The sequence below is a fragment of the Neovison vison genome, chromosome 11, assembly GCF_020171115.1.
Source record: "Neovison vison isolate M4711 chromosome 11, ASM_NN_V1, whole genome shotgun sequence".
Taxonomy (NCBI): Eukaryota; Metazoa; Chordata; class Mammalia; order Carnivora; family Mustelidae; genus Neogale; species Neogale vison.
Window position 1 is genome coordinate 184013227 of NC_058101.1, and position 288358 is coordinate 184301584.

Sequence of the window (288358 nt, forward strand, 5' to 3'; positions counted from 1 at the left end):
GGGAGGGTACGTGGTATGGTGAGTGCTGTGAAGTGTGTAAACCTGGCGATTCACAGACCTGTACCCCTGGGGATAAAAATATATTATGTGTTTATAAAAAATTAAAAAAATATATTTTATTTACTTATTTGACAGAGAGAGATCACAAGCAGGCAGAAAGGCAGGCAGAGAGAGGGAAGCAGGCTCCCCGCTGAGCAGGAAGCCCGGCGGGTGCTTGATCCCAGGACCCCGAGACCATGACCCGAGCTGAAGGCAGAGGCTCAACCCACTGAGCCACCCATGTGCCCCAGGACTATAACTTTTTGGCAAGAAAATGCCTCAACCCTTTCTGGAAATAGACATATAATAACTAAAACATATTCAAATACCACAGAGAATAAAGTTGGATAAAATCCATCTGAAGGTGTTCTAAGGGACCCTGAGGTTTTGATTCCTAACTATGCTCCACATTTGCAATTTTCCCAGGATTATGTTGTTGACATATGACATATGATATATGACACATGACCCAGAAATACTCTATGTCATATTTTTTAAAGTTTCTGTATCAATGTTGATTGAAGACATTAATCAATTTCCCTCAACTAGGATGAAAAGTTTCATGGAAATCTTAGCTAATACCCATTTAAAATCATTTGGCGCTACCAAGCAGCCATTTGAGAACACAAGAGATTATCTGAATGAAGGGTACAACCAGACTTTTTTTCTAATCCTCCTTTTCAAAATCAGGGACTACAGGCTGATATTTTATAATGGCCTCTTTGACTCCCTCAAGATAGTTATCCTTTAAAGGTTTTAGTTAGGATCATAATTTTGGTTAAAGCAGCTTACTTGGTATAGTGATCTTCTTCTAGAATATTTCCATTAGCTTCCATATTATCTGTTTATATGGGTTCCAACCTGTATAATTGCCACTTGTTCCATATCCACCTGGAATATGGGAGTGCATCTTGAAGTTCTTTAACTTGCTATTTGTAATAGGTATTCCAGCAGAGATGAGAAACCCTCTTTGTTTCCAAAACATCTCAAAGTCAAGTAATACTACAACAGCACGCCTGCTATTAGTACATATGTTTGCTCTCTGATCTTTGGGTAGTTGACAAGCTCTAGTGAGTGCAGTAAATTCTTTCAGTCTGGGCCAATTTTACCTCAGGTCAAAGACTGTATTCTTAGGTGAGTAATTGTATATCCCACTTGATAACTTCAAATTTCAGTTTGAAGTATAATTCATCAGCAAATGATATTAGGTTAGCACTGGGGCACCTGGGTGGCTAAGTTGGTTAAAAACATCAGCCCTCAGCCCAGGGTATGATCCCAGGGTCCGAGGATCAAGCCCAGCACTGGGCTCCCTGCTCAACAGGAAGTCTGCCTCTCCCCCTCTTTCTCTCCCTCTGCCTGCTCATGCGTGCTCACTCCCTCTCTCTCAAATAAATAAATAAAATCTTAAAAAAATATATTAGGTTAATTTTTTTCAGTAAGGGTCTCTAATAAACCTTAATGAGGTACAGCAAGTTCCCCGCAAAACAAGATGATCATGAGGCTCCCCTTCTTCTGGTAGGTGCAGGACAGGATTCAGGGTGTTTATGGTGGTGTAGAATTGGGAGGAGTCATAGAGTCCAAATGTTCCCCTGAGTTGCCAGTGGAGACTCACATCGTTCTTGGTGAAGTTATGCCATTGAGAAAGATAGGCATGAGAATTAGGAGGTAATGAGAGTCTGGGTAAGATGCAGGCATTTTTCCTGGCAGAGGAGAGAATTTAGACTTAGACAACCCAGGAGATGTGGCAATGGTTGGAAGGAAGGTAATGCTTGTGCACCTTGTGTCATGGGTTCCCAGCCTAAGACTGGCTGCCTCTGAAAGCAGACCTGATCATCTGCTCTTCCACCCCATTCCAAGCAGAAAATCAAATAATGCTCTCTCAGCATGAAAGCCAAACCAAACTAACATGTAAGGAAAACCTCCTCCAGTTTTATTGGTGATTCACAACAAAGCTTGTCCAAATGGATGCTAGCCCACTCAGAACCATGAAGTCTGTGAGGCAGATTCAAACAGGCTTACAGGGCCTATGTCCTACCCTATGATTCTCCTTGTCTAAGGCTCTGAGACAGCATAACACAAAACAACAATGCAAAGGATTGCAAAAAGGGATGATGAAAAGGAATGGCTTGTCTCTACCAATGATGCCCCCAAAATGGGAACCAGAAACAAAACCTAGGACCAAACTGAGAATAGTCAAGGAACTCAACACAGTAGAGCAGACTCTGCATTGACTGACCATGTCATGTCATGGACTCAACAAGCCTCCAGCAGCAAGGCAGAAGGGACCACTGGGCACTGCACTTGGTTGAAGGCTGGGGTCTATGACAGAAGGTCATACAAATCAGGCATCTGTTGCCTCTCCACAATAACTGTGGAGTAAAGACCACCCAAATGGGAAGTGGAGGCTGTTTTGTCAGATCTTGCTATATATATCAAGGGAGTCAGCCCCTATCACTTGCATTTGGCAGAAACTTGAAGGCAGAGGAGTAGGAAAGCTTCATAGTGGGAAAAGGGGACAGCCTCAAGTATACCATGGCTGGAGGTTGTTGGCATGAGGAAGCTGTAGGAAAACTAACTGGAAGCAGGGATGTATTTGGCTTTTTCTTGTTGGTCCTAAGCTAGGAACACACAAAAACTAGGGAAGCTGTCAGTTATTAATCAAGTCCTGGCTGTTTTCACCAACTGTTATGAGGGCTATTGTCTGGATTCCTGCATTATTTGCTAGAAAGAGTGGTCTGATTTCCCACAAGTCTGACCTGTAGATAGTAGGTGGCTTCCTGGGCTGTTTCCTATAGAAAATGGGTCAGTTTCCTGGGCCTTTGGCTCAGGGGTCAGAGTTCTATTTTTATGTATGATTTGGCCACTGTTCATTTGTATATTCAGTCTCTCACAACAGAGGGTAAGTACTATTATACTCATTTTACAAATGAGGGGAATGTGACATAGACACACAGTAAATGGTAGAGCAAGAATTCAAACTAAGGCAATCTTTCTAGGGTATGCTCTCAGCCCTGAAGGTAGCTGTCTCAAATGTTGCTATCTTGGTGTTGGGTCCATTCCAGAAAATTCTTTTTGGTGAAAAAGTTCAAATCTCTGTTCTTCTACCCAGTTGTTTGGGGTCCTACCTACTTGTTTTTGTGGCCCAACTAAAGAAGATGTATAAAGTATTGTTACATTAATAACTTATGAGATAATTTTTGGTTTTTAGTTTTTGTTTGCAATTTTCTTCCCTTTAAAGACTGGAGAAGAAGACGTTTTATAGTTGGTTCCCTGAAGCAGAGATGAATGTACAGTAGGCTTATCAGAGAAAGCTCTTGAACTCAACCCCTGAGGAAGTGGGAGAGAGGCAAGCAGAACTGAGCAGAGAGAAGCTGAGCTATGATACAGTCTCAACCAAGGTCTCAGCCACACCCTTGGGACTCAGTGGCATTGGGATGACCCTTCAGAGTCTTCACTGTCTCCTAGCAACACTCCCAGCATCTAGGAGATGAGTGCATCCCCCATAAAGGGGAATCACTGTGCAGCATGTTTAGGTACTGGAAATATCATTCTAAGAGAGAACAGCTCTAAGAAATTACTCCTCAGAAACCATTAACAATTTAAAAAAAGGTGGAGGGTGGTTTTGAGGGCTAATTCCTGGAAGTGCTATAATTGGCTGCACTAAGATGGAAACTGTTGAGCCAATAAAGGACAAATCCTGAAGGCTGATTGACAACCTTCTGGATAAATGCACTAATAGAAATACATACCCAGAAATGTCAGGGATGGTGGGGGTGGCAGAGGAGCTTCTTCCAAAGAAGGGGACCTTGGGTCCCCGCCTGATCCTCATTCACACCACACACTGGGATTTCCTAATGACACTCATATGAAGTACATGAGATTTGATTCCTGAACTGCAATAAGACCAAAGCATGGGTCAATCCATAAATTCCTTTGGACTTATTCCTACTTGCTCCAGGTAGAAATCTTATAACCTCTGAGCCAGGGGTCTCTCCCTTGAACTCAAGGGTGATCTGAAAGAGATTGAAAAGTTCCATGAGGAGGTGGGGATGGAGCAACAACATGGAAGAAGAGAGCAGACAGATGTCAATAAGGAGGAGAAAGGGGAAAAGGAAAAAAGAAGAAGCAAACTAAGACTAAGAAGGGGAAGGCTACTTACACAGTGTCCTACCTAACCACTGGAGACAGATTAGGAGACACTTCAAGATTCTTTCATCCTCATGATTCTAAGATTAACTTGGCATTGCAAGTAATTTCCTGGTAGAGATCATATGTCCATCTCCCCACTTACCAAGCCTGGTCTTATGTTTGGAGAATAAAACATTATTCTACCCTCCGCATGTCCTAGAGGAGAACACAGTAAAGCTTCAGAACATTTCCTTCCTGTTGGTTTTAACAAATACTCTACAGAAAGACACAAATCATGCAATGTAGCAAGCCCTCCCCAAGAATAAGGACAATGGGTGAGAGACGAAGCCAGGATATTACCCAAGTAATGAACGCTGAAAGCTATCTTTTCAATTCGCACTAAATGCAGGACTACAAAAAGGAATCATCTGTTTTCCAAGTGATTGGCTCTTTTATAACAAAGTGCTCAACGCAAAACAAAAATGCTTAGCAGTTCAGAAAATAGCTTTGAAAATTCATATGTAGGAACATTTTCTCAAAATGTTTCACCTATGCAAGACTATACCATTTGTGGGAGAAAACATGGCTTTCCAAAATGCTGAAGGGCCCAATAAATGCATCTCTTAGATTTTTCTAAATACCCTAATAGAAAATCCTTCTCTGTGTTGCACTGAATGATCCCGTCAGAATGTTAAGCACGACTTTATTCTGAAAGTGTACTGCTTTGAGATCTGGATCTTTCTTCTTTTTCACAGGTCTCTGACCAAACCATTCAGGACTCCAGATCTCCTGCTGTCTCACACAGCTCAGCTCTTCACAGGTTAAGGCAGGTTTGGGAAACTTGTTTTTTTGACTTACAATATAGCTAATTCCCAAATTAATTTTTTAAAAAGTCATTCTTACACAGATTTAGCTGAAACTCAAGTAGCCTAAACCATATTCACAGTAGAAGATGTTAGAAAGTATAACCCTTGTGTTATGCAATAAGATTATTTTTTTCCCCTTAGTTTTATTTGGCATTCAGCCTATAAAAGCCTAGAAAATGATTCAAAGTTACTAAGAGGGGATGCCTGGGTGGCTCAGTCAGTTAAGCCTCTGCCTTCAGCTCAGGTCATGATCCCAGGGTCCTGCTCTGCTTCTTCCTCTCCTTCTGCCTCTCCCCTCTCCCTCTTCCCCCCTTCCCTTGCCCCTTCCCCCCACCTTCTCTCCCATCCCACACTCTGCTTGTGCTCTCTCTCTCTCTCTCAAATAAACAAGTAAAAAATCTTTTTTAAAAAAAAGTACTAAGACAGGGGCGCCTGGGTGGCTCAGTGGGGTAAGCCGCTGCCTTCAGCTCAGGTCATGATCTCAGGGTCCTGGTATGGAGTCCCGCATTGGGCTCTCTGCTCGGCAGGGAGCCTGCTTCCTCCTCTCTCCCTCTGCCTGCCTCTCTGCCTGCTTGTGATCTCTCTCTGTCAAAATAAATAAAATATTAAAAAAAAAAGTACTAAGACATGTCATAGGTATTTGGCAATCACTTAACTATTACTTATTTAGCCAAACTGTCCACTGAGGTCACTTCTGGAGAGGTTTTTTTCATTTTGTCTTTGGTTTTGTTTTTATTTTGGTATTAGAAGATCCTCCTTCCTTTTTGGAAGCTATTAGAATTTTTTGCATGTATTTAGACCGGAAATGTCTTTGAAGAAATTCGTAAGGTTGAACCATGGAGCCAAGAATATGCTCTAAGTTTTTACTGGGGATGGGACAATCAGTCTGACCGCGTCTGTTGAGACTCAGTCAGTCTCAACCAGGGATGACATCATCATCTCTAAACGTGGCATATCCTACTTCTTTTTATTTAGTGTTAGATGATAGTATTGTTGTTAGTACCTGAGACATAAAAAATAGGCTCACTTAGGCTGTCATTCCCCAGCCACCATAACACACTATACTAAGCCCAACCCCAGTTTCATCAACACTCTGGGACCCTTGGATTTCAGAGTCATGGTGTCTCCATTGCAGTGACTTCTCCACTTCAACAAGGTTCTGAAATTTTATATGATCTGTTTCTATAACTTGTTCCATTTTGTGCGGTATTATGTATCCCCTGGTATTATGTATCTGCCAGGGGAGACACCACTTGGCAGGAAGGGGCTCTCAGAATAGAGCAAAGTACCATATCACAGGAAGGCAAAGCTCCACAGAAAATGCAGAAAAAAAACTGATGCATTGCAGTCTGTCACAGGAAGGAAGGGTAAATAAAAAATCGTCACTTCAGCTCTGCTCCTGGTTCCTAAATGCCAGTCTTACAGAGTGTGGATCTTGCTGCGATGGGGATGATGGTGCACGATTTCAGAGCCCCCAGGGCCAAGAATTTAATTTTCTTTTCCATCAAGTTTTGAAGTGGTATTTTTCTATTTTTCCCAGGAGCACAGAGAGACTAACATAGATGAGAAAGAGAGAATTGGTTGGTGCTAGTGTTAGCAAATTATCCCAGTTTTGCTCAAAATAGACTTTGGTGAAATTCTACATAGGGTTTATGCTGTGCCAAACCAATTACATAACTAAGGTGCTAAGAGAGTATAGAGGAGTGAGCAAAAGTTTCTGTTTGAGTAGATCCAGGAAGGCTTCATGGTGGAAGCGACATTGGAACTAGGCCTTGAAGAGATGGCAGAGTTTCAGTCGTTGGAGGGCATTCTGAAGCAAAGCAGCATGAAAGCCCCGGAACCCCCGTGGCAAGGCTGGCTGAGTGCAGGTGCAATGACTCTTCTGAACTCCTGGAAGAAAACAAAATATCCTGCAGTCACTTTCAGCCGTAAAATAGTGCAAATCAAAAATTAAGATAACAAGTCCCACATAACAGTGAAAGTTCCAGAACTTAATTTAGTGTTACATTAACTTTGCTGGCTTCCATTCGGAAGTGGGGAAAGCAGTGTGTGGTTCTTCACCCTCTGCTCTCTTCAAGCTTGCCTCCTTCCCCAGGGGGAAGCTATAGTTTCAGAACCTTCCTGGGTCAAAGCAGGTGGCAGCAAGGGAGGAAATAAGGGCTTCTTGCTTGACTGGTTAGTATTCCCAGATGGATCTGGCTGGTAGCATCACATGGGTTGCAGTAGTGCTTTCCATGAGCTCTTAAACATTCCCTGAAGTTTCCATGACCCAACAGACTGTTAACAACTCACGGGCATCCAGATGGGTACAGCCCTCTCAGGGCTGTTTCCCTCACTCTGCCAGTCAGCCCTCTCGGGCAGGCTCTCAAAAGACCCCAGACGAGGTCTCCCCTCCACTTGGTCCACATGTGTCCTAATCACACATGTGCTACCCTGACAAACTCTAGGATACCAGGCTGCTTCCAGCACACCAAGTGCCTCTCCTGGCTCTGCCACCAGACCAGCTGTTAGTCTCTCGTGCACGCTCTGGATTCCTGTACAGCTGTCAGACCCCAGTCCTCCATGTCTCCCAGCTGTGGAGAACACATTTCAAAGCTGTCCAACTGGCCCCATAGATGCCCTTGCAAGTTAAGTTTAGAAAAGAACTCTCTCGGGACACCTGGGTGGCTCAGTCAGTTGACCATTGGACTCTTGATTTTGGCTCAGGTCATGATCTCTGGCTCTTGGGATCAAGCCCCAAAACAGGTTCCATGCCAAGCCCGGAGCCTGCCTGTCTCAGTTCCTCTGCTCCTTCCTCCCCACCGCATCCGACACCCTCAGTTCCTGTGCTCTCTCCCTCTCTCTCTCTCAAATAAATAAATAAAATCTTTTAAAAAGGAGATGAGAAGAGGGAAGGGAAGGGGACGAAGGAAGGTAAGGGAAGGGAAGAAGATGGGTATCCTCACTCAACCCTCTTCCAAAAGGTGCATTTGTTTGTGCACAGGTATCAATGGGTGGACGAAAGAACGGAGAGAAGACAGATAAACAGGTAGATAGAATAAATGACATCTACTTAAATGGGATCATACCACTTTTAATAAAATGTATTGAATTTAATTTCACTTGAGTTTAACTGAAGGAAAATTATGAACATTGACTCAGTGTTCTTTCTTCAAAGGAGGTACCGTTTCTTAAAATACCCTTCTAAGGATAAGAAAAAAACATTCAAGAAAGTTTTCAGTCATTAGTTTTTTTTTTTCTTACATGCTTCAATTTTAGACATAATTACCTAATGAAAGAACACATTCTCCCATATTCCTTCTCCCAACTCCTTGATTTTTCTTAGTGACATTATTATTTTATGCTGTTCAGATTTATATCATTTACTTTATATTCTGTAACCATGATTCTTAAAAGCTTTAGTATGAGATCTATGTTTAAATGGATTTAATGTATTTCACATTTTATCAGTGTCTCTATTCTTACATTTTTATTTTAATTCAGCTCTTATTTTTCTAGATCCATTTGGCTAAGAAATTTAAATGAGTATTATAACTTTTATGTGCTTTATATTAGGCAACAGGGACCAGCAGTCTTTAGCTGAAGGACATCTTCACTGGCTATAATATTCTTGGGTCAGAATTACTTTCCCCCAGAATTTTGTAGACATTTTCCACTGTCCTCTGACTTTGAACACTGGGGAGTTGGGGGAAGGGTGGAGCCAGTTCCCCCATGTAGCTGATTTGCTTCTTCTGTTAGGATGCCCAAAGGTACAAATGGAGTTGAAGAAACAGAATATCACAAGAGCCGGAAAGGACCATGGTACCCATACAACAGCATAACCAAGGCAAGGCTGTTGGTTCTAGGCACAACCAAGTGCTCTCCGCTTGTGTTTTAATCACTCTCCCTAACGAGGAGCAAAGGTCTACAGGAATATTCTCTCCCCCAGAGAAAAGCAATGCTTTTCAAATCCTTGTGACTGGTGGGAACAGCCCAGATAAAAGTCTGTATCTTCCCCAAAAGATACAGTTCTAACTCAAACAATATTATGAATAGAATTTTTTTTAATAAATAAATCAAGGCCTATCAAGTATTTCTCCATCATAATATACAATTAGAATACAGTCTAAATATTTGGAATAAATAAGTCTAAATATTTGGAAAAGCAAAATTTCTTTGGTCCAGGCTTGATTTGAAGAAAATTACACATATATAGCAACTGGAACCTAAAGTTTACCAAATACATTTAAGGGGGAAAAAATGAGACCTAGGCACTAATAATCTTTAACAAGATTTATAAATTTAAATATTGTAATGAATTTCTTACAGTACAAAAGTCAGTTAAAATTCAATAAAAGTTTATTCAATGCATATAGTGACAACTTATCTTAGAATAATTCCAAATTACAGTAGTTCCCTCTTACCTGTGGTTTTGCTTTTAACTTAAAAGCTCTGGATACAACCAAAAAGCATTGGGAAACCCTAAAAAATGGGAAGAAAAAAGTGGAATGCCCAGGGATCTCAAGACTTAAGAAAAGACAGTGGTAAGCCCCCTGGATGCATTATCAAGGCTCTACAGAGCAATAGAATGGAGGGTATATATACAGATTTACACAGAACGAGATTTATTATGAAGGGCTATCTCACGTGATTATGGAAGTTGAGAAGTCACACAATATACCATCTGCAAGACACTGACCCAGAAAGTCCAGTGGTGTAGTTCCAGTCCAAACCAAAAGGCCTGAGAACCAGGGACCCAACGGTGTAAATCCTGCTCTGCAGAGTCTGAACCTGAGAGTCTGAGCCTGAGAACTAGGAGCACCAATGTGCAAGGGAAGAGAAGATGGATGTTCCGGGTCAAGCAGAGAGAAAATTCACTCTTCCTCCTTTTTGTTCTATTCAGGCCCTTGGTGGATTGGATGATGGTCCACCCACACTGGGGAGCGCAATCTACTTTACTCAATCTACCTGTTCAAATGCTAATCTCTCCCAGAAAAATCTAATAGACACACTCAGAAAAGTTGTTTTACCAGCTACCTGGGCATCCCTTGATCCAGCCAAGTTAACACATAAAACTGACCACCACCTTGGGTTTCTTTGTTGGCACACTTAAATCCCTGACACAGTGCAGAAAAGCCTCCAACCTGAGATCACCAGCAGGAACATTAAAGCTCAAGAAAGGTCCTCCTAGCCAAAGGACTGAGGAAAAGGTGAGCTAACAATAGAAAATCTTTTTGGTAATACCTGCTGTATTCCAGCCAAACACCAAAAGGAAAAACTACAGCCATCCCTATCTCCCTGTGGTCTGAAGGGGACAGGCAGGGATTCCATCGTCCCTCCCACCACTGCTCCAGCTCTCTGAAACAGGCATGAAGTGGTGTTGGTGTCAGTTGGGCCAAATAAGGAGGTGATCTTTCATCAACCCCTGGATGAAGGAAATGATGCCTCGACCCGCCCCCACCCCCCGCCTGCACCCTCCAGGAGAGTGCCAGCTGGGTCCAGAGCAGTTTTGCCTTCAACCCCACCTGACAGTAATAAGACTTGAATGATGCCATGCAAAGTTCCCACTCTCCCACCCCCAGTATCTTCAGGACCCAGTGAGAACCATGGCCTCCATCCTTGCCCAACAAACTAGAGAAACTGAAATCATGTCAGGTGGGTTAGTCAAGACTCCACTTACCTTATTCCTCTCCCTGGTGGCAGGAGGGCCTAGTAGGGAGCTGAAGTAAAAATCCCACTAGGAAACAATAGGGCGGTAAAAGTCAGTGTCCCCCTTTGACGAGGAAGGTATCAGTGAGGACCAAGGAGAAATCTGAACTTCCACCCTACCTTTCTGGAAGGAAGCAATGTAAATCAGTGCTTCACTCTTTCTGGAGTGGTATCAGGGGGACCCCAGGAAGAAAGCTTAACGCACCTACCTGGTCTTTCAGCTACACTTCAATAGGGGGACAGCCTGGCAAAAAGAAAATTAAATAGCATTCTGAGTCTCGTAATATAATATCCATGTTCAGAAGACAATTTTCTAATTCCAGTATAATTAACATAGGTGCTATATCAGTTTTAGGTGTACAATACAGAGATTCAACAATTCTATACATTACTCAATGTTTATCACCGTAAATATACTCTTAATCCCCCTCACCTATTTCACTGATGCCCCACCTACCTCTTCTCTGATAACCACCAGTTTGTCCTCTATATTTAAGAATCTGGGGTTTTTTTGTCCCTGATTTTCTTTGTTCATTTGTTTTGTTTCTTAAATTCCACACATGTGTGAACTCATATGATGTTTGTCTTTTTCTGACTAACTTATTTTGCTTAGCATCACACCCTCTAGACCCATCCATGTTGTTGCAGATGACAAGATTTCATTCTTTTTGATGGCTGAGTAATACTCCATTGTATATAGCTATACCACATCTTTTTATCCATTCATCTATAGATGGATACCTGGGTTGTTTCCATATTTCAGTTATTGTAAATAATGCTGCAATAAACATAGGGATACATATATCTTTTTGAATTAGTGTTTTTATATTTTGGGGGTAAATATCCAGTAGTGGAATTACTACTAATTACTACTAGTTAATCATATGGTAATTCTAATTTTGATTTTTTGAAGAACCTCCATGCCATTTTTCACAGTGGCTGCACCAGTTTGCATTCCCACCAGTGATGCATAAGTGTTTCTTTTTTTAAGGAGACAATTTAAAAAGTCACTTGTCATACCAGGAACCCGGTAAACTATAACATGAATTTTCAAAGACATTTAAGACCCAGATGGGTTTATCCATGAATTCTATCAAACATTCAAAGGAAGAAATTATTCCAGTTCTCTGAAATTTTATCAGTTCTCTACAAACTCTTCCAGAAAATAGAAATGCAGGGGATACTTCCTAACTTATTCTATGGGATTAGCATTACCCTAATATACCAAAACCACACAAAGACATTACAAGACTACAGACCAATATCTCATGAACATTGTTGCAAAAATCCTCAATAACATATTAGCAAATCAAATTCAACAATGCATGAAAAGAATTATACATGATTACCAAGTGAAATTTATTCCAGGTATGCAAGACTGGCTCAATATTTGAGAATCAGTTACTGTAATCCATCACATAAAAAAGCTAAAGTAGAGGGGTACCTGGGTGGTTCAGTGGGTTAAGCCTCTGTCTTCGACTTGGGTCATGATCTCAGGGTCCTGGGATCAAGCCCTGCATCAGGCTCCCTGTTCAGTGGAGGGTCTGCCTCCCCCTCCCTTTCTACCTCCCTCTCTGCCTACTTGTGATCTCTTTCTCTCTCTCTCTCTCTCTCTCTCTCTCTGTCAAATAAATAAAATCTTTAAAAAAAAAAGAAGAAAGGCTAAAGAAGAAAAATCACATGATCATATCAATAGATACAGGAAAAACATTTGACAAAACCCAACACCCATACATGATATAACTTTCAGCAACTAGGAATAGAGAGGAACTTCTCAACTTGATAAATAACATCCATATAAAAAACCTACAATTAACATTTTGCTTAATTGTAAGAAACTAGAAGCTCTTCTACTAAGATCAGGAATAAATCAAGAATGTCTCTGCACAACTCCTTTCCAATATCATACTGTAAATTCTACCTAATGCAATAAAATAAGAAAAGAAAATAAAAGGTATACAGGTTGGGGAGAAAGAAATAAAACTGTCTTTGTTTGTGAATGAAATAATTGCCTATACAAAAAATCCAAAAGAATGGACAAAACAAAACCCAAAAAAACCATTCTTGGAACCCATCAGAGGTCATAGCAAGATTGCAAGGTACAAGATTAACGTACAGAAACCTACCACTTTCCTATAGACCAGCAATGAACAAATAGTGGAATTTGAAATAATTTACATTAGCATGCAAAAAAATGAAATACATAGATATAAATCTAACAAGTATGCACAAGATCTATATAAGGAAAATTATAAACTATGATGAAAGAAATCAAAGAAGAACTAAATATGTGCAAAATATCCAGAGCAATCTACAGATTCAATGTAATCTGTATCAAAATACCAACAGTATTTTCACAGAACTAAAAACAAGTAATCCTAAAACCTATATAGAACTAAAAAAGACAACAAATAGCCAAAGCAATCTTGAGAAAGAAGAACAAAGCTGGTAGTATCATGCTCTTTGATTTCAAATTATACTACAAAGCTACAGTAATCAAGTCTATATGACACTGGTACAAAAAACAGACACATATACTAATAGCACAGAATAGTGTCCATAAATAAACCCACACTTATATGGTTAATTAATCTATGACAAAGGAGACAGAATATACAATGAAGAAAAGACAGTCTCTAATAAATAATGCTGGGAAAACTGCCCAGCTACATGCAAAAGAATGAAACTGGTATACTACCTTACACCATACATAAAAATAAATTCAAAATGGATTAAGGACCAATGTAAGACCTGAAACCATAAAACTCTTTAAAATAAAACACAGCATCTTGGGCATGGCCTTCACATATTTTTCTGGATGTGTCTTCTCTGGCAAGAGAAACAAAAGCAAAAACAGCTGGGACTGCATCAAACTAAAAAGCTTTTGCAAAGCAAAGAAAACATCAACAAAACAAACAGGCATCTTACTATATGGGAGAAGATATTTGCAAATTATTTGACTGACAAGTGGCTAGTCACCAAAATATTTAAAGAACTCATATAGCTCAGCACCAAAGAAACAATCAGATTAAAAAATGAACAAAAGAGAAATCAAAATACATTTTTCCAAAGAAGACATTTTTCATGGTCAAAAGACACATGAAAAAATGTTTAATATCACTAATCATCAAAGAAATGAAATTCAGTGAGATACCACTTCATACCAATCAGAATTGTTCTTACCAAAAAGATAAGAAATAACAAGTGTTGGCAAGAATGTGGAGGAAAGAGAACACTTGTGCACTGTTGGTGGGAATGTAAATTGATGCAGCCACTATGGAAAACAGTATAGAGGTTTCTCAAAAAATTAAAAATAGGAATACAATCCAATAGTCCCACTTCTGAGTATTTATCTCCAAAAAAATGAAAACAGTAATTCAGAAAAATATATGCACACTATGTTTATTCCAGTTTTATTCACAATAGCTAAGATATGGAAGCAACAAAATGTCCTCTGATAGATGAATGGATAAAGAAGATGTGGTATAGATGTATAATGGAATATTACTCACCCAAAAAAAAAATGAAATCTTGCCATTTCCAACAACATGAATGGACCCTAAGGTATTATGCTAAGCAAAATAAGTCAGACAGAGAATGACGCATACCATATGATTTCACTTATAAGTGGAATCTTAACACAAACCAACAAACCAACTAACAAGAAAAATAGAAACAGACTCATAAATATAAAAAACAAACCAATAGTTGACAAGGGTCAGGGGAGGATGGGCAAAATAGGTGAAGTGTATTAAGAAGTACAAATTTCCAGTTTTAAGATAAGTAAATCATGAGGATGAAAAGTATAGCATAGTCAATGTTGCATACTATATAGTCAGTAATACTGCAATAATTTTCTATGGTGACACATAGTAACTACATTTATGGTGAGCATTTCATAATGTGCATAATTGTTGAAGCACTACATTGTATACCTGAAATCAATATAATTGTATATCAACTATACTTCAATCTAAAAAACTAAATAAATGGAGAGATGTTCCATATTCATGAATAGAAAGACTCAATATTGTCAAGATATTGATTGTTTCCAATTTGCTTTATGGATTCAGTGCAATCCCAATCAATATCCCAGAAATTTACTTTGTTAATACTGACAAATTGATTCTAAATTGTGTATGGAAGGGCAAAAGACACAGATTAGCCAATACAATATTGAAAGATAAAAAGTTGGAGTACCCATGCTACCTGACTTGAAAACTCACTATAAAGCTTCAGTATAACTTAACACCATATAAAGACAAATCAATCAAGACAGTGTTGTACTGGTGAAATAACAGGCAAATACATCAATGCAACAGAATAGAGAGCCCAGAAGTAGACCAAAATAAATACAGTCAACTTATCTTTGACAAAGCAGCAAAGGCAATACAATGAAGAAAAGGTCATCTTTTCAACCGATAGCACTGAAATAACTGAACATATACATGCAAATAAATGAATCTAGCCACAGACTTTACACCCCTCACAAAATTAATCCCAAATGGATTATAAACCTAAACGTAAAACACAGAACTGTAAAACTCCTAGAAGATAACATAGAAAAAAAATCAAGATAACTTTGGGCTTGATGATGATTTTTATTTATTTTCTTAAGATTTTATTTATTTATATATCTATTTATTTGAGAGACAGACAAAGATAGTGAGAGGGAGCACAAGCAGGAAAGAGAGGGGGAAGCAGGCTTACCACTGAGCAGGAAGTCTGATGTGGGGTTTGGTCCCAGGACCCTAGGATCATGATCTGAGCCTAAGACAGCCACTTAACCAGCTGAGCCACTCAGGTGCCCCAGATGATGACTTTTTAGTGTAACACCAAAATTGCCATCCATGAAAAAAAATAACTGCTAAGTTGTACTTCATTAAAATTTAAAAATTCTGCTCTGCACAAGAATAGTAAAGAGAATGAGAAGATAAGCCCCAAACTTAGAGAAGTATTTGCAAAAGACATCTGGCAAAGGACTGTTTTCCAGAATATACACAAAACTCATAAAATTCAACAATGTGAAAATGAACAATCCAATTTTAAAAAGAAGCCAATGATCTGCATGGAAAACTCACCAAAGAAGATATGCAACATATTTCTCTACTTCATTGCACCAATCAAAATTATGTATATATTTGTTTGTTAGGAACTGGATTTTGCATATCCCTAAACTCCCAGTACCTGGTCCAGTCCAACAGCATATCCAAGAAATACCTATTGAATGAATAAATAATTAAATGAGTAGATGAACATAGCAGAAATAAAAATGGATAGTTCCACTTTAAACAGAGGAAAAGTTGAAGAAAGCCAAGGAGAGGGAGAAGGGAAAGGTAAATGGAAAAGAAAAGGATATGTAAACAAAAAAGGAAGAAATGCACATAAAATCAAACTCAGAACTTTTTGTTTCAAGTTAGTTTAGCTCGGGGTTTAAGAAGTTCTTATGGAGGTACAATTCAATTAATTATTCAAGAAAGTAACCTGACTGGTTGAAGTTTGGCATTCATGGTTGATTCATTTTGTCTCAGGAGTTTGATTTAAAGGAATTTGTAGAGTCATGTAAATGAACACACATCCATATTCACACCCACCTAGTAAGCACTGATCACAGGAAAAAAAAATATATAAAGATGACTCAACTTCGGGGATCCTAGGTGGCTCAGTGGGTTAAGCCTCTGCCTTTGGCTCAGGTCATGATCCCAGGGTCTTGGGATTGAGCCCCACACCGGGCTCTCTGCTCGGCAGGGGGCCTGCTTCTTCCTCTCTCTCTGCCTGCCTCTCTGCCTACTTGTGATCTTTGTCTGTCAAATAAATAAATAAAATCTTTAAAAAAAAAAAGGTGACTTTAACTTCTATTTCTCATCCTAGATATTTACCCAGCTTAAGAAAATGCCCATTAAACTAGTGGCTTCTTAATATATCTAGGGCATTTTATCACAAAAAAGTCAAGGTTACAGCCATCTGAATTAAATAAGTTCTCTCCCATTAGAGGAATTGAACTTTTGGAAGGAAGCTAAATGGTAGGTTCTACAATCACTCATCTCTAAAACTGCAAGGCACTTTTCTTTATTATGTTATATTGAAATGACATACTCTTGAGAAATTAGTTAACTTTTTAATATCATCAAAGCCAGGCAGCACATTATTTTATTTTTAAATCAATATCCTGGTTCACTTGTCAGAACTCTGAGCAGACTTATTGATGGATTAGCAGTCTGGGATCCTGGCACAGGAATTCTAGAGGAGACCTGCCACAGTACAGAGCAGGATTAATTAGGCAGGCTATGATAATCTGATCATGTCATTTTTAAGGGCAGAGTTCATCTCATTAATTAGAAAATTACAGTGGGAACCCAGGGCATTTCTGGGAACTGATGGTCATGAGGGAAAACTAAGAACTTCAGATTTTGTTTACTCTTATTATGCCTAGCCCTTAATCATGAACCAGCCATTAGCTGCTCATTGATCCCCTGGATCTCCATTTTGTTGATCTCGCTCTAGTGTGGACCTCACTTCCCCCATCCTTCTCCAATCCTGCCACCATCACTACCGTAGCCATAATCTTGCCATTTGAAATTAATCTGGAGGAAAGTAGGTGCGAGGAGGGTAGCCTTTCCATCCTCAGAAGGAAGACTATACACTAACATAGTTAAATCATATTTAATACTGTTGGTTGATAAAACAGATCCTAAAATCTGGTGAAGTCCATGTGAATGTCTCAGCACTCGTGAAAAACAAAATTGGACCAATACACTTCAGCTCAATAGTGGGAATAATGCTAATAAGAGATAACTGCTAATAAGAGAAATATTTCTTCCTTTTTTTTTCTTTCTCTCTTTCTTTTTTTTTTTTTATGTCCCCCCCCCTCTCTCTCTCTCTCTCTCTCTCTCTTTTTTTTTTTTTTTCCTTTTGGTCATCTTATCCTCATGCTGTACACTGTAACATTCCATCCCCAGGAATTATTTATTCTATAATTGGAAGTTTATACTTTTGACCACCTTTACCCATTTCACCCATATTCCTTTATTTATAAAGGATTAGACCAGGTTGTATATTTTAACAATCGCCTTCTAAACAGTTATTAGTTGATTGTCTAGCAGTTCCTTTGGTAGGAAAATTATACTAGAACTGAACCATTGTTCACCTTCTCACCTTCCCTGGACTCCAGCCCATTCTCCTGCCTGAAAACAGGTGCAGAGCCAAACAGCAATATCTTTTCTTATAAATTCATTAGGTAGTCCTCATTCCCCTTTTCCTGGGACTGAAAGATTAAAACAGAGAGACGCATAGCATTTCTGGATCCCCAATTCTAACACTGGAAATTACAGCAAATTTTGCCTATGAGATTAAGCTACAGAGAGAAATCACCAGACTCATCGAAAAGAACTAAACATGGGACACCTGGGTGGCTCAGTCAGTTGAGCTTCTGACTCTTGGTTTTGGCTCAGGTCATAATCTCTAGGTTGTGGGATCAAGCCCAGGGAATCTATTTGGGGGTTCGATCCGTCTGCCTCTCCCCCAGTCACACGCATACTTTCTCTTTCTGTCTGTCTCTCTCTCTAACATAAATAAGTAAATCTTTAGAAAAGTAAAAATAAAAGAAATGAACTAGCATGAGGAATGGGAAGTACATGTCCCTTCATGATAAGATTTTCTTGCAAGAAACATATAGTAACCTTGGAAATATATTGTATTATCACTATAATTCAGAAGGATGTTGTATCTAAGAAATAGGGGAAATCCAAGGTCAGGGAAGAATGGAGAAGATTGTTAGTCTAATTTGATAAACTCAGAGGAATGTGGAGATGAAAGAAGGAAAAGAATGTGCGGGACAGTATCACAATGGTTTAGCCTCGTCTAGAAGTCCCTCAAGTCTGGATCCAAATCCCGGCTCTGCCTAAATCAGCAACCTACAGAATTATGTAGCCTTTTTAAGACTTTTTCCCACATCTATAAAGTAGAAGCAATAATAATAGTATCTGAGTCATAGGGTTGTTGTATGATTTAAATGAAAAAAATGTATGTAATGGGGACACCTAGGAGGCTCAGTTGGTCAAGTGTCCAACTCTTAATCTCAGCTCAGGGCTTAGTTCTGGGGTTATGAGTTTAAGTCCCATGAGAAAGAAAGAAAGAAAGAGAAAAAGAAAGAGAAATAAATAAATAATTTATATGTAATGAATGTGACTCAGGGCTTGGCACTTAGAAAACACCTAATAATATTACTGTGGATGTTGTTGCTGGTGCTGATGAAAGTGATGTTGCTAATGGCAATAAAAGATTCAGAAACATGAACACACTTGTGGTGAGAATTGCGGAACGAGAGAATGAAGTAGATAGTCAGCAGCTATATGTCAGAAAGGATGTCTTGGCCACAAGCCATAGAAAACCCCACAAAAGTAGTATAAGCAATAAGGAAGTTGACTGATTCACAAAAAAAGATATCCCAAGGTAGGGCAGCAAGATCCAAACTCTCTCCCTCTCTGTATTCCACTGTCTCAGAGGCTGTCAGCTAATCCCCTCCCGTCAACCAGATGGCTTCAACAGCTCTAGGCCTCACATCCCCACATACCAACGTCTGCACCAAAAAAAGGTGCGATGGGGGCTCTCTCCTTGCAATCCACTTTTTGAAGCAAAGAAACCTTGTCCAAAAACACTCCTAACCCAACAGACTTCTCCCATTGTCTCACTGGTCAGAACTAAGTTCTATGCTCATCCCTAAACAAGGACGACAGGACACTATGATCTCCATTAGGCCATCTATCTGTCCCAGCAGTTAACGTAGCAGAGTTACAGGAAAGTAGACTTCTGGCAAGCCATGTTCTCTGACTTAAGTTGGTGTGTCCATCAGCAACGTGTCCAGGTGCCCACTACAGGAAACACAACCATCGCTGCCATAGGTTGTTACGGGAACTTACCTACCCAGAAGTCCCAAGCTTGTGCAACTTGTCAGCAATGCCATCAGGGACCCAGATTCTTTCTTTCTTCTCTGTCATTCTTAGCATGTGGGAGTTCCTTGTTAGGCTTGTCTTTTGCTGTACCTCCAAACATCAGATCTGCATTTCAGATCTGCATTTCCTCACTGCATTTCAGTGAGGAACTTTCCTTCAGTGAGAAGGAAGGGAAAGGGGCAAAGAAGCAAAAGGGATTCTCCTGGTGAAGTCTGCCTTTTTGTTCCCGAAGCAACTCTGTCTCCAGGAACTTGGGCCTACATCTTGCTATGCCGGAACTAGCTGTCAGGTAGACCAGAAATTGAGTCATTTTAGCTGGATACATTGCTGCTCTCAGCAAAACCCAAGTTCAGTTTCTAGAGAAAAATGGAAGAAAACAGATATCAGGATACTAGCAGCGCTGGTTATACTCATAAAATTAGAAATAAAGAAGATAGACATTTAAAAACATCAAACACCCTGCAAATTTAAAATCAGTCTCCTTAGTAATCCTTGGATATAAGAGGAAATAAGAATTATAATGCCACCCATACCAATTTTAATTATTATCATATAATAATCTATGAAACTTTATATAACTTAAAAAAGTATATAAAATAACCCCAAAGTGCTAGAGTTAAGATTTGGGTTTTGTTTTTTTTTTTAAAGATTTTATTTATTTATTTGACAGAGAGAGAGAGATCATAAGGCAGAGAGGCAGGCAGAGAGAGGGGGGGAAGCAGGCTGTCTGCGAAACAGAGAGCCTAATGTGCGGCGTGATCCCAAGACCCTGAGATCATGACCTGAGCTAAAGGCAGGTGCTCAACTGACTGAGCCACCCAGGTGCCCTTGGGATTTTATTTTTATTATTACTTTTTTAATAAAAATAAATAAATTAATTGAGGAAACTATTAAAAAAAGACCACAAAATTAACCAAGTAAAAGAAGGAAATAGAAATGAGTTATGGTAAAACAGAAATCAATTAATTACAAAATTAAAAAGAATTACAATTGATAAATAAATACCAAGTCTATTTTTTGAAAAGACCAATAAAAAAAAATAAGAGACATAAACCTCTAACCAAGAAAAAAAGGGAGAAAGTGAAAATATAATGCATTAGAAATTAAATACAGTCACGAATAAAGAGGAAAATTTCTTACTTGTAAGGTATAATTTTTCAGTGACAAATGTGATGACTTTGATCACACTAATAATTTCTATACAAATATAAATTACTACAATTGACTCAGAAATTAAGTTAAACTTTTTTAAAAACAATAAAAATGGTAAAAAATATATAACTAAAGAAAAACTCAATTTTTTAATGAAGCTGGGACAACCATATACTGAAACCTATTAAAGGAAAGATGAAAGGAAGGAAGGAAGGAAGGAAGGAAGGAAGGAAAGGAGAGATAAGAAAAGGAAGGGAAAAAGGAAAAAAAATAATGAATCACACTACGAACATAACACAAAGTAAGATATGAGTATATTAATTATGGCTCTACTTTAAATAATTCATCATCACCAGAAAAATAAGAATTCTGAAATACTAGAAAAATCTGTATATAATTAATCATATTTACAAACCCAATGTAAAAAAGAAAGTATATAAATCATTTGGACAGATGTCAATAAAAGTGTCCAATAAATAAAATATCCATCCTGGAAAAAAATTAAAAGCTTATAAATAGAAGGAAATTTCCTGGAAATAGTAAAAATTATCAGAAATCACTATTAAATATAATCAATGATAAAACAAAATTATTATCAGAAGCAAGACAAGAATACTTGATTTTACCACAGTTATTCAACATTGTTGTCGATGTTCTTTCAATGCATTTAGAAAAACAGAAGAGGGGCGCCTGGGTGGCTCAGTGGGTTAAGCCTCTGCCTTCGGCTCAGGTCATGATCTCAGGGTCCTGGGATTGAGCCCTATGTCGGGATCTCTGTTAGGCAGGGAGCCTGCTTCCCCCTCTCTCTCTGCCTGCCTCTCTGCCTACTTGTGATCACTCTCTCTTTCTAAAAAAAAAAAAAAAAAAAAAAAAAAGAAAGAAAGAAAAACAGAAGAATGAAGAGATATTCGTAACACACAAGAAGATAAATCATTTTTTTGGCACATGAAATGCTAATCTGAGCTATGATATGTTAATTTCTGGAAAGTCATAAAGACCCAATGAAAAATTTATAAAACTAACAGTGCTCGCTCAAAAAATATTATTAGTCCTACCATAACAACTGGGAAAAGTTTACATTCAGGACACCTGGGTGGCTCAGTCAGTTGAGCATCTGCCTTTGGCTCAGGTTATGATCCTAGGATTGAGCCCCGTCATGGGATCCCTGCTCAGGAGGAGTCTGCTTCTCCCTTTCTCTCTGCCCCTCTCACCGTTTGTGCGCTCTCTCTCTCTCTGTTTCTCAAATAAATAAAATCTTTTTTAAAAAAAAGTTTCTATTCATCATACACAAACAAGAACAACAAAAATTACCTAGGTATAAACTCAAGAGACATGATATATATAGAACCTATATAAAGAAAACTGCTGAGAGGCATAAAAGAAATTTAAGAAAACCAAGAAATAAGCTGTATTCCTTATATGGAAATTTTTATAATGTTGTAGTTCTCTTCCAAATTATGAAATTAATCCAATAACAATCAAAAACAAAAAAAAATTTTTTTTCAACTTAAAGTGATTCTAAACTCATTTAGATGAACAAACTTAGAGTAGCCAAGAAATTTTTGAAAATGTAAGGAAGGATTCCATAGTAGATATTAATTTATTAGAGTCGCAATATTTAATATAGCATAGCACTGGCACAGGAATTGATAGAACAATGGAACATAATAGACCAAAAGAGATCTAATTTCTAAGAATTCAGTAGGTAATACCATGAAAGCATTAGTTGTTCAGTAATTGGTCATGGGGCAACTAACTAAACATTGGAAAACTCTCTAATCTCACTCTCCTTACTCCAAAATAAATTCTAAATAGAATTTTATTTCTAAATAATTCTAAATGGAGCTTAATAAAATTTTATAATATATATGTCTTTATTTTGTTTATAAAAAATATATCATGGATACAATTAAAAGGTAAATGACTCCCCCTCAAAAAGGTAAAGGACAACCTGGGAAAAATTATTAAATAGGTACAACAGAGAAAAAGTTAAATACTTCACTGATTAAGATGTTTTTATAGGGGCGCCTGGGTGGCTCAGTGGGTTAAGCCACTGCCTTCAGCTCAGGTCATGATCTCAGGGTCCTGGGATCGAGTCCCACATCGGGCTCTCTGCTCAGCAGGGAGGCTGCTTCTCTCTCTCTCTCTGCCAACCTCTCTGCTTACCTGTGATCTCTCTCTGTCAAATAAATAAATAAAATATTAAAAAAAAAGATGTTTTTATAATTTTATAAGTAGCTTTTTTTTTTTTTTTAAAGAAAGAGAGCATATGAATGGGATGGGGAGGAACAGAGGGAGACAGAGAGATTCTTAGCAGGCTCCACACTCAGGGGACCCCAACTCAGGGCTCGATCTCACAACCCTGAGATCAGGACGTGAGCCAAAACCAAGAGATCAGATGCTTAACTGACTGAGCCACCCAGGCACCACTATAAAATTTTTTTTTTTTAAGGCAAAAAAAAATTTTTTTTTAGATTTTATTTATTTATTTGACAGAGAACACAGGTAGGCAGAGAAGCAGGCAGAGAGAGAGGACGAAGCAGGATCCCCGCTGAGCAGAGCCCGATGCAGGGCTGGATCCTAGCTAGGACTCGAGGATCATGACCTGAGCGGAAGGCAGAGGCTTTAACCCACTGAGCCACCCAGGTGCCCCGCAAAATTTTTATTGGATAAATAAAAAATACAAATTGCCAAAGAAAACCCAAGAAGTAATGTTTGATCTTCATTAATAATAAAAGAAATTCAAAATATATACAGTGGTGAAACAACTTTTGTCCTATCAGTTTGGCAGAAATAAAAAAAAAAAAAAAAAAAAAAGAATAGTCCTGGAAAGGGTGAGAGAATGAGCAATTTCTGAAAGACAATTTAGTAATATGTATCAAAACCCTAAAATGGGGGAGTTTTGACCCTACAAGTCTACATCCAGGAATTTATACCAAAGGATTTTCATTTTTTAAAAGTATTTAAAAAGATGTCTATTGAAGCATTGTTTATAACAGCAAAACTAGAAATACTCTAAGTATGGAAAAATAGGGGGTTAGTTACATAAAGCAGGTAAATCATACACTAGAACTCCATTAGCCATTAAAAATGATGGGTGCATGACAAAATGTCAAAACCTATAAGTGAATGAGAAAGCAAACCCCTGACCGAAACTGTGGTTAACTCTGAGTGGCTGGACTGTAAGAATTCATTTTCCTCATCTTATTTCTATTGTTTTTGATGAACATATTCTATATTTGCAACTTCACTGCTAAGTTGAAAATAAGGGAAGTTAGTGCCAAGTGCAAAAGGCCTTGCATTTCCAGTTAAGGTTCTTAGAGCAAGAAAAATCCAGACAGGACATCTTCAAACGTCAAGGAGCTTACTTCTAGCTGATTCTCTTCCATTCCCCTCTCCATTGTTCAGGATGAGCTCACCAGCTCCCAAATGAGGTCTAAAAAGGGAAGAAATCGGCCAAGGCTTGCATCCCCACCCTGGAAAACCTCTGGCCCCAACAAGCTGAGTGTGTGAGTGGAAAACATCGCTCAGAGAAAGCCTAACAGTCCATTTTCTCAGGATGAGGTTGAGCGATCCAGGAACTCGGGGTGTTTTCATTTGCTAGGACTCCATGACCAAATACCACAGCGTGGCTGGCGTCAACAGCAGAAGCGTATTTTCTCACCCTTCTGGAGGCTGGAAGTCTCAGACGGAGGTGTTGGTCAGCAGGGTTGGCTTGCTGACCTACTTCTCCCCGTGTCCCCATGTGGTCTTCCCTCTCTGGGTGTCTCTTTGCCCAAATATCTGCTTCCCATAAGGACACCAGTCATATTGGATCGGGCCCCCATAATGTCATCCTTTAACTGAATTACCTCTTGAAAGACCCTACTTTCAAGTACAGTCACAGTCTGAGTTGCTGGGGGAGGGGAGGGGTTCGGACTCCAACCTCCAAGTGTGGGGGGACACAACTCAGCCCACAACACAGGATCATCCTGAGATTTGGGTGTCCTCTAGGATGATAAGCAGTACAGTACTTACCCTAGGCTTCTGAGATGCTCTTTACAGAAGTGCTATCCTATCTTCAAGACACTTGGGATCTAGGTTTGGAGATGAGACATCATCATCACATTTGATAAATGAGGACCAAGCATTGCTCTCGTTCTGTGAGGCCAGGGGTTGAATTCTCTACATTGCGGTGGTACGATAGATGAGAAGAAAGTTTAAAAAGCTCCTTCCTGGACTGTCGGGAACCAAAGAATCTTCTATATCCAGGTCCACGGAAGATTTCCAGTTGGGAGCAGAGAAGTAAATCCTAGTACGTCCTGCACGTAGGAACTGATGAACAGGCTTAATTCAAATTCCTGCTGCTCTATAAGCGAATGAACAGAATCCGGCTTCTTTGTAGCTCATAAAAACTGGCCCGGAGTAAATGCCTCTCTCTTTCCTTCCAAATCTTGACACATTAGCCCGCAGCTGAAGCCCAAACCAAGCAAATGATGGGACTTCACCGACGCACCATATAACCTGAAATTACCGAAATTGACCAGTAGATGGTGCTCTTGCACCAGCCAGGCAAAGAGTCCTTCTCTCCCTCCCAGTGTGAAAATGATGAGCCACAGGAGCAAAACAAAGAAAGAAACTGATGATTCTTGGTGGTTTAATTTCTTAGACGGTAAGAAATTAAAGTTAGTCAATGAAAGTACTAAACTGCCCCTATTAGAACTTAATACAAAGAGGCTCTTGGGCCTTATCAAGTCCCATAACTTCTCTAAGGCTTACTTGCATGTTCAGCAATCCCCAGCTTAACTACCTCTATCCTTAATCAGCTACAAGGAGCCGTTGAGGAAATTAGAAGAAATTTATTTTCAGAAATGTTGAGACTGGGTCTTAACAGAAAGCCAGTTCATGAACCAGAATATCTCATCAACTTCCAAAGGATTTATTATTCCAGTTACTTTCTTAAAGGCTTCTGGAATACCCATTCCATTGTATCCTTTGTTAAATGAAAATGTTAAATGAAAAATAACAATTACTTTAGTACATCAGGAAATCTATCTGGTGCCTTAAAATATCAAAATTACCTAACCTCTCTCTCTGACCAAACTACAAGGTAACCTTCTGATTATGCTTCCCCATAGCCTTCCTCTAGGTAAAGGATGAGATAGCATTATTCCCACTGTGTACTAAGAACTGTGCTAAATCCTGTACTTGTAATTCTCCAACTAAGCCTGTTTCCTCTTCTATAAAATGGTGTTAATAAATGAGACTTATAGAGGATCGATTTGCTCAAGGTCATGGTGAAAGCTGTCAAATCCATGCTAATTCCAGAGTTCATTTCTCAGCAAGTCCTTCTGTGACCCACTTTGCAACACTCCCCACCACCTTCTCTGCCTTGTCCTTCTAATGCTTATCACCATGGAACATTTTACTTCTTCTGTTTTGTCATTGTTGTGTCCCTAGCACCTGGACAGTGCCAGGCACACAGTAGGTACTCCATAGAATTTGTTGAATATTTACTTCCATCTCTGTCAACTTGGAAAAAGAGAGTCCTAATCTACCTTTGAAAGAAGGATCCACTTTAGGGTGGGGACACCCCAAATTTCTGAGCGAGAACAATGTGGGGCACACACTGGACCATGGTGATTTCACCAGTAGTGACCAAGTAATGTCTAAGGAGATAGGTCGCCTCCTTTGGACACCCAACCACAGAGTCTGTCTTTTCCCTTAGAAATTTCTACAGCTACAACTAGGTGAACGGCAGTCACGTGTGCCAGGCATTGTTCAATGATCTATGTGCACTGAGTTTAATCCCAGCTACTTCTCTTAGTGTTACAAAATGTCTAAATGAGTTGGAAGTATCAAAGCAACTAGTGAACTACTAATGTCCAGAGGAAGTTATAAAGGGAAATTGGGCTATTGGTGCTCATGGACACACCCCACTCTATCGGCCTGTGGCTCTTTTCTGCACCACAAAGAGCTCCTGTGCAGACATGTGAACACTCAGCCTGGACATCCAAGCCTTGTCCATAGTCCCTACAAATAGCCATTTTTTGCCCATTCTTCAGGCCAGGAAGGAGCATACCACAGAGTGAACCAAGGCTAGAGGCCCCTGCGGGCTCAGGAATGTTCAGGCCAAACACTCTGGGGTCCAATGTACTGGGAATGTAGTTTAGAAAAGGGGAGAAGGTATGGGCTCCTCCAGATAAGCATGACCCCTGATCCCAAGGATTCCTCACCTGCACAGAAAGGCAAGGGATGTCTTCTCATGAAGACTCAGCTGCCAAGGAGTCTAGCAGGAGGCAGGTCATCAGAAAGCTGTCGAAGCAACAGGATAAGCCCCCGACCCCTCAATCTCACAGAGTTCTCCCACTTGGGGAATGAAAAGAATTTGGTCTACTTGTTTAGTTTCTCCTGAGTTCTTTGGGAGTCCAAAAGATCTGACACATCCCAGAAAACCCAAACCAAGCTTCCCTCTGAGGTCCAGGCATCTCCCTGGGATCCTCCTATCTTTGTCCTAGCTTTCCCTGACCCAGGTATCAGTCACCAGCTAGGGCTCTAAGACCTTGCTCGCCTGCTGGTCCTAGCCAGCAAGAGTGGCAGATGGAAGTTAAACTGGGACAGGATGGAAGCAAACATACTGGTCTGCCGTCATCCTGGGATGCCCTCCTACTCTCGTTTCATATATATATATATATATATATATATATAATTTTTCCCCCTGCATACTGGTCATTAACAATGATTATTACACCAAAAAGGCATTTTTATTACACTTATATGCATGTTAATGTTTTGATAAAAGTGCTATTTTTCTCATTTCCTGTGGAGGCTTGGCATAATCTTACAAAATCTGTAAAATAAAGAAAAATGTAGAACTTAATTGTGAAGGAAGCCTCAGCTGAGAAGGTCACTTCCCCTACTGAGGTGCAGAACTGCATTCCTGGCATATATTCTCACCTTCCCCCTTACTGTCTTTGGAACGAAGGAAGCACGGCAGCTTCCATCTTTTATGTCAGCCCCAGACTGTCCAAGCGCCTTCTAAGATAGCCTTCCCTACTTTCTGCAGCAATGGTGCACGTAGGGGCCTCTTTCCCAGTTTCATTCCCCGCCCTGCAACTCTACTGCTGAAACAGGAGAGCACCGTGTGTGATGAGGCTCCCAAGGAAGGCAGAAGCAGGAGAGCCGGTGGAGAGCGCTTTCTGGAACTTAGCAAAGATTATTACATCCCAAAGCTGACTGATAAGAAATCTAACTAGAGACCATCTTTCTACATAATCCTAAGCTCCCCAGAGACTTGAAGAAAACCTACAGTTGACCTCATTTCTAAATTTCAGACCCTCAAGCCCCCACCAGACTGGTGTCTCATATTGAGTGGCAACATTGGAAACGGAGTCAAGTGTGACCTTGACATTCAGAGCACAGGGCCTCAACTGTGGGTCTGCCAACAAGAAACAAGGAAAACAAAAAGGTTTTTTTTCCTTGGGGTCTCCCTCTCCCGTGCTCACCAGGAGCAATTTCCTGCCTCTAAACAGTGTTAAGAGCTCACAGTGGCCGCAGCAGCATCCCTTTGTCTGCTCAGTGTCCTCCAGGCACTGCTCTCCGCAAGAGGCCTGTTACTGCTCACGAGGTTTCCCAAGGGTGACCCCACTTGAGTCGATGCTGGACTGTTTCAGTAGAGTATCACCGTTCTCGCATCCTCATCAAGAGTCTGTGAACAACCAGTTTCGCTGACAGGTCCACAACCAATTTTGCTTTAAAGAGAAACTGGGTGTGAATGTGTATTTACAAGATTCCCCAGTCTTTTAACATCAGTGCATTCCATTCAACATTTTGCTCCCATGGTATCTGTAACGGCGGTCTCTAAAGACCTATATATTGTAGAGTAGTTTGGTGAAGCTCTAACAGTTTTCTGTATGTATTTTTCTTTGCAGATGAGGAATTTTTTTTTTTTTTTAACCCAAAATGCACCTGAAACCGTAAGGATGGTACTCTGGAGTCTGTAATCTCCGATGTGATCTTAGGGATGGGAGTTCAGTTTTAATTTTAAAAGCAATATAGATTTAAAACAGAGATTATAAAAATGGAAACATCTGGCCCTTCCACCCTTCCCCTTCCACTCCCCCGAAATAATGTTAATCATTAGGAGCGTCTCAGCCCACAACTTCTTTACGCTCCTACAACCACATAATGGGCGGACAGGCTGGGGTATAAGCATAAACTACTTTTTCTAATTGCCACGGAGTGTCAAATCTCCTTCCTTGACATAGCGGCTCGCTTTCTATTTCACCAAATTCCGCGGTTTTGCATCCCTTTTCCATCCCCCTGGGGATGTTGGAATGCTCTCAGTTCAGTTTTCCATCTTCAGTCACACATACGATTCACTGTTCTCCTTCCTTTCACCCCGACCCCAGCCCATGCTAGACGGATGGCCGCAGCTGTCTCCCCTAAATCACCTCCCTCTTCTGCATACCTACCCTTTGGAGTAGGGGGAGGGAGGAAGTGGAGGAAAAACACAATCCCTTAACTGACTAGCAGAATTGCTCATTCCTTTTCGATTCCGATTGCTTCTCTAATTGACTGGCAGTTGCTCAGCGTGTTGGCAGATACCCAAACGCCAGCTCTCTCCCGAGGTGCATTAGTTGGTGGTTTGTTGCCCTCCACAAGCTGTGTTCCCTTGCAAACTAAGTTCTCCCTCTCACCCAATACTTGTCTTTCATGGAGGAGAGAATGGAGAAGTAGTACCAGGGCCAGTTTTCCTTGGTTACGTGTTCGTATCTTGTGATCTTCTTTTCCCCACTTTTATATTCTGTCTACACAAAGGTAAGCAAATACACATAGGCAAATACAGGATTCTAACTCTTCATGTTCTGCTGAAGGGTAACTGCCCAGGGTGTGGTACACAGCAAATGCGTAATAAATGATTAGCTTAATGATTCCTTTATGGTCTCTTTTTTTCTTCCACATTGGTCATTTTTTCAATATCTTAAAAGAGTATGTGATGTATCTTCTTCAAAATGTTATGTTTGCTGCAAGAAAATACTTTTGTGATATGCTTTTTTGTTAATTCTTCACAGCATAACTCTTCCCCTCTCTTAAGCATGGGATCCATGTTGTGTTTCCTTCTTCTATTTGTTCCTTCTTTATAAGGCCAGTCTATTGTCTTGCAGCCTATGAATGCAAACGTTTACTGAATGAAGAAGTATTGAATAAATGAGTACACACTTCTCATTAATCCTTTTAAATCGAGTTAGAAAATGAAGCTGGATGTAAAGCAGAAGTTTCATAAATTTTCTGAAAAATAATGAAAGCTCTGGGTTTAAGGGATACTAATATTAATATGAATCTTAGTAGTAATAGTAAGCATAATGTTAGATCTTTTTTCTTTCTCTCACAAATGAAATTTGTTGGTGATAGAATTCTATGCAATAACATGTTTTTTAATCCTTATTAGATATTCCAATAATGTTTCAAACTTGGTAGGATTTCAGCTTTAAAAGAACAAGCATTTGCTAATTTTTCAATGATACATATTTAAATGGAACCACAAGAATAATGTTATTCTAAAAGCTAAATTTTCCTGAGCATTTCAGATGCTTACACTATCAAATATAGACCTCTTATTCCTTAGCCCTAAAATACTACCAAAGGTTTAATTTACTTCATATTCTACTTGTTTATAATTTCTTCCAACGTTTAAAAACATTTACCTAAGGATGTCAGTATGTTATCCCAAATGATTTTTGGGTTGCCTTACCCCAAAAAACTATGTGGCACCTTTTCAGGTCGCTGAGATCCTGAAGTTTGCAGTTCCTCTCATGACTGTAGTGAACCCTCTTCAGTGTTTTTGTTGGTTTTGCATTTTTTTTTTTTTTTTTGCTTCCCATAAGACAGATTAATGTCTAGTTAGCTCTAAAATGACTTAACCATCATGCCATTGGATCTTTCATGTTCTTTGTTACTTCTATAGCAACCTCTCTGAACATGAAGAATCCTACATTCTTTGCTTACTCTATCTGGTAGCACCAGAGACTTGTGGTTTTTTGTTTTGCTTTTGTTCTTAAATTCTAAATAACCATCAAGGCATTGTCTGACTCCATAGTCAGAATTCTAAATGACAACACAAGAGATCATCATCACTACTTTGTGGAGGAGATAGCATAATACAAAAACCTTAAAAGAAACTCCTTATTTTTGAGAACGAATCTGAGGCAAACTGACACGGCTGAGGAATGATAATACACCCGGGAAAGTAAAGCCCAGTTCATCAGTTCTTAGTATGTTGTGCTGTACTGAGTCATTTGGTACTAGACACTTGCACCTGGTGACAAGGCCAAATACAGCAGAGCCTCCCCAACGCCCTCTGGTGGTAGACAGTGATAGGGAGCACGCCCTGGCGGAAGGGAGTGCTAAGGAGCTCACCCTCTTAGTAGGGAGTGGTTGGGAGCTGGACAGGGGAGAGGGGAAGGATATGGAAGTTCTACAGGGAATGCAGGCGAAATGGGGCACCTGGAGATTTAGGAAGTCTGCCCCTCCACCAAGGAGCAAGCTGCTTTGTCGCATACTTTGGGGGAACTAGCTCTATGAGCTTCCCACATACTTCGCCATTTAAAAAACATCATTATCTTTTGTGTCTGTTGTTGGGGGTGTCTATCAATGACATGACCGTACTGTGGTGACAAGTGCACAACACTGTAAGTTAAAAACGAACAAAAAGGGGCGCCTGGGTGGCTCAGTGGGTTAAGCCGCTGCCTTCGGCTCAGGTCATGATCTCAGGGTCCTGGGATCAAGTCCCGCATCGGGTTCTCTGCTCAGCGGGGAGCCTGCTTCCCTCTCTCTCTCTCTGCCTGTCTCTCTGTCTACTGTGGTCTCTCTCTGTCAAATAAATAAATAAAATCTTTAAAAAAAAAAAACGAACAAAAAACCCTTATTCAAACAGGTTTAACCTAAGTAAGGGGAATTTAATGCCCATGTATATGAAATATTCAAAGATATGTCTGACTTCAGGAAAGGCACGAACTAGTAGCAGGACAATATCACCAATAACCTGATTTCCTGCGGTTTCTACTCTGCCTACCTCAGCACCGGGCTTCACTAAACGATGACTGCTCAGGGTCCTAAAATTGCTCCAACGTTCCCAAGGTTCATGCTTCCCCATTAGTATCAGCAAGGGAAAAGAGAACATATTTGTGCCAGCATTACCATAAAAAGTCCCAGGATTCACTGTCATTGGAGTAATTTAGCCAGATCCAAATACTGCGGCCAAAGAGTAGCTTACATGAAGTCATTGGTGCCAATCCCATATCCAGATTGTAATTTTTCTCCTTGGAGCTAACTCAAACATAAATCAAGAGCCATGTAGCTAAAAGGCCAAAAGTCCATACAAAATTATAACCAAGACGAAAAATAATAACTCTCTCCCTCTGGCTATTTGGCATGAGATTATAACATATTTCATTTTAAGACTGTTGAAAGCAGAGCTTTAAAAGAGCAGAAAACTGGATGTGATTTAATGTGCAACAATAGGAAATCAGCTAAATAATTCACAGTATATCTATATAATAAAATACTATGTCAGCAGTTCTCAATCTACTATATCTCAAGTTTCATTTATATTCTTAAAAATTATTAAGGACCCAAAAGAGATTTTGCATTAATGTGCATTAAATCTATCATTATTTAACATTTTAGAAATAAAACTGAGAAATGTTTAAGAAATGTTTATTAATTAAAAAAAGCAGTAAATCCAGTATATGATAACATAAATAAATTTTACAAAAATATCCCCCACAAAATAGAAGAATAGCATTGTCTGGCTTCACAGAAGTGGCTAGAGTCTCAGATCTGCTTCTACATTCAATCTGCTCCTATATTCAATATATGGTCTTTTGGTTGACGTATATGGAGAAAGTGTGACCTTAATTAAGAGTATTTTAAAAGCTTTCCCAGATAATTATAGACACTATTCTTTGAAACTATACCACAACTGGACACCTGTAGTTTCTTAAAGATTGGCTGCAGTGTACAATCTGAAACCATATAAATAAACGTTTTCATACTCTGCTACATTAAAATCCATTGGGTCACTTTGTGGTTTGGATGACTCTTTTACTCATGCATGATTTTTAAGATCACGTATTAGTCACCTAGAAAATATTGGAGTTCACTGAGTTGTGTAGATCTTCTAAAAATTTTGTTAATCGTATGAATAATATCTCATTAGAAAAGCCTTTATAATATTGGAAGCTTTCAAACTCCTGGCAGCAGACACAAGTTTTCCAAAACTATAAATTCTGCCAGAAATCTCAAATTTTATCATTGCCAACAAATAACCATCAGTTTTCCCTGAAGTGACAGGATGACTTGATTCAATTTTCAGAAAATATCCACCAAATGCACAAGTCGCAATAACCAATCATAGTTTTCTATCAGTCATTCTTTTCAGTCAGAAATGGTATTCCATGGAAAAAGAATTAATTCAGTTCACAATTCAAACAAGAGTTTTTCCTGGAGACAACCATCACACTTTGGTACAGAGCAGAAGTGTTTTATACACACTTGCCATTTCATCACATAAAAGTTTGAGAAGATGTGTTTGAGGACTGAGAATTAATAAAATCAGCAATCTGGTGTCACTGTCTTGATTTGCACTTAAGTACCAGTGGTTTTACTCACAACTGCTTTGCACCCTCAGTGGAAAAAACATAGGACAAAAGGCAAATCACATCTTGGTATTAAGAAAATAGTTTTCCTTTGCAAATTCCCTGAAGGAGTCTCAAACACCCCTAAAAGTCTGCAGACCACATTTTGAGAATCACTGTACTATAAAAAGCCACCAAAAAAGATTCTGTGGAAAACAATTTAATGACATGGAAAAAAATATTCATAATATATTCAGTGAAATATAAATTTCAGTCTCTAATTCTACTTCTAGAAATAATCTAAAGTAGAAAAAAAGGACAAAAATCACCAATATGAAAGTGATTATATAAAATATAATATATTCAACATATAGAATGGTAGGTAGCTGTAAAAAAGAACGAGACAGACCAATATATATACTGACATGGGAAGTTCTTCATGACATATTAAGTGAAAGAGTTTGTTGCAGAAAGTTGGATACAGCATGATCTAACTCACTTTAAAAAACAGGAATGTATGTGTAGATATATATGCAAGGCATATAAATGCATAAGGAATGACTAGAGAATTATAAGTCACGTACTTAATAGGAGTTACTTTCTGGAAAGGGAATGGTAATGAGATGCAGGAAAATGGGAATACAGGGATCTTTTGTGTTTTAACTTAAATGTTTTACAAAGAAAACACATTCATTTATTATTCATGTATCAAACTAAGAAAAGCAGTGAATACAGAGGCTTAGCAGGATACACAGAAGGGGTTAACTGATGATCTGCTGGGTACAACCACCACTGATTTTTATTTTCTTTTCATCTCTCCAGATTTTCTAGTTCTCCTACAATATCTCTTCTTTATTAATAGTGATTTTTGTTATAAAAACATCAGTTAAAGGCCGTAAGGTGAACTGGTTAAAGTGATATTAACCATGGTTTACCAAACTCAGCATCAGAGTATGGGTTTCGATAGGGAAGTCACATGTGCTACATAAAGAGGTATTACACTCAAACTCCAACATCCTCAAAAACTGAAAGTGCTCAAGGTAATTAAGTAAGTAAAAGTTAAAAAAAAATATATGTACACACACACACACACATATATATATAATGTATATATAACATATATATTTTGTAATATTCAATATGAAGGAATTTAGTACTTGAAAGATAATAGAAATAGCATACAAAATACAAAGTGCATGGTTGCCTAGTGAAGTTGGTCTCCTTTGCTACATTATTTTTCTCTACATGCATGGAACCCAGAATGTTTCATTTTCACTGGTCTGTTCCACTAATACCATTTATCAATGTGTGTAAGAGCTTCTTATAAAGATGGTAAGGACAATTTGTAAAAATAACTATGCTTCCTTCGTTCACAAGAAAGCAAGCTGGTAATATATGAAGATTTTCTATCACACACGTCATCATCCTACAACCACAAGTCTGTTATTTATATCAAATTGGCACCCCTTAAACATACTGCTGAAATAAAGAGATTAAGAAACAGAGCAGTAACGGTTTCTTAGAGCAAGCGTAAAGGAGATTAATGTATTTATTCTATTCTATGATTACTCACTCAGGCTCTCAGAAGACTCAACTTTAGTAAACTGCACAAGGCTGTTTTAAGATGTTAGCTGTTCAACAAATGAGTCAGTCTTACTTTTGAGATTAGAATAATTTGTAAACTGAAGTACTCGTTGCCACTATTTTCAGAAATGAAACACAGTTCCCCTCTTCTAATACAGTAAGACACACACAATTCCTCTGGCAATTGCCAGTTTAACTAAAAAGACCTTTCTTTTTTGTTCTGGCCATTGATTTCTTGCTGGCGTCAGCTAAAGTCTCTCTGCCTTTGGCAAACCACTCAGGTAATTTTCTCTTTGAGGTTACAGAGGCAGGCTATAGGAAAAAAAAACAGAAAAAGAAATATGTTAATGTTGAAAATATGTGTCGGTTGTAAAAAGTAACATAGGTTACTGTATATATACCCACTACCTTCCCTTGTAGAGTAAAACAAAATAGTGAGAGCCACAGAATTTATTTCTAGATCAAAAAGTAAATAAAAGACAAAAATCGCTATATCATTTCTTCAGGCAATTTCCTGCCATCTTGTTATCTGTTCTTGGGCACTCAAGTGTACACACACATTTGAGAAGGAAAGAACTAGATATTATTTTAGATTTCTGTCTCATGTGTACTTGGTTTGGGCTGATCAAAATGGTTAATTTAATGCTCGGAGGAAGGCATCTGCTCAGGTGCACAGACACGCACATATAGACACACACACATACACACAGATACAGACACACACAGAATCACATTAGGTGTTTGAAAAAGCATGTACTTCTATGTCTCCAAAGGTTGACTGACTAGCAGAGTGATTCAAACACTATCAGTGCCTTGCAGAGTTGCTGGGACATAACAGATACTCAAAAAACAGTCACTGAAATAAATGAAAAAAATTTTTGTTTCAAAGAGTCTTTTGAAATCTGCTAAAAACAACAATTTGTATTGTTATATATAGTCAACCAACTTCTAAATGTACACATATGTAATACTTTGCACAATTTTAGGAGACTTAGGCACCAAATGAAGCCTCAAGACCCTAAGTTAAAAGTCCCTGGAAAAAAAAAAATTTAGGAACCCAAAGGCAGCGGTTGTGCATTATGTGATCTGCACTTGAAAAGGATAAAACAATTTTGAGTTATGTTCCATAAGCATAAACTGGTAGTAATTATTGTTATCTCAGTTTGACAAGAGCCTCAAACCCACAAGACAGACAAATCATTCCAAAGTAAGCACACCTTGGAATCCAGCAGTTAATTGAGTTATTGGAACTATCTGAAGGACTTTATGATAAGGTGACCTCAATCTAAGTTATAATGTGTCTGTTAGTTGAAGGTAAAAAAGCATAATTTATTCAATTTCCAGAATGAAAACTGTATATATGGTTCATCAATTACCTGCTATGTTTTGTTACATTTTCTATGTTTAAAAATGGTTTCAAAAGATTTAAGAGTGGGGAAAAAAGTAAAAGATCCTTCACAGAAAACTATGAAAACATATATTTAGAAAAAGTTAAAAACCCCTATTAGCTGTTTTGGCTTAATTAAAGAAATCCAATGAAGAAGAAAGAGCTACTCACACTTTAGTAAAAGCTACAGAAAAAAAACAGGCTAAGGATAGCAAATTTCCTCACAGGGAAGAGAAGTCCAGGAGGACAGATTAGATTTACATAGACTGTATGAGACGGTATTTGACTCAGAAGTAATAAATACTGGCGATATATAATGCCACAGACAAAAGGTATTTGGGCAGAGATAAAATTGGTCCAGAAATATTTATTCTTCCATTAAGATTTTTTTAAAAAGATTTTATTTATTTGACAAACGGAGATCACAAGTAGGCAGAGAAGCAGGTAGAGAGAGAGGAGGAAGCAGGCTCCCCGCTGAGCAGAGAGCCCGATGCGGGGCTCGATCCCAGGACCCTGGGATCATAACCTGAGCTGAAGGCAGAGGCTTTAACCCACTGAGTCACCCAGGCACCCCTTCCCTTAAGATCTTACTAACATAATCCCTCGCAGCCTACAGTTGCTTGCAATTATAGTTAGAACACCTGCATGCATCTGGAGGAAGGAAAGAAGTTAACATGATAACAAAACCAAAAAGCAAAACAGAGCATGACATCTGCACAGGAACAGAACAGAGGAAAAAACACTAAGTCTAGTATCTGAATACCATGGAATAAATAGGGACTGCCAACCAAGACAGAATTAGGTTTGAGCTCCAATTGAGTCACTTGCTAAATGTATGGCCTTATGAATGTTATTTCAGCCTCGGTTTCTTCACACAGAAAATGAGAATAACAGTACATAACATCATTGGATTACCTGGAGGGTCAAATGAGAATATATGCAAGCTATCAAAACACATCCTGATTTTGTCTTGGTATTCATTAATTAGTAGCTAATGTCACTGAAAATGTTCTATCTTCTATAATCTTTCTACAGAATATGACCTTCAGTATTTACCACACTATTATAATAATGATCTTGTTTCACTGAGAAAGAAGGAAAGTGCTGTATCTTTTGAGTCTCAAGAATAAGTTTTTGGAGAGACTTTAATTATGAGAACTGAGTCACCTAACAGAAACAATGCCTTTCAGTGACTACTTCCTTCTTTAGTAGTCAACCAAAATTCCCAGAAATCAGTTAGATTTTCAGGGGGGTTTTCTGATACCCCAAATTCTATTAACAAATATCATTAAATTGAAAATACAAAACATTAACTCATTTATTGAGTATATGTGAGCATACAATGTAAGCAAACAGCGAAATATATATGTTATATTCACATTTAATTTCATCTACACTAAGACAAATCTAAAAATAGTAACTATCAAGTTGGATGTAGTTATCACGAAAACTACTTTATTAACTTAATCTTAATTGAGAATTAAATGAGAATCCGTAAATAAATCTGTTTTTAAATCGCTGGCAGGCTGATTCCAAGAAGTTAGTCTTAGGGAATTTTTGTGACTTTCATCTTTTGGTGAAAAATCACAAGGATGTTTTTGATCAACCTTTAACATTATTATAGAACACAAAATAGTTACAGCATGCACTATTTTCTTAGAGAACAACACAAAACAAAACTATGCCTAAAAAAAACAAAGTTTTAGAAAATTCTAATTGTTTTGAAGTACTGAATTTTAACAATAATAATTATAGTATTATTCGTAAGACATTTTTTTCTGAGTATCTCAAAACAGTTTATAAATAATATTGTACATTTTAATTTATAATGAAACTTAGTAGCAGGGTAGAAAATATCGCATACATTCTCTCTTAGGCAGTAAAGAAAAATAAGGAGGAAAAAGGTGATTTGGGGAAAAGGGTTCTGGGAAGATGGCGGAAGCAGCAGCATAGTGTTTTAATCTCTCTGAAGCCCACCATTAAAACAGAATTGACAGGAAAACTCTGAACTCATAATCTACATTTACAATAAAACTAAGTTTAAAGGTATCCCAAGGAAATCCAAACACTGAGCATGTGAGGAGAAACCACCAGCAGCCATAAGACCTGCAGAGTACCACTTAACTACAACAGAAAGCAGAGGCAAGCAGTGAGGTGCCCAAGAAGAGAAGAACCACAAAGTAGCCTACAGATAGACATAGAAACCATGATAGATTAATGGGAAAACAGCAACTGAAAGTGAGAGGGTTTCTGCCTAACCCAACAGCAAATGACTTACAAATTGTGTCTTCAATGGCTAACGCAACTGGTTCCTGTGAACGCTCCTGACCAGCTACCACAATGCCTTCTGGGAGAACTACTGGAGTGAAATTGAATTAGCAGTTCAAGTAAAACAGAGACAAAGGGAAGAGTGACAAAAGAGTATATCTCATAAACTAAGTTTTCATATTTTGAAAAATTACACAAAATACCAGAAGGGAGAGGTCTGTGAACTTGGGGAAAACTACATTGAAACATGCTTTCTTTTGAAAGTGCAGGAAAACTAATTTCACGTGAAAATGAACAACAGGAAAGTATTAAGATCAAATGGGATACCAGAAGAGTTGCTAAGATATAGAATAAAACTGTAACCTCTTAAATGAGTTGAAAAACATTAAGAAAATTATTCAAAACATGAAAGAACACCATAAATCAAAATCAGAAAAATTCAAAATGGAGGAGAAAAGTTATTAGTTAAGAATTAGAAGCAAAAGGAAAAATGTAAAGAAGTGAATACTAAACTAGGAGGAACATAGCAATAAACATAACAGAGTCTGTCCAGAGAAATAGGAGTGAAAAAGAAGAAGATGAAGAAGAAAATTTTAAATTAAGGAGAAATGGAAAGCTAGAAAGAATTCATGGAAAGTGACAAATATTGCAGCTAGGCAAAGAAGATCTAACGTATAGTCGAAGTCCCTGAAGAAGAAATATAAAGCAATGGGAAAAATTCTAAGAAGTAAAATTTAAGAAGACTTTCCAGAAATTAAAAAAAAAAAAGATGCACTCAAATAATCCACTGTGTACCTGCATATTTTGGATCAGAACTACCAATATCAAGACGGAATCTTTCTTCATAAAAAGGCATGATGGAGCTTCTATCTTTTTTTTTTTAATTTTTTTAAAGATTTTATTCATTTATTTGACAGACAGACATCACAAGTAGGCAGAGAGGCAGGCAGAGAGAGAGAGAGAGAGGAGGAAGCAGGCTCCCCGCCAAGCAGGGAGCCCAAGGCGGGACTCGATCCCAGGACCCCGAGATCATGACTTGAGCTGAAGGCAGCGGCTTAACCCACTGAGCCACTCAGGCGCCCCTGGAGCTTCTATCTTAAGAGTAATCGCAATAGGTGTAAAACTAACAATGCACCAACAAATACAAAGAATTTGTTTTGACATTATTCTTTATCAGAAGCCTCATATTCATCCAATGAAACAAATTAAGAGATATAATCCAGGTCAGCAGAGAAGATGAATGTTAACAGGAAAGATCTGAAACCAGTCCTCCAACAGACTCTACAGTATTCGAAGCAGCCTTCTGTACTTGGGAGTCAGATGAAAGAAAAATACTTAGGCTGGCTCATTCATCTCTTAATCTACTTCTTGTCCCCAATATCCTTGTTCCCCTAAATGGGGGGGGGTGGTAAATCCAGGAGGCTCAGCATGACTTCTACCCATCCACCCATCACCGCCAAAATCTCCCCACTCTGTTGTCAGCATCTGATATTATTTCAATAAGGGAAAAGCCAAACGCTAATATGTGACTAAAATAATAATTCATATAAAATGTGCATCAATAATCAGGGAAAAATAACAAGTTTCACCTTTTCCTTCACTGATAGTTCCTTCACTGGGAAAAACAAGGTTTTAGGCATCTGGTATAGATTTCAGAAATAAAAGGCTGGGAATAGAGGCCAAATTTCACTACTACCACCCAACATTATTTTCTTTAATATCCTTCCCACAGCTACTTCAATTGATTAAATAATGTAAAGAGTTCCAATTAGGTTATCTATGACATGTCTGTATACAAGCCTAACTGAAGTACAAGAATATAAAGGCTCCTCTTATTTTTAAGCTATTGAGAAAATGGATTTAACTCTAGAAAATCTAAAAAGACTATCTTGAAACTGGAATGGAATCCCCAATGCACTATATGAGAAAACACCTGCTACCATGCTCAATTTATGATCTAGAAACCACAATAGTTTTTTAGTAAATCACTAGTTTTCACAACTTTTATCACAGAATCATAAAATTTTAGACCTGGAAGATAACAAAGGTTAAATTTTCAAATTTATACAATCATTTAATAGAATCATCATCAAAAACTAGTTCTCATACAACATATAGAGCAATAATTTCCAAAGCATTTTAATAAAACTAAAATAATACTAAATAAGACTAAATTCATGGTCTTTCTCAGAAATATGTATGGTATACGCGCAGGACCATAGGCAACAATTTTCCTTGTACCTAAGAGATTCAGTATGACAAGAACAAAGCAGGAAGAGATAGAACGATAGACAAACTAGTTTGGGGGGTATTTATAATGGAATTTGTTTTCATTTTCATAAACTACATAAACTGCCATAAGTTCAAAGGCAATACTATGTCTATGAAAGAAAAAGGATTTCATATATATATATATATATATATATATATATATATAAAATCGGTATGAGGTAGAAGTAAAATTTCAGTTGACATTCCACACAAAAAGCTAAATAGATGGGCTACATTTCCCTTTTTCTGTTGTTTAAAAAAAACACTTTTCTCAGATAAGATTTATGAAAAACAAAGGAAATAGAGCACAGATTTTTAAAAGTAACCTTATATCAGAATTTATAACAGTTTAAGAAATACAGCATTTTAGTGTTAGAATATGTAAATCGAACCAACCGACAATGTATGAAAATTCTACATATAATTAACACCTTGGTATTAGCGCCTACTTCTTCCCTGCTTCTCTTAGAACTTGAACAGCTCTCTTCAGAGTTGGGGAAATATCTCTTTCTGTTGGAAGTACATGAAAGCTGGTCTAACAGTCTGTTGTCACAGTCTTTTCCCAGGATCTCAAGTGCCATGTGGATAAGGTACGTGTCAATGTTTTCAGGAACCAGCTTTCTAATTAGTTTAACTTCATTTATATCTGTAAAGGATGAAAAAAAACAAGAGTTGAAAATAAATTACACAGAACATTTTAGAAACCTATTAGCTGGAAAGAGTGAAATACTTTGTAGAAAGGAAGGAGGAAGGTGTCTGAAGAAAATGTTTCTCTAGGTGCCTGGGTGGCTTAGTGGGTTAAAGCCTCTGCCTTCGGCTCAGGTCATAGTCTCAGGGCTCTGGGATTGAGCCCCACATCAGGCTCTCTGCTTAGCAGGGAGCCTGCTTCCTGCCCCCCCCCACCTCTCTGCCTATCTCTCTGCCTACTTGTGATCTCTATCAAATAAATAAATAAAATCTTAAAAAAAAAAAGTTTATTTTTAGAATGCCTGTAGCCCTACAAACCAAAATGAAGTAAAGCGTGTTCTCTCCTCCCCTCTTACCACCTGCAACCTTGCTTGTAAGACTTAAAGTCAGGTCAATGCCATTGACTCTGTATAAATGATGTTTCAAACTGCTTCTTGTGAGGTGCCCTGAGAACCAAAACCAACCTTCACAGAATTGTTTCTAAAGGAATTACACTTCAAATTCCAAATATCTATTACAATTTTTTTTTAAAGATTTTATTTATTTACTTGACAGAGACAGAGAGATCACAAGCAGGCAGAGAGGCAGGCAGAGAGAGAGGGGTAAGCAGGCTCCCTGCCAAGCAGAAAGCCCAATTCGCAGCTCAATCCCAGAGCCCTGAGATCATGACCTGAGCCGAAGGCAGAGGCTTTAACCCCCTGAGCCACCCAGGTGTCCCTACAATTATTTTTCTAATAGAACTTATTCTTTTTTTTTTTTTTTTAGAACTTATTCTTAAAATAGAAGTTAATCGTACTTGTAAATCAGATGCTAATAAAAAAAGACCCTTTCAATGGCTATTGTAGCATAACATATCAATTATTTAAAATGCATATAAAGAAATGAGTTTTCTGGGAAAAAATCACTTATTTTCACAATCAAGGAATTTTTACTTTTTTTAACTCAACAGAACCAATTCAGACTGTGTGTCTTCACACATTTTACAAATTATTTAGCAATCTCCTACAGACCACTACTTATGTTTCAAACACTTTCAACAACACATTCATCTGGAATGCCCTAGAGTATCATAAAACTAAGCAGCTCAGTTTCACCCATCTTCATGTAATTATAAAACTGGTATCAAACATTTCTGACACCCAATTCAATTTTTCAAGATTTATATTCTCCTTTCTTCCAAAGATCTTATCTTGCTACTCTTGAACTTAAAACAAAAACAAAAACAAAAACAAACAAAAAAAAACCTGCAGTTAAGTTTAAAAAACAAAAACAAAAAAATCAACAGGTGGTGTCTGGGTGACTCAGGGTCCTGGGGATCAAGCCCCAATTGGGCCTCCCTCATTAGGGAGCCTGCTTCTCTCCCTCTGCCTCTCCCTGCCTGTGCTCTCTCCAACACACTATCAAATAAATTAAATTTTTTTAAAAAGATTTTGTTTGTCAGAGAGAGAACAAGCAGGGGGAGAGGCAGGCAGAGGGAGAAGCAGGCTCCCCATTGAGCAAGGAGCCTGATATGGGGACTTGATCCCAGGACCCTGGGGTCATGACCTGAGAAAAAAGACACTTATCAGATTGAGCCAGCCACTCAGACATTCCTACAAATAAAATCTTAAAAAAAAAAAAAAAAAGAAAACACGCCAGCAAGAAGTGGTTACCCAGCTAACAGAAACTCGGACCATGGGGTATATATTTAGCCTGTACTCTGTTACTTTAAAGTGTTAAGATATAAAACTGATCCTAATCAAAATCTTAAAAAATAAGATTTTACCTCTAAATGTAATAAAATTAGCAATATGACTACTATGTCTATTGACCAACTAAAATTCTATTTGTCCTTCAGTCATTATGCCATCCAAATACCACAGAAATTAGGCCAATTTTACTACTTCATTAATTTCTTAATGACTGCGGCATCTTCTTTTGTATTGTCTATCCAAACTTACTTTGAGTTCCCTTTCATTTGTCTTCAATTTTTCTTTGAAAACAAAATGTCCCAAAGAATATTATATTACACATTTTTTTCCCTATCTCTAGATTCTTAGAAGTGGGATTGCTAGTTCAAAGGTTAAACATATTTTGTGTTTTTTTTTTTTTAAATCTTTTTTTTTTTTTTTTTAAAGATTTTATTTGTTTATTTGACAGAGAGAGATCACAAGTAGGCAGAGAGGCAGGCAGAGAGAGAGAGGAGGAAGCAGGCTCTCCGCTCAGCAGAGAGCCCGATGCGGGACTCGATCCCAGGACCCTGAGATCATGACCTGAGCCGAAGGCAGCGGCTTAACACACTGAGCCACCCAGGCGCCCCACCATATTTTGTGTTTTCATGGGTATTTCCAAACTACCTCTTGTGCTTCTGCTACAATGAGCACTAACAACATGTAGCTGACAAGCTCCTCAAACGTGGCTAGGATGGTTAAGAAACTCAATTCATCAATCTGAAATTAAATTGAAAAGGTGATACTTGAAAAAAAAAACTGATATTTGATTCAATTATTGGAAAGAATTTTTAAGATGTTTGGAACACAGAGTATCTGCTTTATTCAAATGTAAAGTTTATGAAAGCTAAATACAAATCAAGCATTTTCAATTAAAATTTAGCATCAGAATTGAGATATGCTATAAATGCAAAACACATTCCTGATTTCAAAGGCTTAGTACAAAAAACATACAAATATCTCATAATAATTCTATATTAATTATATGTTAAATGATAACATTTTAATATACATGGTTAATTAAATTATGTCATTAGAATTAATTACATGTTTATTTTTGTTTTTTTAATTCAAAATTTTTAGCCCTTTTTTTTTTTTTTTTTAGATTTTCAAACTTATTTTTATTAAGGGAGAGAGAGCAGTCAGACACTTGAGATTAATGGAGGCAGGGGGAGGGGCGCCTGGGTGGCTCAGTGGGTTAAGCCGCTGCCTTCGGCTCAGGTCATGATCTCAGGGTCCTAGGATCGAGTCCCGCATCGGGCTCTCTGCTCTGCAGGGAGCCTGCTTCCTCCTCTCTCTCTCTGCCTACTTGTGATCTCTCTCTGTCAAATAAATATATAAAAACTTAAAAAAAAAAAAATGGAGGCAGGGGGAGATGGAGAGAGAGAATCTTAAGCAGACTCCATTCTTAGCGTGGGGCTGACACAGGCTCAATCCCAGGGCCCTAAGATCATGACTTGAGCCAAAACCAAGAGAGGGAGGCTTAAACGACAGCTACCCAGGTGCCCTATTTTTTTTTTCGACTTTTTTAAAGTGGCTAGTAGAAAATTTAAAATTACAAACTGTGGATAACATAGACTTGCTGAATCTCTGCTGTACATCTGAAACTAATGTAATGTTGTATGTCAACTATATTTCAGTAAAAGAATTTGTTTTAATTTAAAAGTAAAATAAAATCACATATATGGTTTGTATCACATTTCTTCTTGGATAATGCTGCTTTAGAAAAATTATACCAAAAAAAAAAATAGAAAAACCATACAAATTTTCCTGTACTCTAGCCAATTAACACAATTACATTATATTAAATTCATTTTCTTTTATGGGTATTTAAACATTGGATAAATAAACTATGCACCCTTTATTTCATCACACTGTAAATGTACATTTTATAAGACAATTTTTGGAAACATAGTTCAATAATCTTGAACTATCATAGCATCATGGGTTCAATGAATTATTTTGAAAGGAAAAATGAGATATTTTATTCCATCAAAACAATCTGTTTCTAAAATTAGAAAGTCCTTTTTTCATAAAACTATGACGTATCATTTATTTATGGTTTTAAACCACTGTTAGTGATTTAACAAATATACAAAGTTATTGTACTATAATCTGAATATAATTTCTAGATATAACTAGAAAATCCATATATTCATTTACACATTTCTATAAATCCTCTACATTTGTACCTTAAAGTCATCCTACAATATGCTTATGCAAAAAAGGGGCATCTAGCATTAAAGATACATCTGATTGTGTCCTAACTTTCCAGGCAAGTAAGTGCTGAAAATTTCTATTGGGAGAATAATGAACACCAGCTGCACTCCTTCAGTGCTTTAAAAGAGATCATATTACTCCTATTTTTGTGTCAGGTCCCTTAGAAGCCACCCTTAATTTTCCAGTTACATGCACATAAAGAATGGAAGAATGAAATTATTCAAAATATTACCTAGACACCTCATTAAATGCCTTGCTTAATTTATTATTAAGCATAGTTAGAATTTCAACTCCATAAAAGAAGCTTAAAATTACATAAGGGTGGATAAACTAAAAGATTAAAATGTTATAGAATTCCTTTAAATACTAAATTACAAGGACAAAAGATACTTAGCAAATAAGACAGCATGAAATAATACATATGATTTCTCAACTCAGAATTACTCTATTTTCAGGTATATTATGCCAAAACAAAACATAGAGAATTCTCAATTCAGAATTTTGAAAAATTTAAGTGCCAATCAAACTTGTTCATTTAAACACCAAATTATGGGATAGAGCTACAATTAAATTTAAAAAAAAATAACACACCTGAATCATTAATGTAGTTAAGTCCATCTGCATTTTTTTTCTTTTCTTTTTTTTTTTTAAGATTTTATTTATTTGATATATAGAGAGAGATCACAAGTAGGCAGAGAGGCAGGCGGAGAGAGAGGGGGAAGCAGAGAGAGCCCGACACAGGGTTCCATCCCAGGACCCCAAGATCATGACCTGAGCCAAAGGCAGAGGCTTGACCCGCTGAGCCACCCAGGAGCCCCAAAGTTTTCTCAAATAGGAGAACAAACAGTATTTTATCAAGGAAAAACAAGAATTCAAAAGTAAAATTTCACATCAAAAACTGTTGTCTTACATACCATAAGTGTATAATCAAAAGAAGATTGAGTTCCCATAATCTTAACTTTCTCAATTTTTGCTTTGGAAGTAAATTACAATAATATATTTTTTCATATTGTATTGTATAACCTACATACAGTATACTGACAGAAAGATGAATTAAGTATTTAATAAGTATATTTAAAAGTGTTCTCCCTTTTTTAGAATTCAATTTAGTACTTATCCCTAAATGAAAATTTATTTGCTATATTCAGTATATAATGGTAAACATAAATGTTTTAAATACTGTTTTAGTCACTAATGATTACAGATGCTTCTCTTCTCTCAGATATTTGTTGAATCAGGCTGTGCAATTCTATGTGCAATTTTATATTCACATTTATATATTGTTTGACTTTAATTTTTTTTAAAGATTTTATTTATCTGAGAGAGCAGAAGTAGAGGGAGAAGCAGACTCCCTGCTGAGCAGACAGCCTGACGTGGGACTTGATCCCAGGACTCTGGGATCATGACCTGAGCTGAAGGCAGATGCTTAATGACTGAGCCACCCAGGTACCCTGGCTTTAATAATTTTTAATTTAAAAAAGTTGTCTAATGTCAGAAATTAAAATTGCTAAAATCAAAATTTAGAGGAGACTAGATAGAGAATATTTAAAGGCACGATACATAAAATACGTTAAACTGAATATAATTAAGTATATCTATTTTACCTGTCAATTAGAAGTTTATAAACCCAAATCTTACATCAGGATTAGAAACTGCATACTTCGGGGTGTCCGAGGAATTCTTGGTTTCAGCTCAGGTCATGATCTCAGGGTTCTGGGATTGAGCCCCAGCTTGGGTTCCCCATGAGCTCGGAGTCAAACTGGAATTGTCTCTCTCCCTCTGCTCCCCAACCCCTGTCCTGCTCACTCGTGCTCACTCTTGCTCTCTTTCACTCTCTAAATAAATAAAACCTTAAACCAAAAAAGAACTTGCATATTTTTTTTCTTTAAATAGTTGGCAGTACACTTTAACATGGTATAGTAAAAAGAAAAACTTGCTCAGTCAATAATCTTTTAACAATTTGCAACTCTCTAGGCCTCAAATTCCTCTCTCTAAAACAGGGCGGGATTCGTAAAGTGAAAATTTAATGATTTCCAATTTCCTTCCCAAATCTAAAATCCGAACTTTACAACTATATGATTTGGAAAGCAACTTAGCAATACCTGGATCCTTCACCATAGCCAAATAAAATAAATGTTGTCAGTAATTGGGTAAATAACAGAATCTTAAATCCTCCTCTACCATTTTCTCCTGCCAATAATGAACTGAAATTAGAACATCTATTTTATGTCACTCAATAATATTTGCCCAAGAGTTCTTCAGTACTTGAAAAAAAAGGTAAATATAACCAGCCTGAATTAAACCTTAAAGTCTTTAAGGTTCTATAAAGTTCAGTTTTAGGGCGCCCGGGTGGCTCAGTTGGTTAAGCATCTGCCTTCAGCTCAGGTCATGATCCCAGAGTCCTAGGATAAAGTCCCACATCGGGCTCCTAGCTCCCAGCACTGAGTCTGCTTCTCCCTCAGACCTTCTCCTCTCTCATGCTCTCTCTCACTGTCTCTCTCAAATAAGTAAACAAAATCTTTAAAAAAAAAAATAAAATTCAGTTTTAAAATCTCCCTTTTTTTGTTTTTTTAAAGATTTTATTTATTTATTTGACAGACAGAGAGAGATCACAGTAGGCAGAAAGGCAGGCAGAGAGAGAGGAGGAAGCAGGCTCCTCGCTGAGCAGAGAGCCTGATGCCGGGCTTGATCCCAGGACCCTGGGATCATGACCTGAGCTGAAGGCAGAGGCTTAACCCACTGAGCCACCCAGGCGCCCCTAAAATCTCCCTTCTTGTACATTTTTATTAACTTATTTTCTTAATTAGCTACTAAAAACGATAGAGTATAAAAGCAATCATATTTAGAGGGGTTTTTTTTAAACGATTTTATTTATTTGACAGACATCACAGGTAGGCAGAGAGGCAGGCAGAGAGAGGAGGAAGCAGGTTCCCCACTGAGCAGAGTCTGATGTGGGGCTCGATCGCAGGACTCTGGGATCATCACCTGAGCTGAAGGCTCAGATTAACCCACTGAACCACCCAGGCCCCCTGGAGGGTATTTTCAAGAAGCTATAAGATCTTACCATCTACTTCTTCATTCATATCGTTATAATCACCATCACTACCACCATTACCATCTACGAAATATTTATAGGTGCCAGAGCGTTCTGTCAGTCAGTATCTAATTATTTCTCACAGTTCTGTAAGGAGAGGCAACATTATCTTGCCCTGTTTTAGAGATAAGGAAACTGAAGCTTAGGGACACTGGGCCATTCACCCAAAGTCACATGGCTTTGAAGTGGTGCAGCCTATGTCAAGGTAAATCAGCTGTTACCAGAGCCTTCGCTCTTACTGACCAGGCTAACACACCCGTCAGTACTCAGGATTTACGACAGACCGTCAATAGTCACAAGGGGAAAACGAAAAAAGAAAAAAAGCTGCACAAACTCAGAGAATACTGCCTACTATCCAACAGCTCATCAAAAGACACATACATTTCTTTAAGTCCGGAGAGATTATACATACATACATACATAAAGAAAAAAAACACCAAATGTATTAAAATCAAGATGATATCTGAGTTTTTGACCTTCTCTAAAATACTATTTTACTTTGCACTGGAGAAAGAGAGGTTTTCTATGATTACCATTCTAACTCTATAGAATAATTACTTCTTTCCTTTCTCTGCCTTAATTTCTAGTTAGGTGGCTGCTGGACTTAGAAAGACTGGAATGGGACCAGGATAGCTGCTTAGCTTTCTTGTAAGAGGACTCAAAGCTAAGTTACCTTGGATGTTTTATCGCAGTCCAGGATATGGCCCTAAGGTTTTCAGATTTAGAAACCCAACTTTACCTTAATCGATCCACATTAACCATGTTCACAGATTGTCAATTCACAGATTTACAATAATGGGTTTATAATTTCACATAGATAAGTACCCAGATTAGCATGACTAGTGCATACTTTCACTACAGATAGACCTACATGAAAAATCAAATTGTAACCAGAAAGTGAGAAAGTGATATAGAAGCAGAATTAGTTGTTATTTTCCTCAAATAAGATCTTGGCATAACTTATCAACAGGCCCTCAGTATACTTGAAGTCTTGTTGGCCAGGATTAGAAATTGCATATTTCCTTCTTGTAAATAATCAGCAGTACAACTTTAATATGGTATAATACAAAGAAAAAATTTTAGGGGACCTGGCTGGCTGAGTTAGGAGAGCACAGGATTCTTGAGTTGCGAGTTTGAACCTCATAGAGAGATTGGGCAGAGAGATTACTTTAAAATAGTAACAACAACAACAATAATAATAATAACAGGGCATCTGGGTGGCTCAATCGTTAGGCATCTGCCTTCAGCCCAGGTTCTGATCTCAGGATCCTGGGATTGAGCCCCGCATTGGGCTCTCTGCTCAGCAGGAAGCCTGCTTCTCCCTCTCCCACTCCCCCTGCTTGTGTTCCCTCTCTCACTGTGTCTCTCTCTGTCAAGTAAATAAATAAAAATCTTAAAAAGAAAGAAAGGAAGAAAAAGATAGAAAGAAAGAAAGAGAATTTGAATAAAGAAGTAAATAATGTTTTAAGAAAAGGAAGAAAAATTTTAGTTCCCTGAGAATAATTTAGATGACCACTGCCCAGATTTGTCCGTCTTTTTCCTGTGCTTCCACAGTTGACCAATGCAACACATGAAGGTGTTCTTTCTTTTCTTTTTTTTTTTAATTTATTTTTTATAAACATATATTTTTATCCCCAGGGGTACAGGTCTGTGAATCACCAGGTTTACACACTTCACAGCACTCACCAAAGCACATACCCTCCCCAATGTCCATAACCCCAACTCCCTGTCTCCCAAACCCCCTCCCCCCAGCAACCTTCAGTTTGTTTTGTGAGATTAAGAGTCACTTATGGTTTGTCTCCCTCCCAGTCCCATCTTGTTTCACTTATTCTTCTCCTACCCACTTAAGTCCCCATGTTGCATCACCACTTCCTCATATCAGGGAGATCAAATGATAGTTGTCTTTCTCCACTTGACTTATTTCGCTGAGCATGATACGCTCTAGTTCCATCCATGTTGTCGCAAATGGCAAGATTTCATTTCTTTTGATGGCTGCATAGTATTCCATTGTGTATATATACCACATCTTCTTGATCCATTCATCTGTCGATGGATATCTAGGTTCTTTCCATAGTTTGGCTATTGTGGACATTGCTGCTATAAACATTCGGGTGCACGTGCCCCTTTGGATCACTACGTTTGTACCTTTAGGGTAAATACCCAGTAGTGCAATTGCTGGGTCATAGGGCAGTTCTATTTTCAACATTTTGAGAAACCTCCATGCTGTTTTCCAGAGTGGTTGCACCAGCTTGCATTCCCACCAACAGTGTAGGAGGGTTTCCCTTTCTCCACATCCTCGCCAGCATCTGTCATTTCCTGACTTGTTGATTTTAGCCATTCTGACTGGTGTGAGGTGATATCTCATTGTGGTTTTGATTTGTATTTCCCTGATGCCGAGTGATATGGAGCACTTTTTCATGTGTCTGTTGGCCATCTGGATGTCTTCTTTGCAGAAACGTCTGTTCATGTCCTCTGCCCATTTCTTGATTGGATTATTTGTTCTTTGGGTGTTGAGTTTGTTAAGTTCTTTATAGATTTTGGACACTAGTCCTTTATCTGATATGTCCTTTGCAAGTATCTTCTCCCATTCTGTCAGTTGTCTTTTGATTTTGTTAACTGTTTCCTTTGCTGTGCAAAAGCTTTTGATCTTGATGAAATCCAAATAGTTCATTTTTCTCCTTGTTTCCCTTGCCTTTGGCGATGTTCCTAGGAAGATGTTGCTGTGGCTGAGGTCGAAGAGGTTGCTGCCTGTGTTCTCAAGGATTTGGATGGATTCCTTTCTTACATTGAGGTCCTTCATCCATTTTGAGTCTATTTTTGTGTGTGGTGTAAGGAAATGGTCCAATTTCATTTTACTGCATGTGGCTGTCCAATTTTCCCAACACCATTTATTGAAGAGGCTGTCTTTTTTCCATTGGACATTCTTTCCTGCTTTATCAAAGATTAGTTGACCATAGAGTTGAGGGTCTATTTCTGGGCTCTCTATTCTGTTCCATTGATCTATGTGTCTGTTTTTTTTTGTTTGTTTTTTTTTTGTTTGGTTTTTTTTTTTTTGCCAATACAATGCTGTCTTGATGATGACAGCTTTGTAATAGAGCTTGAAGTCCGGAATTGTGATGCCACCAACTTTGGCTTTCTTTTTCAATATCCCTTTGGCTATTCGAGGTCTTTTCTGGTTCCATATAAATTTTAAAATTATTTGTTCCATTTCTTTGAAAAAGATGGATGGTACTTTGATAGGAATTGCATTAAATGTGTAGATTGCTTTAGGTAGCATAGACATTTTCACAATATTTATTCTTCCAATCCAGGAGCATGGAATATTTTTCCATTTCTTTGTGTCTTCCTCAATTTCTTTCATGAGTACTTTATAGTTTTCCGAGTATAGATTCTTAGCCTCTTTGGTTAGGTTTATTCCTAGGTATCTTATGGTTTGGGGTGCAATTGTAAATGGGATGGACTCCTTAATTTCTCTTTCTTCTGTCTTGTTGTTGGTGTAGAGAAATGCAACTGATTTCTGTGCATTGATCTTATATCCTGACACTTTACTGAATTCCTGTACAAGTTCTAGCAGTTTTGGAGTGGAGTCTTTTGGGTTTTCCACATATAGTATCATATCACCTGCGAAGAGTGATAGTTTGACTTCTTCTTTGCCGATTTGGATGCCTTTAATTTCCTTTTGTTGTCTGATTGTTGAGGCTAGGACTTCTAGTACTGTGTTGAATAGCAGTGGTGATAATGGACATCCCTGCCGTGTTCCTGACCTTAGCGGAAAAGCTTTCAGTTTTTCTCCATTGAGAATGATATTTGCAGTGGCGTTTTCATAGACGGCTTTGATGATATTGAGGTATGTGCCCTCTATCCCTACACTTTGAAGAGTTTTGATCAGGAAGGGATGCTGTTTTTTGTCAAATGCTTTTTCAGCATCTATTGAGAGTATCATATGGTTCTTGTTCTTTCTTTTATTAATGTTTTGTATCACATTGATTTGCAGATGTTGAACCAACCTTGCAGCCCTGGAAAAAATCCCATTGGTTGTGGCGAATAATCCTTTTAATGTACTGTTGGATCCTACTGACTAGTATTTTAGTGAGAATTTTCACATCTGTGTTTATCAAGGATATTGGTCTGTAATTCTCTTTTTTGATGGGATCCTTGTCTGGTTTGGGGATCAAGGTAATGCTGGCCTCATAAAATGAGTTTGGAAGTTTTCCTTCCATTTCTATTTTTTGGAACAGTTTCAGGAGAACAGGAATTAGTTCTTCTTTAAACGTTTGGTAGAATTCCCCCCGGAGGTCGTCTGGCCCTGGACTTTTGTTTGTCTGGAGATTTTTAATGACTGTTTCAATCTCCTTACTGGTTATGGGTCTGTTCAGGCTTTCTATTTCTTCCTGGTTCAGTTGTAGTAGTTTATATGTTTCTAGGAATGCATCCATTTCTTCCAAATTGTCAAATTTGTTGGCGTAGAGTTGCTCATAGTATGTTCTTATAATACTTTGTATTTCTTTGGTGTTAGTTGTGATCTCTCCTCTTTCATTCATTTTATTTATTTGGGTCCTTTCTCTTTTCTTTTTGATAAGTCTGGCCAGGGGTTTATCAATTTTATTAATTCTTTCAAAGAACCAGCTCCTAGTTTGGTTGATTTGTTCTATTGTTTTTTTGGTTTCTATTTCATTGATTTCTGCTCTGATCTTTATGATTTCTCTTCTCTGCTGGGCTTAGGGTTTCTTTCTTGTTCTTTCTCCAGCTCCTTTAGGTGTAGGGTTAGGTTGTGTACCTGAGACCTTTCTTGTTTCTTGAGAAAGGCTTGTACCGCTATATATTTTCCTCTCAGGACTGCCTTTGTTGTGTCCCACAGATTTTGAACCATTGTGTTTTCATTATCATTTGTTTCCATGATTTTTTAAAATTCTTCTTTAATTTCCCGGTTGGCCCATTCATTCTTTAGAAGGATGCTGTTTAGTCTCCATGTATTTGGGTTCTTTCCAAACTTCCTCTTGTGGTTGAGTTCTAGCTTCAGAGTATTGTGGTCTGAAAATATGCAAGGAATGATCCCAATCTTTTGATACCGGTTGAGTCCTGATTTAGGACCGAGGATATGATCTATTCTGGAGAATGTTCCATGTGCACTAGAGAAGAATGTATATTCTGTTGCTTTGGGATGAAATGTTCTGAATATATCTGTGATGTCCATCTGGTCCAGTATGTCGTTTAAGGCCTTTATTTCTTTGTTGATCTTTTGCTTGGGTGATCTGTCCATTTCAGTGAGGGGAGTGTTAAAGTCCCCTACTATTATTGTATTATTGTTGATGTGTTTCTTTGATTTTCTTAATAATTGGTTTATATAGTTGGCTGCTCCCACGTTGGGGGCATAGATATTTAAAATTGTTAGATCTTCTTGTTGGACAGACCCTTTGAGTATGATATAGTGTCCTTCCTCATCTCTTATTATAGTCTTTGGCTTAAAATCTAATTGATCTGATATAAGGATTGCCACTCCTGCTTTCTTCTGCTGTCCATTAGCATGGAAATTCTTTTCCACCCCCCCTCACTTTAAATCTGGAGGTGTCTTCGGGCTTAAAATGAGTTTCTTGGAGGCAACATATAGATGGGTTTTGTTTTTTTATCCATTCTGATACCCTGTGTCTTTTGATTGGGGCATTTAGCCCATTAACATTCAGGGTAACTATTGAGAGATATGAATTTAGTGCCATTGTATTGCCTGTAAGGTGACTGTTACTGTATATTGTTTCTGTTCCTTTCTGATCTACCACTTGTAGGCTCTCTCTTTGCTTAGAGGACCCCTTTCAGTATTTCCTGTAGAGCTGGTTTGGTGTTTGCAAATTCTTTCAGTTTTTGTTTGTCCTGGAAGCTTTTAATCTCTCCTTCTGTTTTCAATGATAGTCTAGCTGGATATAGTATTCTTGGCTGCATGTTTTTCTCATTCAGTGCTCTGAAAATATCATGCCAGCTCTTTCTGGCCTGTCAGGTCTCTGTGGATACGTCAGCTGCCAATCTAATATTTTTACCATTGTATGTTACAGACTTCTTTTCCCGGGCTGCTTTCAGGATTTTCTCTTTGTCACTAAGGCTTGTAAATTTTACTATTAGGTGACGTGGTGTGGGCCTAATCTTATTGATTTTGAGGGGCATTCTCTGAACCTCCTGAATTTTGATGCTCGTTCCCTTTGCCATATTGGGAAAATTCTCCCCAATAATTCTCTCCAGTATACCTTCTGCTCCCCTCTCTCTTTCTTCTTCTTCTGGAATCCCAATTATTCTAATGTTGTTTCGTCTTATGGTGTCACTGAACTCTCGAATTCTCCCCTCGTGGTCCAGTAGCTGTTCGTCCCTCTTTTGCTCAGCTTCTTTATTCTGTCATTTGGTCTTCTACATCGCTAATTCTTTCTTCTGCCTCATTTATCCTAGCAGTGAGAGCCTCCATTTTTGATTGCACCTCATTAATAGATTTTTTTATTTCAACTTGGTTAGATTTTAGTTCTCTTATTTCTCCAGAAAGGGCTTTTACATCTCCCGAGAGGGTTTCTCTAATATCTTCCATGCCTTTTTCGAGCCCGGCTAGAACCTTGAGAATTGTCATTCTGAATTCTAGATCTGACATATTAGCAATGTCTGTATTGATTAGGTCCCTAGCCTTCGGTACTGCCTCTTGTTCTTTTTTTTTGTGGTGAATTTTTCCACCTTGTCATTTTGTCCAGATAAGAGTATTTGAAGGAGCAAGTAAAATACTAAAAGGGTGGCAACAACCCCAGGAAAATATGCTTTAACCAAATCAGAAGAGATCCCAAATCGTGAGGGGGGAAAAAGGGGATAAAAAGAGGTTCAGAAAGAAAGAAAGGGAAAAAAAAAAAAAGGAATTAAAAAAAGAATACGAATAAAGAAAAGTATGAAAAAGAAAAAATATATATGTTAGATAAACTAGTTAAAAAATGTTAAAAATGAAAAGGGTAAAAGTTAAAAATAAAATTTTTAAAAATTTTTTAAAAATTAAAAAATTTAGCAAAAGAAGAGAAAAAAAATGAAAAAGAAAAAAATTATTTTAACTGCAAGACTAAAAAATCACAGGGAGAAAGCCATGAGTTCCGTGCTTTGCTTTCTCCTCATCTGGAATTGTTCTGCTCTCCTTGGTATTGAAACTGTACTCCTTGGTAGGTGAACTTGGTCGTGGCTGGATTTCTTGTTGATCTTCTGGGGGAGGGGCCTGGTGTAGTGATTCTCAAGTGTCTTTGTCCCAGGCGGAATTGCACCGCCCTTACCAGGGGCCGGGCTGAGTAATCCACTCGGGTTTGCTTTCAGGAGCTTTTGTTCCCTGAGCGCTTTCCGTAGAGTTCCGGAGGACGGGAATACAAATGGCGGCCTCCTGGTCTCTGGCCCCGAGGATCCGAGAGCCCGGGGCCCCACTCCTCAGTGCGCCCTCAGAGAACAGCACCCAGTAACTCCCGTCTGCCTGACCTCCGGCTGCGCTCAGAGCTCACCGAGCCTGCGACCGGTTCAAGGTATCCCCGAGCTGCGAGCTCACTGTCGGCTCTGTCTCTGCAGCCGGCTTTCTCGCTCCAATACCCGCAAGCTCTGCGACACTCAGACACCCCCGATCCTTCTGTGACCCTTCGGGACCTGAGGCCACGCCGACCCCGCGTGGGCTGCGCCCCGGTTTAGCCTCTGGAGCGATGTCCCTCAGCGGAACAGACTTTTAGAAGTCCCGATTTTGTGCTCCATTGCTGTGCTGCTTGCCGGGAGCCGGCTGCTCTCCCCGGGGTCTATGTTCCCGTGGCTTTGGATTCACTTCTCCGCCAGTCCTACCTTTCAGAAAGTGGTTGTTATTCTGTTTCTAGAATTGCTGTTCTTCTTCTCTTCGATCTGCCGATGGATTTGCAGGTGTTTGCAATCTTTAGATAAGCTCTCTAGCTGATCTCCTGCTAGCTCAAGTAGTCTCAGCCTGCTACTTCTCCGCCATCTTGACTCCTCCCTAAGGTGTTCTTTCTTTACACTTCAGTCAAGTCTTTCTGGAGTTAAGAATTAATGCTGTCTTTTTAAATGTTTTTTTTTTTTAAAAGAGTTTATTTATTTAGAGAGACAGTACAAGCAGGAGTAGGGGCAAAAGCAAAGGGAGAAAAAATCTGAAGCAGACTGCGCTGAGCGCAGCGCCCAACTTGGGGCTCAGGTTCATGACCCCGAGATCAAGACCTGAGCTAAAATCAAGTCAGTCCCCTAAGGGATGACCCAACTCTCTGGGGAGCAGCCAGATGCCCAGTGCTGTCTTTAAGGTGACTTTAATATTTTTGTTCTGACCAATTTAGTAAAGTATTGACTGTACTTTCAGAGCATGATCGTATTTCCCTTATTTCTAGATTTCTGGGGGGACCACCTAGTTGTTCCCAAGTGGGAAAGAATTCGAGTTAATAAAAATTTAAGTATTTGCATTGCAGTTCCTGAGATAAGGCTTTCTGTAGGTCTACTGTTCAGTCCTATGAGTCTGAAAATTTACGGAGTTAAGACACATCTAGTTTGTACATTTATGGGGAAAAAATCCTCTGAGGTACCTCATCCTTAATTCTGTAAAAAAGAGATAATCTAAAACTTTCTGCAGGGCAGGCAACTGTGCTCAGTCTCCACGAGCACAGCTGACACTCTGCAGCAAAAGGACAACAGGAAGCCCTTCTACAAAGGGCCAAGAGACCAAGGACCATCCCTTCAACACCACAGCAACTGAGACCACTGATTGCACTGCTTAGAAAGATTATTTACGTGGGCCATTGACAAAGAATCTATAAGATTTAGGGGAAAATGAGAAATCAGTAAGCTATGAGAAATGAATATGGAAAAAAAAATGTGTTTTTACCAAGAGGTGAGGTAGAAGTTAGAAAAGGATGAAAGCCCAATTTGGGGATGGGAGTAGAAGTCATAATTTAAAGCTGCAAAGGAATACAGGAATTTCTCAGACTCAGACTTTCCTCTGAGAATGGGAAGAAAGACTGTTTTTCAAAAACAACAGAAAAAGCATTACAAAAGTAATGTTTCCCTTCTGGCATAAGGGGTTAATGCTGGTAAAGTGAAAAATGCGAGTGGGTTGCTTGTTTACTTCCTCTGGGTTCAATGACTCGAGTCACTGAGGCTGCAGAGGAGGGTCAGAGCGAACGATCACCTGAGTTGACAGGAGGGTTTCGGGTAACATCAGCAATAATCTTCTGAACCTCTGGAGTCAGGCCTGCTCGTTCCATATCAAGTGGGCAGCCAGCTTTCACTGCTTGGGTTAAGTGCATCCCAACCGTTGTGACAGGCATAGCCCTCTCCTTGGCTATACTTATCTAGAGAAACAGGAGCAAAACCACCAGCAAGGTCTTAAAAGTTTGCAATGAAACATATGTAAATAAAATGTCCAAAATCTTCATGTTCACCGAGAAATAAAAATTTACCTTCACTTAAAATTTTCATTTTTACTATTTCTTTAAAACTACCCATGTTTCAGATCTCTACATATTCTACCTTTTATACTTACTACAGTGAATAAAACAAAATCCTCCAGCTTTAGCTAAGAACTCAATCCTCATCCCTCTGTAATTGTTCACTTCAAAAACCCATTAGTGGCAGAGACTAATCATTCTGTGTAAATCTAATAACTGCCACAGCCTTCTGAAAATATCATAAATTGTAATCCAATATTCTGTATAATTGAACTAACACATGGTACTTTAGTTATGTGAATGTCCAAGAAGACAAATCCTAAAATGCTTAGTGATAGTGCAAGGCTCCAGATGCATTCTATAAACGGTTCTTGAGAAAACTTTAATAGGGTGTTTTATATTGGCTCTATTCATAAAATAATAACCACAATTTATCAAGAGCTGTCGTTTTTTGCCTAGCATTAAACTTAACATGAATTGTTTTAAATTTAGGATAGTGTTACATATTTTATGTAGCTACAAAAGTAGCTCCAAATCCATTTAAGATGTACATTTGATAAAACATTCTTTTAAATACTCAGAAAGTTTATGCAGCTCTAGATTATTTCATGATACCTTCTTTTAATGCATCTTGGAAGTCTGAATTTGGACTGTATGTGAAGGCTGTACTTTCACAGAACGGAGCGTTTAAAGCAGTATTTTCAGCCTTCAAAGGTAGGTTTTAAGTTACCTCATTAAATGTCTACCTTTTTCTACTACACGGTCTGCACCATGTGTGCATAATATCAGGGTTATTTGATACCAGGCATCAAATTACCTAGAACTAATTGTATTATTGCTCCTGATTAATTAGTCCTTAGGCATGTTTAATTTTGTGGTTAACTGGCACAGCCCCTCTCAGACCCCTGGGAGAAACGGATAATTATACCATGATATTACACAATAATATACAAAAAAAAAATAGCAAAAGATATCAATGAAAATATACCACTCTGTATTTTTAATCATGAATATATAATACAACACATGAAACCATGTATCAGGCTGAGTATTAGAATGTACTTTATTCAGAAAATTTGGAGGCTACAACAGATTTTCTTAGTATTCAGTTATACTATATATATGATCAAATTATGTATTTATAAGCATATTTAACACATGTAAGTTACTATTTAAATAAGAAACTGAACTTAAAATTTCTATTTATCATGCAATTCACTTCAAAAATAGTACAATGGAATTGTTCAGTTTCTTCTATAATGGCTTTTGTACTTTTAATTTCAGGAATCTGACTGTTTAATTAGAACATCTGTTAAGTGATGAAGACAAGCTATAAACTGTTTTTCTTATTTATACTGGATTTTAACCAGAATAAGAAGTATAATATAGCCTAGTGAATACAGACACAGAGAACATGAAAAGCAGGCACTGGACCATATAGCCTTTTCCAAATCAATTTAATGACAGAGAGGATAGGAATTCAAATTAGTTAAACCTAGCTGGAAGCCTAATTCTGTCCCTATTCCACTAAGTTATACTCTTCATTTTGTATATTTAAAGAAACCTCAACAGCCTTAAGGACTGAGGCCAGAACAGTGAAGAAACATTAAGTGTGGCCATTTTTCATAGTAATTAAGATTTTTTTCAAAGACCAATCAGGCATGGTTTAAAATAGAAAATAATAGTAGAGGATCTAGAATGAAAAGCAAGCTGTTTTTTAAAATCTTATTTCCAGCTTCTTGGACATCCTTCCAAAGACAGTTTACGCATTTTTGTATACATACACAAAAATATGTTAATATATAAGCATGCATATATACACTCACTTCACTTATGCTTTTCACACTGCTCTCCATCTTCCTTTTCCTTAATGTATCTTGGAGATTATTTCTTATCAGTACATATGCTAACAGTTTTTAAACTATTAATCCCAGTTAAAAAAAAACAGTCTTAAAATACAACTGCTCTAATATCCCTAAGCTGTAAATATGTTCAGCAGAACCTCGATACAACCTCTACAAAGTAACCATGGTCAAAGTACACTTACTCTTTTTAATTAATTGACAAAGGTAGGTTTGGCAGAAAAAGAAAATGACATTCTAGTCTAAGATTAAATGTAAAATGAAACGATATAAAATACTGCAAGATTAGAAGAAATTTATCCCAAGTCACAATTTTACTATTTGAAAAGCTGATAAGAACACGTTTAGATAAATTTGAAAATCTGTTAACTTGAAAGTAAAATACTAACCAAAGACATCTTCTTTTCTTGGAATAAGTAATACGTGACAGCCACAGGCTGTGAGAGGGAGCATGCTTCATTTTTTGCCACCACACTGTTCCTTTGTTCTTCCTGAGGTTTTGTCCTTGAAAAGAGGTCTGTCTACAAAATTTTAAATGTAACACAAATGATCAATAATAATATCAATATAATGATAAAGTATCAGTATGATCATTAGGCATGAGGGCAAAAAAAAAACCACACAAGACTTCAAAGGAATGAATTTTTATTCCCTTTATATGAAGAGCTGAAAAAGGGTTTTGTTTTCTTTTTGTTTATGTTTTTTTACATATTGATCTAAAAAGGTAAAATAAGGATGGAGGGAGTAAGTTTTTAAATCAGATATATGTAATAGTAAACATGGTTATAAAGCTAGAAATTTCTAGTCTCTCCTTTAGCCAACAAAGAGGGAATAAAAAATGAACTATAATGTTGACCACTCTGACTCTAAATTAGTCCCTTAATCTCTGGAAGTGAATACTGAATGAATGAATAAACCAAATTAATATTCAAATTTGATACTATAGTCACAAATTCTGCTAACATTTTGTAAGTAAATACATTACTACTATATACATATAGTTTAAAAAGATACATACAAACTGTGGCTCTAAACTTGAAGCATTATGTAAATTCTTGAATACGGTTCCTTAGGAAACGTTTAAAAGAGAAAAAAGCAGACAAAGGATTGAAAAATGAGATTAACAGAGCAATAGTGGAATTTTTTAAGAGCCTGAAAATATGTAAAGACCAAGTGAGAGTTATGATAGAATTATATGATGTATGATTCGCATGGATTAAGAATAGTTTTCCCCATGCCAACTTTACTTTTCAAAACATAAGCACCAATTTAAAAGAATTAAATCCAACAGAACTTGGCGTATTGTAACCCACAGCAGTCCATTTCTACCCTAAATAAATTGAGTCTGCAGATTAGTTCAGATACCTGGGACAACGCAATTTGGGGAACAGAGAAGCTAGACGATACCACAAGTTGTTTCTAGGCACCTCTAGATTTTCAAGGAAGAGTATTTTTTATTAAATGAAGTGTTTCTATCTGAGACTGTAACAATGTCAAATCTGGCCTTAAATTGCTAGGCATGCTTAATATCAGACCCCATTAGCCCGATTCCTCAGTCTATCGGTATAGGCTATAGCTGGAGGCAACAATGGGATACCCCAATACCAAGGTCTTAGAAATGTGACCACTGTGAATTATACTGGCAAATCCATGAAGATTTTAGTACTTATAGGACAAAATCATGATGTCATCTGTAAATGTGAGACTAAAGGGTTTAGGAACATTCAAAACACTAAGCAAAGTACTAGGAGGGCAGTAATCTCAAGAAGGAAGGGCTATTCTAATTAAGCAAAAGTCTAATCAAATCATGCTCTGTGTAGGGATGCCTGGGTAGCTCAGTGGGTTGAGCAGCTGCCTTCGGCTCAGGTCATGATCCCAGCGTCCTAGGATCGAGTCCCACATCGGGCTCCTTGCTCGACAGGGAGCCTGCTTCTCCCTCTGCCTCTGCCTGCCATTCTGTCTGCCTGTGCTTGCTCTCCCCCCCCACCTCTGATAAACAAATCATGCTCTGTGTAGATAAAAGACTAGATGAACAGAGAGTGATCAATGGAAACATAAGTAGGAAAACAGTGGAAACATAAATAGGAAAGGCAGAAGGACCCAAACAGGCAATACCTAGCCAAGCACTGTTCAGATGACAAGACATCTTGGCTAACTAGATTTGAATTTAACAGTTTCCCTGGCAAGTAATGTAGGACAATGCCTAATCTGCCTTGATGTGACAGACTACTCTGACACTATCAGAATTCCCCTTGTGATATTCCAGGCTTTCTAAGGGACTGTCAGATAAACTGGCTTCCCATATACCTTCTTATTCAATAGGAGAGGAGAAGATGCTGGTTGGGTCAGGTGAAACTTCTCAGTTACAATTCCCATGATAAATTAATGAATTTGCATTCCAATGTAACCACTTACATTCACATATGCACACATGTATACATAAAAACAAGCTCACAGAGAAGGATAATGCAAATCTACTCCCGAAAACACAACTATTCTGTGACAAGACATATCAGATTTTTAAAGGGGGATCCAAATGTGCGTGTCCAAAGCTTACAGGAGATTCTTAGAAGCGAAAACAACCTAATACTGCCTTCCATACTTTTAATGCTTCCAACTTTTTATACCCACCCCTTATCTTTTGTCTTTCTTTTTTTGTTAAGCTTTATTTATTTATTTGAGAGACTGTGTGTGTGTGAGCAGAGGAAGGGGCAAAAGGAGCGAGAAAGAGACAAGCAGACACCCTGCGAGTACAGAACCCAGGACTCCAAGATCATGATCAGAGCCAAAATCTTAAGAATCAGAAGCTTAAATGATTGAGCCACCCAGGCATCCCTATCTTTTGTCTTTCTAATTAATCTATTGTTTCCTTAATATGGGGAAGGAAAGTATCCTTTCCATTGTGTAGTCAGGAAATGTTAAAAAACACATACAGAGTCAGGCTCCCTGCTCAATGGGGAGTCTGCTTGTCCTTCTCCCTCTGTCCCTCCCCTCCTCATTCTCTCTAATAAATAAACTCTTTAAAAAAAGTGGGGGGGTGGCGCCTAGGTGGCTCAGTCGGTTAAGCATCTACCTTCAGCTCAGTTCATGATCTCAGCATCCTGGGATGGAGCCCCATACCACTCCCCCAGCCTCCTGTGGAGCAGGAAGTCTGCTTCTCCTTCTTCCTTTGTTCCTCCCCCAGCTTGTCAAATAAATCTTTTAAAAAAGAACACATTCGGCTTCAACAGGTAGACCATGGGAGAATTAAATTCCTAATTCCCTGATTCTGAGTTTAGTAGACTTTCTACTACCTCACAATGCCTTACTTCTATGCCAGAGTACACAAAGTTAATAGAGTCTGAATGTGGGCTTTAAAGAAAGAAACCCAAAGGATCCTTGTGGATATGGCCATTTATGGTGGAGCAAAGAGTAATAAAAGAATAGGAAGAAAATGCTATTAAGACTGAAGAGAAGAAAATGTATTCTACTTAATATCAAAGGACAGCATGACTGGAAGGAGAGGGTAATTAGGGAATAAAATAAATAAAACAGAAAAGAAAGCGGCTGGGCTCCATGCCAAGTGATAGCAAAGATAACTTTGCAGCTTTAATTTCTATCTCCATCTGAAAGTAAAATAATTTATCAACCTAAAACACAGTACTTTTTCAAATTGAAAAGCACAATCACTCAACAGAACAGAAAGACATGAGCAGCCTGGACAACTACTTAAGCATCATCTTGAAAATTAGGTAACATGTTTTTGTAGGTGATTTACTACAGGAGTAATCTGAATCGATTTTCTAAGTGTCCAGTGTGGAAATGAAAACACAGCTGACCCTTGAACAAGGTAGTGTGAAGCGGCCAAGTCCACTTAGATGCAGATTTTTTCAATAAATACAGTACAGTGCTAAAACATATTTTCTCTTCCCTATAATTTTGTTTTGTTTCAAGTTTTTATTTAAATTCTAGTTACTTGACATATAGTGTAATATTGGTTTCAGGAGTAGAATTTAGTGATTAATCACTTACCTACAACACCCAGTGCTCCACAAAAGTGCCCTCCTTAATACCCGTCACCCATTTAACCATCCCCTGCCCACCTTCCCTTCATCAACCCCTTGTGATTTTTTTTAAGATTTATTTATTTATTTGAAAGGGAGAGAGAAAGAGAGAGTATGCACGAGCATGGGAGAAAGGCAGAGAGGGAGAGAGAGATTCTCAAGCTGATTCCTGGCAGAGCATAAAGCCCAACGCAGGGCTTGATCTCATGACCCTGAGATGACGACTGGAGCAGACACTTAACCAACTGACCCACCCAGGCATTCCTCCTTATGATTTTCTTAATAACTTTTTTTTCCTCTACCTTACTTTATTACAAGAAAAAATAGTATTTGGGGCACCTGTGTGGCTCAGTCTTTTAAGCATCTGTCTTCAGCTCAGGTAATTATCTCAGGGTCCTGGGATTAAGCCTAGAGTCGGGCTGTCAGCTCAGTAGGAAGTTGGCTTCTCCTCTCTCTGCCCTTCCCCCCATCCCTGCTTGTGCTCTCTGGCTCTCTCTCTCTCTCTCTCAAATAAATAAATAAAATCTTAAAAAACAACTGCAAAATAATACAGTAAATAAGACATACAACATACAAAATATGTGTTAATCAACTATATGTGTTCTCAGGAAGGCTTCTAGTCAATAGTAAACTATTAATGGTTAAGTTTGGGGGAGTCAAAAATTATAAATGGATTTTTGATGGGGTGGGGGTCGGCGTCCCTAATCTCCCACATTGTTCAAGGTTCAACTGTAAAGGGAGAAAATGTTGCTTTGTAAAGGTGTTTTTTAAATCATCAAAAAATGTTTATTCTCTCACAATTCCTGCAAACCACAATATTTTACCTGAATGCTATTTATTTGACAGAAATCTTTGATGACTTCCAACAGAGGGGTCAACATATTAGCTTTGCCTTCAGACACACCATCGATCCTTTTCACATTTTCAAATGTAGTAGGTCTGTCATTTAAAAAAATTAAGAAGTCAAGAAACCACTAAAACATTATCACTCCAGCAACACAGCTGATGTTTAGCTTCATATTAATACTTAATAAATGTATATTTTTCCATTAACCAAAAACAATGTGTAAAACAAGTAATGATGTTTCTCTTCGCTTTCCACCATTTCAAGATTTATTATTTTAGCAGTTTTTGAATAAAAACACCACTACCATTATCACCACAAAAGCACAGTACTAACTAGTAAACAGGCCATTAGCATGAAGAAACAGGCTAATGTTCTACTCTATTACTGATCTTGTCACTATTAATATTTTTACAGATGTTAAAAAAATCTTTGAGGCTCTGAGGATAACCAAGAGGCTAAGAAATAGAAAAGAAAATCTCATTCATTATATACAAACTATTTACCTGTAATAATAAACTTGCTAACTACTTTAGGCTTTTAACTCAGTTATTTCTTATTGTGTCCAAAATCCAAGAGATTGTATAATGTCTACTTTCTAAAAATCTGCCAATCTAATTATTACTCATTTTCCTTTAAATTATCTTCCCTAAATATTAAAATGTGGTTTTTGAATATTTACTTTTAATAAAATAATTATTTTAAAATATAAGCACTATATTATTAAAATTCCTACACTAAAGTAACATCTTTTGGATGAAACTTAATGACAAAAACAATTTTTTAAAAGAAAGTATAAAAGATGAATACAATTGGGACGCCTGGGTGACTCCGTTGGTTAAGCATCTGCCTTTGGCCCAGGTCACGATCCCAGGATCCAGGGGTAGAGTCTCTTATCAGGCTCCTTGCTCAGCAGGGAGCCTGCTTCTCCCTCTGTCTGCTGCTCCCCCTGCTTGTGCTTGTGCGAGCTCTCTCTCTCACAAATAAATAAATAAAATTCAAAAAAGAAAAAGGGTGAATACAATTATCAGACAACTGCTTTTTTTCTTTTAAAGATAGAAAATTTTTTGAAAGATTTTATTTATTTGTTTATTTGTCAGAGAGAGAGAGAGAGCACAAGCGGGGGGAGCAGCAGGCAGAAGCTTAACCCAGTGAGCCACTCAGGTGTCCTTCAAAAACTGTTCTTTGGAAATAATTTCTTCTAAATACTTATTGACCACCTCATCTTTATTAGGCATTGTGCCAGGTGCTTTGGAAGACACAAAATAATGATGAAAACAGTGTCTTTATTCAGAGTTTACAATCTGGAAGATACAAGCACGTATACCAATAATAAGAAAAAATAAAGCATTATGTGAGATGTGTCACAGAAGCATCTTCTAAATTTACATTTTAAAGTCCTTTATGAATTCAGGGGAAAGGAATTAGTTTGCTGCTAAGAGCAGGAAAGACTTCATGGAGAAAATCTTGAAGGATTTCCTAGCAGGAGTTTTGGGAAGTCAAGGAAATGACAAGACAGAAGCAACACTGTAAACAAATACATGGAATCTGAAAGGGGATCTTCAACATGCAGTCGGATAAACCACTCGAAATTCTGTGACATGGATGAAAAAGCATGTTTAAGTCCATAAATGGCCTTAAATTCAGGGCTCTGAATTATAAGCTAAAGAAGTTAAGACAGGAACTAGTTAGGCAGAAGTAGGACATGGGAAAGAAAGACTGATTTGGTCTCATGTACCAGATGAAACAGAGACCGAGAGATGAAGGAAAGATTTACTAGTTAAGAGGTTTCTGCAACAGCCCAGGGGCAATGGTCTGAACTAACAGGGTGTCACAAAGAAGAGAGAGGACAGCATACACAGATGCACAAGGAATGCTTTAATGAAAAAGTCTCACAACTATTTAAGTAGGACTAAGACGGGGATCCACGTTAGGGAAGTGAAAATAACACCAGGCATTTTAAACATGTGTCATTGAGAACATAAAGGTATGAACTAACAAAAAAAAGAGAGAGAGAGAGGAGTTTTGGTAGCTGCACAAAATGCATGCACGGAGGGTTTTGGATAATGAGTTAGATTTCATATACACTGAATGTGATGGCTGAAAACGGTTTTCATTCATGTTGAAACGTAAGACTACAGCTCAGTGGAGAGATGGTGGGCAGCATGGGAGACTGGGGAGTCACCTCACAGACAAGACAGCTGGACCCCAAGTCATACTGTCACTGAACAATCTACATTACAAATCTATTACATTAGGAGAAAATAAGGTAGAACACACGCCGACAGACAGCTTACCTCATTTTGGCCATATCCAGTAGTATCTTATTTGTTGCCAGAATAGCTGGAGGGACATCCATTTTACTGGCTTGTTTCTGCCTGGCTTCAACCAGTTTGCCATACAACACAGTCTGAACGAAGAACAAAGAAACAACTGAACATTTGTTGTTGTTTTTTTAATGTACTTAGAAAAATCCAGTCCTTTATTTTTAGAGTTTCAGCTATTACATTTTCCCTCAGGATGAAGAATTAACGATGTCTCAGACTCAAGCTCAAGAACAACTTTTAAAATGCTGGCAACAAAATTTTAAGCATGCATATAATCCTTTCAAGCACTGCCTTTTCACAAAAGCCGTACCTCAGTCTCCTGCTCTTGAGCTGAAATAACAGGTTCTGAGGACTTGTGAGGTTTTCCTGGTGAATGCACCATGATGCTAAAATATGTAAAAGAAAATAAATAGTAAAGTCTTTTCTTTCTCCATGTTCACTTTTTATTTCACCCCCAAAATGAGAATATTGTTGCAAGTCAACAGTAACATTTATTTTTCATAACACCAGTAAGATAATTGTGATTTATATGGAAGCCTAGATTTTAAGCAATTTCAATCAAATGCATTCACTATAATGGTAAAGTTAAAACTGTAATTTGAATTCATCAAAATGTAGTATACTCAAAAACAGCCTTTGCCCCATCCTCATCCTCAACCAAATTCTTTAAAATACTCCTTCCTTATCTATACTGAAGATAACTTTTTTTGTCCAAGAGAGATACAATCTATGATTCTTTACTGTGACATCACTAATTTTTGGTTGGTAAGGAACATTAGCATGGGACTAATCAAACTATTCATGGTTTTCTTCAAAATCAAACAAAACTAAACCAAAGGGGATTTGTCTTTTGATTCCACAAAAGAAAGATAAAAAGCATGCAATTAGCAAACAACATGGAAGGAGTGAGGCAGCAAACTAGACAGAAAACCAATTTCTACAAAGAACATTTCCCATTGATAAATTATTTCTAAAGACAAAAAGATATAAAAATGAAATTGTATGGAATAGCCTATATAAAAGATGCCCAATTTAAATAAAGCCCTTTTTTGATAAGGAAAGGGCGAACATGTTTGATATTTAACAAATGTTTATAGTAAGATTTTCACAATTATCAAATCCTATTGCTAAGATAAGCAGATTTAAACTAGAGGAAAAAAAACACCAGTTCAAAGAATTAGTAATATCAGGTTATTCAAGATAATTATACATTTGTTTTAAATAATAAAATTATATTACCCTTTATAATAGTATTTATAAAAGTCTTTATACTAACATACTGCTTGCAAAACGGTATTTTAAATTATTTCACAAATAAATTTTATTATCATATATACTGGCAAAATACGGGCAATATAGCCCTGAAGAGAAATATACATGGAAAACAATCATAAATGTTTTGCCTATGAATACTATTACAAGTGCACAGAAGAAAAGCCCAAAATAACTATAATGAATATCGTGAAAAAGTGGAGATGTTGGGGGCACCTGGGTGACGCAGTCGGTTAAGTGTCCAACTCTTGGTTTTGGCTCAGGTTGTGATCTCAAGGTCATGGAATCGGCTCTGCACTGAGCACAGAAATCTAGCATTTCTCTCCCTCTCCTCTGCCCCTCCCTGCCTCTCTGTAATCAATGAATCAATCAATCAATCAATCTTTGGTGGGGGGGATAAAAAGTGGAGATGTTCTACGCATGAAACAAGAAAAGACTAACATGTTAAAGAAGAAACAGAACAAGAAATAGTTCTTAGAAATTAAGATTTTAATAACTAAAATTAGAATCTTACTAGATGGAAGGGAATATAAAGTCAAGGAATCCAAGAGAGTACATACCAACAAAAAGAAATTGAAAACAAGGGGGAAAAATGAGTAATAAAAACACTAAAAACCAAGCCAAGAAAACAAAAAAGACAATTACTAACAACAAGGAAAATTAAAGTAGTCATACCATAGCCACACAGACCGGCTTAGTAGTATAAATATCTGTGTAAGTATAATAATATAAAAACAAATTGTTAATATGGCCACAACTTGAAATATAATTCTGTTTTGGTCAAGGGAGGAACTTAAGGAAGGGAAATGAGGGAAGGGCATATGGAGATAAGCCACAATCTACCATTATAGGTCAATAAAAAAACTTCTAAAACTGATAGGTCCAAAATAGTAATCTAAGCATGCCACTTAGAAATATGGAGGCAGGGGAACCTGGGTGGCTCAGTTTGTAGGCATCTGACTCTTGATTTTGACTCAGGTCATGATCTGAGGGTCATGAGGTTGAGTGCCAGGACAGGCTCCATGCTCAGCAGGAAGTCTGCTTGAGATTCTCTCTCCCTCTCCCCTGCCCCTCCCCCACCTTTAAAAAATGGAGGCAAATATCTGCAAGCCCAGATGAAAGATTAGAGGATAACCACTTCTACAGAACAGAGCAAAGTAGATTTGGGAAGGATGTGAACTGGCTTGCTTTGTTATATGCCATTAAGTACCAACTGACTTTTAAAACCATGTACATGAATTATTTTAATGAAAATTCAAATGAACTTTAAAATAATAGTTATTGATATGTAAGCATCTTTCTTGCTCCTATACACTAAGCCCATATATTAAAATTAATTTCTGGGCCACTCCACAGGTATGTCAAACCCAGTATGTCTTTTACTGAACTCCTCATCCCCTAAATACCCAACCTTTCAAACCTGTGCTCCTCTTATGTTACCAGTGAAGGGAATGACAACACTCTCACTTGCAATCAGACACAAACCTAAGTGTCATGTTCAAGTTCTCCACTTTCCTAAGCCCACCTCTGTTTTCAATCACTTAGTCCTAACAATTCTAACTCCTAAATATCTTACAGTCCTTTCTCTTTCCATGCCCACTGCCATTTCCCTTGTCTAAATTCCCACCCTCTCTTGCAATAGCCTCCTTATTGTGTCTCTACACTCTGATCCTCCTGCCTTCCATTCCCTCCATGGCCAGAGTCATGGATCAAGGGTCGGCACACTAGGGTGCATGGGACAAACCCATCTGTTCTCATAAGGCTTGTAAGCTAAGAATGGTTTCTTACATTTTTAAACAGTCAAAAAAAAAAAATCAAAAGAACATTTTGTGACATGTGGAAATTATATGAAATTCAAATTTCAGGGTCCATAAATAAAGTTTTATTGGAATACAAGCCACACTTTCTTTACATATCAACTATGGCTGCTTTAAGGCTACAAGAGTAAAGTTAGACAGAGACCACATAGCCCTCAGAGCCTAAATTGTTTACTATATGATCCTTGATAGAAATGGCAACCTCTGTTCTCAATCGTAAATTTGATGTCACTGTCCTACTAAAAAATCCTTCCTTAGCTCCCAACAACTCCTCTGCCTTTATGATCAAGTTGAGGGCTGGACAGGAACTGGATATTCTGGGCCCTATTTAATTCTTCAGTCTTAAATTTTCACCACCCCTCTGCTTCCCTCTACTAGGTAACTGCTAGGACTGTTGAGTTCCTTGATCATATCACACCCTCTCTCGCTTTCAGGTTTTAAAAAGTGGGCCATTCCTCTGCTCAGAGAACTTGGCCTCATGTCACTTAACTTCTACCTAAAGTCTCAAGTGTCATTTCCAAGTGTGTTTCCAAAGTATTACAACTCTGTATTGTAACTTCATGTTCCCCTACCTGTATATCCCACTAGAGTATAAACCCTGGGAAGGCCAGTGACTATGTCTCTACTTTCCCTACCAAATCCCAATGCGAAGAGTAATACCCAGTACAAAGATGTTTACCAAAAATGAAACAAATGTTTAAATGAAGAAATATAATATAAGCATACTGAATAGATATCTTGTTCTATATACTCCTTAACCCTTTTGTTTACACACTATAATTAATTAGCCCATATCTAAACAAAAATAAATTGTTTTGAGTGAGAGACTGGTATTATGGTAAATATTTCTGTCAGATCCAAAGTAGTATTATCTAAGTGAGAAATCCACCAGAAAGTAATAGCATCAGAGCACATTAACTTCCGTTCACCTGATATGTATATAAACAAAGTCCATTCAATAATCTGTATATAAGTCCCGACAAGTTTTTCAAACTCTCCATCTTTAGACCTTCTCTAATTCTGTACATTCTCCACACTTTCATTAAGTTAGCAAGTCAAATATTAAACTCCAAAGTATAATAGGTCCATTCACTATTTCTACCAATTCTAATATCTGCCATTTTATGTTCCCATAACATATATTTTATATGGCCTTGGAATATATATTTTATACATAAGTAGTGAGTTTTAGAAGCTAAAGGTTGACAAATATAGATTTGAAAGTCAGATCTGCCATACATGACTAAACAAAGTTAACTTCTTAACCCTTGGTATCTTCAACTTTAAAATGGGAATAAATAATAGTAGCCAACTTACAGATTGTTGTAACAATTAAATGAGATGTTACAAATAAATACTTAGCATGTAGCATATGGCTTGGCAAATAATAATACCCAAGAAGTATTAGCTATTAAATTAATATTATACTATCATTTTATAGGCCTTATTTAATAATTATAATTTATATATTATATATAATAATTTTATCTACATAATAATTATGATAGGCTTATGCTTTAACTTCCTTCTACCAATGAAGCAGTCCAACATCTGACAGACCTTTCTCTTTAGGAAAGAAAGAAAAAAGTGTCAATACAGTTAACATAGAAAATAAATATTTTGAACTCTGTACCTTTTTTTAGGAATGTTTCTCCCAGAAGAAATTTTATCAGCTGCTTTATAAGAATACATCTTCTCCAAGTTAGGCTGCTTTTAAACATATAAAGATTCATTACAAAAAATCATAAGTTTCAAAACTTTCAAATACAAAAAAAAAAAATAATAAGATACAAAAATCTCACGATGACAACTTTTCCTCTGATTAACCAAGTCATCAAATAAAAGTCATCACCTGAAAATAGCTCTTGGATTATCAATTTCTAGGATTCTAAAGGCAGTTGGAAATGTAATATACTATTTCTCCCAAATCTATAGAGAATACATAATCAGAATAATTATTTGAGGCACAGCAGAGGCCCAACTTATAAAATAATTCAGTGAAATTCTGCATACTTTAATAAAACAGAAAAACTCTAACAAAAAATTAATTCAGCACATTTTCCTGTTACTCCAGTGTTCCAATTAGTTTAAGTCTGCCTGTGGTTCTTTAACCTGTAACTGTTATCTAAGATCCAAAAACAAAGCAAGAAAGTATGTGTGCATGTGTGTGAGTATGCATATAGCTTTCATGAGAACACTTAGGAATCAGACTTATTATTTCTCTTAGTTTTAAGTATCGTACTTTGTAAAACACAAAAAAACTCCAGGCCAAATGAGTTATAAAACAGGTTTTAAAAAAATTAAAATAAGTCACTTTCTCAAGTATTTTTAACTGTCCTATTAGTCCCAGAAATCACATCCTGCATCTTTTATTCTGTTCACATCACTACTCTTTCCAAAGTTTATGTTTTATTACATATGGTATTTCGAAGGAAATCAGTAGGAACCACCTCTTTAAACAAACCAACCTTCTTGTCTGTGGTTGACTCAGCTGGTACTTGATTATAGGAACCCTGTTCAACGCTGGGTGGTACCGTTTTAGAACTGAAAAAATAATAAAATCAAATTATCTCAAATGCTGAAATATGATTATTCAATTATCTAATATAATGCATCCAGTCTCAGAAAGACAGATGAGAGTCTATTGTTTCAGAACTGAAACTTTTAAATTTTTATTTATTTTTTAATTTTTTAAAAAGATTTTATTTATTTACTTGTCAGCAAGAAAGAGAGTCAGAGAGAACACAAGCAAGGGGAGTGGCAGGCAGAGGGAGAAGCTGAGCAGAAGCTGAGCCCAATGTGGGACTCGATTCCAGGACCCTGGGATCATGACCTGAGCCAAAGGCAGAGGCTTAAATGACTGAGCCACCCAGGAGTCCCCAGACTGAGATTTCTTTAAATTAATTTTTTTTTTAGGACAAGCTCCAAAAGTGCATTTTAAGCTCTTTAAAATTTAAGTTTAAAGCTCTTTAGAGCTTTTTGACTTTAAAAGAAAAATTGATAATATAATGCACACTATAGGGATTACCATCAACATTATATTATAAACTTCAAAGTTGTGAAGAGAGTTGTATTCAACACAGAAATGATAATTATGTCACATGATAGAGGTTTTAGCTAAACTACTGTAGTAATCATATGACAATATATAAATCTATCACACTAACATGTTGTACACTTTAAACTTACAAAACGTTATATGTCAATTATATCTCAATTTTTTAAAAAAGGAAAAAACCTATAAATGATCAACAACATGTAAAGATACAAAAAAGAAGGCAACAAGTATATTCCCTTCCCTTCTAACATAAGAAGAAAATTTGAGGGGTGCCTGGGTGGCTCAGTGGGTTAAGCCTCTACCTTCGACTCAGATCATGATCTTAGGGTCCTGGGATAGAGCCCCACATCAGGCTCCCTCAGGGAGCCTGCTTCACCCTCTAGCTCTGCCTGCCTTTCTGCCTACTTGTGATCTCTCTCTCTCTGCCAAATAAATAAATAAAATCTTAAAAAAAAAAAAAAGACAATTTGATATATATGGATGCTTCAATGTTGATCTCAGTACTGTTTCTTTAATCAATGAAAAAATAGCTTTCTAAATACTATAATACTCAACTACTTCTTATCAATCAAGAAAATGATCTATGATTTATCTTTCACCCACTAACTCCCAATTTCAAACTAGCTAAAAGACGTATGCAAAGCAATCTTTACTCACTTTATCTTTGTGGTGCCTGTGAATTGGTATGATTTGACATTTCAACAACAAAAATACAGAAGTTAAAAAAAAAATGAAAAATGAACCTTGGTAGAAGAAACACCCTCGGACACAATTCTTCACTAGCTTGGAGGAAAAGTTTCTTAGGAGACTCTGTACCGGCTTCATGAAGCCAACATCTGCCCTATTGAACACAAGAAGAATCTTTTAATACATAGTGAGAAAAATTAAATCAAATAGGTAGTCTTCTACATTGCTTACCTTTTCTGTAAGAGTGCAAATCCTTACAAATCTGCGCTTCCCAGAAACTTCTACCAAGAATCCCTCAGCCATGAGCTGGTGGGATAAGGCCTTCCACCAACTCTCTGTCTGATTCTTGCCACTGCCAAATAAATTGTGTCTGCGATACTGATCTGGAAGACGCTGGGAACTCTGAAATTAGGAATAAAATCAGTGTCTAAAAATGCTTTTTTTACTTAAACAGGATAAGTAAAATGGAACTGCCTATTCACTTTTTGGATTTAACACTAAATTTCAGCTTTAAATACCTACAAAATTTGATGCCCATCTTGCTTGTTCTGAGCATTTAAGTAATAAATAAATATATAATCAAAATAGTGTTCCTTTCCTGTGTGAAATAATGGCAGGTAATTTGATACACGTTTTCCAATGCACAGGGTTGGATACGTTTGGCATATTTAACCTAGGCTATTTAGGCCTTTTATCAACACACATTACTGTCTGAAAACAGTACTCATAAGCTGTATGTAGCTCAAGACCAGAAGCAGGGGTGTTAAAAGGCAGGGGGACCTACAGCTAGTCATCAGTGAGCGCACTGCAACGACTCAGTCCCCACAACATGGCTGCATTCACCGTACTTTTGTTCACGAGGTACTACAAAGTTTACTTAATCATTTCTGATTTAGCTACTTTACAGAGAAACCCCAGGGAAAACAAGTGCATGCTACACAGGAACTGTTTTTGAGATTCTTTTTTTTTTTTCCTAAGTGACGAGAGGATTCCAGTAGGAGAATCTGCACAGGCCATCACATTCTGGCAATGTTGGGGAAGATGGTCTGCCACGTGCAGAGTCTCCTATCTAACTCTCTTGCCCTCTGATGGAGGGGACTCCCCCCACCTTCACTCTCTGTAAAGTACTTTTCCATTCACTGTGCTCTCTTACTACCTCCTCTACTTGCCCTACACATGCAAGAACTGCCTTTAGATGTCTATAGTATTTTATGAAAATAATGCTTTATGGAAAGTTGCTCCTGTCTAATGTACTTGTGGTGAATACGTCAGATGGTCATTCAAGGATCATTCTAACCTTCAGCCACTGTACCCTCTTTCACTGAAGAATCTGCAAAGTTATGAATATTGTTTCTCAAAATCCCTTTCCGCCAGAGTTCTGGGTATGATTTAAGAGGCATTTTTGCATGACATCTCTAAGCAGGAGATGAGGTCGGGCTACTCTGCAGCTGTTCTTGCAGGGACACATGATTGTGGACGTGTTCGCTTTTTATGAGAAAATGTTAGCCAAGAACCCAGCATACGACTACTAGCATCCTAAGTCTCAAGAGACATATACTTTTTGGATACAGATTATAGCAAGTACAGGTGGTCACCAGAACAAGAAGGAGAACCTCCCTGGCTGTTACAGGTCCCTGTTCGGTGCACTGTGGGGTCTGGTGCTATAGTGGCAGCTTCCCAGACTGACAGCTTCTTGTCACAGAAGAGGCAGCAGGTCTCATAATCAATTATTTTACAGTACAATCTGTAAGTTTTAATGCCCAGTAATACATAGCTTTCTGTTTAAATTATTTAGAGTGATTATGAGCAAATATAAATTCTGTATTTTAGGTTATATTTAGATTTCAAAAAGAGTCATCCCTTGACTATGTCAAGAGGTTATTCTAAAAATTTCAATATTAAATGCAATCTAAAAATTCTGAAACAGGCACAGTCCATCATTCAACATTTTTACATTTTACCTATATTCCATGAAGGCTTAACAATCAATGCATATAAAAATCCAGGGGTCAAAGTCAAAATAATTCATAGACAGCAAACATAACTCAAGTACTAGAAGGTTCTCTATTATGAATGTACTGGTTTTATTCAACTGATGAAAATTGTTACAGCTACCAGTTTATCATTCTGGAACACTGAAACATGTGAATAAAAGTGAAAGAACCCTGGAAGGCCTGGGCGGCTCAGTCAGGTTAGTGTCTGTCTTTGGCTCAGATCATGATCCCAGAGTCCTGGGACTGAGCCCTGCATTGGGTTCCCTGCTTAGCTGGGACCCTGCTTTTCCCTCTCCCACTCCCCCCGACTTGTGCTTGCCCTCGCTGTCTCTCTCTCTGTCAACACATGAAGGAAACCTAGGCTGACGTTAAAGTGGAACAAATTCCCATCAGAGACACTTCAGTGCCTAGAAACTGAGCTTAACACCCATAGGCTTCTGACAGGTTAGTTAAAGAGTCTATAACATGCATTCTACTTACCTTAAAAATAGAAATAGAATTCTTTTTATTACAATAGATAAGTAATGAGCTTTAGTAACATGGTGATTATATTTACCAAAATTTTATCAGAACAAGATTTAGAGAAATAGAAACACCCAGGTACAACATGGTACCCTTTACCCTACCTAAGCCAACTGACTTGAAAAGAATGCTTAAACTCAAACATCAGAGAATTTCAGAGCTAGAACACTGGAGTTCTTTGATCCATATGGTTATTTTTTACCCATATTGCTAATAAATAGTTAGAGGCTCAAACAGTTAAGCGGTACCCTAAGGTCCTAGAACTAGGAGTAGAACACGGGCCTCCAGAGTACTATTTTGAAACTTTCATTATTATATCATGTGAATACACACACAGAAATATACATATGCAATACACACATATACAACAGAGATACCACATATCCATCCCCCACATATCCATATCCACACACACACACACACACACACACAAACACACACATATTGTTTGTAGTTATTACAGCAAGACTACCTGGATTTCAAATACCTTGAATGGTATTTTCTACCTTTTTGACCAGGCAAGTTACTTAACTTACCTGGGCTTCTAGTTCCTTAGCTGCTACCCAAGTATTAACAACACCTTCTATCTCTTGGACATGTTGTAAAGACTGAGTAACCAAGACAGAGCCTGACTCAGTAACATTAACTCTCTTCAGATTAGTTAACAGTTGATCCTTTAACTCAACCTAAATTCCCTAATCTAAAAGAAAAACCATTATAGGGGCACCTAGGTGGCTCAGTCAGCTAAGTATCGACTCCTGATTTCTGCTCAGGTCATGATCTTAGGGTCATGAGACTAAGCCTTGGACTGCGTGTGGAGCCTGCTTAAGATTCTCTCCTTCTCCCTCTGCCCTTCCCTCCCACATAAGCACATGCATGTGTGCACTTTCTCTAATAAATAAGTAAATCCCTAAAAAAAAAAAAGAAAAGAAAAGAAAGAAAGAAAGAAAAATCACTACCTAGTATCTAGTCAGATTTCCTTGTAACACTGGTAATGGTACTCTACATCTACTAGGGGCTTATCCTTGTAGCAGGAGATTCTACTGCTTGCAAACTAGTAACACCATAGGTATTAAATTGCCTAACTAGCACTTACTAGCCATCTCAACACTAAAATTATTCTTCTTGCCTTTCCTTTCATAAGAAAAAAAAAAAAAAAAAAACCGACAAAACCTGAAGGGAATGAACACATTCACCAGTATGAAGCAATAAGATTTTTTCCTAATCAGCAGGGAGTAATTGTCCTTCCCCTCATGATCAGTCATTGCAAATACTATATACTGTGTGAATAAATGCACATTGTCTTGTTTCCATGGCAATCACCATGCCCAGAAAGCTGCTATAGAGAACACAGGGATTTGGGCATTGATTTTTAAGGAAGGCACATTTTACAGACACATCCTGTACCAACTGCATTCATTCTAGTATCTCCAGATCATTCAATCTAAAAATAAAAATGTAAAACTGCATGTGAACAGCATAATGAATAGAAAAGGCACTAGAACAGTAGTCAGGAAAGCTGCTTGCTCATCCTGATTCTGGCACAAAATAATGTGACTCAGGGAGGTCCTCTAAATTTCAGGGATTCAGTATCAACCACTGTCGAATAAGGCAAGAGGAATAAATAGTTTTTTTGCTCTAGGAGTCTACACTTCTATGGGACACACTCAAAAAGGGAAATTATCTCGTTCTTTTCTTTTAAAAATCAGGTTGGGAAAATAAGGAGCACCAAACTGGTATCAAGGAATATGGAAACCCACTAACTATGGATAAGTGTTTGAACAAAAAGAGCAGACTGGCTAGAATCCATGACCCAAAGTATCACTTCCTGATAAAAGCAAAGTCTTTGAACCTTTATCTGACAGAGGAAAAAACAACAACAACAACAACACACAAATCTGCCACTTGTCTGAAGTAACTTCTTTAAAGATCACAATCGTTTTGAAGGTAATCTTTCTGCTGGGAATGCCACACTCCCCTCCATCTCTTCCCTCATCTCATGTCTGAATGCCAAAATCTACTATTATCTCCCACAAAAAAAGAAAGCTCCAGCAATACTGACAGCATCACAAAGACTTCTCTAACTTGCCGGCTATGAACAAGCGCTCTCTCCAGAACCCATGTCTATTCCTATGTCTTTTCTCTCTTTCAATGCTACACTATACTACTATTTTTTCCCAAGTAACACCTTTCATACTAGAGGATAAGTTTTGGTTTTTGGATTCCCTACAAAACACAGTGCCTTACACACACATACACAAAAAAGAGGTTTAATATCGAGTGGAAAAAAATAGGTATGAGCTCTCTCAAGTTTTAAATCTCTAAGTTCTTAAAGCGTGAAACAAACCCACAGTTTCTGTCTACATTTTAACTTCTTTTGCCTCTTTCCCAACTCCTACAAGCCAAAGAAGCTTGGAGCTGCCACTTCAGGGCTTAACAACGTCACTTCCAGGGCTTTTATTCTAAATGCAAAATAAAATTAAAAGATTTTAAAAAATTATCTCTAGGAATATATGTCAATCAGACAAAACAGCTTATCGAGAAAATTAAATTGATAACCCTCTCCTATTCAATACTTTGAAAATTATAAAGGGTGTTAAAACCACCAGTAGTTTTCTTGTGGCTGCCTGTAGTCAAAGCAACTTTTATCAGAAGTATTACCTAATTCTGGAGCCATGACAAGTCTCAGCACTTTGATAATATGATCAGGGATGAGGTTTCACTTAATGACCTGGTTATGCAAATTAAGTACTATGTTTCTGTTTTCGAATCTATACAATAATAACTGTACAGATTCGAAAACAGAAACATATTCATACAGGGTGTTTAAAAATATTTATTTAGTAAGCTATGTAGACAGCTAAAACAAAGTTTCTTAGGCAACATTTCTAGTATTTAATTTCTAATTAAATTTGTACTATTTAAAAACAAAGTTTTAAACTCCATTTACAAATACCTGGATGGGCTGTACAACTGTTTATACTATTTAGAAAAATCTTGTGTAAGAAATGAGAATCACATGCTGCTTAAATTATATTTCTTATATATATATATATAAATATTATCTCTTTAAAACTCTAAAGGTTTTCAGTTTAATATATTTATCATCTTACAGATCAAAATTATCTACAAAGCTATAAATTTTACCTAAATTAGTTAAGGTGGACGATTTACTAAATTCCTAAAGGAATCATAATTATAATTTTTAAAACAATATCCCAATAGATACCAAGATCACTGAAAGGAAGGGGAAAGAAAATTACCTTATTTTTCCTTGTAGATAATGTCTACAAATTTTTGTTAAGTGGTACTTTTTTGAAAAGTTTTATACCTTTATCTAGCAAGGGTAGTATAAAATTTCACAAAGAATAAACTTCTTAATTTAAAGACTCCCAGAAGAGACTGTCAGTATAAGCAGTCTGACTTGGTTTTCAAATAATAGGTGAAATCTGATCCCTCTTGTGGCCAGTTCAAGTTTGTGTAGGAGCCCACTTACACTTATTTGTTGATACTGGATACTGCTGGCTTAATCCAAGTTAGAACAAGGATAATTTTTATAAATTACACATTCAACTGGGATACACAGATTTTGAAGATGACAGAGACAGAATACACTTTCATAGATCCCAATTAAGCTTAATCTATCTCTTGTAACTTAAATTCTTTAATAAAAAAAGATACTAGCAAAAAACCAAAAAAAATAGTAGCACTCATAGCAGCTAAAACCAAGTTCCTTAACTTGGAACACTACTTGAATAATAAACAGGGACAACACTTATTAAATTTTTAATCAAACTGGTGATTTAAAAACAAAACTATAGCGGGGCTAGGGAAAAAATAACAAAAAAATAAAAACAATATTTTAAACTCCATGCAGAATCTAAAACCATCACTATCTGAAAAGTTAACATGTTTTCAGTATTTCATTAAAAATATTTCACAAATAATTTAACATGTCCCTTTCTAAACAAGATAAAAACTCAGAAAATAAATATTTACATGAAGCATTCAAGTATTTAACAAATAAATGCTTAAATTATTTTTTAAAATTCCATGCAAACTGAGAATATTAATCTCTACTTTTAAGTATATTTTTAACAAATATACATATTTGTGAAGGATTCTACCTCCGACTTTTACTCAACTAATAGCAATGCATGACACTTGGCTTTGCTTTACAGACCTCTGAACCAGGAATAAAATCATATGAACAAAAGGACTACTGACTGTTAAGGGTCATGACTTACTCATAGTGTACTTGCAAATGTTAGCATAATTCTGGCATGCTAATCACTAAAACAAAAAAAAAAGTAGCTGAATTGACTATCGCTATTTATTCAACGGTAAAGCCAAAAACGAAACAAACAAACAAAAAATACTTGGAATTTTAAATACCTGAGATGAGAAACAGAAAAGATGTAAAAAGAAAAAGTATACCTCCAAATATTGTTACTGAACTTAGACATTTACAAATAATCACTGATATTAAAGTTTTGCTCAAAGAATTTACTACTTTTCAGGGCACCCAAAGAGATACTTTTGTTCTACCTGTCTCCTGATACAATGAAAGCTAACCTTTCTTGATTATCCTAAGAAAGACCAGTTTAAGGATTTATCCAACTGTAATCTAATAAGCTAATACAATGCTTCTAGAATGAGCTGCAAAGCTGAACAACAACTTGAAATATGAAAACAGCAGTACATGTGATAACATGCAGGTTTTGTCAAAAGTAACGAATGTAGTGTTTGACTGGAGCTTCATAGGGCTGACTTCCAATAACTCATCTAAAGCCAAAGCTGCTATCCCAAGACAAACCTCTGAAGAAAAGTCTAACAGGAGTGCAAGAAGAACTATGAAGGTGATTCACAGGTATACTTACAGATCCTTGGAGAAATAAAATCGGAAGTCCAATTCCAAACTTTTCTCCTAAGATTTCTACAGCAGATAATAGCTGGAATGCTTGTGGACCAAAGTCCTTTGATGTCTCATCTGAGTCATCAATGGCACAGCAATGATCCAATCTAAGTAACAGTATAATAGAAAGTTTAGCTAAGGCATGTACCTTTAGAAAGAAAAAGATTCCGTGTAACAATTAGCTAAGTAAAAAAAAAATCTCAAATACGCCAACCGAATCATAAGCTAACAAAGTTCATTACAGCCAAGACTATGTGAAGTATGTAAACCATGAAATATAAACCATAATTATAGCTTTGTATGTTATGTTGATGGTTCTCAACCCTAGTACCTTGGAACCCAAATTTCACGGGAGGTATCTTAGACCATAAACGGAAGATTAGTAAGGTTCAAGCAAGCAGAATTCAGAAGTACAGCTTGAAAATCTCCACTCGAATGATTATATAAATACTGGGCTTTTGGGTTAGGTTGTAATGGGAGAAAAAAATTTTTGCAAAAAAAAAAGTTTTTAACTTAAAAACCAAATCTCCTATGCAATAAATTATTAGCTTAAACTCCGATGTCTATAAAATATGACACAAAGATAAAGAGCATCTCATTTAAGTCCACTTGGAAGTTACATTCCTAAGCCATCCTTCAGGTACATTTAGAATTATCATTAATACAAATGAGAATTTTTTTTTAAGATTTTATTTATTCATTTGACAGAGATTACAAGTAGGCAAAGAGGCAGGTGGAGGGGGGGGAAGCAGGCTCCCTGGTGACCAGGGAGCCTGATGGGGGACTCAATCCCAGGACCCTGAGATCATGACCTGAGCCAAAGGCAGAGGCTTGATCCACTGAGCCACTCAGGAGCCCCAAGAATTCTTTAAAGCTGGTTGAGAACAAAAGGACTCCTTAGAGAAAATCAAATAATACAGTTCAACTACCTAATTCAATAGCTTTCTTTAGAACAAATAGCTTTGAAACAGCAGTAGGAATACAGTCAATATTCCAGCTATAATATGTTTTGGGGGAAAGACTACATTTAGGTTTATTCTCCTATTCTAACTTCTTTAGTAGGAAACTTAGCTCATTATTTTTCTTTTGTAGTATGAATATTTAAAGCTATCAGATTCTCACAAAGTGCCACCTCTGCTGTATCTCCCAAGTTTTAATGTATAATATTGTAATCATTACTAAAGTTCTAAAAATATTTTAATTTCCAGTCTGATTCTTTCTTTGATTTGTGAGTAAGTTAAAAGTGTTATTTATTTTTAATGTCCAAGTGAATGAGAATTTTGTTTATCCTCTTGTTTCCTTCTTCTTTTTTTTAAAAATATTTTACTTATTTATTTGACAGACAGAGATCACAATAGGCTGAGAGGCAGGCAGAGAGAAAGGAAAGGAAGCAGACTCCCTGCTGAGCAGAGAGCCCGATGTGGGGCTTGACCCTGGGATCATGACCTGAGCTGAAGGCAGAGGCCTTCACCCACGGAGCCACCCAGGTGCCTCACCCTCTTATTTTCTTCTAATTCAATTGCATTCTGATCAGATAAAGTGGTGTGTTTAATACCACTGAAAACTTCTGAGACACTACAATCTAGTATAAGGGACAGAAAGCTTTTTATAAAGGGTTAGATAGTAAACAGTTTAGGTTTTGTGGGCCATACTATCTATGTGTCCCAGCTACTGGGCATTCAACTCTGCAAAAACAGCCACAGACAACATATAAACAAAAGGGTATGTTGTTTTCCAAGAAAACTTCATCCATAAAAATAGGCAGCAAAGTGGGTTTGGTATACAAGCCATAGTCTGCCAGCCCCCTGCTCTAACACGGAGGCAAATTTTTATCAATGTTCCATGTATGTTTGAGAAGTGCAGACTCTAATTCAGGGCTTCCCAGCTAGTGTGCTGTAAATGGATTATAGGGATGCTACAGAGTTAACCACAGTTCTGGACAGAATCTGGACCTGAGTAGTAAATAGCCTAGTGTGCTATAGTGGTATTATCATTAGTTTTGTGGATCATGAAGTGAAAATGTTTGTAATACATTGTTCTAAACGCTTAGTATAAGAGTTCTAAATAGCAAGTGTGTGATAAATCAAACTTGTTACTATGTTGACCAAATTTTCTACAGCTTACTCATTTCTGGGTTGTTTAACCTACCAATAACCAAAAATTATATCAAACTCTTTACTTTAATGGTGGATTTGTTGATTTCTTCCGGCTGTGGGTTTGTGCTTTATGTATTTGTAGGGTTTTGGGGTTTGGTGCATAGAACAATTCTGTCCTTTTGCAGAAAAAACTTTTTGTCACCACAGAGATCATCTTCATCCCTAATAATTACTTCTTTGTCTAATAGTTACACAGCTACTATGCCTAGGTACCTATGGTTAACTCAACTAGTTATACAATTTGTTTTTATTTTTTCAATTAATATACAGTTAAATTGACTGTGCATCTGTGCATATGTAAAGTTCTACTAACTTAAATACATCTATTGATTCATATGCATAGATTTATCCAACAACCATAATCAGCTACTATCACAATGAGGACACACAACAAATTCATCAGAGTAAACACTCCCTTATGCTAGCCCTTTGTAATAATACCCTCCAACTCCCTCTAACCTCTGGCAACCACTGATCTTTTCTCCATTCCGACAATATAGTCTTACTTTTGCGAGATTACCATATAAATGGGACTGTACTGTAAAACTGGTATTATTTCTTCCTTTAAAAGTTTGGTAAAATTTGCCATTCAAACCATTTGGGCTAGGGAATTTTATTCCAGAGGTTTTTAACAGCTCTAATTTCTTTAACAGTCGTACAACTATCCGGGTTATCTATTTCGTTGCAGGTGAATTTTGTCAGTTTGAAGTTATCAAGGAATTGGGTCTGTTTCCTCTAAATTACTGAATGTACATGCACTGAGTTATTCACAGTGTTTCTTTATGACTCTTTCAATGTCGGTTGGGCCTGTAGTGAAATTACTTTCATTCCTCGTATTGGTAATCTCTGTATTCCCTTTTTTTTCTTGTGAGAAGTTTCTATCCATTTTATTGACCTTTTCAAAGAATGAGCTTTTGAATTCTTTGGTTTTTCTCTTTTGTTTTTGTTTTCTATTTCATTTCACTTATGCTCTTCTCTTTATTTCCTTCCTTCTGCTTCCTTTTGGTTTATTTTGCTCTTATTTGCTATTAAGGTGGAAGCTTAATTACAGCTTTGAAACTTTTCTTTTCTTCTAAGTATTTAATGCTCTAAATTTCCCTCAGTATTGCTTTAGCCACATCCCATACATTTTATATGTTCATTTCATTCAGTTCAAAATATCTTCCAGTTGACCTTGAGGCCTCCTCTTTGGCACATGGGTTACTTAGTACTGTGCTATTTAATCTTTGAGTGTTTGGAGGCTTTCCTGCTATCTTTGTTATTGGTTTCTAGTTTAATTCCTTTAAGGTCAGAAAACACATTCCATATGAGCCGAATTCTTTTAAATGTATCAAGGTTTGTTTTATGACCCAAAATATAATCCACATTTGTGAACATTCCATCAGTACCTGGGAAGAATGTTTATTCCACCGTTGTTGGGTGGAGTTTCTATAAAAGTTAATTAGATCCAGTTTGTTGGCAGTCCTGTTCATTTCTATCTTCTTACTGATTTTCTGTCTATTAGTTCCATTAATTACTAAGAGATGTTGAAATCACTAACTATAATTATGGATTTCTGTATTTCTCCTTTCAATTCTGTCAGTTCTTTTGTTAAGTATATACACATTTAGGATTATGTGCTCTTGAATATGATGGTTAACTTGATATGTCAACTTGGCGAGGCTATGGTGCCCAGTTGTTTGGTCAAACACTTGATGATGTTATAAATATTTTGTAGATAGGATTACCACCTCCAATCAGCTGACTTTAAGGAGATTACCTGATAATGTTAAGTCTCATCCAATCAAATGAAGGCCTTAAAGAGCAAAGACTGAGGTTTGCTGCACAACAAGGAACTGTGACTCAAAAATATTAACACAGAAATTCTGCCTGACTTTCCAGCCTGCCAGCTTATCCTACAAATTTCAGCCTTGGCAACCCCCACAACTGCCATCAGCCAATTCCTTAAAATCAATCTCTGTGTGTATGTATGTGTGTGTGTGTATCTCTGGTGAACTATGATTCATTGGTAAACTGACCCTTTCACCAACATGTAATGTCTTTCCTTATCCCCGGTAATATTCTTTCTCCAAAGTCTCCACTGTCTGATATTAAAATAACAACCCAGCTTTCTTTTGACTAGTGTTTTCATGGTATATAGTTGTTATCCTTTTATTTTTAATCTACCTGTATAATTACACTTGTGGATTTCTTATGGTCAGCATATATTTGGGTCATTTTTTTTCCCCCCAAGTTTACTTATTTATTTTTAAATAATCTCTATACCCAATCTGGGCTCAAACTCATGATGCCAAGATCAAGAATCACATGCTTCTCTGACTGAGCCAGGCAGGCTCAGTCGTATTTTTAAGCCAATTCTAACAACGTCTGCCTTTAAATGGTGATTTTGGACCATTTACACTTAATATAATTATTGATACATTTAGATTTAGGTCCACCATTTATCTATTTATTTATCTATTTTGATTGTCTATTATCTATTTGTTTATCTATTTGTAAAGCAAAATAAAATTGCTTGCTTTGTCCTACATTTAAATAAATTATTTTGTTTTTTAAAACTGTATATCATTCAACAAAAACTCAATTGAAAATTATTTGAGGGGCCACTGGGTGGCTCAGTCAATGGAGCATCTGACCCTTGATCTCAGAGTCTTAATCTCAGGGTCATGAGTTTAAGCCACCTGTTGGCCATGAAGCCTACTTAAAAATATATATATTTGAAAAGGAAGAGAAACAAAGACTTTTAGAATCTCCATCTAGAAAAAAAAAATCTTTACCTGGACCTGCAATTATCACAGCATTTTTCAGTTCCCATAATACCCACGGAGGCCTTTCGTAGTTGTTTGTCTTCAAAATGAGACAAGATGAGTCTACCCAAGAGAAAATTTAAAATTAAATAAAAGAACAAAACCATATATGTTAAAATCATTGCTTAAAATAATGAGATGAAATCATCATTAATTGATTCACCTGGGATCTCATTATCTGGCTTCAGTTTACTGAGGCACAAAGAAAGTTACCTTAAAAATTCAGCACATATGTAATACCAACAAGATACGGTTTTTAAATATTTCTAATTATTTTGCAAAACTTTTCCTTAAAAGAGCATCATTTTTTTTTAAAGAGCACCATTCCTAAATCTGTTATTAATTAATGTAAAACAAATAATACCTACTTTCGCCTACACCTTCTGGAATGAAGATATTTTTCCATCTTTGCCATCATCTTTAATTTGTATAATCGAAACTTTTCATTGGGAATCTCACTAAGGCGATGCCTGTCAATTACAAATATCACAGGAATATATAAAATTGCATTAGTGATTTTGTTATTTTTACATTTATTACTGTTTACTCTTCACAACCTATACCATCTACACCTCTATCAAGATAAAAAAAAATTTATATCATCCCAGAAAGTTATATGTCCCTTTCTAGTCAAGTCAATGCCCCTAAGAGGCAAGCCTTTTTCTAACTTCTATGAAAATTACTTTTGAAAAAATTCTATATCTATATTCAAGCATCAATTTTTTAGCTGCCTTTGAAAAAATTATTATAAACCCTAAAGTTTTTCATTTTTGATTTATATTCTACATGCTTTTTGGCAATATCCCCACAATATATGAATTTTTACATTTTCCCAGCAAAAGGTTATTGTTTATTTTATTTTACCTGACAAACTAAAACATACTGAAAGAGGTTCAAATCCAAATATCAGCCTTAATCCCTATTTGCTCTTCAGAGGATTTCTCATCCCCCTCTAAAACTATCCCTTTATACTATAGTCTATTTTGAGATACCAATAAAACACCAGAATTAAATTCTTCCTCGAACAATTATAACTCATTTTTCTATAATACTGAATTTATTTTAAAATTGTTAGCACTAGACATGCTTGTCTTTAAAAAGTTAATTCTAGTTTACTGTGAAGAAATTCCACGAATATCAGATATCAGAAGATGATGCACATCTTTCCAAGAATTCTTTCAAGAATAAATAGAAGTCTGAGTTGAGTAGATTTCAGATATTTCAAAAGAAAACAATGTTTGCATGTAAGCTCTAATTGCTAATGCTGATCCTCATCAAAATGGACCTCACTAATATTATGACTATTCAAACTTCTGACTGATAAAAATACCTCCATACAATTCTCAAAGATGACACCAACAGGGAATCCAGTTAAATGACTTCTGGAAAGTCTGAACATACAAATGATCGCTTATTCAAAAACATTCTTATGATTTGACACCACCAACCACCATGCCTTTCTATATAGTTTACCCCCCAAATCTATTCCAACTATTGACTCTAGTTCCCCATAATCTCATTCTTCCTAGCCCATCCCCTAAAAATTACAGTTGACCATTAAACAACACAAGTTTAAACTGCATTGGTCCACTTACACATGAATTTTTTAATAAATACAGTAGTGTACTATAAATGCATTTTCTCTTATGATTTTTTGAAATGGAATTTTCTTTTCTCTAATTTATTTATGGTAAGAATACAGTATATAATAGATACAGCATATGAAATAAGTGCTAATCTACTATTTATGTTATCCATAAGGCTTCAAATCAACAGTAGGCTATTGGTAGTTAAGTTTTGGAAGAGTCAAAAGTTATATGTAGATTTTTGATTACCTGGAGGAATCAGCACTCCTAACCCATATGTTGTTCAAGGACCAACTATAGTTATTTTTTTGCTTTATTTATTTGTTTAGCTCACCTCTTTCTCCTCAGGAAGGACAAAGAAAACAAACACCTACACTCTAAGTACTATAGCTTCCCTTGTATTTGGTTCAGATGACCTACATTTAACTTCTCATTATCAGTGTCAGTAACGAATCTGAAAAAATAAAATTACAAGTCTCTAAAAGCAAATCTAGTAAATATTTATTTTACTTTTGGGACTATTAAAGTAAAATATTCCACAGAATAAAAATAAGTTGAAAAGGAAAAAAAATTCTAAAAGCAACCCATAAATACAAATCAGATGGAACCAGATGGAAGAATTACTAAATTGAAATTAACCTGCAAATTACTCCCTTTTTAAAAAGTTTATAATAACATTGGGTTTGACTGTTTAATAGCCAATGCAGACATTGAGATGTTGCCAATGGTACTGCTTCTGCAATAAGAAATAAAAAATTACATATTTACACTGATGACTGGACAAGTTTCTTTTCTCAACCATAGCATTCTAGTATAAGATACACTTTAAAAGTTTTATGAATTACAGTAATCTTTCGACTGAGAACAAGAAACTCCATTTATTCTCAAACTCTCCTTCTTTCAATAGAAGAGATCTGTCCCAAGAATGACACAGATCTGTCCTAAATCCTCACTGAATTCTCTTTTATCATGATTAACCCTGTAGGTTTAGTATTTCCCTTAGAATGGATGCAAAAACAACCTGTCTTTACTAAAATTCAAGTATGGGTTTTCTGGCACCATTATTTGATTACTAATCACTATTACTTCTGTGAAATCTTAAAGAGATAACCATTTAAAATATCTTTTGAAACTAAGATGCCTTCAACAGACAAATGGATAAAGAAAATATGGTCCATATATACTATGAAGTATTATGGCTCCATCAGAAAGGATGAATACCCAACTTTTGTATCAACATGGATAAGACTGCAAGAGATTATGCTGAGTGAAATAAGTCAAGCAGAGAAAGTCAATTATCATATGGTTTCACTTATTTCTGGAGCATAAGGAATAACACAGAGGACATGGGGAGATGGAGAGGAGAAGGAAGTTGGGGGAAAATTGGAGGGGGAGACAAACCATGAGTGACTGTGCACTCTGAGGAACTAACTGAGAGTTTTGGAAGGGAGGGGAGTGGGAAGTTGCGTGAGCCTGGTGGTGGGTTTTGTGGAGGGCACATATTGCATGGAGCACTGGGTGTGGTGCATAAACAATGAATTCTGGAACACTGAAAATCAATTTTAAAAAATAATTTAAAAAAAAGTATCTTTTGAGACCCAAATAAATAGCAACTATATCTACTGATGAACCTGCATAGTCATAGTATAAAACTCCAGCTGTTAAGTGTTCAGCACCTCTAGTACAATACACAAATAAATGAGAATTGGTAAGAATCAACATATGTTTGATACAACCCCAAATTTAATAGTATCAGATAGACCTGTTCTCTATCCCAGTTATTTTAGTTTATAAAAAGCTTTTACACAGGCAACCGTCAAAAGAAAAACAATAATTGTTCTGTTTAAGGGGATGGTTTTATTAACTCTTTGTTAAGAAACAAAAGCTATCACTATTCTTTAAAGAGCTTAAAATTTACACCAAACGTTTTTATCTAATTAATCCCTGTTTTTCTTTCATAACTCACTCTATCACTTCTTGAAGGAAGACTTAACCTGAACTTTTTAACTTGGTAAATATGCAATCTAGTATAATCTTATTTACAATTCAATTGTCCTTCAAAGTACTTAACACAGCTGTAATTTTTACAAAGATTTGCATAATCCCTTTTAAAAACTCTTTAGGTTATTGAAATTGTCAAACACAATGAATCCTATGTATCTAGAGTTGTGGGTACATACTCTATATGTACATACAGAATCACAGAATCTGTGATGAAAATCTGTCATTTCCATTGTATTCTCTGAGAGCTCTCTGGGAGCAGGCACCATATCTGTTTTTATTTATCACTGTATCCCCAGCATAGATCATAATGCTTAAAACATAGCAGGCACTCAGAACAAAACAATGCTGAATGATGAATAAAAATAAAAAATGTATTGGATAGGTACTCTCATCATTTTAATAATACGAGCTAATATGTCCACGCAAGAGCTCAATTTATTCAGCAACATGGATGTGCATTTTGAAAATACCTCATCTTAACAGCCACATCAATTACCATATATAGGGTTTTTTTCTCTGAGATTTTATCCTCCTATGGATGAAGGCATCAGTTGCTAAATCCTGCCCCTGAAATTTTTGCAAGATGAAGTTTTCCATTCCAATATACATCTCATAGAACTCAAGTACCAATAAAAGACTTGCTTCATGTTTAAGTAGAATGATCTTCCTACATTTAACTGAACACTTAATGTTTTTCATGGCAGTCAATCAGTACAATGAATGGCTAGCTATAGTGCAACATGAGTATTCACACACAATCAAGGAGAGCTGCATGCTTTCATAGAACTAACAAAAGAAACAAATGGTAAAGAGAGTCAAATAGTAAAATTCACTTGGAATAAGCACCATTGCAGCACAGGAAAAAAGAACCAATAACAAAATAAATGGTATCTGAAGAAAACTATGGCTGCAGACATATCAAAACTCGAGAGGACCTGGGGAGAAACAGAGTTTGTCCATGCACAGTATTAGGAAAGCTCCCATAGGATCCATGTTCCATTCCCAGTATAGTCCTGATTAATTCTTCACACTAGATCTAATTTTCACCATATGATACAATTTCACCATATGATACAGCTGAAGTCAGGTCATCTCTGGGTGGCAACACTTAACCACAAAGGTTCTTACATGTCCTCTGTTTTGTTGGTTTTAAATGCACTTATACACATCACTTGGAATTTTGGATGCAGCTTCAAAATACTTTCAAAGCTTATACATAAAGAAAGAAATCTGCAAAAGTAAAAGCAATCAATGGTTTTACCTGTTTAAGTTAATGTCTGCTGGAGCCCACAGTACATGACAAGAACTCTGAAGCCCATCACGGCCAGCTCTCCCAATCTCCTGGTAGTATGATTCCATTTCTTTAGGAGCACCATAATGAATGACTTTGCGAATGTCGGCTTTATTAATGCCCATTCCAAAAGCTATGGTAGCTATGACACACTGAGAATAAATAACAACATAGTTTGACAAGTATGTAACAGAACCAAAAGCTGACATCATTACCTTTTGGCAAGAGTAATAATTAGCTCATTAGCTAAAGTCCCTGGCATGAAACTGAATTTAACATAATTTCAACCAACACTTACAGATCAAAAGATTATCTGCCCAATTTATGAATTAGAGATTGGTAACCCTAAAATAGGATTTCTATTTCCTCCCTATAAAAAGTAGCAACTAAAGTGGTCTCCCTGAACACCTATGAGTGAGTACAAGACACAAAATAGATTCTTAAAATACTTACTATATTAAAAGGGACTTCATGTTATTATGAAGTTTCAACAGTCCTTACCTGATTACCAAGTATCTAAATATTCTCTAGCATTATTCCAAGATGGAAGGAAACTTCTCATTAAAGATGGTAAAGTGGAACATGAATTTATCTCTGCAACTTTAAAAGATACCTAACATATATGAGCATACTGAAATGATATTTACATCATTGGGAGAAGTTTTAGGGAAGAATGAGTGATAAGAACATAAAAAAAAACTAAAAAAATTTTTAAAGTATTAACAGTAAAAGAAGATGTGCAGTAAAACTAACTATAATTTACTGCATAGCTTAGAGATAAAAAAACATTTACAGAAAAATATATATATCGATCTAACCAAATTATGTTAATGTTGGAAGGAATGGGGGTTAGAAATACATGAACAGTGTAAGCAGAAGGGCAGGAAGGGGTATGAAAGGGAGATAAACTCTCACTCCTCATAGTGGGAAGTCAATAGACAATGCCTACATCTAATAAATGAAAACTAATAATAAATTTTAAAAATCTAATAAATAAAAACTAAGTAGTAACAGTAAAAGCAAATAACTGCACAATCTAGTGGTGAACAGCAAAACAATAAACTAAGAGAGATGAAAATAGGAGACAGAAGTGGGGAAGGAAAGAGGGGCTTATGTTCCTATTGTAAACACTGCAGAAGTAGCTAGTATTTTAAACTGTGCCTGTATAACCAATAAAAGTTAAAGTGCTATTACAAAAATCTATTAAGATGGACCAAGAATAGAAGAAAGACAGAAAGAAGGGGGCAGAGAGGAAGAAAGAAAAAGAAAATGCTAAATAGATAAAAGGAAGCATAAGAAAAGTGAAAGAAAAAAAAACATAGAAATAGAAATTTATTAAGAAAAAGCTTTAAGGGGTGCCTGGCTGGCTCAGTCGGTAAAGCACTGACTCTTTTTTTTTTTTTAAAGATTTTATTTATTTATTTATTTGACAGAGAGAAATTACAAGTAGACGGAGAGGCAGGCAGAGAGAGAGAGAGAGGGAAGCAGGCTCCCTGCTGAGCAGAGAGCCCAGTGCAGGACTCGATCCCAGGACCCTGAGATCATGACCTGAGCCGAAGGCAGCAGCTTAACCCACTGAGCCACCCAGGCGCCCCAAAGCACTGACTCTTAATCTTGGGGCTGTGAGTTTAAGCTTGAAATTGGATGTAGAGATTACTTAAAAATAAAATCTTAAAAGAAAAGGCTTTGAGTGAATAAATCTAGGCCATTTTGCTGTATTTGAAAGTGAATAAACAACACAATAGTTTTAAGGTCTTTAAAAATGTATTTGATTCAATTTTCTTCCAGCTTAGTTGACATATAACACTGTGTAAATTTAAGATGCATAATCTGATAAATTGATACACGTATACACTGTGAAATGATTACTTATAAAGTAATAAAGTTACTTATCACATCCATCACATAAAGTTACTTACCACATCCATTACCTCCCATAGTTAGCATTTGTAAGTGTGTATGCAGTATGTGTGTGTGTGGTGAGAACTTTGAAGATCTAATTTTCACCATATGATCCTGGTTTATTTGTTTTTTAAGATTTTATTTTTAAGTAATCTCTACACCTGACGTGGAGCTTGGTATCTACAACTCCGAGATCAAGAGTTGCATGCTCTAGTGACTGAGCCAGTCAGGCACATTTATGACACTGTTTTTCACCCTCTTCTACAGACATGATGTTCAAAATACCATTATAAACTCTCCAGTGAAAATAAAGTATTTTATCAAGTAATTTATTCACAGACTCATCTCAGAAAGAAAAGAATCTGAGACCTATACAAAAGAACATTTAACAAAATCAGGACTAAAAGTAAGAATGGATGGTCACAGTCTAAAAATGCAAATCTTTATCTGAATATGGTTAGATTTGGTTAAGAACAGTAAGAAAAAAATTTTTTTTCTAAAATTACAAAATAGAAAATAGTAAGATTCTACTTATCAGTCGACTCAAGATATGAAGAGCTTGGGAAGTGAGCTCTACTTTCACGCCCACACCAAAGTATAAATCAACTTCAGAAAGACAGTAGAGTGAACATCTAGAATTCTATGCATATATGCATTTAGTAGGCACTCAACAAATACTCAATGGCAAGTAATCAATTCCACGAGCACCAGACTACTCTATATAGATGAGGAAATGTATTTTTATCATCTTGAGGAGGTGTCTGAGGACTCTTGATGCAAATGTGAAGCTTACAATTTATTATAATAGCAAAGAAGGAGTACATTGAGGCCAGTTGTCAGATACAACAGGACTCCTAATGTCGCTAGGGTGACAGCATCAATACTAATTTATTAATTTTCCTAATGTGCATAAAACTTTTTGGCATCCTGCCACAGAAAGGGAAAATACTGTGGCACATACATATAACACCTTTATAGGTATTAGGTAAAACTGGTGATCACTGTGAGGTTTTTAAAGCCATATTTCAAAGCATCAATGTTTCACTGAAGCTGAACGTGGGTAGCAAAACCAGATGCATCCAACGAAGTCAGAGAAAGTTTACAATCTCTCATATCTGTAAGAGATGCTTCTACCCAAATGAGTAATTAATAATAAATCAAGATGAAAGAAATGATTGATCAGTTAATGGCTCGAACATCAATTGTTAAGATTCAGTAAGCAACAGCCAGTAAATTTTATCTGATAATTTTCAAACTCCTGAGATAATAAAACTGTAAACATTTTAGAATTTAGGTAACTCTATTCTTTTAGTTCTATTATTTAGTTCTATTCTATTAGTTATCAAAACTCTATTCAGTTGTGATAACTGTTCCTATCTTTAGAAAGAAGAGAAAGAAAAAGAATGCTTTTAGTTAAGTATGCATTATAGCATGATAGTGCATGTGAACTTTATAGTGCATATGAACCATACTTGGGGTAAGTTGTATGAACAATGTTGGTTTGAGGATCATTACCAACTACAGAACTGGACAGAAAGGAAATGGAAGACCTTCTGAGCAGAAAATGCAAAGCAGAAGTTAAGTTCATGTCTCAACTTCAGAGGAGGCCTAGTCCACAGGCTTGCATTAACAGACTTTGGATAGGATACTGACAGCATAAAGCTGTAAACCTTCCAACATGGTCTGAATTTAAGTCCTCAAATATTCTGCATGACACCCACTAAACCAGGATTCCAATCACTTCAGATTGGAATTATTACATTATTTCAATCATTACAGCAGTCTCAGCTAGAACACTTCACAGTGATTTCATTGATTCCCTTTCTTCCTTCAGTCTTTCCTCTTCAAATCAATCCTGCTTAGGGCTGCTAATCTAATGTTTCTATGATACTATGATCTTGCTCAAAAACACACATTAGTCTGTCATAATGGTTTTCAAACACTATTCTGTGGAGCTCTGAGAATTATAGAATACCCCCAGGGACTGTCTTGGGAGAATGGAAGTCTATTGGATCTCTTTCTCCCTCACATCAACTTCGACAAGAATTAATCCACTTCGATTTGTCTTACCTATCAGATAAAAATGAATTAAAAAATTAAGTGAAAATTTAAATTAAAAATTCTAAGGCTACAGTGGTCTAGAAAAACTACAGGTACATTACATCAATCCCAGCCTGCCTCTTTGCAAATTTTAAGGCCCTTCCCCATAACCTGGCGAACCAACCCATTCAACTTTTTTCCTGTGAGTCTCTAACAGTTCTTCCCTGCCTGTTCAACCTGTACTTTGTACCAATCCTACTCCATACTCTCTTTCTCTCCAACCATTCCAAACTATTCCCAGTTTCCTAAACCCAGTATGCACTTTCCTACCAGTGTCTTTGCAAATGCTAGTCCCTTTCCTGGGAATTCCATAACCAAGCCCTTTGCCCTTATCACGCACTAGCCTCACATACCGACACACTTCCACTTACTTGTTCAGATTCTGTGCTCAAACTGCTTCTTCCTGGTTGGATCATCACAATAGAAGCTACCTTAACAGCGAGCATTTCTTCCTCTATGTACCTAAGCACTATGTGCAGCCTGCTCTTTGTACTCACCTGCAATGGTCTGTTCACCTGTCATCATATTATACATTAATTCCCTTTAAAGAAATTTCTTTACACTCAACACAAACAAGATAGAAGATAAAGATATGGGAAATAAATATAAGAGAAACATCGGTTTCCATGGGGAATAGAGAGTAATGATGATGGATTTTCATACCTGAATTTCATCTCTCATGAAACTATGATGAACCTCTCTCCTTGATTTAACACTCAAGCCTGCATGGTATGTTCCACAGGCTAAGTTCAGTTTCTTAAGTTCAGCTGTAACTTGTTCTGTCATTCTTCTGGAAGGACAATAGATGATAGTTGGACCCTCAAATTCCCAGGTGGTACTAAAATCAAATAAACAAACACACACAAACAAAAGAACAAAAACATATAAATATAAAAATATATATATAAATAATCTCAGTTTGAGATTATCTTATTTAATTTCCCCTTTCTTTTTAAAACTTTAAATTTCATTTGTTAAATTTTAATTAATTTTCTTTTCAGTAAAACACTATAAAAAGAAAGCATATAGAAAAAAATGGTACATTTAATTACATAAAAATGTGGAAAGTCAAATGTGGAAATTAATTATATTAAATCCCAAAAACCTTGGACTCATCTTTTGTTCAAATTAAAGTTAAAACCAGAGACAAGTTTATTTAAGCAAAAACCTTGATAAAAACTTAACAAGCTACTGGAAATTCAATTTCCATACTTTTAGAATGCAAAGCACTAGATGAAGGATTAGCCTTCATTTACATAAGAAAGGTAAGTGAGTATTTACATAGGAGAATATTCTTACTCTTTCTCATGATCAAAAAATTGAGTTTCTATGTATGTTTACTAGAAAAACAGTAACTTTTTTGTAATATTAAAGATCATTTTTATAGTTCAAAGAAGCATTTACTAGTAATCTTGGGACTACTACAGACAACATCTGTTCAAAAGTCTGTTTTAGAATCCTGTGCTTATTTATTAAAAATGCAAAGGATGGTTTCCAAAGAACATTTATTTAATGCCTCAATATATTCATTTACATGAATATATTCATTTATGCCAACTTAATCAATATTAAAAATGTATTATTTTAGATTTGGGAAAAATTTTAATTTTTAATGCATATATTCTGATATAATTTCAACTTTAGGAATTTATTTTATAAATATCTGCCAAAAGACACATATACACAAATATTCACAGCAGAACTATATTAGTGAAAAATGTTCATCATTATGTACATTCATACTATGAAATATTAAGCAAACAATAAAAAATTACTGTATCTAAAAACCTTTAAGAAGGACTATGGCAAAAGTCCTTGAAAACTTAAATAGAGGGGAAAAAATAGGCAATAATTTGACTCCATAAGTTTTACTGAATCATCTACTCAAAGCAATTTTTTACAGTGACCAAATGGGCTTCCATAACAAAATATCCCAGCAGATAAAGAAAAGAGAAAAATTACAAAGTTTTTTAATTCACAAAACTATCATTTTTTTTAAGATTTATGTATTTTTTTTAAAGATTTTATTTATTTATTTGACAGAGAGAGATCACAAGTAGGCAGAGAGGTAGGCAGAGAGAGAGAGAGAGAGGAGGAAGCAGGCTCCCTGCCGAGCAGAGAGCCCGATGCGGGACTCGATCCCGGGACGCGAGATCATGACCTGTGCCGAAGGCAGCGGCCCAACCCACTGAGCCACCCAGGTGCCCCTAAGATTTATGTATTTGAGCGAGAGAAAAAGAGAGCACAAGTGGTGGGAGGGACAGAGGGAGAGAATCCCAAGCAGACTCCCTGCTGAGCCCAGAGGCTGACAGAGGGCTGGACACCACAACCCATGAGATCATGACCACAGCCAAAACCAAGAGTCAGAGCTTAAACTGACGGAGACCCCCAGGCGCCCCTCACAAAACTATCATCATTTTAAAAACATTTCTCAAAGAAGAAAAATTTCTCACCAAAATGTGAACATTGTAATATCCTACATATTAGGGCCCTAATTTTAAAAAATCACACTATGCAGAAAGATAGCAAATATGCTTTTTCTTAATAATGATAAAAGTTTCCATGTATTGAAGATATAAAAATCTTAAATGTGTCTGTACCAATTAACAGAGCTTTTTTTTTTTTTTAAAGGTTTTATTAATTTGACAGACAGAGATCACAAGTAGACAGAGAGTCAGGCAGAAGAGAGGAGGAAGCAAGCTCCCCAATGAGCAGAGAGCCTGACGCGGGGCTCAATCCCAGGACCCTGGGATCATGACGTGAGCCAAAGGCAGAGGCCTTAACCCAATGAGCCACCCAGGCACCCCCAATTAACAGAGCTTTAAAACATGAAACAAAAATTGATAGAACTAAAGGGAGAAAGAGAAACACATCTATCTCTCATAACCAGAGATTTTAACCTGTATCTTAGCAAAGACACTTCAAATCAAAGGAAAATACTACCTAAAATGTGGAATTACTCTGTAACTACTCCTGCATGAGGTTAACAATAAAAACTGGAAGTGCATTATCTGCAAAGCACAGTTAGAGAAAAGAAGGGTATAAAGCTCAATGCCCAAATAGTGATCATTTATGAGCAGTGATAAATGAAGAACAGAACCGGAAGATCTAAGTATTCTTACCTAACATGTTTCTGTAGTGTTCAAATTGATACTAAGACCATGTATCAAGTTTTACATTTAAAAAAAGTAGAAAATACACAAACATTTGAACTTAGTAGAGAAATCAGAGGAATAAAATTTTATCTCTATTACAAAAGGATTCATTACTTTGCCAAGTGGTTTACTAAACATTGTTATTTCCTCACAACAATTTCCTGCAAGGAAAGAAATCTATCTTCATCTAACCACCAAATTAGATGGATGAGAGAGGCTTTTGCCTATTCAATTTCAATGTATCATGAGTATAGAAAACAAATAAGGTCAGAATTTAACAAACAAGTTGTCCCAATGAATAGGGAAAAAATGGCAAAATTAAATAAAGAGAAGAAATAGAAATAAAAGGCAACACTCTGAAGCCTTAATTACCCTTCATCTAATTATTGCTTGTTAAGGGGAAATTTTCTATTTGCCTAAAGTCTACAGGAAGCATTCTGACTCGCAGTGGTTGGTGCTACCATAACTCCTGGAGGACTGAAAATGGGTGCAAAATCTTTCTTGCTTTGATCTCGGAAAAACCACTGTCACAAATATAAAAATCTCAGATGGTCTTGGATGTCAGGCTAAGGAGTCTTGCTGTTAGTCCACAGGAAAGAGGGAGGCACCAGATAGGAATGCCAAGACTCAGGGCTGTGCTTTCAGATGATGAATCTGACAACTGTGTCTTGAATGCAAGGAACACTGAGGAGGGGGGAGGTCTATTCAGGGACATGGTAACAGTCTAGGCTAAGAGACCCCCACTAGTATAATTAACATGAAAAATGGTGAGAAGAAAACATAAAAGGACAATATAGTCAGAAAAGATAAAATGTCACAATGTCACACACACAAAAAGGTAAACAGTTTCAAAAAGGAGAAGGTTATTAGGGGATAGTCACAGAAACTGAAAATAATATGGACAGAAAAGGATCAAAGATTAGGATAAAGGGAAGTGAAGTACAATGAGTACTCACTTCAGAGAGATCACCAGAGCTGTGTAAGTACTCAATACAGCCATTACTTTCTTGTTTTATTTTTTATTTAAGATCTTGTTTTTGAGTAGTCTTTACACCCAATGAGAGGCTCAAACTCAAAATCCCAAGATCAAGAGTCACATGCTCTACTGTCAGAGTCAGCCAGGCACCCCCATTACTTTCTTGTTTTAATCTGAATATAGTACAATTATGCCAATAGAAAATCCTACATTTAAAGTCATCCTAAAGAACCCCAGGAGTCCTTCAGGAAAATACTACTGATGTTATTTAAACTATTTGCCCAGACTTGTTTTGTGTTTGTGCTGGTAGGTCAAACATTATTCACGTGTATTCATTTTTTTTTTAAGATTTTATTTATTTACTTATTTGAGAAAGAGGAATGAGAGAGAGAGAACACAAGATCAGGGAGGGTGAGAGGGAGAAGCACTCTCCCCACTGAGAAGGGAGCCTGATGTGGGACTCGATCCTGGGACTCCAGGACCATGCCCTGAGTTGAAGGCAGTCACTTAAACCAACTGAGCCACCCAAGCACCCTATTTTCATGTACTCTGATTTAAAAACACATTTCATAACATGACAGTTATAAGCTTTTCACCAAGAAGACAGATCAGGGAGATAAAACAAAGGAAAGCTTCTTAGTATACATATAAAATGCGTCCAAACAAAAGAAACAGGAAAAAGTACTAGAGACAGCTTCTTCTTCAGTAAAATGAAAATAGTATGTAGCTTACTAAGCAGTTATAAGAATTACCAGATCATTTATATAAAGCACCTAGGATAGTCCCTGGCACATAACAAGGGCTCAAAAATGTTTATTATTAAGATGACTTTTAAAATTCCCTAATACTCAATTAGTCATATAATTAGTGAGCTAAAGAAAATTCAGTTAAAAGACTCAGTTGTTTTTACTGTTTACTTGCCAACTGTTTTTTCTTTTTTAAGATTTTATTTATTTAGGGCGCCTGGGTGGCTCAGTGGGTTAAGCCGCTGCCTTCAGCTCGGGTCGTGATCTCAGGGTCCTTGGATCGAGGCCCGCATCAGGCTCTCCGCTCGGCAGGGAACCTGCTTCCTCCTCTCTCTCTCTGCCTGCCTCTCTGCCTGCTTGTGATCTCTCTCAGTCAAATAAATAAATAAAATCTTTAAAAAAAAAAAAAAAAGATTTTATTTATTTATTTGACACACAAGTAGGCAGAGAGGCAGGCAGAGAGAGAGAGGACACAGGCTCCCCGCTGAGCAGAGAGCCTGCCTAGGGGCTCGATCCCAGAACCCTGGGACCATGAGCTGAGCCGAAGGCAGAGGCTTTAACCCACTGAGCCACCCAGGCATCCCATACTTGTCAATTATTAAGAATGTAGGGATGCCTGGCTGGCTCAGTACGTAGGATATGCGACTCTTGATCTCAGAATTGTGAGTTCAAGCCCCATGTTGGGCGTAAAGTTTACTTTAAAAAACAACAACAAAAAAAGGTGTACATCCTGTTCAAGCAACAACATGAAGTACCAAAATACCAGAATTATTTTCTGCCTTCAAAATTAAGCTATTTTCTCAGTTGTTATCTTGATTATATAACATCACACTAGACTTGAACCAAAGCTAAGCAGAATGTGAAATATGTTAAATATGCATTAGAAGGAAGTAAAATAAATAAACAAATACGTTCATAAAACAAACAAAGAAAAAATAAGGAAATAGTTAACCAAAATTTATCGACATGACATCCTCACTTTGTCTTTCGGATAAGAAATTGGACAAGGTCCTGAAAGATGTTTCCTGTTTTTCGCCCAACTTCTAAATACAAGTTTGGTCGATCAAAACCAGTACAGGTAATCTGAGGATTCTTCAGGTTTAAGCAGCGCACAATGTCTTCCCGGATTGAAGAACTTGCAGTGGCAGTAAGTGCAACAATCGGAACCTGAATGAAATGAAACTGATTTTTTAAAAAGCAGAGCGCTCATTAATTCCCAACATTTCTACTGCCTTCTTACAAACAGACTGGATGACAATTATAAGAGGAATAATGTTAAAAATGCAACTTTAAAATTACTCTTTTTCAAAGAAGAAAAAGAAAACTTCCTATTTACTTGTTTCTCACCTTTGGAATACTTTTTTTTTTTTTTTTTGAGAAAGAGAGAAAGCGAACACGCCAGAAGGGGTTGGGCAGAGGGACACTGGAAGAGAGAACCTCAAGCGGGCTCCTTGCCCAGCGTAGATCCAAGGCAGGGTTTGATCTAGGGACCCTAAGATCATGATCTGGGCCAAAAGCAGGAGTCAGATGCTTAACCAGCTGAGCTACCCATGCACCCTGGAATACACTTACTTTTTAAAAATCAGAAAGAGTTTAAATAAAACACTAAATCCATAAGATTTCTAAATACAATCTACCTACTTATTAGCAATCTAACTCTCCACTATTTTTTATTTTTAACATTTATTACATTAATAATAGTGCTGATATAAATGAGGGATATGGTATGCCTTATATTTTATTAATCTATAATTCACAAATTATAAACCTTTTCATTCACTGAAAATCTAACAATACAAAGCAGTTAAGTCTTTTTTTGTCTTCTGTATTAAAGATACTGGTTTATGGCTTCTCAGATGTAGAAGCAAAGCTCTTAATAACCTGATAACCTCTGTCAACTTTACTAAGTTAATCATGGCATACTATACATAAGAATGTATAACACAAAACATCCATTATTAACTGATTCCTTAAGCAATCAAGTCATGTTCTATTTTCAGTCTAGCAAAGACTTCTTAACTGGATTAGCAGCCAAACAGGAGACCCGGCAGTTACTAGGAAAAACAGGAATATGTAATCATTCAGAAATTCTAAACTAGATAATGACATATCTCCCATGAAATTCGATTCATTATTTGTGCTCCTATTATCCTGGGGTATTATGATAAATTAAGTTATTATCTTTTTTTTTTAAAGATTTTATTTATTTGACAGACAGAAATCACAAGTAGTAGGCAGAGAGGCAGGCAGAGAGAGGAGGAAGTAGGCTCCCCGTGGAGCAGAGAACCCGATGTGGGGCCCGATCCCAGGACCCTGGGATCATGACCTGAGCTAAAGGCAGAGGTCTTAACTCACTGAGCCACCCAGGTGCCCCAAGTTATTATCTTATATTCAGAAAAAAAGGGACTAAGTCTTCAAGTTGTTCCTAAATCATTAGCTATTCTATGTCTAAGAATACACTTTCTTAAAATACTTTTTGTTGTCTATTACAAGTAAAGTAAATGACATCCTCATAAAATAGCTCTCCAGATGCCCTGTACCTACCTCATAAATCAGTCTAAGCAATTATCTTCCATGGAAGTGAAAATTTAGGTACAACTATACAAAAAGCAATTATAGAATTTGGAAAGCAAGATACAATTTGCTAACACTATAAACTAGTTTTACAATCAATATGGCTTTACTGAATTAAAAATTATCTCAAAGCTCATATAAAAAAGTCAGGTTTGCAGTAGGTTGTTTTTTTTTTTTTTTTAAGATTTTATTTATTTATTTGACAGACAGGGATCACAAGCAGGCACAGAGGCAGACAGAGAGAGAGGGGAAAGCAGGCTCCCCAACAAGTGGCGAGCCCAATGTGGGGCTTGATTCCAGGACCATGGGATCATGACCCAAGCCGAAGGCAGAGGCTTTAACCCACTGAGCCACCCAGGCGCCTCTACAGTAGGTTTTTTAAAATGGAAAAAAAAGGTATCAGAACCAATGTGACCAGGTAATTGGCATTTTTGCATTCTATCCTTTCATATTCTGGGCACTTACTTAAATTGCTAAATATTATTTAAATATTTTATTTTTTAAAAAAGATTTTTTATTAATTTACTTGACAGAGAGAGAGACAATGAGAGAGTGAACACAAGCAGGGGGAGTGGGAGAGGGAGAAGCAGGCTTCCCACTAAGCAGGGAGCCCTATGTGGGGCTAGAACGCAGGACCTTGGGATCATGACCTGAGCTGAAGGCAGATGCTTAACAACTGAGCCACTGAGGCACCCCTATTTTTTTTTAAAGATTTTATTTATTTATATGACAGAGAGAGTGACATAGTGAGAGAGGGAACACAAGCAGGGGGAGTGGGAAAGGGAAAGAAGTGGGCTCCCTGCCAAGCAGAGCTCAATCTCAGAAGGCAGGGCTCAAGCGGTATAATGTATGAGTGGATAGGCAATGTATTTACAAAAATAAAATAAACATGAAACAGGATACCTCTCAAAGAAATTAATTTTAAAAATCAGGCAATGCTGTAAAGTGTGTAAACCTGGTGATTCACAGACCTGTAGCCCTGGGGCTAATAATACATTTTATGTTAATAAAAAATAAAAAAAAATTTTTAAATCAGGCAAAATAGCAGCATGGTAGTGAAAAATAACTTGCTTAAAGTCAGATGCCTGAGTTCAAAACCCACCTTTGTCGCTAAGTAGATGTGAGATTTTGAGCCGGTGATTTCACTCTAGCTTTGGTTTCCTCATATGTAAAGTGAAACGATTACAGCAATCTCATAAAGTCATGGTGAAGACCGAATGATGACACAATGTGTAACATGCTGAGCATGATGCATGGTACACCGTAAGCACTTGAAAAGTTTCAACTATTGGGGCGCCTGGGGGGCTCGGTCAGTTAAGCGTGGGACTCTTGGTTTTGGCTCAGGTCATGATCTCAGCGTTGTGAGATGAAGCCCCCCACCGGTTGCACTACTTCAGATTCTCTCTCCCTCTCCCTGTCCCTCCCCACTTGTACACTCTCTCTTTCTCAAATAAATATATAAAATCTTTAAATTAAAAAAGGGTTAACTATTATTGATGTTATCACAACCACTGAAAAGAATTTTATACAAGAATTCCAGAGGCATGGGCATCACTCCTAGATTTGCCACTGACTTTGGCAAGGGCTTCTTTTAGCCTCAGTTTTCTTCACTAAAATATGAGATGTAGAGGGTTACGTGATGTTAGACTCTCTTCTAACTTAAAAACTCCCACTTTACCATTAGAAACTCCCTAAGTCCACGACCTGTAAGCAGTGAAAAATCAACATAAATGTAGTCTTTCACTCCCAACATCCTAGAAGTTTGCAGTTAAGAATGCTGCTTCCACAACTAGAAGAAAGAATAAAGTAAGGGCATATATTAAACTTAAAGGAACAACGGTTATTTATATTCACTTCAGAAATGAAGATAATCTTTTATAAGTTTGTGGTGCCTTATGACGTTTAAAACTTATAAACTAGAGTGAAGCCTGGATATAACGCACAGGCTGGCTAGGAGAAAGATGATCACACATCCTGGTTTCCAGGGACACTCCTAGTTTATCCTGTCCTCACAGCAGAAATACTGACACCTTGCAGTCTCTAACTTTCAAGAGCAAACTAATTTGGACAATAAACTTATAGCATCACTTAGTTACATCAAGTTCTTAATTCATGGAACTCCTACTCTTTAAGTAGGAAAATTCAGTCTCTTTGGAAATAAGTACCAAGTTTTGTTAAAAGAAGCAAAAACCATAAATTAACCTTGTGACTATAAATTTAGGAATGGTTTAATCACAGGCTTCAATGGTGCAGCATCCACACATTCAGAGAACTGTAACTGTTCCATCTGTTTCTAAATTTGGGTCATGTTGCTAATTCTAACTCCGTACTACATAATATCATGCTTCATTCATTCGTTCACTCATTTCAAGAAGTTATCATTCACATTATTCAAGTAGCGTCTACATATGCTATCTATGGGAAAGGACTGAGGAGGGAGGAATGGAAAGAATCAACATGTCTCATGGATATCACAGTACATTTTACTAGAATTTTACAGAATCTTAAGACTGATACAGAGCTTTCTGCATCACTGCTCTTTCTGAAACTCACTTTGTCTGATTCTCTCCAAATGCAAATCTTTATGCCAAGTGGTTTAGTGATTTCTTTGCTATTTTTAAACTTACTGAAATCATATGGTATGAAGCTGCAACAGTTGTCCCAGTGTAATCGCAACTGGAAAGAGGAGAAAAGCACTGAGAACAGTGAGGAAAGTAAGAGTCCGACAACCACCAGGTGGCATTTCTCACCACTTAGCTAATCAACAGGACCCATGAAAACACTAGGGGGAAAAGGTTTTCTCAGCCATTGCTTGACAAACACCCTGGGCTATACTGAGTCATTGCAAGAAATGAAAATGATCCAATAGAGTCCAAAGCCAGACATAATAAAAGATTTAATTCACCACTGAAAAGTGTTTAAGAGCTGCATAAAATATTTAAAACTCCTCTAACACAATCCTCTTAGAATCAAAGGCCTCAGAAAGGATTACAGAAAGCAATCTTCCTATCTTCCAAAAGCTTACTTTAAAACCATTCTAAATTAATGGAAAGCAGTCCTTGAGGCACACTGAGCCTCCGGACTTTCACCATACAAATATCTTGTTTCTCTATTAGGTGTACTATTAACCTTTATTATTTGTACTGTTTCACACACCATTTACTGTGTTCCACATACCACTTACTGTTTGATACTTTTGCTTCTACCTTTACAGGTATGAATCTAAATTCCTTTACTGCACCATGAGCTACTTCAGGGCAGAAACTATGTTTTATACTTATTTCTCATCATTTGCTTGAGATACCAGCACTGTGTCCCAGTGTGAAGCTATGGCCCAACTCTACCAGTCCCCGCTGGGAAAGTGACGTCTCTGATTCTTTGGTTTCTCGTCGGAATTCATTTATTCATTTACCCAAGTACTTACGGAGCTCCCATTATGTGCCTGGTCTTGTCCTAGATTATATGAACAAAACCATCAAAAGCCTGTCCCCCATAGAGAACATTCTAGTAGGGACCCACAGACAAGAGACAAAATTTGATATGGTAAGTTAAACAGTGATAAGTGCTATTAAAAAATAACAAAGGAATATGAGGTATGTCGAATGTTGGAGGGGGAAATTAATTTGAAATTTTTAATATGGTGGCCCAAGAGGCATAAATGAAAAAGTAATACTTCAGTAAAAACTTGAGAGAAGTAAGGGATCATCCCATGTGAAAAGTATTCAGGGAAGGGCACCTGGGTGGCTCAGTTAGGTAAGCGGCCAACTTCTTGCTTCAAGCTCAGGTCATGATCTCATGGGTCCTGAGACTGAGCCCCATGTCACTGGGCTCCACACTCAGCAGGGAATATGCTTGAAGATTTTCTCCCTCTGCCTTTCCCTCAGACTTGCACACAGGCACGTGCGCATGCGCCCTCTCTCTCTCTCTCACTCTCTCTAATAAATAAATCTTTTTTAAAAAATAAGTATTCAGGACGCCTGGGTGGCTCAGTCAGTTAAGACTTTGCCTTCGGCTCAGGTCATGATCCCACGGTCCTGGGATCGAGCCCCACATCAGGCTCTCTGGTCAACGGAGAGCATGCTTCTCCCTTTGCCCGCTGCTCCCCCCTGCTTGTGCTCTCTCACACACACACACACACTCTCTCTCTCTCTCTCTCTCTGAAAAATAAATTTTTTAAAAATTTTTTTAAAATATAAAAATAAGTATTCAGAGAGACGGAAGAGTGGGAACAAAGCCCTACTGTAGGAGCATGCTCCGTGTCTGAAGAATATCAAGGAGAACAGTGTGGCTAGAACCAGCGAATGAGGAGACAAGCAGTAGAGAATGGAGTCAAAGACAAAACCAAAGACCAGATCACATAACTTTGTCATGACTTCTGTCATTATTTAGAGTGAAATGGTCACTGCTAGAGGATTTTCAGCAGAAGACATGACCTATCTGGCCTGAAGACCTCGAAAGAGTTCCTCACTGTTTAAATGTGGGATGGAGTGTGAGAAAAAGAGAAGAATTGAACATATTTGGCCTGAGCACCAGAAGGATGATCTGTTATTAAATGACATGGGGGAAACTGAGGGAAGAGCAGGTTTGGGATGGAGAGAAAATCAGAAAGCCACAGAGCTAGATTAAGTCTGAATTGCCTATTAAGCATTTAAGTAGAAAGATGCCAAGTAGTCAGTTACATTTATGTGTGTATGTATGTGTGTGTGTGTATTCTATAGAACAGTGATAATACCAAATGCTAGCAAGGAGGCAGAGAAACTGGATCACTCATACGTTGCTGATACCGACTAAGGGTGGGGATATAAATTTGGGAGTTGTCGACATATAGATGGTATTCAAACCATATGTTAGACGAAATGACCAGGGGCTTAAGAGCAAACAGGAAAGAGAACAGGTCAAAAGACTTGAGTTTCAGGCATCCTAATGTTAAAAGTGCGGAGATGAGATGAAACAAGCAGAGGAATCTCAGAATGAAGTGACAGGAAGGAAGGAGGAGAACCAAGATAATGTGCTATCCTAGTGAAGGTAACAGAGATAATAATCTTGCTGGCTTTTTGTGAGGCTTAACCAAGATGAAAGCATCGAACAGGGTCAGTCCCATAATTGGTGTTCAATTCAGTCTAGTTTGATTCAGTATATACTTGTTAATTGGTATATTCAAGTTTTTTGTGTTGGTTTGTTTTATTTAGTCTGCTCTAACCACATCTCTATGAAAAGAGCTACCAAAAAAAAAAAAACAACCTCTCAATTTTGCTACCTATAAGCATAATCAATATGCAATGGAAATGAACTAGATAATTTACCAAAAGAAAAACAAACAATCTCTAATGCTTTTTCTTAGTTTACTCGTACTAATGTTAAATCTTGAGCTCAGAGGAAATGATAGCTTCACTACTAACAGGAAAACCTAAACATAAATCAACCTTGTTTATTCATCCAAAACTAATACAGTAGACTAGAGAACCCAGAAACAGATTCACCCACATATACCGAAGTGATTTTTAACAGTGTCAAAAGCAAGAATTGCTTGGAGTAACTGGACATCTATAGACAAAAAAAATAAGTAAATAAATAACCTCAATATAAACCTCACACCTTAAACAAAATTTAATTCAAAATGAATCCTGGACTTAAGTGTAAAACATAAAACTATTAAAATTTTGGGAAAAATCATAAAAGAAAATCTTCAGGACCTAGAGTTAGGTGAAGAGCATAACAAAAGTTGCAAGTGATAAACTGGACTTCATAAAATTAAAAATCTCTGCCATGTGAAAGACACCGTAAAGACAATGAAAAGGCAGCTACAAATTGAAAGAAAATATATATAAACCACATATCTGACTAAAGATTCATAGTTATAATAAAACACTTTCAATAGTTTAAAAAAAAATTCCAATTAGATCAGGCATTTCACAAAAGAGGTAATTAGTACATGAAAAGATGTTATTAGCCATTAGAGAAATGCAAAGTAAAAACAACAGGATAGGGGCACCTGAGTAGCTCAGTATGTTAAACGTCTGTTTTCATCTTAGGGTCCTGGGATCCAGCTGCAGGTTGGGCTCCCTGCTCAGTGGGGAGCCTGCTTCTCCCTCTCATCCCTACTTGTGCTCTCTCTCACTATCTGTCTCTGTCTCTCTCAAAGATGTAAATAAAATCTTTAAAAAAAAAAAAACAGGATATAGGCACTTGGGTGGTTCAGTTGGTAGAGAATCCAACTCTTGGTTTCAGCTCAGGTGTCAGGCTCCTCACTCAACAGAGTCTGCTTGAGATTCCTTCCCCCACCCCCTTCCCCTCTTCTCTTCCCTTTGCTCATGCTCTCTCTTGAATAAATAAATAAAATCTTAAACACACACACACACACACACACACACACACACAAAGCAGGATAACACTCCACACTAAATCAAAATGGCTAACATAAAAAATACTGGTAACATCAAATGTTGGCAAGGATGAAGAGAAACGGAGTCATTCAGACATTGCTGGCAGGAATGTAAAATGGTATAGCCACTCTGGAAAATAGTTTGGCAGTTCCTTAAAAAATTAAACATGCACTAACTATAGCACCAGCAATTGTATTCCTGGGCATCTACCCTAGAGAAATTAAAACTTATGGTCACGCTGTCTCACCAACTGAAGGACCTTTGGGCTGTACACAAATATCACAGCAGCACTGTTCATAATAGCCGCAAAGTAGAAACAACACAAAAGTTCCTCAACAAGTAAATGGTTAAACAAGCTGTGGTTAAACAAGCTGCAGCAATGCAAAGCAACAAACTTGACTTACACTCCAACTTGGATGGATCTCAAGGGAATTATGCTGAGTGAAAAAAAGCCAATTCCAAAAAGTGACATACTGTATGATTCCATTTATACAATATTCTCAAAATAAAATTATGAAGATGGAGATCAGTGGTCACCAAAAGTTAGGGTGAAGGGTGGAAGGAGAGGTGGGCGTGTCTGGAAAAGGACAGCTCCAGGAACCTGGTGCTCATGGAGCAATTCTGTACCTTGAATGCAGTGGTAGTTGCACAAATCTACACACGGGATAAAACTATAGATAACACAAACACACGTACTTATAAAACCAAAAAAATAAGGGTAATCTGTGAAGGAGCGCCTGAATGGCCCAGTCGGTTAAGCATCTGGCTCTCGATTTCAGCTCAGGTCGTGATCTCAGGGTTGAGGGATCAAGCCCCTCATAGGGCTCCATGCTCAGCGGGGAGTTTGTTTGGGATTCGTTCCCTCTCCCATCCCCCCACTCATGACCCCTCTTTCTCTCTCAAATAAATAAATAAACTTTTAATTAAAAAAAAAAGAACTATAAAGACCATATCAATGTCATATTCCTAGTTTTGATATTGTACATTGGGGAAACTAAAAGGTACACAGAGTCTCTGTACATTTTTTTTTTTATAACTGCCTATGACTCCATAGTTTTTCAAAAAATAAAATGGTTGCGATTATTGTGAATTTTCAAGGTGCTCATATAAAACATGCCATTCATGCAGAATACTCATGTAGAAATCCGCTATTCTTTATGATTAGGGAAGAAAGAATTCTGGTACTAAAAACTTTACTAAAACCTCTCTGGAATAGTTCATTTCTCATGTTTTCAATATGATGTAAGAAGAGGTAACCATGCTTTCACAGCATCCAAGAGTAAAAGGACACATACATAAGAGCTCAACTCAGAAGGCATGGAATCTAAACATGGTCCTAAAGTCGAGTCTGTGTTCTACAGGTCAAATTTGGTCCACAGACGGTTTTGTTACTGCCCACAAGACAACAGTTTTTACATTTTTGTTCTGCCCACAAGACAACTACAATAAGGTAGTGAGAAAAAAACAAACAAAAAAATGTGACAGAGACCATACGTGGCCTATAAAACCTAAAATATTTATTACCTGGTTCTTTCAGAAAAAGTTTTCCAACCCCCTGCTTTATAGTATTCCTCAATAAATTACATGCCAACCTTAGAAGAAAGCCAAAATTAGAGTTTTTAAAAAGTCCTTCCCCTGCTTTCACAACCTGTTTGCCCTTTCATAGAGAAGTCTTCAGCCTTCTGGCAATTCCCCAATCCTGGACTCTCCTTTGATAAGAACATCATTTCAAGACCTTGCACTTGACAAGCTTACCGATGGGAGTATCGCCTTTAGGGAGCCCAAAGTTCGGAATGAAATTCTAAAGTCATGTCCCCATTCAGAAATACAGTGAGCCTCATCCACAGCAATAAGAGTGATACCTACAAAAGTGAAAAACATAAAAATGGGGGAAATAAAGTTCAAAAACAAGTCATAAATTCATCTAAATCAATATCACCTCCACTTAGAATATATAAATACTACAGAAAGGAGAAAAAATTATTCCAATCAAAGTATATGCTTCATATAAAAATATAAGCATAAATGACATCGGGTAACACCAAAATAATCATCATGAGAACAGAGGATGGGAGATGTATGGGTAAAGGTGTATGGATAAAAGGAAATATTTATATATTATTCAAACAACATTATTTATTAGATTTCAGCTTTCATCATTCTTCCTCAAAGAAGTGAATTACTTACTACTATGATGCCCTCAAAACGATCACTCATGAACCATTTGCAATGACAATGCCTTAAAAAAGAAGAGCTGGTTTTCTTTTTCCCCTTTGGTAATACTTTCAATTTTATCTCATCAATTAGTTACCAAAAGAGATTAAAGAGCACATTCCTACTGAGATGAGGTGCATCATCACTGTCCATGACCATCACATATCAGACCGCAGAGAGTTCCTCTGGAATGCCAGTATTGGAAGACAGGATGATAGCTGCATTTTCTAATGTAAAATGGTAAGAACTAAAACTCTGTATGTACAAGTAGGTAAGAAGGAACAGAACTCATTCTTTCTTCCCCTATCAACCCCCCGACTCTGCCCCCATACCATACACCCACACTGAAACAGAATCAATAGTGTATAGTAATGCATTTCAGAAAAGGGCTTTATTGTATAACTGTCCATTAAAATGTCCAAAGTAATGACAGTAGCACTTTTGCCTTGTATTATCAAATTAATACTTGAGACAAAAATAATTTTTCCATTAATGGAGATGATCATTACTTGATAATTGAATATTAATGATTTTCTGCCATTAGGGGGGTGATGATGAATATGTGCTCTAGAGTCAGACAACCTGGCTCCACCACCAATATTGTATTACCTTAAGCAAGTTACTTAAGCTTCCAAGTGTCAGTTTCCCACAAATAGAAGGTAAATATAGTAGTACCTAACATTTTTTAGTCACTCTGAAGATTAATTTAGGTATCAAATACAAATAAAATACTAAGATAGGACCTGGCAAAAAGGCAGCTCAATAAAAACAAAACAAAACACCAAACAATTATTATTAGAGTCATTAAATGCCTACTATAATCCAAACACTTCTCTCTAGGAAAACATTAATAAGATGTACTCTATAACCTTGAGAAGCTCCGAATACCAAAAGAGGAGACAGACAAGCAAACAAACAATTATAATTCACTGAGATTACAAAATACAATAGAGATGAAAGAGAAAGCAAAAAAAAAAATAAACCTACTAAATGTGAATACAGGCTGATTAGCAACAAAATTCTCTGGCTGCTACTGCATAAGCTGGGAAAAATTCAATGTTACTACTAATTTTGGCTTTAGAAACTAAATGACCCAAATTTTAAATTAGGTTAAAACAAACATGATGGCTTCTCTTTTATTTTAAAACCCTGCTTAAAATTACAGGTTTAACTACCTACCTCTTAATGAAGCTGAACTTTGTCCCTTAGCATCAGTTTATGGAGCTTTTGCTAACTTTTACTTTAAATTTGCAAGTCCAAGTGTCTGCCCAAGTCCTGTGCATATTTCATTTTGGCATATCTGCCACTCAAGACTTATTTCTAAAGTCAAAAGACAATTATAAGTGTCTTTGCTTTTAAGGAGTCTCCATATAAAATATGTTTGCTGCTTCTGTTATATACTCATACTACTTAAATAATGTAACATTAAAAGCATAAATCTGATTAGCTAAATGTCAGACTACCATACAAATAGTATTCTCAGTAGATTCATTTTTGCAAGCATTTTACAACTTCCTACAACCAAAAGCCGAAGAAAAAAATATTTCAAAAAAGAATTTATCCCTTTTTGTTCAACATTGAGAGTCAAAACCCCCAAAAAAGGATGTTCATCCATCCTATGCAGAGTATTCCTCTCTAATGATGGCAGTGTTCATAAATTAATCCATTACAAAAAATAAAAATAGAGAATTAGAACTAGCCGTCAAAGGATCTAAGTAAATACTTAAGCTAACAATTAATTAACCCCACCCAAGAAACAAAGCAAGTATTAAAATGGAACAAAACATATCCAGCTTACCATGGACACAAATCCTAACTTTTGATATAAAGCCATAAAATACATATATCTAGGGTATTTAGGCTTAATCCAAAGTAAAATATCATTACGAACTTCATACAATCTTACAAGAGACAAGCCAAATTTGTCTTCCATTAAAGACAAAAATATATTATGCCAATAAGGGATAAGAAATTGATAACACATCACTGATAATGTATTTAATCAGATGTTAACTTCTGCTCTGATTCTTTTGTTCATATTTAATATATACCAAAAAGAAACAAATTTGTTTTCATATTATTGTTACAAAAATTATTAAATGCATTTCTAGAGTTATATGCTACTAAGCAACAATTAAATGAGATGTTGCCATGTTGAAAATTAACCTACCCAGAATATTGTAATATATAACTATACAATGAGATCATATAATATTAGGAAACTAAAACTGGTTGGTTCAACTGAATGTTTCAAATAACAGTACCTATGACTGCAATTTGTGGGTAGCTTAGTCTAGCCATCATGAAGGAAAAAAAAAGACAAAAATTTTTGAAGTACAAAAGGGAACCAGCTATGGATTAATTCTGTATTCACATTTTCTAGGAAATAAGCTCTGACCTATTATCTTTTTAAAACCATACTCAATAGTGGGAAATAATCAAAGGTAGTATGTTTTCCAACCCTAACTACACATCAGAATCACTCATGAAAAACTGTAGGTGCCAGGAGCCCACCCCAGGCATGTTGAATCAGAATTTTCAAGGTTGGAGGACGCTATATTTTTCTAAAGTTTTTAAAATGATTATCATGAACAAAGGTGGAGAACCACTACTGTGATTTAATTTAGATTCAGAATACAGAAAAAAGAAATTATCATTTTACAGAATCTAAGATTCAACATTTATTCAATAATACATGTAAATCCCTGCTATCCCTGTTATGTGCCAGGTACTGCATTAGGGCATTTTTTTTTTCCCCAAAAAGTTTACAGTCCAGTGAAAGAAAAGAGATATATAAACACGCAATTTATAATACAGGAACCTGATTTCTACAGCAGAAGGACTTTTAGGTACTACGGAATAAGACTGGAAAGACATCAAGTTGGAAAGTCAGAGACTTCCTGGAGGAAATACTGTCTGAAATCAACTTTAAAAGAAGTGAAATCCAATATCCAACCACATATTTAACTTTAAAGGATAACTCAATTAAGTCAGTACTTATAAAAAGATCCTATGGTACCACTTACCAATATTAGCCTGAAGTTGCTGGAGTAGGCTCAAGTTTCCTGAACAGAATTCTGGAGTTAGGTATACAATGCGGTATTTGCCTCTGTAAAAATAAGCAAACGAAAAAGAAACAGGAAAGGAAATATGCTATACTAAAGGAAACAATCATCCAGTGAACTACAACTTAAAACCGTAACACCTGACAAATTTTTAAATGATACATTACACCACTTAAAACTAAACAAATGTTATATGTATGTATATATTCACACATATTAGTCCTCTGACTCTACTTCAACAAAGCAAAATGAAAAGTGGCTCTCAGGGGGTACTCAGCACTAAGGTGACATTAGAAGCTATGTTCTAATTTCCAGCAGTCTAGCCCCAAAACTATAGTGTTTGAGTTAAACAATCAAGTCTATGGTAAGTCTGTTATGTGCTGGCAAACCACCCACATACCACCCTCCTTCTTGGAGAACTACAACTCATCACCCTCCCACTGACTCCCTCCCCATGATTAAGCCATTAGCACCCATGTTTCTCCTGTGTATTTTGTTCTCTTGCCTAAATACTTCTTCTTGGGACAGGGTTAGCAACTGTATCGATGTCAAATCAATTAGTCTCTGTCCTAGATTTTGGGGTTCTGACCAAGAAACAACCAATCAGTCCCTGCCAATGGCAAGACCTGTAATATTTGAAAAAAATTGCTGCAGAGTGGTCTTCTCCATCTTGTGACTAGAAAAGCAGAAAATACTCATTTCCTCAGAAGAATAAGGAAGACACACAGAGGCTATAAATAAAAGAAAGCCTTACTGTATTCTTGATACCCAATTCCAAGTCTCTTTCTAAGGGGTGGATAACTTGTGTTCACTGTGATCCACGAGACATTCCTATATCCTTAATACAAAATTCAGTATTTGCTTAAGCTAGCTTGACTTTTTTCTGTTCTGGGCAGACAGAATCCTAACTAAGACAATGTTTGTAATAGAGGTTAGTAGGGCATTAAAAATATATAGTCTCCTTTTCACTCTACCAAGTGAAAACATAAAGTAAAATAGAATGAAAATGAATTTCCCTTATAAAAAGACTTCAAAATATTTCATCTACTGCATGCTAGGCATGGCGCTTTCATTAGGAATTAGGAACAAAATAGATATGCTTTTAATCTCGTGAAATTATTCAATATTCTAATTCACATTAAAAAAACAGTATAAATAACAAGCTCTGATGTCAAACTTCCCAAGGTTTGAGTCTCAATTCAACTTCTTATAAGCTAAGTGATCTTAGCTAAGTACTTAACTTTAGTGTGCCTCAGTTTCTTCAGTATAATATAGTAATAATAACTATAAGGACAGGGGCACCTGGGTGGCTCAGTGGGTTAAAGCCTCTGCCTTCATATGAAGTAATGTATTCACCAATTAAAAAAAAGGAATGTAACTATTGATACATGTAACAAGATGGATGAATCTCAAAGTAATTATGCTGTGTGATCTACACCAGACAAAACAAGAGCACATATTATAGGACTAATTCTATTTATGTACAATTTGAGGAAATGTAAGCTAACACCTAGAGGGACAGAAAACAGATTCATAGTTACCTGGTGAGTGGGGTAAAGAAGGTAGGAAAAAGAGAGGGGGATGGATTACAAAAGGAATGAGTATACTTTGAGGATGACAGATATATGTTCACCATCTGGACTGTGATGATGGTTTTGTGGGTGTTTATATGCCAAACTCACCAAGTTAGATATATTAAGTATGTAAAAATTATTGTATGTCAATTATACCTCAATAAAGGTAATTTAAGATGTTTAAAGAGAAAGAAAACATACATTCAAAAAAACTTATAGGAATGTTCATAGCAGCTTTATCAGTAATAGCCCTAAACTACAAACAGCTTAGGCATCTACTGATAAGGAAATGAAAAAAACAAACTATGGTATTTTCATACAATGACATAGCACTCTGATATATTTTTTAAAAAACCACGGACACATAAAACATGAAGTATTCTCAAAACCTTTTGCTGAATGAAAGAAGTCTTACAGAAAAGTTCATATTGTATGACTCCATTTATATGAAGTTCTAAAACAGGCAAAAGTATGGTAGAAAAAAAAAGATAGTGGTCTGCCTTAAAATGGAGAAAGAAGGACAGACTGGGAAGGGACATGTACAAGCTTCTGGAGCAAGAGTAATACTCTATACCTTGATAGGGGTTTGGGTGATATATTTGTATGAATTTATCAAAACAATAAATAGATGTATATGTGTTTACTAATAAAATACATGTTAATCTATATAAATACACACAAATTTTTGTATGTGTTCAAAATTTCATTCTCGTTAGGAATTAAGCCATTTAGGACTGGTGGGGCAAGAGATCTAGAATCCAGTCCCTGCTCAGCCATTAACTCATCGAATAACTTTAAGCAAATTTTTTTCTCTGGGCCTCAATTTGCTCCTCTGTAAAAGGAGATATCTACTCTGCTAATTCTTGTTCAAAACCAAAATTTTAAAACAATATGACAACAATGCTAACTTCACAGACCAAGAACTAAAAATAATAGATTTAAGTTTGAAAGATTTTTAAATTGAACAATTCTATAAATGTACTATAAAAACAAAGTACATTTTAAAATCATGAACATTTTGTCCACAAATTAAATAAAAATTTTTATATAAATTTTTAAATAAATTACATTTTATATACAATTTCGCATAAAATTCTCACATACATCAGAAACCATGTAAATTACTCACGATTTAATATCTTCTAGAACATTTTTTGACTGTGCTGATCCCAGAAAACAAGCTGGAATGTTGGACATTCTATAAGAAGAAAAACAAGTATTCTTGGAGCCATGTACATACTATATAGATCAACTTCATTGTTAAGGACTAAGGAAATACAATGAACAGTCCTCTTCTTTGTAATCCTCACTCTTTTTGTACCTCACTAATTTGATAAACAAATTCCTCCAAAGGCAGTATTAGAAAGCAGGTTGTTGTTGGGGCACCTGGGTGGCTCACTTGGTTAAGTGTCTGCCTTTGGCTCAGGTCATGATCCCAGGTTCCTGGTATTGAGCCCCACTTCGGGCTCCCTGCTCAGCGGGGAACCTGCTTCGCCTCTCCCTCTGCTCCTCCCCGCTTGTGCGTGCGCGCGCTCTCTCTCTCTCTCTCTCTCTGTCAAATAAATAAAATCTTTTAAAAAAAGGAAAAAGAAAGCAGGTTGTCAGGGCAGGTTTTTCAGAAAAATTGCAAGCTCACATTAAAGAGGTTTAAAATTTTTCTGTAACTAAAAATTATACTTCCATGTATATACTTTATACCAAGCTAAAGAGCAAGGGTAACCAAAAGAGAAAAGAATTTTGGGATATGGACATAAATTGGCTTAGAGTTTGCGGTTACAAAAATTTTTATTGAGACCATCTGGTAGCCTTGGATTATAAAGAACTCAAGAAAGAAGATAAGTTTTTCCACCAAAGAGTCATTTATCACTAAAAAAGACAGAGCAACATTCACAGAAATGTGTTACTGGGAACTAATTTTAACATACATGATAGGTCACATGTTTCCCTCATGAAAGAAAAAAAAGGTGATAATGTAGCAATGAAAACATTAGCAGGGCACCTGGCTGGCTGAGTGGATAGAGCCTGCAACTCTTCATCTTGGGGTTGTAAGCTCAGGCCCCACATTGGGTGAGTGATGACGTAAAAATGGAAGGAAGGGAGGGAGGGAGGGAGGAAGAAAACATTACTTACTTAAGCTGGAGGACTTGGTCTTCCATCAAAGAAATAAGAGGAGAGATGACAAGGCCTATCCTGCCTGAATACACAGCAGGGTACTGGAAGCACAAACTCTTTCCATATCCTGGAAATAAAAAATAATGCACTGGTAGAAATAAAAATAAAGCCTTGGTACTTTCTTCCTACAATGTACTTGTGTGAGATGAACGGTCCCTACTAACATGCTATCCTCCTAAGAGCTAATTTCTGCATAAATTTGAGCATCTACTCTCAGATCACACTCTTCTGTATTTTATACCATTTGCATTTGTATTTATATTTTGAGAGTGTAATAAAAGATCACACATTTAAAAACCTTTAAGTTTTATTTTTTAGAGGACTAAGTTATTGCTTATGTACAACTTACCAGTTGCCATCACAACAACATTATCTCTCCTTTCTTCCAAAACAGAATGAATCACCTTCCACTGAACCCTGGAGGGTAAAAAGCAAAAGGGCTATTTTGTTTTACTAACAAGAAACCCAAGGACAAGTGGAAAAACATTTAATTTTTTCACTACCTCTAACAGAATTTCTTTTTCTTAAAGACTGTATGTATTTATTTTATTTTTTTTTAAAGATTATTTATTTATTTGACAGACAGAGATCACAAGTAGGCAGAGAGGCAGGCAGAGAGAGAGGGGGAAGAAGGCTCCCCACCGAGCAGAGAGCCTGACGTGGGGCTCGATCCCAGGACCCTGGGACCACGATCCAAGCTGAAGGCAGAGGCCTCAACCCACTGAGCCACGCAGGCGCCCCTATTTATTTTATTTTAGATTGTATTTATTTGTTTTATTTTAGAGAGAGCATGCATGTGAGCAAGTAGAGAGAGAGGGAGAGAATCTCAAGCACACTCCATGCTGAGCACGGGCCATCAAGGGGCTCAAGCTCACCACTTGAGGAGATCACAACTGGAGCCAAAACCAAGAGTCATAAGCTTAACAGAATGACCCACCCAGGCACCCGTCTAATAGGATTTCTTTTACATTTTTGAGCTTCAATATATAGACATAAATTTATTGATTAAAATAAAAGAGGGACAACTGGGTGGCTCAGTCAGTTAAGCATCTAACTCTTGATTTTGACTCAGGTCATGATGTCAGGGTTGTGAAATGGAGCCCCATACTGGGCTCTATGCTGGGCATGGAACCTGTTTAACATTCTCTCCCCCTCTCCCTCTGCCCTTCCAGGCACTTGCATGCACAAGAAAGTGCACACACCCTCTCTCTCTCTCATATGTGTGTGCACATGCTTTCTCTCTCTCTAATTAATTAATTAATTAATTAATTAAAGAAATGCTCCAGAAGCCAGGATTGCCTGAGAAAGGACATGAGGGAACTTTCTGGAGTTGCTGTAATGTTCCATATTTGACTAAAGGGTTAGGCTACATGGGTGCACCCATGTCCTTTATTATGTGCAAAGGCACATTTAAGTTTTGACCATTTTCTTGCATGTAAATTTTACATCAAAAGAATAAGCCATAAATATTTAACTATAGTTAATGATTTATACACTGAAGTACTTAGGGAGATAAATAATGATGTCCAGTCTACCCTGAGATGCATTTTTTAAATTAGATAGATTAAGGAATGGATAGAGAGGTGATAGATGGATATTATGATAAGGCAAGTATACTAAAATGTTGAATATACAAGTATTCATAGTAAAAAAAATTCTTTCAGCTTTCCTGTACCTTTGAAAACTTTTTTAATAAAATGTTGAGGGAAAAAGCAATAGGAAAGGTAATCTTCGGATGTGCTGATAATGACCTATTTTTTCCCTATGTGAGTCCTGGTTACACTGGGTGCTTGTAAAAATTCACTGATCTGTACATTTATGTGCACTTTTCTGTATGTTAAGACATAGTTTAATTAAAAAAAATTTTAAGATCAAAGAAGAAGAAAGAAATGTTTCCATGGGTCAAGTTTTAAATTTGCAGAATAGGAAAAATGCAGTCTAGGTTTTTACATTCTTATTAGTTTTATTCAAAATTACTTGTTCCTCACCTCATTTTTATTCACCTTATTTTAATACTTATAAATGTGCCCCTTTAGACATAAATACATTTGAATATATTAAAACTGATAAGATTATCACTATTCTTCAAACTGTTATCTCATGAATTTCTATTATCTCAGCATGCTTTGTACAATAAGTTGTATGAAATAGACGACACAGATACTTAATGAAAAACAAGTCAACATTAAGTTAAGATTAATTTATTAATGTGTTTAAACTAGTATCTATACAGAACTCTCTATGGTAAAGAAAATCACTTTCCTCTCATAAATATAATTTGTAGATACAAATTTTAAATAAATATTATTTAAAAATAACTTTGTAGTTATTTTAGTCACTTACAGGAAATGCAGTGTAGAATGTATAAACTACAGTGAAGTTTTGCTATTACTATTAAACAGATGGATTATTTGCCATTTTTCCTTTGTGAAGAAAATTGTAAATATGCAATTTAATTAACTGAAATTATACTCACGGCTTAAAACTGGAATGGCCAAAATAGGTCTTGAGGAAATTAATTTGGCTTGCATTAGGTCCTGGTAATGAATGGTCTTAAAATAAGATGAAATAGTCATTTATGTTATAATACAAGTGATAGGGAATGAAGGTTTTATTTCATCGACTTCTTTTAAAGAATACAGTGATAAGTACCAGACATCACTATTTCCTGTCTTTTAAATCCAACTAATTCAGTCCTCTGGATACCAGTTATGATTTTAGTTACTTTGATTATTACCTAATACTAAGGATTAGAACTTTGTGCTTCTACTACAAAATGGTTCACACTTTGTCAACACTGTAAGAGAACAATGTTTTAGAATTTGCTAGTTTGCTATAGCGCTAAAACCTAACATTCAAACCCAACCATGGCAAGCGACATACCAATGCGAATTTCACAATACAACCAACTTTAAATTAATAGCAATCAGAAATTACATTACTACCACAAAGAAATCCACAGATAAAATTACATCTTCATTTTAGTTAGCTGTCCACCAAATCCTTGACCACAATTCTAAAGGCATAGAACAATGGAGTTACATTGATTGTATTCAACTAATTTTTATTTTCTACACGGGTTGAACAGTTCATGAGTGGCCAAGGCAGAGCAAAGCAAAGAATCAAGACCACTCATCTACAAACAAATGAACATTCATTATTAGATTTCTCAGCTTTTAACAATAATTCTAAATAGAGAGTTAAATTGATTTGGAGATGTTATGCCTTCATTTAATATAAGAAAACAAAGAGAGTAACATTTTCTTTAACATTTTCATGTACTTTCCACCTACAATATCTATTTTAATTTTCCCACACTGTAACATTGACAAATATAGCTCTTGAGAAGTGTTCTACTTTATGAGAAGACCCCGTGGTTTGTCATAACAAATATTGTCACTTACACTCAAATAATAAGAGGTTCATTTCATGGATTCCTAACTATAGTTAGCATACACAGTATGAAAATCAGTCCATTTTGCTGCCTGATATTGTGCCATTTGTTTGAAGGAATAAGTTCCTTAAAAACAAACAGCATGTATCTATGCCTTTAACAATAATGTTTACTTTAAGTAATTATTCTTAATAATGATTTTCTATTATTTTGACAAAATACAAAATTCAGGAAGAAAAGTTTCACGTCACCAAGTGCACCAAACACCACAATGCTTCTATCCCTCTACTTTCATAAATGGTAAGATTGTTGCTTTATAAAGACCAAACACCAAAGCAGCTAATGACAAGGTTTTAGGACCTCATTAATTACACGCCACAAAATCCTTGCCTCCAAAATGTTTAAAAACTGGATCCTAAATTCGAGGCAGCAGTAGGTAGGAGAGGTGAGTCGTTTCAAACATGTCCCAGCGCTTACCTGCACCCTCCTCTTCTTCTTCAATAGCTTCAATCTCATCTTCGTCATCTTCAAAAGGAACATCCGGATTTCTTTCCATGTCTCTGTATTTTGAATGAACTGGATCTGCCATGCCAGTATTTAGGTTTTCTAAAGACTGAAAGTTTAAAAGCAATCTTAAAAGCAAAACCATTGACAGTGTCGCATCTTTTTCACCCAACACAAAAGAAGTATTATTAACAGAACCTACAATTTTGTTCAAAGCTGGCAGATGTGCAACCAATACCACAAAAGAACATGTGTGCTCTAGTTTAAATATGTGTTCAAGAATGGTTTCTAAGGCATAAGGCCAAAGATGGAATACTTCCAGCATAAACAGGGTTCGTTAATAGCATATCATAAACTGCCTGTGGGGCAAGTTATCAAAATTTTGAATAAAATTTGAATTTAGAACTTTTTTTCCTTTATCACACGTCAGTGTTTTCAACTGCCAAGAGGTAAATGTGAGTTTTACTGATATTTTTGTAAGGAGTTTCTCCTATCATGTGTCAGCATAAGATTTAAACAGTAAGCAAACAATAAATGTGTTTCTGTGAATTATGTGAATACGTTTATGTGAATTATGAAAACAATAAAAGATGCAGATTTTAAGAATGGAATATTACAAATGTGAATAAAGTTGCTCTTTATTTTGGCTTGACAATATTGGATTTTCTACCCTAAATGAAGATTATCTGTTTAAAGAACATTAGGATATTTCAAAATTGTTTCATCTGTACAGTTTTTTACTGAAAAGAGACAGAAGGATTATTAAACCACAGTTTTCATTTTCTTTTTTTATTAAACCTTCCATTTAATAAACTTGACTTTCATGGTTTTCTAAAAAGTGTATTCATTTCAGGCCTGGAAAATAAAAAGAGTGATTCTGTTTCTGATTTTTTATTCAAGTCAACAAATATACTTAGAAAAGCATTTTGAAAATAAAGTTCTCTCATATGGGCATCCAGATTGCCTTCTAAGAGGTTCAATATACAATTTAAGTTTGTGGAAGTCTGCAAGTGTCCTCTACATGTGCTACTTGGACAGCACTCCTCAGAGAAATGGCTAAACAATCATAGAATATGATTTAGTATTTATGTCCTATTATTACTATTAGCTAATATTTATTAAACACTTAAGAAATGCCAGGCTCTGAACAAGCTCTTCACAAATAACACCTTAAATAATAACAGCTATTAACTGAGTATTGAAAAGACTAAGAAACATGCCCAGAGTCACAGAGCAAATAAATGGAGAAGCTGGGATTTAAACCCACATCTAAATTCAGGCTCATATTCCTAGTCACTATTTAGTGACTCCTAATCACTATATTCCTAATCATATTAGGACTATGATTCCTAATGACTACCTACTATTCCAGTCATAACGAAGAATAAGGAACCTAATCTCATTTCGTTAAAAAAAGAACAAAAATTTCACATCAATCTAAAGATGAGGAATAAAAAGCATGAATAACAATGAACTTTTGTGTTTTTCTTAATTTTCAATTAATCTGAAATTTAAGATTTTCTTATTGTCCATCCCTGGTTCATCCCTGGTTCATTCCTGACAAAGAAACTGGAGTTTGGGTGTAGTAGTAGAAAATTTATAATTACAAAATAATGTTTTCAACTTTGATAATAAATTAATGGAAAATGAAATAATTTAAAACATTAGAAAATGATATATAATATATCCATAGTAACTAAAGCCAAAAGAAGTAAAGAAGAATATTGAATGTATATCAACAGAACTCCCAAATAAAAGGGGACACACATGGATGGGAAGAGAAAGAAACCTATTTCAATAGAGGAGGGCAAAATCACTACCAACATTCCAGGAAGAGATTAAAAGAAGTGACCTGACAAGAATATGTTTTATAATATGTAAGAATTAGTATACTACTACTAAAACACTATTCATAGGCCATATAAAGATGTAAACAAATGTGAAATGGAAAATAAAATCTAATGGTTATATAAATGATAGTAATCTCATTGTGGGGGGACATTTAGAACTAGGTAATATTTTACATAATTGTCCTTTTTGAAAGAACTGGAAGTAAATTTTCATAATTTCAAACATACCTTAATCATCTCCATTTCTAAATCTTCATCACTTTCAATTACATAAGATAGATCCTCTTCTTTATCCTTAGAAGAGAAAATGTTTTAAAAAATATCTTGAACATTAATTTTCCAATATAATTGACCTCATACCCTGTTTTCTACAAAATAAAGTTCCTATACACTAGATATCTGTAGACTACTTCCTCTTCTTGCCTAATAGATAAATTTATAATAGCTATTTACATGGTTATATGAGGCATAGATAGGAAGAAAGGGTAGTAAGGAAGAAGAAAAAGAAGGAGAATAAACAGAAACAAAGAATCAAAGAAAAAGAGAAAGAAAGAAATGTAATTGGAAAGATAGACAAGAGAGACAGACTTGATATAAAGCCCACAATCTAAGCCAGAGTACAAGTGCTAAGTTCAACAATAGATAAACAATATCAAACTGTGTGTCCCAACTTGAGTACAAGAACCTCTTTACTGTGTTGAAAATTTCTATTCTATTGTAAGACAGTTGGTTCTTTTATATCCACTCATTTTTAAAAGATCACAAAAAGCTCCTATTACTATATCAATACCTTTAAATAAATCATTATTTTATAAACGGCTTCTACAAATACTTGAAAAATAGTGTCAGATAAGTTATTTATACAGCTGTTGTCAGTGTTTGGATATGAGAAAACTTTATAATAATTTGGGAATCCCCAGGAAGCAAGTGTCCAACAGCATGGGACCCCTGAATAAAAGAAATGTAGAAGGACCCCAAAAGTCTAATATTTAAGTTGAAAGTAGGAAAAGGAAGCATAGTCATAATTTATCTGCAAAAAACAGTCTTTAAAAAGGATTATTTATTTATTTATTTATGTGAGGGGCCGGGAAGGGCAGAGGGAGAAAGAATCTTAAGCAGGCTCCTTGCCCCAATGAAGGGCCTAATCTCACAACACTGAGATCATGACCTGAGCTGAAATCAAGAGTCAGACACTTAACTGACTGAGCAACCCAGGTGCCCCTTAAAAAAGGATGTTAAGGGGCGCCTTGGTGGCTCAGTGGGTTAAAAGCCTCTGCCTTCAGCTTAGCTCATGATCCCAGGGTCCTGGGATTGAGCCCCGCATCGGGTTCTGTGCTCAGCAGAGAGCCTGCTTCCCTTCCTCTCTCTTTCTCTCACTCTCTCTCTCTGCCTCCTTGTGATCTCTGTCAAATAAATAAATAAAATCTTTTAAAATAAAAAGGATGCTAAAATAAGCTTTATAAAAAAAGAAAAAAAATTTTTTACTTTTAAAATAGGATCTTTAATAACTAAAGAAAAATACTGCTAATTATCACACAATAAAAATGGCAAGAATTGGGATAAAAGATGACAGATCATGAAATCCTGGTCATAATTCTATATTATGATACGAAAAATACGGTCTTAAAATGTATACCTAATAAGAAATTTTCAAAAAGCTAAAGCATGAGGCAGACATTAGCAAATGATATTTCCTAAAAGGGGAATCTGTTTTAAAAGTGGTTGTTATGAGAATAGTCTGAAAATCATTTTTTTAAAAAATGCATTTATATATTGGTAGACATGATTTCTAATATAGTTACCAAACAGAATTTCTCAACTACTGAGACTTTTGACTGACATTGGAAAACTGAAGAGGGAAATAGCCCTATTAAATGATTTTCAAATTTAATTTTAAAAACTATAAACTTAGTTATTACAAAATAAAATGTACAAAATTCTACCAAATATAGGCATCTTAGGTAATTTCCTAAACTAATGAAAAACAAGTGAGATAAAAAAATACAGCTACATGATAACTCATTTTATAATTTATCTTTACAATAAAAAAAAACATACAGAGTTCTCCTCTAATACAACTTCAGTATTTCAAAAAACATCCTTAACTTAGCCAGGAGAAAAACAACCTCACAAATTAAACTACTCAGAACATATTAGAAATCTAAACATGAAGTTGACAGATAATATAAAATGTTTCACGGGGCGCCTGGGTGGCTCAGTGGGTTAAAGCCTCTGCCTTCGGCTCGGATCATGATCCCAGGGTACTGGGATCGAGCCCTGCGTCGGGCTCTCTGCTCGGTGGGAAGCCTGCTTCCTCCTCTCTCTGACTGCCTCTCTGCCTACTTGTGATCTCTGTCTGTCAAATAAATAAATAAATAAAAATTCAAAAAAAAAAAATATATATAAAATGTTTCACAACAATCTATTAAGAAAAAAACGTAGGTCACTGATCTCCAGATAACACTAAAGGTTAGTGTCGAGTAAAAACACTAGTTTATCAGAAACACTCTCACAATAAGTAAGCAAAGAAAATCTTGTATAGGGAAATATAACTACTCCCAAAAATCAAGTTTGGGGGCGCCTGGGTGGCTCAGTGGGTTACGCCGCTGCCTTCGGCTCAGGTCATGATCTCAGGGTCCTGGGATCGAGTCCCACATCGGGCTCTCTGCTCAGCAGGGGGCCTGCTTCCCTTCCTCTCTCTCTGCCTGCCTCTCTGCTTACTTGTGATCTCTCTCTGTCAAATAAATAAATAAATAATCTTTAAAAAAAAAAATCAAGTTTGGAAGCGTTAACTAGGAGGAATATGGGAAATCCAAAAAGCCATCTTTATCTATTATCTATTTTTATCTATCTTTATTACATAAAAATAAGGAGTAATACTAAAATACAACAAATGTGTACTGGCGTTTTAAATCCTTCCATTATAAGACCATTAAGTTGTGCTTATTATACTAAGTCAAAAACAGCAAACTGTAACTCACAAGCCAAATTCAGCCCACTTTTTGTTTTTGTTAATAAAGTTTCATCAAGGGGCACCTGGGTGGCTCAGAGGGTTAAAGCCTCTGCCTTCAGTTCAGTCATGATCTCAGGGTCCTGGGATCGGGCCCAGCATCAGGCTCTCTGCTCAGCGGAGAGCCTGCTTCCTCCTCTCTCTCTCTCTCTCTCTCTCTCTCCTCCTCTCTCTCTCTCTCTCTCTCCTTCTCTCTCTCTCTCTCTCTGACTGCCTCTCTGCCTACATGTGATCTCTGTGAAATAAATAAATAAAATCTTAAAAATAAGTAAATAAATAAAGTTTCATCAAAATACAAACAAGCTCATTTGTTTGCACTTGTCTATAGTTGCTTTCACAGTAAATTTTTAGACAGAATTAAACAGTAATACCAGAAAACATGTAATTGATCTGTATAGTCTAAATGTTTACTATCTGTCCTTTCACAGAAAAAAATCAGCCAAACCTTACTAATGAATAAAAATTGTTTTCTATTGGGGTGCCTGGGTGGCTCAGTGGGCTAAGCCGCTGCCTTCGGCTCAGATCATGATCTCAGGGTCCTGGGATCGAGTCCCACATCGGGCTCTCTGCTCAGCGGGGAGCCTGCTTCCCTCTCTCTCTCTCTCTGCCTGCCTCTCCATCTACTTGTGATTTCTCTCTGTCAAATAAATAAATAAAATCTTTTAAAAAAAAAATTGTTTTCTATTTTTTTAGTACCTCAGGAGATTTGCAAGTCGCATCATTATGAAATTTTTCCTGAGCCTGCTGTTCCAAAATTTGGAGGTCACTTTCTGGAATATCTAACGAGGTCAAACAAATTCTTTCTGTGTTATCTTTCAACTTATTGCCTTCTTCTAATCCAGCTTCAAGCCCATCTTCTTGTTTCACTTCATTTCGAAGTATATTTCCTTCATCATGTATAATTAAGTTATCAAGTGTTGTGTCCCATAGATCATCTTCAACTTCAGTAAAAATTTTCTGTTTTCTAATTTCTTTCTGTTGTACTCTGTCAGCAGCTGGATCTTCCAATGGTAATAACTGAACAGTCTCAGCAGAACCAAGTATCATCTTCCTCAATGAATACAGATTTTCTGAAATATCACGTAATAATATAGAAATCCTAAAAAAATTAAGAAAGGGTAATTCAACTTTAACTTCAATAACTACCAGCACAGTTGTAATGCTTTTTTGTAAGTACAAGCTTTCTAAACTGACCTTCATTTAAAGGACGCACTGGATTACAGTTATTCTTCATTCCCTAATAACCAAAATATGCTTACAGCTGTTGGCTACTCCCTAGCACAGCAAGGTACTTCTGCATTCAACTTACATACTTACTAAGCATATATGCTTATAAGCTTGTTGACTTGTATGCTTCCTAATTGTCAGTAGCGTTTGGTCCCAAACTAATTCTTTATACCAGATATACTTTTTACGGTAATTGATTTAATTAAATATGTCAAATCAATGACACATGACCACAAAAAAAAAAATTTACACTGAACATGTTAAAAGACACAGCAATTTCCTTTTTTAAATTTTATTTTATTTTATTTATTTATTTGACAGAGAGAGAGAGATCACAAGTAGGCAGAGAGGCAGGCAGAGAGAGAGGGGAAAGCAGGCTCCCTGCCGAGCACAGAGCTCGATGTGGGGCTTGATCCCAGGACCCTGAGATCATGACCCAAGCCAAAGGCAGAGGCTTAACCCACTGAGCCACCCAGGCGCCCCAGCAATTTCCTTTTTTAAAAAAAGTTCTGTCTGATTAACTATAGTCAAAACAACTGTAAGAGGAGAAAAAATCTTAAACACTCCTAAGACTATGCCATCAGATTCTTTCAAGTGTCTTGTTTCCACTCCATTTTAAAGAAACTAAAACTAGAAATTGCAGATGATACATAATGAGTGTGCTTTAAACAAGAACCACTCTGCAGAATTCCAAAGAGTAGTCCTATATTTAATGAAGAAACCATGATGAATATCAAAACATTGGGAAACAAATAAACACTAATATATTAAGTTAGAAGAAAATTTTTATGATCCCACATTTTAACTAAATGACTCAATTTGCCAATCAATTACTAGTTCCAACTGTAACATATAAGGGTGTTTATGTTATAATTCGAAAATGATGCTGTTGTGCATGTTCAATAATCACAAAACCCGACATATATTCTTTGGAACAGAAAATAAATTGAACAAAAAAGTTCCCATCAGTTCAAAACTGTAAAAGGTAAGAAAATATGGAAAAGTTGTACATCAATAAATACGAATTTCTTAACTCCTTAGTTATAGTTGCTAATATAACATTTTAACTAAGTGACTTTATTTTTTTTTTTAAAGATTTATTTATTTATTTATTTGAGAAAGAGAGCATGAGCAAGAGAGACAAGCAGGAGCAGGGGGAAGGGCAAAGGAAGAGGGAGAAGCAGACTCCCTGCTGAGCAGGGAGCCTGATGCAGGGCTGGATCCCAGGACCCTGAAATCATGACCTGAGCCAAAAGCAGATGCTTATCTGACTGAGCTACCCAGGCACCCCTAACTAAGTGACTTTAAACAGCTATTTAGGGACGCCTGGTGGCTCAGTTGGTTAAGCGGCTGCCTTCAGCTCAGGTCATGATCCTGGCATCCTGGGATCGAGTCCCACATTGGGCTCCTTGCTCAGCAGGGAGCCTGCTTCTCCCTCTGCCTCTGCCTGCCTCTCTGTCTGCCTGTGCTCACTCTCTCTGACTAAAAAAAAAAACAAAAAACAACAAAAAAAACCAACCCAGCTATTTATAACAAACCTGGTTAACTGCAAAGGAAAACCACTGCTAGAGTATAAAATAAGTCATACTATCTGCTGGTTATCGGGTTTATTAAAGCAATTTTTAATTACTTCATAAAAGTGTAAGTTCGACGGAGAGGAGAGAATAAAAGAAAAGAGACATCTTTCCTATTTAATTAACACTTTTGATTAGCTTTTCTAATTCTTCTGTATTGAAAACAATACTTAATAAAATCCAGTATGACTTTTAAAGTTTTATATTGACGATTCAAATAAAAATTTGGTCATTTATGTAACAAAACTATCAAAAATGTTGAGCTGTTTCATGATTTTCTTCCATGCTAAAAATAGCACCAAAGTTGGGCTCAAGCTTCAAGTGCCAAGTCTACATCAATATAAATAAAAACAAAATCAAAATTAAATTCAAAATCTAAAAACTCACTAATTCTAACATTCTAAAATTTTCAAATCTTATAAAGAATAGTCAGTATTATACACAGTTATTCAAATATACAAACTTACATAAATATTTTAGTAGGAACAGATATGTGACACTATTTAATCGCTAAATGCATGGGAATGTTGTAATACATAAACATAGAGACAGTGACATACAGATTGATAAAGACTGTAAGGGCTTCTTTATTCTGTGCTAACATCAGAGAATGGCATGTCCCATATAAGATAACTATTTACTCCAACAAATATCAAACGATGTCTTCAGTAAGACATAATATACATTTCCTTCTTTCCTAGGATAGTTATTAAGCATATTAGTAGCCTACAGAAAGCCTCAACACGCAACAGAATGTTAAGTACATGACAGCAATACAACAGATGTGTAATGAATTTAAATCAGTGAGTAAGTAGTACTGTACAATCCAATAGCTTCCAGGGCCACTGAAGCATAAAGCTGTTCCCTTCTGTAACAAAACTCAAACTACTCTATTTTAAAGTTCTCAATTGTAATTTTTCTACTTTTGTCTACTCCTTCACAGACTGCCAGATGTAACTGCCAGCTACGGTCATGTGCATAACATTTCTTATCAATACCTTGTTTTCATTTTAACTAGATAGCTAAGCTTGTTGAACTGTATCTATAAATGAGAAGAAAATAAGCTCTGAATGTGCCGTCATGCACTCCACTGGAAATACAGTTAAATATGAGTTTGAATTCATGATTATGACATGTATTTTAGCATGCAGAGGTCTTTTTTGTTCCTCTCTGGTTCTGAGGTGTAAGTTAGGCATTACTGTAGACTTCTTACAAAGAACCTGAAATAAGAAATTTAACTAGTTCTTAATTGACACAAACTTGACAAGATCTTTCTTTACTAAAATGAATCAAGTATTTCCCATTCTCAAGTTTTAAGAAAACCTATCTTAGCTTTGTTATTACAAAGCAAAGCATTAAAGGAGATATAATTTACATTCAATAGATAGTTTAAGTGCTAGAACAAATTCTAAAATACATGTAAACATCACGTAAACAGTAATTATTTTTCTTTCATAGAGAAAAAATGTGAAATTGAATACAAAATGGCTTAATTGTTACCCATCCCCATTTGACAGTTATGTCTTTCAGAAATTCTCAGTTACATTAAAACTACTAAAACAAATAGCTAGGACGAAAAGGGACTTTGAAAAAGCGCTAAATCTCTGTATCATATTTTAAAATATCAGAATCAAAATTTATCACAAATCTCATCTAAAAAAATATACTAACACTGCATTTTGTCAGAATCAGAATTCTATTTCAACTAACCACTTGACATTCTACAAAGTATTTTTGCCTCAATATATAACTACATTGTAATCATTCACTGTTCAAGAGCATTCCTGGTATTGGAAGAAGTCATTCAGCAATTACAGCTAGGGAAAGTCCTGGTTCCAGAAAGAGTTAGCTACAAGGCACTGATAATCCAATGTCTATTAATCCAAATATCTCAAATTATGTAGGGCTTCAGACATAAAATGGCATTTAAAATCTGAATTCCCCTTGCTCTAACAGCCTAGTGATTATATAAGATTCCTATTTAATAATCAGATAAAAACATGGAAAAAGAAGCTATTCAATATAAAACTTATTTGTATGTATATATTTTAGGTGACCAAACTATGAATATAATTAAATGAGAGATGCCTGTAAACAAAAGAAAAAGACAACTTTGAATCTAAAGTACTTTCCTTTCTGTGGACATCTAAATTTTATTTTGCCTTGTTTCATGAAACATCCTACGAAGCAGATAGAAAAGCCTTAAACTTCTTGATGGGCAATTTAACACACTGGAAAAATATTTCTCAAATTTATAGATCAGGCTGTGGGCATGTGTTAAAGCAAATTTCTATCTGTCAACGCACATGAGGCTGACAGCAGACTTGTCCACACAGACCTGGCAGGCCAGAAAGGACTGGCATAACATATTCTACGTGCTAAATGGGAAGAATATGCAGCCAAGAATACTTCATCCAGCAAGGCTGTCATTCAGAATAGGAGAGACAAAGAGTTTCCAGGACAAACAAAAACTAAAGGAATTTGTGAACACTAAACCAGTCCTGCAAGAAAAATTAAAGGGGATCCTTTGAGCAGAGAGAGAGCCCAAAAGTAACAAAGACCGAAAGGTACAGAGACAATATATAGGAACGATAACTTTACAGGTAATACAATGGCACTAAATTTATATCTTTTGAGGCACCGGGTGGCTCAGTCAGTTAAGCAGCTGCCATCGGTTCAGGTCATTATCCCAGGGTCCTGGGATAGAGCCCCATATCGGGCTCCTTGCTCAGTGGAGAGTCTGCTTCTCCCTCTCCCTCTGCCTTCCACTCTGCCTACTTGTGTTCTATGTCTCTATCAAATAAATAAATAAAATCTTCTTTTAAAAAATTAATTAACTAAATAAATTTATATCTTTTGATAATTATTCTGAATGTAAATGCACTAAATGCTCCTATCAAAAGATATGGGGTATCAGAATGGATAAAAAAATAAGTTCCATCAATATGCTGCCTATAAGAAACTCATTTTAGACCCCAAAACACTAGATTGAAATTGAGGGGGTACAGGGAAAAAAAAGGAAGTAAGGGGGTGGAAAACCATTTATCATGCTAATGGAAATCAAAAGAAAGCTGGAAGGCCATTCTTATATCACAAAAACTAGATTTTTTTTTTTTTAAAGATTTTATTTATTTGTCAGAGACGGAGAGAGAGCGAGCAAGCACAGGCAGACAGAGAGGCAGGCAGAGGGAGAAGCAGGGTCCCTGCCAAGTAAGGAGCCCGATGTGGGACTCGATCCCAGGACCCTGGGATCATGACGTGAGCCGAAGCTAGCTGCTTAACCAAATGAGCCACCCAGGCGTCCCACAAAAACTAGATTTTGAACTAAAGACTGTAATAAGAGATGAAGAAGGGCACTACATCATAATAAAGGGGTCCATTCAACAAGAAGATCTAATAATTGTAAATATTTATGTCCCTAACTTGGGAGCATCCAATTATATAAACCAATTAACAAAATTTTAAAAACTCATTGATAATTATACAATAATTGTAGGGAACATTAATAATCTGCTCACAGCAAAGGACAAATCATCAAAGTAAAAGATCAACAAGGAAACAAGAGCTTTGAATGACACACTGGACGAGATCGACTTAACATATATATAGTGCATTTCATCCTAAAGCACCAGAACACACATTCTTTTCCAGTGTACATCGAACATTCTCCAGAAGAGATCACATCCTGGGTCACAAATCAGATCTCAACCAGTACAAAAACACTGAGATCGTATCATGCATATTTTTAGACCACAAGCTATGAAACTTGAAGTCAGCTACAAAAAGAAATTTGGAAGGATCACAAATACATGGAGGTTAAAGAACATCCTACTAAAGAATGAATGGGTCAAACAGCAAATTAAAGAATTTTAAAAATACACGGAAGCAAATGAAAATGAAAACAGTTCAAAACCTTCAGGATGCAGCTAAGGCAGCCCTAAGAGGGAAAAATATAGCAATATAGACCTTTTTCAAGAAACAAAGTCTCAAATACACAACCTAACCTTACACCTAAAGCCTAAATCCAGCTGGAGAACAGAAATAATAAAGTTCAAAGCAGAAATCAATGATAGAGAAATCAAAAACATAGTAGACCACATGAACAAAACTAGGAGCTGGTTCTTTAAAAGAATCAATAAGACTGATAAACCCCTAGCCAGCCTTATCAAATATAAAAGAGAAAGGACCCAAATTAAAATTATGAATGAAGGAGGAGAGCTCACAACCAATACCGAAGAAATACAAACAATTATAAGAGAATATTTTGAGCAATTATACGCCAACAAATTAGACAATCTGGAAGATACGGATAAATTCCTAGAAACTTATAAACTACTAAGACTGACACAGAAGAAATAGAAAACCTGAATAAACCTATAACCAGAAAGAAAATTGAATCAGTAATCAAAAATCTCTGAACAAAAAGTCCAGGGCCAAATGTCTTCCGAAAGGAGATCTACCAAACACTTAAAGAAGATTTAATACCTATTTTTCTGAAACTGTTTAAAAAAAAAGAGAAATGGACAAAAACTTCCAAACTCATTCCGTAAGGCCAGTACTACCATGATCCCAGAACCAGACAAAGACCCCACTAGAAAGGAGATTTGCAGCCAATATCCATGATGAACACAGATGCAAAAATTCTCACCAAGATATTAGCCAATAGGTCCCACAATACATTAACAGGATTTACTCCTGGGCTGCAGGAGTGGTTGAATATCTGCAAATCAATTGATGTGATACACCACACTGATGAAAGAAAGAAGAACTATATGATTCTCTCAACAGATGCAGAAAAAGCATTTGACAAAATACAACATCCTTTCTTGATTTAAAAACCTCCTCCATGTAGGGAGGGGCGCCTGGGTGGCTCAGTGGGTTAAGCCGCTGCCTTCGGCTCAGGTCATGATCTCAGGGTCCTGGGATTGAGTCCAGCAGAGTCCCTCTGCTCAGCAGGGAGCCTGCTTCCTCCTCTTCTCTCTCTGCCTGCCTCTCTGCCTATTTGTGATCTCTCTCTGTCAAATAAATAATAAAATCTTTAAAAAAAAAAAAAAAAAAAACCTCCTCCATGTAGGGATAGAGGAAACATACCTCAATATCATGAAAGTCATATACAGAAAACCCACAGCATATATCATCCACAATGGGGGAAAAACAGAGCTTTTCCAATAAGGTCAGGCACATGACAGGGATGTCTACTCTCACTACTGTTATTTAACATAGTACTGCAAGTCCCAGTCTCAGCAATCAGACAATAAAAAGAAATAAAAGGGATCCAAATCAACAAAGAAGAAGTCAAACTTTCACTCCCTGCAAACAAAATGATACCCTATGTAGAAAACTCTAAAGACTCCACCCAAAAATTGCTAGAACTGATAGAGGAATTCAGCAAAGTCACAGGATATAAAATCAATCCATAGAACTCAGTTGCATTTCTATACACTAACAACGAGGCAGAAGAAAGAGAAAGCAAAAAATCAATCCCACTTACAATTGCACCAAAAACCATAGGATACCTAGATACAAACCTAACCAAAGAGCTAAAAGATCTGTACTCTGAAAACTATACAATGCTTGCGAAAGAAACTGAGGAAGACAAAAAAAGAAATGGAAAAATGTTCCAGCTCATGGATTAAAAGAACAAATACTGTTAAATGTCTACACCACCCAAAACAATCTACACATTAAATGCAATCCCTATCAAAAGACCATCAACATTTTTCAGAGCTGGAACAAACAATTCTAAAATTTGTATGGAACCAGAAAAAACCCTAAACAGCCAGAGTAATGATGGAAAAGAAAACCAAGGCTGGAGACATCACAATTCTGGACTTTAAGCTCTATTACAAAGCTGTAATCATTAAGACAGTATGACACTGGCACAAAAACAGACATGTAGATCAACAGAACAGAATAGAGAGCCCAGATATGGACCCAAAACTATATGGTCAACTAATCTTCGACAAAACAGGAAAGAACATTCAATGGAAAAAAGACAGTCTCTTCAACAAACGGTGTTGGGAAAATTGCAGAAGAATAAAACTGGACCACTTTCTTACACCACACACAAAAATAAACTCAAAATGGATGAAAAACCTAAATGTGACATAGGAATCCATCATTGGACACAGGACATAGAAATCCTAAAGAAGAATTCAGGCAACAACCTCTTCGACCTTGGCCACAGAAACTTCTTGCTAGACAGGTCTCCAAATGTAAGGGAAACAAAAGTAAATATGAACTATTAGGACTTCATCAGTATAAAAGCTTTTGTGCAGCAAAGGAAACAGTCAAAACTAAAAGGCAATCTATGGAATGGGAGAAAATATTGACTTATCAGACAAAGGGCTAATATCCAAAATATATAAAGAATTTAGCAGTCCTAACATCCCCCCCAAAAAAAAAATCCAGGCAAGAAATGGGCAGAAGACATGAACAGACATTTCTCCAAAGAAGACAAACAAATGGCCAAGAGACACATGAAAAGATGCTCAACAGCACTTGGCATCAGGGAAATACAAATCAAAACCACACTGAGATAGCATTTCACACCTGACAGAATGGCTAAAACGAACAATTCAGGAGATGACAGATGTTGGCAAGGTTGTGGAAAAAGGGGAACCCTCTTACACTACTAGCAGAAATGCAAACTGGTGCAGCCACTCTGAAAACAATATGGAGATTCCTCAAAAAGTTAAAAATAGGGGTGCCTGAGTGGCTCAGTGGGTTAAAGCCTCTGCCTTTGACTCAGGTCATGATCCCAGGGTCCTGGGATCGAGCCCCATATCAGGCTCTCTGCTCAGTGCTCCCTTCCTCTCTCCCTGCCTGCCTCTCTGCCTACTTGTGATCTCTGGTACTCAAATAAATAAATAAAATCTTAAAAAAAGAAAAAATCTGCACCCCAATGTTTATAGCAGCAATGTCCACAATAACCAAAATATGGGAAGAGCCCAGATGTCCACTGATTTATGAGTAAAGATGTGGTATATATCCACACATATATCTATGAATGGATAAAGATGTGGTACACACACACACACACACACACAAGATGTGGTATATATCCACATACATACATTATGAATGGATAAAGATGTGGTACACACACACATACACACACACGATGTGGTATATATCCACATATATATGTATGAATGGATAAATATGTGGTGTGTACACACACAGGAATATTACTCAGCCATCAAAAAGAATGAAATCTTTAGGAGCACCTGGGTGGCTCAGTGGAGTAGGGGGTCTGTCTTCATCTCAGGTCCTGATCCTAGTGTCCTGGGATCAAGTTCCAAGTTGGGCTCCCTATTCTGCAGGAAAACTTCTTCTCCCTCTCCCTCTGCCTGTCGTTCCCCCTGCTCATTCCCTCTCTCTCAAATAAAAAGTTTTAAAAATCTTTAAAAAAAAATGAATGAAATCTTGCCACTTGCAACGACCTGGATGGAACTAGAAGGTATTATGCTAAGCAAAATAATTCGGTCAAAGAAAGACAAATACCAGGTGATTTTACCCGCCTATGGAATTTAAGAAACAAAACAGATGAACATAGGGGAAGGAAAGAAAAATAAAATAAGACAAAAACAGAGAGGGAAGCAAACCATAAGAGACTCTTAACTACAGCAAACAAACTGAAGATTGCTAGAGGGGATGGAGTAGTTTGGTGATGGGCATTAGGGAGGGAACATGATGTAATGAGCACCGAGTGTTATATGCAACTGATGAGTCACTAAATTCTACCCCTGAAACTAATACTATAGTATACGTTAACTAGATGGAATTTAAATAAAAAATTTCTATGAGTCTACCTTAACAAACAGTAATTCTTTATAAATAGGAATGTGAAGTAAGAACAAACAGAATTGATAAAAACAGGTAATATTTAACCTCTGTGGATCTTCCACTTTTTTCCAAGTGTCAGGGAGATGCTTAGCCAGATCCATCATATTCCCAGAGATTGATGTCAGTTGCTTCTTCACATCACTAGGTAGCATTTCCTCCTCTGGACAAAAAGAATCAATGTTAATTTTCAAACCACAAAGCAGAGGGATTTATTTAGTCATTTTTTTAAACAGTGTTAGGGTTCCATTTTCATTTTCTTTCCTTAAGCAAATTCCAGCAAAAGGAATTTCTTTATTCTACCTCCATGTCACCTCAGTCACTTTACTTCCCTTTCAGATTTTTACTACTTGAATTTTAGAATCAATTCCAAATGATCTACATTCATACACATTACAACCAGCGGTTAGCAATCTAGACTGAAGAAGGCAGAACAGATTTCTGCGGGCTCTTACTTACGAAACATAGTTCAGTAAACATAACCCGAGCCAACAGCCAAGCCTCACTTCCCTTCTCATCAATCATGACCAAAATAAAATGCAAACCTTTCTAATCAGCGATCATCTTCCAAACTCTCAACTTCATTCTGTCTGGCACATCCTTCTCCATCAACACCACGCCTGCCTGCCTTCCTCGAACCCTTCTCCTGCTTAGAGTTTCTTAGAGCTCATCACCATTTTCTCTTGTCCTCAAAAGTCCAGCTCCGCTGAAGCATGTGACATGTCCCATCTGCTATTCCTGATTGCTGCATACTTCGACCTCAAAATCACATTCTTTCATTCATTGAAGATTTCACTGCCTGGTTCACAGTCTTTCCCTTCACTGCTACTCCTGTGATAATTCCACCTAAAATTGTGGCCTTTTCAGTGCTTTGATCCTTCCATTTCCAACAATCTTTTCCTCAACTGACCTCAGCCACCCATTCCTAGACATTTGACCTTATACATGCCAATAAAGTCACTACTTCCAAACTTCAATGGTAAGCATTCCACCCGCCCTCGGAAAACCAGCATGCTGGCTTGCCTTCCAGGATGCCCTCCCCAACACAACTATTCTTTCACACTTTCAGAATTTCACACTTTCAGAATCGAATCCACTGATCGCAGCACCTTTTCCATACACCTTATTCTTCCCACTCCCACTCCCCACCAAGTCTTTTTTTCCTTTCTTGCCCATATTATAGTAATCATTCCCTTGTAGGACTTTGACCTCTTTTGCTCCTTCTTCCCTCCATGATACTTTTTATCTAGAAAAACCCCTACTCTAATTAAACCCAGCTCTTTTACCTACTTGATGCCTATATTCACACAGCTGACTATAACTGAAGATAAAACACAGCCAGGATGACTCAGCTTGCTTTAAATTCATGACACAGATCTCAAAGGAACTCTCGGTAGACTGTTAAATATTCTGTATTTCCCACTTTTCTACTATTAAGATGACTATTTCATACCTCTTTCTTTCTCTCCAAGCCTCTAACATCTGCTTTCTCCTCCTTTTACTCAAGGAACAACTTCACCCTTCATAACACTAAGAAAATAGAAAAAAGACACTATCTCATCTCCCCCCCTCCATCTGCTAATTAGTCTGTACTCACAGAACTACTCTTATTTACAGCAAAATTCCATGAAAGAGTTGTCCACACACCCGGTCTCAAATTTTCTACTCCCACTTTCCCCCAAGCCTTTACCCCAACCAGCACAGCACGGCTGCTTTGGGAAAGATTATCCCGTGACCTCCACACTGTCAAATCTAATTGTCAGGTCTAGTTCCTCATCTCCTTCAGATTCTCAGCTATTTGAGAGAGCTGATAATTCCTTCCTCCTTAAAATACGTTCTTTCTGTGGCTTCTGAACACAATACCTCTTGACACTCTGTCTTCCACCACGACCTCTTCTTAGACCTTCTCCACTGCACTTTCCTCCTCTCCCTGATCTCTAAATGTCAGTATGCCCTCGATATCAATATGTGGACCTCCTCTGTTCTTTATTCCAGTCACTGCCTCTGCCTCTTTCATCTCATCTCCTTCCACTGTTTTAACTGCCATCTGTATCTTGATGTTTCCCAAAGTTACATCTCCAATCTCAACCTTATCCCTGAACTCCAGAATCACATTTCCAACTGTGATATCTGCCTGGATATCAATAAGCACCTAAAATTTAGCATATCCAAAACTGAAATCTAGATTTTTCTCACCCAATCCCCCTTTCCCATAACATTTCCACCATAACTGATCCTTCCGTTAACCCAGCTGATCCAACCAAAATATGTTTATTGTCCTCTCAGTCTCTGGATCTTACCCCTACGGAGAATTCATTGGCAAATCCTTCACAATTTATACCTTCAAAGCATATACACATTCCACCACTTCTTACCATCTCTACTGCTACCAGCCTAATCCAAACAATTGTCATCTCCTGCTTGGACTACTAGAGTAGCCTAATAGACTTCCCTGCCTAAACACTTGCTCTTTTATAGCAGCCAAAAAAAAAAAAAAAACCTTTTAAATTAAAATTTAATCATGTCATTTTCCTGCTCCAAACTCTCTAAGGGTTTCCCCTCACTCTACTTTGTATTAATTGTGATTAATAAAATATGAAGCCATAGTCACCTCTAAGGCCCTAAATGGTCCATCTGGCCCAAGCTCCTTTTCTAGCCTCATTTCTTCCCACTCTGACCCTTACTCATTTCGGCTCAGTTCTCCTCACTGTTCCTAAGGCAAGCAATCACCCTCAGATATTTAGTTCCTTCCCCGATGCCTGTTACATTCTTCCCTCAGATATTCACGTGGCTCCTTCGCGCATTCTGTGAAATGAAGCGAAGGTGCTTGGTCTCCTGTGTTAAGGGCACTTTCCCCCACAACTGAAACTGTGTTTGATTCATAATAAACATCCAACAAATAGGTCATATGCATGAATGAATATCCCCTCACAAACCAATCTTCTAAAAAAGAAGTTGTTTATACATGCTTCCTCACATTCCTTGGATCTAGTAACTTCTCTAGTCATGTTAGTATGACTTCTACTCACACCATCCCACTACTCCCCTCTTGCTCTGCTTACAGCGCCTCCATGTTCCCAAAGCCTGTGACCCTTCTCTTCTTTTTTTTCTTTTTTTTTTTTTTAAGATTTTATTTACTTGATAGAGACACAGCAAGAGAGGGAACACAAAGCATGCCAAACAGAGAGCCCAATGCAGGCTCTAACCCAGGATCCTGGGATCATGACCTGAGTTGAAGGCAGAGGCTTAACGACTGAGCCACCCAGGTGCCCCAACCCTTTTCCGTTTTAATAGCACATGCCCCAAATAACCTCTCTCCCCCAGAGAACACTCTTTTGTCACCTAGTACACCAAAGCTGCTGGAGTCAAAGGTTACAAATGATTGTCGCATTGCCAAAACTGATGATTCTAAATCCTCAGTTTCTCAAACTCAGCAGGACTTAAAACAGGATGATAACTCCCACGTAAAGCATGCCTCTTCACTTGGCTTTCTGCACACCACATCTCCTAGTTTCTTTCTATGCCAGTGGTAGACAACTCCTTTGTCATCCCTTCCACCATGCAAAGACAAAATACTAAGAGTTCCTCAAAATTCTTAGTCCCAGTTCTTTACCTCTAACTAAAGCTGTCCTCTGAGCTACCACCTGGATATCTGAGTCCCACCTGGCCCCCTCCACCTTTCTGACAGCCCTCCTTCCTTTAACATATCTAAAATCAACAGTGACCCCTCAGCCCCAAAGCTTGCTCCTTTTCGTCAATGGTTTTCACCCACTGTTCGTGGCAGCAACACAGGAATGATCCTTGACACATGGCTCTCACCATCACACCAAATTCTGCTGACTCTACTGCTCTATTAAATGGATTTTGAATCTATCCCCTTCTCTCCATTCTCAATACAACCATCCAAGCTGGGTCACCACCGCCTCTCCCTTGGATTCCTCTCATGGGCTCCTAACGAGCCTTCCCACTGTGACCCTTGCCCTGTTACAATCCACTTTCTACTCTACAGCCCAAGTTATTCCTTTTTTCTTTTTCTTTCAATATAATCCATGTCACTCCTGTGCTTAAACCCCCTAATACCTCTTAGGAGGAAATTAAACTCCTCACGCAAACACGGCCTATCTGCCATCTCTGTCCTGCGCTCCAGCACATTTAACCGTTCACCACGCTGAACTACTTTCAGTTGCCTATCGATCCTATGATCTCTTTTTGTGCCGGCTGTTTCCTGTGCCTATGACACTTTTCCTTTATTCTTCCACTACCTAACTCTTGTTCCTATTTCAGGTCTCGCCTTAAACATCACTTTCTCCAGGAAATACTGCAAGACTTCCAAATATGCATCAGATGGCTCTCTTATGTGCTAACCACAGCGCCTTATTTTCCTACATCATGAGACTCATCTCCCTATAGCCATGCCTCCTTTGTTCATCTCTATATCCCCTACAAACCTGTAGATTTCCCTCTTGGGAAGCAGATCATGAGTATCTTGTTCATTACTGTATCCCCTATCATAAAGTCCTCAACAATTTTTAATAAATGAGTAAGTGTATTTTTAACTACTATATTGTTCAGCGTTTATTAGCTACCATCCTGGAGTAAGCTAATATTTTAACAAGAAGAAACAATGTGTGAATATCCTTTTACTTCCTGATGTTATAATCCACTTTAATTCTTTCGTAAGAAGAAAAAACACAATTTTATAACTAAAAGTGGACATGTGAATACATCATGTATAAATACACCAGGGAAATTAAACAACAGTGAGGCTGATACCTCTGGCTTCCTAACAGGAAGGGAGGAAGGGAGGGAGGGGAAAAAAAAAGAAGAGTGGTAATCTTTGTTAAAATTCACTAGGATCCTAGTCAATGTACCTCACTTCAGATGTCAAAATATATTCACACATATAATGCAATAAAGAATAAAAGTGTGTGTCAAACAATGCAATACTGAAATGACAGGTACACAGATACCAGGACTTCTTGTAGCGACTTATAAACATATGGTCCTTTAGTGAGAAATATCTTAAACATTTCCTTAGAAGCATTTTAATCAGACAAAATTGTAAGGATAGCCCTAGAAGTAATACTGCAAACCACAGATTCAGAAAACCATGAATCCCTCTGTTGAGTTGATTTCTGTTATGACTTCAGTAAGTTTTATATTGTTCTCCAGATTAGCTTCAAAAACATATCATCTGCTCAATTTAAGCAAGATAATTTCTAGCCACAGTACCCTTGGTTATAGAGAGTTAGTAAGCTCTCAACAGAAGTGACTTTCCAGGGAAAGAAAGAAAGCCTAAGAAGTCTTCTATCTTACTAGGTAAAGAAGGAGGGTCTATTACAAAGGACATGAATCCCTTCTTAATGGCAATTAAAAAGGGTACAACATAATTTTATATGAGGAGGTCACACCTTATCTTTAAAGTTATTTAGCAAAATCACTAATTTAATTAACATCTTAACAAACACAATTATTTAAAATCTCCAAAACAAGCTGTAAGAATAGGAATAACAACTCTATATAGATCAATACAGGTGCTCATAATAGTCTGTCCCTTAGTGCTCACTATTCTATGAACTAGATATGGGGCTATCATCTATATTCCAAGCACAGGGAAACATGTAAATCTCAAGTCACATGGCAGGGATTCCCCTTTGATTTCTGTCACAGGAAGAGCCCATGCTCTTTCACTCTACTGTGTAGAGTGTGTAGCTATCACTGACCTATTGAGGCATATGAGAAAAGCATGGAAGTGGAACAAAATGGCCATACTTTTTGGAGAAAAACAGCAATTATCTTACCCTAGAAAAAATTATAAATTTAAACCAGGACACTATAAAGTAACTTGTACATTTTAAATATTTATAGCAAGGATGTAATAATCTCCAGACTGGGAGATAACTGGTTGTGTCACTAATGTTATCAAACCCACAAAGCCCCAACCAAAGAAGCCTAATGAAAAGCTATGTGACAAAGCAGTAATAAGTCCTCCTCTGCCACGAGTAACGTGACTGAAACTCCAATCTTGGGCCACAGAGATCTCACACCGCAGTGTCAACATGGTTCAGACACTCAAGGAGTTGTAATACTAAACAGTTTGCACATGCGTGAATATTGACTTTTGGAGATAAACCTCACAAGAGAGTAAATTCAAATTTTATCTTTTCTTTTTAGAGCACCACATACCTTTTTTATTTATAGCAAACCTTTGCACAGCATCACCTAAAATCTCTAATTTTTGATAAATGATGAGACCAGCCTATTAAAAAAAAAAAGCAGAAAAGTGAAAAGAGTATGCTAAAGGTAACCAAAATAAGGCTTTATGTCCCATCTTTAGAAAAATCAACAGTGACTCCCAAAGCACCCAAAAGGCTGCATTCAACTTATTAAGTTACACAAAGATCTATGTCTTCATTAAATCACCATACCAATTTTGAGAGTGGGTAAAATAAGCTACTTGTGCCTTAAAAGTTTTACATTTTTATCTTTTAATATTCAATATTCTAAGGAGTTACCCAAATCAAATAACTTATAAGTGGGACTCCAACAAAATACAATCAAGTACGAGAAGTCTGTTTTGGCGACATGTATCTACTCCCCTGTATCTCATTAAACCAGCTGTAAATGTTGGCTTAATGAACAGCCCTCCTTTCAGGCACTGTTAACAGGAACAACCAAATCACACTGATTTTTCATGAATAAAAATATTACAGAACTTGCACAAGTTCTCAACAAGTTCTACAATTTTTTTTTAACAGAATGCAAAGGAAAATTATCACCCTATTTCCTGACAAGATTGAATTTTTTTTTTTTAAAAAAAGGAGTTTCCAGGCCTAAAAATAGATGTGAAAAGGGAAACAGCAAGATATTCATTTACAAATGAAAGTATAAATTAAGGAAAAAGAAATCCACAGGGACATAAAATGTATTTCCTAGCAAAAAACAAAACTGAGAAATAAATAATGCTATATATTAAGCCCAAATTTCAGTATGTATGAATATGTAAATATGAAAATGCAACTGACTAACAGCAGTGGAAAGCTAAACTTGGAGGTAATTTTCCTAAATTTTAAGCATATTTTAAATGTAAATATAAGAAATAATGCCAGTCTCAATATAGGAACTATAATTATTTTTATTCTGAGTTGCTTATAAATCAAATACATCATCAATATCATTTGTGTTTGCTCAGCCTGTGTTTATTAGCTATCCATGTTTTCAGAGAGATTACATTGATTACATAGAAATTAGACATTATTTTGGCTTCATGACAATAAAAACTACTAGCAGTGAACAATCAATCCATTGATTGGTACTTGCCAATTAATATTGAGAATTATCAGTTTCACTGTCTTCTTTTTTTTTTTTTTTTTTTTAATTTTATTTTATTTTTTTTTAAGATTTTATTTATTTATTTGACAGAGAGAAATCACAAGTAGATGGAGAGGCAGGCAGAGAGGGAGAGAGAGGGAAGCAGGCTCCCCGCTGAGCAGAGAGCCCGATGCGGGGCTCGATCCCAGGACCCTGAGATCATGACCTGAGCCGAAGGCAGCGGCTTAACCCACTGAGCCACCCAGGCGCCCCAGTTTCACTGTCTTCTTAAGCATTTTTAATGCCAACCTAATTTAAAATATTTGAGTTTGTACAACAATTACAACAAAATTTTTCTAAAGTAATTCGTTATAAGTTTAAAAAACATATCATAGTTTAGAGATCTTTGATACATACATATGCATCAGTGGCTGCATATAGTTTCTGATCCTCAGTGAGAGGAAAGTCATTCCAATTGCTACAGCGGATAGACCTGTCTTTCAGAAGCTGTTTGCCGAAGAGATGTTTAACCAAACCATTCAGGCTCCAGATTTCTGTACATTTCAGCTGGAAGTAAAGAAAAATCAATACTGCAAAGAAGTATTTCTTTCTATTTTCAGATATCTCTAAATACCAGCAAATGCCCATGCCACAAATAAAGCCAGAAATGTTATACCAAAATATATGGCAGAGTTAGTCCTTAATAAATTTTCCAAATAGTGTAATATTAGTTTCGGGTGTCCGACATGGTGATTCAACACTTCCACACAACACCCAGGGCTCATCACAACAAGTACATGCCTTATGTCTACCTTTTCATTGGCAACATCTGTCAGCTCCACAAAATTCTTCAAATCGATGTCAAAGTCACATAGAAGCTTCCTCTGATCTCCTTTGATTCCTACACCTGCTTTTTTAATTGCTTCATTTTCAAGCAACATTTTTAATCCCTGAGGAAAAACTGTAACATTTTATTATTTCAATAGGTTCTATCAAGTATTACTGATTTATTTTCTACTTCTTACACATGCTATGTTTATATTTAAATTTATGTTTATGTTAAGATTAAATTCAGAAACACATTCACCTTGAGTATTACTTTTTTTTTTTTAAGATTTTATTTATTTATTTGAGAGAGTACAGAGGGAGAAGGAGAAGCAGACTCCCTGCTGATCAGAGAGCCCGATGTGGGGGTTCAATCCCAGATCCCTGAGATCATGACCCAAGCCAAAGACAGACGCTTAACCAACTGAGCCACCCAGGCGCTGCCATCCTGAGCATTTCTTTTCTTACCTAAAGCAAAGTCCTGACTGATAAATGACAAGAAAAACAACTGGTTTGACTACGATCTCTGCTAACATTAACAGTATATTCCTGATCATTTAGCCCCTCTAAACTTCACTTCTCTACTGTCTAAACCAGGAATAATAACAATACCTGATGGAGATGTTGTAAAAATAAATAAAACAGGGATATGAATTAATCAGGTGGAACATGAATACTTCAATAAATGTAAGGTGAAGAGAAAAGTACCAGCTAATTCAAAAGCTTAATTTTGTAGGGATAAGGTTGACATAATACAACAATCGACCATATAAAAATGAAACAGAGATACTAACCTGACATAGAAGAAATATGAAACAAATAACATTTGCTCTCTGACACACATAACTGAATCAGCGCAACTCTGCTCTGTTTTCCTTTACTGTACGCTGGTGGCCATTCCATGTCAAATCCTACCACACCTCCAGTACTCAGATCTGTGCTAAAGGGGAAAAATATAGTGCAGATGAACTACATTAGTATTTTAACTTCTGTATAACTTATGCATTCCAAAAATTAAAAGACAAGTCATATATGGTAGAAGATATCTATGATACAAATACCTGATAATGAACAGTAATGAACAGCCAGAAAATATTAAGAATTCCTTGAAAAGTTGGTAAGAAAAAACAACAGATAATCCAGTAAAAAGGAGGAAGAGGAGGAGGAGGAGCAGGAAGAGGAGAAAAAGGAGCACAGTATCAAGTACTGAGAAAGATATCTACCTGCTCAAACACTGGTGAATGTAAATTGGTAAAATCCTTTTAAAAAAGGCTTTGATAATATTTAGCTGAGGATGTATAAACACTATGACCCATAAGTTTTTTCTCGGAAATATATCAAACTCTCAGATGTGTACAGCCAGACGGATGTTTAAGAATGTTCACTGCAGGGGCACCTGGGTGGCCCAGTTGGCATCCAACTCTTGATTTCAGCTCAGGTCATGATCTCAGCATCCTGGGTCTGGCCCTGCATCAGGCTCTGTGCTCATCAGGGAGTCTGCCTGAGGTTTCTCTCTCCTCTTCCTTTGCCCCTCCCCCCACTCACACTTGCTCCCATGTATGCTCTCTCACGTTCTCTTACTCTCTCCAAATCTTTAAAAAAAATAATAATTTGCTTTAAAAAAAAAAAAAAGAATGTTCATTGTAATACTGTTCTTTCTGGCAAAAATGGAAACAAACTGTATTTCCATCAACAAAAGAATGGGCAAATTGTAGCATATGGAAACAATTAAATATTATATAAAAATTAAAATAGAACTAATATACCAGAAAGGAAAAATTCTCAAAAAAACATAAAATGTTGAGTGGAAAACACAAGTGGCAGAATATACATATAGTTTGATAGTATTTTTTAAAGTTTTTAAATGGGCAATATAAACCGCATATGGTAATTGAGGATATAAAAGTATAGATATAATAAAAAACATGTGAGGAAATGTTAAACACTGAACTCATGCTAAAAGTTATCTCAGAGGGCTGCAGAGGGGAGAATGAGAATGGATATACCTGGGGATTTAGCTGTATTTTACCACACCACTTCTTAATAAAGATTTAAAGAAAATGGATATTAAGATTTGCTAAAGTGAGGGTTTTGTTATATTATTTTCTATTTTTGTTTATATTTGCCTATTTTATAATTTTTAAAAATTAAAAATATATATCACAAAAGAATCTCAATTTCCGCTTTGGGCCAAGATGGTAAGACATATCTTTCCTCTATGAACAAACAGAAAATTGGACAAAATAGGTACAGACACTGAACAATAAGCAATACAGGACTATGCTCTCTGAGGGAAAGAAAACCATGGGGGAGCCCTACCGCTGCCCCCACTTTCTACCTGGAACACTTTCCAGACAACAGAACAGGGAGAAGTCAAAGCAGAGCACTGAGTTAGGGAGACAGGGTTTGCAGCCAGAGAGGCTGAGGGAGCTAGAAGTTGTTTCTGGAGAGGTGGGAGCTAGGCAAGAAAGAGGCTGAACAAAGACCAACCAGGGAACCATCCGATTAACAATTCCTAGGGCTTACTTACATGTAGGGAAGAGGCATTAAAGTTCTGAAAAGTGGCCTTAGAGAGTCTTGATCGCCTGGGGCAGTCAGCAAAGACTCCATGAGGGCCACACCTTATTATTATAGGGCTAAATTACTCCCAGAATAAAGACGCCTATCAACCTGCCCTAATAAATCTTAAAAATAATGGCTCAAAAGGTAAAAGCTGATCTTCAGGTAACTTAACTTCCTGACAGAGTGAAGTTCTTTTCTTTGAAGAAAAACAAGCAAACCCAACATTCAGCAAGGTAAAATCACAATGTCCAATCAAAACTGCTGGCATTAGGAAAAAACAGAAAATGCGACCCCTAAGCAGGATAAACATCATTTCATAGAAAAAAATCAGTAAAATAATGGAATTAATAGACAAGCACACTGAAACCACCACTATAAATATGTTGAATATGTTCAAATATTTAAAAGAAAACATGAATATGAGAGCCAAACTGGAAGATACTTCCTAAAAAGAAACAAATAGAACTTCTAGAGAAGGAGAAAAGAATAACAGGATGGGGGGTACTAAAGAAATTTTTTAAATCTGTTGAGACTAGAAACCCACAGGTCTGAAAAGGTCAATGAACCCCCAAGCAGGATGAAGACAAACCACACTACACAAAGAGACATCATAATCAAATTGCTGAAAACCTGTGATAGCAAAAATGTTTAAGCCAGACAGTAGGGGGGGGGTAAGAAAAAAAGCCCGCCTATCATAATGCACACAGAATTCATCCCAACTACATTCCTCAAATCACTTATGCTTATTGCTTTTACCTATGCTATGGCCCTGACAAAGGTAAGATGGTAGAGTTAATATATAATCATAACTGACAGATTTTACCTTCTCTGTGAGACAAATTTTGTTCTATATAAAGAGACCCAATAGTGGGGCCAGTTAACTAGGAGTGAGGGCACTTGAATACTATTTCTAGAATTCATCTAGAATTCATTTCTAGAGATCATAATAGCTTAACTTACCTCTGTATCTTTTAACCGTTGCAATGTACAACAGTTTAAAAAAAACAAATAGGTATAATAACTTCAAAGAAGATCTGAATGAATTCCTTCCTTCTTCTTCTCCTTGTAAAATGCTTTAAGAGCCTTGGATTGCATTATTGCATAATCCTAATTTAACAGGGCAATTTTAAAAATACTAACAGTCATTTCTAATGTTCTTCTTAGGAATCATTTGCTATAACTGTTGCAAACTAAACCCAACAGAGCTGATCAAAACCACTATTCACTACTAATTTGCTATTTTTAATGAAATATAAAAGGGACATTTGGAGGTTGAATAATTCTTACATTTTTTTTTTTTGGCCCTACATTGGTGAAATAAACAATGTGTTTAAGTATTTAAGTACTGAAAGTAACAAAAAATTAGCTAATAGAAAGGATTATGAACAACATGTACATTACACATTAAATCCAGTGATTTTAAGATTTTTTAACGTAAAATTAGAACTTGTCAAATGATATTCTACATGTAGAAATGATTATCTGTAGAACACACATTAACTGTAAAATTCAATCTACTTACAAATATTGTCATAATAGTTATCTTCTAAGGGTTCAAATTCAAATGAAACTAGATAATTCAAATCTCTTACCTAATATCTTCTGATAGAAAAGAACAATCACTAGCTTCATAACTATAAACAATTGATCCAATGAATTCTAAGAAAGGGAGGTCATCTTCGAAAACACTCTTCTGAACAGATGCCTTGAGTTAAATAAAATTTCAAAAAGGCACAAATAAAGTTCACACTGAATAAGAGATATTTACAGAAAAAATACAGTTCAATGGAGCATTCAAATTATGGTTCCAAGTTCTATCAACTAATGTTTTACAGACTAATGAAGTCATAAGGACAATGTAGCAAAAATAAACTATCCACTATAAAAATTATTTTTCTAAAAAGTTATTTACAAACTTCTACTCCTATTTTCATAAGAGCACTTACAGTATTAATTTTTTCTGTAATTATATTAGCATTCTAGATGTAATAATGTTGCCTTAAGTTGCTGAAAAATGGCTGGTAGATCTCGTATCTATGAAAACTTAAACATCCTTACCCACAAAATTCACCAAAGTAAATACCTTCCTAAATTGCCTAAATTAGAACAGACTAATAAGGTCAACCCTACACAGTAAGAAAAAAGGTAAAATACAGAGTAAGAAATCCCATTTTGTAAACCCCATTAAAATTTAGTCCCATTCACCCAATAAATGACTAAGTTGTGGTTCAATTGCACAACAGCTATTCTAACTTAAATGGTGACCTGAAGTTTACAAGTGAAGACTGACTGATTTTATAGTCAAATGTACACTAAATTTCCCATTAACTAATAACTGGTGAACTGCATACCTTTCCTTCTACTGCAGGACAGGTCTCATTCTGCCCAGACATCCATTCAGGAAGTTTCCGCTGCTGTGGAGTTGTTTCCAATTTTTTTTCATTCATCTTTAATAGGCTCCAGTTGCAAAATCCAAAAAACAATTACTCTGTGAATAAATACAATGCAATCTTTGAAAAAAAAACAAAAAAAAAAAAACAAAACTCAGAAAGAGTCCTGTGGATACGATAACTGAGGAATCAAACATGCAAATTTAAAGTTATAGCATTTGGCCCACCTATAGGTTTTAAGAGCTAAAATTGCAAAACAAAAGGACACAGATATAACATGCTGGATCTAATAATTATACACTCAGTAGTATTTCTTCTTTTTAAAATAAGTGAGCCAATTTAATTAAGTTCTAAGGTTCTAGTAGTTTCAAAATCCTATCATTTTATGACTTTGATCCTTTCAAAGAATAATCTTTATCTTATCACCAATGACAATCCTTGAGTGTGTAAATTCTTACAGATTTTGACATCTTTAATTTTCTTATCATCTGTCCTAAGATCTAAGTAAACTCAGCAAACTGTTGGATTTGTTCACAAGTCTACTTGAAAAATGAATTTTTAGACAGAGAACAGCTTTTCTATATTAAGGGTTTTCTTTTATTAAGCTCTTGGCCTAGTAAGTGAACAAGTTTCCCTAAGAATAAGAGTTTCGCAGAGGATATTTTTAAAAATCTGTTACTAGCTGTGAGGGCTCTTCTCAATGTAAACCACACGTAAAAAATGGTTATAGAAAACACAATGAATAGGACAACCATAACAAACTTTTTTGTTTGTTTGTTTGTTTGCTTTTTTTTTTTAAGATTTTATTTATTTATTTGACAGACAGAGATCACAAGGAGGCAGAGAGGCAGTCAGAGAGAGGAGGAAGCAGGCTCCCTGCTGAGTGGGGAGCCCAATGTGGGGCTCGATCCCAGGACCCTGGGATCACGACCTGAGCCGAAGGCAGAGGCTTTAACCCACTGAGCCACCCAGGCGCCCCCAAACTCTTTTTGTTAATGGCAAATGGTTCCATACCCTAGCGTGACCTAACACACTAAATTGAAGCAGGTTTAATTTCTTCATAAAATCTTTCCAACTCCAACCTTAGTTCCTATTATCTCAAATTGCTAGTAAAGGAGCAGCAGTTTTAAATATATACCTGAAGATTCTTATGATGAAACATGTTACTATGAAATAATCACAGCAACTACTTATGATTTAGGATAATCTGTTATCCCTATTGATAGTTAGCAATATAAACCCAGAAGAAATTACACAGTATCAGCAGGTATCCATTTTAATTGCTCATTTTCTCAAGCAGAAAGCCCCAAAACTAAGAATACTGATAATTTATGAAGGAATTTTTTTTAAGGAAATTTTTAAAAGACTACTCTAGCAAAACTTTCTATATAAAACCTAACTCTACCACTCTTATGCACTGGGAAGGAAAGGGTTAAAAACAGGCTAGTAATTTACTCTCCTTACTGGGAGAGAGGAAATGAAAGACCTCAACCAGGGATCCCAGTAATAACACTCACAATCTCAAACCAGATGGTAGCCTTGTAAAACTACAATGATATTTACTAGCAGAAAAATACCAGAGTACCTATCTAAAAAATGCTATTCACAAGATACAGCTCAACTATCTTGACTGCTCATCACAAATGAGCCTGGAATCAGGATTTATTAATTTATGGCTGAAAAATGGGGAGTAGTCAAGTAAGCTGTGTCATTAAAACAATATAAAATAGAGGCATTCCAAAACCAACACAACTTTCTTTGTGCAATTTTTTTTTTTTTTGCCTACATTGCTCAAAACTATTCTGTTAATCTAAAACCATAACATGTCCTATTGCAAAAGAAAAGGACATTTTTGGAATCCGTGTCTGACAGTCTGGGGATCCTCCAAAAAAAGAATATGCCATCTGCACTTGGTGCTTGCTTGTATTCTTTGAATCATTAGCAAAGTTTGGCGTTGGGTAAGATCTATGATTCACTGAATCAGAATGGACAATTCAAGTTTGGGTGCTACCATTTACATTATATTGGTAAGAGAATATATGTAAAATATATGTTTTTATAGTCATCTTATAAAACATTTTACAAATGTTAGTAGTTATTAATATGTTTATATGTGTCACAAAATCAAAACTCTTAACAGGAGAGTTAAAATTTGATCCCAAAATGTACCTTTTTATATATGCTCTGTTCTTGATCTTAAAATATTATTTTTATGAAGCTGGAAAACAAGTTTTGGCTATACACAAAGTAGATAATTTGCAAAACCGCCAGAAAATTGTGGTTTCTGCAAATAATAGACAACTCTATAAAAACACTATAAAATCTTGGAATTTTTTTACGTAATTCATTCACACTGCCAAAACAGAAATAAACTTCAGTAACTTTTCCCTGAAGCCACCTATAACACTAAAATCATTTTAATTTGAAATGCTTAGTTTTCAGATGTAAAATACTCTCTTTCACACACAAAATTCTGCCTAGATGCTTCTAGGCAAAGAATTTGAAAGCAAACTTGTTTATGGACCTAACATCTTCATCAAATTTACTTAGATCTCAGGACAGATAAAAAGCACACAGAAAATTAAGGTTGTAGAATAATTTGCAACAAGGAAATTCTTCAAGATACATGAGGATTTGATCAGATAAAGGTTACTCTCGGAAGGGATCCAAGTCATTGAATGATAGAATTTTTCATTTATATATTTAGCTGTTGTGCTGTTGAGTATAAACAACTTTGACATGTCTTTTTCTAAAATCCAGACTCTTATCATTTCGTAACACATCATCTCGTACCATTAAAAGATCTTAAATTCCACTTTGAAATAAATACAGATGGTCCCTGACTAACAATGGTTTAACTTGGGATTTTTCAACCTTACAATAGTGCAAAAGCAATGCACATTCACTAGCAACCACAGATTTTGAACTTCGATCTTTTCTTGTGCTCGTCATATGTGGTACGACCTTCTGTGGTGAGGATGGGCAGCAGCCTGGAGCCCCAGCGCCTGGCAACTGTTCCGTAACCATGCAACCATTCTGGCTTTCACTTTCAGTATAACGTCTAATAAACTACATGAGATGCTCAATACTTTATTATAAAATGGTCTTTCTGTCAGATGATTTTAGCCAACTGTAGACCAACTTAAGTGTTCTGAGGACATTTATGGTCAGCTAGGCTAAGTTATGATGTTAGGGAGGCTAGGTATGAAATACATTTTCAACTTTCGATGGTCCATCCGGAAACTCCTAAGTCAAATAAGATTTGTAATAATCTTTGATTTGCATTGGTTTGGACTTTCCTGGAATCATTCTGCCGGTCTACCCACCATTATCGGCTACTTTTCAGTCTTGATCACTTTTTTAAAGGCTACCTTTAAACATTATACATCTGGGATTTTTATTATTTTTTTATTTTTCAATTTTTTGTTTTGAATAATCCATTGAACAGGTCTCTCAATAGGGTAATTCATCTCATTTGCATTTAGTATAAGAACATGAGTTTTCTCTCTTATTTTACTTTGATTAATATTTACCTTACTTTCTTCAGTTTTCTTACTTTTTTTCATTTTTCCTGATTGATTGAAATTACCATCCATTCTCTTTTTCCATTATCAATGACAAAATGTCAATTTTTTTCCATCCGACTATTACCATATTACCATACTATTACCATAGTCTCAGCAAAATACTACAACAATATCCCTTCCCCATCCTGATCCTACATTTGCACTGTCCTGTTTTTTACTTCCCACCCTTCTAATTACTGTTTTCTGCTGATATGGTTTTGGCTACAGCCTGTCAGTCTTCTTAGTACTGCTCTTCTATTTCAACAATCCTTACTATTTTCCAAATATTTATTTTATAAATTTCATCATCTATTGTAATATAAATATATTTATAAATTCAAATAAGAAATATATTGTTTACTATAGTTTCCTCTTCCCTTCATCTTATCCCTCTTGTTCTAACTCAACTGTTTGTTTAGAGAACTCTAAATTATTTTCATCAGGTAGAATATGAAAGTAATAAACTCTGATTCCCTGCATATGTGAAAATGTATTTCTTCAACAGATAAAATGATGTGTTTGTTGGCTGAGTAAAACAGTCCCTCAGTTGTCTGTAGCTATTCTCTTACTGTCTTCTACCTTTTGATGCTGCAAGTAAGAAATTCATTGTTTCTCTGATGCTTTTTCTATTGTGAGTCATCTATTTCCCATCTGGGAACTTGAAAGACTTTCAAAGATTTTTAGATTTTAAGGAGCCTAAGTGTAAATTCTATTCTCCTTGGGATCAGTGAGTCCTTGGAAAGGGCTCCTTCCCAAGTCTTTTTCTTAAGATCAGAAAACTTTCCCCTCAATATGGGTTGAACTGCATCCCTCCTCAAAACAAAAGAAAAAGTGTCAAAGTCCTAATCTCCAGTACTTCAGCATTGACTCTTTATTTGGAAAAAGTCATTACAGAAGTAATCAAATTTAAACAAGGTTATTACAGTGGTCTCTAATCCAAACCGAGTGGTAGCCTTACAAAAAGGGGAAATACGGACACAGAGATGTCTCAGGCATGCACTGAGAGAAGATGTTGTGAAGAAACACATAGAGAAAGAGCCATCTACAAGCCACAAAGAGAAGGTCTAAAACAGATCCTTCCCCCACAGCCCTCAGAAGAAAACAACTCCACCAACAATTTGATTTCAGACTTCTGGCCTCCAAAACGATGAGACAATAAATTTCTGTTTAATCATGGAGTATGCAGCACTTAACTGTGGCACCTGCAGCAAACTAATAAACCCCTATTTCTAGTTTAGTTATTAATTGCCACTATCTCTTCCCTTTTCTCCTTCTACATTTATTCACATGCTGATGAATTTCTTCCTGCCTGAATTTCTTCTCCTAGACTCTATTTTTTCCTTCCTGACTACCATCTCTTGAATTTTGTTCTATGTATTATAAGACACTCCTTACACTTGACTTCTAAGATGCTAATTTCACTCCCAATGGTGATAGCCCTTTTCAGTTTGTCTACTGAATTTTTATAATGTTAAGATCTTGATTGTTAGTTCCAGAAAGTTTCCTTATGCTCTAGTTGAGTCTCTCTAAATATGCTTATTATTTCTTTCTTTTGTAAAGTTTATAATCTAGTTCAAATATCTCTTTCAATAAAAGTCTCCTATTCTGGGTGTTCTTTGGTCTTCTTTCCACTGATGCTGGCTTCCTTAGTTGGACCATTATTTTCCTTTGCCTATAAACTCTGCTTATCATCAGCAGTCATCTGCTCTTAGGGTCCCCCAGGAACCTGAGAATAGGACAAAAACTGTTAAGTCTTCCAATGAAGTATTAGGAAGCAATTTCTCTATTAACAGGTCTTCCAAATTGTAATCTCAAGACCTAGACCACCAGCACGCTGAGCTCATCAGTACAACTCCTCTGGAAGTGCTCTAAGACAGGAAAGATGAAGCAGGCATCCCTGGACTAGTTGTTCAGTTCACTCAACAAATACCTATTTCATTTTCAGCCATATTTGTTCTACCACAGTAATTCTACCGAGTATTTTATTTAGGGAATTATGTTTCAGTTCCTTTCTTATCCTATTTTCCTTTTCAACCACATTCAATTTCCTTTTTTTCTTTTTCAATTTTTTATTTAAATTCTAGTTAGTTAACATATTGTATAATATTGGGTTCAGAAGTAGAATTTAGTGATTCATCACTTACCTACAACACCCAGTGCTCATCATAACAAGTGTCCTCCTTAATACCCATCACCCATTTATCCCCTCCCCCACCCACCTCCCTCCATCAATCCTTTTCAGGGGTTTTTTTTGTTTGTTTTTTGCTTGTTTTTTCTCTTTGGTTCTTTTATTAACATATTTCCTGCTGAATCTATTGATAATACTTATAAAGACTTTGAGGGTTTCTTTGTTTAGAAATTATTTTTTAAAGATTTTATTTATGTGACAGAGAGACTATAAACAAGGAAACTAGCAGAGACAGGAGAAGCAGGCTCCCCATTGAGCAGGGAGCCCTACCCTGGACTGGATCCCGCGACCCTGGGAAGGCAGAAGCTTTACTGACTGAGCCACCCAGGCGCCCCTAGAAATTATTTTTTATCAAGGGTCAACTACTCAGCTAAGCAAGCTTGATAGCTGTTGATTTTTCTCAAATACATGATGATTCTCAGTGCCCACTTCATTTATAAATGAAGGTCTATACCAGGAGTCGACAACATTCCTCAACTTGATGGCACATTCAGAAAACGAAAATATTTTTATAGCATACTGGAAAGGCGATCTGAGAGTGTGATATGACATTTTGTAAAAATTGCGTATCTTCATTGTAAAATTAAACTTTTTAAACAAGAAACTAAGTTGTTTGGTTGAATATAACTTTTGCATATTTGGCTTAAAATGACTACATACAACTTAAAATGACTACACACAACTCCTGATTAAAACATTTTAACATTTTCTTAATATTCTATATAGTCACCATCACAGGGAAGCTTTATTAGAACAATTAGTAACAAATGGCAGAAGAGCACGCTTTACTCTCAAAGGCTGAAAACTTCTTTTTAACAATTAACCAGCATTCCAACAACTCGACCTCTTTAAATTCTACTTCAAGAATGCTGAAGTTCTTAAATCTAGCAGCTTCTCCTTTTCTTCTATTGAAAACTATGTTAATTCCTTCTGATGATATAAATAAGTTTTGAATACAAATGAATCTTTTATAACAAGTATTTCAACACAGTGTGCTGAATTTGCTCAAGTATTATTAATTCATTCTTAGGATTCAAATGATACCAATTATATGTCACTTCTAAAACTATTTTAACTTCATTCTCTCAAAGCTGAATTATTACTCTGAATCCATAAACTTTGTAAGTACATGTTAATATATTTTTCCACATAATCGCTGCACTTTCAAATTAATTCAGGTGTTCAAAATGTCCATTAAGAATACTGTTTATTGAAGCCGATAAGTATACTTCAACAAATCTATAAAGTAAGAACCATTCATATGGAATAAGTTGAAATTTTCTTTTAGCTTATAAATCTTCCTTTAGACTGTCAATACACTTCATTACTGAAATAGCCAACCACATTTCTTCACCTAAAGCTGAAAAGAAGGTACTACAGTAGCTTAGACTTCATTAGGTTCACCATTTTTATGACTTCATTTAATGTGGAGCTCAGAACTATAGGCAATTTTTAATATACAGGACCTTCTCTGTGAACAAGACAAGTTATTACTTAGAATATCAAGGGTTTTTTAAATATATTGAACTAAATGTACAGCCTAAACCCAGTTATTACCAGTCCCAAACTTCCACTGTTTCCATAATATCTTGTATGTTTCAAGATATTTTCTTTGAATACTTCAGTTTTGAAGCTTCTTTGCCAAGAAAACAATGTCCTTTCAAGCATTTTTCTTCAAGGATTCCTATAGCTTTCTGAGGCCCATTATCAACATTTATGGATTCATATCTACAATGAACACTTTTCATTAAATAATCTTCTGAATTAGTACTGTCTTCTTCTATGTCTTTGACAAATCTTGAACATACCTTCTAACAAAATAATTGAAAATGGCAACTTTTTCATTTCCTTTGCCTTACGGATCCCAAATGCAGTGTTCTATACAGGCAGGAAAATAAAGAGCAAATTCGGCAAACTAGTGAAATACATATAGGCTTTACTAACTGAGCAATCCTGTATCTGGTTTCTTGAGCTCAATCTGATTATCACAACCTCTTAAAAGAATTTTGTTTTACTGGCACCTGGGTAGCTCAGTGAGTTAAGCGTCTATCTTCAGCTTAGGTCCTGGTCCCAGGGTTCTGAGAAGGAGTCTTGAATATGGCTCCTTGCTCAGTGGGGAGTCTGCTTCTCCTTCTCCCTCTCCTTCTGCCTCTCCCCAGCCAGCTCATGTTCTCTCTCTCTCAAATAAATAAATAAAAATTTTAAAAAAAGAATTTTATTTTGTGTTCAAAGATGATTTCAAAAGTTCATACTTTTTTTTAGTAAAATAGCTGTTTTATGAAAAGGTACCAGAGTATTTTGTTTGACACCCTTATTTCATTTGATTTAGCCTATAAAGAATTATGGAAACATCATAAAATTGAGATAATTCTTTACTTTAGAGCCTAATTATTGATGAAAAATTTAGTGTTATATTTAACTCACAGATCAGATGATTTTACAACTTTAACCAATAAATTAGAGATTATAGTGGGAAAATAAATATCTGCAGAAATTAAATTTATTTGAATATAAAATACTTAAAAAATAAAGTGCTTGAAATATTGTAAGTCCTTCATTCCTTGGGAAATGCTTGTCAATTTTTTAGTCTGTCTAAACTCTTACTTATTTTTTTTAACAAACCTTATCCCAAAAAACTTCTTTAATGAAAAAGACTAAACAAAAAAGTGTGCTGAAATATTTTCAGTTCTTTAATAATTTAAATGTTTAAAGTAAGCAAAATACACTTGTAATCAAAATATTTTTAAATGAGGTTCTGAAGTTACAAAGGCCTATATTTCCCTTGTTAAAATCAATGTAATTGTATTATGTTCAATTATTGATTATTTTTAGATATAAGCACTATATATAAATTCTAAATATAAATTCTAAAAACAAACATATTGTGAAATTCTATCATAATCAGGGTTTGACAAATTGTCACATCAAAAGGCCATAATAAATAAATAATTAAAAGTTACATAACAAGCAAGAAAATAAACAAAATTCATTGTTTTCTGTTAGAAAATACTGATAAGAATTCACTAACAATCATGCTCTTTTCTGTTAGCAGTAAAATAATTATGAAAATTAAGACAAAAATGAAAGAATTTTGAGGTGCCTGGGTGGCCCAGTCGGTTAAGCATCCGACTCTTAATCTCAGCTCAGGTCTTGATCTCAGGGTTTTGAGTACAAGCCCCACATGGTGCCTACTTGAAAGAAAGAAAGAAAGAAAGAACGAGCTTATGTACACACATATAACTTTCCCAATTATTAAATAATATACACATACAAAATTAAAATAATAATTAGATAGTAAATTATTTAACAGGAAAGTCAGGTGGAAGGGCTACATAATACAGCCACAGAACAACCTTGTCTGACCATGTTTCCTATGCACAACCATCCAGGTCACTGTATTGTGGATAGGAGTTCCTGTGACTTGACCGGCATGACAGACCACCCAGGCCTACACGGTGGCAGGGAGGTTAAATAAGGCTGCTTATAAAACTTGTGCTACTGAATAATCTCAGGAGCCTGGTTAGCTTACATCAGCTAGCCTCCGGGTCAGAACTGGCCCTTCTGGTCTAAACACCAAGAGCTGTAAACTTTGCCTTGCGTCCCCTCTAGCTCCAGCCTGGGCGGGCCCCTAAGAAGAGAATCCAAAAGGAGAGGCCAGCACATATGGCCCAGGCTCCTTGAAGATGTAAAGACATGATAACACAGAAATGCTGCTCGCTCCTAACTGCACAGAGGCAAACAAATGCTTAACTTCACACCCAGTTATTTGCCCTATAAATACCACCCTTATAGAGATGGTCAGTTGGAAGTCTCACCTGAGAGGAAGACGCTCCGCTCGGGCCTCTCAATGTGGACCCCAGCCTGGCTGTCTCCACAGGGCTTCCCCAGCTAATGAGGATGGACACTGTAAGAGCCCAACTGGATGTAATTCTTCCTTATTCTCCTTGACTGCTTACTATTGCCCTCATTTATGCATAGATTTCCCTTTTCTTCTATTTCCACTAGGTTTTTTACTTTATAATGAAGTGTTTTCCTCCCCGCCCCCCCCCCCTCGAAACTCAGAGTATGGCTGCTGTGAATCCTTTCTTAGAAGTTACTTAAGTAGTTTACAAAAGGATCACCATATAGTATAATGTTCAAATGTGATTTCACCTATTATAAATCTTTCAATGTTTCCTAAAATGCTTCCATGTTTGAAAAATATAAGAAATATGTAGCCATCAAAATCTTGCCTTATAACCCACATCACCATGCTACAGCACAAACTAGAAGCCACTAACTTTGCTCCAGCTAACTCTTGCCAGTAGTGAGTATGGACCCAGTCAGTGTTACCAGGTCTTCCAATTTTTCCAAATATGCAGAAATTGCACCATGCAATCTTCCATTTAATACCAGTATCCAAGACCCCTCCACAGGCCAAAATTTGGCCTGCAGTCCTTTCAGTTTACAACTTCTGCCACAGACAGATCAGTACTAGCAGCTGGTGTGGGTACCCATAGTAATTTTTAATGTCAATATCCATTTCCAAATCATTGAGTGAAATACTTGGGTACATTTCTATAGGAACACTGTGGAGTTGGTGATGGCAAAAAAAACTAGGAATATGCTAACAAATGGCGGTTCCTTTAAAGAAGCATACACAGGACACAGAGCGGTTGACTGGAACAGCTACTTAATTAGAGCAGTAGCATGTGAATTCCCCTAAGAATGGAGGACATCTCCTTTTACGCATCTCTGAGCCTACTGTGTCAACTCGCACTAGACCAGAGCATTACTCCACTTTCCTCAATGGCTCCAATAATAACGCTAGGAGCAGGCACACAAGATACCTACTTTCCCAAGCTGCCAAATTCTGAGTATAAACGATGAAGCCACAGTGAAGCACAGACCCAGTTCCTTCAGTCCATCTACTTTAGTATCAACTATATGCTTTGGCAGTCAAGTTATTTAAGGGCTGGTTTGATGGTCTAGTGTGAAAATTATTATGTTTAACCAGAGCTGAAGCTAAATGAAAGATAAGCCATCTATTTCATGAAGGTGGGCCAAGAAAGTATTTTCATGCACTACCAACATTTCCCTCAAAATAATTCTCTAGTTTTACACAGAGTTTCATTTTTAAGAATTAATCTTACAAAAAAAAAAAAAGCATTCCTCAGAAAGATTTATATACAAGGATAGTCATTCTTGTCATATATAGTAGTATTTAAGATATAAAATGTCATATACAATATTTATAGTGATAAAGATTTGAAAACAGTGTAATATCCAACAATGTTGGAGAAGTTAAATAATAAATTTTTACATCCGTAAAGCAGAGCACTATGTAGCCATTAAAAACATACTTGTAATTTATCAAGTGAAAAACCAAGTTAGACTCTAATTTTACACAATAAAAATGTGTATATTTGTATGTGTGTATATATATTCTATAGAAAAAGACATTTGTATACATACACATATAGAGGCAAACATTTACATATATACACATACATATTCTATATTTTTAAAGGTGTGGAGCAACGTATACCAAAATATTAGTGGTTAGCCCACAACTGCAGATGGCTTTTTATTTTCTTCTTTATACTTTTCTATATGTTTCAAATTTTCTGTAAGAACATGTGTTACTTTTAGCAATCAGGAGGAAAGTATGCTAAAAAAAAAAAGGGGAAAGGTTGATTTTGTGGTTTTTTTTTTTTCAATGAACAATCAAGGCTACATTTTTTATACTCTAGAGCAAGAGTTAGCAAATTCTTTCTCTAAAAAGCCAGACAGTAAATATTCTAGGGCTCAGGCAGATTGTCTCTGTTTGGAACTATCAAGTCAGACATTGTGGCGCAAATGTCATAAATAATACTTAAATAAGCATGGCAATGTTCCAATAAGACTTTATAGAGAATGAAATCTAGATTTATGCAAATTTTGCAAAATTTTTCCTTTTGATTTCTTAGCCACTTAAAAATATAAAAACCATTTAGCTCATAGTACAAAAACAAGCAGCAAGTCAAATGGGACCCACCACAAGTTTGCCAACTCCTGCTACAGAACAGACAAAATGGTCTAAGACTGTAAAATGTCCAATGCTACTGGCATTAAAAACTACAGTTTTTCTTTAAATCACCATAATACAGTGATAAAACAGTTAATAAGATAAAAATACCTAATAATAATAAAACTTCTTAGTAAAACCTTTTGATATATTACTTGCAAAATGGACTTCATGATACCTGAATGGGTAGGCTTACTACTCAGGGTTAGTAATATTACCTGATTAAATGTTAAGAGATTATCTCCTAAAACTAGGAATTAGGTTTTGAAAAAAATTTATCTTAAAAGATTTTATTTGACATCAATTAGACGGAACACTGTCTACTGCAGGCACTTTTACTGTCCATGGCAAAAGAAACATATCAGTAAGATTCAAGATTTAAGTTTGACCAAATACAGGAATTTAGACCAACTGTATCCCATATTAACTAAGAAGGGATAGCTTTTTAATTACCTAGCTTTTAGATCATACTCTACTTCACTCTATCAGAGTAGAAATTCATCTCAAGAGCACATTTTTCTACTTAAAATGGTATCCTCTTCTAAAGAATGGATAAACTAACTCCTGTTCCATAGAAGCTGGGTTTCACTAGATTAGCTCAGAGATGTCTTTGCTCCTAAAACCTTCAACTAATGCTGGGGTGCCTGGGAGACTCAGTGGGTTAAGTCTCAGCCCTGTTGGTTTCAGCTCAGGTCAGGATCTCATGGCTCCTGCAATGGAGCCCTGAGACAGGCTTGCCACTAGACATAGTCTGCTTGATATTCTCTCCCTCTGCTCCTGTGCTCCTCTGCCCCTCTGCCCCCTTCTCCACACTGGTTCTCGCTCTCAAATAAATAAATAAATAAAAACCTTTAATTAAGGTAAGGAAACTAATACCTACTGTTACCATGATAACTGACTTGCCTAATTGCTTGAGGGCTAAACTGAATAAAGTATCCAAACCTTCTTTAAAAGCATCCAAAAAAAAAAAAAAAAAAAAACACTGGTTTTCAGAGCCATGAAGAAATTATTAGTAAGTAGTGAAATATTTAACTGTTAGGCAATTACCTTGTTTAACATGAATAAATTTTCACCTACTACTTAAAATGGTTCACCTCTATTTTTTTCAAAATACATGAAGACTAATCTGATCAAATACTTTTTTGGGTTTTTTCTAAGATTTATTTATTTATTTATTTATTTGACACATAGAGAGAGAGATAGAGAAAGAGAGAGAGAGAGAAAGCGCGAGCTCACAAGTAGGCAGAGAGGCGGGGGGGGGGGGGGTGGCGGAGGGGGGCGGCGGGGAAGAAGCAGGCTCCCTGCTGAGCAGAGAGCCTGATGTGGGGCTCAATCCCAGGACCCTGAGATCATGACCTGAGCCGAAGGCAGAGGCTTTAACCCACTGAGCCACCCAGGTACCCCTGATTAAATACAGTTTTATAAATTCTGATTATTTAGTCAAAAATCAAGAATGTTTACAGTGACTCCGAAATTTGCTAACAAAATGTCATAAAAGAGTAGTTTTAGTACATAAGCTATAATTTTAATTTCTCACTTCTGGTATTTATGCAAATTTTGAAATATCCATTGAGTTTCACAATATTCCTCTAAGGAAGAAATCTATCACCATCGCTGTATAACAAAGGAAAATGTGTCAAAAAGGATAACTAATAACAAGGACTAGCTAATTTTGCAGAAATTAGCAGACTACTCTAATGGTAAAAATTATGCTGTGAAGAGGTAGGGAAGTAGAATGGAAAGAAATCTGTACTTAGAGTCAGAAAACTCATATTCTCATGTTGCTTTGTGTCAAGAAAAACTATCCAAAATTTAAAAGACAAAGAGAGGCAGTATATCCTTTCAATGTCATAAAGGAGCAAGCACAATCTTAATCAAAGATGACTTCATTAGAGAATAGACCTTTATATGACTCGCTATTTACTACTGTTCAAAACTGAGGCTCTGTGAAGTTACTTGTTAACTTGCAAAATTTTGTCCAGTAAAGGTACAACTGAATTCTGCCCAGTAGAAAAAATAATCTGAAAGGGTATGCTTTTTACTGCTCTGTAGGGATGGTTTTGTATCTAATCCAGCAATTTTATTCCAAAATTCTTTCTCCAATATGTATATGTACCGGTCAGTTTTATGTGTCAACTTAATTAGGGGGTTACCCACCCAGAGCTAGTCAAACACTATTTCTAGGTGTGTCTGGGAGGGTGTTATCAGAGGAAATTAGCGTTTAAATAGGTAGACTTTGTACAGAAGACTGCCCTCACCAATAAGGGCATCATCCAATCTGCAAAGTCTCAAAAAAACTAAAAGGCAGACAGAGGGCAAATTGTGTCTCCGTTCAAGCGGAAACATCCATCTTCTCTCGCCCTCCCACATCAGCACTCCTTCCTCAGTTCTTGGACTGTCATACTAGGAGGAGAACTAGATTACTCGCTCCTCTGCTTTGTAGGCCTTCAAGTTTGGACTACAATTACATGACTGGATTTCCTGGACCTCCAGCTTGGAAGAGCAAATTGTGGAGTTTCGGCCTCCACAATTGTATGAGCCAATCCCCCACAATATATCTCTTTCTGTACATCTATACATATCTACTGGTTTTGTTTTTCTGGAGAACCCTAATCCACTGTATCTTTGTTCCTCTTTGAAACAAATTTATCTCCTGCTGGTTCCCTCATTAATGAGCTAAATAATGTGACATATGTTCATTCTGTATTTGTATGAGAACCAGTCTTTAATATTTTGGAAAATTATACTTTGATGCTTTGCTACTTGGTATCCATGTGATCTTGGACAAGTCACTTTACTTTTCTATTTCATTTCCTCATCTGTAAAATGGGGTTAAATTCCTACTATATTACTTGCTTTATTATATTATATTATTTTTTTATTTTTTTAAAGATTTTATTTATTTGACACAGAGAGAGAGAGAGCATGAGCAGGGGGGAGGAGAAGAGGGACAGAAAGAATCAGATTCCTCACTGAACAGGAGTCCCGAGGGGAGCTTGATTCCAGGACCCTGGGATCATGATCCCAGCTGAAGACAAACGCTTAACTGACTGAACTACCCAGGGTTCCTATATTACATTATTATTAAATATTATATTACCAGGGGTCCTGGGTAGCTCAGTCATTAAGCATCTGCCTTAGCTCAGGTCCTGACCCCAGGGTCCTGGGATGGAGCCCCGCATCGGGCTCCCTGCTCAGTGGGAAACTTGCTTCTCCCTCTCCCACTCCCCCTGCTTGTGTTCCCCTCTCTCACTGTCTTTCTCTCTGTCAAATAAATAAATAAGATCTTTTAAAAATAAATAAATAAATAAATGTATTACTTGCCTTACTGCATTAATATAAACAGTGATAAACAGGATGTCACATCTTTTAATCTACAGTTATAGTAAGTTGGTATATTGAGAGTGTTAGCTAGGATGTAACAGAAAGTTACTCAAATCAGACGCCTGAAACCTATCAGCAGAAGGGAGAAGGGGAAGGGACAAAAGCAGGGAAGGAATGTGTTTTGTTTTACAGAACCAGCAGTTGGACCAATAAGATACCCAGCCAGATGGTTTCAGCTAATAGCCCCTTGCTAGGTGTTTCACCTGATAGCTTCTTACATGAGACAGTTTGAGCCACCTTGGACTGGTTGAGGACCTAAGCAGAAGCCCCAAGTTGTCTTGAAGTTATCCTTAACTCGTTATAATATGAAGATATCCTTCTCTTTTTTTCTTTTTTAAGATTTTATTTATTTATTTGACAGAGATCACAAGTAGGCAGAGAGGCAGGCAGAGAGAGAGGAGGAAGCAGGCTCCCTGTTGAGCAAAGAGCCTTATGCGGGGCTCCATCCCAGGACCCTGGGATCATGACCTGAGCGGAAGGCAGAGGCTTAACCCACTGAGCCACCCAGGTGCCCCTGAAGATATCCTTCTACAGGGGAGTTTTCCCTCCTTTTTTCAACATACTATGGATGCACTAGAACGCTGACATGCTAGGCATAAACAGTTGAACTGAAGTGCCTAGGTAACAGAATATGTGTAAGTTCCTTGATGTATATACAAGCTCCCTCCCTCCGCCCCCAAATACACATATACCAACCCCACAGGGAGACAGTGCTTTGAGAGCAATCCCCCTCTCTCTTACTGTATGAGGTAATAAAGAGTTCTTTGCTTTCAATACTTCCTTGTGTTGTGTTCAATTTTTTTTTTTAAGATTTACGTATTTATTAGAGAGAGAGAGCATGAGTAGGGAGAGGCCGAGGAGCAGATGGAGAGGGAGATAATCCTCCAGCAGACTCCCTGCTGAGCATGTAGCCTGATACTGGGCTCAATCATAGGACCCTGAGATCAAGACCTGAGCTGAAACCAAGAGTTTAATGCTTAACTGACCAAACCACCCAGGCACTGTGTTCAATTTAATGTACCCCAAGGAGAGAACCCTTTGAGTTCAGTTACAATAAAAATTATGATAGATCTTTTACTACTATTATATCTCATTCTCTTTAGTGTACCGAGAGGAATCAAGGAAAGACAACCAAATTCATACCAACTAGACAAAGTTTATAAATTTATCAAAAATTAAGCACTGAAGTGCTTCAGCAATAGAATGTTCTTTTAAATGATAAGTTCAAAGAGAGAAAATGGATTCATTTATCCAAGAAGACTTCATTCTTACCCATCAGACCTGACCCAAGGAGCAATGGATTTCGACATGAATCCACTTTTTTTGCATCTGTAACTATACTGTACAAACTGTATTTAGGAAGTTTCCAAATACAATCTAAATTACAACAGTAATAATCATATACTCATCTAACTTTCTGTGTATGTAGAAAGTAATAAGAATGAATTAAAAAAGAAAGTGTCAATGATTTTTAAGATGGGATTAATAAGTATTTAAAAAAAAAAAAACCTAACACAGCTTATAAAACCAAAGCAACTTAAATGTTTCAGCAGTTCAATTTGGTTATCTATGCCCTAATTTTGGTTAGATTCTTTGAGTTTCACCTGTACAATTATGTTCTTTTTACTGAGAGGCAAATTCTAGTCATGAAGTCTTTCAAATTTAATCAACAATGCAATGAACTTTAAAAATTCTGGGTTTGCATAAAACTTCTAAAAGAAAACAGGCAGTTAGCTTTTGGACATCAGTCGTAGCAATATTTTTGGGATCTGACTTCTCAGACAGGGCAACAAAAGCAGAAAACAAAACAAAAGAAAACAAAACCAAAAAACAATTAGGACTGCATCAAACAAAAAGCTTTTGCCCAGTAAAAGGAAACCACCAACAAAACAAAAAGGCAACCTACTAAAAAGGCAACAGAACAAGATATTTGCAAATGATATATCCAATAAAAGATTAATATTCAAAATATATAAAGAAATCATACCAAAAAATCTGATTAAAAAAATGGGCAGAGGACCAGAATAGACATTTTTCCAAAGAAGACATACAAATGGCTAACAGACACATGAAAATATGCTCAACATCAGTAATCATCCTGGAAATTCAAATCAAAATTTGAGATACTACCTTACATATGTCGGAATGGCTACTGCCAAAAAGACAAGAAATAAAAAATGTTAGCAAGGATATAAAGAAACGCAAACCCTTGCGCGCTGTTGATGGAAATGTAAACTGGTGTAGCCACCTCAGAAAACAGTATAGAGGTTCCTCAAAAAATTAAAAATAGGTACACCAAACAATCCAGTAATTTCACTGCTAGGTATCTACCCCCCCCCAAAAAATGAAAACACTAATTCAAAACCACCTAGAGCATTTTATTGTATATAACGTTTATTGCAGCATTATATACAACAACCAAGATAGGGAGCAACCTAAATGTCCATCTATGGGGGAATGGACAAAGAAGATATGGTATACAATGGAATACTATTCAGCCAAAAAAAAAAAAAAAAAAAGAATGAGATCTCACCACCTATGACAAAACTGATGGCCCTGGCAGATATTTTGCTAGGTGAAATAAGTCAGAGAGACAAATCCTATATGATTTCCCTAATATGTGAAATTTGAGAAACAAAACAAATGAACAAACAAAACCAAAACAAGACTCAGAAACACAAAAAACAAAATGGTGGTTGCCAGAAGGGGGGGGGGGGTTCAGGAACAGCCAAAATGGACAATGGGGATTAAGAGGTACATTCAGTTATAAAATAATTAAGTCAAGAAGATGAAAAGTACAGCATAGGGAATATAGTTAATAATACTGTAACAACTTTGTATGGCAACAGATGGTAACCATACTTATCATGGTGAACATTTCATTCTGTATATACAGTTGACCCTTGAACAACATAGGGGTTATGGGCACCAACCCACCACACAGTCAAAAATCCACCAATAATTTTTGACTCCCCAAAACTTAACTACTAATAGCCAACTGTTGGTGGGCAGTCTTACTGATTTTATAAACAATTAATATGTATTTTTTTAGGGCGCCTGGGTGGCTCAGTGGGTTAAGACTCTGCTTTCCGCTCAGGTCCATGATCTCAGGGTCCTGGGATTGAGTCTCGCATCAGGGTCCCTGCCTAGTGGGAAGCCTGCTTCTTCCTCTCCCACTCCCCCTGCTTGTGTTCCCTCTCTCACTGTCTCCCTCTATCTCTGTCAAACAAATAAAATCTTAAAAAAAAAAGAGAGAGAGAAAGAAAATCATAAAGAAAAGAAAATACATTTATACTACTGTGACTGAAAAACATTCATGCACAAGTGGACACATTCAATTCAAACCCATATTGTTCAAGGGTTCATTTTAAGTGTCAAATCACTATGTTGCACACCTGAAACTTGTAACATGTCAACTGTACTTCAAAAAATTCTGGGTTTGCTTTCTTTCAATTTATTATGTATTTTCTGAAAATATAACCTCACCCTTTACATTTATCTACACTTACCAATATACTAGCAACTACTTTTTTTTTATTAGCAACTAGTTTATACACACACACACACACACACAATCTATAACTTATTGTAGAAAATATAATTTATAAGGTATTCTTCTGCATTGTTTTTGAGAATTCTTTCCACTTTTCAATGTACTAACAGGAATAGGAGGGGGTAGAGGAAAACAAAGAAGAACCAAAGAATCCGTGACAAAGCCCTCATTAAATCCCTAATTAAAGAGGCTTTTAAGATTTTCATTAAACTGTTGCTAGATTTCTGGTAATCTTAATTTCTTCCCAAATAACCCAGGCAAGCAAATCAGAAAAGCTAAATAAAACTACTTAGAGGATTTTTAAAAAATATTTTGTTTATTTATTTGACAGACAGAGATTACAAGTAGGCAGAGAGGCAGGCAGAGGTGGGGGGGGAAGCAGGCTCCCTGCTGAGCAGAAAACCCCACGCAGGGCTGGATCCCAGAACCGGAGATCAGGACCTGAACAGAAGGCACCCCTCACCTAGAGCATTTGGTTTGGATAGTAAGTCACTGAAATTTGAAAAGTAATAGGATGGGGGTTTTTTTGAGATTATTTATTATAGATATCACCAAATGTTCCTACTACCAAGTATTATATATGATTGATATTAATAAAGTATAAATAAAAATTTATATTAATAAATTCAATTGAGATAAAGTATAAATGAAACCAATCAAATAAATATAATAAAATGCCATTAAAACACTAGCAACAGGGAAAAAAGATAAATGCCTCTCTCTATGCTGTGTCACTGTGAGAAGCCACACTGCCCATAAACCAGGAACACAACTTGACCTGAACTGAATCCATAGCTCAGTGAAATGCTTTATAACTGAATTTCACTATCCAACTGAATAATTCATTATTTTTAGTGAATTTCCTCTGTTCTGTAAGTAGCTACAGCCAGTCAGCTGAAATCAACCATTATAAACTGGGAAATGGTAGAGAAAGTTTTCGAGTAAGTCAATTTAAAGTTTGCTTTTAGGCTGCCTATTTTTTCTTTTATATTTATTACTGTTACTTCACATGGCCTGAGATGAAATTGTATAGGACTCATTATCAAGGGTACATTGATGGATGCCCATCCACCATCCATTTCACCCAACACCCATTTTATGGCCGTAAATTTAATTTAGAACAGACCAGTTATTTACCCACAAAGGCAGCATGCTTCAGGAAAGCTGCCCTCACTCCCAGCTCCCACGGTAGACCCAAGTGATCTACAAGTAATCCCATTCCCTTTGACACAGTGATGATTCAGAAACTCAGGTTAAACTCAGGGCATTCCCCCAAATTTGGTTTAAGAATAAAATATACAGGGGCGCCTGGGTGGCTCAGTGGGTTAAGCCTCTGCCTTCAGCTCAGGTAATGATCTCAGGGTCCTGGGATGGAGCCCCGCATCAGGCTCCCTGCTAGGCAGGAAGCCTGCTTCTCCCTCTCCCTCTGCCTGCCACTCTGCCTGCTTGTGCTCTCTCTCTACCTCTCTGTCAAATAAATAAAATCTTTTCAGAAAAGAAAACAAAAGAATAAAATATACAGGGGCACCTGGGTGGCTCAGTTGGTTGGGCGTCTGCCTTCAGCTTGGGTCATAATTCTAGGGTCCTGGGATTGAGCCCCACATCAGGCTCCCTGCTCCAAAGGGAGCCTACTTCTCCTTCTCCCACGGCTACTCCCCCAGCTTATGTATGTGTGTGCGGGCGCCCTCTCTCTCTCTCTCTCTCTCACACACAAATACATTTTTAAAGAAAAAAAAAGAATAAAATATACAACTTTTTTTTTTTTAAGTAATCTCCACACCTGATGTGGGGCCTGAGTTCATGACCCTGAAATCAAGAGTCACATGCTCTTCTGACTTGATTTAGGGGTAGCCAGGTACCCCTAAAATATGCAACTTAATTCAGGCCAATGAGACACAAAGAGGAGGGTTCCTCTAAAAAATACTATCTTGCAATGATAAGAAATGCCCTCTGCTTGACAATGTGAAGTCTGGGCCTTCTACACCCTTTTTGCCACTATAATGGAAGTCAGCTTGAGGAGAAAGCCATATATACAACATACAGAAGAAGACAATGATGAGAATGGAGCCATAGTCAACAGATAAAATCAGTCTACTAGTGAGTCCTGCCTCAGGCTTCAAGTTACATTTTAATAATAAATTTCCTCATTTTTTTAAGTCTGAAAGAAGTTTTCTGTTCCTACATTCTAAGTAATACACAAATATAAATGAAAATTAAATTGTCATTAATCCTTCCCTTTAATCTCTCATCTTAAAATAAATTATAAAGCTAAAATAGCCACACAAAGCATACAATAACAAAAGTTTCATAACTTGGTATATAGTTTCAAAACCTTTAAAAATCAGAGTACAAATCAAAAGTAACAGTAAATAGCAATTTAACAGAAACTTCTAACAACTAAATGGGAGTAAAATTTAACTTCAGGATGCAAAGCTCTGCCCTGGGTTGAAATGCAGCACTGCCACACAGAAAGAAAAAAATGCATGAATTTTATTTATTTTTTTTGGAGGGGTAGGGAAGGACGAGAGAGAGAGAGAGAGAGAGAGAATCCCAAGTAGGTTTCAAACCCTGCATGGAGCCCAACACAGGGCTGGATCCCACAACCCGAAGATCATGACCCAAGCCAAAATCAGGAGTCAGGTACTTAACTGAGTGAGTCGACCAGGGGCCCCAGAAAAATGCATAAATTTTACAAGATCAGTAAATATCAGAGGAAGAGTGAAAAATAAAAATAAAAATGGAGACTGGGTAAAAAAGAAATTGGGAAATTAATATACAATTCCAAAAGCAACCGTAATTTTATCCAACGAAAATTTTTTCTAAGAACCTATCTCTTAAGACAGGGTGACTGTACATAAAATGAATAAAAGGAAATATCAGCAGTTTTGTGATTATACACCCCCTAGAAGGCAAAAGTTATCTTCCGTCCAACTGTCTTTCCACTGTACTTCAATGCCTTCATTTTTTAAAAAATATTATTTACTTATTTAGGGGAGAGAGAGAGATGGAGGGGGGGCAGAGGGAGAGAATCTTCAAACAGACTCTCCACTAAGCACAGAGTTCAATGAGGGGCTCACTCTCACCACCCACAAGATCATGACCTGAGCCGACACCAAGAGCTGGACACCTAATGGCTGAGCCACATGCCCCTTCAGCAACTTCAGTTTATGAATGAACAGCAAAAGCAGATAAGGTTCCAGTAGGTGATGACACATGCTGCATGTCAAAATTTTTAGGAGAAGCGGAAGAGCTTCAGTATTTTGTTCAATGGCTTCTATTATTGCTACCACACACTAGGAAGGTCCCATCCCTCTTTCTCCTTGGCTTCAAAGACCCTAAAGAGAGGGTGACTCTATGCTTTCCTCTGAAAAACTGGCCTATCAGACAAAAGATGGAGGAGATCATAAAATGTAGAGATAAGAACCTGAAAGTCTGAAAGAAACAAAGGTTTGAAGTAGGCTCAGGAGAGAAGGTCACACTGGCTTCACTTATTTTGGGGAGAATATGAAATTAGTCCAATTGCTTATTTTCCCATAAAGAAATTATTAAAAAACCACCCTCTTTCTTAATTCTCCCATAAAATTAAGCATTTTCTCAAAAAAAAAAAAAAGAAAGAAAGAAAATCACATTTAGAAAATGCTGACTACTACTACTAACCAGATTTTATAAGAGATAAGCGTAACTTTTACCAAAGAGCTAAAGTCTCAGGGCACGTGAGTGGCTCAGTTGGGAGAGCATGCAACTCTTGATTTCAGGGTTATGAGTTCAAGCCCCATATTAAGCATGAAGCCTATTTAAAAAAACAAGAACAAAAACTAAAGTCTCCTAAAATAAATAATTTCCCCCTGTATCTCTAAGGCAGGTAATTTACCCCTCAATTAAAAGGAACAAATACTCTGACCGGATTCACAATAAGCATACCAAATTAAGTCCTTTTCTGTATACGAGCAAGGACCAATTAGAAAATATAATTTATATTTGAACTCAGCAAAAAAAGCAAAAATGACAATCTACTGAGAAATAAACCGAACATAAAATATATGAGACCCAATTAAAGACAACTAGAAAAGTCTACTAAGATGTCCAAAAAGGGCTAGATAAGACACACTGAGCTCCTGGACAGTTAGTCTCAAAATTATGTTAATTACATCAATATGCTCAAGAAGCAATACCAAGAAAAAAATGTCAACATGATTTTTCATCAAATCACACAGATTTATATTAAAGTTCTCTAGGAAGAGAAAATCCTCAGAAGTAGCAAATATTTTTTGAAAAATAAGACCAATAAGGGAAGCTCACTCTAAATAGGAAATGGTACAAAACAATAGTAATTACAATCATGTGGAACTGGTACAAAAAGAGATATAAAACAAGGGAATAAAATATACCATGTCCAGAAACAGATCCATGTAAATACAGAAATTTTATATACAATAAAGGCATTTGCCATCTTTATTTTTTTTTTTAAGATTTTATTTATTTGTCGGAGAGAGAGCATAAGCAAAGGGAGTGGCAGGCAAAGGGAGAAGCAGGCTTCCTGCTGAGCAAGGAGCATGATCTGGGACTTGATCAGAGGATCTGGGACCTGAGCCAAAGGCAGAAGTTCAACCAACTGAGGCACCCAGGTGTCCCATTTCTCATTTTCAGAAAGAACAAAGTATTCAATGAATGCGGCCAACAAAACCGTCTATAATCCTGATATATTATTATCAGCAAAAATTTAAAAGATTAGTCATATATATTTGCAAGAGAAGAAAAACTGGCCTTACCATTTTCAAAGACATTTCGTAGAAGTTATCAGCATTTTAAACTGCATACCCTTCAAGCCACCAATGGTATCTATCCTATGGAAATACACGCACACATGGACCAAGATATATGCAAAGGATGTTCATTACATCAATCTGTAATAGCAAAAATACAAGAAGCAATTAGTAAGGTAAAATTAATAGTTAAGTAAACAATGATATAACCATAAGATGGCATAATAAGCAGTTAGTAAGAAAACAGAACTACATGTATTCAGATGACAAGTTCTATAACTTGTGCTCAGTCAAACAGGAAAAGCTAAGTGTCAACAGTAGTTACCATTTAAATTTCAAAATACAAAATGACATTCTGTGTACATATAAATGCAAAGAACAATCCAGGAGGATACATATCAGTTAATGGGGGCCCCTACAGGGAAAAGAATGAAACTGAAGTCAGGTATGAGAATGGAGAGTTTGAACATTCTATAGTTTGTTTCTCAAAAAGCATCTCTCTCTCTCTCCCGCCCTTCCTCCTCCCTCCAGTCTACCTCTTTTCTTGTAATCTGAGAGTAAAAGAGCCTCTGTAAATAATGAAATCAATAATGATTTATACTTTTCCAATCTGGGATCCTGAAGATAAACAAATTCTCACAGTTTTAGTAAAATCAAGAATGAGAGGGGCAAAACTAGGCTGATTATCCTAATACTAGAAAAGAGGGTAACAAACCCATTTAGTCCTTCCCAACCACCCCCCTAGTGTATAATAGCAAAGCACTTTCGAAGAGAATGACCTCATCACCAGTACCAGGAATGAAACCCAACTGTTTTAAGGTCAGGGGGGAAGTCCTATTCCACCTGCCACACAACTGACTCAGGGGCAGGAATTACAACCTACGTCTAAGTTCTCTAGTCTGTATCCCTTGTCTAACTATAAGATCCAAAGTGATCCTCAGGAGTCTCTTTCCATGGTATGGGAAGGGATGCTTTTGCTACTGCTACATATGAAGGAAGAAATATATTACCAGGGTGGATGCACACAGCCATCATACAACTATAAAAGAAATCACCCCGAAGGTAAAACACTTTCATGCCTTCCTTGTAGAAGAGGGTCAGGCATGGCCAGAAAAATAGAGCCCTGACTGAACTTGCCTGCAGGCCACTCTATTTCAGGGTGTATCAATTAAGCAGGCCAGTAACCTTTCACTGCTAAAGTCAACTTGACGTGGGTTTCTCAATATTTGCAATTAAAATATCTCTGCTGATGGGATGGAATAAGTTAATACTCAATGCTACTTTTTGAACTGATTTTTTCAAGACTATATAGAATTCCATTTTCTCTATCTACCGTAATTTATTTAACTATTCCCTATTGATGACAGGTGGCTTACAAGTTTTATCACCAATAGCAGTCAATGAACACCCTTATGTGTATCTTTAGGCATTCATATTATTATATCTATAGGATAGATTCCTAGATATGAAATTACTAAGTCACAGAAAACTCCTACTTCTCTGCCTGCCTTCTCACCAATAAATTATTCACAATCCTGAGAGAGAAGAAAGCCAAAGAAGACTATACAGAAAGCAGAAAAAAATTTCTACAGAAGCTGCACTATAATAAGCCTTTGGTGAAAGATTTCAAACTGACAACTAAGAAAAGATGCCATATGTCACCTGCCACTCTTGTAAGAACACTTGGGTCAAAGAAAAGAAGTCCATGAAGGGCTTATGGGTTGACTATGAGTTGTAATATACCCATATGTAATTCCACATCTAACTTTTCAGGTTGGGTATAGATCAAGTTGGTGATATCTGAGTTGCATGTTAATGGGCCATTATCATCACCATCAACATCAGTATTATGGCCATTTACATCTACATCCCACCTTTTTTTCCCCTCTACTTGTCCAAGGGCTTACAATTTTTGATGCAAAAGTTCCGAAGAAGATAGTGCCTCTCAGTTTTCTGACTAGTTCTCCAATTACCTTGCCCACGCCCTGCTTTACTCATTTGTTCCCATGGGGATGCCATGTCATTACCAATGACTGAATCCCTCTATAATCTCAATTCTAATCATCTCATTCCCCAATCAACATCTATTTTTCAAGTTCATTCCCTCTAGAAATTAAATTCAAACAATCCTCTGACTCAACTAGGACCTAAAATCTAATGGTCCTGCTACCTTTTCACTCTCCTCACCAAGTAGTCCTTACTTCCCCCTTGACCAGTTTAAATTGCAAAATTTAACCACTATATAAAGTGGTTTAATATAACCACTTCTTTCATACTCCTTTAACTTCGCTGCCCATCTCTGGCTTCATGTTTCTCTCCTATCAAAACTCTACCCCCGAATAAGAAAAATTCTCTGCCTACTCTGTGTCTTTACCAATGCAGCTAAATGAATGCAGCCTGTGAAAAACACAACCATGTTGACTGGTCTCACCTTCAATTTATGACCACCATCCTCAAGTGCACCCTCCGACTTCCTAGCAATTCTACAACTTTTCACTTACCTATTTACCATCCTCACCTTCACAGCTTTTCCTCTCTGCTTAAACCCAACACATCTCCTCCCCATCCTCATTCTCAGCTAACACCTTGCTTCAGATTTCACTGAAAAGAAAAACAATTTAAAAAGAACTTCCACAGGTCCGTATCCTGTAGTTTAGTCACATAATTGTATCTATACCCATATACTCTGCCATGATGGTTAATTTTATTGTGTCACCTTGAATGGGCCACCATGTGCCCAGGTTTTCAGTTAACCATTATTCTGGGCATGTCTGTCAGAGTGTTTCTCGATGAGATTAGCATTTGAATTAGCAGATTACATATGGCAGATTGGTCTTCCTGGCTGAGCCTTGTCCAGTCTGTTGAAGGCCTAAATAGAATAAAAAGGCTGAGTAAGAAAAATTCACTCTCTGCTTGAACATATTCAATCTAGGTTATTAGTCTTTCATCTTCAGAATCAGACTTGGAATGAAATACATACTACTAGCTCTCCTGGTTCTCAGGCCTTCAGACTTGGACTAAAACTATGCCTTCAGCTCTCCTACATTTCCAGTTTGCCAAATGCAGATTACATGTGTGTGTGTGTGTGTTTGTGTGTTTGTGTGTGTGTATAATATAGATAATATATAATAACATATAGTATATGTAATACACAATACATACAACATACACACATTATAGTATATATCTCTCACAATAAGATATTGGGAACTAGCCCATGCTATTAAGGAGGCTGAGAAATATATATACACATCGATATCAAAATCGATATAGGTATCAGTATAGTGCGTGTACATACACACACACACACACACACACATACATATGTATCCCATGAGCTATCTGTGCTCCTAAATCCAGCCCCTCCCTGTGTGCACTAGATTCCATACTCAAGGGCATTTTTCACCTCTCTCATGCATCACCAATTTTTCTCTCTCTACTTGTCTCCCAGAAAAGTCCCAAAGTCCCATCAGTATATACACATACTGCGATTTCTTCCATTTTTAAAACACACTCTTAGCTAACTACTCCATTCTTTTCCCCCTTGTTATAGAAAAACTACTCAAAACAGTTATCTGTACCAGCAATTCCATTTTCATTTCTTCCACTGTCTCCTAAACTCACTATAACCACTCCATCCCACCAAAAGGGCTCATACCAAGGTACCAATGACTTTCGTGTCACCAAATCCTACAGTCAATTCTCAGTCATCATTTGGCTCAATACATCAGCAACATATAACACAATCAGTCACACCCACCTTCATAAAACACTTTATTAAACTTCTGTGACAATTCTGGATTCTCCACCTACATCACTAAGAATTCCTGCTCAGTATCTTTTTTTTTTAAGATTCTATCCATTTACTTGATAGAGTGTACAAGCAGGGGGAGTGGAAGGCAGAAGAGGAGAGGGAAGTGGACTCCCCACCTAGCAGGGAGTCCAAGGCAGGGCTGCATTCCAGGATCCCAGGACCCTGGGATCATGACCTGAGCCAAAGGTAGACACCCAACTGACTTAGCCACCCAGGTATCCCCTTACTCAGTATCTTTTGCTGGTCCTTCCTTACTTCCCCAATCTCTAAACATCACAGCATTCTAGATTCAGGTTACAGATCTTTTCATTCTCTTCTCTTTACATTCACTTCCTTGAAAATCACAACCTGATGGCTTTAAAATAATCTATAGCACACTGATGACTTGCAAACTTATCTAAACAGCCTGGCCCACTGCTCTGAACTTCAAACTTGTATATCCAATTACTTACTATATACTTGATTCCTAATGGGCATATCATATCAATATGTATAAAAACTTCCCCAAACTGCTCCTTTTATACGTTAGAGTTCTCAGTAAATATCATCCTTCTGATTACTCAGACCAAAAACCTTAGTCATCCTTGACTCTTTCTTTCACACTTCACATCCAATCTATCAGCAAAAATTTTACCTTCAAAATAAAGCTGAATCTACCTTCTATCACCACCTTCGCAACTAAAATCTTGGTTCAAACCACATTACTTCTTATCTCCCTGCCTCTACAATCTATTCCCAAAATAGTAGCCAAAATGATTCTGTTGAAAGATAATTCAACTTAAAGAATGATACACCACAACCAAGTGAGATTTATGCTAGGAACACAAGACTGGTTCAACATAAAATCATCAATGTAATGTATCTCTTTAACAGAATGAGAGAAAAATAAATACCACATAATCTTCTCAATTAACACAAAAAAGGCATCTGAAAAATCCAACACCCTCTCATAATAAAAGAGACTCAGAAAACTGGGAGTGGAAGGAACTTCCTCAAAATGATAAAGGGCATTTATAAAAAACGCACAACTAATATATTCAATGGTAAAAGACTGAAGTTTTCACTCTAAGAGCAAGACAAGACTAGTGAGCATATCAAAATGTATGTATGATTTTTGAGTCACAATGCTATACCACTGAAATTAATTTACTATTATATATCAACCATTCTTTGATATAAAATAGAATTATTTGGAGGGCACCTGGGTGGCTCAGGTGGTTAAGAATCTACCTTCAGCTCAAGTCATGATCCCAGAGTCCTGGGATCGAGCCCTGCATTGGGCTCCCTGCTCAGCGGGGAGTCTGCTTCTCCCTGTTTAATTGCTTGCTCTCTCTCTCTCTCTCTCAAATAAATAAATAAGAAAATCTTTAAAAAAAAATTTCAGAATTATTTTTAAAAAGCAAGACAGGGATACTCACTTTCACTGCTGCTATTCAAATTATTGTACTGGAAATTCTGGCCAGAGAACAGAGAAATTAGACATGGAAAATCAAATAAATAAAAAGCATTCAAACTGGAAATGAAGTAAAACTCTCTCTATTCACAGATGACATGATGCTATATACAAAAATCCCAAAAAATCCATAAGAAACTTACTAGATCTAGTAAGAAAATTTAGCAAAGTTGGAGGGTACATGATCAACACACAAAAGTCAGTTGTGTTTTATATACCAGCAATGAACAATCTGAAAGAAAACTATGAAAGTAATTTCATTTATAATAGCATCTAAAAGAATAAAATACTGGCACAAATTTATCCAAGGAGGTGAAAAACTTGTACACTGCCAAAACATTGCTAGAAAAAAAAAATGTGAAGATACCAACTAATGGAGGGGTGCCTGCGTGGCTCAGTCAATTGAGCATCTGCCTTCAGCCCATATCAGGATCTCGGGATCCTGGGATCAAGGCCCACATCAGGCTCCCTACTCAGTGGAGAGTCGGCTTCTCCTCCCCCTCTGGCCCACCGCTCAGCTCGTGCTCTCTCACTCTCTCTGTCAAATAGATAAAATCTTACCAAAAAAAAAAAAAAAAAAAAAGAGGAAGAAAATTATTTGGAGAAGATATGGAGAAATTGGAATCCTTGCAACATCGCTGGTTGAATATAAAACAGGGCCACCAATGTGGCTGTGCAGTTAGTTCCTCAACAAGCTAAACAGAATTATCATATGATCCAGCAAGTCCACTCCTAGGTATATCCCAAAAGAAATGAAACAGGAACTCAAGCAGATATCTGTAATGTCCAATGCAGAATCACTCGCAACGGCCAAAAGTGGAAAAAAAAACAGTGTCCATCAACAGATAATTAGATAAAACATAGCATAATCACACAATGGAATATTATTCAGCCATAAAAGGTAATTAAGTTGCTACATGGTACAACATGGATGAACCCTGAAAGCATTATGCTGACTGAAATAAGCCAGATGCAAACACACAAATATTTTTTAATTAATTAAAAACAAAAAGAAAAATAAATTTAAGAGCCCTAATATTGTGATTCCAGAATAAGCTAATTCATAAAAAGAGATAATATTAGAGGTTACCAGGGGCTAGGCAGAGGGGGCAATAGGGAGTTATTGCTTAACTAACCAGTTAGTTAGAATTTGTTTGGGGTGAAAAAAATTTTTAAATAGTGGTAATGAGGACACCTGGGTGGCTCAGTGGGTTAAGCATCTGCCTTCCGCTTGGGTCACGGTCCCAGGGTCCTGGGATGGAGCCCAGCATCGAGCTCCCTACTTAGCAGGAAGCCTGCTTCTCCCTCTCCCACTCCCCCTGCTTGTGTTCCCTCTCTTGCTGTCTCTCTCTGTCAAATAAATAAATAATATCTTTTTTTAAAAAATCATTCCAGGAGCGCCTGGGTGGCTCAGTGGCTTAAGCCTCTGTTTTCAGCTCAGGTCATGATCCCAGGGTCCTGGGATAGAGCCCCGCATAAGACTCTCTGCTCAGCAGGGAGCCTGCTTCCCTTCCTCTCTCTGCCTGCCTCTCTGCCTACTTGTGATCTCTGTCTGTCAAATGAATAAATAAAACCTTAAAAAAAAAAAAATCATTCCAATGATGGTGTTTCCCTGATAAAATTCTTCAACAGCCTCCCATCTCCCTCAGAATGAAAACCCAAATTTTCAAAATACCCTACCAGGTTCTACACTATCTGCCCCCTACTCTTTCCTGTCTGATTTTATCTCCTACAACTCTTCCCTATTTCATTCTGCTCTTACTGGTCTCCTCAGCTACTCTTTGAACACAAAAACAGGCTTCTTCAGGGCCTTTGCACCTTCTTTCCCCCAGACAGCCACAGATCTAGCTCTCCCAGTTCCTTCAACTCTTTACTCAAAAATTCCCTTTTCAGTGAGGACTTCCCTGACGAGCTACTATAAAACTGCTGCTCCCTACTCCCACCCACAGTAATCATTCCTCTTTATTATTCTTGAAAGGATTTTCACCTTCTGACATACTGGGCATTTAACTTACTATGTCTCTCCAAAATGTAAGGTCCAAAAGCAGAAAGATTTGTGCCCCTTTTGTTCATTGTTGGTATCCCCAGAGCTGGGGGAGTGCTCAATAAATACTTGTTAAGTTAATAAAAGGAGACCACTATTCGATGACATCAAAATCTAAACCCCCCTATCCATCCCAATATCCCTAAAAGTAACATGCCAAATTATACAAAACCTGAAGTACCATGACTTAAAGACCGCTAAATAAGCATCCTAAGGATTTCATACCATAGGGACTGGTATTTTAACATACTCAAATCTATCCAGAAAACAACTCAAATTCAGTCGGGGGTGGCGGGGGGAGGAATACGGATTAAACGATTTAAACTCAAGAAAACCAACTTAATTTGCTAAATTACACACAACAGTTTATCTCCCCTGACTCTGCTGTATAAATGGAGTGGCAGCACTTCTGCAGGAGTAAAGGCTGGATCCGAAGGGCACAATCCTAAGGCCCCACGACAGGCAACCGGTGGCACAAGATGAGGGAGGGAAGCTCTGGACAGGCCAGCGGCAGGTGGCGGGGGGTGCCCTTTGCCTGTCTGCTCCGGAAGTGGGAAGGGGCAGAGGACACCCATTTCTAACGCACCTCCCACACACTATCCAGAGGCCTGGTCTTCGGGACGGAGCACCTCCAACGCCGGAGAAGGCTGGAATGATCGAAAACCCGGGGTCTGGAGCTAGCTTAAACGGGGTGGAGAGGACACGTTACCCGGAGAAGAGACAGTTCAACCGGCCTCCTCTTTCAGCTGGATGACTCGGGAAGTGCCACAACAGCAGGGCCTGGAATCCAGGACAGGTAGCAATTCGACAGACTTTATTCCCGCGCTGCCGAGCGCACGCCGCTGCGTCACGGCGCCCCCAACACACAGCAGCTCTGGAAGGCGGACGCCCCGCCCCGTCGCCGTCCTCCGCTCCTGTGGCGCTGCAGCCCGGACACCCAGCCCAGCTGGCTACGCGGCGCGCATGCGCAAAGCCCCTCGCTGCCGCAAAGTACTCCGGGAGGTGTAGTCTCTGTGCGGGCGCCGGTGGGCCGCCAGAGTCCTGCGTCCCGGCGGAACCTGGAGAAGTCTGAACACACTCGCCACCCCCGTCCTCATTCCCATCTTCACACCTGTCCCGTCACCTCGCACTTACGCTCCGTCCCCGCGCGCTGGGCTTCGGTCTCGGCGCGCCCGCAGGAAGAGCGCGAGACCTTCCCTTCAGCAGACTGTGCTGGAGGAGGCGGGGTCCACGGCCCGCCCCCTGCCGCCACCCCCCCCCTCCCCTCCCGGCGGGTATCGGGCCGGTGCCCGAAGAGAGGCGGCGGCCCCCGCAGCGGCCGCAGGAGGGGCGGCGGCGGCGGGCGCCGCAGGCGATGCCCCTGCCCGGCTGCTCCGGCGGGGGACGGTGCGAGCAGCGGCGGGGGAGCTGGCGGGGGGCAGCGGCTGCGGCGGCTGCAGCAGAGGGGCCGAGAGCTGGCGGCGGTGGCGGCGGTCGTGAAGGGCATCGGTAGCGGCGGTGATGGCAGTGTCGATGTGAGTGTTGGCTGACTGGGGTCCCCGGGGCTGCGCAGCCCGAGGCTGGCGGCCCGGCGGCGAGCGGGAGGCCGGGGCGGCGGAGGGATGCTATGTGCGCGGTGCAGAGCCGGGAGACGCCGCCTCTCGCTGCCGACGGTCGGGCAGAGGCGGGAGCCGGGGCTCTGCGGCTGCGGGCGCCGTGCACCGCGGCCCGGAGTGGGGGTCCCGGGCGGAGGCGGGGGCAGCGCAGGCCGAGGGGCGTCTGCGATTGTTCTCAACACCCCTCCCCCACCCCACCCGTGTGTCTGTTTGTCACTTGCAGCTGAAGATGGAAAGAGCCAGGCGAAGGGGAGGCGGCGGCGGCCGCGGCCGCGGCGGCAAGAATGTAGGGGGCTCTGGCCTAAGCAAGAGTAGACTCTATCCCCAGGCCCAGCACTCCCACTACCCCCACTACGCGGCTTCAGCCACCCCTAATCAGGCTGGGGGCGCAGCCGAAATCCAGGAGCTGGCCTCCAAACGAGTGGACATCCAGAAAAAGAGGTTTTACCTAGACGTAAAGCAAAGCTCCCGGGGCCGGTTCCTAAAGATAGCCGAAGTCTGGATAGGGAGAGGCCGGCAGGACAATATCAGAAAGAGTAAACTGACTCTGTCCCTGTCTGTGGCAGCGGAGCTGAAGGACTGTCTAGGGGACTTCATCGAGCATTACGCCCACCTGGGCCTGAAAGGCCACCGGCAAGAGCATGGCCACGGCAAAGATCAAGCCTCCAGGAGGAGACAGAAGCACTCGGCACCCTCCCCACCTGTCTCTGTAGGGTCCGAAGAGCACCCTCATAGTGTCCTCAAAACAGACTACATAGAGAGGGACAATAGGAAGTATTATCTAGACCTAAAGGAAAATCAACGGGGTCGCTTCCTAAGAATTAGACAAACCATGATGCGAGGGACTGGCATGATAGGTTATTTTGGTCACAGTTTGGGCCAAGAGCAGACTATTGTGCTCCCAGCACAAGGAATGATTGAGTTTCGTGATGCCTTGGTTCAGCTCATTGAAGACTATGGCGAAGGGGACATAGAAGAACGAAGAGGTGGAGATGATGACCCACTTGAACTCCCAGAGGGGACTTCTTTCAGAGTGGACAATAAAAGGTTCTACTTTGATGTGGGCTCTAATAAATATGGAATTTTCCTGAAGGTAAGTGAGGTGAGGCCACCTTACCGTAATACTATTACTGTTCCATTCAAAGCTTGGACAAGGTTTGGGGAGAATTTTATCAAGTATGAAGAAGAGATGAGGAAAATTTGCAACAGCCATAAAGAAAAGAGAATGGATGGCAGAAGGGCCAGTGGTGAAGAACAAGAATGCCTCGACTAGAGTGAAATTGAACTCCATCAGGCAAAATTTAAAATCATAAATTGGCTAAAAGTACTGATCCATAATCATTTGAAGAAGTTTTTCCTCTTTTTTTGGCCCTTTGTTATTAGTAATACCTCTGGTAGTTTATACTTCAAGGAGTCTGATTCTCATGTTATACACAGAATATTATAATTCTTAAGGGAATTCCAACCTTCCCAGAGCTAAATAGTTCAGCTGCTTCACCTGCTCCAGACTATTGAAGTATGCAAATCAGCACAAAATGTGATATTCTGACCTTATAAATACCATAACTAAGATTTACATTGCACTATGACATGATCCCGAGAAAATATACATATACTTAATATGGAAGTGTGAATTTCTATTTAACAAGTTCCCCGAAAAAGTATTCCATCCCTACTTCTTTAAAAGCTGCTAAGCTTACCTGTAGGGCAGTTACCACAGAAACAGAAATTGACCTCAAGTATAGTATAAATATATTTCTTTGTAAAAGTACATGTAGAAATATATTAGTTGTTCACTGGATGACTGAATATCAAAAGTACCATGAAAGAATTAAATCTTACAGTTATGATAGTATTCTATAATTTCAAATTTTGTGGTAACCCTGCAGTTGATAGTTGCCATATCAAAGCCGTGGGAGAGTTTTAATTGGTTATTCTAAACTAGTTGTAATCCCATCTTTACCTCTATTCACGATACCCTATATTTTTATTGACTTTCCAAAGTTTGAAGAATTACTTTTATGTCACTGTTGAGTGGGAGGCTTCATCCTATGGCTTTGCTATGGAAATCTTGGTGTTTTAGCCTTTCATGCTAATTTGAAGGTTGTGCGAGGTTTTTTCCCAAAATATATCATGGACTCAAGGTGTTATATTTTATGCTTCTTCTTTAGCACTATTTCAGAGGGGTTGGTGCACCAGTTAACTGATACAAAAATACATCTGTAATAATACATTTTAGTAGCACTTTTGCAATTGCTACCCTTAAAACCGTTTCAACACTTCCAATATAAACCTGGCTTTTACAGGTATTTTAATTCCAGAAAGAAAAAAAAATCTTTTTCTAAAAAGCATTTAGAATATAAATTTTCAGCCTGTGAAAATTATTTAAGGATTGGTTATAAACATATTTGAAAGGAAAATTCAGGCATTTTCCAAGGTGCTCTTTATGATACTTAAAAATAAGGTTTACTTTACACAAGACTTACCCATTTACCTGTATTAAAAATTACTTTCCAGGAAGTGCCACAGCAATTTTTCAACACCTAAGCAATTTTTAAACAAGTGGTTATAGTGTATATGTGTACCAACCCACCGTGTATTAACTGACTGGAATTTTATCTGTTGAGCTGCATTTTATTCTGATTGAAATTATTGTCTTTTATCTTGGCTTTATTCACCTCCCACACAATAAGTCCATATAATCATCTTTAAGAGCCAGACACTGATTTCAACCCCCAAATATAGCTCTCATTGATGAGAGCTGGCTGCATGGATTGAGATCAGAATGTAGCTCTCCTTTTATATGCTATAAGTAGTTCAAAATTATTTTAATCATTTTTTCCTTCAGCAGTTTGTCCCCAAATCCATTTAAGTAAGGTCACTAAGAGAACTTTGTGAGTTAAAATAAGAATATTTCTGGCTTATCTTATTTCAAAACAAGCAATCAGTAACCCAGATATATACACTGCTATTGGTTTTCAGATTGTATTTCACATTTCCTCAAGTAGTATGAAGGAATCTCATTAGTTCATTATAATTGTGGACCATCTGGATGACTATGGAACAACTGAAGGTTAGAAGATAATGTTAGTACTAGAGTTAATAGCACATGGTGGGTGTTGAGACTCTAAAAGTAGCAAGGATCTTTAAGCAGTCCTAACTGTAAAATAACTATTGTAGACTTGATAAAAAGTAGTTCTTGGTATATGAAGGAGTGATGTGCACTTGAATTACTGTACTACTGATTGTTATTGCTGCCCATCATAGTGCCTACTAATAATTATCAACCTGTCAGATTTTGGCAAACTGGAGTGATGAATATTCCAGTATTCGAGTGTTCCTATCACTATTGCTATGACTATATACTCTTTCTTAAAACCTTCCCTCCTAAAATATTTATATCCATTAAATCTACATGATTTCTGTTTTGGTTTTAGTCTGATAAGATTTGAGTGTTTATGTCTATATATATACATATGTGTGTATATATATACATATACACAATACTATGTCAGACTTAAAGATAAATATCTTTAATTCATTGTATATAAATACTAATTTTGCATTAATTATTTAAGTCAAGAATTAGTTAAGTAGCCAAATCTTCTACCTTGTATGTATACTTCAAAGTTATTACCGTCTCAAAGCTATAGATTGGTAGATGCATATATACCGGCAACTGAATATAAATTAGAATCACTAAGCCTTCTGCCAGTCCTTTTGTTTCACTTTTTTATATGTATTCATTGAAAAATGAAATGTTATGATTTTTTGATACTTAAAATTCCCAATTATTCATTAGCCATAATCAAATAAGATCCAGTTCAAAACTCTGGTATTAGGACATGTATTGCCATGTATCTTATAAAATAAGCTACTATTTTTATCTGTGCAATATGCATTTTATTTATTGTCATTTGTAACATAAATGAAGCTGCAAGTGTACATGGTATTCTTCAAAATAATAGGATCCCAGCCTTGAGGATATTAAACTCTTAAGGCAACTGGATGTTAGAAGTCAAAAAGTGAGCATTCAAGTTAGTAACCAAAATTACTAGTTCACTGTATAATTCTAAAACACTGATGATGTTTGCACATAATAACCCAAGTATAATGTGGTATAGACTCAAAACTGTAATAATATAAGCTAATAGTATGAGATTTGGAAACGGGTTCCTCATAACAGTTGGCAGTGTGCTCCTAGCAATTGAAAGCAACACTAATCTGTTGCTTATATGCAAAAGATGCAATGTATTATAAAAGTATTAAAAGTTCTGCCACATTTTATAATTTTCCTTGTTAAAGCCCCAAACTGCCATGTCCCTTAAACTTGAGTCAAACACAAGCTTATTTGCACTAAAGAGCATGGCCAAAAAATAAACGACAGGGTGGAAAAGCTAGTTGGAACCTCTTGAAATAATTGGTTCTAATGGGAGAATTTCACATTTGTCTATTTGATAGCTATATGGTCCAGGCAGACAATCTGTCAGTTCACTAATTTAATAATGCACTTTACCTTTTGTATATAGAAGATGTACATTTATGCCACTTGACAGGTGGGATGTGTTTCAATAACTATGTAGTTAGAATCTGTAGGGTGATCTCTTGCATGCAGATGTTTGTGTTGGAACTGCTATAATAACAAGTTTCCATTAAATCAGTGTAATGGAGGAGGATAGAAAATGCTTTTGAAACAAGTCCCAATACATTCAACAAACACTTTTAAAGTAGAGTTCATATTTGTATTCTTAAGACCTAAAATCAATAAAAAAAAACAAACAAACATATTTCTAGCCCAGCTTAGTATTACAGTTGAGACTATATCTAGTTGAGACTCCTCATAATACCCTGAAAGTTAATTTTGGGAATTTGTGCAGACAAAAAAAAAATTTTTAATAATTCTGTTTCATTGTTGTTGTGTGTTAAAATGACTAATGAAAAGACAGTACATTATACTGTATTAGAATTAAAAGTATGGTTGGCTGATATGGCGTCATTAAGAAAACACCCAGACTAAAGAAATAAAGTTTCAAATTAAGAAAATGCAAAGAGCCTAAGAACCATCGCTAAAATAAACGTAGCATTATTTCAAAATTTGCAGAACTAACTTTCACCAACCAAAAAGGGTATTGGGAGATTTAGCATATCCTTTCATCCTAAAAACTTCCTGAGATGTACATTTGAAAACTAGATAATTGTTGCTTAATAATAGGTTGTATGTACTTTACTAAGAAACACTGTGTACTAATAGTTCATTGAGAATATGCTATATTTACTGCTTTCATTTTATATATATGGATAAGAATACATTATATATAGTCATTCTATCTTAATATATTCATGTATTTATATTGTAATTTTGCAAATATTTTCAGTAAAATAAACATTTATCTGAGCTGCACAATTTGAAGAGGATGAAATTGGAATACACCCTCAATCACTCATTTTTAATAAGCAGCTACCATTGAAAGTTGATGTATGTACTATCACTCCTTTAGATTTTGTCATATGGTTTATTTTAATATTTAAGTGATTGGGACTTAATTTGAACTTTTAATGGTGTTCTGAAAATAACTTTTATAAGTGTGAGATATTTTTCCCCTGCTTATTTCAAAATGCCTTTCATTGGAACTATTTATAAAATCCTATTCCACGCTTTATGTAAGGGCTTGGCTTAGTCACCACATAGTTTGAAGTCTGTCTTTACCAAAACACCAAACATCTTTGGCAGGATAAAATCTAAAGTAAACCACAGAGAGAAGTTAAAATTGATTCTATGCCAACAAAAGAATACAGGTACAATATTTATCACTGCCAAATAAGGTTCTTAAAGTCCTTCTGAAGTTTTCTTAAAGATTTCTTGAATTTCTCAGAGATATGGTGGCTAATAGCTAACCCATCAGAAGAGAATAAGGATGTTAGTTAGCATGCTGGTGAGACAATCCATAGTCCACAGTGCTGTAGCAATGAGGTGCAGGGAAAATGTTTCTTCCCCAAGCTAAGGTCATGCAGAATTTGAGTTTTTAGATCACAATTACTATCAGAAAGTAAATATAACAAAATTTAGGTAGGTGGATCTTGGGAAAACAATATATGCATTAGTACATTTTCTTGTATATTGTAAAAAAAATTAGTCTTTTTTTCTTAATTTGACATGATTGTTAAAATTAATTTTAGTAGTGGCTTTTTAATCAATATTTTTGAATAGGGAAAACATATATATAGTACAAATTTAAATGCTACAGTTAATGAAAAATAACCAATGTTAACCAATTTCTTGTGTATCCTTCTAGAGTTACTCTGAATATACAAGCATATGTGTATATACATATATTCTTTTTGCACATCCAAATGAAAATATATACACTATCCTGTACCTAGTAATATCAATTTTAGATGTCATTTTAAATGAATTTTTTCCCTTTTTTTCAGATACCATACTTGATCTAGTTAACATAGCACTTAATTTGAACTGTATTATTACCAAGGGAACCTCAAGGAAATTTTGAATGAATCCCCTTGATATTTACTTAAATGCAAATATATGTATATATTAATTTAAAATGTATAAATATTTAATTTCCCTTCCCTATCCCTAACCACCTTGCCCCTCCTGTCTTCCCATCTTCCTTCCCATAGAAGAGTATTGGTCTTTTTCCTGAAGTAATAAGGTTCAGGACTGGCAGGATATTAAGCTATTTTACCAAGTGTTATTTTTATCTTAACTGTGTTCTCCAATGAAAACCCGTATTTAAAAGCTTTAACAAATTATCACTTTTATTCAAGTTTTACTAACTCTGATATCTCATTTTTATCCAAAGACCTTGCCATTATGAGAGCAAATGAGCACTAGAACTATAGTGGAAGTTTATGCTATGACTGTTGAAATCTTTTGATTTGTTAACATGAGCTTTATCTTTATGATGATAAGGTTATTAATGAATAATGCCTTTAGCAACTTAGTCAAATCCAGCCCTACACAAAAGGGTAACACTAGTCCTGATTGTTTAAAGCATTGATTCCCCCACAGAAGGACTCTGGTCCTTGGGACCAGAAGGGGTACTATGATGATTTGGAGAGAGATGAAAACTTTGGGGCTATGAGGTTTCAAATACAACTAAACCATCTCCATTCTCCGCTAGAAGATTATAAAAGGTATATTATTTTTTAAAATGAAGTTAGCATAGTGCTTTAATAGTTTTTCAAATCCCCTAACCCCCCAAAATGATCATTATTCTCTTTTCATTCATATCAGGCAGCTATTTTAAAGTCACCTTTCCAATAACCACCAAGAAAAAATTATATGACACAGCGGAAGTCCTGTACTGGAACCCTGAAGGATACTATCTAGTTATAAATAAAATCAACCAGAGTAAAAAATCCAGTACTATTAGAAATACCTTAAGATATATGAGGATTGAGGAGGAATTTTTTTAATGGATTTGTTTCTGTAAATTTTACAAAAATTTTAAGAGGCTTAAAATAATTCAAGCATTGGTTTAAACTTTAAAATAATATCTCCATAATTGGTTGCATGATTTTCTGTTTGTAAAATGACTGAGTTGTTCTTAGAAGACAGAATCTTCTTAAACATATATTTTTAAAGCGTAAAAGAGTTCTTTTAACGATGAATAACTCATCATCCTTTGCAGAATCTATAACATTGGTAAAAATCTCCAGATATTTACTTGTTAAGGCTTAAAATGGTTTTTATGTTTTGTTTCTTATTTAAAGAAAGGGGTCAAAAGGGAGGTAAATTCTCCTGCAGGAAAGAGTTTTGCTTAAATTCAGGCTAAAAAAGTTAGGAACTTCCCATACATAATCAAAGGGTTTCCCATGTTAGTCCTTTCTGGTAAATTATGTTTTCCAAACTTTATCTTCTTTTGAACATCCTTGGTGAGAAATTGCTTATTCTTATTGAGGCCAGTGATATTTACCAGTGAGTAAAAACTGGCTCATAATGAAATTAGTGCTGCTGTAGTGAAGTTAGTTTGCAATGTGAATATAAAGAAAATACTCATTTAAATGGAATATACAGTTACTTCTGTTGTTGACTTATTTCTGAGACTAAATAGGAGTTGATTGTTCTCTCATTTTTTCTCCCTCGTATACTTAGTTTCTGTGTTATTTTATTCAAAGTTTTCATCCTTCCCAGGAAATAGTAGGGGTAAAGAAAAGGAAAAGTAATCCCTAAGAAAAATGTTCATAGTAGTTAAAAGTTAGAGTTGCTCAAAGTGTAAGATGGGGGGAGAAAAACCGCTTTTGTGCGGTTTTGTCTTTATCAAAATGATTATATAAACCTGTTTGCTTTATTTGATCTGATTAAAGACAATTTCTTTTGAGATGCCGATGTTAGAAATATTTAGTATCTTATTTTTCTTAGAGAAAATGGCTCAGTTGCATAATACATACTTTTCAGGATTTTATTTATTACTTGTGGATTTGATGAGGCTGTTGTGTAGAGATAGCAAATGTACAAGTAAGAGAGAAGAGAAAGGTAGTGACTCATTATTTAAATTGCCTATAACAAGGGAAATCAGTATAACTGAAATGGGAGAAATAAGAAATTCTCAAAACCAAACCCCTATTTATTTAACCTTTAAAAGATAAGGAGGGCACGTATTACTTGGAGCACTGGGTGTGGTCCATAAACAATGAATCTTGGGAACACTGAAAAAATTAAATTAAAAAAAATAAAAAATGATTTGAGAAAGAATAAAAAGACCTAACTCTGACCTAACTCTGGCCTCTCAGCAAACCATTTCCTTCAGTAGGAAGGCTTCCGTTTATGAGACATGAACAAGGGGCTTCTGGGTTGCTCAATCCTGTAAGCATCTGACTCTTGGTTTCAGCTCAAATCATGACAGGGTCATGAGATCGAGCACTGTGTAGGTTTCTGCACTCAGCTCAGAGTCTGCTTGAGATTCTCTCCCTTTCTCTCCCTGGTTCCCCAACAATCTCCCCGCTCCTGCTTACTCTCTCTCAAAATAAAATAAAGACTTTAAAAAAAAAAAAAAATGAACAAGATCAGGCTGGAAGCTACTTCCCTCCTACTCTAAACTTCTAAAATTCTGTATCAATGGAGTGTGAAAGAAAATAATAAGAGAGTACCAGAATTGGAAAATGTAAGACAGTCTCTCTTTATATTAAAAACAGCTGTAAAAATGCAGCAGTCTGTGATGATACCCAAAGAACATGCAGACGTGGCGGTTTTTTATCACATGTATGTACTTCTTTAGCCACACAAAATGTAATTTTGTTCCTAGTCCTTTCTAAGATCAAATTGTTATGCACTATCTACATAACTATCCTATGCTTTAATTTTTTATGGAAATATTTTTGTTATCTATATGAGGTCTTATCCTTTGGAAGCATCACTTGTTTCTATAAACTCTAATAATTTCTTATATTCTACATGGCAAAAGAATTTAAAAAATAACATCACTTCCTGAAATGTCATTGTACCTGAAATAACCTTAAATTACATTGCTAAATGATACACTGCTACTATCACTGCAGGGGCCCCTGAGAAGGAAGTACTACCCTTGACCCCTATTTCCTTGGTCTGTTGAACATAGTATGTTACAATAATGATGTTTAACAAAGGAAATCAGGAAGGGCACTGAACCGTGAACAGTAGGGTTCTACTTTAGAGGACCTGTAATTACTAGGGTGTACAAAGATAAAACATCATAATGCATTTGTTTGTTTTGTTTTTAGCCTTGAGAAACTACCAAGGTTGATGATTGAAGGGGAAGAGAAAAACACACAAGGGTTTTTTTTTTGCCCCAGATGCATTTATTAGGTGCCCCGGTCCTCCAGTGGACAGTACGCTACCACCACTCTCAAAAGAGCAAAGGTCAAAAAGAGAGACCTCTCCTGCTGGACTAATCTTTTTGGTGCCCATTTACTTATCAAAGACAGTGCTTAAGAGTAACCAAAGTGTATTTTGAAGTGTGTGTACACATACATATTTTATTAATTTCAAAATATCTCTGCACATAAAATTTCATTACAGACATATTCCATATACTAAACCAGCGTTTAGCCCGGTTCACAATAGCAATCTGGTTGGTCAGTTCTCAACAAATTCTATAGAGTGAATTGGCCGTTGTAAAAATGTTTTTCTCCCCCCTCTTCTCAAAACAACAGATACATTTTATTGTTATATTGTTTCTTCTTCAATGTTGCTTGAAATATAAATGGGATATGAGAGAATCGTTTAGTTTTGTGATAATTTGCCCTTGCCATTTTGTAGAAATTGTCCTTAGCTTCCCATTTCAAACATTCTGAGCAACTTTACCAAAAGAACACACGCAAGTGCCAGAAGTACCCATTAAATAAAACAGCAGAACCATAAGATAATACTTTAGAAAAAAAGGATATGTACAAGACACCTAGATTTTAAAAAAAAAAGTCCTTATCATTTGCTTCAGAAGCTGCTGTATTTTATTTCTAAGTTTTTCAGACTAGCAATGTGATTTATACCAATGGTTGACAGTCTAGAATCTCAATAGGATAAAATAGTTTGAAAGTTCAGTTGAATTTATTACGGAATTTTATCTATTGCTTTTCTCCAGAAAGGGTAAGCCATACTATAATCATATATAGAAATAGAGTTCTAAAATTCCACCACTCTTAATCTTCCTCCCTTCTTTTTCTCCCTCTCATGCACTGTACCCTGTTGGGTGTGGGTAAGAACACTAATTTCTCCCACTATCTCCATGACCCCACTCCATCCTATTTGTTTAGGTGACAGTTGAAACACAATAGAGAAGGCTAAAGAAATTGCCTTATGAACTAGATCTGTAGACTAAGAAAGAAGGGCTACTACTTCACTCAATTATTCTCAACACTCTTGCCATATTCCTTTACAGTAATTTAGGATGAATAATAACATTTCACTTGGGAAGATATGGACTGAAAGATCAGTTAATCTAACTTTCAGTACACAGTGAATCTACAGGAAATAATTTGACTAGCATGATTGACAGGTAATTTCAGAAATGAGTTTAGCCTCTAGAAAAATTGCACCATGACCATTTTTAAAGAGAAGGTGGTGACAAAAGGAAGAGTCGATCAAGATTTATTAGTGCTAACAACTATTACTTACTGAACACCTACCATATATTAGGCATTGTTGAACCCCTTGTAACTATTCTAATCCTTCTAACAACCCTATTACTATCCCCTTTTTAATATGATTTTCTGGAGATTTTTGAAACTGATTCAGTACTTCTGAAGAGAAATATTAGTATTTCAGAACTAATATATTTGAACCCAAATTGACACCAAGCCAAAAGATTGTGCTCATTCAATTAAGCCAAAGTATCTTGAAGACTTCCTCCAAAATGTAAGCCCCCTGATTAATAAAGCACAATCTATCCTGGAACATCACTGGTAAATCCGCCTCAGATTACTAGGAATTATTTTATCCAAAACTATTACCTATGTATGCGGCTAGTACCACCAGGAGACACTCCTTATGAAGGGTTCATCTAATTCATTTAAGTTCAGTACTAATAAATGCAATTTATTTGATCTTTAGTATAGTTTTGACATTGAACCTCTAATCTCAACCAACTATGTCAATAATTTTGAAAAGAGATCAAATGATGAGAATATAGATGGATCATCCCAATTTAATCCTTAAAGGCAGAGAGGAGACAAATTACTATTTACCATGGATCTACAATTTCATTTTCATGAACCAAAACCAAATGGTCATGTTGAATTGATTTGGATATGTCTTATCAATATTAGTGAAGAGTTTATTTTTTCTTGCAACTCCTTTTACCATTTTATTCTTCCTCTACCACTCTACTTATTTTCATATTTCATTACCAATTTTCCTCCTCTTATCCTTATCCCCAGCAGAATAAACTGGTATGACGACCCTATTTACAGATACACATTTTCTCCATGACTCCAGGCCAGTGGTTTTCAAATTTTGCTGTGATTAAGAATCACTCAGAGGGTTCATTAACACACAAGATTGCTGGCCCCATTTCCTGAGTTTATGGTCTGTAGGTCTGGGATGGTGAGGAGAGGACCAAAAATGTGCATTTCTGACACATTCCCAAGTGATCTGATGCTGCTAAAATGGGGGCCCCACTTTAAGAACCACTGCTCTACGTTGATGTGATTTTACCTTAGCTACAAAAGACCGTGAAAGAGAAATGTGGTCAAAATAACTACAGCATCTTGGTTGGTAGAAGACTCAGAGCTATTCATTCTGTCTTGAAAGATTTACAAATCTAAAACAATTTTTTTTATAAATTGCCTAGACGTTAGATAAAAACCGTTTCCTTCTCTTTTTATCCTTTCATTACATTTTATAACTTCTATCTGATTTTTTGATAGCACTCTTGAGATAATTCTGGTAGGGATTAACAATTATGAATTCTTATATGAAAAGTTTGGCATTCAAATTTATGAAGACTGAAGCATATTTTTAATTTGTTAAATAACTGATACATAAATCTTAGTAAAGGAAGGTAAGTAATTTCTATACTCAACAGTTACTAATGCAAGTGTTAGTGAATATTAAATATTAAGACTTGAAGGGACCCTAGGATTAGTTCAGTCCCTCAATTTTCCATTTTGTGACATGTGTCATGTCGCTCAAATGGTTCATAATTACTAAAGTAAGCCAGGTAAACAGAAAATAAAAGCTGAAGCTCAAAATGCTGATTGTTTCTTAAGATATATAAATGATAATAAATATACTAATTTCTTTTAAAAGCATATGTTTTCACCATCTTCCTGTGTCTTATCTATATGTGTAGGATAGAGGAACTATATATGTACTGTAATGTATTTATGATAATTTTTCAAATTAACAGTGGGACCCATTGATTTAAATCGAGAGATACTTCCCCTGGATGCTTTGAGCATATTTGAAAACATAACTAACATACTTAAAAATAATTAATATTGTTTGCTAACCTGTGGACATTCCATAATTAATGTGTTGATCAAAATTAATAAAATGATATTTCGTATATAAATCTATATAATTAATATGTATGACATAACCTTAATAGCTGTCATTCTAGTGGATCATATTTTATCAGGAATACTAGATCATTCATACATACACATTTGGCAGTTCTGCAAGTTCATTAACTTCTCTTTCCAACTACTACACCTTCAATGATTAGTGCTCCAAGACAATGAATTCCCAGTTGTGAAAAAGATCAACATAACAGAGATAGGCACCAAGTCAAAAAGATCATTACAGGCAATATTAATAACTTTTTAAAAAAAATTCTCTGTCCTGTTTGCATTATAACTACAATTTAAGTTTTAGATTTGAAAAATTTAAGTCTTACAATTATAATCTGGGGAAGCTTCAGGCAGAATGGAGATTTATAGGAAATTTCAGCTCAACATGAGGGCAGACTTCAAGAAGTAGTGCTGTTTCCCTGTTTCTGAAATTTTTTAAGGCAGAGAATAGACAAGCAATTAATTTAGGATGTGTAAAGGGAATTAATAAATCAGAAAAAATGGATTTTATTACCTTGAATATTCTTTTCAACTCTGAGAGACAGGATTTTGAGAATTCTTAGAACTTTGGTATTTAGGTCTTCTATTAATGATCAAGTTAGATAAAGAATTAGGATTTCGATATTTCTAGCGTTATTCTGAAAACACGTTAAGAAAAAATAATCATATCCTCCCTTCCCTTGTTATTGCATCACAATATAAGATAAACTTTCAGATATTTATGAGCTGTACTAATTAAATGAATTAGTTAAGATAGGCTTCATGAGATTTGCCCTACAAAATTAGGTCAATTTTTTATGATTTTCATAAGAAATTTTGCACTTTTAATCATATTTTTCAGAAACAACCATTTGAAGGAATGAACATAGTACTTACGTTGCTTTTTCAAAAGTACCTGCTACAGGTTTATTTAGAAAGACGTAAGTGATAGTACAGTAAATTAGAAACCCAAACCATTGGATATTATCAAAGTTTTTCTCTGTAAAAGTCTAAATTAAATTTGTTTAAAGATTGAAGCAATTAAGTAATATTCTCCTTCTCTGTTTTTTCTTGCACACTGATTTAAGATGGAAAGAAAACCTGGTTCGCTATTTCATCTTAAGGTTTCCCTATCAGAGAACAAGATTCCAAGTAGGTTGATTATTGCTGCAAATAATATATGTGACTCTCTCCCAGAGAGTTTCAAGGCTTTATAAAAGGCAAAAGGGTGGCTGTGGCAATAATATCTAAATTCAGGGATCTTGTATGAACCAATACAGAACTCCGTTCTCACTTGCAGGGTCCACTTTTTCTTGTCCTTCTTTCAGCCATCTTGCGCTTAAGCATGATATACCAACATTTGCATATTTCGGTGGACAAATAATAATGCCTTTTAGAGAGACTGCTGCGTAAGTCAACATGTATTACACCAAAGTCTATAAGCTATATCTGCATTACACATTTCTAAGTGTTTAGCTAAGTGAATTTTACACTGCATGAATATTGCACGTGTGTGTGCGTGTGTGTGTATAAAACTTTAAAGGGAAACCAATCTTCCCCCACCCCACACCACCTCCATGCCCTCAGAGCAGTCCTGACAAATTGGTTTCATCTTGTTCGTTACTACAGTTGATTGGCTGCCCTAAAGTGGTATGTTGAGAATGTGAAATCTGCATCTATAGGGAAAGAGAGAAGAACGACATTCATGCCAAATATTTGCTATTTGTCATCCCTGCTTTAGAGCTATAAAAGTTCTCATTATAGCTCTAAACATTTCAAGCTTAGCCAGGCAGCTGGTTCTTGCAACACAGACTACCATTTGACTCACTTAAGAACATCTCTTCTAATATTTCAAAGAGATTGTTTTAATCCAATAATCCCTCCTTTAAAACAACAGAGACTCTCGGATGTGCCTCTAAGGAGCTCAAAGAATCATGGCCATGATGGTGTCATCAAGAACACCCTTAAACATTAAACTGTGTATTTGCCTCTAATGAGTTCTAACCTCCATTAAAATGACCGCAGTTTCTCCCTTTAAAATTTAGTCCAGTCATTCTCAAACACTCGTGTACATAGTCTATTTATTAAACATGTAGATTCTGGTCCCCACCCCCAGAAATTCTGATTTGATTGGTCCAGAGTGGGGTTCAGAAACTGGCATTTTTTGTCTTGCTCTTTCTGAATGGTGTGGAGGCCATTCTTTGTCATGCTTGCCCTTAGACTTGCATTCTTTCTTCCATATCATCTTTTCAGCTGGTGTTGTTCAGATTTTAATACCATCAGCCAAAATGATTTTTTTTTGTTGTTATCGTACCAACAAGTAATATCTAGCACTCACTTTAAACATAGAGAGGCTAAACACATAAATCCAAGTATTTAATCTAGGACTTTGTATTATATTGTCTAGCTTTCTGGGCAATGATCACTGGGAATGCTAGTTTCTCCCCCCACCTCCTATGCTCAAATTCAAACTATTTGACAAGTAACCATTGGTTACTTTGCAAAATTCAAGATTTCAAAACCAAAATATTCTGTTTTTCCAGCCTGAGTCAAGTTCATAAGTGGTTGGTCTTTCACTTTCTCACAAGTAGACCTTCTAAGTCTCGAATGACTTTTCTCTCTCTCTCTCTCTCTCTCTTTTTTTTTTTTTTTTTTTTGATAGAAACTCACAATGTATTGGGAGTGCAAAAAATATCCTTAGTCAATCTGAATACCTCACTTTTCTGGTCTAGTTCAACACTTTTTTTTTTTTAAATTGTGGTTAAAAAATAAAAAACCATAAAACTTACCATCTTAACCATTTCTAAATATGCAGTTCATTAGTGTGAAGTATATTCACCTCATTGTACAACCAACGTCCAAAACTTTTTCATCTTGCAAAACTGAAACTCTAAGCCGATTGAATAATCCCCTATCCCTCTGCCCCATCCCCTGACAACCACCAGACTACTTTCTTCTCATATCTGCTTTCTCCTATCAATAAAGGGTTTATAGTTATTGCTACTTAGCTCTCCAAGTATAATCTTTACAACCGGTGTTGTTACAGTTCTCACTTGTGAAAAGATTCACATTTGCAGGGCAACTGCGTGGCTCAGTCAGTTAAGCCTCCAGCTCTTGATCTCAGCTAAGGTCTTATCTCAGAGTTGCGACTTCAAGCCCTACGTTGGGCTCCACCCTGGGGGTGGGACCGTCTCAAAAAAAAAAAAAAAAGATGAATAATCACAAAGCAATTGTGCTTCTATTAATGATCCTTAAAATCTTTGGGTGACTGCAAATGAAATACATCTGGTCCTGGAAGCTTTCCTCTGAGTTACAAGGAAAGGGAAACTTTATTCCTCATGAGACCTAGGGAATTCCAGAGGGATACTTCTTGTATGTTTGTTTGTTTGTTTGTTTGTTTAAGGTTTGAGGTTAGAATTGCCAGGGCAGTGAAGCTTAAATCATCGAATTTCTGTAGATTTTTCCTATGTATATTCTAGAATTGGTTCCTCGTTATTTATGTAGTAGATTGGAAATTTGTCTGGAACTTGGCAGAGTTATTGTTCATTAAATGCTTTCAGAGTCTTTGCTGAGTCCAATATGAAACTTTACTTTTAAGCAGCTTTATTAGAAATATAATTTGTAGACACCTAGATGGCTCAGTTGGTTAAGTGCCCAACTCTTGATTTCCGCTCAGGTCATGATATCAGGGTCCTGAGATCAATCCCCAGGTTGGGCTCCACCCTGGGCATGGAGCCTGCTTAAGATTCTCTCTCACCCTCTGCCCCTCCCCACTTAAAAAAATAAATAAATATAATTGGGGAGGAAATAGGCACAAATAAAAATACATTTTCTGCAAATGGAGTGTTTCAAGCACTCTTTTCAAAATCTTTGGCAGTAAGAATACTCAAACCCAAGAAACATTCTTAATACTCTTACTTCTCAAAAGTTTTTTTTTTAATTTCTCTGCCTCTGTTATTAAAATTTTTCAAGAAGTTAATAAAGTTTTATTTTTGAAGAAGTTAGTAAAGCATTAAATCCTATAAGCAATATTCATCTAAATAAACAGAAATGCTATAATTTTGAGTTATGCTCATGATTTTGACATAGAAAAATATGTACCTTTTCTTGGCCTAAGTTATCTTGGAACTAACACAAAAACTAGTTGATAGTGATTCTTGGATAATGGTAACTGAAGCTTTCTTCATCGTATGAATTTAACAATCCATAATATGAATGTATATGATTTTTTCAGACAAATGTTATTTATTTAGAACAATTTTAAGTAATTTCATAATTTTGGTAGCACCCAGCTATTGCTTTAATGATCTCCTGCAACGTACTGATAATATTTACTTCAAAGAAAATTCTTTAATATTGAATCTCATTATTCCTTTGAACTCCATTAAAGAATCAGAAATGTTTTCTCAAAAGAGGAACAATTTTTGAGTTGAAAATATTTAGTGAAAGAGTTATAGTGAATCCAGTTCAGTGACCTACTAAGCAATTACTCTTTTTCCTTTCCAGTGCCCCATCACTATTTAAGATCTTTCCTCATTGCACACCATTATCACACTTAAACCACAGAAATTCATCGAATGCTAGCCATGCAATCCTCAGGGCACACACTGCCAGCCACCTAGAACTTAACCTCTCCTCCGTAGTCGCTAACATAAGCTTGGCACTAGTATTTTGCCCGGAATAGTCTTTAATACAGTAAAAACTTCAGGCTGAAAATTCCCCAAGTCCTGAGCCTTTTTTGATAATTACATACTTTATCAATTATAATATTAAATTTACTTACAATAAAGAATGCCCATTTGATTTATAATAACTAAAGCTAGTTTGCATTCTTGTTCTTTGTGTGCTATTAAACTGTACTCCTATTTAAAGAATCCTTTGAGTCATCAGGTTACTACGTGCAATTTGGTTTGTTAATCACCATTTGCTGTTTGAATGATTTAAAAAAAAAATTACACTTAATGACATACCAAGCCGGGATTCACGCAGTGCACATTAAAGTGAGTTGCTTCTGACTTCAGAAATATTACATAAGATCTATGTTTTATTTGATAGAAATTTTTTTTACAGTTTATGTTGGAAAAAATCAATCTTAGGGAAATAGAGTTCGATTCTTACATCAGATTTTCAATGATTTAATTCTAAATGATTCATCGTAATTATTTTGTTACAAAATAACTGCAAAATGAATGTGATGCCAAATTACTCACTGTATTTGTGCTATAATTAATAAAACCCCCTAAAATGTATTGTGTATTATTCAAACTATTGTTTCAAGCATTCATGGAATTTTAAGAATTCTAAGTTCTCTCTTTTTCCCTCCTGGTGGGTAGGGGGTGTGGTACCGAACAGAGGGCTTGGTACCCAATGGAGGTAATGACGCTCTGTGAGAAGCCTGGGCTCCCTGCCCTGTAGCTGACCCTGGGGCCAGTCATTTAATCTCTTGCTTATTCATCAGCTGTGGGAATTGGATCACAATAGATGATAGGAATCTTTCAATATATATATTCCTGGGGTCAGTGAAACTTCTCTTCCAGGTACCTTCGACTTCCTTGTTTGGCCTTCCCTCATTTCTCCCCGGATGCTCTTTCTTTCTTCTGACATTTATGGCCCATCCTGTCCTCCTCAGTATCCTTCATACTTAGCGATGGTTGCTTTAGAAAAGTGTTTCAGTGGACGGTTCCCTCTGTCTCATTTGTCCAGTCCCCTTTTTTATTAAGTTTAAAACCAGAGACTATTTCTTCCTTTTTTCTGTTCCCCTCCACACCTAGCACTGTGCTGATTACTTCCATCATCTTTCTTCACATAATCACAACTGTTCCCATTCCTCTTTTGCTTTGAAATCTTGCTTCAGGATTACAGAACTTCATAGACAAATCAAAATGATGCCAAGTGGGAATGAAAGCGGTAATTTTAAAACCCGGTAAGAAATACCATGTCATTTTATTTCAAGGATTGACTCAACAAATTAAGGCGCGTAGAATATGGGATCTTTTGTTTCCTGCCTATCCTAAATTGTACTTCAGAAAATTCTTTCCCTTGCTTAATAGATCAGTAATCCTGTTCTATTCACTCAGTGGATGTCGAGTGGCCATCCTGTGCCAGGCTTTATGCTAGGGACTGGAGATAAAATAATTTACAAAAGAAAAATATCCATTCCCATTAACTTTAAGTATGCCATGTCTAAAGTTACTTGATTCAAATCAGCTTTTGGAACCTAATCAAACTTTTTTCATTCAACAGATATTCATCTGATTATCCACAGCATACCAGACACTGCGTTGGTATATGTGAGAGGTGTGTTCGAAGCTAGCGATTATAAAATGCTGAATGTTATTTTCCCTTTAAATATGATTTACTTACCTACATTACTTAATTTGAATATGATATAATTATCTACCTATGTTATAATGATCAAAGTGTATTTCACTGATGCAAATTTAGAGAGCCACAACAATATTGTTTTAAATAATGATTCTGTCTTCTCCGTTCTAAATCTCTTTTGATGTCCTAGGATGAAAATAATGATTCTGTTTCATCTCATGGGACATCTTCATGTGACTACTGTATTCAAGTGGTAATGATTTCCTAAACTCTAAGCTGGAGATGATTGTGAAGCCCCTTGCAGGCTCATCATGGAAGACTACTGTGGTTTCTGTGTGTGCATGGGGGATTAAGTGGGGGAGAGATTGGAGGAAGGCGAGGAGTAGTGACATCATATCATATATTAGCCCTCCCTGCACTTTAATTTTATTTCACTCTCTTCGCACTTAACAATATCTTCACAAAATCCTTTTCTCTCCATATGTCTGGATTTATAGCAAACCATCAATGTTCTCAACTATGAATCTCACTGATACCTTAGCCAAATGAAATGAGCCTGATTCTACTGTTACCCTGTTAGTAAATCTGAAGCTAGAACAATTTTCTGTAGATGCATTTCAAAGAAGAGCCATTCATGGATAAATTCAGTTAGTTACTGATACAAAAGATTCATTTGTCCTGAAAGTTTTTCCATAACTGGAATTTCTAATCAAATCAAATGTAAAAAGAATATAGAATTTTAATTACAATAATTTACATATAATTTCACATATTTTTCAAAGTTCCTTCACGTATTGTATCTCATTTCATTCTGATAAAAATACTGCTTTTGTTCATTATCTCTGACCTCACTTAACAGATGAAGAAAATAGGCCCAGGCAGGTTAAATGATTTACTATAGATCACTTAGTGATCTAATAAAATACTAAGGTTTATAAAAAGCCCACTGCTCATTGCAGCCTTCATAATAATGTTAAGAAATTTTAAATGATAAACTTAAAATCAAAATTTCATAAAATTAAGCACATATTTTTACAGATAATTTCAATAGTTATTTTAAAAGTTAAAATTGGCATACAGTATTATATTAGTTTCAGGCGTATAAGAGAGTGATTCGGTATTTTTATACATTACAAAATGATCACTACAATAGGTCTGGTTACCATCTGTCACTATACAAAGTTATTACAGTACTGTTGACTATATTCCCTATGCTGTGCATCACTTCCGCATGATGTCTTTATTTTATAACTGGAAGTTTGTGCCTCTTAATTCCCTTCATGTTTTTTGCCCATCAACCCGCACCCCCACTTACCCTCTGGCCACCACCAGTTTGTTCCCTATATCTGAGTCTGTTTCTGTTTTGTTTTGTTCATTTGTGTTTTAAATTTCAAATATGAGTGAAATAACATTGTGTTTGTCTTTCTATGACTATTTCAGTTACCATAATACCCTCCAGATCCATCTGTGTTGTCCTTGTCATGTGTATATCTTGTTTGGGGAAATGTTTACGTCCTCTGCCCATTTTTTAATCAGCTTGTTTCTTGTTGTTGTTGTTGTTGTTATTGAGTTGTATGAGTTATTTATATATTTTAGATATCAACCCCTTCACAGATATATCATTTGCAAGTGTCTTCTCCCATTCAACAGCATGTTTTTTCATTGTTGGTGATTTCCTTCATTGTACAAAAGTGTTTTAGTTTAATGTAGTTCAGATCATTTCTTTGCTTTTGTCAGCCTTGTATAAGAAGACATATTCAAAAAACTATTTCTTAGGCCAATGTCAAGGAGTATTTTATGTGTTTTCTTCTAGGCATTTCATTATTTCAGGTTTTATATTTAAGTCTGTAATCCATTTTGAGTTATTTTGTACATGGTGTAAGAAAGTGGTCCAGTTTCATTCTTTTGTGTGTATCTGTCTAGTTTTCCCAACACCATTTATTGAAGAGACTGTCTTTTCCTCGTTGTATTTTCTGTCCCTTAGTTGTAGATTAATTGGCCATAAAAGTACAGGTTTATTTCTGGGCTCCCAATTCTATTCCATTGATCTGTGTGTCTGTTTTTGTGCCAGTACCATACTTTCTAGTATATCTTGAAATCTGGGATTGTAATACTTCCAGCTTTGTTCTTCTTTCTCAAGATCGCTTTGGCTATTCAGAGTCTTTTGTGGTTCCATACATATTTCAGAATTATTTATTCTAGTTCTGTGAATTAAGCACATGTTTTTATAGCCAATTTAAATGGTTTTTTAAAAATATGCTCTAAACATTTTCCTGTTTTCATCATATCTTTGGGCTCAGTTCTGCACTCAGTATACTGTGGGTTTTAACCCTAGCAGAAGGTATATCAAATCATTATTTTGGTAATCAATATATTTGTAATCAATATAATGATTGATTGGTAATCAATATATTTGCCTAAAGTCAACCTTTTTTCTCTAATTATTGAGTCTTTGGCATCTCTATTCTTTAGTCTATTTCCTGAGCTCCCACCTTTTAAAAAAATTTTATTTATTTATTTATTTATTTATTTATTTATTTGTCAGAGACAGAGACAGAGAGAGAGAGCACAAGCAGGGGGAGCAGCAGGCAGAGGGAGAAGCAAGGTCCCCGCTGAGCAAGGAACCTGATGTGGGACTTGATCCCAAAACCTGGGGATCATGACCTGAGCCAAAGGCAGACACTCAACAGACTGAGCCTCTCAGGTGTCCCCTGAGCTCCCACCTTAGTGAACCTTCCAGAGCTTTATCCTAATGACTAGAATACAGATCCCTTGCTGTCCTATCATCACAAGTCTTATCATGGCTCCTGCAATGCAGTGTAGCCTTCAAAAAGTGTTATTTCGAGAACTTCAGAGATAAAAATACTTCATTTTCAGTCAGGTCAGTTAATAATTAAAAACCGACTGGAGAATTTTTTCTTAAACTCTTATGAGCAAGAGTAAATGACCACATAATAAGGTGGAAGCAGGTTTTTTTCAAAACCTATTTGAAAGGGAAATTCTAAGTTTATACAAAATTAACTCAAGAACCTATATATTCTTCATTTACACCATTATATGGTGATTATAGTTTTGTTTTGTTGTTGTTTTTGTTTGTTGTCCCTGCAGTGATTATAGTTGTTAACAATGAAGATTATAAAGCATTGAAGTATTCTCATTCATACAAAATTTTATTATGCTCTCTATATTGTATTCAATCAATATTCAATAGGAGTCAATTTCAATAGGATTAAAAGTATTGTAGTTAAAGGTCTGTTGCTAGAAATTCCTTTAAATAAATAACCTTGCTCCTAGCATTCCCAGTGAGCAGTGGCTTTGCAGCATCACTGAGGAGTTAGCAGACTGAGCTCTAAACTATATGTGCAGATTCAATTTTTCTGGCCCCACATATCCATGGCCATAAAAGTTTCATACTGGCTCCATCTGCACAAGTTATCACATGGTTATAAATATAGAAAGATCAATATGGCCAAGATTATCAAGAAGGAGCTTAGGGGCACCTGGGTGGTTCAGTTGATTAAGTCTCTGACTCTTGATCTCAGCTCGGGTCTTCATCTTGTGGTCATGAGTTCAAGTCCTGCATTGCGCTCCATGCTGGGCATGGAGCCTACTTAAAAAAAAAAAAAAAAAGAGGGTCACCTGAGTTGCTCAGTCCATTAAGCAAGGGTTGGACTCTTGGCTTCGACTGGGGTCATGATCTCAAGGGTCATGGGCTTGAGCTCTGTGTTGGGCTCTGAGCTCAGCCCAGAGTTTGCTTGAGATTCTCTCTACTTCTGCAGCCACTTGTGCTCTCTCAAAAAATAAACTTAAAAAAAAAGGGAGAGGGGTGCCTGGGTGGTTCTGTTGATTAAGCCACTGCGTTCGGCTCAGATCATGATCCCAGAGTCCTGGGATCAAGTCCCGCATCAGGCTCCCAACTCAATGGAGAGTCTGCTTCTCCCTCTGACCTTCTCCCCTCTCATGCTCTCTTTCACTGTCTCTCTCTCAAATAAATAAATAAAATCTTAAAAAAAAAAAAAAGGGAGCCGTGTTTAAAAGAAGTTCCACATTTGCCTTTTGCTAGGAGAGGAATAAAACACAATAACTTTAAACCATTCCGTCCACCCCTTAAATAATAGCAGTAATTTCAGCTGTATCTTTAGTTTCTGGGTTCCTCCAGAGTTATCAGGCAGTCTTAGTGGCCTCAGTACAGAATTATAAAGAACACAGAATTTGGTGTCAGCCAGTCCTAGGTTCAAGTCCAAATTATGTCACTCTTATGAATAGTAGGCAAATTATATAACATTATAGACTTACTGTGTGAATTTATTCATTCAGCATTCAGTTTATACCTATTAATTACTCTGTTCTGGGATAATTTTCTTGGTCCAGAGGATGTATCAACAAACAGATAAGATTTCTTGACCTTACAGAAGCTATAGTCAGCCAGGATTCTCTTTAGAAAATTAAATGTGTTAAGATATATGAAGCTGTTAGCAAAGTTTCTATCACATAATAAGCATTTGATAAATACTAATAACATCATTATTAATTCTTCCCAACCCATAACATGAACAACTCCCCAGAGAGTATAAAAAATTATGCAAAATTGGAAGGGAACCTCCTTTTACCACAGGAAATCTCAGGCCCAGCAGTAGCCAGGGAGTTGGACTAGTTATAATCTCCTGAAGCTATTGTCAGTCAAATAGAAAAGCACACAACTATGTAGGCAGAACTCTCTTGGACAGGAAACAAAAGTTACTAACTTTTATAAAAGAAAAAAAAATTAAAAATACGATACTGCATCAAAATTAATGTGTTCTTTTTATCAAAAGATGCCATCAAGAAAATGAATAAACCATCCACAGACTGGGAGATATCAAAGTATATTTGTGTTGCTGGAGAGAATCTGAACTGCTTTATTTCCTTTTTTAAAAAGATGATCGTCAGTTTGCATGATTTGGGGATCAATGACCCCACTACTAAAAGGATTATATTCACCTGTTTTACTTAATGACTTGACAACATAAGATTTTCTTGTCTAAATCTGCTATCAACTTTAATGTTTTTTTGCCTGAAGGAGTCTTTAGAGTCATTTAACACCCTCATTGTAAAACAGATAGGAAAAATATTAAAGAGAGTGTGTGACTTGTTCATAATCATCTAACCAGTCATTTCAGAACTTGAACTAGTTTTCAGGAAGTGCTCCTTCCGCTACTCCATTTCTGCTTCTCTGTTGCTTCCTTGAAAGTCAGTGGGAGATAGTATATGGGCTTTATTCAGGATATTTGTTTTCTTCTGTCAGCTGGAACGGTTTTCACACTCGTTTATTTTAAAGTTGAAAGCAGTGCAAGATTATGGTTGTGGGTCATTTTTGACTGAAAAAATAGCTTTTTGATGGTTAATACATGCTTTCAAACATGGTTTCAGGATGGTAAATGTAGTTACTGGTCCCAGTTAACTGTCATAAAGAGGCCCCTGCAAACCGTCATCTTTATTTCTGAGCTTTTTCTCATTTCATATAATCTCAAGCTATATATTTTTTTTCTATCTTCTAGCACTTGATATTCCATTTATCTTTGGTACTGACGAACTTTTAAATCTCTATGTCAGAGATTTACGTGAAACATTTCACAACTATCCAGTCTGCTAATTATGAAAGTTTTTATTGTTCATCTAGCAAAGCAAACAACGTCCTTTAGTGTCATTGATTTAGTTGGGTTTTTTAAAGATTTTATTAATTAATTAATTTATTTATTTATTTACTAACTGACTTATTTATTTGGAGTGGGGAGAGGAAGGAACAGAGGGAGAAGGACAAGCCGGCCCCGCCCTGAGCGTGGAGCCCAGTCCAATCCGAGGTTCAGGCTCACAACCCTCAGATCACGACTTGAGCAAAAATCAAGAGTAAGACGCTCAAATGACTGAGCCCCCCAGGCACCCTTAATTGAGTTCTTATTTTTGTAATTTTTTTAACGTCTTATTTATTTATTTGAGAGAGTGAGTGAGAGAGCACAAGCAGGGGGAACAGCAGAGGGAGAAGACTCCCGGCTGAGCAGGGAGCCCCACTCCGGGCTCAATCCCAGGACCCTGGAATCATGACCTGAGCTCTAGGCAGACGCCGAACAACCACACCACCCAGGCACCCCTTTAATTGAGTTTTTTTGTTGTTGTTGTTGTTGTTTGTTTGTTTGTTTTTTTAAGATTTTATTTATTTGACAGAGGGAGAGAGAGATCACAAGTAGACAGAGAGGTAGGCAGAGAGAGAGAGGGGGAAGCAGGCTCCTCACCCAGCAGAGAGCCCGATGCGGGGCTCGATTACAGGACCTTGAGATCATGACCTGGGCCGAAGGCAGAGGCCCAACCCACTGAGCCACCCAGGCGCCCCCTTTAATTGCCTTTTTAAAAGGAAAATTTTATAGCTAAAAAATCTCATCTTCTATCAATATAGAATTTATCTTCTATCAACTTGTTCTGCTTTCACAATTGTGTTGGTTTATATTTATGTGATTTTTAGGTCAACAAAAGCTGGAGCAGCAATAATGACACATGGCGTAGGAGTTTCAGAGCAACTGCCCTCTTTTACTAAGTCAATGTCTATGCTTTTCCTTTTCCATCATACTGAATTTTTAATTTGCAGTAAGAAGCCACTATGTGAGGTAAGAAGTGATAATCAAGGGAAAGGAAAACATTCATTCATTTATTGAGTTGTCAAAAGCCAGCCATTATGCTAGGGAAATTGGTTACCTTTTTTTTTTTTTTTTTTTTTTTTCATTTTTTTCTGTCTAGTCTCAGGGGAGATCATGATGAGTAGTCAAATTAAGTGTTTTAGGTGTCGCCGTATGACATGCAGATTTAAAACAACATAAAGCCTTGGTGGATTTGAATTGGAATTAAAAAAGAAATAAATTGGATAAGTAATTCTCTGGCTTTTGATTATAGTTTTAACTGCCCATGAATCCTTGGCATTACTTATAGGTAAATTTTATTCAGGGTATTACTACTTTCTTCTCAGAATTAATAGAATTCTTTCACTTATTTATTTTTAGAACTGTCAGTGTAATAAGGTTATTTCTGTAGGAAATTGGGACTTCTGTGGTTTTTTGATTCTGCTTATAACCTCTTTAAAGCTGATGAACATATGGCCCCTTAGATTTGAAGTGGCGAGGTAATCATAAATTAGGCCCCAAACATTGGCATTCAAAATGGTTTTAAAATGTGATATTCAATATATACACTTGAATATGCACCAAAGTAACATAAATAAAATCTTGCTTTCTTTCCACCTAAATGTTTTAAGTTCCTCAGTCTTCTTTAGATACCAGTGGTATACTACTACTTTCCACCAGTGTTCACTCATCCTTGGGGAAACAAAAAAAGAGTGAAGGCCATATTGCCATGATCACTGTTAAGTAGCATTTGAGCCAAGTTTTTTATTGCTATTTTTTATGCCTTTATAAATTAGTATTTTCACAAGGATAAATCAAACTTAAAAACCCTTTTCTGTTCTCGGGTATTTTTTAATGTAAGATTAGTTTTATTGTCCTTTCTTAGAGCTGGGTCCATAAAAGAATTTGTCTTCTTTATTTTTCTTCCCAGCAATAAACTAAACCTGGTTTAGTTCAGTACCCTGATCTAAAATCCACTTCTCTGTAGAGTATTGGTCATGGGTCCCATTCTAGGATGTGTTGCTCTTCATGGGACCGTGTGAAGGCAGAAGTTCTGAAATGAAAACAAAAACTCCATCCTACACTAATGCTTCAGTAAGAACATTGTGTTCAGTGGCAGTGCTTTTTCATATTTTCTATTAAGGTGTAATTTACTTACAGTAAAATGTTCAAATCTTAACATATCATTCAATCAGTTTTGACAGACACAGAACATTTTTCTCACCCCAGAAAATTTGTTTCCCTTTCCAGTCAACAGTGCCACTCTTTCCCCAATCCAAACCTCCAAAAGCAATCCCTGATCCAATTTCTGTGACTACAGGTTAGTTTGGTCTGTTCTAGAATTGTATATAAGTGTATATAAGATGAACATGTAGTTTCATCATTTGGCTTCTTTCACTCAACCTAATATTTTTGAGATCATCTGTGGTGTGGAGTTCTTCAATAAATAGTTTCCTTCTGTTGCAGATGATTCTTTAGAAAAAACAGGCAAGAAATAATTAGATCTTCACTGAGCATCTTAAATGACACATGGCTATCATTAAAGCCAGGGCAGCAAAACTGCAGCAGGAATGAGGGGACAAAATACCCTCTAATATTAATATTCAGTGACAGTTCTCCCACCTTAATTACTGTTGGATGCATCAAGAGGTACTATTCTGGGAGATTTTATTAACAACAAAGATACTGGGCAACTAACTGCACCCCAGCAGTTACAATGCCTCTGCTACTATATGTTTCCTTCCCTTTGTATGTCTGCTTTGACCTCAGAAAGCAAATGTCAGAAATAACTCCAGGTGAGGAAGTACATCTTATGATATCTCCGTAATCAAAGCATGCTGGAAGGGATGTTTTCACTGTTTATCAATATGGTGGTGATGGCTCAGTAGCTTTTATGCACTCTTAAAATTGTATAACATAGACTTTATGAGCTCAGTTTTATTATTACAAACTCACTTAGATCCATAATTTTTACAAATAGAAGGAGAACAGATACAATGAAACCAACATCTCCAGATTACATTTTTGGGGTTTTTCTGTGTTTTTGTTTTTGTTTTTTAAGTTCTAATTGAATTTACCTAAAAATTGCCATTTTAAGCAAGGATTCATTGAGATTTGGGAGCCATAGTAAATTTAAGTGAAGATGATATCGTGACTCTAGGGAGTCACAGTAAATTGTGTACCAACAGATGTGAATTGTTACTATCTGCTGTTGTCTTCTCTCTCCTTTTTTTTTTTTTTTAAGATTTATTCATTTTTTTATTTGACAGAGATAGAGAGCACAAGTAGGCAGAGAGGCAGGCAGAGAGAGAGGGGGAAGCAGGCTCCCCACCGAGCAGAGAGCCCGATGTGGGTCTCCATCCCAGGACGCTGAGATCATGACCTGAGCCGAAGGCAGAAGCTTTAACCCACTGAGCCACCCAGGCGCCCCTGCTGTTGTCTTTTTCAAGAGAACATTATTCTGACTGAAAAGGACTCTGAATTTTGACCTAACTACATAAAGGCGAGCACTGAGCTGGCCCTGGGCTAGTTTCTCCCAATCCATACCATCTCCATCTGTAAGATTCTTAAATGAGAAGCTGTGGAACCACAAAATAGCAGAACATTAACCTACACACCAACAGTACACACAACAAGCACCTTCTTAACTTTATGGGATGTTAGCATGTCATTTTCAGTGTTTATACAACTCTTCAGCCAGAAGAAAAATAACCGTAAAATACCATGGTGCTTCTATCAGTCCTATGGAAAAAGGCATGCAAAAAAAATTAGAATTTTTGCCAGATAACTGAGAAAATAATGTTTCAGATTATTCCCATCCTGTGACTCCCTCTTATCTACTGATTTTCTCATTTCTTTCTGCCCTCCACTAAATACACCTTCCTTCTCCCCTCTCATGCTTATTTTTCTCCTTATGGTTCCTAAACTATTTTATTTACCACATTCATATTTCATTCTAATAATTCCAGAAATGTTGAAATGATACTTTCCTTATACAACCTACCTTAGTGTAGAATTTGGCTTAAGTTAAGCTTACTTCTCATAAGTCTTAGTTCATATAAAAAAGGAGTTACATTTAAATCCTCAAAAGAATCTCATTAGTATAATTTAACCTGTACAGAGGACTTGCTGTGCTATCCTACCAAGCCTCAAGGATCTATGTTCTAAACTGTAAAGATGATTAACTACTTTTGAGCAGTATGCATGAATTCTCTCAGCAGTTTGTCATCATTTTAGTTGGAGTAATTAATTTTAATTAACTGCCAATAATGTTTGTTGCCATGTGGAAAAATGAGAATATGGCCCTTGTTCCCATTTTAGCATGAGTAATGATATCAGTTTAATGTTAGAAGGGTAAAGAGGTCTTAGGTTGTGAAATAAAGAATTATAAACCTGATTTCCCAGGGAGTACACTCTGCCTGAAGGGTTTTGAGAAGTCCTCGCTTAGCAAAAATTAAAGCTGATAGTAAATCATCTTTCCTCTGGCTTTTAAAAATTAGATTCTTCTCAAGAAACAAGGACAGTCTCAAGTACACAATCTAACCTTACACCTAAAGAAGATGGAAAAAGAACAACAAATAAAGCCTAAATCCAACAGGAGACGAGAAATAATAAAGATTAGAGCAGAAATTAATGACAGAGGGGAAAAAAACAACAGTAGAACAAATCAACAAAACTAGGAGCTGGCTGGTTCTTTGAAAGAATTAATAAGATCGATAAACCCCCAGCTAGACTTATCAAAAAGAAAAAGGAAAGAGAAAGGACCCAAATGAAAACTTGATTTTGCTTCCTAATTTTGGAATTAGTATTGTTTTTGTTGCTTCTCAGTCAAAATGTTTGAGTTCATAGTCCTGTTTTATAAACATTCATAGTAGTTTAGAGATTCAAACTTAATAGCATAGGCTTTTGTTTTTCCACTGCTGTGATTGAAAAAAAATTAAATAATTTCACCTACTTTCTTTGAAGTTGGAAATGAGGTCATGAATTGTACTTAATTGTAATTAACTTAAGACTTCTTTAGGGGACAGGTTCATGCAAAGTAGCAGGACCAGGGGCAAACTCCTCACTACTAATTTTGCTTACAATATGAAGTATCGCCAGCAAAGTAATATCCACACCACACTGACATAATTTAAGTATATTTATTCAGGATTTAAAAGGCTTTACATGGTATTGTTGCAAAAGAAGGAATAATGGTGGTTTAGAGAAAACTTTTAATATTCACAGTTGCTCAAGAGTTCATCAAACTTTTCAAGTTTAACTATCCCTTTTTAAAAAAAAAAAATGAAATACTCTTTGCACACTGTGTAGATTCTCCTCTTACCAGAAGAGGAATCAGGCAGCACAAAATAGAATTCTAGAGCTGGAAAAGACTTTCAATATCTTGTAGTTTAAACTTGACATTAACCTTGTTCACTAAAATCACTATCTTCTTAAGGATCTTAGTTCTCCTGCACTAATTTCCAGAAAAATGTTTTTTTAAAGATTTTATTTATTTATTTGACAGACAGAGATCACAAATAGTCAGAGAGGCAGGCAGAGAGAGAGGAGGAAGCAGGCTCCCCGCTGAGCAGAGAGCCCGATGTGGGTCTCCATCCCAGGACGCTGAGATCATGACCTGAGCCGAAGGCAGAGGCTTTAACCCACTGAGCCACCCAGGCGCCCCTAATTTCCAGAAAATTAAAGAACCTCTAGTCCCCAGTGTTTTTTGCTGTAATATGTCTGCCTTTTCAGTCCCTTCTGATATTCTCCAGAGTCATGCTGATGATTACAGGGGTGAGGATTTTCTTGATTCTTTATGTCTGAATTAGCTTAAGAATAGTACAGTGTGTGCAGAACATAACTTTTAATTTAAATACTTGGCCAAAGAAAAGGTGAATAATGCAGTTTTAGGAGAAGTAGCAGTAAAAGTTGAGTCACCAGTATTCTGGAGGACACATACCACAGGGTCTTTGCCATCAAGGTTTAAGAGTGAGTAATACAATCCTATTAGGTAAGAAGGGTAATACCACTTACGTTACTGTGGTGGAGAAGCAAGAGTGGGTACGCATGGCTTTTCACTTGGAAGTCAAGGGTGAGGGGCAGTATGTTAAGCTACTTTCATTTTTTTCAGTCCTATTTCTCATTCCCCAAATCAACAGATATTTATTTTGCATTTAGTATGAGCTAAACATTCTGTTAGATCTAGGTATACAGCACACAACAAGATCCAGTCTTTGACCTCAAGGGGTATAGACACATAGCAGAGGGCATTGCTAGATATAACTACATACAGAACAGAGAAGATACATAGGATCTTGAAAACCCTGTGTGGTTCCACCACTTCACAAGCCCTTTATTAACTTTGCCCTCCTTCTGGAATGAGAAATAACTATTATAATCAGTTGTTTGGCATTTTGGAAATGAAAACTGCTATAAAAGAGTGGAATAATAGAAAACAAGTTTAAAGTATATGGTAGGAATGGCTCTTACAGGTTTGTCCAGTATTTGTCCTCACTCTAGGACTGCTACCAGGGTAAAGCTGTTAGGTAAATGCAATTGCCTAAGTTTTGCAAAGACAGGAGAATATCTGTGTGTATTGCCAAGAGGAATTATGCAATTTATATGACTTTGGATAATGCAGGAACTAAAGATAGTAGGAATCCCATGTATGGGGTTTCCACTTGCCTACAGCTTCTATTAAGGATCTTCTGCATTTCAGTGTTCATTTGAAGTATTTCTTTAACAATTTTTAAACCCTGCCACTACCCAAAATTGTTACCCACAAGCGATTATATTTTCATTTTCAGAAACTACAAGAAGATTCATTAAATTATATAGAATGAATATCTACCTTTCTGTGATTGACCTATCTGTATGTTGGATTTGGGGAAATCATTATCAGTGATTTGTCATGCCCGATTCTTTCTGATTTTACCTCTTTTTTTTAAAGTTTGTTAATTCTCTCAGAGGACTAAGATACCAATTGACATCCCATTCTCCATCCTCAGAAGATGAAGAATTTATTGAATTGGGCATTTCTTTCAAAGGCTTTTATATGATCACATTCTTATACTGAACATGGAGATTCTTGAACTGTAGGAAAAAGAAGGGGTTCTTTTTTGATAGTCATTGAATGTTCCTTGACTATGAACTAATCTTAATTTTATTATTTGCATTTTTATGCTTTTGTCAGCACTTTCACCTTAATTAAATGAGGCACTACACAATGTTTGGCCTGTCACATAGTACAATGCAGGTGACCTGTCACTGAGAATCATGATCTTACCTTCTCTTTTTCCCTCTGAACAATTTTTTTGGTCTCAGTTTATAATGACATACCTCTGTAGTTTAACTTCATCACATCCAAACAACAAAAATATTAAAAATCTTACCTTATATATGTGCCACTGATTTTTTTAAAAAGCATATTAATATAATTATTGCTTGCTAAACAGATCTTATTTTTTACTGTCCTCCCCCGATTTAACAAATGTAATGATATGGAAAATTTCCATACAGTTGCTTATTATTTTATTTGCTCTATATCTGTGCTCTGGTCTTTAACATCCTCATGTCCTTACATATTATCTCTACACATTTCCATTTAGAATAAACAGATAGAAGCATGAAAATTAATAACCCACGCATCAGACCTTTTTGCCGTGCTTAATAGGAATTAAGGCTAGAAGTTAAGGCTAGAAACCTCAATGTTTAATGCTGTTTTCAAAACTCAGTTATTCCATATATTGTCACTTCAGTGATTAAAGAGAGTGAGTATAATATGTAGTCAGATTAAAACAGGATAACTAAATCAGTGTTTAAAAAAAAGAAAAAGCTATGGTGTCTGTGCATTGCATGGCAGAACTATTAAAATTTGCCTAAATAATTCTCATGATGTTTTTGATACTGTGGAAATGCTTTCACTATACTTGGGTTTGAATCTTCATAATGACAAAGGTTCTAACAGTTATTTAAAAAAAAAAACACTATCCTGTTTTTAGAAAGTTATAACTCATCTTCCCGGTTATATTTATGATAAGTTTGTGAAACTATACTATACTATTGTGAAAAAGGTAAAACTTATGTATACTTAGATTTTGATAAGTAGCATTGTATTCATTTAAAAAGATTTTTTGGTAACTTGTGGCACTTTGGTAAAGGAATGTGCAATTATAAAGGTTTATGCCATTTTGATTTTTTTTTTTTTATCGCCAGGAATTACTCTTACTAGGCTTTAGATTGTAAACCAAACCCAATTTTAAGACTGGCACTTTTTTCCTACTGGTAGTTCCTGTTTCTCTAATTATGTAGAACATTTCCTTTAAACCATTCTTTTCAATGAATTTTAACTTTCCTCCTCCCTCCTAACCTCAAAAACCTTTAATTTAAGGAGCATTTTAAATTCATCCAGTGGTAGTTAGATAAGCATTTTAGGTATCATGGACATTTAATCTGGTGCCTGGCTTTAGTAATCTTCTGATAAAAATAGCTAAACTCCTGAAAAAGAATATTCGAACATTTTAATTAGTTTGTATGGGTTATAATCAACTGAGTAAGTTGATGTCCATATAGTCATAATTTATCTTAAAATCTGGGGCTGTCAACATAACTAACTACACAGATTGCTTAAAATACCCTCATGTATTCCAAAGAGAAATGACAAGAAGAAATAGAATTCTGTATGATTATAGCTATTGTATACACTTCTGTTAGGTTTCCAGTATACACCCATGGGTAGTAGAAGCAAACCGAAAACAAATATAAATGCTTTAACATTGGATGTTGGCATACAGTTCAGATTATGCATAAGCTATTGCAATAAAAAAAATATTCATTGTGCCTGTATTTGAAGAATTTATCTTAGATTTCCTCTGGCCTTTTATACTTAAGGCTGTGCAATCATTTAAATGTAGAGACAACAGAATATATGAATGAATGAAATGATGGTCCTGTTGGCCATGGGATAAATATTCTGTTGAATTTTTTGAGAGCATTGCCTGTTGTCTATTATGACATAAACTAAATTGTTCACAAGCCACATGTGAGTCTTAAGTACAAATCACAGCATTGAGAAATTATACATCTCTCTTTTTCCTCACAAAATGAATTCAGAATTTATAATTCAGATTTATAATTTTAAGCTGCTGATTATTAAAAAGCACCTAATATGAATTTAAAGATTAAATGAAATAAGACCTATGAAAGAATGCTAATTAATAGCATAATCCTGTATACTATCATACTTCTGATAATGTTAAGTTTCTTATAAAGCCTTAAAATATTTTAGTGAAAAATAAATTACCTAGAAATGAAGGCACTTTATTACCTTGAACTAGCTATTTGTCTGTATAGAATTTGTCTAAAATCCCATAAAATATTCTTTATCCTTTTATAAATTTATCCTACTTATGTGTTTTTCTAAAGCTTCTTATAATACAATAATTCAAACTATTTTAACTTAATAGAAAATTGTGTTATGTGATAGAACCAATGAACAATTCAGAAATAAAACTCTAGCGAAACAAAAGTGTGTGTGAGAACAGCAAAACTGTTAGTCTAAGTCTACAATCATTTGAGGTTAAAATGTAAAATTTGGAGGCTTTTTCATTGAGTGATTTTTAGACAGCTTTTATTTTTTTAAATCTTATCTTTAATTGGTTCTACCTTGTGTTGAAATGTTGGTCAAATTATAAGGGCAATCGAAAGCATTAAGCCAGCCTGTCATAACTCAATTTTCTTTATTTGGGTGTTTTTTTTTTAATGTAACTCTAAAGCATTAAGAAACAAGCCTTGTTTCTTCTATGTTCAAGTCAGCCCTGCCTGGCAAATTATCAAATTGAAATCAGGAACGTGGATGTGCAGCTCTCTAGAGCTGCTGTACCCTCTTCAGAAAATCAGTAGTTGATTTATACAAGGGATTTGATTCAGAGGAAAAGGCATAGGATCCTTTTTTTTTTTTTTTTCAAAAGTTAACTTTTTTCTGAAATTCATCCTTACATCTTTCTGATATTTAAAAAAAATAGACTAACTTTTATCCAAGAATGTTTTTTTTTTTCCCAAGAATGTTTTTTAACAGAAGAATATTTCACAGCAAACAAACTTTGCTTTCTTTTTTGTTTGGAGGCAGTTCACTTAATAAAAAAAAAATTGGTTTATGATTACACTTATCTTTAGTTCTTTCTCTGTGGTGGCCATTTTTCTATCACCGGTTTTAAGTGTTTTACTAAATGTGCTGCTTCATAGATGCAGTTATCATTACACAGTACAGACAGGAGTCAAGTTTATCAGCAGTCTTCTCTTATCAAGGAGAAACTAAAAATAAATTCCATGTCAGTTCTTTGGTTTGTATCTTGGTATCTTTTTAAAATACAATATATTAACCCAAAGGTGTGTTAATGTCATGGCATGAACAATCTTAAATGTAGATCTATTGAGTATTTTGTGATGCTGAGTAACAAACTTTTCTCAAATCTCTGTGATGCTGAATATTTTCCTTAGGAGGTTTTGTTTCATGTTAGATTGTTGTTCTGAAAGATGTTGGTCCTAGTGAGATTTTTTTTTAACTGGGAAAACAAATAAACGCATGTATTACAATTATAGCAATGGTGAATTGTAAACTTACCGTATAATATTGATTCTATTTTCAAAAATGTTTTGCTGTTAAATATATACAACATAAAATTGCTGCCATACTGTAATTGAGTACTTTTTCTTAAATGACCCTGTTATCACTATTCCAGAATTAGAAGTTGGGCAGATACATGATTGATTCATGTGTCTGCATAGATGCGTCAAGGTATATTCTTCTCTTGGTGAGTAAAAATATATTTTCCTTGGCATCAGTGCATTGAGATCTGAATATACCTGTATCTATCTGTTCCTATTACACATTTCTTATACAGTATCTTTTAATATGCCAAAATTGGCCTCCACACAACTTAAAATTGAGGGTTTGTTACATGCTTTCTAACAGAAAGGTTTTCAGTGATATTCATTATGGGTTTGTACTGTGAAAATAGTGAAACTCCCTTTAAAATTTCATATATGCTAAATTTAAATTAATATTTTTTCTTTAGCTCAAATTTCCCTAAATCCAGAGAGAATATCAACCCTTTTCACTGTTGTCAAATCCAGCATAAGGAACAGCCCTATGACACTACAAAAACAGTTGAGGAATAAGGAATAAGTCTCTTATGTTACACTTCAGAATAAAGGCATTGTGTGAACGAAATGAACCGAAGTTCATCGTGAATGCAAGGCTTCTTTACTTGACATTCCTCCACCGAAGGGAAGACAAGTGTCAACACCATTGGCGTCATTTTTCAAACCGATCTTGAGTGGAATACCTTCCACCATCCTGGAGTACTTCTTGACTCTTACCAGGTTTTGGTTTGGGTTTGATTTGGTTCTAATTCATCGAGCCTTTCAGTTTTCAAAAAAAAAAAAAACATCTGTCAGCACCGAGGTAGAGAGACATAGATTTGAAAATACTTTCTTAAGAGATCATGTAACTCTATAACTCAATTTCAAAAGAGGAGGAGGGTATAGTTTCAACCCACTGCCTCTCACAAGAAACATGTTTTTTGAATCTGTAACTGTTTTAGTGTTAACAGGGTACAAAGTGTTTTTGTCCTGTATTGTACTTAAAGGTTCTCATTGATTGGTGATTGTATTGTACTGTATGAAAACAAATCATAAATTGCCTTGTACTGTTTATAATAGACCATACCACGTACTACTTCAGTTTTTATGTTCCAAGTTTTCCAGTGATGCATGTTAACAGTTAGGTCCTAAAATTCTGTGGTGCTAATTCTTCCATATCCAATGGTGCTTTTGTGGATGCTAACTGCACACATGCTGAACAAAGCTTGAAGTTTAAAACTTTCCTCCCTTCCTCTGTTTATATAAAGTAAAATGAAATAACTTGAATTTGTCTCAAAGTATCACTGACAATCTAATAAACTGGTTTCTATGTGTGATTACTTTGGATTCTTAATTATTCTTCAGAAAGCAGATTAGTTCTCCCGGGCCCTTCAATCAACCAAAAGTTGATTTTACTATGTGCTTATTTCGTTATTTCATTTGTGCCCCCAAATTTTGGGGCATATATGGGAATTTAAATCCAGTTGGCCTAGTTCCCTTAAGCAAGTTTATGTTAGATCTACAAAAACTAGACCCATCAGACATGGAAATTAGTATGTTACCAAAAATGTGCTGTTTGAGTGCCTTTATTTTAGTATGTTACTAATAAGGAATAAGGTTTTATTATCTACTTGAACCATGAGATAACATTTGCATGGAAAAAAGTATGCCTTCAGAATGTTTATTATTGCTCAGATGACATTGAAAAGGCCATTTCTGTATGATGACATTTAAAGTAAAAGTTCCACTTCTCGTGTATGAAAACATGGACAAAAAAATAAAATAAAATTGGAACTTTCCAAGACAAACTGATTCCATATGCCAGAATGGCATGGTCTTACTGGATTTTTAATTTTAGCATCAGCACTAAGAATCACAGAATTAGGACAAGTGAAGCTGCTATCCTCATGAGGGCAGAGGTCTGTTTGTCCCAAGCTAGAGATAAAGTCAATATTAAAGAAGTGTGCAAATTTGCATTCTAATCTTGGTCTCTTGTCCACCCCATGGGTAACCTTAAATTTCAAAAGAAAAGATCAAAATCAATCTATTAAAGCCCCTTAAGCAACAATCATTGATCTCAAATAGAAGACGAGCAAACCTGTCCATCTAATCTCATGGGCCCAATGACTGAAATGACATTCCCATGCTGCTGTGGTTTTTTATTTTATAAAGAGTGTAGGTGCAGCACTTTTGCCTCAAATAGTTATTGAATCATGTCTAACTTCTAATATCAGAAAATAAAGTTCACAGAATAGAGCCAATATGATTATCTTGAACATCTCCAAGACTATCTTGAACAAATGCAGTATTTACTAAATCACAACCTCTCCAAAGATATTTCTACTGTATATTTTTGTAACTATCTTTACAGCATTCCATTCTATGAAAACTGGCAAATAATAAATGTGCTACAAAATAATTTCAGGTCTTCTTTCATCAAAAAGAGAGAGAAAATAAGTAAGTCTATGAATGTTTTAGAATATCTTTACTTCTGCAATAATATTTTGCCTGTTAATTGAAAGAAAAATTAATTCTAATTTTATGAAAGGATAAAAGAAAAAACTGCTTTTGGAAAAATATCTACTTTTTAATCTACATGAAAAAATCTCTAATTTTTATACCTACAGCCACCAGTTTCATGTATTATTGTTCACCATAATGTTTGTCCCACCTAAAAAAATTATTCTCACAAAATTTATCAGGTTTTTTTTGTATGAAATTATCTTTAAAAATCAGCCTTAAATAAAATGAGTATACTTTGTAAGTTTGGTTCATTTATGAAGATAATGTAGTCTCTCCCTCTTTAAGTTAATTATTTAAGTTTTTTAAAAGTTACATAAAATTATGTTTGTCTTTAGTTTTATCAATATTATTTTGGTAAGTTGTATTTTCTGTTCCTAAGATAATAATTTCCCTTGAAGATCTTAAGCTCAAGGTGTCATCTGTAAATCTGTGAATGAAAGTACGTTCAATAAAGATCCAGATATTCTCCATTGAGGAACATCTTTTGAAATAAATTTCATGTACATTAAAAGCCTAACCTGATTCATATTAGGGAACTGACTTTTCTCATCAGGAATTGCTTTGAATTTGAAAATGGCCAACAATAATAATCTTGCCCTTATTTAAAAAAAAAAAAGTCAGTCTGTAACCTGTATCATTTCAGATTTGTCTTCTTCATGAATTTTTTTAAACCATTGAGGTGGGTGCATTCTGAGATCACATTAAGACTAAAGTCACTTTTCTTATCCTCCAGTTTATTGTTAGGGCAGTGAAAACTCATGCAAAAACAAATGAGTGGTAGTTTATAAGATTGCATAAGCCATATAATGCATGAGCACAGCATTGTATGTATTCTCCCAAATTAGTCTCATATTCTGTGAGTAGTACCTAAAGCTTACACTTTCTGTAGAGTATAATGCTTGCCATCATAAAAGACTTAACAAAAAACCAGCTAATGAAAATACAAAGGACTCTTAATGGAAGAACTGGCCCTCAGTTTGGGGTATGTAAAAATGCAGTTTTGCTAGTTCATTCTGAGTAAATACACAAGAGATTTCTTTTAAACAAGATCATAAAGAAAACACCTTGAGCATCAGATACCCAGGGAAGAAAATTAATTTACAACAAAAAATAAAGTGTTATTCCCATTGAGTAGGACTGAAAGGAAACCATGTATAAGAAGTAGACTTCAAATTTTGTTTTATACAACCCTTTAAACTATTTATTGATAAGCATGTATTACTTTTATCATTTTTAAAATGATTTTTAGAGGAAGGAAATAAATGCTAAATAAATTAGAAGACCTGCATCAACTGGTTGCATGTTCTCTTTCTGGAAGGAAAGTCTACTTATAAAATCTAATTAACGTCAGGACGTTGCTTGATAAGTATAAAATCAGGTAAAAGGAAATGAGTAATATTAATGAACAGCCTCATCATGTTATGATGGGCTCCATAAGGAACCAGAAATCATTACATTAGCTCATCAGAGCAGTCATCCCAGGTCAGAGATGGAGATCACGAACACGCCCTTATGTTTTGTATCTTTTTTTCTGATTCCATCTTTCAGTGTGAAAATATTATTGCTTACCAATATAATTAAACTACATATTATATTTTTATCATTTTAGGCTCCTTAATGATATAATTATCATTCATCATTAAGCATTAACATTATTCATATATTACATAGTCATTATGTATTAAATCATTATTACTAATGCAGCCATCATTATTAGTAATAATTAGCCATATTTGGCATTATTCATTCAGTATAATAATACCACTCATCATTAACAAAAGTTTCGTATACAACAGATATCCCTCAGGCTGCAGCCCTTCTTTTTTTTTTTTTTTTTTTTTAAAGATTTTATTTATCCATTTGACAGGGAGAGATCACAAGTAGGCAGAGAGGCAGGCAGAGAGAGAGAGGAGGAAGCAGGCTCCCTGCCGAGCAGAAAGCCCGATGCGGGACTCGATCCCAGGACCCCGGGATCATGACCTGAGCCGAAGGCAGCGGCTTAACCCACTGAGCCACCCAGGCGCCCCTGCAGCCCTTCTTGATGGAGATTTTAGGAACATCCCAATTCACCAGTAGCAACTAATGAAGGATTAAAACCCTCTTCCCTTGCCCACAAGGCAGAACATATCAATAGGTCATGGAATTCTTTCCGAGGGACCAGATACAGCTCTAGAATCTTTTTCAGCTCAGCACTCCTAGCAGCCATTACCAGTTGACAAGACTTAGTGCACAAGGTTGGCATATATGACACTCTGCCTTTGACATCTCAGGAACACATAGAAGCCATCTGTGTAAGTCTGGGTCCTCCAAGAAGCAGATGCGAAGATGGGATTGGATGTAAAAATAGAGTTATTAGAGGAAATGCCACTGAGGGAAAATGGAGGAGTTGATAGAGGCATCACAAGGCAATGCAGGTCTATACCCTAGGAAAGAAAAGAACAGAAGAAACCAGGAAGGGAGGGAAGAAGGGAAAAAGGAAATTACTTCTTAGACTTCAGCACAGTTCTGAGAAAGTTTCAACTAAATGATGGGCAGTCCTTGAGCCAAAGTGACCCTTCAGAGGAAGCCGGCATCTTACAGGTATGGGCTGGCTTAATTCCTCTGCCACACTCAGTCATAAGCTGAGAGCCACCATGGCAAAGCACAACCTCAGTACCAACTTGGTGATGGATTGCATAGCACAGCAGCTCATCTGTGGGTCACTTATGTGCCCCGAAGGAGGAAATCTGAGAGATGCCTTTTCAGGGCCACCACAGGTTTCTGTTTGCACGGCACAGGTCTACATGTCCTTCTAAGTGGGAGGATCACCCTCTCCATGGTCCTCACAGGCCTCTCTTCGCAAGGGGAAAATTCAGTAAAGAGGAGTTAGGGAATAAAGCCCCGCCCCCGATGCTGCATTAGATCTCAGGGTCACAAACGGAACGTCTCCTCTTCCTCCTCCCCCATCCATTCTAAATGACCCCTCACCTTAGCACGGCTTGCCTTGGCAGGACTTGTCTGGTGGTAGGACTCAAACCTTCATTCCTGAGGGATCTGATCTCCTCAATAATCATACTCTTCTTGGGCTGTGGTTGCCGTCCAAGTCCATTAGAAGTTATAACGGGGCAGGGAAGTACCAAGAAGCTGCGGGAGTAGATCGTGCACACATTCCTTCCTCCCTGCCTCCATTGTTTAAAGCAGCACTATCTCCTCCTAATGGTCGGGGTTAATTATCCCCGCCCAATTGGTGACTGCTGATTCCTAGGCACAAAAAGTCCCCAGTGCCCTGGCAGCAACTATAAGTTATAGTTCACTGGATACAGGCTGTGTCCTTTGCCAAAAATATGCCCCATTGGGTGACCTCCAGTCTGTAAAGCCCAGAGCTGCGGGGACAGGAGGCACCAGCCCCCAGTGGGTCATTAGAAGTGATGATACGTGATGCAACACCTGCTTCCACACCCTTGATTCTCAGATTGATGTCCTCTTCCTATTAAGTGCACAGCACTACAGAGACAGGGGTCCCTGTTTTAGTGTACATACTGCATCTTGAAGGCTGGCATCCCATGCTTTCAGAGTATTGCCTCCCATTGGCCCTTCTGCTTTCCGTAGAGCTGACTTCCTCTGGATGGTGTGATAGTCATAGTCATAGCAGAGGCCAACTCCATCCACCTCCTTCACTGGCAAGTGGGTGTCCTGGTTGGATGCCTCTGTCTCTCCTACTGCATGAACATGCTCCGTTCATGTACCCACTGTGCTAGTTCTGAGGTGGCAGTGGCAATCTGACCCATGTCCGTTGGCCAAGTCATTTTGTCTACTTGTTCGGGGCTTCTTCCATGATGGACGCCTTCTGGTGGACATTCATTTACATAAAATGTCTCTACCCCAGACTTTTGTGTTCCAATCTTCCAGGTTTTTGTTCCTTTCAGGCCACTGACCAGAAAGCCAGGCCAATGACCACTGTCTAGGAACTGTAAATACTTTCACCTCAGGCCATTTCTTCCATACAGAGCTGACGATAAGGTACACTGCTTGCAACTCTGCCCACTGGAAAGATTTTCCCTGTCCACTGTCTTTTAAGGCCACCTCACCGTTTTCAGCTTGTACCCACATACCTAGTAACTTATCCATAAGCCAAGCTCAAGTTTTCTCTTTCTCCTTCATCTGGCTTTATGCGAACCTTCACATGAGCATAGGTGTGAGATGGGAGAGAGAGGGATGCCACTGCATCTGTTAAGGATGCAAAGGATAAGGACCTCGGGCTGCCTGTTCAGACAATATAATCATAATCCCTGGTCCTACCCAGGCTTGATCTTGCAGGTATCATTTCCATCTCTTGGTGGACTACCCTTGGGTCCATCCAACTTTATGACTTGAAGGATTCAACAGAACCTGAACAATGATAGGCAGTTTCTATAAGATTTTTTTTTTTTTAATTTTATTTGAGAGAGAGAGACAGTGAGAGAGAGCATGAGCGAGGAGAAGGTCAGAGAGTGAAGCAGACTCCCCATGGAGCTGGGAGCCTGATGTGGGACTCGATCCCGGGACTCCAGGATCACGCCCTGAGCTGAAGGCAGTCGTCCAACCAACTGAGCCACCCAGGCGTCTGATAGGCAGTTTCTAGTCCATAACCCTCATCTCCACCAATATCCTACCCCTACCCTTCAATATCTGTTTCTCAAAAATTTCAAATTTCCTGCCACTTGGCTTGGTCTTATTCCAGAATTGCAGGTGCCTGTCCTGTGAATCTTCCACTGGGGTTTGCCAGAAACTCATCTTTTCTCACTGCATCCTTCTCAATCCCGAGACTTCCAAAGAGGTAGGGTCCGCATAATTGTAGGAACCTAAGAGCAGGACTGCTGTTCCTGCAGTAGAGCATTTCCTGCTCTGAGGCCTGCCCAAATCTGGCAGCTTTCTAAGTCACCCTGTATGCCGGCCAGAGTAATATGCCTATCTGTGGAATGTGTTATCTTCTGAGCCCCAAAAAGCCAACCAGGGTGCTGAACTTCCTCTATATTGTAGGGATGAAAGATGCACCCCTGTATCTTTTACTTTGGAAAAGATATGCTGGCATGCTCCTGATCATCGGACCCCCTAAAAACTTCACCAAAGTGGCAGGAGCCTGAATATTCACAGGATGCATAATGGAGCTCCCGCTTTCCACAGCCTCGTTATTCCTTCCCCTGATTGTAGGGAGCCATGAGCAATGTGGCCTGCACCGCAGCCTGAGCCCATTGCAGAATCCTTTCCTACTGAGAACAACTCAGAAATTCCCACTTCAATAAGTGTTGTCATTGTTCTTTCCAGACTTCTCTCAGAACTGCCTAGCAGTGAGTTTTCCCCATTCCCTGAGGCTTTTGAAAATCTTAGATCCTGAGAAAGTTAAATTCCAGGCCCCTTATCAAGTACTCTCAAAATATAGTCCAAGGTATATGCCTCTGGCTCCTGCTGGTATGTGCCAGAGAATTCTGGCAGCTTCTCTGGTGTGCAGTTTCTTTTCTTCTTCATCATTCCTAGCATGTGTCCGCCCAGGCTATGCTGGGACTAATGTTTAGTTATCAGACAGGGAGGAAGTGAGGCTGGCTGCAGAGGGGAACCTGTGTTCCTTGTGAGGGAGAGGTCTCTGCAGCGTCTTCTAGGGGGACAGAGTGCTGGCTCTTGTCAAGGAAGGATGGGACACCTCTGCAACCCTAAAGGATGTGGCAGCATTGGGGTGGGAAGGGGAAACATGCAGAGAAAATATACTCAGGAACATCCATCTACATGTCCTTATCCTAGCTCTCAGGGTCCCATGGTCCCCCTAACCAGCACCTTCACCTTGGCAGGAGAGATCTGTCTTGGCTGAACATTCTAACATCTGAGGAATCTCTGCAATTCTATCTGATTCTCAGTCTGTTCAACTGTGTCTGTCTCCCACACTATGGAGGTAAGGTCCTCTTTGTAAACTACCAAAGTGACCCTCTGGTTCTTACACTTAACCATTAACTGCTTATTAATGGCTCTGAGCCTTTCATTATCTTGCTGGTATCAATACAAATTAGCAGTCATCAGCCAACTCTGCTGACTTTGAGGACATTGTTCTCACCATAACTTTAAAATGCATGAATCACCACATCTGCAACAGCATTCCCTCCTCAGGTGGGACATCTCCCTAGGTCACTATCAATGAAATATGACTTGAGTCACCACTTCATGCTAGGGATTGTCCTTGCCCCATCTATCAATCAGGTTAACACCCTCTTTGCCCACTAAGTGATCAGTGGGTTGGTTCCAAATTGCAGTCTTTTCTTGGATCATTCTTTGGGACTCATTGTGTTAGTCCAGGTCATCTGAAAATCAAAAGCCAACATAGAATTAGGTAAGTGTAAGAGATTTCTTGGGGCAAAGGCTGGTGAAGGAAAATGGGGAGCTGGAGGAAGCTGGGAGATCCATCAGACCAACACGGATCCCATCCGTGTACAGGAGAGAAAGCATTTCAGACAACAGCACTGGTCTAAGAAAATTTTGGCAAGCCCAACAGGAGTCCTCAAGTCAAAGGTATCCTTGTGAGGACTCCTGTGTCTTCGAAAAATGGACCTGCCTTTGTATTCCTGCCATGAGAAGTCATCGGGAATAGTTCAGGGGAATGGAGCCTTAGCATGGATACAACGATAAAGGTCAGAGAACAGCAGCGGAGGCCTTTGGTTAATTATCTTCCCTGCAGTAAGTGACCTGGGAGGCATGGGCTCATGGTTGCCAGGCCATGCCATCCCCTAGGGGCATTTATGTTCACAAAAAGTCTTTCTCAGCCATTGTTGAAATGCTAATGCTTACTTGGCTCAGTTCGAGAAAGGGAAAATTTTGATCCTTATGCTGAAAACTGGGGAAGACAGATTAACCTAATTGGAGTTTGAGCTGACCATAAGCAATAAACTTAAAAGTAATATTAAAATATGAATGAATACTCTTTTTAAATTTTTTTAAAGATTTTATTTATCAGAGAGATTTAGAGCATGAGCGGAGGAGAAGAGCAGAGGGAGAGGGACAAGCAGACTTCGTGCTAAGAGCAGAACCCCACACATGGCTGGATCCCAGGACACTGAAACTGTGACCCGAGCTGAAATCAAGAGTCAGACGCTTAACTAACTGAGGCATCCGGGCGCCCCATATTCGTGAATAGTCTTAAGTTCAGTAGTCAAATTTATACTAAAAAAAAACCAGAAGTTTTTTTTTTTGTTTTTTTTTAAAGATTTATTTATTTATTTATTTATTTGACAGAGAGAAATCACAAGTAGATGGAGAGGCAGGCAGAGAGAGAGAGAGGGAAGCAGGCTCCCTGCTGAGCAGAGAGCTCGATGCGGGACTCCATCCCAGGACCCTGAGATCATGACCCGAGCCGAAGGCAGTGGCTTAACCCACTAAGCCACCCAGGCGCCCCCACTAACTTTAGAAGTTTTAAAAATATTTCGACGTACAAATATCTCATGTGTATTTATACACATCTTATATTTTGAAAGAAATATTTTCCATACAAAAAGCCTAAATTTATACAAAAAGTAAATAATAGGGTGATTTTTGTGGAACTAAGGATTTTTTTTTTAAAGATCTTATTTATTTATTTATTGGAGAGAGAGATTGAAAGCTAGAGAGAGAGCATGAGAAGGGGGAGGATAAGAGGGAGAAACCGACTCCCTGCTGAGCAGGTAGCCTGATGCGAGACTCCCTCCCAGGACTCCAGGATCATGACCTGAGCTGAAGAGAGTTGCTTAACCACCTGAGCCACCCAGGCGCCCCAAGGATTATTTTTAAAAGATTTCCTATGTGATGTATTCATGAGCAAACCGCTAGTATATTTATTTAATAATTTAAAAGTATTTGATTTTACTTAATCACAAGTTATATGTGTATATTGTATCATTTTTAAGGATTTATTTATTTGAGAGAGAGCACACGTGAGTGAGTGTGGGGAGGGACAGAAGGAGAGACTCTAAGCAGACTCCCCGCTGAGTGGGGAGCCCAAGGAGGGGTGTGATCTCATGACCCAGGAGAGCATGACCTGAACAGAAACCAAGAGTTGGATTTTGTTTGTTTGTTTGTTTGTTTTTAAACAATAAACAAATAGTTTATTTTTTTATTAATTTTTTTTTATTATGCTCAATCAGCTAGCATAAAGGATGTCATTAGTTTTTGATGTAGCATTCTTAGCATAATGTTTTCCAGGCTTATCCATGTTGCAACACATACCAGTGCGTTGTTCCTTTGTAGGCCTGAATTACGTTCCGTTGTATGGATATACCATTCTTTGTTTGTCTGTTTATCAGTTGATGGACATTTGAGTTATTTCCACTTCTTGGCTATCGTGTACAATGTGGCTATGAACATTTGTATTCAAGTTTTGTTTTTGGGTTTTTTTTTTATTTTTTTTTAGATTTTATTTATTTGACAGCAGAGATCACAAGTAGGCAGAGACACAGGCAGAGAGGAGGAAGCAGGCCCCCTGCCGAGCAGAGAGCCCGATGTGGGCCTCAATCCCAGGACCCTGAGATCATGACCTGAGCCGAAGGCAGAGGATTAACCCACTGAGCCACCCAGGCGCCCTGTATTCAAGTTTTTAAGTGGACACCTGTTTTCAGTTCTTTTGGATATATACACTTAGGAGTAGAATATTTGAGTCATAGGGTAATTCTGTGTTTAATTTTTTGAGGGTTATTGCCTACAATGGCTATACCTTCTCACCAGCAAGCAAATTACTTTTTTAAAAAATGATTTATTTATTTTGAGAGAGAGAGACCACCAGCAGGAGGGGCAGAGGGAAAAAGAGAGAGAATCTCAAGCAGACTCTGTACTAAGCCTGGAGCCCCATGCAGGGCTCAATCACATGACCCTGAGATCATGACCTGAGCTGAAACCAAGAGTCAAATGCTTAACCAACTGTGCCACCCGGGTGCCCCAAGGAAATTACTTTTACACTTCAAATATCTTAGGCACCTTTCTGGGCATAGAAATTAATAAAATTATTTTAATAGCTATTTAGTAGTCCATTACAAGAGGGCATCAAATTTATTTAATTAATCTCCTGATAATGAGGGACGCCTGGGTGGCTCAGTTGGTAAGCAGCTGCAGCCACTCAGGTCATGATCCCAGCGTTCTGGGATCAAGTCCCACATCGGGCTCCTTGCTCAGCAGGGAGCCTGCTTCTCCCTCTGCCTCTGCCTGCCTGTGCTTGCTTTCCCGCTCTCCCTCTGACAAATAAATAAATAAAATCTTAAAAAAAAAAAATCTCCTGATAATGAGCATTGCATTGTTCTCAGTTTTTTACAATTTCAACTAGTGCTGTATTCCATTTTACACATATTTTAACAAGTAAAGTTACTTGTTCAAAAGAAATACTTGTTCTAATTCTTTTATTGAGGCATAAGTGGCATATAATACACTGTACCCATTTCAGATATATAACCTGATACGTTCTGATTATGTTTACAACCATGAAATCATCAGTATGATCAAAATAATAAACATACATATCATCTGCAAAGTTTCCTTCCTTCTTACACCCAACCTCATCTTTATTCCTACCCCCAGGCAAACACTGACCTACTTTCCATCAATATGGGTAAATTTGCATTTTCTAGAACTTTATATCATTAATTCATACATTTTATTCTCTTTTTTGTCTGCCTTCTTTTACTCAGCATGATTTTTTTAAGGAATCCAAATGGTCTGTATCAATAATTAATTCCTTTGTATTGCGAAATAGTGTTCCATTGTATGGACATAATATAATTGTAAATATATTAATCACCTGATGGACATTGGAGTTGTTTCCAGCATCTGGCTATTAGAATCAAGCAGCTGTGAAAGCTGTGTTCAGATATTGTCATATACATTTGCTTTCATTTCTCTTTAGCAATGGAATGGAATGACCAGATCATGGTGAGTATTGGTTTAATTTTTTAAGAAACTGCCAAACTGTTCTCCAAAGTGTTTGTTCCATTTTATACTCCTTCACATCTTTGTCAATCCCTGGTATGGTCAGTTTTTCTAATTTTTGCCATTTGAATAGGCGTGTAAGGGTAATTCATGTGATTTTAATTTGTATTTCCCTAATGCCTAGGGATATTGTGTCTTTCCCTATGTTTATTTACTATCCATATCTCTTAAGTAAAGTTGCAAATCTTTGCCTATTTACCAATTTTTTCTATTATCTTGTTTTAAATTTCAGAGTTCCTTATACAAGTCCTTTATCAGCTATGTGATTTGCAAACATTTTCTCCCATTCTGCGGCTAGTGTCTTGGTTCTCTTAGCAGTGTCTTTCAAAGAACAGAAGCTTTTAACTTTGATAAAGTTCAATGTATCAGTTTTTTTCCTTATAAATTGTGCTTTTTGTACCATTTCAAAGAACTCTATGCCTAACTCAAGGTCACAAAGATTTTCTTCAACGTTTTCTTTCAGAAGTTGTCTAATTTTATGTATCATATTTAGGTCTAAGATCCATTTTTGTACATCCTGGAAGATATGGATCCAATTTCATTGTGTTACAACAGAATATTCAGTTGTTGAATCACTATTTTTTGCTAAGGCTATTCTTTTTCACTGATTTACCCTCACATCTTTGTGGAAAAATCAGTTATCCACCTATGTGTGGGTTTATTTCTGTTCTATCTCTGTTCTGTTCCATCACTATATGTGCCTATCTTGGTGCCAATACCACACTATCTTGATTAATAAGTCCTGAAATCAGGAAGTGTTAGCTTCTCAATTTACATACTCTTTAAAAAGTAATTTTGCTATTCTAGTTTCTCTGGATTTCCAAATGAATTTGAAAGTCAGTTTCTCAATTTCTGCAATAAAGCCTACTGAGATTTTGAAGGGATTGTGTTCAATCGATATACCCATTTTGGGAGAAATTACATTTTAACAATATTGAGTCTTCCAACCATTTATTAAATTCTTCTTTAATATCTCTCATGAGTTGTAGTTTTTTTTTTTTTTAAGATTTTATTTTATTTATTTGAGAGAGAGAGACAGTGAGAGAGAGCATGAGCGAGGAGAAGGTCAGAGGGAGAAGCAGACTCCCCATGGAGCTGGGAGCCTGATGTGGGACTCGATCCCGGGACTCCAGGATCACGCCCTGAGCCGGAGGCAGTCGTTTAACCAACTGCGCCACCCAGGTGTCCCTTCTGAGTTGTAGTTTTAAATGTAAAAGCCTTGTACATCTTTTTTTCAAATTTATTAAGTAGTTCATAACTTTCATATTATTGCAAATCATGTTGTTTTTGTAATTTAAGTATCTTATTGTTCATTCCTAGTCCATAAAAATACAAGTGATATTTGTATATTTTGTATATAATTGATTTTTTATATTTTATATCTTGCCAAAATTGATATCCATATATGGATATGTATTATAGGACTACATATATTTAATAGTAGGATACCCTATTTTGGCTTTTTTTGTTGTTTTTTTGCTGGCTTTTTTTTTATAAGGAGCCATATTTATCTATTCCACAAGGAATTTTTTTTTCTATTTTTAAAGTGTAACATACAGACAGAAAAATACAAGATACAAAGGCATATTTAAATAAAATACACAAATAAGTAAACAAATATGTGAAATACAGAAGTCCTAAGCTTGATAATTTACAAGAAAATGAACACAACTTAAAAAAAAAATGAACACAACTATGTAACTAGTACACTGGCCAAGAAATAAACATTACTAGCCATCCTAGATAGACACTCCCCGTGAGCTCCCGAAGTCTGACTTGACTCATCTTGCCTCCACAGAGTTTATCACTTTCCTGACATCTAACTGTAAAGACTAGCTTTACCCATTTTTTAAAACTTAAAAAAATTTTGTTTTAAATTAATATATAAGGTATTATTTGCTTCATGGTTACAGGTCTGTGAATCATCAGTCTCACACAATTCACAGCACTCACCATAGCACATACCTTCCCCAATGTCCATCACCCAGGCACCCTGTCCTTCACCTGCGCCTCCATCAACCCTCAGTTTCCCGAGGTTAAGAGTCTCTTGAGGTTTATCGCCCTTCCCAGTCCCATCTTGTTTCTTTTTTTCCCTCATTTCCCCCTCATACCCACCCACTCTGACTCTCAAATTCCTCATATCAGAGAGATCATATGATAATTGTTTTTCTCTGATTGACTTTCTTCTCCTGGCATAATACCCTCTAGTTCCAGCCACATTGTTGCAAATGGCAAGATTTTGGGATTTTTGATGGCTACATAGTATTCCATTTATATATATACACCACATCTTCTTTATCCATTCTTCTGTTGATGAATATTTAGGTTCTTTCCACAGTTTTGCTATTGTGAGCATTGCTGCTATAAACATTCAGGTGCCCATGTCCCTTTGGATCACTACATTTGTATCTTTAGTGTAAATACCCAGTAGCACAATTTTGGGGTTGTAGGGTAGCTCTATTTTCAAATTTTTGTGGAACCTCCAGATGGTTTTCCAGAGTGGCTGCACCAGCTTGCATTCCCACCAACAGTGGAAGAAGGTTCCCCTTTCTCGGCATCCTCACCAACATCTGTTGTTTCCTGACTTGTCAATTTTAGCCATTCTGACTGGTGTGAGGTGATATCTCACTGTGGTTGTGATTTGTATTTCCCAATGTTGAGCACTTTTTCATGTGTCTGTCAGCTATTTGGATGTCTTCTTTGTTGAAATGCCTGTTCATGTCTTCTGCCCATTTCTTAGTTGGATTATATAATCTTTGGATATTGAATTTGATAAGTTCTTTATAGATTTTGGATACTATCCCTTTCTCTGGTACATCATTTGCAAATATCTTTTCCCATTCTGTTGGTTGTCTTTTGGTTTTGTTGACTGTTTCCTTTGATGTGCAAAAACTTTTGATCTTGATGAAGTCCCAATAGTTCATTTTTGCCCTTGCTTCCCTTGCCTTTGGTGATGTTTCTAGGAAGAAGTTGCTGCAGCTGATTTCCAAGAGGTTGCTGCCTGTGTTCTCCTCAAGGATTTTGATGGATTCCTGTCTCACATAGACATTTGGAGTCTATTTTTCTGTGTAGTGTAAGGAAATGGTCCAGTTTCATTCTTCTGCATGTGTCTGTCTAATTTTTCCAGCATCATTTGTTGAAGAAACTGCCTTTTTCCCATTGGACATTTTTTTCTACATTGTCAAAGATTAGTTGACATTAGAGTTGAGGGTCTATTTCTGGGCTCTCTATTCTTATCCATTGATCTCTGTGTCTGTTTTTGTGCCAGTACCATACCCTCTTGATGATTACAACTTTGTAATAGAGCTTGAAGTCTGGAATTATGATGCCACCAACTTTGGTTTTCTTAACATTCCTCTCTATTTGGAGTCTTTCCTGGTTCCATATAAATTTTAGGATTATTTGTTCCATTTCTTTGAAACAAGTTGATGGTATTTTGATAGGTATTGTGTTAAATGTGTAGATTGCTCTAGATAGCATAAACAGTTTCACAATATTTGTTCTTCCAATCCATGAGCATGGAACATTTTTTCATTTCTTTGTGTCTTCCTCAATTTCTTTCATGAGTACTTTATAGTTTTCTGAGTACACATTCTTTACCTCTTTGGTTAGGTTTATTCCTAGGTATCTTACGGTTTTGGGTGTGATTGTAAATGAGATCAACTCCTTAATTTCTCTTTCTTCTGTCTTTCTGTTGGTGTATAGAAATGCAAAGCATTTTTCTGCATTGATTTTATATCTTGACACTTTATTGAATTCCTATATGAGTTCTAGCAGTTTTGGAGTAGAGTCTTTTGGGTTTTCAACATAAAGTATCGTATCATCTGCAAAGAGTTCTCACTTTGACTTCTTCTTTGCCCATCAAGATGCCTTTTATTTCTTTTTATTGCCTGATTGCTGAGGCTAGGATTTCTAATACTGTGTTGAATAGCAGTGGTGACAGTGGACAGCCCTGCCATGTTACTGACCTTAGCATTAAAGCTCTCAGTTTTTCCCCATTGGCAATGATATTCGCTATGGGTTTTTCATAGATGGTTTTGATGATATTGAGGTATATACCCTCTGTCTCTACACTCTGAAGAGTTTTGATCAAGAAAAGATGTTGTACTTTGTCAAATGCTTTTTCAGCATCTTTGAGAGTATCATATGGTTCTTGTTCTTTCCTTTATTAATGTAAGTATCACACTGATTGATTTGCAGATGTTGAACCAAACCTGTAGCCCAGGAATAAACTCCACTTGTTGTGGTGAATATCCTTTTAATGTACTGTTGGATCCTATTGCCTAGTATTTTGGTGAGAATTTTTGCATCTGTGTTCATCAAGGATATTGATCTATAATTCTCTTTTAGGATGGGGTCCTTGTTGGTTTGGGGATCAAGGTAATTCTGGTATCATAAAATGAATTTGGAAGCTTTCCTTCCATTTCTATTTTTTTGGAACACTTTCAGGGAGAGTAGGTATTAATTCTTCTTTAAATGTTTGGTAGAATTCCCCTGAGAAGCCATCTGGCCCTGGGCTCTTGTTTGTTGGGAGATTTTTTTTTTTTTTTAAGATTTTATTTCTTTCTTTCTTTGACAGAGAGAGATCACAAGCAGGCAGAGAGGCAGGCAGAGAGAGAGGAGGAAGCAGGCTCCCTGCTGAGCAGAGAGCCCAATGCGGGCCTCGATCCCAGGACCCTGAGATCATGACCTGAGCCGAAGGCAGCGGCTTAACCCACTGAGCCACCCAGGCGCCCTGTTGGGAGATTTTTGATGACTGCTTCAATCTCCTTAGACTCTTTAAGTATGATAGTGTCCTTCTTCATCTCTTATTATAGTCTTTAGCTTAAAATCTAATTTATTTGATATAAGGATTGCCACTCCAGCTTTCTTTTGATGTCCATTAGCATGGTAAATTGTTTTCCACCCCCTCACTTTAAATCTGGAGGTGTCTTTGGGTCTAAAATTAGTTTCTTGTAGACAGCATATTGATGGGTCTTGTTTTTTTTTTATCCATTCTGATACCCTGTGTCTTTTGATGAGGGCATTTAGCCCATTTACATTCAGAGTAACTATTGAAAGATAGGAATTCAGTGCCATTGTATATCCTGTAAAGTGACTGTTACAGTATATTTTCTCTGTTCCTTTCTGGTCTACTACTTTTAGGTTCTCTCTTTGCTTAGAGGACCCCTTTCAATATTTCCTATGGGCTGGTTTTGTGTTTGAAAATTCTTTTAGTTTTTGTTTGTCCGGAAAGCTTTTTAACTCTACTATTTTCAATGACACCCTATCTGGATATTGTATTCTTGGCTGCATATTTTTCTTATCTAATGCTCTGCCTATATCATGCCAGTCCTCTCTGGCCTGCCAGTTGTCTGTGGATAGGTCTGCTGTCAATCTATTTCTACTGTTTTATGTACAGACCTCTTGTCCTGAGTCCTGTACCTTGTCTCAGGATTTTTTCTTTGTCACTGAGACTTGTACATTTTACTATTAGATGACAGGGTGTTGACCTATTTTTATTGATTTTTGAGAGGGTTCTCTATGCCTCCTGGATTTTGATGCTTGTTCCCTTTGCCAAATTAGAAAAATTCTTTGCTATAATTTGCTCCAATATACCTTCTGCCCCCTCTCTCTTTTTTCTTCTTCTGGGATCCCAATTGTTCTAATATTGTTTTGTGTTATAGTATCACTTATATCTCAAATTCTTCACTCATGATCCAGTAATTGTTTATCTCTCTTTTGCTTAGCTTCTTTATTCTCCATCATTTGGTCCTCTATATTACTAATTCTCTCTTCTGCCCCATTTATCCTAGCTGTAAGAGCCTCCATTTTTCATTACACCTTATTAATAGCTTTTTTAAATTTCAACTTGGTTAGATTTTAGTTCTTTCATTTCTCCAGAAAGGGATTTTATTCCTCCAGAAAGGGATTCTCTAGTATCTTCCATACTTCCTTCAATACTTTCTTCAAAAAGTATCTTCCAGGGTGCCTGAGTGGCTCAGTGGGTTAAGCCGCTGCCTTTGGCTCAGGTCATGATCTCAGGGTCCTGGGATCGAGTCCTGCACTGGACTCTCTGCTCAGCAGGGAGCCTGCTTCCCTCTCTCTTTCTCTCTGCCTGCCTCTCTGTCTACTTGTGATCTCTGTCTGTCAAATAAACAAATAAAATATTTTTAAAAAAAAAGTATCTTCCAGGGGCGCCTGGGTGGCTCAGTGGGTTAAGCCGCTGCCTTCGGCTCAGGTCATGATCTCAGGGTCCTGGGATCGAGTCCCGCATCGGGCTCTCTGCTCAGCAGGGAGCCTGCTTCCTCCTCTCTCTCCCTCTGCCTGCCTCTCTGCCTACTTGTGATCTCTCTCTGTCAAATAAATAAATAAATAAAATCTTTAAAAAAAAAAAAAAAGTATCTTCCATATGTTCTTCAAACCCAGCTAGCATCTTGATAATCAACATTCTGAACTCTAGTTCTGACATCTTAATGTCCATATTGATTAGGTCCCTAGCCATTGGTACTGCCTCTAATTCTTTTTTTTGAAGTGAGATTTTCTGCCTTGTCATTTTATCCAGATAAGAGTAGATGAATGAGAGAACAAAATACTAAAAGGTTAGCAACAATCCCAGGAAAATATACACTAACCAATTCAGAAGAGACCCAAAACCAGGGCGAGAAGAAAGGAGGAAAACATACATATACATATGATCAATCATAATATTTTATATATATTAGACTGGTGAGTAGACAGAGCCACACACTTGATTTTGGGTATATTTTGGTCTGTTAGAAGAAATTGTCTCCCAAAGTTTTAAAGAAGGAAAAACTTACATATATACAAATGTAAGGATAAACACAGTGAAGGGATGAAAAATGACTGTAAAGATGAAAATTAAAAAGGATTCTAAAAAAGGAATTGATAAGAAGTTGGCTGAAAAGAGAAAAAGGAAAAGGAAAGAATGTGATCAAACTGGAGACTAGAACAAACCCATTCACTAGACTAGGGTATATTTTGATCTGTTAGAAAAAACTGTACCCCAAAATTGTAAAAAAAAAAAAAAGAAAAGAAAAAAAAGCCCTATATATATATATATATATATACCAAAAAAATAAGGTTAAATACAATGAAGTGTATTTAATGAAGTGTATTTAATGAAATTAAATACAATGAAGAGATAGAATATGACTATAACAATGAAAATTTTAAAAGATTTTTAAAAAGGTATTGATAAAATAAAATAGTTAAAAGGGTTAAAACAGAATAGAGGAAAAAATTTTTTTAAATAGAATAAGAAAAAAATAAAATTAAAACAAGTTTTAACTTTGGAAGACTATAGAGTCATGGGGAAAAAGCCACGGATTCTGTATTACTTTTCCGTAGCTCTGGAATTCTGCAATTCTCATTGATCGGTGAACTTGGTCTTGGCTGGATGTTCTTGCTGATCTTCTGGGGGAGGAGACTGTTGCAGTGATTCTCAAATGTCTTTGCACAAGGCAGAATTGTACCGCCCTTGCCAGGGGCCAGGTTAAGTCATCTGCTTGAGTTGGCTCTCAGGAGCTTTGGTTCCCTGAACGCTTCCTGTACCCCTTTGGAGGAGGAGAATGAAGATGGCTGCCTCTAAATCTCTGGCAGGGAGGAGCCGAGAGCTTAGGGCCCTACTCCTCAGTGTGCCCTACTCCTCAGTGTGCCCTCAGAGAAAAGCAGTCAATCATTCCTGTCTTCCTGGTCTCCAACTGCAAGTTCACCCGGCCTGTGAGTGAGCATTTCTATCTCTGATGCATGGCCCCTTTTGGAGTCTCCAAACCCCCAGATTGCTGCAGTGCTCCAGCACCACTCCCTCCAAGGGAGGAAGGTGAGTCTCCCCAGAACTACCACTTGTGGGGTCCCTGCTTGAAGAGAAGTGGTCAGACTGTGCCTTGGATCATGGTTTAAGGTAACCCCAAGCTGAGAGCTCACTCCTCTGCTCTGTCTCTACAGTCAGCTTCCGTGCTCTGTTACCTGGGAGCTCTGCCGCTCTCAAGCACCCCCTGGTCTTTCTGTGACCCTACAGGTCCTGAGACCACACTGTTCCCGTGAGGGCTCCACCCCCCCTTAGCCTCTGGAGCAATGTCCCTCAGTGTAGCCAACTTCTAAAAGTTCTGATTTTGTGCTCTCTGCTCTACTGCTTGCCAGGAGCCGGCCCCTCCCTCCGAGGTCTATCTTCCCAAATGTCACCTCAGATTCACTTCTCCACATGTTCTACCTTCCAGAAAGTTGTCGATTTCTGTTCCTAGAATGACTGCTCCTCTTCTCTTCAATATCCTGTTGACTTTGTAGGTGTTCAGAATGGTTTGATAATTATCCAGCTGAAATCCTGGGACCCGATAATATTTAGGTCTCCTACTTATCCACTGTCTTGCTCCTCCTCCCTCAGGATACCCTATTTTGATTCCTTCATCTTTGGGATAAAATATATTAAAGCGGTGTCTGGGTAGCTCAATGAGTTGGGCATCTGACTCCTTATCTTGGCTCAGGTCTTTATCTCAGGGTCATGAGTTTAAGCCCTGTGTTGTGCTCCACACTGGGCATGGAGCCTATAAAAAAAAAGTTTTTTTTTTTAATGGTAAAAGGCAAGTGAAGTCTCTAAAACTACCCCAACTCAGCAAAGATAGTAAATCAAAAATAATATCGTATTTCAGGGAGGAATGGCAGAAATTAATTCTACCCTTAAAGACCTAAGTGGTACAGGTATTATTGGTCCCCATCATACGTGTATTTAATTCTCCAATTTGGCTCCTCCTGAATCTAAATCATGAAAGATGTCAACTCAACATACTGACCCAAATTGCACCTGAAGTGTCAGATGTGGTATCTTTGTTGGAACACACTAACACTGCCGCTGGTATATGGTATGTGACCATTCAGCTGTCAAATGCATTCTTTGTCATCTCTATCAGAAAGTTCACATAGACTTATGCCAGACAACATAATGCATTTACTGTCTTACCAGTGGTCTAAGTTAACTCTTTCATTCTCTGTCAAAATATAGCCCAGAGGTAATTGAATTTCTGGACATTCTGCAAAATATTACCTTGGTCCCTTGTAGGGACATCATCATGTTGAGTGGATCAGATGAGCAAGAAGTAGCAAGTATGTTAAAGGCCTTGTTAAGACACACATTCTGAACAGTGGGAAATAAGCCCAGTAGAGATTCAAGGCCCCACCACACCAGCAAGAATTTGGGGTCAATGGCCTCAGGCATGAGAGGATATCCCCTCCAAAGTGAAAAGCAAATTAGTATCTCTTATGCTTCCTGCCAGCAACATGGAACCATAACACCTAGAAGGGATTTCCAGGTTCTGGAAGTACCATACTCTACACTTAGAAATATGATCTGGCCCATTTTACCAAATAACAAGGAAGTCTCCCAATTTGAGTAAGCCCCAGAGTAGCAAAGGGCTCTAAAGCAAGTCCAGGATGGAAGTAGCTCTGTCACTCTGCCATCTGACCCAGGAGACATTATGGCATTAGAGGTATCTGTGGTAGAAAAAGATGCCATATGGATTTTATGGCAAGTTCCAATGTAAGAGTCACAGTACCAGAGCACCTGGGTTGCTCAGTCAGCTAAGTACCTGCCTTCAGCTCAGGTCATGATCCCAGGGTCCTGCAATAGGCACATCAGACTCCCTGCTTAGCTGGGAGCCTGCTTCCCTGCTTCTCCTTCTCCCTCTGCTCTTCCCTGCACTAATCACTCATACTCTTTCAAATAAATAAAGTCTTTTAAAAAAAGGAGAGAGAACCACAATGCAGATCCCTTGGATTCTGGAGTATGATCATGCCATTTGCTGCAGGTATTATAAAGCATTTGAGGGACACCTAGCTGGTTCAGTTAGTAGAGCATGCAGCTCTTTATCTTGGGGTCAGGAATTCAAGGCCATGTTGGGAGTAGAGTTTACTTTAAAAAAAAATCAATTTAAATAAATCATTTGAAAAACAGATTCTGGTATGCTACTAGCTTCCATGGAAAAGACAGAAAACTTGACTGTTGGACATCAAGTGATTATGTATCCAGAAATGCCTATCATGAACTGTGTTCTATCAAACCCACACAGTTATAAGGTCAAGTGTGTTTGGTAGCATTCCATTCTGAAATGGACGTGACACATTTGGGATTGAGCACAAGAAAAGGCAAAGGGCAAAAGTAACCTGCACAAGCAGCTGCTCCAGGTTCCATGTCATTCACCACCATGGCACCATCGTCTGTCCCACAGCTCACCCAGGACTACATAGGGGGACCTTTGTGAACAGCTCACAGAGAAGGAAAAAGACGGGACTTGGCTTATGAATGATTCAGCTCAGTATGTGAGTACAAATCAGAAATGGACTGCAGCTATACTAAATGTCCACTCAGGGATGGCTCTGAAGATGGGGGGTGAAGGAAAGTCTTCCCCCCTGAGCAGAGCTTCCCTTGGAGCTCTTAATTCACTTTGTGTGAAGGGAAAGTGGCCCAGGGAAAGACTGTGTAGACTCATGGACATGGACATGTGGTTGACTGTTTGGTCAAGAGTTTAAAATGAGAAGTATTAGAACACCGAGGATTGGGAGGTCTGGGGAAGAAGCTTGTGGATGGACATATGGGAGAAGGCAAGAAGTGTGGAGATCTTTGTATTGCTTACTCATATCCACCAGAGAATAGTAATCAAGGAAGAGGCCTTAAGAAAATCAGTCACTAGAACAACCCACACACAAATCTTAGAGTCTCAGAGCCTTTTTCCCAGAGGAACCTACCCATGGCACATACACAGTCTTTGGTTCTTTATCTGATTATATTCAGTACCAAACTGGGTCTTTTCTCCCAAAATCATAATTTTGATATCAGAAGAGTGTCCATATTTTTCATATGTATATAATATGGTACCATTTGTACAAAGACAGGGAAAATATTATATGCTCATGATTGCTTTCATATACAGAAAATGTTCCTGGAAGGACATACCAGGAACAATGAACAATTGGTACCTTAGGGAAACCGAACAGTGCGGCAGATTAAGAAGGAGAACTTCTTACTGTACACTCTTACTTTTTCTGAAACCATGCCCTATGAACTTCTAAATAAATTAGAGGGCACCTGGGTGGCTCAGTGGGTTAAGCCGCTGCCTTAGGCTCAGGTCATGATCTCAGGGTCCTGGGATCGAGTTCCGCATCAGGCTCTCTGCTCAGCAGGGAGCCTGCTTCCTCCTCTCTCTCTCTCTGCCTGTCTCTCTGCCTACTTGTGATCTCTCTCTGTCAAATAAATAAATAAAAATCTTAAAATAAATAAATAAATTAGAAAAAGTAAATTTGACCCAACAAGAAAATTCCAAAAGAGGGAGTCACTTTTTCAGACAAAATTTCTTTGCCCTCTTTCCTCATCATAATTCCATACTCACAGAAGTTGCCACAAAAGCCCTAATCCATCCATCTTCAGGAACTTCAAAATTAGTTTCAGGCAAACTCCACTTACACAAGCTCTTCGCTCTCCCTAGCTACTTCCCCTTTCCATATCTATTCTTTGTCATCTTCTAGTAAAGCCTTCTTTTTTCTCAGGCAGCCTCACTGATCTCCCCATGCTCTTCAGGCTCTTCATTTATTTGTTGTTCCACTCCGACCATTATCCGCACTAACTTAGGCTAGTAATAACATAAGCTTCTTCCTCCCAAAGGTGAGGCGAGAGATTAGAAACAACTAAAATCTAATATATTTTCCTTTCTCATTATGACATCCCTTCTTAGCATCACTATCAGTTTTAATGACTTGGTTTAATAGAGTATCTCCAGTGCCTAAGACAGGACCTGGCACATGATTGAGGCTTATAATTTATTGAGTTAAATGAAGGGACAGAATTCGTAAATAAACAATACTCTCTATTCAGAGGTCAGCTCATTTTTTTCTATGCAACCTTAAAATAAATGTTGCCATTCCCAGATTTTAGGAAGTCTGTGGCCCCAGTGTCTGTCCTTGGAAGTCCCCTAAAGGTGATCTAGAGAGACCTGACTTCTGGCTGGAGACACAGGTTGTTAGATGCTTCCCACTGTGGGGCTATTTTTGTTGGTTCTGTTTTTGTTTTATCAGATCATCAGTTTATGTGAAAAGTATATAACTTAGGAATAGCTACATGGAGGAGATAGATACTCAGGGCAAATATGGGGAGCAGGACAAGGGCCAAGGGTTGGAGCAGTGGAGACCTTTCATGCCCTTTCTGGACGCCCCATTCTTGCAGCACCTTCATGCATGCACCAAACCAGAAGCTCTCTGAACCCCACCCTTTGAGGGCCTTATGGAAACTTCCTCACATGGGCGGGATTAATTAAAGCATTGGCCATTAGTGATGGAACTCAATCCCTAGGCTCTCTGGGCAGGGTGGGTTCCCCTGGCAATCGATCCCCCCAGCCACAGGGGCTTTCCAAAAGTCAGGTCATTAACATAAACTCAGGTGTGGTTAAAAAGGAACTTGTTGTGAATAACCAAAGACACCTTTATTACCCATATTATCACGCTCTTTTCACTTAGGAAATGTCAAGGGTTTCAGGAGCTCTCAGGAGCAAGGAGTAAGACAGACAAAGACCAACACCATGGTGATATTTAATGATACTGCAGGGGTGGCTTGCTGTGCTTCGTGAGTTCTCTGAATTCTCTAATCTCTCTGTCTCCTGTTATTGTTGCTGTTAAAAAAGCGTTTTGGCTTGGTGTCCGTGCACTCCACGCCTCTCTCAAATCAGCTTGAAGGCTAGGGCTGCTAAATTGGAAAATGTCCTTGTCTCTCAGGATACTACTTCTTGATTTGTAGGTCTCCAAGCAGAAGAGTGAAAAATTTTAAATTTCCTCACAGTTCTCAAAGGAGGCCAGAGAGCAAAAGATTGAAAACACCAACACCTACCACACAGATTGGATATTTTTTCCACCATGCTAACAAAGTGGAGATGGTAACAAATATTGGATCATCTGCTTTCTCTGTTCTGTCCTTTCGCTTCTGCCCAGGAAGCAAAGGTCTAAATACTGAAAAATCACTAATTATATTCTGAATCCCTCGTATAGCTGCAGCAATTATGTATTAGTGAAGAGCTTCAAGCTGAAGCCTGCTTTCTCTTTAGCAGAAAACACCCCCTCCTGCTTATTCAGAAACTACTATATCATTTATTTATCACACACCCGCCATATGCTAGACACTATGTTATTTTCTTTCGCATAAGTGACTTCCTTTAATGTATCTCTTTGTGTGTGTGTGTGTGTACATTTATTCATTCATCACACAACTGGTAGCAGGAGAAAAAAAATTCTAACAAGGATTTATCCTTCTTGACTTGCTGGGGTCCTCAGCCATTAGGACAAAGCAAATGAAGGGTTAGTGTAATCAGCTTTGATTTTCTACAGATGGAGTATTGTTATTTAAATATAATTTCTTTCTTTATGTTGTAGTTCCTGGTTTTAAAAGATGGTTTCGTCGTTAAGCTAAAACTAGATACACAACATCAGTCATTTAAACTCTCACTTGTTAATTATATGAGAAAACATTGCACCCTGTGTATGGATTTGAAATCGCTGGCCATACTCCAACTTTGTGAAAGATGCAGTATAAACAGAAATATGTCTCACCACCAAGTTAACTCCAAATGCAACCAAATGATTTTGCTATGTCAGTACTTGAAGTGATATATACTTCTACATGCAAATTTACTGAGGTTTAAATAGAAATAAAAGAGGGTGGCTCACCAACAGCCCTACAATCTAATTTTAGGACATTTTCCTCTCTTATAAAAGAAACCCCATACCTATTTGCTGTCAATGCCATCCTTCCCCTATCCCCCACTCTCATTACTTCCCAGCTCTAGGCAACCCCTAACTTTCTGTCTCTATTGATTTTCCTATTCTGGACATTTTATATAATTTTTAAATTTTTTAAAAAGATTTTATTTATTTATTTGACAGAAAGACAGAGAACATAAGCAAGGAGAGAAGCCGACACAGGGAGAGGGAGAAGTAGGCTCCCCACTGAGCAAGAAACCCAATGCGGGCCTTGATCACAGGACCTTAGGTTCATGACCTGAGCCAAAGGCAGACACTTACCGAGCCACCCAGGCGCCCCTGGACATTTCATATAAAGGGAATCGAGTCTCATCCGTGTTGTAGCATGAATCAGTACTTCATTTATAAAGAAAGCTTTTTTAATATCTAAAAATCAAATAAATTCTTTGTGAGGTAATGAAAAAGGTATATGAAAGATAAACACATAATTCAGTTATGTACCAAGTATCTTATTTTGATCATGTCAAGGTCAGGATTTTTAATTTGCACATTTTGATAGACAGCTGTGTAGGTTCAGAAAATGATAATTAAAGAGAAAGACTAAAATAGGACATGTTTTATTGTTAAATTTGGTGATATATTTCTCCATTTCTGAAAATTCATAGATATTATGGAAAGATGCTGGTTTAATGCATTCACAAAGGAAAAAAAATCTGAAGGGCTAAAGAAAATGGGTGCTTGAAAACTGACGCAGAGATTGCTTTTCTTTAATCAAATACCAAACAGAGGTCTGAAAACTCATTTTAGCATAAGAATATTTAGTTGCCTCATAAATAAAGCAAGGTCATGGGGTTTCCATTGTGTAAAAAGAACATGAAAAATATCATGCCTATTGCCAGCTGCCCTTAGGGCACCAGGTAGCAATAATACCTTTCAGCAATTCACCCCTAATTCTTCTCAATTTTTCATAGATCCCTTCACGGTTCTTTGCTCTAACCTTCCTTTGACTTTCAGTCACCTTCTTTCCCTCTTCTTGGTCTGCTTTCCTATCGCCAGATGCATCTTACAAGGAGGAAGAGAACACAAGTCACCAGGCACAAAAATGCCCAACTGACCTTTCCTTCTGCAGAAGCCTAAAGTGACAGCCTCCTTGTTGTGGACTTGCCCGGGCTCTATATGAGGCCAACTAAGCCTTGGTTAAGGCTTCAACATATCAGGGATGCCAATCATGAAGAAAAAATTAAGTAAGCCTATGTTTCATATTTTCAAAACTCCTCTGATCGCTATGGTGGTATACATTTTAAAATAACTGGACAGACTGACACTTACTGTATAAGTTAATATTGCTTGTATTTTATATCACACAATGGTGAGGTGTTGCAAACGGATCTCAGCCACTTTAGTATGCACGACACTTATGTTCTTTTGGAAAGATGACAGTAGCCACCTAAGAAGTTTGCCTGGAATAAAGATTAGCACTCCCCCACAACCTTGGCGCCTGGCTATGAAGAAAGGAGCCCGCAGACTACATTCTGCCAATACACACACATTCACCATCTAACCATTGCCTAAGCAGGCAAGCACAAAAGCCATTCATACCTCCTATTCTGAGCTCAAAAGAAATTCCTGCTTGCTTGCTTTTCTTTTCTTCCCTTCCTTCCTTTCTTCCTTCCTTTCTTTCTTCTTTCCTTCCTCTCTTTCTCGTTTCTTTTGTCCAGATGCACTCTAGACAGACTCTCCAGGATAGAACGCAAGAATCCTTTGAGCCTAAGATTACACACCGAAGAAAACCATGCTGTAGAAATCTGTTGATTTTATACCTTATACATGCAAGCATGGGGAGTGTCTCTAAAACATCTCACAAATCAATACATCAAAATTACCCATTTCTAACTTTCTTCATGCTATTTTACAAATCATTAATTTTACCATTAAAATGACCATGGTTGACCTTTAGTCTGCTAAGAAATAGAGTAACTACCAGTTGGTCACAGCACAGGTAATCACAGAAACACCATCTGTGTAGGCTAGCTGTCTGTGGCAATCTCTGGTTAGAATGCAAGCTGTACTTAGTTATAGCTTAATCTTAGTAACAAACACATAGTAACAATCCGTCCATGCTAAATTTTTTTTAAGATTTATTTATTGATTTGAGATAGAGAGCAAAAGACAGCAAGGGAGCACAGGGTGGGGAGAGGCAGAGGGAGAAGCGGACTCCTCACTGAGCAGGACCCTGAGATCATGACCTGAGCCGAAAGTAGATGCTTAACCAACTGAGCCACCCACTGCCCCTGGTTCTAGAATTTTTTATGGTTTCAGGTCTCACATGTAGGTCTTTAATCCATTTTGAATTTGGTTTTGTGTATGGTATAAGAAAGTGGTCCTGATTCATTTTTTGCACTTTATAGTCCAGTTTTCCCAACACTATTTGGTGAAGAGACAATCTTTTTCGCATTGCTATTCTTTATTGAAGATTAATTGACCATATAATTATGGGTTCATTTATGGGTTTTCTGTTCTGTTCCATTGATCTATGTGTCTGTTTTTGTGCCAGTACCATACTGTTTTGATTATTACAGCTTTTGTCAGGTAATTTGAGGTCTGGAGTTGTGATGCCTCCAGCTTTGCTTTTCTTTTTCAAGATTGCTTTGGCTATTCAGAATTTTGTTTTGTTTTGTTTTAAGTAAACTTTAGGCCCATTGTAGAGCTTGAAGTCATGACCTTAATTTAAAATCAAGAGTCACCCACTCACCAACTGAGCTAGCCAGGTGCCTTGCTCTTTGGGGTATTCTGTGGTTCCATACAAATTTTAAGATTATTTGTTCTAGTTCTGTGAAAAATGCTCTTGGTATTTTGATAGGGATTACATTAAATGTATAGCTTGCTTTGGGTAGTAAGACATTTTTATCAATATTTATTCTTCCAAGCCATAAGCATGGGATGTGCTTCCATAAGACTAACTTTAATGAGGACATCTACAAAATGTGTCGATTGTGATTGAGTCCCTACTATATGCTAAAAGTGCTAGGAAGTGTCAATGACTAAAATGGGAAATTCTCTGCTTTCATGGAGCTTACATAGATTTGTGTCACACTGTTAATACCTCTTTCTCCTATTCTTGGATCACTTTGCTTATCACCAATTCATTAAAAAAAACTGTTGGAAACCTAGAATCACTTTTCTTAAATCATGTTAAATTTCATAAGTTACATGCAAACAAAACTTGTGTTATGAAAATCTGGTTTCAAGCCAATTTTTTAAAGTGTAGATATTCTCCTGTCCTATTCGCAATCCTGAACTACCATGAGGACTAACTCATGCACTCACTTTTTAAAGACAATTATTTACTGAGTGTTTATTATGTTCTGGTGATGTAGCAGTGAACCAAACGAAGGTCTTGCCTCAGGAACATACTATTCTAGGGCAGAAAGACAAACAATAAACAAACAATAATGTGCTGGGTTGTAATAGGTCCTAAGCATGGAGGAAAAATAAAGCAGAATGTGAAGAATAGGGTAGGCCAGGGGTAGAACTAAGTCCTCATCCTTAGGGGAAGGTCTCTCTGATATGTTGAATTTATGCAAGAACTTGAAGGAAGGGAGGCAATGAGTCATATGGATATAAGGGGGAAGAGCATTTTTAAAAAATTTTTTTCAATTTAATTTACTTACTTGAGAGAGATAGCAAGAGAGAGCGAGCACTAGCAGCAGGAATAGGGAGAAGCAGGCTCCCAACTGAGCAGAGAGCCCGACGTGGGGCTCCATCCCAGGACCCTGAGATCATGAACTGAACTGAAGCCAGATGCTTACCTGACAGCCACTCAGGTGCCCCCAGAGGAAAGAGCATTACTGGCAGGGGCAACAAGAGCAAAGACCTCCAGGTCTTGCCATTCCTGGCAAGTTGAAGGCACAGGAGGGAAGTCAGGGTAGTGGGAACAGAGTGAACAAGAGAATAGATAAGATCAGAGTGTTGAGAGGGATAGAGGAGACAGATTCTGTGGTAGTGTGGAGGCCATCTTAAGGACTTTTACTCTGAGTGAGATGAGAAGTTATCAGAGTGTATTAAGCATGTGAGGGTCGTGATCTGACATATATATTATTAGAACCAAATAAGCCACAAAGGGCAAGGTGGAAACAGAGAAAGCCATTAGGAAACTTTAGGAGTGGCCCAGGCAAGTGATGACAGTGGCTTGAATCAGGGTAGCAGTGGAGACAGGGTGAAGTGGAAGGACTGTATGTATGTCTTGAAGACTCAATTTGGATACATTTTGGATAATGTATGTGAGTTATGAGAGAAAAGTGGGACAAAGGGGACCCAATTGTCTAAAAGGTGAATCCCTTCCAAAAAAGAGATAATGTATCTTTAAAATGATAGTACAATTTTACATGTCATGTGTGAGAACTATAGCAACATAGTAACTTTGTATTTGACATTCTAAAGGCTTCTCTTACTTATCTCCTTTTTCTTCATGTATCTGTCAGGTAACCCAAAAATCTCTGCTACTACATTATGTAAACATACACGTACATATATAAAATACCTTGCCTATCCATTGGTAAAACACCAAAACAGTAGGTTGGCTTCCTCAGGTTTATATGACACATTATTTCGTACTCTCATTCCAAACATTGCTTTTTCTTTTCATGCCCATGCGCAGACACATCAACATTATCCTCCAAAATTCTGTTATACATGGTATGAAGGTTCACATGAATGATGGGTATTACATTCAATTTTCAAGAACTTACAGGCAGAAAAAATGTCCCTCTAGTCCTTTAAAATGAGGTGACTATGGTGTAAAAGTTTTCAAAAAATGATTTTTCAGGAAAAAACATTATTTAAATCTAATGTATTTTTGGTCTATTATTATTGGGCTTTTAATATCAAGTCACGTAATTTTGTAGGCATTTGCAAGTTAAATTTTCACAAGGTTGAGCTCTTCTCTGGCATGTTTTACACATCTTTAAAGCTCACCAACCCTTTTCACGTTCCAGCTCTGTTGTACATTAGCAGCACAATCTTGGACATTTCCTCACTGTATAATGAAGACAATAATAGTGCCTACTTCATTAGATTATTGGGGATTAAATGACGTGCAGAATAATGGATGGCACATTGTAAACACTCAAAAAATTATATCTTCAGCCACCACTGCTGCCATTCTCATCATCAGGCTACCACAGTCTGTTGGTTGGTAAATCTTAAAATCTTAACTTGTTTCTACTCAATGCAAAACAACCATTCGTTACAACCAATCCGTTAAAAATATCATGAAACATGAAACCTAGTACAGACAAAACACCAGTTGTCCGTTAGATTTTTCCCCCACTGCCTTTTAGCTGATTGTTCTTGGCATTCCAGAGGAACAGACAATGGAAAGAAACTTTGCTTTCCATCTAGCCAGTGTTTTTTCCCTTTCGGAAAATTGCTGCCAACAGGTATAGTTACTTAAACAGCAAGGGATGGCTCTTCTCTTTCAGGGCAATCCCTTCTTGTTCCGGACATTAGCAGCATGCTGGTTAGGGAGCAGCAGAAACAGGTCAGTGCCAAGTGCTTAGCGTTGGCTTTCTCTCTTGCTCTCATCATTACCCTGTAGAGAGTTGTTGGAACAAAGCAAATTCATTCATTGCAAATAAAATTAAATAAAATCTTCAAGCTTGAGTTTCTGCCCATTTTTACCTTAAAAGGATGATTCCTAACAAAATTCACTTTCTCTACCAAGATAAAGCACATTTGTTTTGCCCTTTGCCCTGTATGTTCTATGGATATTCTACACAAAATCTAAGCAATATCTTCCATCTCTCCTTTAAGTTTTAAGAAAGCCACTCATCTTATAAATAATGTTCCATGGTGGGGAGAGGGGAAAAGGACCAATGTGAATGATGATTATTTTAATCCAAAACATGAGGTTCCTCTTTCTCTGCATCCTCACCAACACATGTTGTTTCCTGTGTTGTCAGTTTTAGCCTCTCTGACAGGTTTGAGGTGATATCCAATTGTAGTTTTAATCTGTTTTTTCCTGGTGATTGGTGATGTTGAGCATCATTTCATGTGTCTGTGGGCCATCTGTATGTCTTCTTAGAAAAAAAGATGTCTATGCATGTCTTCTGCTCATTTTTTAACTGGATTACTTGCATTTCTTAATGTTGAGTTTTGTAAGTTCTTTACATATTTTAGATACTAACCCTTTATCAGATATGTCATTTGCGAGTATCTCCTCCCATTCCAAAGGTTGCCTTTAGTTTTGTTGATTGTTTCCTTCACTGTGCAGAAGCCTTTTATCTTGATTTCTTATTTTTTAAAGAAAGGTATGTTCAATGTAGATATGTAATCAAAAAGAATTCTGAGAAAAATCACTCCACTTGAGGACTTTTAAGTAGAAAATTCTATCTTGCAAATTATTATTCTTCCACTTGCTCAGGAGAAGTGATGATTTATTAAAGACAAAAGTAAAGAGATCAATTAGTACCCATGTTAAGCACTTGGTAAAATCGGAGATGATACCCTTTTCTGGCCGTGATTCTTTTAAATAAATCATAGGAAAAAGTTTTAAAATGCCAAAAGACTTAGAGACCAATAAAAATAATTTTAAACACTTGTTTATTCACTAACCAAAACAGAATTAAGCAACCAAAAAAACAGGTATTGTCATACCAGTTTTAGCCTTCTGTTTATGGGAGTTCTTCCTTTCTTCATATGTTTAATCAGATTTAGCCCTCCCCACACTCAACAAAAAGGCAAACACAATGGTTCTCACCTACACTGGTTTTCCCCTACTTCAAGGGGAGAAAGCATCTGGACCTCAGGGTACCTGACTGGCTCATTTGGTGGAGCATGTGATTCATCTCAGGCTTGGAAATTTGAGCCCCATGTTGGATGTAGAGATTGTTTAAAAATAAAATCTTTAAAAAAAAAAAATCTTCTGATGCAGAAGAGAGGGGCAACAGTGACATCTGATTGCATTTCTATTACCTTAGTTAATAGGGGTTCAGTGGATGGGTTCCCTCTCTTTCCTTTCATACTGATATTAGCATTTTTATTACTTCAAATATTAGTACAATATTAATAAATTTCAGTTTATACTAATATTAGTACAAATATTAGTGATTTCCCATAGGAACTTTGAAAACATCACACATTCCATTTGTGGTGATAATACAATTTTTTTATCCAAGAAAAGTCCACACAGATCTTGACGAGACTTGCTTAAGAAAACGAGTTAACAGTCGGTTTTTTATTTCTATTTTTTTTTTCCCAAAAGAGGAGGGGGAATGAATGTATAATGAGTATCAATAAGCTCAGGGCTATAAAAAGGAATTTTGCCAAAGTTCTTCTAGAATAGAACTCCAATATATAAATAAAATCTTTACACTAAAAACCACGTAAACTGACTTTATGTAAATAGGTTTACTTTCTAAGTGCTGCTAGGGTCATTCCTATTTAAGAGCGTCTATGGAACACTTTTTTGAAATTAAAGAATCTCTTTGTGCTATGAATCTTCTTAACTGAACAACTTGGATGCATATTGAACTTTCTTAGTAGAGAATTCATCAATGGGTAAGTGAATTGTGGTTCACTACAGAATGGTCTGCTATGTTGATTATAATACCATTCAGCAATGGAACGGACCAAACTACTGATTGAGAAATGGCCTGCCATTGCAGCTATTCCCCCAAAGACAATTACAACAAACACCCTGGATCCCAACTTTTTTTTTTTTTGTCCCAGGAAATGGCTGGCCACAGAACACCCTCCATCTAACACTGAACACTCCCTCCTCTTTTGAAATGTCCCCAAACTGTTCCCTCTTGCAGGGTACCAAGGACTACCAAATACATGAAAACCAATTAGAAAGTCTCCCCACTTCCCCAAATCCCACCTTAATAGAATACTTCCCTGCCAGGGACTATGTCAGTATTTCCCCTTTTTCCTCCATAAAACTTATTTTCCTTTCTAATACATCTGAGTCCTTGCTGAAGCAAAAGTGATGACAGATGGGCTCCCTTGCCAAGAGTAAATGAATAAACAGTCTTTGTTAATTTTGTCTCAGATTTAGTTTTATCTTTGACATGATATACACAACATCATGGATGAATCTCAAAAACATGAAGTTGCTTGAAAGAATCCAGACACTGTATGTTTCCATTTATATAAAATTCTAGAGAAGGCAAAACTAAGCTATGACGATAGAAATCAGCGTAGTGGTTGCCACTGGGAATGGAATTGACTGGAAAAGGCCCAAGGGATCTTTCTGGAATGATGGAAATGTTCTATATCTTGACTGGGGTGGTACTTACACTGACAGATATGTTTTTCAAAGCTCATTGATTTATACACTTAAGCCTTGTTCACTTTGTTGTATGTGAATTATACCTCAATTTTGAAAAGTGAGAATGTCTGATTTGGAAGAGTCAGAGATTATAACATTCAGTGTCCACCTATGATTGATTTAGAAAAACCAAAGCTCGGATCACCTGGGTGGCTCAGTCAGTTAAGCACCTAACTCTTGATTTCAGTTTAAATCATGATCTCAGGGTCCTGGGACTGAGCCACACACCTGACCCTGCACTCAGCAGGAAGCCTGCTTCAGAATTCTCTCTTTCCCTCTACCCCTCCCCCCATCTCTGTCTCTAAAATAGATGAATAAATCTTTTAAGAAAGAAAAAGCAAAGCTTATTTTGTGCCTTACAAGGAAATCCACCATCTTTCTAATGAACTCCAACCTCTGTACCCCAAAGCTGGCAATAGAGAAGGAATCCCCAGAATAAAAATCACAATCACTACTGTTTCTTGAAATCTTACTGTGTTCTTCACATTTATTATCTCATTTAATTCCCACAATAACCTTCTGAGGTAGTATTACTTTTATTCTCAGATAAGAAAAGAGAAAACATAGGCCCAGAGAGATTAACAAAACTTCCCAGTTAACTAGTAAGTTGGAACTAGTAAGTGGAGAATTCCAGTATGAAACCCAGTCAGTTGGATCCCAAAGTCTATGATTTTACTCATTGTGCTATATTGGCAAAGAGCCCTTGGCTTTGACCTCAAAACTCATTTTCTTTTGGGAATTCTCATTAATCTGCTGTTACAAGACACCAAAAAGTAATAAGCCATTTTAAGAAGGTTATTTCTGTCACTCACAACAGTCCCAGAGTTGGTCCACATTGGTAACCAAATCTGTCTAAATGTCCTTCAGGGACCCAGGCTAATAGCTGCCCTACAGTCTCAATGTGTGGTTTCCAAGGTCACTCTAATCTTCTTCTTCCCAGGCTACTGGCAAGAGAAAAGAACAGTTACTCAAAGTTAGGAATTTTTTCATAAGCAAATGAAAAGTCGCAAAGATCACTTCTGTGCACTGCTCAGGGATACTTTAGCTATAGGGCATACCTAACTGCAAGGAAAGTCCGGAAATGAAGTCCCTAACTACGCAATTGTGGTCTAGTGTAAGTTTTTTATTATGGAAGAAGCAGAGAATGGATTTTGTTGGACAGTTAGTCATCTCTTCCATATTATTCCAGACATATATACATCATTCTGAATTTCCCTAGACATACCTAAGACAAAGCTGGAAAATGAGAAAATATTATACTTTTGGGAATAGTAAGAGGAAGAATTAATGCACAATATACTGCAAAATAATGTGTCCTAAAAGGTACAATTTGCTTGCTAATGTCTTTTCCCATCTCCTAGTCTATTTCTTGAGGCAAGAACTGCCTCGTTCTAGGCTCTTTATAGAAGTAAGAGGAGAAAAGAACTACAGTCAAATTTAGCTCCAGTAAAAAGACATCTTTTGAAAAGGATGCACAGGCAATCTAAAAGATATCTCCATAGGGTACCTGGGTGGCTTAGTCAGTTAGGCATCCAACTCTTGATTTCTGTTTAGTTCCTGTTCTCAAGATCCTGGGATCCAGCCCCACATTGGGGAAGGTGGGGGGTCTGTGCTCAGCAGGAAGTCTGCTAGAGATTTTCTCTCCCCCTTTGCCCTTCCCCATCCCTGCTCTCTTGCTCTCTCTAAAAGAAATAAATAAATCTCAAAAAAATAAATAAATAAAAGGTAACTTCACAAAAGAAATAAAGTAGAATTGATTAAACTACTTAGGAAAGAACTAGAAAAAGAAAGTTCTGGATATTATTCATTCATTCAACAAATATTTTTGAGTATTTATTATGAGCTACAGAGCACTGTTTTAAGTGATGTGAATACAACAGCAAAAAATCTCCCTGAACCAACCTTCTTAATCATAGATATGTCTGAATTGTAGTAGTGGAGACAGATCATAAACAAAGTAAGTAAGTGAAATATATAGCATATTACATAGTCTTAAAATGTTATGGAGGAAAAAGAAAGAAAATGGAAGTAGAGGAGCATCTGGCTGGTTTGATCAGTAGAGCGTGTGTCCCTTGATCTCAGGGTATGAGTTGGGGCCCCATATTTGTTGTAGAGACTACTTTAAAAGAAAATCTTTAGGGGTGTCTGTGTGGCTCAGTCATTTAGGCCTCTGACTTCAGCTTAGGTCACAATCCAGGGTCCTGGGATTGGGCCCCTGCCTCACGCTGGGCTTCCAGCTTTGTGCTCGGTGAAGTCTGCTTATCCCTCTCCTCTGCCCCTCCCTCTGCTTGTGCCCTTCCTGTCTCTGTCTCTCCTAAATAAACAAATAAAATCTTTAAAATAAAATAAAATAAAATCTTTTTTTTTTTAAAAAAAAAAAAAGAGGGCGCCTGGGTGGTTCAGTGGGTTAAGCCACTGCCTTCGGCTCAGGTCATGATCTCAGGGTCCTGGGATCGAGTCCCGCATCGGGCTCTCTGCTCAGCAGGGAGCCTGCTTCCCTCTCTCTCTCTCTCTCTCTCTGCCTGCCTCTCTCTACTTGTGATCTCTCTCTGTCAAATAAATAAATAAAATCTTTAAAAAAAAAAAAAAGAAAGAAAATGGGAGTAGAAAATAGTCGAGTGATACTTTGCAATAAAAATTGGTCAGTTACTACTCAAACCCGCCTTTCTCTTCTTCCATGGCTAAATTACATTTCTCAACCTCACTTTGTAGTTCGCTGTGGTCAAGTGACTGAGTTTCACTCCATGGAACATAAGTAGACATGATACTCACCATCTTTGCATTTCTTATCCAGGACACCTCCCTGAAAAACCCTCTGTAAAATCCAACAAGAACAAGACCCCACAGAGGACATACATTCCCTATTATACATTTTAAGTTCTGGTTTATTGAGTTAAGGTCAATTGGATACATGACACCAGGAAAAATTGTTTCCTTCAGAGAAAACTCTCACTCTATTCATGGGGGGGGCGGTGTATTCTACAACATCTGCAACACATTAACCAAATCTGGATTCAACATACTAGCCCCAACATGACAAAAGAATTATATGTAGAGTAACAAGCAAGGCAGCTGTTTTGATCATGGTGAACTATTGTCAATTGCCTTTCATCACTAGTGCCTTCTATTGTCCTTAAGAATTGGGAGGGAAAGGGGCCCCTGGGTGTCTCAGTCAGTTAAGTGGCTGCCTTTGGCTCAGGTCACGATCCTAGGGTCCTGGGTTCAAGCCCTGCATTGGGCTACCTGCTCTGTGGGCGACCTGCTTCTCCCTCTGTTTGCTCTGCCTGCCATTCCCCCTGCTTGTGCTCTTTCTCTCTCTCTCTGTCAAATAAATAAATAAAATCTATTTAAAAAAAAAAAAAAAAGGATTAGGGGGAAAATACATACTCCCGCTTGTGGTAAGAATTCTTGATGGGGACCATTATCACTTCTCCTGAATCTTCCATTGAAAGATACCTGAGGGCTTGAAACAGCAGAACTCCTGAAAACACAATAATCTAAAATCTACACGGAAATTTCATGCCCGTGTACCAGTGAACATGGCTTCTGAACTCTATGCAGCTAGCCAGGAGAACAGGGCAAATCTTTCGGGAAATCAAGGAGATTCTTGGCCTAACTGGACTCATTTTAGATTTCTAAAGGGCTTTGGAGACAGGCTGAAGTGTTACCAGCTGTTGCCTCTGGTGGTACTGCATGCAGGACTTAGGAAAAGGAGAAGAAGAAAGGGAAAAGGACACATGTGGGAGAGAAAGTGTGTCAGGAGAGAGATGGAGAGGGACAATGGAGAGAGCAAAGCAGACAGGTATTTTTGAAGGATGGGAAGTGAAAGATTGCCTCTGACATCCCCTTCAGATTCTAAGTGAAGGCCACCACTGGTTACCCAGTTGAGACTGAGACGGTTTCTTTTTCAGCTTTCTCTATATTCTGCACCGCCCCACCCCCAAACCCCCACCCAACTCCACTGCAGGCAGATACAGATGCACACACAGAGGCTGTTTTACTATATTCTAATGTGTACTTCCCATCACCAATTCACTTCGGTGCCTTGTGCTCTCTTTTCTCTAAGTTTTTTTCCAAGTTTTAAAATGCTTTCAAAATTATTATTTTAAAGACTCAGAAAAGTGAGAACACTGTAAATCACACTACCAAAGACTTGGAGTGTTTTGATTTGCCAGTGGGAATCCCATAGTATTTACACGTCCATCAGCATCTCTGATGATGAGTCTTAGTCTGCTTTCATTACTTCATAAGGCTTTGCTTATACTGGCACTGTCTATAATCCTAATTTTAGTGCTGTGGTCTAACAGGTCTGCCCAAATTCATACATTGATGCTCTAATATCCAGTGTGATGGTATTTGGAGATGAGGTCTTTGGGAGGTAATTGGGTCATGAGAGTGGAGCCCTCAAGAATACGACTAGTCCCCCTATAAGAGAAGACACGAGAGATAATCTCTCTCTCTCTCTGCCATGTGAAGATACAGCAAGAAGATGGCCATCTGCTCTGGGAACTGAATCAGTGGGCACCTTGATCTTGGACCACCCAGCCTCCAGAACTGTGAGAAATTAATGTTTGTTGTTTAATCCACTTAGCCCATGGTATTTTGTTAGAGCAGCCTAAACTAAGATAATTAGAGTAAGAGGCACTCAGGGAGCAGCAAGACTGTGTCCACTCAATATGAAATTGGGGGAAATAGCTCCATTGTGACTTGTGGATGGCTTATTTTCTGGCCCCCACGGTATTGCCAGTACAAGTTAATTTCATATAATGGTTTTAACTCAGCATTATTGAAATTGACTTGATCTCTTAAGAAACAGATTATAAAGAAGAAAATTTACCTGAAATGCTATTTTTAAAACAGGTTAAGCTAAATGGATAGGTTGATAGTTATACAATATTATGAATGTATTTAATATCACTGGACTTTAAAATGGTTAAAGTGGAAAATTTTATGTGATGTATATTTTACTACAATAAAAAAGGCTAAGCTTATACTAATAATAGACAAATCAAATAAAACAATGGAAAGAAAAAGCCATTGATCAATTAAAGGTTATATGAGCCAGATTTCTTTGGTTCTTAAGCACAAGAAAGGCAACTCAAATTTGCTTATGCCAAAAAAATGAAAAAAGAAAGACACAAAGAATATATTGGCTCATGTAACTGAAAAGTCAAGGGATAATTTTGTTTTATTCTAGTCATTGCTACTTTGAAATATTCATTGTCATCATAACTCCTGTCTATATCTATTGTTTATGCTTTTCTCTGTAGTAGTTTCATTCTCATGCAGGTTCTCCCCAGATGATGGTAAAAGCGACTACCCCCAGCTCCAGGCGTATATCCCAGCTCCTTAGCAACCACAGCAGAAAGAGAATGATCGCTCCCAAAAGTTCCAATAAAAATTCTGGAGCTAATTTCATGGTCTGGCTTGGATCAGGGCCATTCCCTGAGCCAGTTACCTTGTCTAGGGGGGATGAAATGCTCTAATTACGTAAGCCTGGCATGTGTTCTCACCTTTAGAGCAAGGAGAGAAAACAAGCCCCACCTTAGCCAACTAAACTGAGCTGGGGGAGAGGTGACTCCCTAAGAAAATTATGTACTATTACCAAATAGGAGGAGAGACGTTGGGCAGGCAAAGAAGATAGATGTTCAAGAAGAGTACCGAATTGGCACTGGGACATGTTTGCCCAAAAAATGAAAATCTGGGCGCCTGGGTGGCTCAGTGGGTTAAGCGTGTGCCTTCAGCTCAGGTCGTGGTCCTGGGATGGAGCTCCCCGCTTCTCCCTCTCCCTTCACCTCACCTCCTCCCCCTCACTTGTGCTCTCTCTACCTCTCTCTCTCAGATACATGAATAAAATCTTTTTAAAAAGGAAAAAAAAAATCAATGGAGTCATTTGCAGACTAAAGGTGGAGACAAAATTTTCTGACTGTATTTGGTAAAAGCCCGTTAGGATAGCTGTTGTTCCTTGACGGTTTGCTGGGTTTCGACCCTGCATTTCTCTATTAGCTACCACTCTCTCTCTCTCCCTTCCTTTTTGGCCAAGATTCTTGAAAGGCTTGGAGACGCTCCTGTAGAACTGTGGTCTGAAGTGATAAACAAACGACATCGCCACTCCCCTTCTCCTTTCCCCGCCCCGCGAAATTAGCATAATGGACTGCCAAGCGCTGCCGAAATGAGAACATTCTGTGAGTTATAGATTGAATCTGCGTCTTTGGCCTCACACTACGTCGCCTTCTCAGACTGTTTCCATGGGAGAAAGAGCTGACATTTGCAGGCTAGACTTTCGTAAATATGCCTCTATGTCTTTTCTTAATGTTCATTATCACAATAGAGGAGTGCTCCCAAATCCAACAGTTCCAACATGAAACTCTCAGATTTCAGAACTCCTCTGTGTAGGCTGATAGCGCACAATGGCTAGCACCCTCCAGCTCATGTGACTTTGTCCCTGCATAATCATTGGAGGCCCACATATGCTTTGCCATGTCTGACCTTGACCAGCAAGCACACGGATGGCCAAGAAGATAGCTGGACGATGGTAGTCATAGTCACTCACCGCCTAACCATGTAGTTAACGGAACTATAACCTGAATCCTCCCCTACCACCCCAAATTCTTTTGTTTCTCTTCTTCACAAAACTTTCTGGAAATATAACCACATGATTAAATACTGAGCAGAAATACCACTTTGTCAAGATAACAGATCACCTGTGCCCCTGTGTTCAACTGACGATCTTGTCATCATTATTCCATTAGCCCAAACAATAGTCAGGAAAAGGAAGGCTGATTTCTGAAGCCATGTTTAAAATCCATTAATGTGGGGCACCTGGGTGGCTCAGTTGGTTAAGCCTTCCTCTTGGGTCCTGATCCCAGGGATGGAGCCCTGCCCTGGGGTGGGGAGGTGTACAGGGATAGGGGGTGGTCCGCACTGGGTGTAGGGGCTCTGGTGCTCCCTCTACCGCTGCCCCTCCTCCCTGCTTACGTTCTCTCTCTCTCTCTCTCTCTCCCCCTCTTTCAAATGAAGATATAAATAAAAATCCATAAATGCTACCTGGGATACATTTGTGAGGCAGAACAGACAGGGATTGTCTTTTCTCGCTCTCTACTAACCCAAGGAAAAATTCACCTAGCTTCACCTTGGAAACCAGAAAAGAGCAGAAAATCTCAGCATTACATTAAAATCTCGTAAATTTGGAGACCAGACATTTCCACAGAGGGGCAGTCATTATGCAGGCACTGGAATAGGAAGGAAAACTCCCAGATGAACTCACAGTCCTTGGAAAGAATTTTAAAAGGGAGAATCAGGTTGAAAGGGGGGGGGGAGTGTGGAACACAAGCAAAGAAGTTAACAGGAGAAAAGCAGGTATATTTGTCATTCAATCTAGGAAGGATGAAGAAAACCAAACAAATAGATATTGTGCCTAGTGGGAAAGAAGTAATTGAAACATGGTGAAAGGGAATTCATAAAACAAGAGGATTCTGCCGTGGTCTAGTATGAAACCAAAGCCCTGTCACTTAGATAGGAGGCAGGGAAGCAGACTGGGGAATCACTCCCTCAGTCAAACCAAACTGAATAGAATACATTAAGGCAGTTCAATGTTTTTCCATCTCAAGCTTAGAAATTTCTCTGTATCTCCTATAATATTGTAGGAGCTTGAAGCAGATCTGAACTACTGAAGAGAAACTCATGATGAGAATTTATGCTTCGGAGAAATCACCCTATCTTCGTTATCTTGCAGCCTTACACGTAGAAAAGTGGCAAGCACATAGTAGGTATTCAATAAGTGTTGAGTAGTCGAACGTTGTAGCAGATACAGCTAGAGCTTTGATCTTGTCCTCTTGGCGCCCCCACCGAGGTCGTCAGCTGTCTTGTGAAATCTCTTCTTGCTCAAGGCCTCTGTTGTGTTGGTCACCATCTAGGGACAGTGATGCTTTGGGCATTTTCTTTGGGGCATGCCTAAACTGTTCACTTGGGCCCATACTACTCGTGGCAGCCCCCACAGCCATTTCTGACTAGAACCAATGTTGTGGCTGGACTGGTCCTTTTGTTATGAGCGCAGGAAGAGAGCAAGGGAGCATGGACCTGGGTTCTGCCTTTGTTAGGATCAAGGGTAGGGTGCCTAGGGTTTCTCAGGTTTGCTCTTTATTGGCAAATGTAAAACATAAGAGTGGGAATTAAGGTGCAGGAAGGGAGAAGTGGGGGTCACCCAAGCAGTCAATGATCCATGTCACCCAGGGCCTTCTAAAAGGGGAACTTGATGGGGGGGCGTGGCCTGGTTCCTTATCTGGTTGTGTTACTAGTAAACTGTGTTCTACAGCTGGCAATAGATTTAATCAGGATGGGTGTCTTGGAAATAGATACCTTGGCAATGAAAGCTTAATGTCAGGCACCTACACTACAGCTTCCTAGCATTTCTTGCCTGCAGGAGCTGTCAGCCTGGGCACAGAGCAGACCACAAGTACCATAGGAAGATCCTCAACTAAAGGTAGGCAGGAGTTGGTGAATTTAAAATCTTCCTTGTTCTTGGGTGAGACAAGTCTGAGGTATGGTCTGCAGGGTCTCCCAGGGGGTCCCTAAAGGTCAGACCATTGCCACCGCTATAGCCAGCTCATTAAGGAACATTGATTGACTTTCCTCTCTTCTGTCTTATTTCTCCAACCCTTTACTATGGCTCCTGGGATACACTCTGAAGAAACTACTTACACTCAAATCATCGTCTTTTTTTTTTTTTTAAAGATTTTATTTATTTATTTGACAGACAGAGATCACAAGTAGGCAAAGAAGCAGGCAGAGAGAGGAGGAAGCAGGCTCCCTGCTGAGCAGAGAGCCCAATGTGGGGCTCGATCCCAGAACCCTGGGATCATGACCTGAGCCGAAAGCAGAGGCTTTAACCCACTGAGCCACCCAGTCGCCCTCAAATCATCGTCTTAAAGTTGCCTTTTGGGTGGTTCAAAAACTAAAAACAAATTGCTGATAACCTATTAAGTCAAGTGACTTTCTCTCATTATTCCCTTGACCTTGTGATTCCTTTCACAGAGTCTATGAACTCTGGGCTATAAAATTGTTAGTCAGGAAGAAACATGGCTTTGAATCCCAGGAGACAAATTTTGTTATTCATCGGAGTGAATAAAGTCTGAATAATAATCAGATTCTGTTGATTATAAAACCGAGGCAAGGTATCCATTTATCAACATTTTTTTTGAGAAACCTGAACACCAAACTGTGTTGAACCCGTCATTTATAACTCAAATCCAAGAGGCTTGTATTAATTCTAGTATTAATTCCCTATGTGGACCCAACTTTTTCTCGTCCAAATTACCCTCTAAGCAGCTCCATTTTTCTTATTTGTGGAATGGAGATAATCAGGCTCACCAGCTCCTTCACAAGGACGCTGTGAGGATTCATGAGTTAATGCTGGGAAGCAGAGTTCTGTCTTTAGATGAATGTTGCTATATAAATGCAAATTATTGCATTACAGCGAGGCTTACATGTGCTAATGCAATAACTTTTAGATCCTAGATTCTTTCAGAATACGGAAAAACAATTCTGATCTGAACACAGCTGCCTCAATTTTTTTGTCCACAAGAAAAAGCAATCCATCCGCAGGGTAGCTGGGAACGATTGAGGTGCTCCCCGTACTTTTTCCCAGGCCCTCCCCCGGTCTGCTAATTGCTCTGTGGTGGTGTGTCGAGGCTCCTCTCAACTACTGTGCAAGTGACCATCCCTCCCTCACCTGCTGTGTGACCAGGTGTTCCCATCACTCCTGGAGCCCTTTGAGGCTGATTTAAATGAGCTGTCTGCTTCTATTCTATATCTTACTTCTTTCTCCTAATTCACCTCTTTGAAGCCTGACTTGGTGGATTCTGGGCAGTGGTCAAAGAGGAGTGGAATAAAGTCTTTAATATTCCTTTGATCAAATTATCCCCTGCATCACACTTGGGCAATTTTCCATGATCTGCAGGATGACGTCCACTCTCCTCTTGGCTCTCTGCCTTGTCCATTCTTAATTCGACCACAAGGCTCTTTCATCCCTCTCTGTCACTATCATCCTACACAGAAAGAAAACCCAGGCTTCTCTTATCTACCTTACAGCTTTGAACACGTGGATTTAGTCCTTTTTTTTGGCCCTTACTACCTGTGTGACCTTGTGTAAATTCTTTTTTAGCTTAGTTTTTTTTTTATCAACATATATGCATGTGGCACAAAACTCTAAAGACATGAAGAGTGTAAAAGTAAGTCTAACGATCTGCTCTCTGCAAGCTGAAGGACCAGGAAAGCTGGTGGTACAGTTCAGTCCAACACTGAAGGCCTGGGAACTGGGAAGGCTGACGGCCCTGGAGTCCAAAGGTACAAGAATCAGGAGCTCCAGTGTCCAAGGACAAGAGAAGATGGACATTCCACATCTAGAAAAGAAAGCCTTTCCTTTTGTTCTATTCTGGCCCTCAGCAGGTTGGATCAGGCCCACTCACACTGGTGAGGGGGCATCTTCTTTACTCAGTCTACCAGCTCAAATGCCAAGCTCTTTTGGAAGCACCCTCACAGACACCTGAAAAGATAATGTTCTATTAGCTCTCTGGGCATTTCTTAGTCAAGTCAAGTTGACACATAAAATTAACCATCCAAACATCTTTTTTTTTTTAAGGTTTTATGTATTTATTTGAAAGAGAGAGAGAAAGCAGAGTGAGAGAGAGAGAGCATGAGTATGAGTACGAGCAGGGGGAGGGGCAGAGGGAGAAGCAGGCTCCCCACTGATCGGGGAGCCTGACACGGGACTCAATCCCAGGATCCTGGGATCATGACCTGAGCAGAAGGCACACGCTTAACTGACTGAGCCACCCCGGTGCCCTATCACAACACCACGTACAAATGAAAGGTACTATATATTGTCACCTAGCTGTATCTTGTATGGGTGTGTGTTTCATCTCTATACAGTTACATGTCCCTCCCTAACTCCCCCTGACTTTCCAGCTGCATTTCAAGTGTACCTTATCTTTATTCTCTGCTCCAGCCACTTTGGATTTTTACTATTCAATTTTTATTATTACCTAATAAAATAAGGTTTTATAGTAGTGTGTGTGTGTGTGCGTGTGTGTGTGTGTTTAAGTAGAGGGAGTGGACAAATTGGGTGAAGGTGATTAAATAGTACAAAACTCCAGTTAAGACAAATAAGTCCTAGAGAGATAATGCACAGCGTGGTGACTATAGTTAACAATACATGTGAAATTCATGGAGAGAGTAAATCTTAAAAGTTCTCATCACACACACAGAAATTCTAGCTTTGTGTGAAGATGGCTGTTAACTAAATATATAATCATTTCACAGTATATACATATATAAAATCATTATGTTGTACCCTTATAACAAATACAATGCTGTATGTCAGTTGTATCAAAAAAATTATGTTTTCTTTCTTTTCTACAATTTATTTACTTATCTGAGAGAGAGAGAGAGAGAGCATGAACAAGGGAGATGGGCAGGGGGAGAGGGGGAAGCAGGCTCCATGCTGAGCAGGGAGCCCGATGCAGGACTCAATCGAAGGACCCTAGGATCATGACCTGAGCCAAAGGCAGACGCTTAGCTGATTGAGCCAGCCAGGCGCCTGCACTACATGCTTTCAAAACATAAAACAACAGTTCCTAAGTCACCCAACTTGTAGTCTTACCCCATTTTCAGCTCTTTTAAGTGTTTTGTTGGTATAATGCTCTGTTCTTGATTTATTAATTTCAGATATTATCTGTGAACTCATAGTGGAAAATAAGGATTTAGCATTCATAAACCATCATTCCTAACACTTCTCTGCTAATACCATCAATGTTATTTATTTGAGAGAGAGAGAGCACAACCAGAGGCAGCAGCAGAAGGAGAGGGAGCTCTAGAGGGAGAGGAAGAGGGAGAAGCAGGCTTCTCGCTGAGCAGGGAGCCTGATGTGGGGCTCGATCCCAGAATCCTGGGATCATGACCTGAGTTGAAGGCAGACCCTTAACTAAGTCATCCAGGTTCTTCTTTTTTTTTTTTAATCCTGGAACTTTCTTTTGTCATCATCTTGGGAGTTCTCTCTCCCTCTCGTTCTCTTTTTTTTTTTTTTTTTTTTTTTTAAAACAAACACTATACCCAATGTGGGATTTGAATACATGACCCCAAGATCAAGAGTCTCACATCTATGGCCTGAGACAACTATCCAGGGACCCCTCAGGAGTTCTCTTTACCCCTCTTCTATGTTGTATCTACTATTTCCTTGAACCAGTGTCTACCTCTTTCTTGGTGCACTTCATTTCGATGCAGCCTTCTTGCAGAGGGCTCCTGAGTGGCTCAGTGGGTAAAGCCTCTGCCTTCAGCTCAGGTCATGATCTCAGGGTCCTGGGATCAAGCCCCACATCGGGCTTTCTGCTCAGCAGGGAGCTTGTTTCCTCCTCTCTCTCTGCCTGTCTCTCTGACTACTTGGGATCTCTGTCTATCAAATAAATAAATTAATTAAAAAATATATACACCTTGGGACACCTGGGTGGGTCAGTTGGTTAAGCAGCTGCCTTCGGCTCAGGTCATGATCCCAGCATCCTGGAATCGAGTCCCAGATCGGGCTCCTTGCTCGGCAGGGAGCCTGCTTCTTCCTCTGTTTCTGCCTGCCATTCTGTCTGCCTGTGCTCGCTCTCTCTCCCTCTCTCTCTCTGACAAATAAATAAAATCTTTAAAATATATATATTTTAAAATATATATTTTTTAAATATATTTTAAAATTATATATTTTAAAGATTTTTTAAAATATATATTTTTTAAATATATTTTAAAATATATATATGCCTTGCAGAACCTTCCTGAGAAAAAGGGCTTGTGAGGTAAATGTTTCTGTCTGAGAACATGTTTATTCACCCGTCACCATTTTTTGATAGTTTATCTACATAGAGAATCTAAGTTAAAAGTATTTTCCCTGGGGCACCTGGGTGGCTCAGTGGGTTAAGCTGCTGCCTTCAACTCAGGTCATGATTCCAGAGTCCTGGGATTGAGCCCCACATAGGGCTCCCTATTCAGCAGGAAGCCTGCTTCTCCCTCTCCCACTCCCCCTACTTGTGTTCCCTCTCTCACAGTGTCTTTCTCTCTTTATTTCTCTCAAATAAATATATAAAATCTTAAAAAAAATAATTTTTTCCCCTTAAGGTTTTGAAGAAGTTTCTTCTCTGCTTTCCTGCTTCCAGTGTTACTGTTAATAAGTATAACATGTTTCTAATTCTTGACCCTCTGCAAATATGAGGGTTTTTTCTTATTCCAGTGAGGAGGATTCTTGGAAGACAGTATTAGCCGAAGCAGTTTGAAACTCTCCAAATCCTCACATAAAAACAGAGTAATTATAATGCAAAACAAAAACAAAAAAACTAAGTAATGAGATATCTCCCAAGCCCCAAAGTAACAAGCAGGTGAAGACAAAAGACAGCAGTCATAGAATCTGCAGTGTTATCTGCGTTTAAGCAGGAAAAATGCAAAGGGAAGCAAAACAGGAGAACCCTGAGGCTAACAGGTAGTCACTGGAAAGTGCAATGGGTCAAATTTAGACCAGCATCTGAACATGAGAAAGGTTTTGTCCACTCCAGGAGCAGGTAAGATCTCTCCTTGTAAAATAAGCTAGACAAAACAAATATTAAATCTATAAATCAAGAAATCTTGTCTTAAAAAAAAAAAAACTTAAAACTACATGTTGAAAGCATATACCACAGACATATTTATGTCAACCTGAAAATCACCAACCCAGGACTCTTCTAATAAAATTACTGACCTTGAAAGAAAAAAATTATTTGGCATCAAGGCACAAACAGCAAATGACATAAAGGAAAAAAAATTATACTGTCATCAAACTCTTGTCAGCAGCAGTTGAGGCTAAAAGAAAATGGAGTGATACTTTAAGATGCTCAAGAGAAGAAAATGTGAGCCAAGGATTTTATATCCAGCAAAAACGACTTTCAAATATAAAGGGGCAGAGGCAGACAATTATTAACACACACAAACTCAGACTTCTTGCCTGTTGTTCCCATGGGCCCTTTCAGGGACTTACTAAAGAAGAACTTTGAACAACCAGGGTGACTAGAAAGACAGAGACAGAGAAATGACTGAGAACACGCGTGTGTACCAACTCCATAGCTACACTCCAGGTAGGTGTTTCTTCATGCATTGTCCTGGGAATTTAAAGGACGGTTTCAATCTTGAAACTTAGTTCAGAGAAATGTTCTTGTATTCTTCATTTGGAAATAAGCTCCTCTAAAAACAAAAGGAAGCGGAGAGGGGGTTGCGCATCTGACTGGATCAGTCTGTAGAGTGTGTGACTCTAGTTCTCAGGGTTGTGGGTTTGAGCCCCACATTGCATGTAGAGATTACTTAAAAATAAAATCTTTAAAAAGAAAAGAAAGAAAGAAAGGAAGGAAAAAGAAAATCCTCTCCCCTATATTTTTTGTTTTCTCTTTCTGAAACGCCTATACATCAGATTTACTGTGTTTGTCTCTTTGCCTTTTTGTTATACATTTTGAGTTCCTGACTTTATCTTCCAGCTGTTATACTAAAAGTTTTCATTTTTAAAAAAAATTTTAAAGGATTTTGTTTTTAAGTAATCTCTACACCCAGTGTGAGGCTCAAACTCACAATCCCAAGATCAAGAGCCACGTACTCTACTGACAAAGCCAGCCAGGAACCCATGAAAATCTCTCATATTTTTAATTTCCAAATGCTTTTTCTTCTATTTTTTTTTTAACAGAAATTGGGTATTGTTTCGTGGATGGAGTATCTTCTCCGATTTCTGTGAGGATATTATAGTTACAACGTTTTTCTTTTGCTCTTTATAATATCTGTTTCCCCTGAGTCACTTTCCTAATCTCTGTATTTCACCATACTGACTTTCTTCCAATGTATGGAGACCCAAAATTGTCCACTCATATTAAATTGAACATTTTTTTTTAAGATTTTATTTGAGAGACAGAGAGAGATAGAAAGAGACAGTGAGAACAGGAGTGGGGAGGAGAGGGAGAAGCAGGGAGTCCGATGTGGGGCTCAATCCCAGGTCCCTGGGATCATGACCCAAGCTGAAGGCTGATGCTCAGGGCTGACTAAGGCTTGAGAGCATAGACTGGTTTGACCAATGTAGGGCATTTAGGCAAGGACCCTGGTGATTTAAGAGACCTAAAAATATCTCTTTTTGTAACTTCTTTCCTCTGAAATCATTCTGTTTCCCTGGAAAAGTATCTTGCAGGGGTTTTTTTGTTTGTTTAGTTGGTTGGTTGTTTTGTTAGTTTTTTTGCCTGTTTTTGTTTTTTACCTGGAAGGCATAACCTTGCTTGCTACCATCTTGGGAGATGAACAGGGAAGGGTGATTGGTTGGGGGTGGTGGGTGCTCTGACTTTTAATTGTGCACATTATTATTATTATTATAGATTTTATTTATTTATTTGACAGAAAGAGCACAGCAGAGGGAGAAGCAGGCAGAGGGGGAGGGAGAAGCAGGCTCTCACTTATCAGGCGGCTGGATCCTGGGACCTGGAGATGGTGACCTGAGCCAAAGGCAGACACGTAACCACTTAACTACTGAGCCAGCCAGGCGCCCTCAATGTGCAAATTCTTATACTGCTTTCTGTCAGTCGCATAACTGACTCTCCTCCATGCTGCCCAGTGTCCTCAAGCATGGAACTTCTCTAATTCAGTTTCTCCAGAGTATAAACCTCTGTTGCCCTATAGAGACTGGAGAAAAGCTTCTTCCTACAGAGAAAGGAGGAATACAGAGACTTAGCTATGAAATATTGGGGAGGAGGGACCTGGACTCTGTCTTATATACAGACTTTCAGTTAATCATTTAGCCTCATTTACTCTTACCTTCCACTGTTACTAGAGCTTCCAGGAAATGACTCTTACTGTAATTTGGGGGAAATGGACTCTCTCTTTTTTGTCATCCTTTTTTTTTTCTTTTGTTTTAAGATTTTATTTTTTTGACACAGAGAGAGAGACACAGCGAGAAAAGGAACACAAGTGGAGGCGGGGGAGGGTGGGTGGTGGGGGGGGGGGAAGAGGCCTCCTGCTGAGCGGGGAACCCAGACTCAGGGCTTGAGTGGGAGCTTGATCCCAGAGCCCTGGAATCATGACCCAAGCTGAAGGCAGCCACTTAACGACTGAGCCACCCAGGCTTCCCCTTTTTTGTCACCCTGATGTAAACATGTAAGATTTCGGTTTTCTCTGTTCTGTCAGTTATCAGTCAGTCCTCTCTGTGCTTACTATCCTCCAAAAATTCGTTGACGTACTAGTCCATTCTTGTCTCTGTTTCTCTTTACCCTTGTGAAATCTTCCATTTCAAATGTATTTTCTGTCATTTTATTGGGGCGTTGGGAGGAAGCAGCTATAAACAAACCTTTTCAATGTATGCTTAAAAGGAAGTCCTCCTTTCTATTCCTTGAATAAAAGTATTGTGTTACTTTCAATGGCAGAGTTTTCACACATGCTGTTCCTCTCTATAAAAGGCTTTTTGTCCTTCCTTCATTCCAGAATATCCATTCACCTGATGTAGGGGGTTGAATTGTGTCCCCAGGCAAAAGACAGATCCAAACCCGTACCTGTGAATGTGACCTTATTTGGCAATAAGACCTTTGTGGGTGTAATTAAGTCAAGGATCTCCAGGTGACATCTTCCTGGATTTAGGATGGGCCCTAAATTCGAGGACTGATGTTTTTATGAGAAAGCAGAGGGAGGTTTGTGACACATACACACAGAGAAACCCAAAGAGGTCCCTGTGAAGACAGGGGCAGAGATTTAAGTGATGCAGCCACAAGCCTCAGAACTCCAGGAGCCACGAGAAGCTGGAAGAGGCAAGTAAGTCATCTCCCTCTGAGACTTCACAGGGAGCACACTCCTGCCAACATCTTGATTTTGGACTTCTGGGCTCCTGAACCATAAAAGAATAAATTTCTGTTGTGGTTATTTGTTGTGGCGGCTCTAGGAGAGCAATACTCCTGGATAATTTCAACTCATTCTGCAGGTCTCTGCATAAACATCCCACTAATGTAGGTGCACCAAATTCAGCCCCTCAGCTGTACAACCTCACTGCAGTCCTTTGTAGTTTTATGACAATTTCCATTGTATAATCATTTGTGTACTTTGTTTTGTATCTACCTCTCATAAAGGGCAGGACTTGCTGCCTCTTGTTCACTCTATTTTTTTTTTTAAGATTTTATTTATTTTGGAGAGAGAGAGCACGCAAGAGAGCACAAGCAGGAGGAGTGGCTGGTAGAGGGAGAAGCAGGCTCCCCACTGAGCAAGGAGTCCAATGCGGGACTCGGTTCCAGGACCCTGGGATCATGACCTGAGCCAAAGGCAGACTCTTCTCTTTTTTAAAGATGTATTTATTTATTTATTTATTTATTTGACAGAGAAAGAGAGATCACAAGTAGGCAGAGAGGCAGGCAGAGAGGTAGGGGGGGGGTGGTTTGGAAAGCAGACTCCCTGCTGAGCAGAGAGCCGGATGCGGGGCTCCATCCCAGGACCCTGAGATCATGACCTGAGCTGAAGGCAGAGGCTTAACCCACTGAGCCACCCAGGCATCTGGAAAGCAACCTCCTAACTGCCGTCCTGACACTCGTATCTTTCTGACACAGTGCATTGCATGTAATAGATGCTTCATTCATTTGTTAATTCACTCACTATTCTGCAATATATTTTTTCATTTTTTTTCAGTTCTACCCATTTTGATAGGTATTGCTGCAAAGCATTTCCTTATTCCAACTATTTTACTGATGACCTAGACCTGAAATATTATAACCACTTTCTCATGTGTACATAATTTATCTCCCCAACTCCACTATGAGGTCTTGGCATTCCAATCACTCATTCATTCACTTATCCATGTACATTGAGTAAAAAACCACCTACATGTAAGCTAACAAGTGACACATAGCCTCTACCTCTAAAAATCAAACACTGGGAGCACCTGGGTGGTTCAGTCAGTTAAGTAGCTAACTCCTGATTTTGGCTCAGGTCATGATCTCAGGGTTCGTGAGTCCAAGCCCTGTTTTGGGCTCTGCTTTGGGCTCCATGTTGGGCTCAGAGCCTGCTTAAGATTCTCTCTCTCCACAGCTTGCATGGAGCACTGGGTGTGGTGAAAAAATAATGAATACTGTTTTTCTGAAAATAAATAAATTGGAAAAAAAAAAGATTCTCTCTCTCTCTCTCTCTCTCTCTCTGCCTCTCTCTTCTTTCCCTCTCTAAGGAAAAAACAAACAATGAATTAGAGAGACAGAACAAACTATAATATGTAGTATGATAAATGCCGAAGAAGAGGTAAAATGTACAGGGAAAATTTTAGCTGGAGAGGCCAGGAAATTATTTGTAATAGAGGTGACATTTAGGCTCCCTATCACCCCAGCAACCATAACATCTATCATGGTGGAAGCAAATAGACATTGGCTGGTGGTGGTCATAACAAATCCTTCAAAAGTTAATCATTTATTAGACAATATAGTTAAGTTGTCCTCTCCTCTGTGTAATCATCGAGAATTTAAAAAGTCAGAAGCAGATGCAACATACTTTTCCCACCATATCTCTGGTTGGGAAAAAAGAAAAATCAGTGACTCTGTGGGCTTCCGTGTTTATAGTCTTTTAAAAGATTTAGTTATTTGAGAGAGCAAGAGCAGGGGAAGGGGCAGAGAGAGGGAGAGAGAATCTCAAGCAAACTCTGAGCTGAGCACAGAGCCTGACCCGGGCTCAATCCCATGACCCCTTGATCATGACCAGAGCTGAAACCTAGGGTTTCAACTGGACCACCCAGGAACCCCTGTGTTTATAACTTTTGATCACAATTTAACCAAGTATTCCTGAGGCTGGAGCAAGATGTCCTCTAGCAGCTTTATTCCATACCTCTTTTAATTTGTATAAACCCTTAGTTTTACACCCAGCACAACTATATGATGTAGATATATGTGTGAGTTCATATTATGTGACTATACATTTGTGTGCTTCCCCCACTAATATGGAAAGACCAAAGAGAAAGACTATGACTTATTCATCACTACATGCCTCTCCCCTAACAAAATGCCTGGCATACAATAGGAGAGCAGTATATGTTTGCTAAGTAAGTGAATGTCACTTGGTGAAACTTGCTCTGTACCTGAAAGTTCTCATTCTGGATAATTTCTAAGAGTTGAACTTTTTAAATACTATAATTGTATGTGCAGACATCTAAGGTGCCAGCAAATCAGGGCTTAAATCAGACAGCTGCTCTTTTGGAATTCCTGGACCTAATTTCAACGTGTGTATGGGGGTGGAGGGCTTTCCATGCACAACACCTAGCAAGTCTGGAACATCAACAAAGTGTCCAAGACAATTATGACACTGTCTACCTGGAGATAACATCAGATTCCACAGATTAAAGGCTCACTCATACTAGAAGGCCTCCTGTCCTCCATCATATACAGTCACCAGCCCCAGGATGCTACCTGTGCTTCTGACCAACAGCCTACCGACTGGAGGTTCCAACCATCTCTTAGGTTTGATTAATTTGCTAAAGCATCTTATAGAACTCAGGGCACCATGCTTACCAGTTTTCTAAAGGATATGAATCAACAGCCAGGCCAAGAGATACACAGGGCAAGATCCTGAACAAAGAAGCTTCTGTCTTTATGGAGCTTGGGTGTGGCTTGGTGGCATTGGAAGCATTCTGATCTTGAAACTCCCTGAAGAGAACCAAAAAGTTGTCATCTTGAATTTTTTGGAGGCTTCATTACAAAGTCGTATTGATTAAGTTATTGGTTTTTGGTTGATTCAGCCTCCAGCCCCTCTCTCCTTCCCAGAATTTGGGGGTATAGGAGGACTAAAAGTTCCAACCCATTAATCACATGGTTGGTCCTCCTGGCCTCCAGCCTCTTGCCTTGGATGGGGTCCAAAAGTCACCTTCATTAATAACAAGACATCCATTTCACCTTTATGGCTCTGAAACAGTTTCAAGAACTGTGGATAAAGACTAAATATATCTGAGAAATCTATTTCGGTCATCTGAATGATTGAAACTAAGTATTTTTTTTAGAATTTATTTATTTATTTGACAGAGATTACAAGTAGGCAGAGAGGCAGGCAGAGAGCAGAGAGCCCGATGTGGTACTCGATCCCAGGACCCTGACATTATGACCTGAGCCGAAGGCAGAGGCTTAACCCACTGAGTCACCCAGACGCTCCCAAAATAAGTATTTTTAATAAATCATTATATCATGGGTACTCATTAATGCTCATATTGATATCCACTGTTCTATGTGCTTTGTGTCCCTGTAAATAAGCATGGTGTAGAAGTCCATCCTACAGTGAGGCAAAGGACAAGAATAGCTACATCCTTCCTTTATACTATTATCACTAATATTAGAATGTGTACACATTAATCCTGATGACAGCTAAACAATGGGAGAAACAAGCATGTGCCCAGACGAAACCTGCTAATAGTGAGGAGTCACAAAGCATACTCATACAGACACACGAGAAAGAATTCTCACCTCTCCAATTTAACAAATAGTGTAAAAGGCCTACCTGTTTGGCTATGTTGTTGTCCAACTGCTGTGGTTTGCTCTCCTCTTCCAGAAGTCCAACTACCTGGATAACCAGAAAAATCTCTTGAGGGCGCCTGGGTGGCTCAATGGGTTAAGCCTCTGCCTTTGGCTCAGGTCATGATCTCAGGGTTCTGGGATCGAGTCCTGCATCGGGCTCTCTGCTCAGCAGGGAACCCGCTTCCCCTCTCTCTCTGCCTGCCTCTCTGCCTACTTGTGATCGCTCTCTCTCTCTCTCTCTCTCTCTGTCAAATAAATAAATAAAATCTTTTAAAAAAAAAGAAAAATCTCTTGGAAGAACTGACAAATGTACCACTACAACTCTTCAATCAGTGACATGGACATTATGGGAATTGCACCTACATTCCCTTCAAACTCCTTGAGAACTTTGAACTCTCTGGGTCTGCAGCAGTGGCCTTAGTGTCCCTGGCTAGAGGATAGCAGCCTTCCCCATGCCTAAAGACTACATAAGTCCTCAAATGAAGCAGATGCCCTGTGCTCCTCAAGACCAAATATGCCCTTGACCTCAGGTGTGGCAAACTCTTCCTCTCCTGGCCACTAAACTGGTAACAAGGAACAAATCTCACTGCAACCTGACTGAAGAGGTACTGGCCTTGCCTCAAAGAGTATTTACTCAAGGAGCTTCAAGGCCTGGCTAACATGTCTGGGAATGGTTGTTGAGGATGTTGGACCTGAGTGTGGGACAGTATACTAACCTGGATAAAGAAGAGTTTAATATGAGGCACTATTATATCACTCAGGATTTAATACCCAGGTAATGGAACCAGTTTTAATGTGCTGTTGAGCTGGCTTTTAGAAGTTTATGGGGGGAAGTAGCCCACATTAAAAGAAGTAGAGATGCCAGAAATGCCTTTGGCAGAGTGTTAGGGATGGTATTTAAAGGCTCAGAGATAAGAGCATGTCAGGGTGAATCAATTATTTAAGACTCAAGTACCCATTCTATTCCTTGTAAGGGCCCAAAGAACACTCCTTTCACTTATGCAGTAAGGAAACTTCTAATGAGAGGGACATAGCACTCTTGAGACATTCAGTTGTGAAGTCCTTCATTACCAAGGGCTGATGGTTCCAGATGCTGTTATGGAACCATTTTCCTTAATGACAATGGGGATGGTGGGATTCCGGAATAGTAGAGGCCAGGAGGCAGGTCTTAACTACCAGAAACAGAGTGAACTTCATTACTATAATGTTTGGCACGGTTGGAATACTTCATGGATGGTCAGCTTATTGGAGGAAGCTGCACATGAAATGGACTGCACCACAGCACATCCCATGCAAAAGTGTTCTTGAAGACAGTGGTGAGGAGAAATCCTCTTAAGGGGCTGAGTCAAGTAGTAGTATGTCTGGTCCTCTACTAGTATGGAAAGAAATGATCCAAAGTGAGGGTATTATATGGACTGTTGGGCAGATATCGTTGGGAGAAGGGGCAGCAGGGGCTTGCCACCCCAGCATGGAGGGATAGTTTAATACGTACATTGTTTAGAATTGTCACTATATAGTGACAATAAAAAGTAAACTGAATTTTAGGCATTTTTATTATTGTTTGAAAAATCTCTGCTGATAACACACACCCATCTTACCTACACAGGAGAAGACCCATTTTACCTCTGTCTCCCTAGTTCACCACTGCTCATAGCAGTGATGATTAATTTAGTTGATTAGTTAGAGATCTGGAAGGAGTAAGACTGGGGACATGACAGCCTGGGGGCCAATGTATAAGGATTTCTGTATCCCCCGTATGCTCACCAGAGTGGATCCATTGCAGAAGTTGTGTTAAACAACAGAGGACTTGCCCAAAATGTCAGTCTTCTGTCACTAGCCACTTGGTGCCTGCACAAAGATGGCCAAGATGGAAGCTATGCAGGGCCTATCCCAATGGACACCCCTCCACCAGGGCTGATTTATTAGCTAATGCAGCTGCTAAATGTGTCTGGTCTATCACTAGCAGGGACCGACACGGAGCCTGCAGTATGGTACTTTCCCCGAAGGAGGCCAATCAGTGACATGGTGGAAAGTTAATTACATCAGATCCCCTCCACCCAAGTAGGGGAAATGACTGCTCTTGACTGAGATTGACACATTTTCCAAGTTTGATTTCCTTGCCCACAGTATCTTGGAATCCCACTAACAAAGCCTCACTTTACATACAAAGGGAACCAATTAAGAGCAAAGGAGTCACAGCAAGGACCAATGGTCCTAAGATCCATTGGGCCAACCACAGATGGCATCACATAGGCACAGCTTTCCTGATAGAGAATTAGAATGATCTTAAAAAAGCTCTTAAAGATACAGCTCTGACACCAGCTTAGGGATGACTCCCTATAAGATCAGGTCACCGCCTTTCAGAATGTTATAACTTCAACCACAAGCCTTTCTTTTATTATTATTATTATTTATCTATTTATTTTTAGAGGAGGAGAGAGAGCAGCAAGTGGAGGGGTGGTGGCAGGTGTGGGGGCTGTGCAGAGGGAGAGGGACAGAGAGAATCTTAAGCAGACTCTATGCTCAGCACAGAACCCAACATGGGGCTTGATTACATAACCCTGAGACCATGACCTGAGTCAAAATCAAGACGCTTAACTGACTGAGCCAGCCAGGCACCCCAACCAACAGTCTTTATGTGGTGCTGTGTGCCTTCGCTCACAATCGGAACACAGGCCCAGACACTGAGGAGTGGAAATGGAAGTGGCATTGCTGGAGACAGACCCATTTGGAGAATTTATTCTTATTTTTACAGGTATAGGTTCTGTGAGTCCACATATCCTGGTTGCCAGAGAAGAAATGTTTCTGCCATGGGACACCATATAAGACTTCTAATAAACGTGCAGCTATAATGCCACATGGTCTTCCAGTGTTCTTGCCATTAGAGTAAAAGCCAAAGAAGAGTTACTACACTGACAGGGGCAGGTGACCCTGTTCATCGTGAGAAGATAGGGCTGATGCTACAGAATGGGGAAGGATGGATGCCCTCTGAGTCCCACTCAGAGCACCCACTGGGGCAAGGTACGCTGTCCCCATGCCCAGGTTTAACTCAAAAAGAGGAACTGCAGCAGAAATGGCATAGGGGCTTAGGAACCAGGGGCTGACCTAGCAAAGATCAGGGTCTGGGTCACTTCAGTAGGTAAGCCCTCTGTGTCCAGAAGAAATGTTTTCTAAGGAGGAGCTAAATGAGAATGGGTAGAGGAGGGAGATGATGAATATCAGTTATGACCTCCAGACTGTCAGTACCAGTGGGGTTTTAGCTGACTTCACCAACGGTCTTTTGTTAAGTTTCACCCAGGAAACGTGGCCAACCACCATCTTGAAGGAGCTAAGACAGGATGGAATGAACTTAGAGACTCAAGTAGATCCGAGTGTTAGAATGAGGGGATGGTAGGGGCCACTGCTGGTATTTTACTGGACCCCCTATAATTCCTTAATTCTTTCTGTGTGACCTCTCTCATTTTCTGTGTTTTTTTGTTTTTAATGGTTTGGATATGCAACTTTCTTCATACAACTGACTGAGAGTTACTGGAGTCTCTGCCCATACTTGCTGGGAGCTTATACCCCCTGGAGAGGTCTTAACCAGTAACTGACCGGTAGGAGAATATGCAAGTCAAGCTTCCTTGCTTTAAGTTTCCACAAACTCTGAGATATAATTTATACTCTAGAGCTCCCCACAGCATCATGTTAAGGCTGGTACTATTCCCTGTGGTAGGCAGAATTCTCAGATGGCTGCCATTGACCCATAATACCCTTGTATAATCCCCTCCCCCTGAGGATAGACAGGACCTATAGGATATCAGTCCCGTGGTCATATTGTATTACATGACAAAGGGGAAATGGTTTTGCAATTGTAATTAATGTCCTAAGTCAGTAGACTGAATTAATAAAAAAGGAGATTGGGGCACCTGCTTGGATCAGTTGGAAGAGCAGGTGACTCTTGGTCTTGGGGTTGTGAGTTCAAGCCCTATGTTGCGTGTAGAGATAACTTAAAAATAAAATATTTTTAAGGGCGCCTGGGTGGCTCAGTGGGTTAAGCCTCTGCCTTCAGCTCCAGTCATGATCTCAGGGTCCTGGGTTGGAGCCCCACATCGGGCTTTCTCCTCAGCAGGGAGCCTGCTTCCCCCTCTCTCTCTGCCTGCCTCTCTGACTACTTGTGATCTCTCTCTCTGTCAAATTAAAAAATAATAATAATAAAAATCTTTAAAAAATTTTTTTAAATATTAAAAAAAATGAAAATAAAAATTGGGCACCTAGGTGGCTCATTTGGTTAAGCATTTGACTTCGGCTCTGGTTATGATCCCGGGGTCCTGGGATGGAGCTCCCCATTCAGCAGGGAGTCTGCTTGTCCTTCTCCCCCCACTCATGCTCTCTCTCAAATAAATGAGTAAAAATCTTTAAAAATTAATGTAAATAAATAAATGAGATGATCTCATTTATGCCAGGATTTAAACAGGTGAGCCTTTCAAAGAAAGCTCAGGCCTTTCCTGAGAAAGGGAGCCTAGTATGGAGGTGACTGCAGCAGTCCAGGCAGATGTTGAAGGCAGGGGGGCTGGAGATGGGGTGAGGGTAAGTGGTCGGATTATAGATCAATTTAGAGGCAGAATGATGGCTTTAATAGGAATTCTCTCGAAAGCACCTTCCTAGATCTTCAGACAACTCTAACTCAACTAACAACTGATAAAAAAAAAAAAAAAACCTCATTTTTTTGTTCTGCCATCATTGATAGAACATTTTCTCTGATGCAATAAGTCAGCTTCATGCCATTTGGTCCTACTCTCCACAAAGTGTAAGCACCTGAGAGTTAGCCTTTTGGATTGCAGTGCAAATGCCTGACATAAGCTTTTGACTGTGGAGGCATCTACTTCCCAGACTGCTTTCTCAAATAACCACATTGCCAGCTACCAGGCTGAAGAGCTAGGCAGACCTGCCTCTGAAGTCTTCTTTGTTTTAGAGATCTCTGAGTCAGCTACCCATTTGACTGTTTGCCCTTTTCCACTCTAATTCCCATTCTTATGTGTAAAATTCACCAATTAAGAGCAAAACCAGAGGCCCTCAATAAAAGCAGAACAGCAAGCCCATGTGCATTCTCTCCCTGAGACCTCTCGGTGTGTCCCCAGGCCTGCCATGGTCCCTGCAGGGCCTGTGGGAAATAAACCTTGCTTTTCTTTCTAAAGTTCCCTGATAGTTGATGCTGAGGTGTTTCTTTTAATCAGAACAAGAACCACAAAGTCTATTCTGGCCACAACATTGGCCTTCACTGTGAGGTCTCACCTTGGGCCTAGGTGAGGGCCCCCAGGCATTCCTAGCCAATAGCATCACTACCAACAGGCTGAGCTCGGCACAAACACCCAGTCTCTGAAATGGTCCCAGAGAACCCTGCTCCCTCTTCCAATTTGCCAAATATCAGCCACTGCTTACTCACGTCCTATGCTTGGCAGGATCAGCCCTCCCTATTTTTGAAACCCATGAAACCCCCCCCACACACACTATTTTTCAAACTCATGAAAAGCTAGCTTCTTATGAAGCTCCCCTCAATAGTTAAGTAGTGGGTATGGACATAATGGCTATTCCAAAGGTGAAGAGTGTCCTGGAAGTCTGTGTAAGCACGAAGCCGCATCCTGCCTACAATTTTCACCTCCAGGAAGTAAACAGATACACTCCCATGCTCATGGCTTCCAAAGATAGCCAGTGTGTCTGGTTTGTCTACTAGGGTTCTCTACCCCTAAGCAGCTTTCTCACTGGAAATTAAGCTTGGCCCTGAATCCCAGCTTGGTAAATATAACCCAGATTTCCTTCACTGAGTTTACTCCACTGTCTTTGTTCCAGAACTCTTGCTCATCCTTGAGTCTTCCCTGACTTACAATTCTGGAAACCCATCCGCACAACCCTATGCCCATTGCTGTCAGAATCTAACTTTCCCCTTGGAGAGTAATGCTGCCTTTGGGTCACCTAGCATTTGCCACATCCCCATGCACTTGCTGGTTTGAGACTGCATACCTTCCCCTCAGGTTGCTGGTTTGAGACTGCATACCTTTCCCTCAGGCTGAGCTAATGCCCCTGGGGTTTCTCCACAGCTCTGTCACTTTCCAATCCTAGCTCCCTGATCCTGCTTGGTAGAACGTCCCAGCATGCCATGCAGCTGGGACTGTGAATTATGACATATGACAGAAAGAATGTTAGAACTTGAAGGAATCTTACAGATCATCTTGTCCAGTGCCTCTCAAACTTTTCTCTAAACCACTCATCTCAGGAAAAAACACAAATAATAGCAGTGAATACCTTCTCTCTACAGACAAAAAAACAAACCGAGAAGCTAAGTGCCTCACCAAAGGTCTTACAACGAGTAATGATTAAGAACTAATTACCTGAAAGGTAGTATTCAGCATTTATGTATCATTAAGAGTCGTGTTTGTCTGGATCTTTTTTCTGCTAACTTGGGTTTATTACCAACCTACAAGAATTTTCAGGATTAGTGTGTGCACATTTCAAATAAACTAAATTGATCTAAATCAGGGATCCTGCGGAAATCCTGAAAATATTAAGGTGGAATTCTTTTTTTAAAAACTTTCCTAACTTTATGGTGTTAGAACTGACATATTGCATTGTTTAAGGTGTACAATGTGATGACTTGATACATATATATAGTAAGAGATATTTACTACAGAAAGAATAACACAATCTTTTAGCTCATGTAATTGCCATTTTGTTGCTGCTGTTGTCCTTATGGTGAGATAAGAGAGACTTCTTTATTTCTGACGTCCACAAAAACCTAATAGTTTGCCAACTCTGCTTGAATAGAAATGGAAATCCTGATAGCCTGATAGGGAGGGTCACCATTTTTCAAATGGATTCAGATGAATAAAGTTAATATGTAGGGCGTAAAGGAGATAATAAAATGAGTATGGAAATTAAGGTATTTTGGAAATTTAATTCTAAAGCAGAGTTATGAGCTGTATTTTTCTTAACTAGTCAGTTCAAAGAACAAAATCACATTGTACTGCATTTCCCTCAGTTTCTTATCTAAAGAAAACAAGACTCTATTTTAATAAAATCTGAGCAATATGAAAATGATAAGGGATGACTGAGAGAGAAAAAGATTGAGGACAATAAAAAAAGATGAGATTGCAAGTTTGAATCCTTTGAAAAAAGTCAACAGGGGATCTTGGTTAAATGAAAGAGTCTTAGAGAAAGATGCTAGGGCGCTGTATTAAGCCTGTCAGAGCTGTCATAACAGAAGATCATAGCCTGAATGGCTTAAACAATAGAATTTTATTTTTTGATAGTCCTGGAGATTGGAAGCCCAAAGTCAAGGTGCTGGTAAGATTGGTTTCTGCTGAGGCCTCTCTTCCTGGCTTTTAGACAAGATGCCTTCTCTCTGTGTCCTCGCAAGGCCTCTCCTTTGTGCTTTCATACACAGAGAGGGAGATCTCTGGTGCCTCTTCCCCTTCTAAAGAGGATACCAGCCCTATCAAATTAGGACCCCACCGGGACGCCTGGGTGGCTCAGTTGGTTGGACGACTGCCTTCGGCTCAGGGCGTGATCCTGGAGTCCCGGGATCGAGTCCCACATCGGGCTCCCAGCTCCATGGGGAGTCTGCTTCAGTCTCTGACCATCTCCTCGCTCATGCTCTCTCTCACTGTCTCTCTCTCTCAAATAAATAAATAAAATTTAAAAAAAAAAAAAATCTTAAAAAAAAAAAAAAATTAGGACCCCACCCTTATGACCTCATTTAACCTTTACCTCTTCCTGAGAGGCTCTACCTCCAATGAAGCCACATTAGAGTTTAGGGCTTCATCTGAATCTGGGAAGGACACGATTCAGTCCATAACTTGTACTTCCTCAAGTTTTTCTCAATATTATGCACTAACTCACTCCTTTTCTTGAAAGTTACCTCATGTGTTCACAGAAGAGACCCAAGAAAGAATTAGTATCTGCCAATGTAGCAGCTTTGCCACGGTGATACAGTGTTTATTGTGTGAGTAATGGGCTTCTCAGTCTCCAGAGAGCATGTCATACCTGAATTCACCTCCTAGCTGATGCAAATGGAATGCAGAGGATTTGGCCACTCTTCATCTTCTGGTGACAACTCATTCTGAACTGATCAAATCAATTATTAACAACAACTTGCCATCCTCATAATTTTGTTCAGGCCTTTGCTGTCACGGGATAGCTTAGTTTTTTCTTTTCTGGAAATACTGCTGCAAGTTTTCTACATATGGCTACCCTGACAGCATATATATTAAAATTGGTTCAACACATTGTTGATATCTGATATGGTAAAAAAGGAAAATATTACAAAGGCCATGGATACATGCTGGACTAAATTTCTCCTGTGAACACTGAAGTTAATGGTGACAATAATATCGACTGATTTTGTTAATAATTGACTGATTTTGTTGATTCTTTAGGTAAAATGCTTTCCTTTATTTTTTTTCTGCTTATTTTAGTTGTAAAAGCAATACATGATGTTGTTCAAAAAAAGAAAACTTAAGAGTATAGAGTAAAAAATTAAAATCTCACCTACCAGGGACACCTGGATGGCTCAGCCAGTTGGGCATCTGACTCTTGATTTTGGCTCAGGGTTGTGGGATTGAGCCCCAAAACTGAACTGGGCAGGGAGCCTGCTTAGGATTCTCTCATTCCCTCTCTCTTCCCTTTCTCCCCTCTCCCCACCCCCCAGGTCATGCTGTCCCTCACAAAAAAAATTTTTTTAAATAAAATCTACCTACCTTTACTCTTACCCATCTCACTCGCCACACTAGAATAATCACATAAGCCTGATGTGTTTTTTTTCTAGATCTTTTACTAAATACACAAACACACGCAAGTGTGCACACACATACACGCATGCACACAGAAATACACTCTTCCTCTCTGTGTATGTTACTTCTAGAATAAAAATTGGATGATACTTTATGTATTTGTGTATTTCACTCCTTAAATATATCATGAACAAGAGAGAGATGAAATGCAAATTGCAAAATGCTTATAATTGTTGAATCTGGATAATGAATACATGGAGTTACATTATTCTCTTTATTTCTGGGCTAAAAAAAAAATATGATGAACTTCCATTAAAAACAAAAAACAAGGGACGCCTGGGTGGCTCAGTTGGTTAAGCAGCTGCCTTCGGCCCAGGTCATGATCCCAGCGTCCTGGGATCGAGTTCCACATCGGGCTCCTTGCTCGGCGGGGAGCCTGCTTCTGCCTCTGCCTGCCATTCTGTCTGCCTGTGCTCGCTCGCTCTCCCTCTCTCTCTCAGACAAATAAATAAAAAATCTTAAAAAAAAAAAAAAAAAACCCAGAACCAACCAACAAAAGAAACCTCATAAAAGAAAAATCAGATTTACAGAGGCAAGGGGTAGAGGGTAGAAGAATTGGATGAAGTTATTCAAAAGGTACAAACTTTCAGACAGAAGATAAATTAGGGGATGTCATGTACAATATGATAACTACAATTAACGCTGTCATATGGTATATTTGAAAGCTAAGAGAGTAAATTTGAAGACTTCTCATCACAATGGGGAAAAATTTTCTTTTTTTTTTTGTATCTATATGGGATGACAGATATTTACTAAACTTATTGTGGTAATCATTTCACAATAAGTCAAGTCATTATACAGTACACCTTAAACTTACACAGTGTTATATGTCAATTATAGCTAAAACTTGAAAAAAGTAATGTTCCACTGAATAACATTATTTACAGAAGGAGACTTCTTTTTTTTTTCCAATTTATTTATTTTCAGAAAAACATTATTCATTATTTTTTCACCACACCCAGTGCTCCATGCAAGCCGTGCCCTCTATAATACCCACCACCTGGTACCCCCAACCTCCCACCCCCCCGCCACTTCAAACCCCTCAGATTGTTTTTCAGAGTCCATAGTCTCTCGTGGTTCAGCTCCCCTTCCAATTTACCCAAATTCCCTACTCCTCTCTAACGCCCCTTGTCCTCCATGCTATTTGTTATGCTCCACAAATAAGTGAAACCATATGATAATTGACTCTCTCTGCTTGACCTATTTCACTCAGCCTTCTAACGGGATAATTGGGTTTTCCATATGTTATGTCAAATGATGCCTAATCTCTCTCCTTTCTGCTACCATAAACTAGGAGATACTTTATCAGTAGGGTCAGTTCTAATCTTTGGAAGGCACTGAAGGAGTGCTAATCCCCAAATACTGGACTTGATACCATCACATCTACACTTTCACACTTCTGACACTTAACCTGAATTAACCGTGACCACCATTCTTCTATCTTGTTCCATATTCCTTAATTCTAATCTTGGTCACCTTTCTAGGTCAGCCATCTTTTTTGGATTAGAGACCTGAATTCTTCTCAGTTGTTGATTCCAGGAGTTGATCTCTCTGGCTACCTTTTTTTTTTTTTTTTTTTTTTTTTTTTTAACTAGGCTCTGTGCCCAGCATGGGGCTCAAACCCACAGCCCCAAAATCAAGAGTTGCATGCTCTACCAACTGAGCCAGGCAGGCCGCCCTCTCACTTACTGTTTGAATCTGTGATTTCCATTGCCTCAAGAACTGACTTTTATTTATTCCACAAGACTCTTCAAGCACTCCCTACCTTGTTTTGGACCACCTTGAGATCAGTCTTGTTGCTTTTCAAGATCTCTCAAAAACTTTGTTCTGCCTGTTGGTCTAGACCTCCTCCTCACCTCGCAGGACATGTTGTACCTCACGTCACAGGGCCCATTCCACCTTGTAGGTCTAGTTCAAAGTCTTCATAATCTCCCATCTAGCTGTGGTCTGGACCTATAAGAGTCTTCAAATGCAAAAAAGACCATTTTCTATATACCTCTATATACCTCAAAAAGGTTCATACATTTCTAGAAATGTAAAGAAAGTATAAAGGAAGAGTCAATCTAAAAGAGAGAAGCCAGTAAGGATCAAATTATAATAGCTCAGGTGAAACTTGGAAAGACCCTCTCTATGAATAGAAATGATGGTGGGAATGGCCTCATGAGACTGGTTAAATATAGTTTTTCAGAATAAATGAAATTGCATAGAGATTAAGGGATCATATTGTCAATAAATAATAAATTCTACAAACTAGAAATCTCTGACCAAAATAATACTAAAAATAGAAGCTATCAATAAAATGAAAACTTTTTAAAAAATCAATTGCCTGGAAATGTTAAATGACACCTCTAAATAACTCTTAAGTAAAGAAGAAATTAAAGCAAATTATACAATAAAAGTGAAAAAACTCTGAAATTACAGACTAGAATAGAGAAACTATGTCACACTATTTATAAAAACTTTTAGAATATAGTTAAAAATCCTGTTCATGGAGGAGTGCCTGGGTAGCTCAGTCGTTAAGCGTCTGCCTTCAGCTCAGGTCATGATCCCAGGGTCCTGGGATGGAGCCCCATGTCGGGCTCCCTGCTCTGTGGGAAGCCTGCTTCTCCCTCCTCCAGTCCCCCTGCTTGTGTTCCCTCTCTAGCTGTCTCTCTCTCTGTCAAATAAATAAAATCTTTAGGAAAAAAATCCTATTCAGGGAAAATTCCATGCTGTTTAATATTTATATTAATAAGCAAAAAAATTGATCAATTATGCATTTACCTCAAGAAAAAAAGGGGGGAACCTGGCTGCCTCAGTCAGTAGAGCATATGACTCTTGATCTCAAGGTCATGAGTTCAGGTCCCACATTAGGCATAGAGATTACTTTAAAAATAAAAGAAACAAACAACAAAAACAAGTAAAACAAGGGAATGTTCTAAGGATTACACTAAAATTGGAAACCATGAAGGAAAATATTAACATGTTTAACTGAAAAACTTATTTTTAAACTTCTAGAGCAAAATAGACCATAAATAATAATAAAATACAAATGACAAACTGGGCAAGATACATGTAACATATGGCAGAAATGTTATTAATTCATCAAGGATTAAGATACCTTTCAAATCAATAAAAATCACCAAACACTTAGGTAGAACAACGAATGTGGACTTAACAAACTTCGCAGAAGCAGAAGCTAAGCTGGTATTATACAGATGAAAAGATAATAAATTCACTGAAAATCAGAGAAATACAAATCAAAGAAAAAGAAGCTATTTTGAATCTATGAAGCTAAGGAAAATCTAAAGGAGCAATTTAGCCCAGAGCTGGCATGGGAATTGGAAATTGGCACTCTTGTCTACTATTGATAGAAATGTAAACTGGTACAAATTTTATTTTGAAAGATTGATTTTGACAATATGTTTTTGAAATTTAAAATTTCCATATTAACTTGATAGCCTAAGCAAATGTGTTTATCTCTCACCCTCGCCAAAATCTCATTGAAGTCATAGAAAAATACATCAAAGGAAGTTCTTGGGGTGCTTGGCTGGTTCAGTCAGTGGAGCGTGTGACTCCTGATCTTAGAGTTGTGAGTTCGAGCCTCACGTTGGGTGTAGAGATTACTTAAAAATAAAATCTTAAAAAAAAAAAAAAAGGATAGTCTTTGCCTGATGTGGTAACTGTAAACTAAGAAACCTGAAACCCAAAATAAAGGTCTAATACCCAGTTGTGCATGACTTTCACCAGTGCTTTCTAGAAAGAACACCCAAGTTCAGAGTGAGGTGCCACATGTCCTGTAGAAGGCAAAATTGCCCTGGATTGAGAACCACAAGGCCAGATGTAGGGATGAGCATGGTCCTATCCATATTATTTTAACAATGATCTTTACGGTATGGAATTACAGAGTTTGATCTCTGATATATTATTTGAGTATATGGTATATATTCACATATGGGTGCCCATGTCATAGCAGTCAATATTACTATCACTAAAAATATTCTGAGGAGATAAAAGGATGAGACACACCACTTTGTACCCATTCAATAAAGATAGGGATTAAATGAAATCTGAATTATCTGAATATGTTATTCTGAGTTTAAGGGTAAAAATCCAAATTCCAGATGAGAGAAACTGGGCCTAGTCAAACTGAATTACATTTTTAAAATTTATTTATGTACTCATTCATTCATTCATTCATTTTAAGATTTATTTATTTACTAGAGAGACAGTGAGCACGACTCGGACGGAGGGGCAGAGGGAGAAGCTAACTCTGTGTGTGAGGAGCCAGACGGGGAACTGGAGCACAACAAGATGGTGACCAGAGACAAAACCAAGAGTTGGTCGCTCAACCAAGCACCCCAAACTGAATTGCACTTTAGGAGAGGATTAGAAATAGCTCCTGAGAAAATATGACTGTGGCATTTTGTGAGTGACTTGTTTTCTGAAGAGTTTCAATGTGAGATCACCTTTGAGTTTTACCTTTAACTTAAAGAGTTTATACCACAGCTGAGCTAGGCAATGCTTTCCTGAGGAGCCAACCAGAGGATACACCACTAAGTTCATGTGTTACCTTCTCTTAGACTCATATTTATTTCTCTAGTCTCTTCCTTCATAGATATAAGGTCTGATAGATTCATTTCTTTTTTAAAAACATTTTATTGATTTGACAGAGAGAGAAAGCACAAGTGGGGGAGTAGCAGGCAGAGGGAGAGGAAAAAGCAGGTTCCCACTGAGCAGGGAGCCGGATGTGAACCCAGGACCCTGGGATCATGACCTGAGCTGAAGACAGATGCTTAATGACTGAGCCATCCTGGTGCCCCAGGTCTAATATATTTCCAGTAACTTACAGGTTAGACGAGGAATTAGAGAATCAGTCAGGAAAACAAAATGTTTTCTGAATGGCAAGTAAATGCTTAGTACTCTTAATAAGAAAAATCACTCAGCTAGCAACACCCATACAAGAGGCCTCTTTCCAAAAAAACAACCCTGTGGAAAAAGAAATCCTGTGCTAAAACTTTAATAAATCTCTTGTATTACTTTATCATGGTTTGGTAGGTAAAAGGATAACGTGCCTCAGAATAAGAAATTTAACTAGAAATTTAACTACTTCTGTCTATTTTTAAATTAATCCAGTTCACACATCATAAAAGTCACACTTTTAAACTGTCAGTGATCTCTAGTATATTCACTGTGTTGTGCAACTAGTCCCAGTAGGTAATTCCAGAATATTTGTCATCACCCCCCAAAGAAACCCATATCTGGTACCAATCATTCACCATCCCCCATATCCCCTGGCAATCACTAATCTACTTTCTGTCTCTATGCATTTGCCTATACTGTACATTTCATAGAAATGGGATTATACAATATGTGACCTTTTGTATATGGCTTCTTTTGTTTAGTGTGATGTGTTCCAGGCTCATTCGTGTTGTAGCAGGAATCAGAACTTCGCTTCTTTTGATGCCTGAGGAATATTCGATTGTTTGGATATATTGCATTATGTTTAGTATTTATTAGTTAATGGATATTTGGTTTTCTACTTTTGGGCTATTGTAAATAATACTGCTATGAACATTTGTGTACACATTTTTGGGTAAATATAGTTTTCCCTTCTTTTGTGTATATACCTAGCTAGGCAGTGAAATTGCTGGACCAAATGGTAACACTATATTTAACTTTTTGAGGAATTGCCAGACTATTTTCCATAGCACCTGCACCATGTTACATTACCACCAGCAGTGAATGAGGATTGAGTTCTCTACATCCTTACCATCACTTGTTATTTCCTTTTTTTTTTTTACAAAGAAATATAAATTTAAGCCTGTTGGATATGAATTTAAGATGAAATCTCGAAATGCGTGCATGTAAATATTC

General features: G+C 37.4%; 2 protein-coding genes across 9 annotated transcripts; one reads left to right on the forward strand and one right to left on the reverse strand.

Annotated features, from left to right (window-relative positions):
* Window positions 1-34543: 34543 nt before the first annotated feature.
* On the reverse strand, window positions 34544-182617 carry WRN (WRN RecQ like helicase). 8 transcript variants are annotated; one of them, XM_044225421.1, is made up of 36 exons: window positions 182142-182282; window positions 176838-176990; window positions 174128-174262; window positions 150583-150741; window positions 149824-149936; window positions 146464-146609; window positions 145657-145805; window positions 145262-145411; window positions 143720-143792; window positions 137582-137696; window positions 127584-127986; window positions 124106-124171; window positions 122001-122136; window positions 120606-120681; window positions 118479-118546; window positions 118088-118196; window positions 117087-117155; window positions 114345-114427; window positions 110860-110966; window positions 101127-101314; window positions 95934-96108; window positions 91239-91420; window positions 86756-86857; window positions 86358-86450; window positions 81390-81531; window positions 74225-74395; window positions 74050-74147; window positions 72717-72792; window positions 71882-71958; window positions 67470-67545; window positions 67130-67242; window positions 64813-64927; window positions 60335-60466; window positions 57825-57987; window positions 41383-41597; window positions 34544-35337 (listed from the first exon to the last, which is right to left on the reverse strand). In XM_044225421.1, the coding sequence occupies exons 4-36, from the start codon at window positions 150676-150678 to the stop codon at window positions 35218-35220; spliced, it is 4197 nt and encodes a 1398-aa protein (XP_044081356.1). In that variant the 5' UTR covers window positions 150679-150741; window positions 174128-174262; window positions 176838-176990; window positions 182142-182282; the 3' UTR covers window positions 34544-35217. The 8 variants fall into 8 exon arrangements, with proteins under 8 accessions (XP_044081356.1, XP_044081358.1, XP_044081360.1 ...); XM_044225423.1 differs by lacking the exon at window positions 182142-182282 and adding an exon at window positions 182019-182119; XM_044225425.1 differs by lacking the exons at window positions 176838-176990; window positions 182142-182282 and adding an exon at window positions 182567-182617.
* A 276-nt stretch (window positions 182618-182893) lies between these two features.
* PURG (purine rich element binding protein G) lies at window positions 182894-219944 on the forward strand. Its single transcript, XM_044225428.1, has 4 exons — window positions 182894-182946; window positions 183251-184120; window positions 192184-192185; window positions 219044-219944. The coding sequence occupies exons 2-4, from the start codon at window positions 183257-183259 to the stop codon at window positions 219144-219146; spliced, it is 969 nt and encodes a 322-aa protein (XP_044081363.1). The 5' UTR covers window positions 182894-182946; window positions 183251-183256; the 3' UTR covers window positions 219147-219944.
* The last annotated feature ends 68414 nt before the right edge of the window (window positions 219945-288358 follow it).

Coding starts and splice junctions, on each gene's coding strand:
- WRN (XM_044225425.1), bottom strand. CDS start 150,678: ATGAATGAAAAAAAATTGGAAACAACTCCACAGCAGCGGAAACTTCCT. Junction 118,197..118,478: donor TGTTGTTGTGATGGCAACTG/GTAAGTTGTACA, acceptor TTTTATTTCCAG/GATATGGAAAGAGTTTGTGC. Junction 110,967..114,344: donor GCAACTTCAGGCTAATATTG/GTAAGTGGTACC, acceptor TCACTTTTGTAG/GTATCACTCTTATTGCTGTG.
- PURG (XM_044225428.1), top strand. CDS start 183,257: ATGGAAAGAGCCAGGCGAAGGGGAGGCGGCGGCGGCCGCGGCCGCGGC.